Genomic DNA, 288,358 nt, shown 5'->3' on the forward strand with positions numbered 1-288,358 from the left:
AGTTGTCACTTTCTTGCTGTGTTTGTGAGCACTCCCACCATATCAGACATATCAGACAGTGCTGGATGGCCCTTCTTTTGCAGAAAAGGTAGAAAATTACTTCATGTTTAAATGGGATTAGGAATATGCCCACTGCTGGAATTACAGGGCTCCTGGGGAGCCAGAGGCTGTCTCTATAGAGTCATTAAGAAGCTGTTAAGGAAAGACAACCTGTTGCTGACATTAAGCAGAGTTTTGCATCTAGATCAGAGAATATATGAAAGTGTTATATCTAAAAATTAAAACAAAATTTTGAAAATACATTGATTTTCATTTTTAATGTGAAGCCTGTAACATTACAGAATGTAAAAAAATAAAAGGTGAGATGGCTGAGAGTGTATCCTCAAAAACTCCAAAAGCAACAGCTGAAATTATCAAATAAGAAACAAGTATCTGTGATTGTTGCTCAAGGGCATATGAATTCATTATACCAAGGAATGTTGTGTTGATGTAGCTGTGATACAAGATACAAGGATAAAAGTAGACAGTGTTTGTCCGGAGAGGTAATATCTTTTATTATATTAGAACCTGAAGGAGGGCATACGTGTCTGTAAGATTTCCTGGTTTATCCAAGTATGACACTCAGTCTAACAAAGGACTATCTTTCCTGAAACATCTTGCTTTACTCTTATTAAAACATGAAGTTTACTTTCTTTCTGCCAGACTTGCTTATACTTAGAAAAAAAAAATTACAAATTGTTTGTGTGCAACATTAATATCTCTCTCAACAGGTAGGGGGGAGGGAAGGCAGCAAGGAGAGAGGATGTTCTGCTGTAACATCTTTTTCTCCTGACAAACCATCACAAGTAATTTAATAGCAATGGACTTTTCTGGGCTGAAACTGCTAGAAACAAGCTAAAACAATAGGCTCAGAGTACAGCATGTTGTTCATGTGCTTGCCATATGCCTGTGTTGCAAGCACAGCCAGATCCACACAGTTATTAAATATTGAAAGAATATTATTCAACTTTTACTGAAATTCTCTGTGATTTCATCAGTAAAATGGGTTTCTGTAATCCAGATGGGATCAGTGACACAGTTTAATAACAGAAGCAACTCTGGAAATTAAGGTGATTATCAATATATGGGCCACCCACTCTGTGCCATTGATGGGAATCTGCCAAACAGAACAGGAAGAGAAATTGGCATCTACTGTGTATCAGCAGCAGAGATATTTTGTTACTTTATTTATTGATCTATTTATTGATTTATGATGTGGGTGGAGCTTTGGGAGAAGAAAGCTGCCTTTTAAAGCCTAGATCTATAAAATCAGCATATGAGGATAGTTAGACAGTGTTCTGCAAACATTTGTCTCAGACACCAAGAGCTTCTGCTGGTTTTGTTTTTCTTTTGATACAGAATTAATCCTTAACCATTCTTCCTTTCAAAACTATTCCTGCTCTGAAAAAGAAGGCAGAGTGTGCTTTGTTTATCCAGTCTGAGTAACTCACTTTGGGTGCAAGTGGTTAAGTGTGATATACATATAACATCTTCAGAAGCTTGTAGTCATTGGAGTCTGGAAAACTTCCTTACAAACAATTCTCAGGCTTTAATTAAAACTGTGGTATGAGGGCTGTACTACATTATCTTGCAGGAAAGCAGCCCCAGAAGACTGACTGGAAGAAATACATTTAAAACTCAGGTGCAGCAGGGGCCACATAACCTCCAACTCATTCCCATTATGTGACTGAAGTCATGTTTGCATCACACACCAAAATTGCAAAGAAGGAGAGAGAAGAAACAGGATTGGTGTTGGTTTTGGCATCTGACAAGCACACATTTCAAGCCATGTAGCAGTGAGGAGTTTTAGGAATAAGAGTGAGCTGCTAGAACAACTCCACAAGCCTGCAGACTCGTGGAGAAGCAATGGGACAGTTGGAATGGGACAAAATCAAACTGTTTATAGATTTTCATTGCTTTTAAAGCACAGGAGCCAAAGACAAATGACTTGCCTTTTGCTGCTTTCTCAACTTCCCCTCTACAGAAATTCCCTCTACTTGCCTTTGGGCGTTACACATTTACCTCATAAGTGGATTTCCGTCTTCATGCCTACATTTTTTGATCTCCTAGGTCTTTGTTCTAGTCCCTCAACTGTGACACATTCCTAAACTTTCAGTCTGCAGCTGTAATCTTTTGGTTGTCTCACTGGAGGTTATATCCAGAACTCACACCTTGCAGCCATCTCTCCAAGCTTCTTTTGCCACCAGGATCATTTCTTCTGTAAATCTCCAATCCCTTTCCCTAGACATCTCATCTCTAGGTTTCTTTCTTCTCCACTTTGTGCCTTCCTAACATGCATACCTTTATTCAGCAAAAGGCTTTCTTTCCGGGTGACCCAGATATTTTGCCTCTACAAAATACACTAGAGAAGAGAGAAACTAGTAAAGAATGGCCCGTGATCGAAGTAACAAAGTATTCAACTCTTCACTAGTAAAACAGGTTTCATTAGTCTTCATCTTAAAGGGGCTTTAGTTTTCACAGATACTGGTCACATCTAAGGACCAAAACAAATTAAAGAAGTCAAGAAACTAATTCACAGCATGACCTATCTACATACCAGAGATTAGTGAAAGAATCAGACACAGACCAAGCTGCAGAAAGCCCTGGAGGAGCCCATTGAGATGAGCTACTTCAGTTGTTTAAGCTGAGTTGGATTCTTCACTCTAAAATATCAGAGAATCAGTACTTACTTGTTTAAAACAGATATTATGTGTTCAGATGACTTGAAATGGCTGAATTTACAAGTTTTACTTGTCTCATAACTTTCACATGGGCTAAGAACTTCATTTACATTTTTAGAAAGTCAGCCTTGGACTCTAAAATTCAAGGTGACTTTAATTTAAGAATGCTTTAAAAATGCTGCTGTGAAGTCTGTGTGTGACTGTCTGGCTTTGATGTTGAGGGTGGCATGAAGCCTGGCTCTATGGCCTTTCTAGTTCCTTACCATGCCCAAAAAGCCTCCAGGCAGCTTGGAGCTGCCAGTCTGCCCTGGAGCTCCCCTGTCTGGCTACCAATGCTTAAATTCAGTTCCTTTTCCAGCCTTCATTTATTTGTCCCACTCACATGCACACTCAAGTCCCTCTGTCACTGTATGTGAGGGAGAATACTATTGTGATGATATCTGAAATATTTCCATCTTGTTTGAAGTGAAATATTTACTATAATCTTAAATCATCAGTGCTGCTCAGCACAGGCTGGAGAGTAGGGGGTGGAGTGGATTAGAAAGGAGATGCAGGTGAAAACCCAAGATGAAATAAAAAGGGGGTGTAAATACTCAGTTACACTTTCTCACTGAACCTTATTTTTCAAAGCTGAGATAAAACCAAAGGCAGACAAACTATGAAATTTGAGTGACAGATTAAAGCAGCCTTACATGCTGTAAATGTTAGACAAATACAACAATCTACATGCGTAACAAAAAGGGCAATATAACCGCCTTTGATCAGCGAGAAGATATATAACATTCTTTTTTGTTCTTCAAAGGCAAAAAGATGTTTTATTTACCCAATGTCACTTATATAATTGTTTGCTCTACCAGAGCAAGATCTAGAAGTATTTCTGCTTGTGTGGAACACAGTGAAAGATAAGAGCCCATAAAGCAGTCAGATGATCTGACTCCCAGCCATATGTTAGCCCGTGGGTAGGAACGGAACAACACAGGGGATTTAGACCAAAGTCTGCAAGCAGAGCAGACATAAACCAGAAACAGGTGTGCCCCATGGGCTGATCTCCGGTAGTGTTGATCCTTCTTCAATACTGTGTTGACATCAGTGGGCTTTTGGTATGAGCATGCCCAGTCGGCTGTTTCGGAAGTTATTAATGTGGACGGCATGCTGTTGAGAGGTGTACAAAAGGCAGGACTTTCGGCTGGATTGTCAGACCTTCCAGCTAAGTGTGGAGCTGCGACATGCTGTGGTCTGTGTATGGCTGAGGTCAGAACAGAGATCACTGATGCCTTTATCTGAGTTTCACTGAGTTCTGTCTTAAGAAAAACACCCTCGAAATCAGCATTTGATTTTTCTTCTATTTCTCCTTAAAAAAAGCCATATAAACAAAAATCCCTCAGTATATATCCTGAAGAGAGTAGGTGAATGAGTGTACAAAGCCTGCAGTGCCATTAGAAGAAACAAAATAGGGTGAAAATGGTAGCCAAATCAGTCAGGATTTTATTTTGTAGTCATAGTGCCCCCCGGAGGTATCTGTTCAGTTAGCTGCATGGCTCCCTATAATTTTAAAGCTCTTTTTATTTAAACAGCCGTGTATATAAAGCCTAAAGGTCTAATTTGTTCTCTCAACCCTGACTTGTTCTGCTTTTTGTACAGCTCGGTGTTCTCTTGAGCAACCTCGGTTTCTGTAGGTTTTAGCAATACATGATTGCTATTCTCCGCACACAAGCTGGCGTTGCACTGCTGACTGTGTTTTAGTTACACGCTCTTACAGCACCTCTCAGTGGTGAGGCCAACTCTTGGTTTGCTGCTTCCCAGGAGGCAGTTTCAGGCACCAGGCAAGGCTTCTGTTTTCCAGTATGACACGGGAAGGGATAGTTCCTTATGCCAGCAGTACAAAGGCATCTCTGCATCACTCACCTCCCTCACGCTGCTCAGTTCCCTGAAGAGCACATCCTTGCTGTGGCTTTCAGGAGTGAGGCCAATCTACATCTCACTCCCAGACACAGGTTCAGTGGTCCTGGCCTACATAAGCATTTAAAATCTGATATTTTGATCTCTTAGTTTCAATAATAGCACTTAATTTTTCAGTAAGAGGTATCAATTAGTCTGATTAACTCAATCAGGTCACTTTCCTGCAAGAAATTTGTGCTGTTTAAAAAACCCTATTAGGACTGACTGTCTAAATAAGATGGATTACAATACTGTACTTTTGCTTGAAACACAGTACCTAGTATCACTAGTAGATGTCTTGTTTTATGCAGATGCATTCTGTCTCAGTAAGGATTAAGCCAAAGCCACTGAGGTCACTGGAAGTCTTTCTCCTGCTTACTTTCCATGCTGACACATCAGTACTTTCCAAAGCACACTTGTAGAAGTTAGCCTACCCTGGACAGGAAAATTCAAGCAGCTATAATCCTAATGTAGGCCGCATCTATTTTCCTCAAGAAGTCATTTTAGCTTGTACAATCTGTAGGGAAAGGATTAAGTTTTCCAGCACTTGCAGTGTTATCATATTCTGAGCCATTAAACAGCAGTAATACTAACCAGCTGTCCCTTTGTCTGTAATAAGTCTTCCAAAAAAAGTGGCTCCACATCATAGTATCTCTGATGTGGGATGAATGTTCTTGTCTCCATGGAGGGACACTTTGCCCCAGAGGTTTTAATAATCACAGACCCCCTACTGAGCCCTGCAGCATCAGTCCTCAGCCCAGATCATTCCCCTTCAGCTCAGGCACTGGAGCCAGCCGTCTTCCCCTCTCTCTTGCACCCCAAACAGGCTTTAGTTTGCATCAGAACAGCTGCTTTTCACTTCTTCCTTTCCTTTGCCAAGTATTTTTGCAAAATACATTTTTATCATTGTTTTTTTCACTGTTTACTTCTATAGTAAATTCTAGGTCAATGTCTATTTGAAGACAGTGGAAAGAACTTTGATGATTATTTAATTTTCATTGACCTGTTCACTGAAGGTATTTCCCCAGCATAAACTCATACTGTGCTCACAACATAACAAAGTCATGCAGCAGGAGGATATCTCCTCCTAGGTAGCAATGTTTCAGCAAAGTCTCTCATTGTATTGAAACGAAGCCTTTAGTGTCTCAAGCAGTAGCAAACACAATTGTTTGGCCACACAGATTTTCCAAAAGGTTCCCTGGGAATGGCCAGTAGATTTTTAAACTGTTCATAGGGAGTAACAATCCTAGTTGCCTCAATATTTCAGGGCGGTACAAACTGCAATAGGTCATCCTCCAGTAGATTTTATACTCTCCCCTTGAGCTAGCAAAGCTATCAAGATGGGACTTCAGTGTGTAAAGCCGTGCTTGACCTTGCTCCCCACTCACTCACTCCTGGACCATTCAGCTTGGAAGTTTGCAGAGTAGCAGAGGAAAGAGAGGGGGAGAGAGGAATGCAATAGTCCTCTTGGGCCAGCTTCCTTTTCTGTGTTTTTCTTCACCAGGCAAGTAGCCAGGAATGCTAACCAGCTTTTTTTTTCATGTACCTTTCTTTTTGGCAACAACAACAAAACCCCACAACCTACCAAACCCCAAAAAACTGTCATAACTAAACCAAACTGAAAAAAACCAACCCAAAACAAAAAACCCCAACCCTCTAAAATCAAAACTCCAAAACATTGTGGAGAGGCAGAACTCTTTAACATGTGGTCTTCTTTTAGGTGTGAATGCCTCAGATCTTCATGACAAATGCCCAGATTCAGTTAGATTTGAAAGACTGGAGAAGTTTAGATTGCTTTAGTTCAAAATATGCTTTATATAACATTTCAGTCACTCTTGGTTTTGATCAATTCTGAAAGGTTAAAATACACCAAAACCAATGTAGGAGACTTTAGTCAGAAGTGTATTTTGCCATCATTCTCTCAATTCACTCAGTAGGCTGGACAGCAATTTCAATGTAAATCACACGTACTGTTCTAAAATGGGGACCTAAGTGTGTAAGTGTGGATGCTGGTATCCAGCTTTAATATCCAAGACTGAAAACGGGACTTAGGAAGCTCTCATTGTCCTACAGCTGTCCCAGGAGATGCAAGGGGATGTCAAGGAGCAGTTTATACCAGCTGTCTGCCGTGCTGCTGCTGCAACCACCAACAGTGACCGATGGTCTGCCTCACTTTGGAAAACCCTGGGTTGTAATGCTGAACTCTGCCTTTGCCTTCAGAAACCCATATGTACCGGGATATATGCTCCCATGGCTTAAAGACCGTGCAGAAGGTCTGCAAGTAGGCTCTTAACCAATAACGCTCTTTAAGAAGAAGGGGGACAGGAGGAAAGATAACTGTCCCTTTACATGTTATGGTCAGTTTGGGATTCTTGAAATGCCATAATGCTGGAAAGATCAAAGGAGAGAGCAGAATAGCCAAGAAACTATTTGAAGACTCTCTGTCTTTATTCTGTGCTTTGGGAGGACTGATATTTCTGAAGTGCATACTGCAGTCGCTGTCAAGGCCAATCCCATCAGCTGCTCCCTCAGCAAAGCACTCCTCACTCGTACAGCTCTGTCATGCAGCTACCACATTCTGGGATATCATAAAAAAATATTTCAGGCAAGTTGCCATATCAAATTCTTTCTCTTGTGGGTGGTCCTTGAGAAAAGTAGAGCCCTGTCTGTATTACCAGCCTTGATAACAGACTGTTTACAACATTAGAATTCAATGGTTTAGATTTTTTCCCTCGTTGTAAATTACTTGTCTAGACAGATTTGAAACTCCAATCTTTGTGAAAGTAAGGCTTTGACTCAACTGCTGATGTAATCCACTGATTGAATACAACATATTGTTAAAACCAATCCTGCACTGCATAGTTCCTGTTTTCCTTAATCTAGTAGTCTTGCAGACTGACTAACTGGAGTGACTTTTTTCTGAGTGATTTTCTTCTTTGCCTGAGCATGTGACTAATGTAATAACCAAAATCTGTGTGAGTCAAAGATTTGCAGTTTGCATCCCACAGCTGTAAATTGTTTTAGCTTTACTCAAAAAATAGTGATTTGGGGAACAAAACCCCAGTGAGACAAACAGAAAAATAATCAAAAGTAAAAAAAAAAATAAAACAAACAAACAAACTCCCAAACAACCCAAACACCAGCCAACCAAACTAGAAACCAAAAAAAACCCAAAACCACCCAACCAACCAAACACAAAACAAAACAAAAAACAAAAAAAAACCCACAACCCCAGAAAACAAAAACAAAAACAAAACAACCAAAAAACCAACAAATCAACAAACCCCTCACTCAGCTCTCTACTGGCCTGCACACTATACATTCAAAACTCTTAATGACTTGCACTGTTATACCTGAAAGGAGCATCAAGGATAAAAAGATCTCCAATTTTCTTGATTTTTTTGTGGCCTTTATTGAAGACCAACTTCAAGGTAACTCAGGCCACCAACACTATGGCATCACACATGGGTGACTACGTACATGCACACACACTGGGAAAAGCAGGGCAATGTAACCATTGTGAGAGTGTGAAAGAAAGTCAGATCCTTTGCTTTGTGCACTACACTGTATTTCTGACACAGTTTCTTTTTTCCACAGGTCCAGTGCTCCTCCTTCTATCTCTCTTCTGCTCTGTCATTGCTGAGAAAAACAGGCTAGGTCTAGTTCCTTGCAGAAAAATCAGGAAACAAGCCCTCTTTGGGAACAGCTGTAGCTACAGCACACTCTTGGAGGGCCTGCCATCCTGTGCCTGTCACTTAATGCTTTTGCAGTGCCATTAGCTGGGTGATTGTCTTACATGGTGGTTGTCTTGCATCCCCAACAAAATTGTGGCTCAACATCCGTAACACCCAGCCCATAAGGAAGATGGCCATGGCCAAAGGCCTTCTTCCATGAAAGTGCCACATCTGAGGGGAACTGGGACTGATGGTGGTCTTCCTGGTGGCCTACCCCCATTGCAATACGATGGAGTTTTCAGGATATTTTCTAGTGCATGACACTGGTTGGGGCCAAAATTGGCATACTGTATGTAGACAGTTGTTGAAGCAGCCCTAAGACACAGAAGATGGCCAAATGGAGTTCTTCTTCTGGCTGAAGAGATCACAAAATTTCCCAGGATCCTGTCACTTGAGACCAGTACAGGTCAGTGATATAGGGAAAGGGATCAAGTGCATCCACAGCAAGTGTGTGGATTGCACCAAGGAGGGGTACAGTCCACACACTTGAAGGAAGGGACCCTGACAGGCTTTGGTGGGCAAATGTGAACCTCAAGAAGTGCAACAGTGTGGATGCTAGGAAGCGCTGACAGAAGAATTTTCCTGTGAAACCTTTCTTTCTCATGAGAGGGCAGTTAAAGAAATCCAGCTTCTCACAGCTTGTCTGTGAAAGCTTTCGTTCTCATGTGAACTGGATGGACAACAGTTTGAGAGAATGTAAACCATTTTTACACCTGCAGGTTGTTATGAGAACTGTGAAAATTATTTTCCTTCTTTACGAATAATATTTGGAAATGGGTGTCTTACTGCTCAACCTATCACCTTGAGAGGTGGTTGGTCAATAGGCCAATCATGTAATTTCTCTTTTGTGAACCATGCTATAAAGGTATGGGTGATTAAACGAGGTTGCTTCGGCCATACCTTACAACCTGGACTTATGTCGTGATTTTTGCTGTCTCTCTGGGGATAACAGTGACACAACAAGGCCAAGTACAGGGTCCTGTACCTAGGTTTGGGCAATTTCCCATATCAGTACAGAAAGATAAATGTATTGAGAACAGCCCTGTGAAGGACTTGGAGATACTAGAAGATAAAAAGAATTAACCTATGGGCTGGCAATGTCTTCTTGCATCCCAGAAAGCCAACCATACCCTGGACAGCATCAAAAGAAGCATGAACAGCAGGGTGAGGGAGGGGATTCTCATGAGAACAGAGGAGCAGTGCACCCAGAGTGCTGCATCCAGCTCTGGAGTCTCCAGCAGGAGAAAGACATGGACCTGTTGGAGCAGGTCCTGAGAAGGGCCACAGTAATAGTCAGAGGGCTGGAGCACATCTCCTAAGAAGACAGGCTTAGAGAGTTGGGTTGTTCAGTCTGGAGAAAATAAGGCTTCAGGGAAACCTCATTGTATCCTTCCAATAGATAAAGGAGTCTAATAAGAGAGAGACTGTTTATCAGTGTCCATAGTGAGAGGACAAAGGGCACTGGTTTTAAACTGAAAGAGGGTAGACTAACGTTGTATATAAAGAATAGTTTCTTCACTGTGGGGTTGGTGAAACACTGGAACAGGTTGCCCAGAGAAGCAGTGGATGTTCCAACCCTGAAAGTGTTTGAGGCCGGGCTGGATGGGGTCCCAAGCAACTTATTCTAGTTGAAGGTGCCTCTGTCCATGGCAGAGGTGTTGGAGTAGATGATCTTTGAATTTTTTCCCAGTTGAAACCATTCTGTAATTCCCTGATTCACTGACCCTGGGAAAAGGAGGCATAACCCTCCATTAAGGCATGGATGGCAGCTTTTCATCAGACTCCCAGGTGGAGTCAGGATATAAGCACATAAGCACAACAAAGTTTGGCTCTAGGTGGATAGCCATTATTTTTGTTACGTAATTTGAAGACATTTTACTTTCTGAGGCATGGGTCTCCTTAGAAGGCACAGGCTCCTTGGAGGGTGGGGTTGAGGAGAGGTGAACAACCCTCTGCAGTGCTACAGGCTGGGGACAGAGTGGCTGGATTGTGCCCAGGCAGAAAGGGACCTGGGGGTACTGGTCAACAGCCAATTGGACATGAGCCAGCAGTGTGCCCAGGTGGCCAAGAAGGCCAACAGCACCCTGGCCTGTATCAGCAATAGTGTGGCCAGCAGGACCAGGGATGTGATTCTTCCCCTGTACTCGGCACTGGTGAGGCTGCACCTTTAGTGCTGTGTCCAGTTCTGGGCCCCCCAATTTAGGAAGGATGTAGAGATGTTCGAATGCATCCAGAGAAGGGCAACAAGGGTGGTGAAGGGCTTGGAACACAAACCCTATGAAGAACGGCTGAGGGAGATGGGGTTGTTTAGCCTGGAGAAAAGGAGACCAGAGGTGACCTTAACACTCTCTACAACTGCCTGAAAGGTGGTTGTAATTAGGTGGGGGTCAGCTGCTTCTCCCAGGCAACTACTGATAGAATGTGAGGATACAGTCCTAAGCTGTGCCAAGGGAAGTTGAGGTTAGACATCAGAAGAAAATTCTTCACTGAAAGGGTGATTGGGCACTGGAATCATCTGCCCAGGGATGTGGTGGAGCCACCATCCCTGGATGTGTTTAGAAAAGACTGGACGTGGCACTCAGTGCCATGGTTTAGTTGATGAAGAGGTGTTAGGTCATAGGTTGGACTAGATGATCTTAAAGGTCTTTTCCAACCTAGTTCATTCTGTGATTCTGTGAACAGTGTTTGTCTTGAGGTGATCCTCCTTCCTCTGGGTGGCTTGGGGCAGGTGGTTTACCCCTCTTCACCTTTTCTTCCCACTCCATAAACAGGGGTAATACTGAATCCTTCCACAAAGGGCCACTGCTCCAGTGTGCAGACATGCTATTAGCAAAGTTTTAGCACAAAAGAGGAAATCCCATGCTATGGGTTCTATGGGAAAAGCAGAGTGCCTGACTTGCTCATCTGCTCCTCCACCTTCTCCCTAGGTAGGAAGTACTGGGAAGAACTCCCATTTTCCCTTCTGTTCCCATTTCCCCATCAACCAGGTCCAAGTTTAGCAGCAAGAGCAGATAATATAATTTTTGAGTTGTTTGTTCAGCACTCTGAGAGAACACGTGCCCTACAAAACAAAGAGGAAGGTATGATTGCTCCTCCTCCAAGCTCATATACTGGTGGCTAATCTACTCACTAACTTCTCTGAAAAGTCAGTGGAGGACAAACCTCTTTTTTGCAGACTTAGGTTAATTTATCATTAGAGAGAGCACTTCTAATTTATCATTAGAAGATTGGAAGTCAGCAAGATTCAGCCTAATATTGTGCAAATAGAATCATAGAATCCTAGAATATGCTGAGTTGGACAGGACTGATGAGAATTATTGAGTCCAGCTCCTGGCCCTGCACAGGACACCTCATGAATCACACCATGTGCCTGAGCCAAAAGGTCAAACATAGATGTATTACAGACTGACCATGAAGGAGCAGCAAGTAATAATATCCTTCTGTTCATCAAGAGATCTGTTCATCAAGAGATCTGTTCATCAAGAGAACAATCGACTCCAAGCTGATTGTTCAGTTCAACAGCCTGCAAGACCCATGCAGAATGCACAACCATAAACCAGTGTGAGACAAGAAATATGGAATTGTCATTTGTCACAGGTTACAGAACTTGCAAACCTTGGAAACTAAATCTCTTACTCCCTAACCTCTGGCTGTGCCAGTGGTACTTCTGCATTACTAGGTTCCCTGTATGTCAGATAAATATTCGTTTCCAGAGACAAACAATTGTCATTGCAGGAAGAGTGAAAACATGTTCTTTAACATGAGTTAGGTAACTCATGTGAAAATCAGAGAGAAAATAAGGGGATTTGTAGCTATATAGTTGGGATCGTGATGAGCAGCAGGCAAGGAAGTCCTCAGGTTTTTTTCTGCTGTGACTGAATCCCTAAGTGACCCCCACTGACTCAAGCAGAGTAGGAGCAGTCACTGCTCTGTAGGGGTTGCTTCAGCCTGCAGGGACTGCTAATACATGTAAATCAAACATGCAGAGAGCTGCCTGTGGACAAGGCCTCAGTATGTGTTTGGGAGTGGATGAACTGGGAAAGAGATGTACAGCATTTCATGCTGTATCTGAGAACGCATTGATTGAGCCCATACATACAGGGTGAAATAGGCACTTCTGCTAATGACAAATACAAACCCTACATTTCACACTTGGGCCTCCTATTCAATGTGTATTTCCCCCAGGAACTTCAACAGCTTTTGGCATACATGTAATATGTAACATATCTTGTATTCTGTATTTATTTGCTGCACAGCTGCACAAATATCACACTTAGAAGAATATAGTTTAATCACTTGAAAACATAGTCTTTATAGAGTGATGAACAAACCATTTCTATTCCTTGCTTTTCAAACCAGCAATGCTGAAATGTCCGGCAGAGATGTCTCATTTTTATTTCCAGATGTTTTCTACATCGAGTGATAATATTCAAGTAGTAGTTCTACTTCCAATTCTGACATGAAAGAGTGTAAGTGTATTAGCAGCTTCATTGAGTTCAATGGCAGAACCAACTCATAGAAGCCCATGTGAGTAAAGTGATTTTTAGTGACTGCTTGCAGATCTGGATCAAATCTTACTATACTGCAGGAAAGATACATATCATTTTAAGTGTTGCAATTTTCATTTTTTCAGTTCAGAGATCTCAGCTCAATCCTCACTTGTTCTTTTGAGACTTGTAACAACAAGTATAGGAGACGTGCAGAAACCTGGGATGTAAATGGTGCCATAATACAAGTCTATGGTGTGCTGTCCATAGATGTCATTAGCTTCAATGCAGCAGACAGGAATTTCTGGAGGCAGCAGGATACATTTTGTGGTTTCTCTTTCTTCTGTGTGGCAAAGATTACAGAGACCCACCCCACATTTGGCAAAAAAATCTCAATAATTTATTAATAAGGTCCTTGCTATCTTCATGCTGTTTTACAAACACTTTTTGAAATACTGAAGTTAAATAAACATGCAAAATTAAAATATACATGAAAATTACTGATATTTAATGAACAGAAATGTATCTGATTAAATAGCATAGATGAGCCTAGCCTAGGATATAATACTTCAGGTGGAAAGGACTTACAGAGATAATTTAGTTTAGCTGCCTGACCACTTCAGGGCTGACTAGGAGTTAAAGGCAATTATGAAGGGCTTTGGCCAGATGCACTGACAGGCATGGGGCATCAACCACCTTTCTAGGAAGTCTGTGAGCATTTCATCATCCTCGCATTAGAGAAATGCTTCCGAATATCCACACCAGAGAGGAGGTGAGCACCTCCCTCTGCATGTCCCCTTCTCAGGAAGCTGTACAGAGCAATGAGGTCACCATTTCAGCTCAGCCTCCTTCTCTCCAAACTAGACAAACCCAGAGCCCTCAGCCATTCCTCACGGGATGTGCCTTCCAGCCCTTCCACCAGCTCTGCCGTCCTTCTCTGGACCATTCAAGGACCTTCCCGTCCTTCTCAAACTCTGGGCCCTGCACAGCACACAGGACTCAGGGTGAGGCCGCACCACGGCTGCATCCAGCAGGATGATCCCGATCCCAGCTGGTGCTGCCGTGTCTGATGCAGCCGGGATGGGGTTTGCCCTCCTGGCTGCCCGGGCACACACTGCTGACCCACACTGAGCTGCTGCCCACCAGCACCCCCAGATCCCTTGCTGCAGGGCTGCTCTCCACACACTCCTCTCCCAGCTTATCCTTGTGCCCAGCTTTCCTGCATCCCAGGGGCAGAATCTGTAATTGTTCTTGTTAACCTTCAAGCCACTGATAACTAGCCAGTGCTCCAATCTATTCGCATCCCTCTGGAAGGCCTCTTGTCTCTGAATACAGTCAAAGAGCATCTCCTAGTTTAGTGTTGTCAGTAAATGGTGCATTCCACTCCTGCATCCAGATCATTGATAAACTTGTGCAACAGAACTGGTCCAGAATGAAGCCCTGAGGAATACCACTGGTGACAGCTCACCAGGCAGATGTAGCCCCACACACTACAGCCCCTGAAGTTCTGACATTCAGCCAGTTCTTCTTCCAGCACACTGTGCACCTGCTCATCAGAACTGCTTGTCCAGAAGGACATTGTGAGGGACAGTATTCAAAATCTTACTAAAATCTTACTAAATATTACTAAAATCAAGAAAAGCTACAGCTACCACCTTCCCTTCATCCACTAGGCAAGCAACCTTATTGTAGAACGGTATCAAATTAATTAGGCAGGACTTTCCATTTATGAACCCACAATAACTGCCTGGTGATTGCATTGTCCTTGAAATACCTTTTAATAACACCCAATTTGATTTCACAGGCATCCAGTTAAAATGGTTGTCTTCTAGATTCATTCAGCAGTGTAGAGTTACTGTGCATCCTTTTCCTATGTTGCTGCCTTTTACATCCCATATCAGATATTGCTGAGTCATTCACAGGCTCTGGATAGAAATACATTTTTTTATCATTATAGACTTCCCAAAGCCCAGTGCGAACTTTACATTCTGGCAGATTTCTTTTTTCCTTTCTTGCAAATTTCCTTGACTTTTCCAAAGAAACGAAAGACACAAAACACCCACTGAAAGCATGAAAATATACAGTGAACAAGTTGGAAATAAAGCAAATTATTCATAAACATCAAACAAGCGTAATTACTTGTGACCTCCAAGAGTATGTTAAAATAGTAATATAAATTTCTTAGAGCCTACATAAGGCTCACAAAAGTCACTGGAATAGCTTTAGCAAATTTTATATTCTTTGGGAAGAGACAGGAATTAATTTACTTAAAAGATTCATTGTATCAAGTCACATTACTTGATAGGTCAGTCAAATGGATTTATGGCTGAAACTCATTTGAATCACACGTAGAGAGACTCTGTAAAGTGCATCTTGCTGGGTTTTCCCAGAACACATCTTCTGACAAGAATGACTGTTAGGGGTTTCTGCACCCCTGCCTCAGCCAGTAAATGCATGCAGGACTGCTTCTGGAAGTCTGTCTCTGTGGAATACCATAAAGGAACAAACTGCAGGATACAAACCTTCAGAATAACCACGCAAAAACAACACAAAGGCAAAAGGTTATAGAAAATTCCCAAAAGAGATCAGCTGAGTGTTCAGAAAGGTCATAGCATTAAATGCAAAAGCTTTTACTTCAGGCTTTCAGTAACTACATTTCTCTTAGAGGAAAATATTAATTTTTCTGTTTTCAGCAAATCTGTTCCCTTCCTTATACTTGCATGTAATGCTTATCATTAACAGCTGCCATGTATAAATATTTATGTTATTTTGTTAGCATGGTATCCAAGGAAATGATGTTTCTGTGATAGTTACATTCTGGTTTTATGTCCTTCCTCTCCCCCACTAAAAACTTCTGAAATTGCTGGCCAATTTTTGTGAAGGAGTAGAGGTCTTGGAAAATTCCTTAACAGGGTCATGAAAACAGGCAGCTGGAGAGAGGGTGAAGACTAACCAGATATCAAACTGAGCTCAGCTCAAGTCTTGTAAGTAGACAAAACTGTCCTGTGCTGTTACCACTACACTTTACTTGTGTATTTCTCTCTTCATATTTTACTGGTGCCATATTAGCTTTAACCCATTCTCTCTTTCTCATTTGATGTCCAAGGTCTATGAAAACAGAGAGAAGAACAGGCTGAGCGCAGACAGACTTGGCTGAAGTCTTTGGAACTCATTTACACACAACCAAATTAAATGAGAATTTCATGGGCTAAATATCCAAAAATCTCATCTCCAAAGGTGACATACTCCAGTGATTCAGTAACAAACTCTTCTGCTGTCTTTGTAATAACACCAGAGTTTTGGTACATTGTCATTGGAGCAGAAGCACCATAAGGAATCACTACCTAAAATAGTAAGTAATAATAATAAAAACAGTGTAATGCCATCTAATATTTACATAAGGCACTCTGCAGAATCCCACAGCATCTGACACATTTTAACAGATATTTGCAATGGATTAGGGCACTGTGTGGAATAAGTGATAGCACTATGGTGAAATAAGGAAAAAAGCTGCATAGAGGGAGAAGACAGAACTTTGGCAGAGCCACTCAGCAGTTCACTGAGGACAGCTACATGATGCAGGTTTAGGCATCTCAAATATTCTTGAAGAATTTGCTAAAATGAAGGCTAATATGGCAAGATACAGCACCACCTGTATGGTAATTACTTTTACCTTATACTCTGCTTGTACTGGTTATAAAAGTGCTTATAAAAGCCTGGAACATAACCAAACCAAGCCAAACAAACCGTTAGCATAGGAAACTAAGTACTTTCACTAAATTGTTACAAATTAATTAACCAAAGCAAAACCTGAGCCAAAACAAAAGAAACCCCAAAGTTAAAAGATACCTGAGAATGAAAAAATTCAAAACAACATAATACTACCAATGTACCATATCATTCCGAAATAATGTTAAGTAAACATTTTTAAGGATCTAAAACTGTCTGGTTTGAATGTAGTTCAAATTTGGAGCAATGAGGAATTTATATTAAAAAGAGAAAAAGGAAATAGAAAACTAGACTTTCTTATCAACAATAGGTCTTTTTTTTTTTTTTTCCAATCTAAACTTTAGCTATGTTCAAGCAAATATTGTTAGAATTTTTCATTTGAAGGAAACCTGAGCCAATCAAGTTGCTTACGGAGTTTTACTCAAAATCATTCATTCCTCATTTTTATAAGTTCCAGGATTCAAATTCAGAGCAAAAATTTAAGGTGAAATCTGCGAAATCAGGCAAGTCACCTCCCACCTACCAGAAATTTTATTCTTGGTTCCATAAGCAAAACCTAGCACTTTTGTGCATCTACATGTTAAGTAAACTAGCCAAGTGAGTCTAGTAAAATTCGTCACTTCCCAGAATGAGGACAGATTGTGAGCACTGGTGTAATACTATTCAATCAAAGGCAAAAGTATTCCAGGGGTCAGACATATCCCGAGCTGGATTTCATTTACATAGTTTTATGGATTCTTAGTTCTCAGCTAGTGCTAATTTACATTATTTCATTATTTCAGTGGAGCAACATAATTTGTATACTGATCATTTGTTATCCTGATACAATGCTTTAGTAAACACTTAATAGGGATTTCTTCATAAAGCAATGTGAGAGGTTCACCTTAGTAGCTGAGTGTAATGTATATAATGGACAAGGGAAATGACTCAGACCAGAGGACAGGTTCAGAATTAGACCTTTCTGTCTGAAATTTAGTTTAAACAGTTACATTCAGTTTACACTTTACAGGATTACAGTAACAGGCTGCATGACTGGAAAACTCTTTTTTCCCCAGAAGGCATAGCTCTCCTATTATACTATCAATTACACTTTCAAAAGATCCCCTTTTTACAGATTAGCTTGGTCTAGACCAGCTAGGAATAATGTCATAAGTGACATTTAAATGCCTACAGCAATCACAATCATGGGAACATTGTATATGTAATTGTACCTCTAACAGAGAAAAAATCAGTGTCAGAGGAAAGTTTTTATTCTCCTAAGTAATTGGTAGATCCCCTTTTTGCTTTGGCCAGCACATCCTTTTTCCTGCTCCATGGATCTGTTGTTATAGCTTCCCCATTCACAACTCCCTGTACACATCACTAAAACCCAAAGCATTTAGCAACAACCAGGAAAAAACAAAACAAAGCAAAATAAAAATTAAATAGTAAGAAGTAAAATTTTTGCCAAAACTAAAAGCATGTACTGGCCTCTAGAATGCAGTATTTAATAGTGTTTTCTAGAAAATTCATCCAAAGGTCCTAACTTCTAATTTAAGGATCCCATTAGGATTAATATACATAACATACATATACCTACCTACATACATATACATTTTAATGTACATAGTATTAAAAGGAGAACAGGGATCCTTAATTGCATAGATGAATTCGTATCTCTGATTAGTAATATGGGCATTTCCAAAGCTTGAAAAGCATTATTGCAAGCCCAGCTACCACTCTTAGAAGAATAAGATAATACGTTCAAATGCTGTTTCTTGCCTGATCAGGCCCATCACATCCCATTTTATTTCTACCACGTTTTTAACTGGACACAGACATATATTTTATGTTTTCTGCCTTGTTCTACAATTGACTGACAACTTGTGGGAGTTCCTGTACATATACTCATACAGCACTAACAGCAGTAGAAGAAACCTTACTGATTGATAGACTGTAAAGTCCAGAAGTTAATGTAAAAGCATAACTACCACTAAAGATACTGAAGGTAGAAGCTAAAAGCAATTCGATGTTCTAGAAAAAATACCCTGGTTGCTTCTTTTCAAAATTATTTTTGTCACCTTTAAGACAACTATTTTAAGAATTTTTCCATCCCCCATCTTCCTGATAGTATTTTTCAACCAATTTTATTTTAATCGCGAGTTTTTCCACTTGATCAAGCCATACATATACAACTCAAATAGCTAAAATATGGCACATTCAACATTTTGGAAAATATTTTAGAAATGCTAGTGGCCTGAAAATCATATGAATTGTCAAAAAATCTCAAAGGTTAGTCTTGTAAGCAGTGAGAGTCTTATGTTTATCCAAAGCTTTTAAACAGTTTCTGAATTTCATCATTCTTCAATATGGAATCATAACTGCAAGGAGAAAGTCAGCTCCACCATGTTCTTTTTGCAGTTTCACTTTTGCCTACACCTGGATCAGAAATTACAGAAAATCATGAAGAGACATCATTTTTTTTCTGCTACCAGAAAGAGCTTTAGGATCTTTTTTGATGCTAATTGTTTTTTTTTTTTTCATTCTTATTTTAGCAATAGATTTAATCATGCATCTGATTTTTAAAGTGAAATTAAATGCATTTTTTTAGGTCAGAAATCTGATTTTCTTTGTGCCTTTTAAGAGTATTATTGACAGTAAGCCTAAGTACCAAGGAGAAGTCATACTAACATTATGAATCATGTCAGGACAGGAGTGTGACCTAACTTGTACAGGGCAGTAGTGAAAAGTAGTGCAAATTAATGGTGAAATTTAATTGAATACTTGTTATTTCCTGATTGTTTTTCAATAGTGTCATTGTGCTCAGGAGGATAGTAGGAGCAGTGTGGGGTTCACAAAGCATGACAACACCGGTTGGTCACATCAGCTTGGGTGAAGAGGAATTTCGAAATAAAGTGTAAAACATGAGAAAAGGTCCTTCTTTTGCATTGCTGAAAATCCCACTGACGTCTGTGGGAGGCAGGATACCTGGATCTCAGGCATTACACTGCAAGAAATGGTGAACAGGATCTTAGCAGGAATCCAGACAGGGAGGAGAGAAAGGAAAACCCAAAAAGATTTAAAGATTATATGGACCTAACCATGAGGAATGCTGGTTAGGAGAATGCTTTCTTCTTTGTAACTTGGAGGAAAGTGAATATTCGTGAAAGACTGAAAAGGGTGTGATTGCCACAGTGGGGAAAGGAATCCCCAGGCACTGCAAAAACAAAAGAATTTGATTCTGAGGTATGTGTAAGGTGGGAAATGATAAAGAGAAAGACCTTTTGTATCCACACTGAGAGGGTACAAAATGGCGCAAAATGGCGCATATATATATATATATATATATAAATATAAAATTCAGATATTGCAGATATTTCTGTTCTTTTGACATATAAATAGAATAAATCCTAGGAGCAGAAATGTCACAAATCTACTTACGGAATTTCCTTCAATTGATTGCTAATATGTGATTTATTATCTTAAGTCATTAAGCAGGAGTAAAAATTTGGAATGTAAATTTTGCTAGCCAGAGAAAGACAAACATCTGCTGTTAATTTTCATGTCATTTTTAGAAAGACATGAAAGGCATGAAAGCCAAGGTTGAGATCTTCTGCTCATGTTCATGTTAACATGCTGCTTGCAAACAGCAGAGCAATACAAATCTTAATCAGAGTTGAAAAGCATGAAATACTAAATGTTCTTGGAAGGGAAGTAGCCAACCAAAATTGGCACCAAGGGGTAACAATACAGAATTGAGAGGCAGTTCCTGGAGTTTCTGTCCTGCATTGATACAAAAACATTTTGGCAGAAGAGAATTGTGATAAAAAATGCAAGTACAGTGCTAAAATTCAAACTGATTTACCTGTCTTGAAACCTTTAATTCTGTAGCAAATGTCTCTGTATACCAAGACAAAAACAATTTGCAAAATGTTAAGCTGCTTCAGCTGTAGTGCAAGGATGGGTTTCTTCTGAGAAATTGTGTTAAAAAATTTCCAGTCAGCTCTGATCAAAATATTTCACAGGCACTAGAAACAGATGGGTTCCTTAAATTAACCCTGACATTCCTGATGAAAATCACTATCTGCTGATGAACTAAATGAAAATACACGGAAAAGCTAGTTGGTCACTCTAATGTGGGACTGATTTTTTTTCCAATGAAATACATTACAGACCCAGTACGGATGGAAATGTGTCACATACCTACTTGTAACAGAAACAACATTCCAGTTGACAAGGTCCTGCAGGAAGCAACAAAACCGTTAATTGATCCTTAAGTGAGAGTTTGAGGGAAGCAGCCTGCCTGAGGCTCTCTGATTTGGAAGAGATGATGACATAAAAACTGAATGAATCCTGAGACAGGTGCTAGCAAGATACGCACTTAGAAATTCCAGCTTTTTCATTGCAAGTGATAGAGGGGTAAATAACCATTAGGTAATGGAGAACTTGATCACACATCCTTAATCCTGTCATCCTATTCAACCTGTGTAAATTAATTCCCCCCACAAAGTAAACTGTGTTTAAATGATGTTTCTTTTTTCTTTCTTTTTTTTTTTTTTAATTTGATTTGTTTGTTTGTTTCCACATATTTAAGCAATGGTGTCCCAAAGAAAGTAAGTTTCAATAATACTAACAAGAAGTCAATATTTTCAGCTGTGGCTGTGAATAGACTGGCCCCATTACACTACAAGCCAGCAGGGAGTCAGAGGGGTCTGCTAATCCCTGTTACAACCAGGCCAGCTGTACTCTCCCCTCTATCACTGGATGCTCCCTGCAGTTTAGCTGAAATCTACCATTCTTTTTCTCTTTCAAGCTCTTCCAAGCATTAAAACCAAATCAAAATATGCTTCTTCAGGCCCAGTTCATTTCCAACCCAACTGAACAGTTAATACTTGATTGTAGCAGGGGCAAAATCTGTGCCCCGTTCAATGAATTACAATTCCTCGTTGTTATATTAGATGTTGAAATCCACAGAATAATCCTACCTCTTCTATGTCTTGCCCCTTAAGGAAACGGCATGGAAGAGGATTATGAAGCATTCCAACATTGTCAACTAGTCAGGGAAAATAAAATGTTAAGAACCAAATCTAGACAAAGTGCATAGTTCATCTAGTAAAACAAATTGCTTCTCCTCACGACCCAGAAGATTTTGAGCTGCATGTGAGGAGAAACACTATTTAGCATCAAGTCTTGTTCTCACTGAAGTCACCAATACTGATGAGTGCTGACTCTGGGGAACAGAAAAATAGACTGCTGCTAAGGTTGGTTGTGTTTTGTTGCTGTAGTTTCATTTGTTTCACTATTAAAAGGATGATTTTCTTTAAAAATAAAAAAACCTTCCAAACCCCCACCTTTTTACTGTTGCTTCATGAATAATACCAGACAATGAGCCACAGGCTCACTATGTATGCTTGGTTTAAAGCATTGGCTAATAAGTTGTTATGACACATCATTTTTACAACAGTCTGTTTAATATACTACAGCCATAAAATACTCGTCAATTAACAGACCTTAATGACTGACCCAAAACACCAATATCCAAGTCTTTCAGATCTTTTTCAATGTTCTTGTACACTGAATTTTTGGCAAAATCAGCTTGCATAACCTTCACCTTTTGATCCGTGGCCAGCTCTGTAACTAACAAAAACCCAAAACCAAAGACAAACCAGCCTAGAAAACCTGTTTGTACCTACCAAGAAAGAGGGAGAGCTGTAATAAGTAATTAGAGAAATAACCAGACGTCTTGTTAAGTAATGTCCACTATACAGTAAGCAATTGTTCCAACTTTCTTACTCTAAGAAATAATGCAGCACAGGCATAATATTCTCAGTCTACCTGATTGTTTTCAGGGAAATGGGCTGGCAAATATAGGATGAATTTATGCCCTGAAATCAGTGGAATTTTTCTTATAAAATCTAAACAATATTTCGTCCTTCAGTAAGGTAAAACAAAACAAATTCAGAAATAAGCCACACAGGACTTCTTTCCCCGGTTATCATAATATTTATAGATGAACACTGTCAGTATACATTACATAAATGACTGTGGATGACAGATTCTGTATGTAAGCACAGCTCTGCAGAATGGTTTAAAAGACTTCTGATGGATAAGATGAGCACTCTAACAAGTGGAACTTATCTTTTTACACAGGAGGAGGGGTAAACAAGGCTGGATGTGATGCAGCATTTTCTGCATTATTTTAAAAAAATTCCTTGCCTGTTTTGACATTTACATTTCCATAGACTGAACCTTCTTTGGGATTTTGCAGCACTAAAAGGCATTTTAGAGAGGCTATAGCTTAAATTTTACAAGGTCAATTAGAAGGGAAAGGGAAATGTGTGTGATTTTTCCAATGTCATTGCTATGCAGGAGTGGAGCCCAGCTGTACATTTCCATTTTTCTCAGCAGTTGACTTATTGCTGTTCATATTTTCAATGAAGTTTCATGAGGAAAAGAAGTAGAAACTCTTATTTACTCATTTTTAAAGGCAAGGCTCCCCTTTAAAGGGGCCCAGTAAGGTCTCCTCTAACTAGATGTTCACATTGTAAATTTTTGCTACTAAACCTGCTTTCATGTTTTATGGGCAACCTGAAATCCAGATGAAGTTTGCTGAAAAAGTGACAGGCAAACTTGGAAATGTCAATAGAATATCGGGTTGCAGGCTCTGTGCAAGTGGCAGGAATTCAGGTGCACGCACATGGCAAAAAGTGCATATGGCTTTCGGGAAAATGTCTCTGCTGGTTTGGATTCTGATTTTATCATACAGAAGATGGAGAGCATTGCCTTGAATAGGAATCAGACATGCTGAATTATTACCCAGAAATTTTGTCTCATCCCTTGGTGCTCACTCAGTAAGAAGAGGCCTTGTGCCAGCCCCTGCAGGAGAGCAAGGATGCAGAAAGATGGCTTTGGGTCCAGCAGGACAATCTGCAACAAATCAGAACCTTTGTTGGAGGATGAGACAAAGTTGTTCCTCTTTGCACCTCAAAGCTCTTTGCAAACTGCAAGTCTTGACCATCCTGCACTAGTAAGTAATGCAGTTTGAGGAAACAGCAAGCACTGTCACTGCAGATCTGAGATGTGGGTTGCCTCTTGAGTGCAGTTTTAGAGGACATCTGTCTCCATGACAGAAGAAAGGAGGAACGAGTGCCCTTTTTCTTGCCCTCTTTCTAAGCTGCCGTTCTGTGTATGAAAGGGACAAAACATCCTTTGAACCTTCAACCTATAAAAGCAACTCTAGTGGCAAATGACCCCGTCATGGTCCCAGGCTGGGCGAATGGTGAAACTATAAATAAAAGGACATTGTGAGTGTAAATGCAGTGAGTGGGAAAGAACAGAGCAACAGCTGGAGCAGACACCTACAGTGACCTTCTGATTGAAGAGTTCTATAAACAAAGTAAGATGGTCTTAAAAAGTGTAGTGATGTTGCAGCCATCTTTCTCGTGGGCAATCAGAAGGGCAGCCAAAACTAGAGCAACATGAAAATGAGGATCAAACAAGCCATTTGGACTTTCTCTGCAACTCCTTGTCTGTACAGAACTGTACTGCTGCAAACAGCACGGTCAGCCAACAAACAAGTACTCCAGATGGCTTTCCTCTGTCTCTTTTATGAATAAACCAATATTTTAAAAAACAATAAAACTCTCATGCTGACAAATGAATTATTCAGGCATAGCTCTTCAGAAAATTATAACAATTTTGCAAAGGAGAGAGCCAAAAAAAAATTTCCAATGTTTCACATGTCTCTCCTCTCTGTGACAAAGATTTATGTTTGTCTTTGAAGACACAAGCCATTACATCTCTGTTTAAAGTCCTAAGTGTGCCAGAAGCAAAAATCCTAGCTTTTCAAACACCAGGACAGGTTATTGTCTTTTCTTTCCTCTTTTTTAAATAATGGAGTTAAAACTAATTCAAGGAAAATTAAAAGTGGAAAATTAAAAGTTGGTTAATTCAATGTGTTTTAAGATGTATCACTAAGGTTTATACATCTAATTCCTTCTGACCTGAAACTACTTGGGAATCCACTTGTCAGATAGGTTAATGTGCTGCTTTTTGAAATTTACCAAAAAGATAATAAATCAGAATGAAGCATGAAGTTGTTCAGGATACACAGCACTCCAGAATCACTCCCCTTCTAGAAAGTTTACAAAGTTACAAAAATGTTCTGAAAATCCAGGTGGCAAAATGGATACCTGATTGGCATGAGAACCAATCTTTGCAGAAAGTCCCTTTTGAAGTACTACAGCAACATTTGAATATGAAGAGAGAAGCACTCATCATATTCCATGGAAATTGGCAGATAGGAGAGCAAACTGAGGAGTTTACTTTAAGGGATCAGCAAGACACAACAGACATTTTTAACAGCCTTTTAGACTGCAGAAAGGATGTGCAAAATGAGTTGTTTTATGCCAGTCAGTGAACTCACTTTGTTACCTGCTTATTTCTTGGAGCAGGCAGGACAAGAGGCAGAGGACACAGCATATGGGAAACTCAGCCTATGGCAGGGAGGACAGCTGAGTGAATTAGCACCTTCACAGGTCTTTGTGGGAGCAAGGTATATTTTGTTCCAGGCTGTGTGGGTTCCTTTTTTTATTCACTACTTTATTCTATATTAGCAGGCATAATTTCTGCAGTTTCCTGCATCACCAAATCCAAAGTCATTAACTGTATGCTCCACTAATTAAACTGATACAACTTTATTGTATCTGAGGATCACACACCTTATTTTTCATTAAATAAAGATTTGTTTCTACAAAAAAAACCCCAAACCCCACCAAAAAAAGAAAAAAAAAAAAAACCAAACAAACCACAAACCAACCCTAAAATAACCAATCAAAACAAATAAACAATAAAAATCACTATCAAACCCTACAAACCCCAACCACACTTGTGATGAGGAATTTTATATCTTGCAGAAGTGGCTTTTTTGTTTGTTTGTCTATTTGGCTTTAACAACAAAATGGTACAGATCCTGGTCATATAAATACATACTGAGGTATCATTTTGCAAACAGGACCTAGCTCTGCCTGTACAGCTTGCTTAGGAAATTTAAGCAGAAGAAATGAAACTGGACTGCAGTTAGTAGCATTCCATCATTTCTAATCCCCTGGTATTGTTGTTTGATCAATGTTTCACAACCAGAGTACTAAATGTATTAAATGAGCAGTGTACCTGGGGTAATGGTTCTGTCTGCCCTCTGTAACACCTACTTTGGTATCTTTTATCTCATTTTAAAAGAGCTTTCCAGTCTGAATGAATGGAAATCTGGTTTTCAATTCCAGTGTGTTTTTAGAGAAATGTTTTTCTTACTGTGGATTTCTGCCGGCTCCAGCTCTGAGTACTGCTCTCAGGCACACCTGTGGCCCACAGAACTTGGAAAGCCAAACACTGAGATCTCTGTAATTACCCACAGCTTAGACTTCTTTAATTTATAGTATTCAGTATCCAAACAGATGTGGCAGTATAATTAGGCAAATAATACAATCAGTTTGAAAATGGAGCAAGTCTTTTCAATATAATGTCCAACAGACTGCAAAAAATGTGTGGTGTAAATGTTAAAAAAAAAAAGGAAACAAGAGTAATGTATCCAGAGCTCCCTGCTGATTTTAGTGCCTCCACATCAGATACGCTATGCTTTTCATTGCTGTATTTTTCTCTCTTTCCTTTTGTTTGTGCCATCTACTTATTATGTTAGATATTCATTTTCAACCTGACACAATAAATAACAGATGACTCACTCTGGACTTCAGCCAAAACCAGCTGAAAACAATAGAAAGATCTCACTGGCATTTGCCACCAATGTCAGCAAGCTGTGAGAAAGGCTATGCCCACAACCAGGTAGAACAGCGTCAAAACCTCATCAGTGCAGCCTGACTGCTGGGATCACACCACACACCTCCCTGCACCTTGGATTGCATGGATAACACTGCTGCTGTGAGAGAAGCTTCCTCACAACTGAAAAGCCATGGGTCAGTGCAGAAGGTGTAGGAGTGTTTGCAGGGTAGGCTATCTCAGCAGTACCTTCAGAACAGGCAAGTCCTTCATTACCCTCAGCCAGGAAGGTGTCCAGTGGATGGCCTTGTAATCAGTCATAGTGTGGAGGCTTTTTTACAGCTTTCCTCATCAGACATCCCTTGGTTTCCAAGAGAAAACAAGTCTATTCAGCCCCACAAGAAAAAAGAGAGGCATGTTGGATAGAAAATTTCTGGGCCCAGTCCTTGATTTTGGCAGCTGCATGTTGAAAATTTGCAGAGTTTTTCACTCAAGTCTGCCACATCCCTGATAGATGTGCTGCTCTCTCAGGTGAATATCCTGGACCTGATGTGCTGTTGGAGTCAGCTGCTAAGCCTCCTTAAAGGCAAGTTTTTCCAACTGAGGTGTAGTCTTGGAGTGACACATACTTTTAAACATGTTAATCAAGGAATCTGCTGGATAGAAGCCATGTATAGAAAAAGAGACAGTGGAAAGAATTATTTTTATTATAGCAATCTGTAAAGTTAATGGAGGATAAAAACTCATTTGACTCCTAAATAAATTCTAACTGTCAATCTTAAAGTATTTATACAAAACATTCACCAGGATTAATGGCTAATTTCCTTTGAAGAAAAGAAAGGGGACATTAATTCTAAAGGCACTCTATTTAACTGTTTCATCAAGAGCCAAATGTAAGTTGAAAACCTTAAAAAACCAACCAACCAACCAACCAACCAACCAAAAAACAAACCTGGCACTTGGATTTCATTTTTAGTCCTCCTTTGCTGTGTTCCACAAACTACTTTACAGGTAAACTATTTATTTGTATTTACAGATTTTAAGGGCAGAAAAAGGTGGTAAAGAGCACACATTCACTTTTTTCCTAGGCCATTACACTCTTTGAAAGAAAGCATATACTTTTAGAGTGATCCATGTCTAGAAGGGCTCAACGGACACAGTAACATAAAAAAGTTTTTAGTATTGGAGCAAGACCTGCAGGTACAGCTGTAGCAATATCCAGCACTCTGCTGTGCTAGATACTGTACCAAGGGAAAAGACCTGCAGATCCCTGTAAATGGGAGGAGAAGTTTTAGACAAACACCAAATTCATTTTTTCAAAAGTTCTCCTTATCATCACTATAGTTAATCCACTTCTTGCCAGATACAAGAAAGGAATATAAAAGTTGTCAGGAGACAGTAAGGTGACAAGAATCTTCCCCTTTTTTACAGTTTTTCAAAAACAGCAATAATTAATTTTTTTAATTCTTTTCATTCACTTGTCACTTGCCTAATGGATAAACAAGAGATATTAAAACCAGGCCAAAAAATAATCAGTCTTCTACAGACGTCCAAAATATTTCCTTCACTTTATAGTCTTGGACCCTTACAGGAAAAATATACTGGACAACAATTAAATCCCAATAATATGAACAAATATAAATAATTGGAGTCAACTTCAAATGAATGAGTGTCTTCAGGGAGTGAAAACCACATGACATTTCCCAGAAACACATTTTTATTTTTATTTATTTTTATTTTTATTTTTATTTTTATCTTTATTTTTAACTTAATTTTTATTTTTATTTTTATTTTTATTTTGGAGCCTGGACTCGTTTCTGACTTTCCAGTCATTTTACAACATCACCTTCCATCATCACTTTTTTTTTTTCCTGAGGAAGTACATTAAGGCTATTGAATTGAAGGCCCAAAAGCTAGAAAGCATTTGGACTTTATTAACTTTTATTTAATAGAAATAAAATCTGATGCAGGGTAGATGGAAAAATTTTAACTGGTTTTTTTTCCATTTTTTTTAAGTAGATGCAAACTTAAAAGGAAAAAAAAAAAAGAAATCAAAGAAAAAAGGTGAGTTATATGCATAAATACTCAAAATAGTCACACAAATATACATCCATAAAGATGTTGGCAATAGCTAGAATTTTATAGCTGCAAAAACTATTAAACATAACAATCCATTTATGGTCAGTTTGGTATTACCATCTGCAGAACAAATGAGGAACAAATAGAGAATGGTTTTCTCCTGTTTTTCTGAGGCCTCCCATGCCCATCAGATTTTTAGGCAAAGCCAGAGAAAGGAACACACCCTCAGTTTTTGAAATGAGGTTAACAACAAGTGGTAGCTGAGCTGAGTTGCATGCATAAAGAAAGATAAAACTAAAACTAGAAAAATGCCCATGAGAGAAAGGAGAAAGAGAGCTAAATTAGCCATCACAGAACATAAAGCTCATGTCATCTGAAAGAACCAGATTTGCTTAAAAGAAGAAATAACTGGCAAAGGCCACCCACTGAAGATCCATTCATTTTCATAGCTGACTTTCTTCTTAAAACTATTTGAGGAAACAGTTTGTCCTGTTGGGTTCTCATGAAACAACACACAGAATGTTAAGAAATAAGGTCTTCTTTCAAAAATTTTCTCCATCAAGAGCACAAGGGGATGACTTCCTGCTAAAGGCATCAGCAACAACCATTTGCATTTTCAGCTTTTCTCACAATTCTGTACTTTTGGAGATCCTCTAACATAATTGATCAGTGCTCCAGAGATATCTGCACAGACTTGGGTGCTTTGGGGTTTCGAAAGTCTGCTTTAAGTACTCCACTTAAAGCTCTCAAGAGGAGAACTATAGTTGCCTACATATTGGTAGACTTTGATTTTTCTTCAAGGAATTCGACCCAAGGCATTTTCAGTCAGATATGGTCTCCGTTTCCAGGATCACTTGCTCCTTTCTGTCATTTGGGGGTGTTTGGATAGGGATTGTTTTAATTTTTGCACCTTCAGACCCAACACCAAGTATCAGCCATGTCATACACAAAAAAGTTCTGCTTCACTGGGCTTCTCAGTATCATATCAGCTTTGACTCTGTATTTCATTTGACAGAAAACCCCCTCCTAAAACCTAACTAAAAAAGGATTCTAACCGCTAAGGTTGCATTGTATTTCAGCTAAAAGCACATGTTTAGGGCAATCTTATAAAATTGTTACCTATCAGGTGAGAGGAATCTCTCTTGCTGCTGTGCACCAGACTAACCAGAAGTATAAGGCATTTCTCAAGGCAAAGGAGGCCATCCACCTGAGGAGTCTGTTTTGCTTCCTCACCCACGTAGAAAAGGTGCATGCTTTTCAGAAATAGGGTTTGTAGGACATTGTAGATACCGTAAGATACAAACAGACCCTCAAGCAAACAAAAAGAACTGTGCTCAGAATTCCCTGGCCACCTGCAGGAAAGGTCAAATCTGGCCTAATATTTCAAACTACGGTAATTTTTAGTGTCGATGTCTTTAGCACAAAGAATTTTCCTAATATACAAAGACTTTGACGTTAAAGAATGGTGTTTCCCTTCACAGTAAGGAATAAGTAAGCACTGCCTCCCAGCACTGCGTAATGTGGAGCTGCATATGTTAGGAAATCCTGACTCCCAGTGGCAAAGGACTAAAATGCTCCTGAGACTCAGTCTGCCAAAATGTAAGATCATTACTACCAACTCCAGCCATAACGAATCACAACAACTAAGCATTTAGAAATACAGCTAATGATGAGGAAATTTCAAGCAGAATCAGCACTCTGGAATCCCAAAAATACATGATTAAAAAGTTTAAAACTACATTAAACAAGTATTAAGTCCCTCTGCATTTTCTAGTGTATTTTTACAGCTCAGTCTGAGTTGACTTTTTAAACAATAAAGCTTCATGAAAGGCAAGGTAGGTTTTAAATTCAAACCATGCATATGACTGCTACATTTACCTTGACAAATTCATTATATTCTATATGGGTCATTAGATGTAATAATTTAAAATCCTTAATAATGCTTTGTGGAATCTGTAGCTGCCTACTGTAATTTCCTACCTCCTAGAAAAGAGATCCTTCTCTCTTCTCTAGGACTGTACAGACATGGTCTGTGTGTCATGTTTTGTCTTTCTCTAACTGGGATTTGGAACGGTAGGGTCCCTATGAATCAAAGACTCATTCATTTTAAGTATGATTCAAATATTTCAACCCTGGTTTTGGTCCAGCAGACCAGAACTGAGATGACAGGGCAAAATGATCTTGCAATCTTTCTGCTAGCTCTGCATGTTCTGGACACAATGCAAGGACAATAGCAGTATTTCCAGGAACAAATCCAAGATAAAGTGGAGAAAATAGAATACTTTGCAACCAGAGCAGGAAAACTCAGATCGTATTTAACAGGTATTATACTGCTGGCAATAATACACAGAATTTCAGGAAAAGAAACAAATATTTAAGACTCGAGGAGCTGTTAAATTAACAAATGAATGAAGTCTTAAATGAATGAAGCCTGTCTCAAAACGGTCTCCTGAAACACTGCTTGAACACAAGCACTGGCCTGACTTGTAAGAGAGTGATGAACCATTAACAGTAACAAGAATGGTGACCACGTGAGCCACAACACCCTGCTTATGCCCTGACATCACAGGAGAAGAGCGAAGAGGCCAAACTATAAATCTCAGAGTATGCCGTGGCCTTGTCCATAAACCCAGTATGTCTGAGGTGCTATGTCAGTAGCAGATGATAAAACACAACTGTAGTTATTACACCATAAAAGCAGAACAAACAAGACTACATCAGTACCTGAAATGCTAACCTTTGAGTAGAGATGTGACAGACTAGCAGCAGGCTCACAGAGGACTTGCTTTTCTTTCTTCTTCTAAGTCTGGTGAGTTTAAACCCTATCAGCCCAAGAACTCACAGACCACGTAACAGAAGGGTAACAAGTGTAACAGAAGCCTGGCTTTTCAAATAAGTATAGCAAACTAGATCCAAAATACCAGCACTCTGACATCACAACAGTCAATTAAAAGGTCAGGGTCTTCATCCTCAAAAAGGTCAGTCATTCAAAATCACTCATCTACACAAAATACAGGTAGAGCCTTCAGGGAAGCCTGGATATTCATTCAGAAGAGGATAAGCTCAAGTTTTACGTGTGCTTGCCTCTCAATACAAGCTTGGGAAACTAAAGATCTGTGTCCCAGCATCAACTAAGTAGTGTTATGAGACCTCACAGCTGCCAGGTTCTTCACACAGCTGCAGGCAGCTTTTGAGCTTAAGAGACTTCGCAGAGTCCTGCATCTAGCGATAAACCTTGGAAACAAGAGTAGTGAACCTGTAGATATTGCAATCTCTCTCTGGACCTCAGTCTGCTGAGTTTTACCCAATGAACCACCTACTGAGATCTCCACTGAACATAGGAAACTGCATTCCACTAGCCTTCCAAAACACAAAAACTGCTCTCCTTAGAATCCTGTAGCATATGCTACCAAGTGTGGACTCCTTAAATTAGTTGTGACTCATTATCAGCCGATGACTGAGCTCAGGACATCAGAAAGAAATTCATCACGTGACCTCAGAACTAATGTTCTAGAAGACTGTGCCCTCCAAACAAGGCTTGCCTTCACACCAGCACATAACACTAGAGGAACCTACACCAGAAGAACGTCAGAGAATTTTGTACCCTGACATCAGAGTAGCAAGACAGTGGTGCTGAGCCAGAAATTCTGAAGGCACACAAATATTAAAACAGCAGGATCAGATTTATTTATCCACAAGCCACACACAAGTGCATGCTTCAACCTCAGCCAGCAAGATGATGTGCCACGCTATGAGCTCATGTGGTGTGGGCTTGGGATCTGTCCCACAGAGCAGTAGCTGAGCACAGCTTCAATCAAAGGGACCACCTGGACAGGATGGTACATCTCAGCACGGAGAAAGATGACTCTCAGTCATCCCACAAATGCCAAAAATAATGAACAGATGTTCCACAAAATCTAGCCAGCTCCAGCCAACTTTAAAAAAAAAAAAGGACAGTAGCTGGTTTACTCTTTTTTGTGGTATAATGCAGCCATTCACGTGTTACAGGTGGCCTTTTAATGGGATTTGCTCTTGCATAACCCATATAGCACAAAGGAAGCAGATCAACGACAGAGGGTCCAATCTAGACATTCACAGGTTCTTGCAGCCTTCACATGGATAAAATATCACCAGATGCTCACACAGAAAATTAGTTCAGCAACCTGCATAAACAGGGGACTTTCACCCAGAAACATGGTAATAATGTTTAGGCATTTTTGATGACTGCTTTCCCTGTATTGATCCCATCCCATTCCCCCTGAGCTATGTATTCATCAGACCTTTCCCATTTGCTTATTACTACAGCAACTCAGTGAGTAGACGGGAGGCAGCATTTTCCTTTCTCTCCCACGGGATTTTTATCACAACTAGGCTAAATGTTAAACTCTAATACATGGTATTGGTCTTTGAGCTTCCTACATTCAACATTCTTTCAAAAGTAGCTGTTGTATTGCCATTCCCAGTAAAGGAAGACATAGTTAGGTAGGTGTTTAAACAATGCACAATGAAAAGACTAGTGCAAAAATCCTGTAAATCAATAAAAAAATCAATTTGTTTTCTTTTCCTGTGAAATGTATTTTACAATCTATAAGAAGGCATCACATCTAAACTCTTGCGTACAGGCTCTTGTAACTCTTGTTACAGGCTTTGTTACCCGGTCACCTCAGCTCGGAAGACAGCAACTCATGATTCACTGCTGTTTAGCTTCTAGAAAGGAATGCCGTTTAGAAAGAAGAAACGAGGGAGAAAATGTACTGCTCAGTCACGATCAGCAATAGCAAGGCTGGTACAACACAGTACAAGGCCAGCCTGCCCTGAGTGCTGACCAGCATGGGTGAATAGGAAGGTACTGCTGTAGCGACTGCACAGCAGTGGCTACAGGGACAGCACAGAGATCTTCTTCCTCCTGCAGCCTCCTAGAGCTCCTGATTTTGAATTAAACCATTAGGATTCTTTATACTTTCCATAACTTGCATCTTATATTAATTTATACAAGATTCTGCCTTTTTGGTTATTTCAGATATAACTTTCAAAATGTGTTTGCAAGTGTAAGGGCTGGAAAATTACATTTTGTGTTTTAATACTGGACCAGCTCACTGCAGATTAGCCGTGAAAGTGGGAAAAAAAGGGACAATTTAGGAGACTTCCTTCTCTGGACAGACAATAGGCCCTCTTTTGAATCACTCATTTTAGTTCCCTGGTTTGCTGAGACCACTGAGGCCTGAATGAGTTTCCTCTGAAATGCAGCACTGGTTTCCTTCCAGAATCTGATTAATGTTATTCTGGCTATACAGGAGAGAAGGATTAGTACCATGTTTGTCACAGTTTGAATTCTAGAATAATTTTACTAACTTTAGGACACTGATGGAGGGATAGCAATTGCCATTTTGCTAAGATAAAATGAAGGGTAGGTGATCTATTTTGCCTGAAGGAATATGTTTTTCCCATACATCCTGCTCCTGTGACCACTGGAAAAAGCAAAAAGGATAGGGATTACATTTGGAGTTCTGGTTTAGCTTATTCTCTCTGAATTGTTTAATCTTCATCACCTGCATTTCTTGAATAACGCAACCTAAATATCTCCATTGAAGAATAGAAACAATCTTCTAAATTTTTTTTGCCTTGTGACCTATGAATGTCAGTTCATTCAGCACTTTCTGTCTTCAAAGCAAATCTCTCCCCAAGGTAGCCCATGTGGTACAGGAGGTAGTTATTACTCTCATTTTCAGCGGTGTCAACAACCAGCAACAAGTCAATTGTCTTAGAGCTGGCAGAATTTTCTTCCATATACGTATTTTCACAAATTCTGTTTTGCAAGATTTGTACTTATATGCTGGTGGCAGAATGGTAGGAGATAAAGACTGGTGACTGAAGCTGATAAAACAATTTCTCACACAAGATTTCTGTCTGTAAGGAAAGATGACAGCAAACTTGCCACCATCTATAAAATGCTCTTCCTTCAGAGCTGTACAACACAGTTTACTTTTGGATTTAGTCTTAGTGGGAAAATAAACAAGTCCTGGCATTTGTCAAGCACCGTGAACTTTAAACACTGTGCATATAAATACCAAAGAGGAACTATAGAAAGAAAAATCCTTATCACCTTAGAAATACAGAAGAAATAAAGTAGCAAAGCACCAAAGCAGTTCCAAGGTAAACCTGTTAAGTTTTAGAGCAAATGAAAAATTAGTCATTATTAAAAAAATATGGATTAAGGGCTTCTGCATTGCCAGAGGCACAGAAAGCAAGGTGTTTTTGAACAGTTAGGTGTTGCCAACAGAAGAGCAATTACTCTCTCATTTCACGGGGAAATGAGATCCCAGTGAAGCAGCGGTGGATATTCAGCTTCCTAGCAGACCTGTAGATGAAAAGCAAAGAGTCTGCTGGGAAACAAGCTTCCACATGCCAGCTTTAATTTTCATGATTCTCAGCATCACATGACACAGAAAATTATCTGAACCTTATGAATTTTAGTGGGGCCAGAAGACTTTGTTTATAAAAACACAGCATAAAGGTCCATTAAAGGAAACAAGTGTTCCAATCTTAAGTGGAAAGAAAGATTTTACACACAAAGTTCCACATGCTGCTCCTTATCTCATACACAGTAGGGAGGTCCTTGCCTCACTTAAATCAAAATGAGACCTATGCACTGCCTTGGAAGTATCTGGTATTCAGGCAGGTCTTCTACACACGAATGGATTTAATTTATTAATCTACTATAAGATGTGGTAATATATATTTAATATTTAATTATATCTTAAATTAATGTATTTTAGAGATTTAATAAATTAATATATTTTGTCACATTAAGTCTAATGCAGGAAAAAGGAATCAAGCATAGGTCCACTATTCAGGTCACTTCTTAGCAAGAAACTGCCATCAGCAACACTAGCATCTAAGGAACCCAGGAACAGCAGCACCTGTTCATTCCTGCTTTATACTCATCATCTAACAAGTTTAAGAAAAATATCAATGATCAATAGGAAGAAAAAGGTGCTTATTAAACTTTGTGTTATTTTATGAGAATGTATACTATCTTTAAAAAAGCACTGCCAACTTGCAGCCTTTGAAGATTTTAGACTAAAGTACATTTAGCTCATTAACGGTATCATTAAGGATAGGTCAGCAATTTGGAAAAAAACACACTGGAGCAATGTCACCAGGAACAAGAAAAGTTGCTTTGAAAGCTGGAGAACACATGCTAGACATAAACTAGCAGCTTCACATACCAGGAAACTGAGGATCTAGGCAATGCTATTAAAATGAAAGCATTTGCAGCAGAGAGAAAACATCAGAAGTAGCGACAGGGAGAGATTCACATCTACACACCAGGGTGTGAGCTGTTACCGGTCTGACTAGTTTTCTGTTCTCCCCAAGTACACAAAACCTTCAGGCTCCAAAGTTTTAGGAGAAAAGTAAAAGGAATCAAGCAAACCATATGAAGTGGACACTGTTTCATCCTGAAGGAACAGGGTAAAGAAATGCAAGGAAAACCATTCCCAATTAGTAATGTAACAATCCACCACTCAATTACAAGTAGAAGAAGATGCAGTTTCCTTTACCTGCCCATTCTCCCACTGACCGAAAGAAAACTTAAGGCAAAGAATTCCAGATACGTGGGGAAAGGTATTTCATAAATCTGATGCATTTTACTAGAATCCAGAAACACATCAGGCCCCCGACAAGACTGAGTAGCTGATGCTGGAACACTTCCATGGCAAGTGAAGGTAGTGAGCCTGTAAGAATCAGACACTCTTTGCCTGGAAAATGCCTCTTTCCAGCACACTGCTACTCTCTGAGCCTTGGCAGAGAAGTGAGAAGATTAATCAAATCATATTATTTCATTCTTCCCAGGAAATGTCCGGGACTTAGATTAGAATAACATCACTACATTACACCCAGATTTGTAAACTATTAAGAAAATCCAAACTAAACAATGATTTCTGATGTTGGCCTGAGAAGAAATGTTTCACTCCTTTTCTGGAAACTACACAAATCCAAAAGACTAATTTTATTGTAATTGTTTACCATTCATAGAGACCAAAGATAGGTTTAAACCAAATTTTTGAAAAAGAATACTCCAAACAGACATCAACACTACTTCTTACAGTGAAGAGTTAAACTATAGCCCAGACATTTCCAGGACAAATTCATACTGAAACCAGAAAAAAATATTTATCATGTCACATTACTGACACATTCAGACAGAAACCCACAATTGTGCTGCTGCTTGACAAGCAAAGACAATGTCTGAATCACAAGAAAGGTAACATTAGCTTATCTGTAACAAGATAAAAAATCATTACTGTTTTAGCTTAAGAACCCAGTTTCCTCACACTAAAGCCGTCTTAATTTTCCCTTTATGCTTTTCCTCATAAGTAAGCCTGGTCAAATGAAAAAAAAAGGTGTAAATATTACATTTACAAAAGTATTTACAAACACTCACAAACAACCCAAAGAATCACCCACTATTCAAGGAATACTTTAAATTTGAAGAGGTTTCACTGTTTCCCATATGTAAAAATAATGCTGAATAACTCCTTTAAATTAATGCCCCTAAAATTTTTTAAATTCCCTTCTATTTGATGATGGAATCAAAACACAAACTTCCACAGCTGCCAGTCTTCTCTTCTGCACTTCCATGTTCTGTTTTCATTTTCTTTTCCTGTGGTTGGTAATAAATCTCAGATATGTCTACAGAACTTCAAGGGCATAGTATGAGTAAATTAGACCAAGATTATGAGAGGAAAAATTTAAAAAATCTTAAGAATGTGAAGAATTCTTCACTGAGCCCAGTCTAAGTTTTTTTTCTGGGGTGTTTTTGCCTCTCTGACTTCCACAGGAATCACTGCAAGAACTTTACACAGTGAATGGGTAGAAAGTTCCTTGGGTGACCACATTTTCTCACTTAATCTCACTTCCCTACAGCCAGGTCACTGCTAAAAAACCCCCATAAAATTTAGAGCATGAACAGATCAATGTACAGGACAATATTGTTTTCTGGTCCAGTAATTATTTTTTGTTGTATGTTTCATTGTAAATACACCCTGACACCTGTAATGGTACGAATACAATTTTTAAAACCTTAATTTCACTAATATGAAATCTGTATAAAACTAAGCAGCTGTAGCCTAACAAAAATCAGTTTTATGTTCCTATCTCATTAACTGAAAGACACAACTACTGAGGTTCTGGATGAAACAGACATGCAATTTCCTAAATTCTAACATGACAGTTGTGCCTGGTTGAACCCATATTCCCAGAGTTTTCATCAGCAAATTTAGTGGAATCAACAGTATCTCAGTAATATAGTAAGTGACTGAAGCTGAGTTTATTTGTCAAAGTATGCAAGCACTTGCAATTACTTCTAGGTAGTACTTATTTTTTGTTATTCCTAAATTTATTTTTTAAATGATTCTGAGCAACACTGTCATAAAGACTATGATTATCAGGTCTGTGTTTCAGATGAGAAACCTAAGTCTGAAGCACTTCAAAAACATTACATGAAAAATAAATTAAATAAAATCACTTCCACTATGGTACAGAATGAACTAAAGAAACTACTTTCTTTAAAAATCTACAGCAGTTAATAATATAAAAAGCAAACATTTGTGTTGTGCATGTGCTTGGGACAATTATATGTGTCTGTCCACAGAAAAAACAACCCAAACAAAAAACCTGTTAAAACTGTAATCTGCATCTTTTTATTTATAAAAAGTACAGCAAAATATTAATGAATTTATGCATACATTAGGTGTTCCTTTGTGGGAACTACATCTTATTTAGCAGGTGCCATTGTGTGTTCATCAGAATTGCAATCAAATGGCACTCATACTAATTTCATAATTAATGAAAACCTTCCAATACCTTGTCTCATGGCAGAGAGTCAAGGTTCAGTAATTTGAATTGTGGAGGTAGAGATGATCTGAAGAAAGAGGAGTCTTATAAAGGAATACACTCAAAAATATTGAAGGTTTTTTAAGCATAAAGGAAATCTTTAAAAACAGAAGATTACTCAAAAATATTTGCAGCAACACTTTCCCTCCACAGGTCTTCAGAAGATAGAAAATGAAAGTCGCATTCTTAGCCAGCTGTGAGAAAATGGATAGCTCAGATTTCTCTTCTCACTTTGACTGTGCCTTTAAATGTCAGTTCTAGTATTTGCAGTCACTGCTCCTCTTGCAATTCAAATCCATGCAGGCAGTGGGAAGCTCAGTCACTCCCTGAAGCTTCTGGTGTGAGTTACCCAAGTGTTTCTTAGATGTAATCCAGACTGGTCATTCAGGTGCTACACACAGAGTAATGCTTTTCAGATTTTCTTAGCTACATCTTAATTCAAGTGGGGATCAAACAAGTCATTAGACCACCCTGCTTCCATGTCAAAGTCTTTCAAAATCTTCTTTTGATTTGGTTATTTTCAAAAATCTTGGCTCATGCTTGCAGGGAATTGAGAACTTCAACAAGATTAATTACTCTGCTGTCTTCCATCACTTCAATGCTTCTGTCATGTTTTCAAAGGTTAACACTATCCTCAGAGATACAGGTAAGCATTATTAAGTCTTCTCAAAGAAAGAAATATAGATACAGGGCATTATTGTCCCAGATGATAAGTCAGACTATCACAATCTGGGCCTCTTAACCACTGTACCAGCTGTGCCTACTGTAGTAATCCCCAGGCTCATTATGATTCTTTGCTTAGGATTTAAAGCATAAACTAGTACCAGAAAAGCTTTTACTGTATATATGACACAACAGGACACTAACCATTTCTCCTCATTTAGACACAAGTCGGTCTTTCATCTATGTTTCTTTTCCCTACTATGTTTGTACATTGTAGCACCACTTCTCTGTAGCAAGGTAGTTACAGACAAAATGTCAGAGGAGGGGACTGTGATATAAAAAGAAAAATGTACCTAAACAAAAATAGATTTACCTTTGTTGGCACTGGCTCACAGACACACAGACACACACACACAAAATCCTTAAATATTCAAAAATCCCCTGTCACTTCCCTACTCTCCTTGATCTGCTGCAAAGTTATGAGGGTTCACTTTTAACTACAGCGCCAATTGCAGCAGAACACCATGGTGTGATTGAGGATGAGAAAAAACACAGAGAGAGGATGCCTACACAATATACACTGAACACACATGCACATAGCCTGACTTTTTTAGATGACACTTACACAGGGAACAATCTGGGGCCACATATCCTCTTTGCCCCATGTGTTCTACATCACTTACCCAAGAGCAAATACATGTGTGAAATCAATCTGAATGCTAGGATCTTTCATCTCTTCACTGATATCAAGGATTGCATATGGCATAAGGCAAAGGTGAATCAAGCCTCATGATCTTTACAGGGAGTTTTGCCTCAAGAAACTACAGGCAGTCACTGAAACAGAACTCAAACAGGTCTTGTTGAAACAGCACCAAGTACTGGTAAATGCAGAAATTTACAACTTGAGATTTGCTCACAGCATTCCTTCCTATAAAATGGCTTGCAGTGTAAAAAAAAAAAAGCTGGAATCAAACTAGTTTACATGTAAAGAACATGGTGTGCAAGAATATTTCTGTGTCAGTGAATTGTGTGCATGTTTGTGACAAATGAGGTAGATATTTTTTGTTGTTCCAAATATGTTCCAGCATATACTTATTTAAGGTCTTGGCCATGCTAAACAAACTTGTATCTTCAGTCTCTTTCAAGGCAGGCATTTTGTCTAACTCTTGGACACTGGAAGTGCATTCTCTTCATCCCCAGGTTGTGCAGGCTTGCTGTTTCCTCTTAATGTTAAAAATGAGTATCTCAGTCCTCCTGCCATACTAAAGAAAATGAACAGTGGTGTCACAGATATCTGATGTTACATATGTCACTTAATAGGTACACGCCTTTTCTTCCAAAGGGCTAAAGAACACTAGCTATCATAAACTAGGAGTGCCTCAGAGCTATGCAAACCACCTGAGAAAGCAGCTCCGAGCAAAGATCAATTACCAAGATTCACACACATGGATGTAACAGATCATCCAAGCACAGAAAGTAACAACTCACAAATTAGAACTTATTTTCAATGGGTACAACTCATTCAGTCAGCGTTCTCACTTCCCACACCACACTTGGCTTTTACTTGGAAGCCTTGCAGCTCAGGAATGATGCTCTTAACAAAAGAAAAAAGAACCAATTCAATTCCACCCAGTAAAACTGCAGGCATATTTCTACAATTAGGCCCTACCACAGTAGGAGTTAATACCTGAAAACGGACATGAAAAGACATAACTAATGTCATAACTGTAATGAACTTTACATCCTGAGGCAGTGCTTCTTCAGGCCAGTAGTTTCAAAACAGCATCACCCAAATGAGTCAAATCAGTGAAACATAAAACTAGAGCTCACTAAGAAATTGTCAGCTTTAATAAATAAAGGCTATTCAAGTTTCACTTACCAAATATTTAGCCCTACAAAGTTTAACATGGAGAATATGTAATCTCCACCAATCAACATTCCGATGTAAGCAATGGATATATTCTGAAAGGAAACAAAAGTCATGCATTTATTTAAGTCAGACTTCATCTCCATGAATACAAGTGATACCAACTAATTCACTTTTCTAAGGAAATAGCTATACTGTGTTGCTGATCACTCTAAAATCAGCCTTTAAATTCATTTCATGGGATGTCAGCCTTATGGGTAACAAAACAATGAAAAGAATAATAAAATCAGTATGTTTTCTAAATGCATACAATGCACTGAGAGTGATGAGTGAATTTCTGGGAAAAAAATTAGCTATTTGATATTAGGTAAAATGAAGCTAAGGTCACCTTTTGAAATTTATTTCTTTATCATCTTCGGAATTCAGATCCCATTCCTTAAAACTGAGGTTTGGGTTCTCCAGCATAAAAAGGATGCCTTAAAGTTACAGTAAAATTACTTCATTATTACCTTAAAAGGGTTATCTGCTTACTTTTCCAACTAAATATGCACTGAAAACACTTGGTACAGGTTCAAGACAGGAACAGTTTAAAGATTCTACCTCTCACCCACCCCAATCAATCGTCCCCTAAAGACAGACAGAAAGCTGCAAAGTGTGTAAAAGTTTACCAACACTTTGTTGCTTTCAAATGTTTTAGCAGCTAGCCTGGACAATGACATCAGTCTCTGCTTTCTCTACTGGAAACTGCTGCATCATAAACTGCTAGTCAACTTTAAAGCTGCTCAGAGTGTGTCAAAGACTATTACAGCTTAGAAAGTAGAAATAGTCTTGCTCTGACTTAATGGTTTGATGCAGACATATAAAATTTAAAAGAACACTTTCAGGGCCACAGAATGAAAACTAGATTAATCTTGCAGTTTTCAAAAAACTAGAAAGAGAAGTACCATGCTTCTTTTGCAGATTTTGTTATGCTAAAGGCATTGTTTTCCTTAGTCATGGAAGGGAGCACTTTCAGGACTGTTATTCCTGTGCCTAAGCTAGTTTGAATTCTGAAAGTGTTTTGCCCACAGCTGCATAAGTTTTACCTTTTACTAAAGCTCTTTCAGCTTTACAGCTCTGTGTTTCTCTCCAAACTGGCCTACAAAAAAAGTGTGTGAGCAGTAAGGGATGTTCCCAGACATGCAGTCCTCATCAATACAAAGCAAGATGCACGGTTTTAGATTAAACTGGGTTAAAGAAAACAGACTGTAAGAACACAGGGTTCAGTTTTTAAGACATGCATGTTTTGGTGTTGATCAAATTGACCAGAATTTGTACAAACCAAAATGAAACAGTCCATTTAGCTAGAACACAAGTTCTCAAACAGAGGCTGAGGTACTTAACCATAAAGCACACTCTGTACTTCAGCTTAGTTGTTATTCTGTACCTATGAAAGCCCTTTGTATCAGCTGCAAGGGAAATTAGTTCAGCCCAAAGTAAAAGCAGGTTAGTCCCTATCAGTTCACCTGGATTTGCATCAGGGCATCTTGACTAACACACAATAACCTAATAAACAGAGGCAGGGGATAGTACCTGATGAAATGTGGCTAAATGTACATCTTTTAATTAAAGTGGTTCGAGTTTCTCTTGTAGGAGAAATAAAAATAGATCAATACAAAGAATGCTTTCTAGAGCATACCTGACCTTTGCGGTGCGACCTTGGTTGGCACAAGCAGTGTCTGAGTATTAGCCCTCATTTTGAGTTTCCGTCTCAAAGTACAATCAAGACCGCTGCTAAGCCAATGATCTTCCCTGTCTATCTGAGCATTTTTATTTCCCTCTTCTACTCCATAACTCACCTTGATGGCACCAACTACTGTTGTTGTGAGCGCAGAGTTGTAATGACTGCACAGGACAGTAGAATACATCAAGAGAAACCTAAATAAAGGAGAAAATTTTATAAATTCCTCCCAGGGACCCCAGAAGTTTAGCAACACTTTGAGATGTTCAACATTTTCTGGATCAATACTTTCCTGGGATCTATAATCCCACATGTTTCAAACCCTAAAAGAATAATTTCTGTGAATCTCTATTTTAAGTTAATGATGTGCACATAGAGGATATTCAAAATATATGTTAAAATGTGCTACTTGAGCTCTAGCAGAGTCATCCCTTTTCTCTGTGTTTTTTATATGTCAGTATTTGAAGTTTGTTTGACCCCTTGGTTGTGACATGTGGAAGATAAGAACATGATGCAACTCATTCTTCCTTTGTCTCTGCAGTTTCAACAGGAACAAAGCATTATTTCATTACTTTTAAGTCTCCCACATTTTTCCAGCTGCTTTAAAGGATAAACACACTGAAACAGTTCCTATACTCAAGGACTTACATGCTATTAACTGAAAAAAAGTTAGATGATCAGAAGAGACAGTACAGAAAACACAAAGCTAAATGTCATGTTGTTCAGCACTGTACTGTGAGGTCAAAAACACAGATAGCACTGAATGGTTATTTACACCATTAGAAATAATTAAAAGTCAAGACATAACCCTGGGGGAAAACCATTTTCTTTGAACTTTAACATAACTTACTAGTGAGTCTTACATTCGAGATTTGCAATTTGAAACACTGTCATGAAAACATCCTGCTTGATTTCCCTGTGTCCTTACCCCAACAAGCAGGAAAGAATAAATTGAAAGACAAATAAAAAATTTGTCCAGTGCTGGAAATGTGTTGCCTATTAAAAAAAGAGAGAAAGAGAATTATGTGCTATATAATCAACTGTAAACACATATAAAATATACTTCATATGAAAATATGTAAATTCACAAAATATGTTTAATTCTTACCAAAATTATGAACCATTTATATTACTACTGGAAAGAGTTTAATGCATCTAACTCGAGAGACAACAGAATGACAGCACCCATGATACCTAGACACATGCAACATGTAGAGCAGTGCAGATACACAAGTGCATGCTGTAAGCAATGAATATAAATGCAACACATAAAGCTGGTTTGGTATTTACTGACAGATACTAACACTATGAATAATAACACATAATAAATAGTGTTGATATGAGACAGATGGAAACAGCAAATACATAAATAATTTCCTCTAAATCTATTCTATACCACAGATATGTTCATGAGCTGCTTTAAAGGCCCAAGCCTGCATTTTTGAGTATTACTAAGGTCTCTCCACAACGCAGGTCAATGAAAAGGCTCAATCATCACTTTGAAGTCTCCTCCCTAGGGAAGTGCAGCAAACAAACACACAGTGCCACACAAACAGTCACTAAGAAATATGTCACAGATTATTTTACATCTCTAGTAACTCCCAGATATGCCTCATTTTAATCTGGTTACTTTACACTCACTACATAAGCACTAAATTCAGCTAAGGCTGAACACATCCCTGAGAAACAGAATAAAGGTCATAGAATAATAGAATAATAGTCCATGCTGAGCCTTCACCATTTGAGGCAATAGGTAAGAGGGAACTTGAGCGGCTCTGCCCTGCTATAATTGTGCTGGCGTGCAACAAAAACCTGCAGAATATAACAGAGAGCCATTCTGGGGCTTCCTTCCTCTTACATGGCATCATGCTTTTCTGTCCTCACAGTGAGCCAGCTGGTGAAGGAGAAATTCCAGGAGTAAGTGGGACATTCACTTACAAACGGCAATCTCTACAAGATTACAGAAGTAGCTAGGGGAGCAGAAGCACGTCTGCATGTCCCTATCACATAGACTTGGTACTGATGTTTCGACTTCACAGCAAAAGACATGCTGTGATGGGTCAAGGCAAGACACTCCTCCAGGGTAAAAACTGGTCTGAAAATCTGCTAAGTACAAGGGTTATCTACAATCATTTCCTGACTCATCATTGGTATTTTTCCATTTTCTCTGTTTTCTCTGCTATTTGATTTCTGTGTGTCACACTGACACTAGTTATCTGCATCATTTAATAGGACTTCTATTGTTAAGTGACCAAACCAGCATGATGCACAGCAAGCACAATGTATTTCTCTAATAAATACTTACTCTTTTCAGGTAATTGAGCATTAAGTTGTTTGCAGCAAATCAGCCAGTGGGCACAACACACTCTTTATTTTTCCCATGAACTAAACCTAGCAACAAGGTAAACTTCTCTGACCAAGTCTCCCAAAATGTCTCCAACCCTCTGCACTGGAAAAGCAGTTGAAACCTTATAGATATACAAACTTGGGCCCCTTTTCCAATATGGGCAGCTGCTGCATTTTCCTAAACTGGCACAAGGTCATGCTGGACTGATGTCACAAAGAGATTTCACATTCACACCAGACCTGTTTCCACCACTTTCAGGGAATCATAATTTTTCTGCTTAAAGCAGAATTCTAAGAACAAAATGACAAACTCATGTGAGTTCAAGGCACAACAACATACAACAAAGAACATTGCAATGATTTATTACATCCTGCAAAGAATTTTCAGTGGCGAAAGCCACGCATTTCTAGAAAGAAATATGAGTGACTAGACTCATTTTACTATCAAGAAAAAGGCACCTCAGCAAGTATGTGAGGGAGCCAGGAAAACCTTCTGGTCTGATACTTTATGTATCAGGACATACTGCCTACGACACTGTACTAGGATTACCTGGGGAGAATCTTGCTCTCATTCTATGAGAATGCAAAATGTAGGTTACCAAACTAGACTGAGACTAAACAGAAATCTGTCCTGGACATCAGAATGAGAGGAGGACTGCAAATTGTCTGTATACTTGCAATCTCATTTTAGAGCATGTGGCAAATCACACAGAGCAGCTGGATTCTCAACCAATTGTTCTAGCTAGGGGCCTCCAGACATACGTTAGTTCATAGACAAAGAGTCAGATAAGGACTGTCACACAAATTCAGCCTCCCCTTAAGTGAATAATCACAAGCTCTTACCTGTGAAGGGCAAGTCCAACTCACACTTTTCAAATACTCATCACAAACATGGAGGTGGGGTTACCTCTTTAGATACAAACAAGAAGCCCAACCCACTGACCAAATGAAACCTTAACAAAATAACATTATTAGTCTGAGATATGCACTATTGCTACTTACCTGCTGAAAGTCTCCAGTAGAAAAGCTAATAATAACTGTTGGAATCACCATGAAACAAGCATTATAGAACAGGACACCATATTTTCCCAACTCCTGTGAGAAATGAAACATGATGTTTGGCATTAAAAGCCATTTGGGAGCAAAACAGTACATATTACTCTGGCAATTCTCCTGACATTACTGTCAGTGAGTAAACAGAATATAACACATCTCAATTTAAAATACAACCTTGCAATCCTTGGATTCAGTATTTCATACTAAGCTGAATTTCCACTTCAGTCACTTTGTCTGTGCACACAACAGAGTATTACTACTCTGTTACACCTTGGACACTTTCTATACAACACCAGGAACTTCCAGAAGCACGGGTCTAAAAGTGCTTTGTGTTGACTTCACATAAGTCTCTGCCTGGCCAAGGAATCACCCAGTCCCTCTACTGCAAATCAACCATGAAAACACATAACAGGAAAAAGAATTTTTCCCCTGGCTGTTCTGTATCAAGAATGTATATATCAACTGAAATGTGAAAGTAAACAAAGTCATTTATTAGTTCATAATGGTAAGTACATAGAAGTCATATAATAAGTAGTCCACTGTTATTATATTGTCATAATGCTAAATTCAATCTAATCATTCCTCAGTTACCTTTGGATCAATTTTCTGCTTTGTATAAACTCCATTTGCTGCTGTGAAGATATCGTTTAGCAACACAAAGATATAGCCCTCCAGATTGAAAGACAGATCAGACCTGGGAAAGAAATACCATATTGCAAATAAGCAAAAAATATGCAATGCATTGCATTACCTTTCTTACTTAGATGAATATTGCAAATGAGGATATGCAAATCCTGTGAACTCCAGCCAGTCACAGGTTCTGCTTCAAGCTTTCTTTGTAAGTCAAAGTACTTTACATTTCTCAGTCACAGGACCATCACAAATTAGACATCAGAGAGTTCCTAGTACTCAGTGTGAAAGTGGCAGGAAATGTTCGGTTTTCATTCAGAGAAGAATTCCACCCATTGCAGCCCTGACAACCAGTCCAATTATAACTAAGTATACTTACCTATTTCTTTTAATACAAAAAATACCTAGGGAATAAAATCTAAGTGTTTTTTACAGTCAGACCAGACATATTGTCATCCTTTCTATTTTGACTAGTTACTTCATAGATATGGACTAATTCATTTAATAGGACATGGCTCTATCAGGGTCACACCACATTGAAATTATTTTCCCTTGTTCATAGCAAAGCCAGGAAACAAACAAACAAAACATTACCTTTCCAGTTAGGTAAAGGAATGTTCAAACAGAAAACAGAGGACAACAGCATACGAGTACTTTGTGAACCTTATCTCACAATGGAACTTATTAAAAAAAAAAGTGTGGTTTTTTATGATTAAAAAAACAGACAATGCCTAACTCCATATTTGACAATCAAAAACATACTTTGCAAAGATTATTAAAATACACTTTTACCATGAAATAAAAGCAACATTCCTCACACAGTTTTAACTTGCTTCACTCACTATCCTGCAAACATGGAAAACCTAGAGGTGGAAAAAGACACACACAAAGACTGCCAGCATGAATTGGATTTTTTCCTTTGTATACCTGCACCTCCCAGTGATGTCACTACAGAGATTTTCCAAATCAACTTTATCCAGAGTAACTGATCTGATCTTAGGTTTACTCAGAACTAAACAAGGAAAAAATCCTCCTGCTGTCCCTCCCCTCATAATATAGCTTTGTATAGAAAATTAAAACCTTACCCAGCAGCTATGAAAGCCCCAAGAATGATGGCAAATACGCTGACTATAATATTCAGTGGATACCGCTTCCTGCAGGCAAAAATTAAACAGTTCAAATTTTTATTATTTGAAGGGGAGATTAAATGGCTGTCTGCCTGAAAAGTTTCAAAGCAATTAATAATCACAGAACATTTAACAGGAGGGCAAAGTCTTGATAACCTTACAGAAACAACGTGATTGCCCACGTGCCACACTGTCAGACATTGGCCCTGAGAACGGAGATTGAAAAAGCACTGGGAGCACTCTGTTACTAGACAATTACAGAAGTAAAGATCAAAGGTTTGAAGTAACAGCATTGAACCAAACTAATTTAATGTGTCTTGATATCCATGATAGACATAATTCAGTGTCTTCCAGCAGTCCAATAAAGGAAAATCACTGTACATCTCTCACGCAGTTTTTCGTATCACCTTTGTTGAGGAAGATGCCACACACTACACTCTCTGGATTATTTTCAAATAGATACTTATTTTGAACCCCAACTGAAACTTTGTACTTGAAAGGGAAAACATGGTGCTTATAACACTCTTCACTACTACATCAGTGTTGCCACAGAGTAATGAAAAGCATACTGTAAAACTATCCTGGTTTTTATATCTACACTACTTTACTTGGAAGTATCTTAAGTACTCATTTTTTGCACAATACTGCAATATGCCTTACAGATATTCCCCTGGACCTTATTCTGTCAAGATAGACTGAGATAGAAGATCCATCAAAACAAAATGCACAACTCTCTTGAAGAAATGCTCTTGGAGAAATCGTGTGTGTAAAGGAGCACATCTGTGGACCACTGTGCCAACAATAAAGAACTGAGCAGACTCTAGATAAATTAGGCTTTGATCATAATGACTCTCAAGAGGAACAACCCAAACCTTAACTGTTTAGAAAATCCTGACGTAAGCCTGCACAGACTTTCTAGAGTCCTTTCATTGTCAGCCCTGAGAAAATACACTGTGTCAATCTGTACCAATACAGCATTCTGCTCCCAAGCCATTCTGCTCCTAACCAATTGGTTAGGATGCTGCTTGCACTCATAGCCCACAGTGCCGTTCTCCAGCTGAGCACGTATGATAATCTCACAGACTCACATTTTTTTCTCACTTGCCTGTGGGAGTCCTCAGGCCAACAGAAGACAGCTAGTTTTGCTTTCACTGGGAGAACTTAAAATTACAAAATAATTCCAGAGCATCCCCAAATATGAATCACATTGATCAACTAAATGCTGCTTCAGCCAAAAGGAGATGACAGTTTACTTGGGGGTTTTTGAAAGCTTTCCCCCGACCATCACTCTCGTATTGCCTGGGTTCAGCTTTAGCAAGCTGGTTTTCTCCTCCTGAGTTCATCTTGTCCAGTACCAGCCATGTGGATAGAAGTGGGAAGTTCTAGACAAAGTATGATATATTTGTACTCCTGTTCCTCCAACTCAGTACAGTTGAAACGAGAGACCCTGAGCAGCTAGCATATCCTCCTAACTTTCTCATGAAAAATAACATGGGTGTCTGTAAGTAAGGAATTCTCTGATTCAACAACTGGTAGATACTCTTTTGCTTCATTAACTTGGTATGTTTTCAGACTTGACCCAGACAGCTACTCTACATAAGCAGACTGCCATGCTATCAGCACTGTTTGGAGACATAAGGATCTGTCTGTTTAAAGCAGCTTGCAGTTTCAAAGCCTCCAAGGCAAGACACAAACATAACCACTGAAAGTGTCTGAGTTGTGTCTGCTGACCTGAAACCTGTGCAACAGTCTAGAGAATGAATTTTTCTAGTGAAAATTAAGTCAGGCTGATATTTTTCCTCTTCACTAAAATGTATATATCTATGCCTTCAAAAAAGCTACATAAAATCACTTTGCTTTTCTCTATTTGTAAATAAAAATCACTCATTCAATATTCTGATGAGATGACACAAGTAACCCATTTGATATGATCTAAAATAAAGGTATCTTAAATGAAAAAAAGAAAAAAAAACAAACAAAAAAGATCACCCAAGTATGATGATTTCCAGCAGTAAAGTAAGTGGAATGGTAAACTTCCTGAGCACTGTAAACATCGGCAAACTGTCAAAAAAACAAAATAAAATCCAAGCAGAGTATCAGATTAACAGCATTCTTATATTCCAATTCTTATTTTACTAACCAGGGGATGGACCATTTAGTCCATCAATAAGAAACCAAACCAAATACCAAGTCACTTAGCACATATATAAAATTCAGTCTGACATTAGATGCACATTAGACAACCAAATCATTGAAGGATAACAAGCTTTGCCAATTTGTAAACCAGTGCAACTGGCTATGTTCTGAAGGTCACTCTGCTTTACTGAAATGGAATATAATAGGTATTTTCTACCTAGCATAACCCTGATGAAATAATTCTTTCTGCAAAATCCCCAAGCAGAGTTAAATAAAAAATATTTCTATTGTAAACTTAAGAGGCAATAAACCTGTCTCTGAAAACATGTAACAGAAACAAAATACAAAGAAAACATGCTTAGTAAACAAGCTGTACTTTGAAAAAAGTAAAATTAATCCATGACCAAAAAATTAGAGGAAACACAAGAAACATGAAAGGTGGGACCAGCTGCAACTACCAAACAAGGTGCTACTTTTGAGCAACATGTTGTTGATCTTCATGAAGTAATGCAGTTGGAAACCCTTCTGGGTGAGAAACTCTTTCATCTGACACTTTGGAAATGTGACAGCATGGCCATATGGACCAATTAATCCCCTGCTTAAGATAGCTATTAGCAATTGCATTAATAAATGATACAATTCCTAACAAAATGTTTAAAAACTTTACAACAGGCATTTTGAATTTATGCATAGGATCATCTATGCCTTCCAGACAACCCAAACAAGGTGGAGAATTCCATAATGTAAACAAGTATCATATATTTTAACAAAAGGCAATGTAACAAAATGTTAGTGGCAGAAACACTGCAGGCATTTTTAAGCTTCTGTTATAAAAATTAGTTTCAACTAGTAAATCTAAAAGAGGTACACCAGCCACAGGAGAGGAGGAAGGTTCATGTACCCTACAAAACATTTAAATTTACGGTCAGAGAAAAGGGAAAGAAAAAGCCAGCTTTCACAGTTTTGAAATTATTTTCATATTCACAATAGCTGAAGTGCTACTATGGAGAGTACTGCCTAAATCTTTATGTCTATTTCAGTGGAAATAGTGAACACATTCAACAAAGAGTTGCAGAATCAGGCATCTAGTGTTCATAGCTAGAGAACATAAATTCTATAAATAAAAAGAAATGTTAACAAATTAAAAGTAATACACTGGGGGACCGCATCACTCATCATTCTCTACAACTCCCTGGAAGGAGGGTGTAGTGAGGTGAGGGCAGGTCTCTTCTACTGTGCTGCAGTGAGATCACCAGAGCAAATGGCCTTCAGCTGAGACAGGGGAGATTCAGACTAGATATTAGAAAAAAATTTTCACTGTTAGGGTGGTCAGGCATTAGAGTGGGCTGTCCATAGAGGTGGTGGAGTCACCATCCCTGAGGGTGTTTGGATCTGGCACTGGGTGATGAGGTTACTGGTCCAGGGTTACAGTGGTAATACTGGGTTGATGGCTGGACTAGATGATTTTAAAGGTGTTTTCCAACCTTGACAATTCTATGATTCTGTTATTCTATTTTCTTTCCTAGCATCTGTCTCATAGTTATGAAATGCACACAAACCTGCAAAATTCTGTTTTGGTTTAGCTTAGTACCAAACCCTCAGGAACCTGCAATGACAAAAAAGCCACCACAACAGTAGGGCTGTATCCTCCAGTGCTGGTGCAGCCATCATGCTTCTGTGCTCCTCTTTCACAGAAAATACAGTCATTCATTCTATTACAGCACGCCTGCGTTACTTACACCTTTTTAGCACTGGCATGGAAACAACTCTTACGGATCTACGCTTACAGGCACATGGGAGTCAAGGCATGTTCAGCAGTGCTCCCTGACAACCTGCTTTTGGCGCTCAGCAGGGCTCAGCCACCACCACCACCCCACTACACAGCAGTTTTTTCATCTCTTGGTGATTCCTAAGTACCTGCCATGACATTGTGGTACAAATATTTTCCTTGTACTTCTTCCTTCAGAAACATCTTACAGTTTTTCAACTCTCTGGTTAGGACACCCAGGAAAAGCTGGATGCTTAGGCATGAAGCACAAGTGAAAGCACTTTCATAGCCACATAGGAGTATAGTGATTTTATGTCAGTACAGCCCTGGCTAAGCTCTCCTTAAAGGAAGCAGACAACTTGTAAAGAGATCAAATGTTTAGGTAAAAATTTCATAACAGTACCAGGGGTTTAGACAGACAGGCAGACAGACACCACATGAATTTAAGACTCTAGACAATGACCTTCTGTAGTGTTTCTTCTTTACCCCAAAAGAGAAAAGGGTAAAATCCAAACAGTCTACTTATAACTTCTATTTACTGTACCTGAGTTTGCTGGTACTTGATAATCCACTTAAGTGGTTTCCAACATAAATCAGAGGCAGAGGAAACAACTGTGATAAAATTAAAAGCACAACTCAGATTATTATGTTTAGAAGTACTTTTGAGAAACTTTACTTGACAGAATTTGACACCTGTAATATCAGATGTACTTTTAGCAAGAAAGAGGGTTTTTTTAAAGAGGAAAATAATGTAACTATGCTGCTAATTCATATGCAGCTCCCATTTATGTGACTGGTCATGACCACAACTTCCTTGATGTAATTAAAAGAGTTGCAATCTACCACTAATGAGATTTATAATCCATTTAGAGTAAATGTTAATCAGTTTTATTATAGTTACTATAATCCTCATATTAATACCCATTTTAACATTTAATTTTAGGTATAAAAGTAATATTAGTAACAGTAGCTAAATAAGCAAGTGAAGAGATGGAATAAAAAAAAATAATAAACTGTATGCTGTGCTTCTCTACGTACTCTACATATATTTGTATAGCCGGAAATTGCAACATTTTAGATTTAACAAAAAAAATTATGTGAGATACTAGAAAGGAAAGGTAAGTATTTATGAGTAAATTAAACTTTACTTCTATAAAATAGACTGGCTTGCACAGAAACATATGGTCCATAACACAATACAGAGAAACAATAACAGAACTTCAGAGCCTTAAGAAAATGTATGAGAAGCCATGGATTCCTACAACAATCAGCTGCAATTCAAAGCCATTAATTTTCCTCTGACAGAAAAAATTACAGTATCACAGAATGGGTAAGGTTGGAATTTGTAGAAGATTTAAACCAACCAAAGTAATCAATGGGGACAAAGGCAGTGTGTACATTTGGTCCCACTCACTATCAGTCAAGAAGGGCTGAAATGGCAGAAGACATAACAGAACCTCTATCCTAATGTGTAATAGTTGCTCTTGTTCCTACACAGGGACACTTCAGGTTTGTGTTTGTCGAAGGCTATGCATTCTTAAAACTTTGTCTGCTGGAAAAGCATACAGAGGAATGGGGTGTTTTATCTATGTTAAAAATTCTGCGTTTTTTTACAGCAAGAGAGAAGAAAGGTGAAATGAAAGCTAACTGATAGTCAACTGAAGTTAACTTTTAAGTGAAAGTCACAGTAAAAGTAAACAGGACTTGTAGTGGTTTGGTCCAAAATACTCATTACTGTTTACTTCTTATAAATCATTACCACCGAGCACAGCAAGATAGAAATCCTGATTTGTCTCCCTTCTCTGTAAAATTTACATATCATGGACAAGACTGGAGTAAGTTGTGGATAGGCAAACAACCTTAGGGACCAAAAAAACACCAGTACCTCAATGAAGCCTAAGGACCAGAAAGACATGAGTACATCAAGCTAGAGAGACATTATGAACTCAACCAGCATGGTGACTACTTTACCCCAACACAGAATAAGTAAATTCAAACCACATTGTAATTACTACAGGTTTTTCCACTTTCCTTCGAGCCACGCAGTTGGTCACCACTAAATTTGTACCGGTTTGGCCAAATTTAGAAAGAAAGAAAGCAGGAGTATAAGTAACAATAAATATTCAGCCTGTTGACATAAGTTTGCAAAAATTTTGTAATGCACTGTCTCATCTACAGGTTTTTATTTAGAACATTTTGGTTCATTTAATCTATAGACTGAAAACAGCAGGAATTACATTACCTTTCCTCTGAGATTTGTTCCATTGTAAGGACAAAATTACAACATCCAGCACAACAGCAGAGATCAGTGAATCATTTACTTAAAAAGGGTCAGGAACTTCAAAGCTTCATCACTAAAATACGTATTTCACTACTTTAAAACTCTAGCTGAAAGCACTGAAGACATAAACCAGTTCAGGAGTGAAAAGTAATGATTATCTTAGTGTCAAAGCAAAAGTTGACAAAAGGATAAGGGGTTGACCTAAGGGTTCCTTAAAAAGCAGGGAAATCAACAATGAGTAATCCAGCTGATTCACTGTGACTAGTTAAACTCAGCACTACAAGCAATATGCAAGTCCTGGGTGCTAAAATGATGACTGCTCCCAGCCTATCCAGTGAAGTCTTCCAAACAACAGATATTATTAGGATAAAGAAAAAGGGTGCTGTATTTTTTTAATGACTTTGTACTTAAGTTAAAGTGAAGACAACAGCAGTTGGACTGGGGAGGATGGAGGGAGGAAACTTCTCAAGGTCTCAATAAGTTGTTTATAAGTCGAACTCAAAGCTACCCACTGGGAAACCTTTCTTATTCTGGAATAAAGAAGGATTGTCGGTTTTATGAATGATACCACAGATTTTCCTCCAAGACTGTACATGTAGAAATGCCAATGATTTCAACATGCATTAAGAGTAAGTACATCTCTGAGACATCCATTGTAAACCTCACACTGATAGTAAGACATGATTCTGCAGTAAGGACGCTGGCCTGAAAAGCTGTAATATCTGAGCCCTGCAGCAGGGCTGGGAACTCTCTGTGTGTCCTGGAGCAAACATGACCAATACCCTGCAACAAGACATAAACACACAGGCTAATGAATCAAAGGAACACTCCAGCAACATTGTATAGATGTAAAAATCTTCAAGGATCATTGCTGTAGTCATTTCACATCCTAGTTCACAAACTGAGGTAAGAGGAGACCCTCTCACATTTGCTCTGTCCTGCCTCTTTAGACCAGACGCATTTAAGGTCTGTATGATGCAGCTAGTCACTACCTAGAGCATTTTCAAGTGGGCATTATTTTAGCCGCTATGGAACGTAAATCTTATACAGGGAGTCAGCCATTGTTTCAGTTTCTCATCTATCATATTATTTTTCTATTATTTTATTACATGCTCCATTCATATTTCTAAGCAGCCTTTCTCCCTTCATGCATGTTCCAAAGTCTTTCATAAACATATCTCCCATTGATCCCACAGAGAGCTATATCCAGAAAAAACACTTCAGGAACATGAAAGAGTTCATCCAGCTGTATGAATGCAAAGCACCCTTCCCATGTGCTGCATAACAAAATGGCACCAGATTTCTCTGCAAACAGAGTTTATCTCTACAGCCCAAACACACTAGAACACTGGAGAGAAATTAAAATTATCAAATCCAATTTTAAATGAAACAATGATACAAATAATCCCATTTGGAAAAGAAATGCAAATATTTTTCTTGCCTCCATAAGAAAGAATGGTACTATAAGAAGTAACTCTTTCCTGTTAATACCAGGACATATGTAATCCTTACCTTCACAGGTATACTTTTGTCAAAATCAGGAAAGTGAACAATCTTATTTAGTTTTGACACATACAAGATAAGTATAGTGGCTGCCATCTAAACAAAAAGAAAAAAATGAGAAGTCATGTAAGAGCAAAATTGTAACGTATGAATGAAAAAACTGCTTCAAAGAAAAAATCTTTATATGAATTTGACAAATGCTAGGTTTTATGTATTTCTCTAAAAGACCAGCACAGAACATGATTAACAAATTGAAATAATTTTACTCTTGTCAATTTTTGCCAGCTATTTACTTAAAAGTAAAATACACACTAATACCTTACTATCCTGAAGAAAACTAGTGGCAGTCTGTGAAACAATGCATGTTGAGAAGGAGCTAAGAAAATAAAATAGGACACAATCCCAGAAAAACTGTGAAATTTTTACTCAGAGAGTTTTTGTTTAGTCTGCAGAATCACTCCTAAAGCACTTTTTTGGTAATGCAAGATGGAAGTTGGACATTGATCAGTCTGTTGACAACACGAGGAAGAAACAGTAAAGATGCAGACAGAATTAAGGAGAATACCTGAGCAATCATACATCACAGATGTTAATGCTGTCCCCAGGGAGGCAAAAAAAGGGTCAAATTTTCCTAATACAAAAATACAGTAATTGACTATCTAGAGAATGAGGTGGAGTCATGTTCTGCAGACTAAATTATACTATATCATATGTACTTTATAAAGTGATCAGCGAAATCTCAGAAGGATCAGTCAACAAAAAAAAATAGAAATGCAATTAAATCTTAGGTTCTGCAAAGAAAAAAGGTGCAAATTCATGCAAATTATTGCCGCATTTTCTAGTCTTTCACTGAAACATGATCTGTGGTTTCATGAGCTGTACGGATGTGTAGAACTCTCTCTAGCACCCAACAGCAGAGACGCCAGACTTGTGGTACCCTGCTTCAAATTCTTCCTCACTACCCCCTGGTGTGCAACCTTGGCAGAAAGCAAATTCTCTGTAAAATGTATTTGCCTAAACAACATCTGCTTCAAGGCTCAATCTTTATCAGTGATCCCTCTGCAGTGACGCATTCCTCTTTATGGACCCAGTCCACAAGCATCTGAACTTTGGTTTTACTATGATGCCTCCTAACAACAAAAATAATAAAAAACATGTCTGCTGCAATACTGCAGCTTACCCACGGGCAAATAAAGCAACAAAGAATCAAAATTTTGCACTGGTCCTACTGGAATACTGCTGGGAAATGAGGAGAGATTTAAGAGGAAATACACGGTTTGGCTACAAACAGGGGCAGTGTCTCTGCATATAGGCCACAAGTGCTCAAGGACCCTCACAGAATGCATGCACTTGCTAGAACAAAGCTGGACAGTTTTGAAGGCCAGATCTCTTAATTACTGAACTTTACAAGGAGAAATAAATAGCATTCCAGTCTTTTACATGACCCTCCAGGCAATAATTTTGACTCAAAGTTGCCTGTTTTCAATGAAACAAATTACAGATCCTTATAGTGTATCTAATCCAGAAAGCAAGCAGTTCACTATAACTGATTTTGCTCCCTAAAATCTACCTCTATTATCATTAGTTTAACTTACAAAATTATGAATACTTTTATTATGCTTTACTTGTGAACATACCTGTCCAATTCCAAGAAACATTGGTGATGGAAAGCTGAAAAGCATGAACAAATATTTAGTACTGAGGAATGGGAAAAAAAAATTAGGAAAAATAAAAGAGTTAAAGTTTAATACCAAAGTCAACAATTAAACACGAGGATGACTGGCCTGTGCTTTGGAAGAGCTCAGGACTACACTAATTGTAGTAGTAGTATTTTATTTCTGCAGCCCAAATAATACAGCCCATGCACAGTTGACCAGTTCTGAACTGCTAGTTTTTTGTAAGTGAAGGTAACACACTTAGAGAACTCTTAATGCATCATTTCTTAAGTAGCCTCACATATACTTCAGGCATCCTGAGATGGGATAGTAACTTAAACCTCTTGCACTTGCTCTAACTTGGAAGCTTACCTCTGCAGTCCAAACATACTAGCAATATGTTTTTCTGAAAATCCAATTCTTAGGTAAATTTTGTAGAAATGTCTATTGTCTACTAAACCAGCTACATTCCTACCATAACCCTTCAGTTAGCTTTAGCTGAAAGCGTAGATAGAATCATAGAATAGTTTAGGTTGGAAGGGACCTTTAAAGATCATCTAGTTCCAAACCCCCTACCATGTGCAGGAACACCTTCCACTACTCCAGGTTGCTCAAAGCCCTATCCAGACTGGTTTTGAGCATCTTCAGGGACAGGGAGTCCACAGTCTGTCTGGACAACTTACTCTGGTGCCTTACCACTCCCACAGTAAAGAATTTCTTCCTAATATCAATCTAGACCTGTCCTCTCTCAGCTTAAGGCCATTTCCCTTTGTCCCATCACTACATGGCCTTGTGAAAAGTCCTCCTCAGGCTCTTCACTTTAGGTACTGGAAGGCCACAAAAAGGTCTTCCTGTAATATTCTCCAGGCTGAACAACCTTGTCTCTCTCAGCCTGTCTTCACAGGAGAGGTGCTGCAGTCCTGTGATCAGCTTAGTGGCCTCCTCTGGACTAGTTCCAATAGGTCCATGTCTTCTTTGTTTTGGAGGGCCCAAGACCTGGATGCAGTATTCCAGGTGGGATCTCACCAGAGCAGAGGGGCAGAATCCCCTCCCTTGACCTGCTGGCCACATTTCTTCTAATGCAACCCGGGCTTTCTGATCTGCAAGCACACAGTGCTGGTTCATATTCAGCTTTTTGTCCACAAACACCCCCAGGTCTTTCTCCCCATTCTCCGTTCAGACTATATTTGTGCCTGGGATTGGCTCAATCCAGGTGCAGGACCTCATACTTGGCCTTGTTGAAGTTCATGACATTTGCAGAAACTGCTGTACTCCTACTTGGTGTGGTGAGAAATGTACATCTCAAATGAACACAGCTGGGATGGGAACAAAGCATTGGCGAAAGAAACAAACACACTGAATCACAGCAGGAAGGCCATAAGAGCATTACAGTCCTAACACAGAGTTAGGAGCAACCCATAGCAAAAGAGATTCAGGGAAACAGAGGTACCAGGGGCAGGAAAGGCATAAGAAATAACAGGACTTCCATTTATAATCATGCGACACCTAAACTGTCTTGTTTAGTACTTACAGCTACTCCATATAAAGATGGAGATTTCACCCACCTGTATTACACAGATTTCTCCAGACATTTGTGATTTGTAGAGGCCTAAATATTTCCAGCAATGATGTAAGGTCTTCATACAAAACTTAGGCTTATCGATGGACATACTGTCCTTGATTATCTCACACAGATGTGCTAGATGTATGCCAGGGACTTGCAGGGAGCTGCAGTTTGTAGGATAAAACCTACTGTAAACCAAAATCTCGACTTGCACCATGTATAATTTATGTGACAAATACAGCTTCTACACATTCAAATAGCACTGAATGTTAGAAAATGACAGCAAGTTTGGTTTTTAAACTTCCTTTTCATTTTGTTCTTTTTCTTATTTTGATTCAAGATGAGCTAAACCACAGCAAAAACAGAGCAAAGATTTTAAGTAAAACTTATCAATGGTGAGAAAAATGGCAGTCACAGGACAATCACAGAATCACAGAATATCCTGAGTCAGAAGGGACCCACCCACAAGGATCATCGAAGTCCAACAAGTACAAATCCAGATCGGAAGAGTATGAATTGGAGATGAATGCTCAAGTTCCTCTAATTCCCCCAGCTGCAAGACTAAGAGTAAAACGCAAAGCGTAAGAGGTTTGCAGTTAATGCAGTTGCTTTACACAATGGTAAGAGGATGCTAATGATTCCATATGGGTACTGGCACCATCAGGTCAGAGATGGACTCTTTCAGTGTTTTTATGATTAAGCCATCTTACGAGGTTCACTTTTCATTTCTGGCTACCTCAGAAAAGAAAGGTGCTGGAAAGAAGATACTGTTCGGCAGGAACAGTTAGGGAATACGCTGTTTCTCTCACGGGTGCCTGAGGTAGTGTGATCCCCTGGGAATAGCGAAAAGCCCCCGAGAAAAGACCGGGGTTGTCGGAACTCTGCCTGCCGTCAGGCGGTGCTGGAGAATTGGTACACACTGGGCACATAAACTGTGTACATACTGGAGACACCGGCCCGGCTTCCTGCACATTACCCACCAGCGGGCTGCCCGGGATTTGAGCTGCACGGGTGCCGTGGCTGACGCCAGCGGGAAGGGGAGCAGGAGCGGGCACGCTTCCCCGCCGGGCAGGGGCAGCCTGGCACCGCCTGGCACCGCTGTCCCACCACCCGCGGGCGGGGGGACCGGGCCTGCCCCGCCGCCCGCTCTGCCGCCGGCGCTCACCTGTAGGCGCTGAGGAGCGCCTTGTTGACCAGCACGATGAGGAAGGAGCACGTCCCGTAGAAGAGCGCCGAGAGTACCCTGGGCAGTGCCGGGGACGCGGCGGCGGCGTCCGCCTCCTCCCCCGCGGCCTGCCCGGCGCTCATGGCGGCGAAGAGCGGCGGTGAGCAGGGCCGTACCGCGGGCGGCACCAGGACGGCCGTGGGGCCGCCGCTCCTCCTCCTCGCCGGCCCGTCCCCGAGCGGCGGCGGCGGCACCAGATGCCGGGCGCGGCGGCCCCGCGGGCGGGTCTGGAGCGGCGCCTCGCCTCGCCTGCGGGGGGCGCTGCCGCCGCCGGGGCGCCCTGTGAGCGCGGCCTGCGCGGCCCGGCGGGCACCGCGCGGAGAGCCCAGCGGGCCGGGCCGCCGCGGCGGCAGCTCCCGAGCTCCTGCCCGGTCCCCGCCAGCACCCGGCACCGCCCTGCCGTGGTGTTAAACCAGGCCGGTGGCAAAGCAAGGCCTCTGGGGCTCGCCCGCGGAAGGGAGATGTCCGCAAGTTCCTCAAACTGTAAAAAACTCTCTATGGAATTTGCCTCGGGTGGTTTAACTTGTGTCGAATTTCAAGGGACAGGGAAAATAAACACCTTCAACCTTCTCTTCAACAAGTCGGGTTGTCAGAAACAAGGAAGAGGCTGAGTATTTAATAATTACCAAACGGCACACATTAAACCTGAAAATTAAATCAAGTTTTATTCAAAGCATCTATTAGAATGACAGCACATCAACTCTTCTGCTTTTAACTCATGCCAAACTACAACTTAAATCTTTCAGAGCACTGAACAATTTCTTGTATGTAATCACTTAATAAAACAAAAAGCAGTCTTCCACATCCCGTCTTTGCTTTTTTCACTTGGTATTTTACCCAAAACTTGTCATGATCCAAAACTGCTTCAGCTGTCTGAATTTTGTCTATGGCAAAGTACAATCCAGTGTACTTGTCATACTTAAAAGACCTGAGGAAATATTCTGGCTGACTGAAAAAAAATTTAAAAAAACTCAAACCAAACAACAAAGAAACCTGCCAAAAAACTCATAACCAATCCTAATGAAGTAAGATTCCAGTCTGCAAGAGGTTGGTAATTACAGAGTCTCCTGCCCTGTGAAATACTACTCAGGAGCAATTCTGAGTTATGATTGAGAATTACAACAGATGTTATGTTCAGGGTTCATTTTGGGATCAGACTATTCACATGAAACCAGATGAACAGTCAAAAGCATGTGATTTTTTTTAGAAACCCAATACCTACATACCTGAATGAATTACCAGTTTTACATAGGCTAAGAAGCCTAGTCTGACTAGTGTTTCCTGTTTTTTTCAGAAGCTGAAGCAGAAGTTAAACCGTATCACTGGTGCAAAATTATTTACATTCAATGAAAGAGACTTTTTTTTAAAATTATTCAATTACTTTTTAGTTAAGTGCATCAACACAAGATTTAAACAAACTGGGTTAATGAGATTTTCAACCACAACAGGTTATCAGAGAACATACTTCAACACCTGCAGTTTCTGATGTAAAACCATGCTACTTTTCTGGAACAGCTGTATGCATCTGGTCAGCCTACATCAAGTGATTGATAAAACATTTTCCTCCTTTTCAGTTTAAGTGAGAGGGAAAGAGGCTTCCCTTCTCATCTGAATTTCCTGACTTCCAATGAGAGGAAGAAGTTAAAGCAAGCAGGTCAGTAAATACACATTATTAATATCCCCTTAAGCAGTAGCTTAACAACAACAACCACCAACAACAAAACCAACAACAAAACCACACACAAAAAGTCCAATCTGAAAACAAAGTTTTGTTAGCATATTAGGAATCTCTGGCTGCCTTCAAAGCAAAATATGGAAAAAGATCACCATGAGGCAATGCTACTGAAAGTATACAACATTCACAAAGTGACACGATACCCTGTTAAACATTTTATATCAGCATCTGAGTACTAGGCAGCGTTCTGAAACTTCATTTATTTGGGAAATATATGAAATCACACTGTTAACACACTTGTAACTACCTTTGGAAGCCTATTTTCTAATTGTATAGTGAATACTTTTCTGCAGTGTTTAATTTATAGCTGTGCTATGGTTAGTGAACAAAAAATAGGCATGTTATCCTGGAGTAAAGCAGTAAGGTGGCTTTATGCACGGAGGCTTCTATTTGCTAATCATTATATAAAAGCAATACTTTAAAACTTAGTGTTTGCTAATAGAAGACCTAGCATAGTTTACTACAAATTCATACCACCCTGTAAATAACCCCTTTGTTAACAAAATCAAGTGCCAAAACACTACAGGGTCCAAAAACACCTGAAAAAATATTACCAATTGTTTACCTTTTTCTAGACTTTGCAAGACTAATCATTTTCAGATAAAACAATGTGCAAAACTTCCCAACTACACATGTTAGGAATAACAAGTGCTACCAAGAGATTCTGCTGAAATCAAATCAAAAAAACATGAAGCAGCAAAGTCAAGCCTCATACCTTGAGCAGTCACAGTGAAGATATTCCCTGCATGAAGCATTTTCTTTCCCTGTACAAGTTGAGATTACTAACCTTTGCCCTTCGCCTTGGAGATGCTAGGTAAAGATATACTGACATTAGAAAAACATGGTTTCATTGCTGTTTAACAATATCCCCAGACCCATCACTTTGCTTAAATAGTCAGATAAATACTTTTTTGTCAGCCTTCTTTGGCCACATGTACCATCCTGCTAATCATGAACACTTTACTTAGAAAGTGTTTCCTGTGAAATCTGCTTCAAATAAATGAGTTAACCTTGCAAAATCTAGCTTCCCGCAACACATAAATTTGTCAACCCTGCCTTACGCAGTCCCATATTTACAAAATACTTAGAAATTTTACATCTGTCTTCTACCTTATCAAAAGTGCAATTCTCTCACCCCATGTTATGGGGCAACAACATTCTTCATAAATTCTACAGAATAGCAGCCTATTATAAGCAAATAAGGTGCTTAGCTTATGCTTGGGATCTAACTGGTTAAGTAATACCAGAAAGTACATTTTTTATGGGCAGAGACTGCTCCTCCTATCTACTGTCGCAGGGGTGCCACAGCTAAGTTTGCCAGCTCAATGAGTGCCAGCGCACCATGCATGCGTTCACGCTGCTCCTGGAGGCGGCGGTGGCGGGCAGCTGAATGAGCGCTGTTTTTCTCTTCATCATCCTCTTCGTCAGACTGAAGATACTCCATTGGGTCCTGCTGTTCCTGATCCGTTTTCTGGATTGCTTTGGTCTTCAAAGCAGGGGCACGCTGCTCTCTAGTCTCCCAGTATCTATAACATCAAATGTGAGGAATACTTGTAAAATACTGACTCGCACACCAACAATTCAAAATGCGCAAAAACCTCCCTAGCACTAGCTTGCATCCAGCTGGGCACTGCATTTGGCTTTATCTTTCAGCCCTGACATAGTATTTAAGCTGTCAGAAACCTCCTTTATTCAGTATTTTAAGTGTAAGGTGCCCAAGTGAACATCTGTGACAGATTTTGTGTCTCCATGGTGTTCTCAGCAGGCATTTCTCCCAGGGCATACACAGCCCCTCATAAAAATGCAAATTCAGCAAAACTGTAGCACTAGCTAATAAAGTATTAGCAGGTGTTGATCAAGCAAAGAGAAGTACTTAAGCAGAGAGCAAACACAAAACAAAACAAAGCAAAACAGTAAGAAAAAGATTTCATGAGGAACTGTGTCTTGACGAGGAGTTCATAATTCTTCAAGGATATCAGCAAAGCTGTGCTGATGTGTACTGGAAGAACATCTAGTTTTGGTTTCTTGGGGTTTTACTATCCTGAAGAATAAATGCTGTGTCAGACCACCCTTTTAAGTATTTTGAGAGAAGTGACACCATGAGGGAACTTACTTTGCTAGCCACTCAGCCACAGCTTTATTGTCAGCCGTCTGCTTCTTACTCAGCCTGTCCGTGAGCTCCTCCCTCTTCAGTCGGGCGTATGGATGTTTGGGACAATGACGGTTTGCATGTGTGAACCTGCTTAAACAGCCTTAAAAAAACACAAAGTGACAATGAAAAATGTGTTACAGAAAGCAGGCAACCAAAGAAAGTGTAACATCTGTGGGACAGAATCCAACCTTCCCATTCACAAAAAACCCCGAAGTTTCATTGAAAACTGAGTGATCTAGTTGCAGTTCATAACACGCCCCATCATTTTATGCATTAGTATCCACTGACAGAGAATGTATGCAATACTTAGATACTTACTTGCAGAAGAATTAGGCAGATTCTGCATGGCTCTTCCCTGCCCTAAAAGTTCCACCAAAATTAAGACTCCGAAGCTTTTGTTAAGGACATACATTTCCAATATTAGTCTGACTCCAGAAAGCAGCAAATTGTTCTCTGATAACTCACCATTCTCTGAGCAGACAAAAGGTTTCTCTCCTGTGTGGAGTCGCTGGTGAGTTTTGAGCTGCCCACTCTGTACAAAGGCTTTCCCACAATCTGGGTAGTCACATAAATAAGGCCTTTCACCTTAAAAATAGTAACAGAAGAGATTTGTGAAAGATAATCAGAAGTGCCATAGGATCCAGTGGTGGTCCCTGGCTTGAAACTTGCATAAGCAAGCTCTCATTTTACCCACTCGGAAATTTACACCTACTTAAAAAGTCCTGGTGTACTTTGAAATGCATGCTCTATGCCACTGGACAATATACTTATCTCCAAAGAGGAGAAAAAGAAACTGTATTTTTCCTTGTCATATTTTCCGATTTAAGACTCTTAGATAGCACTACATAAGCTTTGTCTTGTGAAACTGTGCACCTGTAGAGCAAGAAATATATGAAGTAAATGGACAAGTAATGTAATTCAAGTTGTAACCACAACTTGTAATATCAAGTTGCAATAAATTTTATCCTTACCATAGCCTGAATTAGCGTAAAATATCTGAGGTCAACATTTCTATGAGGTTGTAGAAATATCTCATTAGGAGAAATATCTCACATTTGAGAAAAGTTACAATGATGGAGGCTGCATAAGAAAACTTATACCAGATTTAACTTTTCTTAGGACAGTCATCAAGAAAGATTTCTCCATGCAAAATGCAACCAGAAGAACAAAGAGAGCAGGTGTCTCCTTCCTCAAGCAGATCTGACTGAACACGCTACACAAAGGCATGCCATGCCACCAACCTCAGGAAGGCAACAAAATGAGGGTGAGTCTGGTCACTAATTCAGAGGAATGACACCGGAGTAAGCTCTACTCAGTTAAGTAGCTCTTAAAAGTTCAACACACTGTACAACCAAGTGAAATAACATCTTTTGACCAAAAAACATGAGGAAACTGCTGTTTAATATCATTATCTAGATTAGTCATAGTGACTTGAGTCACAAGGAGATGGTGAGAGCCAAGGCTTTTGTTTGGCTGGTTTTGGGGCAGTGCTGGTGGTTGTGTCTGTATTGTGAGCTACATTTGTTCATATTTTACTGCAAATATGGAGAGCTGTTGAAGAAAAAAATGGATTTGCTTGGTTTAAAGAAACCCCAAACAACATCTTCAGTTCAAGCTCAGCTGAGTATTGAGTGAGTTCATCATATATTTTAACTTAACTGCAACTTTCTTTCTCAATACAGTTCAGTAAATTAGGATGACCACCTCCACCCTAGAAAATGAATTTTAGGTGATGGGGAAAAAACAACTGGGTGGTGATTTTAAGCATGTGAACTCTTCTCTCAATATTTAAGCACACTTCTTAGGATGTTACAGTTCTGTAGTTGCCAGCCACTTCTTAAGTTACTGTAACCTCTTGCAGCAAAACTTCAATTGTAATGTGAAAAATACATCAGCAACGAGGAAACAAATCACAAAAAAGAGGCAATCAGGATAAAAAGTGCTTCCGAGCTCAAGTACAAAGCACCAAGCTCAAGACTAGTTCTCTCTCTTATGAAGTAAGCCCGTGACATCAATAGATAAAATGTTTACACAATTTGCCTATACTATTATAGCCAAAATCACTGCTACACTTCCCCACGACAAACATGGTTACAAAGACTTTGATTGACTAACAAGCACTGGGAGCAAAGTATGATTAATTTAGCAGTTACAATAAAATCATAACAGGTCAAGTTCTTTGGGGTTCCTTTATGCTTGTTTTGAGGGGGGGGGGGTTTAATTCCTTCCTAAGTGGCTCACCCCAGCTATTCACACCTTCTTTTTACTTACCGGTGTGAGTTCGTTTATGGGCTTGCAGTGACTTCTCTCGTGGAAAAACCCTGTTGCAAATATTGCAGCGTATCCTGCTGGAAGAGTGCTCTCCTTCACTGATCAGGTCTCGGACGGTGTCTGCTCTTGGACGGCCACGTCTTATTCCATCCTGGGTGTAAATAACGAGGGAACTAAACTCAGGCACTTCCTCCCCCCTGCAGTTTGGCCAATGGGCACAGCATCCCCTAGAGCGACAGCACGACCAAGGATGGTGTTGTGACAGCACAGAGCCACACCAGACTGTGCCCAGCCCATTTCTAACTCACTCCTAAAGGCTGTGCTGTGGCCGGTGCAGGAGGGGAGACGACAGGCACCACCATGTGCTCAGGAACACGGGAAAACTGATAACAGGATCACAGAATGGGTCAGGTTGGAAGGGACCACAGAGGGTCATCTGCTCCAAACTCCCTGCTCAAGCAGAGTCATTCTAGAGCACATGGCACAGGATTGTGTCCAGGCAGTTCTCGAGTATCTCAAGTGAGGGAGATTCCAAAACCTTTCTGAGCAACCTGTGCCAGTGCTCAGTCACCAACAAGGTAAAGAAATTCCTCCTCATATTGAGGTGGAACTTCCCGTGCATCAGTTTCTGACTGCCGCCTTTTTTTCCTGTAGCTTTTCACAACCAACCAGAGCCTGGCTCCATCCTCTTGGCAGCCTTGTTAGATATTTATATACATTAATAAAGACCCCTCTCCGTCGTCTTTTCTCGACGCTGAACAGGTCCAGCTCCCTCAGCCCTTCCTCATAAGAGAAATGCTCCAGTCCCTTAACCATCTTTGTTGTCCTACACTGAACCCACTCCAGGAGCTCCATGTCCCTTGTACCGAGGAGCCCGGAACGGGACAAAGCACTCCAGATGCGAGGAGAGAGATAACAAGGGGGCTTTTCTGATGGCGTGGGTGCTTTTTTAAGGGTTTTTTTTTTACTTTTAAAAGGGGCGGAGGACGGGCAGCTGCTCCATCCCCTGCCTTTCCCCGGGGCGCGCGCGCCGCTGCCGGAAATGACTTCACTTTAAATGCCCGGGCGGAAGCGCGGGAGGGGCGCGCGCCGCGGAGTCACCCTGGAAGCGCGCGGCCGCCCGCCCCCGCCCGCCGCGCACTCACCTTCAGGTGCCGGTGCCGGCCGCCGCTCCCCGGGCTCCCCGCCTGCTCCTCGTCCCCGGCGGGGACTCTGCCCGCTCCCCCGCGGGGCGGCGGGAGGGCTGAGGGGCCGGCGGTGCTGTCGCCGCCGCCGGGGCTGAGGGTCACGTTGTGCGCGTTCTCGCCCCAGCGCCACGGGTAGACCATGAAGTCGCTGAAGCCGGGGCTGGTGGGGACGGGCGGGACGGGCATCGGCTCCTCGCCCCCGCTCCCCCCTGAGGAGGGTTTGATCGGGGTGGTTTTGATAACGGAGACCAGGACGCGCTTCGGGGAGTCCTGGCAAAAAATCACCGGGGGGGGGCCCGGCGGGAGCCGCTCCGCCATCGCCGACCCCTCGCGGAGAGCGGCGAAGGGAGTGCGGAGAGAGAGAGAAAAAGGAGGGCGCTCCGCGGCGGCACGGCCCCGGTGTCCGCGCCCGTGTCCCGGGACGGACCGTGCAGCTGCACGGATGTCCCGCGGCCGTCGCCACCTGTCGCCGTCCGGGCCCTCCTCAGCCGCTCATCACTGAGGACGGCGGCTCCCTGTGGTCTCGGTGCCTTGCCCTCCGCCTCCGCGGCCACCCCGAGCCGATCCGCCAAGTCAGCGGCGGCCCCCCGCCATGGCAGCGGTTGGAGCGAAGCAGTCACAGAGTCCCCGCACCTTTCCGAAGCGAAGCCGGCCCCGCTGGTAGCCCCGGTCCCGGCGATGCCCGAGCAGGAGCCGCCGCCGCCGCCGCGGTACCTCCGCGCTCGCCGCCCGGGCCGAGCCCCAGGTTTTCCCGCGTTACGTTTCGCGCCCGAGCGCAGCCAATCATCCGGCCCGGCGCGAGTGTCACGGGGAGTCTGTTCCCGCCGGCCAACCGCTGGGCGGGAAAGTCGGCGGCCGCGCCTCTAGGGGCGGGGCCCGAGGGCGAGGCCGTGGGGCTGCTGCCATCCTATTGGGCAGCCGTCGGGCGCACGGCGCCGGGAGAGGCGCTGATTGGGCCGCCGCAGCGGGGGCGGGAGGAGGCAGGGTGGCGCGCCCGGGCAGGTTTGGCGCGCTGTGGCTGTGGGCGGGCGGCGCGGGCCAATCCCGTGGCAGCGCAGCGGAGTTGGCGCGCCCGGCGGGTTAAAGGGGCCGCCTGGCGGTGGGACAGGGGTCGTGGCTTCGCTTCCCGGGGGGGGGGGGAAGCCCTTCCCTTTCCCCTGCCGGGACCCTGCCCTCAGCGGCCGACAGAACTGGGAGCGAACTTGCCGGCTGGGAGGGTGCCCCCGTGAGCCGCCTCCGCGGGGGTCGTAGGGCGGGCGGGCGCGGTCTGGACGGCGCGGCCGTTATGGCGCTGGCGGGGCCGCCCGGCGAGCCGCCCCGTCCAGCAGCGGTGCCCGTGGCAGTAAGGCACCCGTAGCTGTACAGCTACATTCACCCGGCGGTGTGAGAAGTGGGCAGGAGACGTTGTCACGGCCCTCGACTCGGGAATTTTAGGAGATTCTTAAGGCAGATGGTATTTTATGAGGGTGGTGCCAGACTCTGTTCAGTGGTGCCCAGCGTTAGGACGAGGAGCAGTGGCCCTAAACTAAAACACAAGGAGTTTCACCTCAACATGAGGAAGAGCTGCTTTACACTGAGTGTGGTAGAGAACTAAAACACAAGTTTCACCTCAACGTGAGGCTGCTTCAGCCTGAGAACATAACTTGCATTTCTTACATTAGTAGCTAAATTTTGAGGCCAGCACCAGGAGCACAGAGAAGCCATGGAGCTGTAAAAATGGCGAGGTTTTTTTTCTGCAGATCAATTTTGTTCGCAGTTCGTATGCTGCAGATTGCTGCCTTGTAAGGGTGTTAGCAAACGTCACTGCTGGCAGGAATAGAAAAGTGCAGGGAAGAGCAGGTTTGCAGCATACTACTATTAACTAATGCCCCTTTGGATAACGGGAAAAGTCTGCCAGGTCTTCCAATGCAGAGGCTATAGTACAGGGCTGCAGTATTCCTTATCCATACTGAGATCAGCAGCCCTTTTATTATGAATTATAGTTGAGTTTGTTTTGACTGCTCTTTTAAACTAACTAAAAATCCTCAAATTTTTGCTTAGGCATATTCTTGTTTATTGCAACGCTATCCTAGCTTCTCAAAGTCAGTTACACAGTAAAGTCCTACCATTACTGTGCCAGGTCAGGCATTGCTTACCAGGCCAGAAAGAAAATGCTGCAGCTTGTAACATTTGTTTCCAAAATGAGCAAATAGGTTTCCACATGCTTGGACCTGACTCCCTTAAAAACCCTTCAGCCCTAAAAATAGTCCATGGTAAACAGTTCTGGTAATACAATGTTGTTGTAGAGGAGTAGTAATTACACCCAAAACCAAACTGCAAATACTCTTCATCACTTTCCAAAGCTACATGCCTAATGCTTCAGATAGCACGTGTAGCTGCTAAAGAACTCCAGTGATGGATGGAATTAACATTATGAGCTGTTACACAGAACTGTAGATACTGGGAATGGTGCAGTGCATTGTGAGCACCTGAATATCTCCATATTTAACCTATGCTGCCCCAAGGTACACATTCTATTTTGTGATGACATTTGAGGGCCTGGCAGCAGATTAACTTCTTTACATGGATCTTGTAAAGTTTTCTAATGCCAACTGATAGAACTTTGTTAATAGAGGCAACACAAGAGAAGGAAGAAGTTAGTTGATGCCACATCTGATATTTTAACTGTTCAGAACAATGGTCTTTCATGTTGTAATAACAATAACCAGAGAGACGTGAACTTTTCCACCAGATCCTGCCCCTGGAAGAGAAAATGTGCATATAGAATGTACCTGGCCTAAAGGGCTTAAAACACACTGCTTTTCAGTACACAGTCATAAGTATGTGTTAAAGCATTAATGTTTTAGTGTAGAAACAAAGAAAACTTCTTTCTGAGAGTTGAAGGGCTGAGATAATGAAACACAGTACAACCTACAATCAGATCAAATCCTGCTTATTACAACAAAGAGTACCTTTTATCATACATGACATAAGACAGAAATTGTGAAAGGATAGAGAGCAAGGATTCAAGAGTAAGCAGGAAAAATACCTGTGTTCTATCTGGCTAGTTAGACTTAAGATGGAAATGACAATTATGAAGTTTGAGGATAATAAACTCTTCCGGAAATAAAACCAACTAACCCTGAAACAGAACACAAACATGACAAATAAAGGTGAAAAGAAGTATTCTACCTCTTTAAAGCATGCACTTTATGTTATGACCTTTAGGTAGATAATAGCAAACAATCACACTGCATGTAACTTTATTGTTACTATGTCATAATATGGACTTACATAAAAACTTCACAATAGTAGTAAAATCTTTTATCTAAGTCTTTATTATTACATTTTTCAAGTTTCCAGATTTCCTGTCTGAGCATTCAGATTCCGCTCTAGGAGTCACATTCACAATCCGTGAGATTTTCACTGCTGGGACTGAGACCCCTTTGCAGTGTGTGGCTCTAGTGACCTGACAGGTGCCCCATTTGAATCCCTACACACACCACACTCACACTGTCAAACAAGTTTCCTTTACCATCCTGACCTCACATTTTCCATAGCAGAGTCCCGGAAGGTGGGTTCCTTGAAATATTTTAATTGTTACGCAGCGACACCATAGCAGCACCCGCCGTTCCTATGGAATTGCTGGGCTTTTACACCCTTACAGTCCATACACCCACCCTTCATGCCCCTTGCACGTACCTCTTGGTCCAGTGGTGATATTTGGGCTGGGGTCTCCTCCTTGTTCATTGGGTTGTGCAGAATCCTTAGGTGACTGGCCACCCCCACCCCTACCAGCCAGCACCACAGGTCCCTGTGCCCTTTGTTAGCAGAAGGTCAATGGCTGTTCATAGCTCTTTGGGTGGGGCTCCAGCCATTTGCTGCCAGCCAGGGCAAATGTCCAGCTCACACACAAAGCTCTCAGCATTAGGTGTATTCCTCTATAAGCATGTCCATCTTTGGTGATGCAGCTCTCTGTTTGGGTTAAGACTTCATGCAGTCAAGTTTGCTTAGTAGGATTGCGTTGCTGGAAAATTTAGATCTTCTAAGTGGCACAATGTTACCCTCTCTACCTGTTCTGGTGTCCTGCCCCAGAATGGGACCTCGAGCCATGTGATGTATTCAGCATGCTTCTTCCTCAGGCAGGAGAGATGTAGGCACTAGAAAATGAAATGTGCAGGGATGAGAAAGTGTCTGTAAGAAAGGTCAAGGTGAGGACGACCCTTGCTGGTGATTAAGTACTGAGCTGTAAAGGTCAGAGAAACACAGCCTCCGTTCTCAATTCTGTCTCTTGTAATTAGGCATTTTTGCCCCATGAAAAGAAAAGGGAAAAGGAAAAAGAAAAGAAAAATAAGTAAGAGCTCCTTTGGCAAAGATGTCATATTCCACATCTACACCTGCTAGGCCAGCTTGTGTAGGGTTGTTCTGTGCATGTAAAAAATCCAGCTGTGGAGAGAACATGGATGGAGTAGCCACTTCGTCAGGCAGCCCTCATCTTGACTTAACATGAGTAACCTGTTGTCAGGAAGGTTAGACACCTATGCCTAGTACTGCAACCATGAGGTTCAGGCTTTGCATGCAAATAAGTAACCATGCTGAAGCCATCGCTGTTACTTTTTTGGTGTAAAATTCCAGGCAGAATGTTTGGGTTTGCTTCGACAGTAAAATTCAGGTTTTCCTTGTCAGTCTCTGTTGTTTGTGTAAGTTCGTAACTTGACAATCACACACTGATTTCACGTAGTGAAGAGCTGTGAAAGGAATGAGAGGGAGGTGTTTTTACAAACAGTGTGCCTGCTGGTAGATAAAAGCCAGATACTGATAGGTGAAAGAAGCAACGGGAGGAACCATAAATTCCAAGGGAATTCCACTAATTGACACAGACAGTTACTCATCCAAGGCCATGCTAAATTCCTGGACTTAGAGAAAAAGAATAGAGATACAAAGAAAAAGGATGGGGGCGGGGAGGGGGGGATGCACATTAGAAGGGGGTCTGTATGAGGTGATTCGGGAAGTCTGTACTTCTCAAGCACCTCAGCCAATGGGGAAAGAGAGAAGGAAATGTGGCCAGGAAATCAGGATAAAAAGGAGGCTGCATCCTCCAGCAATCTGAGAGACCCCATGGGAAATTGCCCCATGACCTCTCCCTTTATTCATGAATAAAGCTACGGGACTCCTCTGTCTCCTTTTTGTACATAAACTTCTGGTGTTGTGGTGTGTGTGATGTTGTGGATTTCGGACAGTTGCAAGCAAATGAAGAGATTGCAAATTACTTTCATCTGTCATGCAAGACTTTTAATCAGTTTGGGGGTTGGAATCTCTTGCAGAAATTTTGTTTTGATTGACAGCTCAGAGCATCAGAAAACTAATAATTTTTCTAAAGCTTTACATTAATTTTATAAAACAGAATTGTACAGATAAAGGTAAGATATATTTATAGCAAACACTGGTTTTGGCTGTCATTGTGGAATCTCTCTGAGCAGCTAGACTTTTTTGTTTTCTCTTTTGAGACTTCATGAAAAAAAAGCCAAATCCCACAGAACACCAAATCTCTAATCTTACTGCTGAAATATTTCTGAATTCCTCATATTCATCGCTCTCCAGAAATACTGTGACGTTCAAAGTGCCTACTAAAGCTGCAAGGACATTACAGTCAATGATGGCACCATTTTGTCTGTCATCTTTCATATACAGCATAACTTTGATTCAGACTTGTAGAATATTTAAATAAAAATATTTCAAAAATTTCTAAAAAACTTTCTGAGTACAATGCATCCTGAGGAGATCTAGTGTAGATGCAGCAATTGATACCAAAAGGCTCCAAAGAGGTGTGCAAAGATTTGGTGAGTTTTTTGATATGGTGCACTAATGTGATGGTGCTAATGTCTTTCTCCAGATTAGAACAGGACAAAATAGCTTTCCAATTCCTTCTTTGCACTGAAAACACATGTAGTTTAATCCTTCTACTAAATAAACCAACTGTTCAGAGCAAGCACAGTTATCTAAATGAACATTTTTATACAGTATTTTATTACTTTATCATATTCATGAAAATTTCTTCATGAATTTTTGTTTATCATGGGTAGCTACATTTTACAACATAAGAACTGTGCAGAAATAATATTTTTCCTTTGTTGAGTTAAAATATTCTGCTTTTAATTTGAAGCATTTCAGAGCCTGAGAGATTTGACTCAATTACCAGGATTTTGTAAAGCTTTTTGTGAGGTGATAATTGCCTGAACTTACTGTCATTAATTCCATTGATGCACAACAGTTCGTGATCTTTTGAATGAAACTGAAGCTTGAAAGGACACTAAGTCCAATTAAATTAGTTTTATTCTGCAGTAAGCATGCCCTGCAAAAGTGGGTCTACATGAAAGCCAGGAGAGATGTAATGATTATGTTCAGGGCTTGGAATAACCTGAAGAGGATACACCATATTTTATTTTATGATGGTGTGCACAGACCTATCAGCATCCCAAAATGAAGAGAGAAGACAGTTATAGTGACAGGGCTGTCTTTAATCCTGCCTTTTGAAACATAGCAAGAACTCTGATTTGGTTTCAAGTTCCTGTAATATGGATAAAATTAATTTCAAAACAAGGTGGTATATACAGTGAAGTTATTATGATAGAGGAGGTGTTAGTTTCCCAAGAACGATCAGGATAAAGACGGCCTCATCACAGAAATCAAGACTGCAATCGGCATTCTTTGGGCAATTGTGGCTGAAGGGCTAAGATTTTGTTGTTACTGTGGCTGATGAAAGAGGCACTGATATTTCACCTGCCTAGGAGCCTGTCCTCTGCGGAAAAAAGCCTGGCTGAGTCTCCCGGCATGTCACTCTTGGTCTTACTTATTGAGACATTTTTATTTTGAGATAGTGAAACTACTCGCAGCTCGGTCCAGAGCTGTGAGCAGCCGACAGGGCTCCTACAGGAGTGCGGCACGGCAATCTCTCACCATGGGGGCTTAGTGACGCCCGGGGAGCTCCAGCCGCGGCTTTGGGCGGACGGAGCCGCTCTCCGAGCTAAGCGGCACTGCCACCGCGCGGGACCGCGCCGCTCGCTGGCCTGACCAACACCACTGCTTTTCTAAGCAGAAGGGGGCGTTTCAGGCACTTTGAGGGCACACAAGATTACTTTATGCAAGTATGCCGGCCACCCGCTGCAGAGCTACCCTTGGGAGCGCCCAGTGTAGCGAGCGCCTCTGCCACTGGTGTCACTTGTTAGAGGATGTAAGTTGTACCAAAAGACCCCAAGCACCAAAAGACCCCAAAGACTAAAAGACCGTTGTGTGACGGCACCACATTCGAAGCGCTTGCTGCTGAAGAGTGTCCCCAGCCTGGGGCCGTGCGCCCGCCAAGCCCTGTGCCGCACGCCCGCTCTCTGCTGTGCCCGAGGAGCGCCGGCCGAGGGCGCGGCCGCGGCTGCGGCGCCGCCGGGGGGGCGGGGCGCGCACTCATGAATAATTGAGAGCTGCATCGCACTGGTCAGAGGGTGTGATTGACAGCGCCGGCGCTGCACGTTAATTGGCCGCAGCTGGGTACCCGGGGCGGGGCGGGGCAGAGCCTGGCGCCGGGATTGGCTGCGCTATTCCTCGCCGGTCGCGCGTGCCGGCGGTGGGCGGGCCCGGCCGCGCTTATAGGCGGTGGGGGCGGCGGGCGCGTGGCGTTCCATTGGCTGTCGCGGCTCGGCTCGGGGCGGGGCTGCGGAAGGTGCGGCGGCCGCGAGCGCTGGGGCGGCGGGAGGGCCGGTCCCCGCCGCTGCCGCTCTCGCACGGCGTGCGCGTTGTTTCGGCCCCGTGCGGCAGCGGCAGCCTCGGCAGGGGGCGACGGCCGCCGGAACGCGGGCAGGGCTGGTCGGGGGAGGAGAGGCTGCCGCGCGGATGATGACGGGGCTGGTGGGCAGCCCGGTGGCTGCCGTCATGCAGGAGAACTTCGGCTGCTCCGTCGCCAATCGCTTCTACCAGCTCCTGGACGATGAGTCGGACCCCTTCGACGTCCTGCGTGAGGCTGAGCGCCGCCGGCAGCAGCGGAAGAAGCGCGACGAGGTGGCGGCCGCCTCCAGGAGAGCCGTGCCCGGCGGCCGGGCTGGCGGTGGCAGGAGGGAGACCCAGAAGGAGCGGAGGCAGCCGGAGAGCTCCCCTGCGCCCGCGGCGCCGCCGCAGCCAGGTACACGGACAGCGCCCTGGCGGGGGCGGGCGGGACCGGCGGCCGGTTTTGGGAAGGAGGTGCCCGGCGGTGCGGTGCCCGGTGCGGGCCCTGCGGCGTGGGTGGCCGCGGGCTCCGCGCTTCACCGGCCTCTTGGCAGCCGCGGTGTGGCGTGGGTAGCGGTGTCATAGCAGGGCTGAGAAAACCCGGTTCCAGGTGGGGTTGTCGTGGTGAACGCACCTCAAGGTCCCCTTAAGAGAAAGCAGTGATGCCTGGGCACGGTCCCGACACGATGTTGCGGAGCACTACCAGCCGAGGAGGCCTTTGGATGTGTAAATGAAAACTTCAGCAATATCCGCAAGAGACAAGTGCAAGAGCATTAAGTCCTACGCTGCAGCATCTATAGCTTTCATGCAGGTTTAGCAGCCCTGTTGCTGCCTTTTATTGCTTGTCACTCTGGGCCGTATCCTTCAGTGCCTGAAGTTTGCAGGCGTGATTTCTCGGTATCTGTGTTTTCTGGCCTTTCAGTGTCTTCAGGGTTCTAACGCGTCCAAGAATCTCTGCTTATTTTGCCTCAAGCTTGTATTGGTGCACCAGCCTTTGAATTAAACCTTATTTGCTGGGGTAACTCTTCAGCATGGTGTTCAGGAATGGTCAGCTGCTGGGTTTTGACGTGTAATAATTCTTGAGGAAATAGGGAGTCAGTTGGCTTTTATACCAACATGTCTGTCACAGTCCTCTTTGCAGCTGGGGGCTTTGCTGGGCTATAGCTCCTTGCATTTGGAGGACTCTTTGTGGGTCTGATTGTTACGACTTACCGGTATTGAGCTTCAGGTTATTGGATTCAGTATCTAAAGTATCTGAGAGCTGGCGGGTTGTTTCCAAGTATTGAGAATCTCTGCACAGAAGATTCTAGTTTCACTCTCTTGAGTTGTAAATTCCTGTTCTCCAGTGCAGCAATGAAGCCTAACAGGTAATCTATTATTATCATATTTTCTTTTCTAGTAAAAGCTCCTGTTAAACTCACAGTAATTGTACTGTGTGTTTTAATGCCCTAGGAAAAGGCCTTTGAATCAGGGTTGTTGCTCTCCCAAGTTGTTGCCAGTGCTACCAATTCTATTGCTTAGGCTTACACTCTTCCCAAAAGCAGTTGATGCAGTTGTAGCAGTTTGTGGAGCAGAGAGCCTTTCAATGCTAAATATGTGCTAGATAATGAGCACCTTTGTAGAGGAAGATATCAACAAGTTGTCACTGTCTTTTTGGGCAGTTATATGAAACTAGTCGTTTTGAGGTTTCTCTGCAGTTATATGACTTTGTTGGAGATCACTTCCCCTAAGACCAATACTCAGACTATAACAGCTTATTTTATTTAAAGGTACTTTACTGTGGTTATCAACAGAAGTTGAATGAGTCTGCTCAATGAACGGCAAAGTCTCAAGTTCTGATGAAAAAGTTCTTGAGCAAAAACTGGTGGTTATCAGTAAACTACCAGGAGTGTGGTAGTATGTGAAGACCTTCTGTTACCTCCTTGCCTATACGTACCTTAATTCTGTGGCAATACAATGCCCTGTAGAGTGTCTTTGACTATTCTCTGCAACCTTGGTGTTAAGAAATCTGTTTTCTCATACAGAGACAACGGGCATGTGCACCTTATTTCAATTTCCTGCTAATTTAAAATGGAGAAAAGACTGCTGACTATAGTACCCTTAGTGAAAGGGCATTAAGATCTATTGTAAGAACAATTATTTCTCTTCTATATTTAAAAATGCACTTTCTTCTTTAAACATAGCATCTGTTCTGAATTTTGTGTGTTTGTCTTGGGCTTGTTAGGAAGGACTGTAAACGTACAGTGCATAAGATGCTAAACCAGTGTGGATAGTCAAGACTTGGTCTTGACTGTGTGTTCCTCCTTTGAATGTCTTAGCAAGTCTGCTCTGAACCTCTGAGTTAGGGTAGTGATGGTGTTAACTGGTGTAGCTGACAAATGTTAAGCAAATGGCATGTTGAGAGAAAAATCTTGTGGTTTTTTGGAGGGGAGGGTGTCAGCTCTTTATTTGGGCCATGCAAAGTTGATTTGTTACATAGGGTTCAACCAGAAAACTTCTGGATTTTATGTAATATTCACGGGGCTGTTAACTTAGCAACTGAGAATGACCAGCCTCTGTGGAACGTCCTTGTACCCCCTCAGTTTGGTATAAAGCTTCTAGTAATGGATGTGTTACTAGAAGAGTGCACCTCTGTTTGGGGAAATAAATAATAGTGATTAAAATTACTGAATTGTTAAACTAATTGCTAAACTTCCGGGTTTTTTTTTCCGTGATTTTGCGCATAACTACCACTAACTTCATTCCACTTACTAATAATTAAACAGTATAGGCTAGTGTGTAAACCCATCTGAATAGTGGAATCAGATTCTGGTAGTATTATGGTTGAAATGATGGAATTCACTGTATTATGCTAGTGTTCTTGGAATCATCTCATCACAGAACAGGGTTGAAAGGCCCATGTTGGAAGGGATCTCAAAGGATGGTCTGGTCCAACTTTTCCTAGGAAAGGCAGCCTTGAGGATCATCTGCTACCTTGTCCAGTTTCATTTTGAAAACTTTCTGTGATGGGGGCTTAACTCTGAGAAGGTTGTTTTAGTGAAAGGTAGCACCAGAAAGAAGTTCCTAACGCATATGAAATCTCTTCTTGTGCAACTTGCCTGCACTTTAGCCTCTTACTTCCATGGGGCTCCTTGTCAAGAGAGCCTTCATCATTGTAGCCTTTCAGGTACCTGAGGTGCTGTGATGTGGCTTATATGAAGCCTTGTCCAGAGAAGAGAGATGGCTCCTTCAGTCTTTCCTTGTATGGCAGTCTCACCAGCCTTTTCGTAACCTTCACATCCTTCTTTTGGATGTTCTGCAGCCTGATCATCTTCATAATCCTCCTTTGGACTCCTCCAGTCTGTTTTATCTAATTACTAGGATGTTTGCTTGTTTGGGCTACAAAAAGTCTTGTTAAGTTTAATGATTTTTGTTTTATTCTAGTATTATTTCTTGAGCATATTAAATCTGTAAAAAAGGGTCTTTAGAAAGACTCAAAGCACACACTATCTTGCAATGTAAGAAGTTTTGCAGTAGTCAGATTTTTTGTGGTATTATGTTTTAATGTTTGGAAGGTTTAGTCACAAAGTTCTGTAAGTTAGCCATTTTTTAAAGATAGTTCTTCACTGCATTTTTCAGAGCAGTTTTTACTAAATTTCTGGAGGTGTTTTCAATTTGAAGCAAACCTCCTGAGAGGACTTATCAGATAATGCAATACTTTGACCTTTAGAATCAAAACTATTTATTATGAAATTACACAATTGTAAGGAGACAACTTTTTAAGCTTTGTTTTTTATGGAGAAAATTGACTCCTATTTCACTGCCTATGAAAACTTGTACTTTTGACCTAAAACGTGTGTATTTTCTCTTCTACTGACTGTTGCTTTGTGATTTTTAGACTGTATTAGCTGAGGATTTGGGTAAAGGCTGGTTGTAGGTATTGCAGCTCTTGTAATTGTACCACTTGATGTTAACTCGGTTCATTCTTACCACAGTGACCAAACTGCATTTGCCAGCTCTTTATTCAAAAGGCCCAGTTGCAGAGCTTGCATTCTTTACCGGTCCAGGAAAATTAAATTTGTTGATCATGCAGTAATACTCTCTGTTCTTTTGAAATCTCTAAACCTTTGTTGCTAATACTTGTAAAAGGTTTTCTTCTTTCATGTACATATGATGACTCTGGTAACATTTATATATAGTTCCTGAATACTGCGTTTTTGAGTTTGTAGCTATGGTTTTAAGATGGCATGGAAAGTTTCTATGGAATTTTATCTTAGACTGCCTGTAATTTTCTTATTTTTAAATTGTTTATCCCAATAGTATTCTTTCAACTACAGTGTCATAAGGATTGTCTAGAGGGAAGCTGTGGTAGGCAATTCTGTCATTCAGCGAGTACTGGCACACATGAAAACAAAATGCCACAGGACAGAGTCTAACTTCGTGTGTCTCTTTGGTGTGTTGCTTGCAATAGCTGAAGCCTTTTTTTTAATATTCTGGGACACTCTGTTAGTCTTTTGCAAACTGTGTAATTAGCCATGCTTTAATTCACAAGATTAATTGTTTGAAGTTGGTATTAGAATCACATGGACAGACACATTTAAAGAGGAGAAAGTAAGATTGTTTTTGGAGTCATAATTCTGCTACAGTCTGAAATTTAGCAAAATAAGAGCCTGAGTGTGTGAATTGCCTTTCACTATTTCCAGTTATGAAGTTTTGTTGTAAAGGAAGATTAGTTGCCTGTGTATAAGTTGTTTAAGAAGTTTATTCACCCTAGGTGTCCCACAGCTGAGTCTCAGACATCCAGTTTCTGGGGAAAAAAACATTAATAATTGTGTGGTACTGCAGTAGGGACAGCTCAAGCTAGGTGCCTCACTAGGGGAACCCAGAACAAAGATATACCTGGGATTATATACCCTTACAACCTATGCGCCTATTCTTTGCACACTTCACACACCTTGCATGCACCTCTTACTCTGATGGTGATTTTTGTTTTGGGGTCTTTTTGTTCGTTGTCACAGTTTTTCTCTGTAGCTGTTTTTATCTGTATGGGTTGCAGCTTCTGATGATAGCCATGACTTCTCAATCTTCTAGTTTGCACTGTTTTCAGAGCCTCCCTTCATTGTAGCTGAACAGTAGTACAAGACTTATTCAACATTTCAAGGTGAAAGTTTGCAGCTTGTGGCCTAAAGCTTCAGCAGTTTGTCTGTTTGTTCTAAGCAAAACTACTTAGATAAAAGAATCCAGTTAAAAGAATTCAGCTAACTAAACCCAGTCTACAACAGTCATCCCTTTGTTTTTATTAAGCTTTCCCACTATTATGTCAGAAAGAACTCAGGAAGTCTTTCAAAGCATTTAACTGATATCCATAATGTCAAATACAGTGTTATTACGAGTAACAGGCGTAATATCCTGAAGCTTTAACAGCAAAATAAATGCACAGTAGGACAGTATATGACCATTTCCATTTAGGTTCTATTTGGACTTTTGTGAAACTACATTAATTAATACCAGTGAACATGTGGGTTTTTTCCTCAAAGCTTTTTTGGCATTTATTTAGCACACTGGGTCAACCACTGATCTCCAAGAGGCTGGTCCTGGGTATTACTAGTCCTGTTCATGACAACCCTAGATGTTGGTGAGGGATATTTCCCAATATTGCATTATATCTCAAAGTATACTGCTTCCTAAACTTACATGATCAACCTACCTGACTACAAGTTTGAGTAATTTTATTTTACTTTATTTTTTTGCATTTTGTTGGAGCCTTTTGTATGAGCTGGAGAGTGTACTACAGAAATTTCCCTTGCAAGCTTAACGGCTACCAACAGAATTTGGATTTAAAATCCATCAGAAATATTATTTTCTGCTGAAGCGAGGGACTCTCATTCTTTCCATAGCATACCCATTGCATGACACACTCCAAAAGCGTATTAAGAATCAGTATAAATAGTCACTTGCTGGTCATGTCACCACCAGGCTGCTCTTGCTAATTCAATTAATTTGGCCTCTTGGGCTATCACCAAGGGTGTAGAGGTTCAGTTTCAAGTCCCTCAAAGTTTCTCACCAATGCATAGCCTCTGTGTCGTTTTCCATTTATATAGTATGAAGATCCACTGGTGAACAGTATAAGATCTGAGGTCTCTAGGGGCTGATTTTACAGATCTGTCTATAGCTGGCTGGAGTGAAACACCTTGTAACAATCGTGATGTGGCTCACGGTTGGAAGGAACAAAACAGTAAAGTTGCTAAATTCCAAACGTGACATGCTTTTAAAGTAATAGTAAATAAATTAATGATCTAAAATTCAGAACTATTGGTGTTTTGAGGGGACAATGTTTCTGTAGAATGTTGTTTAAGAATCAGTTTCACTTTGTGTTACACACACAGTTATGTGACCTAGAACCAATATTCCTTTTACAGCTTGGAATATCCCTTCTTTCTTTAGACTCCAATTCCACTTCCTCTGCCTTCATAACTTCTTGCAATGGTTTACTTAACTGCCCTAGCCCTGGTAGTTGGGGGTCATCAGTACTGTTCCTGAAAAAATCCTCACAGTTGTTTTCTTTGTTGGTTTGTTTGGTCAAGGTATTTCTACCATAGCCTAGGACCTATTTTGGGTCTACTTTGTCCTTTTGAAGTATACTGGGAAGAAGGATAGTATTTCAAAGCTGGTGGGGGTTTCCTCCCTTTGTTTTTTTTTTGTGTGTTTGTTTGTGGTTTTTGTTTTGTTTTATTTTTTTGTTTGTTTTTGGTTTGTTATTAGCTTTTCGGGGGGGTGGGGTTTTTTTGTGTTTTTTTCTGTTTGTTTTGTTGGGTGTTTTTTTGTTTGTTTGTTGGTTTTTTGGGGGGGAGTTGGTTGTTTGGTTTTTGTTTTGTTTATGGATTAAGCCCAAGCTGTCAGTTCTACATCAATGCTGATTTTACTCTACAGCTTTGTGGCTACGGTTTTCAGTATTTCTGATATTTTTAGTTCCTTTTGTAAGCTTTTGGTGATCACACTCCTTCCCATAATGATTAGGTCTGTCCATTCAGGGAACAAATGTAATTCCCTATCTTGGGCCTGTAAGAGGTCTCTTTGTATGCTAAGGAGTCTTCTGTCAATGTGAGCCTTCCATAAGCACTCTTATTCTCATTTGCTCTTTGCAGGCAGTTACCTCCCTCAGCTTGTGGATTGCATGCCAGCTGCCACCCCCATATCCTAATGCCCCTTACATTAGGGAGTGGGAGAAACAGCAAGGTTTCTACTTTAGCTTATACTCACTGATAGTAGTTGCAAGCTGGGCTCCTTGTGGTGTTTGTCTAAAGCCAAGGCTTTCTACAAAAAAAAATTTAAAATTTAAAAAAGACGAGAGCACGCTTGCTCAGTAGGGGCCAGTGAAGAGCCACAAAACACAGAGAAATACCTCTTTCCAAGTAAAAGTCTCATTTGTTTGAGGATAGATGGTATGGATAGAGAAACTTGCTGAGAGCTAGACAGCAACACTGGAAAGGCAGCTAGATTTTGCTGCATTGTTTTAAATCCATCTGTTAATACAGAGATATCCAGTGTCCGGCAAACCAAGCAATGCAGTTCTTAAAAATACAAGTTCTGCTTTTCCAGTTGCAAGTTCTATGTACATACTTATTAAAAATACTTCTCTAGAAAGTCTTCTTATCTAAGTGCTGCAGTATTATCAGAACTAATACTAATAGTAAAGTAGTATTGTGGGGAAAGTGAAAATTACTTAAGTATGTTTGGTCTGTATGATTTAGATGTCTTGTAAAACTGAGCTTTTTTTCTTTAGCACTGTGTAGTTCCAGTAGTACTGGTAATTTTAGTATATAGATTCTTTCCCTCTAATAATAGCTCAGCTGCTTCTTCTGGGAAAAAAATAAGCTGGGTCTGTTGAAACACTTTAAGCATCAGATTTCTTTTCTGCTTCCTCAGTTGAGAAAGTAAAGTGATAGGCAACTTAGCCAACAGACTGGGCTGCTGCAGTAACCTGCCAGAGAAGCTGTGGTGATGTGGAAAATCGTGGGACACACGTTCAGGTGAATACAGGTTACAGATGTAATTTTAAGACACAAAAAAACCAATTTAAAGAGAGATTAAACTAGGTAACTAGGAAAGAGTGATCTTCAGTTTTCAGAATTGTTTGTAAGGCCTCCAGTAGATGTAGCCCAGCTCTTTAACGTATTATGTCAGTGAAATACAAGATTGCTCATGCTTTGTCTTGATTTTGTTGCCTTGTTTTTTTGTCCCTAAAGAGTAGGTGGCCCTTAAAGTGCTGTAAATTAAACTGAGTTTGTGTTAGGATGTACACATAGCAGAGGATTAAAATTGTATAGCTTATGCTATCACTGCTGCCAAGCTCCAGTTTGGTTTGAACTTAGGTTGATGCAGAGCTGAAAGTTGGGCTGGTTTTTGAACTGATTCACAAGCAGGTCACACAAACTCCTGCCCTGAGGGTGACTTGTCCTGCTAGAGAGATACAGATGCTGCAAACTCCTTTAATCCACTACTTCTGGATTGACTGGTTTGTCAAACCAGTTAAAGATGTTTTTGTGGTACTTATTACCTGTATAAAATAGTCTTTCTAGTGTTTAAAATCCATCTGCAGTAAATAGAGCCACCTGTTAGATCAAAGCGAAATAGCCCAGCACTGAAATTGGAGTAGAACAGACTACTTTGTCCAGTGTGCTCAGTGCTGCTGACATGTAATACACTGACATATATGGCAAGGAGGCTTGTTCTGAAGTACTTCTAAGAGGTACTGGGTAATAGAACCAGACACTATATTTTTAAAATTACTTCTTCGTCTTCTTTTTTTTTGGCATTATTTTGCAAGTTCTAAGGATCTCTTTGAATCTTGTGGTGAAATTGAGGTTAATACGAAGTATGTAGGGATGGGTGTCTCTGACTACTGCATTCTTGCCAAAGGAATCTGTTTGGAATAACTGATGCTTCTGATAGCCAATGAGAGGATCAAAAATTAATAAAAAACAGTCTTCTGTTGCATTCAGTTGTGCATTCAGATCCAAACAAAATGACTAAAATAAGGGCAGAAATAGTAGTCATTTTTTTCCACAGCAAGATTCCAGTTTGGAATTAACAATTGTATAGTTGGTAGTGTAGTTGAGATGTGTGTAGAGCGGATGTTTCCCAACAGTGTGTACAATTCTGTATCTTTTATAATTTTGCTTTGTGTTAAATCCTCCTGATTTGAAAAGCTTACTCAGAAACTGATTTCAAAAGTTGTCCTTTGTTCAGAGATTACATCATAATTTGGGTAATGCAAATATGCTCACTGCTTTAAGAATAGAGTAACTCCAAACCTTGAGAAGAGAGAATTACTGGAATGCATTGTGTTAAGTGGTTTGTAGTTTAAAGAAAAGCAAAGCTGGAGTTGCTTCTGCACAACAAATAAAACTATCTTCTCTGTACAATTATGACTGTCCTTACTGCATAACAAAAATCTTTTTTTACCACTTAGTCACCAAGTGGATAGTTCTTTGAAGCTTTCTCTTTATGCATGGTGTTTGACTTCATCCTCAGCACCTAAGCTTTGATCAGAAATCTTCTTATATGGGCATTTCAATGGGGCTATGAATTAATTTGCATTTTAATATTGTGACATAAAGTAGCCTTTTTTCTCTCTATGTGCTAGCAGCAGAGGCACAGTAGCCAGGACGGTCATTTGTCCACTAAACTGAGTTCGGTTATCTGCTCAGTGTTCCACAGGTATTTCTTGTGGAAACAGTAGCTCAGTTTTGTTTGAGACCAGTCTTTCTGTTCCTTACTTGATTGAGTTACACTATTGGCTGAAAAAGGTGTTGGTTTAAATATAGAGGCCTAGCAGTCAGAAAGCCTTGCTTGCTTCTGGAGAACTGTGTCCCAGATAGAGCACAGAATTTGGGAAAATGGGAAAGGAAGCACATAAAGAACCTTAATCTTCTGCTAGATATGTACAGGTTGAGCGGAAAACCTCAATTTATTCTATTATAATGCACAATTTCTTTCCATTCATTCTGCCCAACCCGGTCCTCCTCAACCTCAACAATGGCTGAAAGAAATTCTAAAAAGCTTAAATATATTTTCTCTTGGAATATGTTTATGTTCTAGAATTAGTGGTGTTGAAGTCTTTCTACTTATTGCTTGGGTCTCTGCCACGTGAACTCGGTGACCTTTAGTGTTGGCGAATGGTCCTTTCTGTCATAGAACAGCAGTGTGAGGAAGTGACCCTGCTCTGCTTGTTTGCTACCATGGCCATGAGCTTAGAGAAGCTGGAGGCTAGACTTCTAAATTGAGCTCATCTGGCAGGAGGTGTGTTGTTTCACCATAAGCACCTGTCTGAAAGGGGTCCTTCTCTTTCCCTCACCTTCATTGCTTTTGCAGCTTTCAGTTAGTCTTTTCCACTGGAGCTTCTCCAACTCATCCTGTATTACACTTTTAAGATCCTTGAAACCATGAGAGAAACAGTTTTTTTCTCCTTTTCTGTGACTTGTGAGCAAAATGAGATTTTTCTTTAGATTATCTTTTCTGGAAGTCTTGCACCTATATCAAAACCCGTGGCATTTTTCAGATTTGTCAATACAGAAGGGAAAATAAGTATTTGTCTTTCAACCAACAGTGTCTGGCAACATTAGCTTTAAGGGCTTTTAATATTTTAGTGGATTTGGGATTGGAGACAGTAAATCTGAACGCTGTAAGGTGTAATCAACTCACTTCAGTCAGTAGTTTGGTAACTGCGGCTGTGTTACTATTGAGCTGTCAGTAATCCGTGTGTGTTTGTGTAGGCCCGAAGCGAGCACACAGGCGGGGAGAACAACAAGGAGTCAGTAACAGAGGCACGGAGGCGAAACAAGACAAAACTGAATGGAGACCATCTTTCAGGGAATACCGTCCCTATGGAGCAGAAAGACAAGTGGAATTCACAGTGGAACGGTATGTATCATGCAGGGAGAACTAAGGCCCTCCCCCCCCCCAGAGTATCTACACGAGCAAGGGAAGGGAATGTTCACGTTAAAACAGATGTAGTAGCCAGACGTGACTTGAAGGCATGGTTGCATTTGTTAGTGTGCAGGTTTGTTACAAGACTACTTACTTCATGCCTGTCAGAGCTGTGGTTTCAGCTTCCTTGGGGGTTGAATTGGAGCATTTTTGTTGAATGTTAGAAATATAAGGCAAAACTGAAAAATGAAAAGATCTGAAAATGCACCCTCTAGTCAGCAGCACATTTATAATATTCGTTTCTGAGCTCACATACCAAGCTTTGCAGAACATGTGGAAGTTCCAAGTTGGAACTTGCTGCTTGGACAGCGAACGCATATTGATTTTGCTTTCTTCATAAGTACTGGAAAATTCCACCTAAACCTTTATTGCTTCAGAGTGTGGCTGTTCTTACTTTACACCACAACAGTTGGTATTTAACAAGTTGTCTGAAATTTTTAGCAGTTGCATATAAATCTGGGTTTAGATGGTGGAGCTATTGTATGATGAAGTTGTGAAGATTTGACAGTTTTATAATCTTTTGTTTAATATCTGTAATGTTTTCAGTGTTAATAACAGCTGATATTTCTGTTCCTGTTTGCTGTAATAATTACTCCAGAATTCAGTTTGTCCATTTTTAATGACGAAGCTAAAACAGCTATAGTGTGTGCTGCATAAAAATGCACTCTAAAAATTGTGCAGTAGCTGTACTGATGTGTCCCCCAGCTGCAGAAATATAATAATATTATTGTTTTTCTTCTTGTTAACTGTTCTATAAAAACAAAAATGACTAATTATCTTCTTTTTAGACCAGTGGAAAGATTAGACTATGAAAGACCAATAAGAGGTCGTGGTGGAGGAAGAGGTGTAATGCGAGGTAGAGGAAGAGGTGGTGGATTAAACAGAAGTTTCAATGGCTTTGACCAAAGAGGAAAACGGGAACTTGAAAGACAAAGTGGGAATGATAAAATGTAAGTGTTCTGTGTGCTGTTTCTCACTTAGTATACAAGTAAATAGTAGTCAGCACTGCAGTACTGTATTTTAGGTATTCTGTTCCCTTTTACTATATCCTGGTTGGCTGGCAAAAAGTCAATACTGGTTTTAGTTATAGGTCCTAAAAAAAAAAAGGAAAAAAACCTCTAAAACTCACAGAATTGTTTTCCTCTCTAGAGGAGTGAAAGCAGATGACAAAAAGGGTGGAGGTGGAGCTCGCAACTGCAGAACAGTTAAAGATGATATGAGGTACATCATACACTTGTGCCCATCATAGAGCATATTTTTCTGTGGCCTACCTTAGATCATCATTTTCATCTGTTTCATGTCCATTTTGAGATTTATAAGCATTGCTTTCTATTATTGTCATAATTAATGTAATTTTACCGTTTTTTAACTTGGCTCCTTCATGATGGTGAGATTAAATTGAAGCAAAGGCATGATGATGTTTGTTCACTTAAGACTGCCAGAATCTTTTGACTGGAGAGTTGTCTTTTAATGGAAATAAGTTATTACTTTTCTCAATAGTCAAGTAAGTGGGACTCTGGTATTGAATGAAATTGCTCCAAAATGCTGATTAGAAGATTCAAACTCTGTTAATGGGCTTAAAGTCCAGTCTTTTTTTCTTGAGCTTTATGGATAGTTTCTGAATTGCAAAACTGTAGTACAATTCAGTGTGGCTCTAAAGGTAATATTTAGCTGACTGTACCACTGAAGTACATTTTAAAGTGCTAGGAAAATCAGTAGCATAGTGATTAATGGCCACTTCAAGTTAAAAAAAAAATCAGGAATTTTCCATTCAATTCTGTATATCTCTTAGTGGTACTGGTTTCTGTTGATATTTGTAAAACCTCACTGATTATGATGGCTTTTGTCCATTCTCTGCACCTAGCAATATGTTACTCTTTCCAGTAACTTTTATTCTCATATACCTGTAGAACTCTTTAATTGAAGGCTGATAAAGGATGGAGAAAAGGCACTGCTTTGAACTTACAGCAAATATCTTGGCCCACATACACATTCATTGACAAAAATGCTTCTAAAATAAAATTTTATTCTAAAATAAAATCTTAAGTTTTAAAACTTAGTGGATTCAGACAAGCATGCTAAAAGTTTGAAAAATACAGCCTTGATGTGTAAGAATTTTTGGGTCTTGATATTCCAAATTCTTCTGAAAGGTTTTACTAACTTCTCTGTTCTACAGAATTTCACATTAGGAGTAGATTGGTTAGGTACTCTGGCTTTTCAAAGGATTGGCTAGGTTAACATAGTTCTGAACTGATCGTACAAAACTAGATAGCAGAAAACTATCTTCTGTAGGATATCAGGGAAGGCTGCATAAACTTGCAAGGTATTTATTGGCCTTATATATTTTCTCCCTAGTTAAGGTTTGGTGGTTTGTTTTTCAGTTCAGTAGCATCAGACCTTATATCAATGTTTGCTTGTGATGTGGTAGAAATGACATAAAATTAAAGCTCTGAAGGATTCTAAAAGCATGTTTGTGCCCTAATTGTGCTAATTATGCATTGAAGCTAACAGGTGTAAATTTTAAATATGTATGCCTGCTAGTGGAATGAAGATAAGTTACTGCTGTCATTTGACAGTGAATTAAAATCCATGTTACAGAAAATACAAACTTTAAAAGAAGCAAAAAGGCAAACCTGAACATCAGTGTTACAATGTAATGATTAGTATTCATGATTGAACTATTTCATCTGCATACATGCTTTTCACTTTTTTGTTTAAAGGAAATAAAAGTTGTATTTTCCTAATATTTCTCATTTTGTTAGTTGCTCGGCTTGTCACTTAGTACATCCTTCTGCTTATGATGAAAGAGTTTTCCTTTTTTTTTTTTTCCGTCCTTACCAAGGAATTCTGGAAAAAGAAGTGATGTATTGATTTGGTTTTTTTTCCAGTGTGACTCATGAAGACTGTGGTTTTGTTTTGTTTTTTTTGTGTGTTTTGTTTGCTTACTGTTTTAGTGGGACAGAACAGACTGCACCTATGGAGGAGACCGTGGAAACTCCTGAACAGCCAGGGACATCTGAAGGAGAACCTCTGAGCAAGTACAGTCAGACAAATATTTTCTTTCTAAATGCAAAGGAAACCATTAACTCTTACTGATGTACATGTATTGAGGGGCACACTTGAAGTGTGAAGTGTAAAGTTTTGCTAGTGCATGTATTTAAAAATAGAAAAGCTTTGTCTTGTATATGCGAGTATGGAAAACGTCCCTAATTCTGACTAAAGCTTGATTTGTACAGTTGGAGATCGCATTTAATTGCACAGTGATGCTTAACTTCCTAAGATTTGGTGATAATTTAAGGTGGAGCTACATATTATGTTTTACCTTTTTAACTTGTCTAATTTGTAAAAACTACCATGCTTTTTGATGTTCTCTGAGAAAAGGTTTTCAAAGGTATTGGCCATACAATCATACAAACACTTTGAAAATACACTGAGATACTGAGTTTGTATTCATCAATCACTAATATCATGGAGATATCATCTATTCATGAGAGGCTGTGGCAGAACCTGGAAGAACTTTCTGGAAATGCAGTGAGCCTTAGAAGTAGAGAAATTGAGAGAGAAATCTGTCCCTTGTCTTCTGGCTTTCATTTTAATCAGTGTCATAGCAAATAAATGAACACTGCCTTAAGAAAAATAACTGGGCAGTCTTTGTCCAAGTAAGAGACTTAAAGAATAATTAAATAGCATGTGAGATGAGTGAAAGATGGTCAGTGCAGTACGTCAACATCTTCTGTTGCTGTGAAGCCTTTTTTATGTCACGATGCGGCTCCAGATGTTAGTGATATGAGTTCATTTCTTAATTTTAAAGCTAACTAGACTACAAAGCCTGTTTTATATGTTCAGTTTGTTTAACCCTGTAACAGTTGATACAGCTTTGATTCTTTTAATTTTAGGTTAGCTTTTAAGATATAGCTAAAGGTGTATACACATAGAGAAATCTGTCTTTGAATGACTTATGACTGAAAAAATTACTTTAGGCTAACTTAAATCAGATGGGCAGTGTAGGTACACTGTCAAAAATGCATTGTATTCTCTAAATATGAGAACAGTTATTCAGCTTTTAAAAAAAAATTATTTTGTCACTTGTTGGTACCTTTACTTATTTCACACTTGTACTTGTTTCTACTTCAATTCAAGCTCTTTGTCGCTATGTCCCAATATCAGTTCCTTGTAGAGCTTAAGGCATGAGAAGTATATACAGTGGAAAAGGTCTCTGGCAGAATCTGCCAGTTATCTTTAATTCTTTCATCTTCCTTTGAGAGCACTAGGTGTTCAGTCAGACTGGGAGCCTTTCTGGAGATTTTACTCCTGTTTGTGTTTTTTTAAAAAATTAATTTAGGAATAGTCTGCTGAAATTAAAATGATTCAAAAAAGCAAGTAACCTACAAGTACAAAATTGTGTGCTGTGTGTTCTTTTCAGTGCAATAAACACTGTCCTGAAGGGTTACAAATCTATATACGAAACATGAGTTACATATATCTCACTGCACTTATCTTGGTGATCCCTGTATTTTAAAATAGGAGACATTGTGTGAATCCCTAGTGCCTAGGTCATTAGGGATGGTTGTATGGCATGCACCTTAACAAGATGGAATTGTTGTTGTTTAGCGTTTAAAAGCAAAAGCTGGTAGGATATGGTGTTCGAGCTTCAGGATGTATTTAAAGGTCTTACTGCTTAGGTTGCCCCTGCTGTCCAGGTAACACAAATTAGGCTACCTTGTGCTTTTGCTACAGCCTCAGTATTATAAAGGGTTGTGTGTTTGCTTGGGCTGCTGCGAGGGTCTTTCTCATTTTGACACTAAAATGCAGTGACTGCAAGGAAACCATTCATTTTCTACTGCTTTATTGCAGTTGTGTGCTTGCATTGAGAAAGTAATTGAAGACTTGGGTTTGTTTCTTCTCTCATTCTCTTTCTTCTTGTGTTTCCATTTAAAATTATGAGTAAAAAAATGTAATCCTGGAAGTTGGGAATAACCTGTCTGCGTGAAGATGGTGTATAGCTTTCTGACATGGTACTGGCTAATTTCTATGCAACTCTGGAGAAGAGGTTCTATGGGCTTCTCTAACTTACGGGGTCTTGTCTTTAGGACTCTGTTTTGCCATTCCTGAGCTTCTATTTGCAGAGTATTGCAGGATAAGAGTTTTTTTAATACTTGTATAATATAAATCGAGTTGTTTATTCCCATATCCTCAAATTTTCTTGAGTGTATCAACAGTGTTTATCTCTAGTTACATCATCCCAAACTGCATGCTACCAGCAGGGGGTTTGTTGGCTGCAAAAGCAAAACCTAACCTTAACCCTGTATAAAATACTCAGGTAGTGCAGAAGTATAAACTTTCTTCACAGCTGCTTTCTGTTGAACTTTTTAAACTTTTCTTACAGTCCAAACAATGGACTTTGTTGACCAATTCAAATTGGTAGATATTTTGTTTTTATTCAGTACAGCACATGGGCTAATCAATTCCTGTTCCTAAAGGTATTTGCAGAACTTGTATTTAATCTGAGGGGTTTTCTTACTTTTTTTTCTCACGTAATAGTCTTCCTTTTTGGTGGAGCTGTATATCATTTTGGTTATATAATAGGAAGCTTTAGCAAGTTATCTTCAAGATTTTTTTTAAGCTGTTTATCTAATTTGTTTATTTGTTTTGTTGTTGTTTGGTTGTTTATTGTTTTTTTGTTTGTGCCGGTTTAGACACTGTTGTTGTTTAATGGTGACATAAAGCTGTTCATAGATCAGGCCAGAGCTTCATAAGTACTTGATTCAGTGTTTTTCTTCCATAGTAAGTTTGTATAATTGTTGTTTGGTCTTACCTTGTTTAACTTTAAATTTTTCTATATCTGATGATAATGCTCTTGTGAATAATGTTTAGTGGGAAAGCTTCATGTCATTGACTTCTTGATAAAAGCTGGCTAAGCATTTGCTTTGTGCAGCTCAATAATACAAAAACTGATCTGAGAGAGATCTGCTGTCATTATTTCTAAATATATGGAAATAATAGCTGAATAGCTGAGCTAAATGGCATTCCTTTCCATTTGCCTTTCTTCTGGTAAAAAGAAAATGTATTTTGTTTACTATGTGCACAGTAATCAAGGCATAGTTAAAGGGCTATGGTCATCCATTGAAAACACTGAAGGAACCATTACTGAAGGCTCTCATTTGGTGATTTGGTAGGACTTTCACTGTGAATTCAGTTTGTTCACATCCAGAGGTTGTGCTTAGTTGTCTGGCAGTGTTTTGTAAGCATAATTGCTGGTGTGCCAAGGAACTTACTAATTTGATTAATGAAAATGCACACCAAGCAGTTATTAAAATTGTGTAAGGTTAGAAGGTAGAAAGTAATGCACAGAATGCACTTCCATGCTGACTTGGTGCCCAAAATAACTTGCTGCAATTGAGTTTCTGTCTAAAATGTGATATGCAGGTTTCTGTTGCTGTGCTTCACTCATAGGTGTTTCGCCTTGGGAGGCTTGACATCCTAAAACAGATTTGTACTGCTAATAACCTAGCAGTTAAAACCATCCTTTGCAGTAAAAATCAAAACCATATTTTGAAGTTGAAAAAACCAAATATTTGCAGTGTAAATCCACAAGTATTTCCTTTGGAACTGGCAAGTGGGTGTTTTTGATATATGTGTACCTTTCAAAGCAATAGCTCTGTTTGCTATTTTGAGAGGTCAGGTTGCTCTGTGGTCAAATGTCCTCATGTTATCTTATGATCATAGCAATTTAGACCTGAAAAGGGTCTTTCTGACCCAAGGCATGACCAATTTTAATTGTGCCTTCTCACACCTGTCTAGTTGATTTTAATGTACTCTGCTAATAGAGATTTCAAGGTCCCCTGACGGTCTTTCTAATACTTAGAAAACAGAAACTGCTATGTTAGGGTTTTTTCCCCTCCTGGATGTCTTGCCTTAATGTCATGGATATGCAAAATTTTATTTTTTTAGCATTATGTATTTTCCTTTGCACATCTTTAAAGGCTTCACGTGCACATTGTGCTTTAGACTTCTGCCTTGCAGTGCTATTGTGGACTTCTCACCTGTTCCCACACAGAAGACATTATTTGGTTGAGATTTAGTTCCACCCTACCAGTAATAACATCTGTTCCAAACAAAACTGTTGATGTGGCTCCTTATCATACGCAGTATGATGTTGAAGAAAGAACGGATACTTGACTGCAATGCTCCTGCGCAGTCTGGGGAGTTGGGGTCCCTCCTTCAGAGCTCCTGCCTTGTTAGTGGTTCTTTCTGTGTTTGGGTGGCTGATACTTTCGCCTGAGTGTACATATTTCTAGTTGTTCTTGGGACTTTCTGGTGATTGTTGTTTTGGTTGCTTGTTCTCAAATCACTGGGTTGCTTTAGCATCTCGTACCACTACTCAGCCATTCAGTATTATTGAATGTTTGCACTATTGCCCTTCTTCCGTGCAGTATTTGTGCCACAGAAAATGCAGTAAATATTACTTTACACTGTTAAACTCCCATTTGCATTCTTGGCTTTCTTTTGCAAATTAAGATATTAATAGTTAGTTCTCAAGTACTTTTTGCAGTCAGTTCTGTATCTTTCTACAGCTCTTGCCGAGGACTGAAACATTGTCTCTGTAATGTGGTAAAAACTTCGTGGGAGAGGCAGAAAAAAGACTTCCTAAAGTTCAGATATGCAATTTACTGAGAATAGTGGCTTAGGAAAAAATTAAACAGATTGTAATGAGCGTGGAACTATGAGTGCTAACCAGTCTTTTAACCTTGAATTTCTGGTTGATAAAGCTGGAATTGTCAAAATAACAGGGCATAAAGGCATGTCAGAGAGCAGGCATGTAGTACAGGACTTCTGTATTTGCTACTCTTCTGTGAAGTGAATTTAGAACTGTGTTAATCCTAGAACCAAAATTCAGGGCTGCCGTAGTGTTTGGTTCTGCTTCTCATAGTCGTTCTGGGTGTTCAGAAAAATACTGTCTAATTTTGGCTGGCAAGAAACATGAATGCTTTGCTGCAAGATCAGGTAAGAAGAGGGACCAGGCCTGTTCCTATATAAGTTAGTCCTATAATGTACAGAACTGTCACAAATGTGTGCAATCCAATGGGCTGCTTGTATAACTTTAAAAACAAAATACATTCACTGATTGTCATTTGACTCTGCATCTTCCCATGACAAAAAGTTTCCTACTTGCAGCTAATAAAGTCTATATTTACATTGGGGAAATCATAATTTTTTGGTAGGACTGTGGAACTATGACTGAATGAGGAAAACCAAATCCATAACTCTCCCAGTAGACAGGCTCTAATGAGAGGGCTTTCCAGAAAAGTCATTGTTAGGGAAATACTTGGCCAACTTCAACTGCTGTTGTAATGCATAGCAGTTTTCTGTGTGAGGAGAGAAATGGTTTCTACAGTGTCTTGGAGTAATCAGTGTGGGTTTTCCTGTAGGTCATGGTATTTGACTTGTTTATGCAGCAGATGGTTATGGTGATGGAGTAAGTTGTGCTCCCTGTATGTGATGCTCGTTAATAGGAAATGGCTTTCTGTGGGTATCATTAAATGTACACCTGCAGTGTTCTAATAGCTGCTGGTCCTGGGCAGGCCTGTCATGATCAGCATCAGAAAAGTGGCAGAAGAGTACTCAAGCAGTGATGAGTGGAAAAGAAGGTTTTTTTGCTTATGTGTCTTGTCTTATCTCTGTGTATCTTACAGACATAAAACCTTCTGTCTTTACAGTTCAAAATATGCAAGGCAGCCTCTGACATTTCATATATTTTTCTAGGACATATTGTTATTTCACTTAATGACAAATGAAAATGTGACTTAATAATTTTCATTTAATCAGGATTAATCTGGTTTTGCCAAGTGATAAATACTGTCTGCTTGTCTGTTACTACGTCTGACAAAAAAAATTCAAGGAAGCATCTTGTGAAATACACAAAGAAAATGTTAATTACCTGGAAGATGGCATGGTTTGATCATCATATCTTTTTGATGACTGAAAGCTACACTGAAACATGAATTCATCTCATCATTGTGCAGTACAAGGCAATGAAACCATGCAACTGGGGTGTTTTAAAACTGCTGTGTGCCTTTTTTTTCAGTATGGCTGTATTTGCTGAGTAGATCCACTATTAAACTGTAGGGTTAAGAATATGCCAGATCAAAAGGCAGAATGATTTTGTCCAGAATCTAAGTGTTTGAATTCAGGATGAGACTGGATGAGTACTAATACAAGAGGCTGCAGACAGCATTTGTTCATATGACTAACTGCAAACAGTACATAAATATATACTCTAAGTTACATTGATGTAAAACTATCACACATAAAGTTACTGTGGGGAGTAAGTGAAATTAATAACAATAATTTGGTGAGAAACATTCTAAATGTTTTGTTTAGTATCCTTACTTTGGAGATGAGTATTCTTGTTTGTCCTGGAATGTTGCAACCTAATGTTTTTTTACTTTAAAACCTGTGAACTTCTAGAGTTGCTGAAGGAGAGCCAATGGAAGAAGTGGTTCAAGAAATGACATTAGATGAGTGGAAAAATCTTCAGCAACGGAATCGACCAAAGCCTGAATTCAATATCCGGAAGCCAGAATCCACTGTTCCTTCCAAAGCAGTGGTGATTCACAAGTCAAAATACAGTGACAATGTAAGCACTGCCTCAGGAATTCTGTTGTAAACTCTCCTTTTTGCCCAGGGTTAGGAAACTGTCTCTGTTTTTTTTTCTACTAGTTTTAGTATAATCTGAATAGGCAAGAAAATAGTATCTAAGCTTTATCACTGTAATGACATGTGCCCCAAAACTGGCTTTAAATTGTGTGTTCAGCTTTTTGTCTCAGATCATCACCCCTATTTTCTATGCAAATATGTAATATATCAGGTTGTTCTACCTTATGGCTCAGCTGCTGCCACCTGTATAAGTCTCTGGTAATGCTGCTAGAAAAACTTGGTTTGTGAAACTGTTTAGCTTACTTGCCAGTATACATTTGCATGTATCTCAGTGTGCGCTTGGAAATATGAATTTTTTTTTAGGGTGTGGTTTCTTTGGGTCCTGCTTCTTAGAACTATCCCTGGAGAGCTTGTGGTGCTGTAGTGTGCACCCCCTCCCCACTTCCCCTAGATTTTATTCCATGATACTGCTTAGATTAAAATTTCAGGGAGAACTACTAGTTCTGAGGAGAGAGGGGAAGCTTCTTTCAGATTCTAGCTTACTTAGATTTCAGATTTTGGGGGTCACAAAAGTATGTGCATATAGTCTAGCATGATGGAATTTTGATCCTTGAAGTCTACATGCATTTATGAATACACATCTTTTCTCTAGTTATAATATTAGCATCAAAAGTTGCTTAATCACTTTAGGTCATTGTGTCTGCATTCTTTTTAGTGAAACTTTCAAGGTCAGAGTTGCTGTTACCCCCTCTTTCTTTTCTGAGAGAGGCAGTGGTAAGGGTGGGGAGAATACCTTCCACAAGCTCCAAAGAGAGGACACAGCTGTGTGAAGAGTACATACAAGTTTCTGTTCTTCTTGCCTGTAAAGTTTCTCTTTTGGTAGTATCAAGAGACCTTGTTAAAATGAACACAGAACAGGAGGTACAGGAACTGTGTAACATAGGCAAGTGAAATCCCTGAATTAGACACTGAATAAGTGATCATTGTAAAGGATGAGTTAACACATACTTTATCATAACTACAGTCCCCATTAAAGTTATGCTGGGAAATAGTCTGACACCGACTAGCTATTAGGAACAGTTAAAACAGTAATCTCGTAGCTGCAGGCATGTAGATGAATACATCGGTTAGGTAGCTTTGGTATGGCCTTTTAACCATTATTTGGAGATAGCTGTAGGAGTAAGTACCTTAGGTCTGACTCTCTCTAGTCCCTTTGAAAACCTCCTAGATTACATTTCTGAAAAACCTCTTCTGTATTATGGAGTTGGTACAGAAGCTTTTGTTGCCAGGAATCTCTGAGCCAACAAAGAACTATCCCAGGCATCTGGGAAGCTGCAATTACCTCATCTATGTTAAAATCCTGTGCAAGTTAAGGCTTGTCTTGTGCTTCAGATGCTGCCTTGGTTCATCTGCTGCTTAGTCTATAAGTGTGCATGTGTGTCTGGGAAGTGAGAAGCTCATTCGTACATGAAAACTGTAGGCTTTAACCAGATATTCTTTCTAGTTGCAAAAAGAAGACTTTGAAGATGATTCTCATGTCTTTCGAAAACCAGTGAATGATATAACTTCTCAGTTGGATATTAATTTTGGGAGTCTTCCTCGCCCTGGCCGTGGATCAAGAGGAGCACGAGGTGGTCGTGGTCGTGGCAGAAGACCTGAAGAGACAGGACCTCGACCAGAAGTAGTGGTAATAGATGTTACGGTTTTGTTGCTGTTTCTTGGGGGTTTTTTTCTGTTACTGGTGGTGTTTATGTCCTGCCCCTTTCTGTGTGGAATTTCAATTTGGATTTCTGTAGTGACAGACTTGTTTTTAATTCCTGTCTCATAGTATGTTGTCCTGCTTGAGTTCCTGGCCTATATTATGTTACTTGAAATTAAATACTGATTCAGGCTCACAACTCAGAACACATTTCAAAAGGTCTGATGGTAACTAGAGGAAGGGATGCAATGAGGATTTTTTTTCTGCAATGAGTTTTGATATAAGCTGGGAAGTAATTAAAATAACTGAAGGCTTGTATCTCTTTGAAAAATTTCAGTGTGATACAGTAATACTTTGATTACTGACAGTGAGATCAGTAAATCTATGATAATGATTCATGAGTTCAATATAACCATTATAAAAAACTTCCACTTACCTCTGGGGAAAAAAAAAGCATTGGCACACTGGAAAATGGCATCTTTATTCTACATGCTAACAGAAGCTTTACTGTGATTAAAATGCTTTAAGACCAGGAACTTTCAGAATAATATGGAAGAGTTGATGCATTTGTTTCATCTGGAAGAAAAAGGTTCTTTATGGTAACAGATCAGAGAGATTAAAACTACAATCCAATACATTCAGTAGTTCTAGAATGTAAAAATATAGTAATGGTGCTTCTAAAAATATGCAGTATTTTGCTTAAGACTGCTTTACTTTTTTTTTCATTCAGTGCTGCAGAACTTGTGACCTTCTGGTCTTCTCCAGGCAGCATTATAAATACATTCACACTGGAAAAAAAATTACAGTAGTCATAAGTTCTGAGATAAATGTGCGTGATAGTGATGGATACAATTTGAGTAGAAGTAGCATTTAGTAGTAGTAGCATTTGAGTATAAGAATGAACCCTTTTGAGGGTAAAATACATATATGTAGCTGTGAGATACTTTTGAAATGCATTCATTTTTATAAAACTTCTTACTTCATAGGTGCAGCTTGTTGCTCCAAATCCTGATGATCCTGAGGATTTTCCAGCTTTAGCTTGAAGAACCATCCTGAATGGTGGTATCTCAAAGTCGTGTTGTAACTATGAAGAGACCAGTTCTATGCTGGTGTAGATTGAGGAAGTCTGTTTCCCTTCTGGAAAGTTGTTTGGGTGTTTGGTGTGGAATGATTGCAGCTGTCTGCTAATAGAGTTGGGTTCTAGAAATACGGGTGGACTGAGATCCTGTCACAGGTTTCAGTGTCTGCCTCCAATTGTGAAACCTATGGGAAGGCTTACAGTACTTCCCTACTAGGCTTCAAGTGAAGTTAAAGGGAAGAGCGTTTAAAAATGTATATATAGAGATTATATCAAGTTCTCCATGACACCATGGTGAAATGTAAACTGTACAACACGATCTACAACTGGGACTCAATTTCACTGTACATTTGAAAGCTGGGGTTTTTTGGGTGAAGTGTATATTTCAGGCAGTCACAAGTTGCAGTTCTTCAGGGTTTGGCAAATAAAGAAAAGTGCACATTGGTTTGGGTTTGAGGTATTATTTTAAGAAGTCAGAGTGGTAGGTGGAGGCTTTTGCTATTTGGATGTACTCTGGGGTAAAAAAAAGAGGGGAAAAAACCCAAACCCTAAACAGCAATCAGTACTCACCAAAAAAAGTGAACATCTCTCTAAGTGGAAATGATCTTTAAAATCAAGGCAGCACAGATGCTTTGAATTGACACCTAACCATAAGTCCTACTTCAGTAACAAGATATAGTCTAATTACTTTGAAGAAAAAGTAAAATAATAATTTTGATCTAAAACCAGAACTAAATTATTAAGGAAGCTTTTAATTTTAGCAGGAGCAACTATAAACTAAAATGTTTCATGCCTTACCAAGAAGTTTGTGATATTGGGGATGAGGTGCAATGTTCTTTCATTGCATCTTTAACATACTTGAGTGAGATTTTCTAACTTGTTTCCTGTCCAAGGGGACACTGAGAGCCATTGTAGGGGATCTGAGAGAAACAAGAAGATGGTGCCAGAGGTGATGACAGAAATAAATGAGAGGACAAGCATACTGGACATTTTGGAAGCAGCTGTCAGCCTCACAGGAGTCTTCAAATGCCTGCTCAACTTGAATACATTCTTTCAATTTACTGGGAAAGCCGATGAATATAAACCTTTCACTTTTTCCAGTTCTGTGCCTCACTTCTAAGCAGTCTCCTTTGAAAGCAAACAGTGGATGAAACTTAAAAGAAAAAAAAGTTTTGCTTTGGAGTAAGCTCTAAGAGTGCTCAGAATCTTAAAAGACTTTTCTCACTTACAAGGCTTTGCTCAAATAGGGTGTAGTCATCCTAGAAAGACTCTTTTCTATATGCTCCAAACAGATGGTCTGCAGAGTAGTTCAGCCCAAAGGATTTTTTCTTACATTGTTAAATTACTTGTATGACAATTTGCTATAACATGAGATTTTGTATTCCACGAGAAGTTCATCTTAGTGGCATAGAGATGCTCTGACTTGTAGTAGGAAGAAGTGCAAAAGCAAAGTACTGGTGTTAAGGGAACCCATGCTGCTGCTATTTGAGTAACTGAACTGGATGAAATAATGCATGACTCCTTCACTTTGTAGTCACAGGGTGTTACTTGACATCATTGCAGTTTAAGATTTACCTGCTGCTGCCCTTTTTACAGGTGGTGTTTGTTTCTGCCAAAAATGGCAATTTAATGAATGTGAAAGTGATTTTTGTCAGTGGGATTCTTGGAATATTTTGCTTGTTCTTCCCTTCCTGTTCCCATTTTCCCATTGGACAGGGAAGAATGTGTCTGAATTCTTGTTTATATTTTTACTTGCCAGAGTGAGTGTGTGCATAGATGTGGAGAGCTTCTTTGCAGGGCTTCTGTTTCCTGTCATGTTTTGAATGTAGCCTTCTCTTCTACTAAGAGCTCTTTTCGCTATGAAAAGTGATCATGTACTTAAAAGTAACCCTCTGTTCTTCTACTAAAACTGTCAATCTTTGCTATGCTGTGCTACTGGGATCAATCTGCTGCGATGTGTTTGGTTTAGTTCTGAATGTTCTCTGGGAAGGCTGAGAGATTTTCATTTTTTAGTCTCCTTCCTGCTGTTGCAAAGTTACTGTTTATTCCTCTAACTTTGATCATCTGCCTTTCAAAACAGAATGACAAATAGGTTCTTTGGGGAATGCTTTAAAGGACTTGTGAAAATTTATCTGTATAATCTACTTTTGGTCAGCAGATTGTTAAACTCCTGGTTAAAAGGGAAAAAGGCTGGTTACAAGACTGTTTAATTAAAAACAGAACAAACTGACCAACACTAAAAAAATACAACCCAAAACTTTGTGAGAATGAGATTTAGTATAGTTGATTACTGCTGAAACAAGAAGTTTCTTAGAGCAGCTGTATGTGACAATTCTATTTTTCAGTCTGTCAGACTTGAATATGGCTTAAGAGTTTCTCTAGTTGATGGTATATCCGAGTAGAGAAAAGAAATTAACTGTAAGTGATGACAGTGATTCAACTTTGCCTAGCTGTGATAAGAGAACTGTAAATCTCAGTCATCTGTCACATTTAAGGTACCAAAATAGCTGTATCTGTTAAGCACATATTTGCTGCTGTCACTCCTGGTGTAGCTTTACTCCTTCATGTAAAGCAGCTGGTAGCTGGTGTAAATATATACACAAACACTAGTAGAACATGGCATGCATATTAAGAAGAGATTAAATTGTGTTGCAGATCTTAGTCATGTTACTCTTTAATGCACTGCTACCAGCAACTCTTTGGATTAATGTAGTGAGTGGCCTAGGAAAAACTGCTGCATTTCAGGTTTAAGTTTTAGATTAATGTAAGTCGCAGTAAGTTTGCAAAGAAAGGAATCCACCTCTCTCCATGACTGTCATTTATATATGATAGTGTTGATATGATGTAGTTCAGTTGAATCATATGCAGTGCTATGGTTTAGGATTGGCAAGAGTGAGATGAAAGTGCCTTTAGAAGAAAGAGGAGAGGAATGTCTGTGTTTTAAGATAAGAGTACCAAAGAATGAAAAAACAGACTCAGAAGTAAAAAACCCTGAGTTGATAAATAGGAATATTGGGCATTTGAGCCCACAGGAAATGAGCTTTCAGCTGGTTATACCTTTTTTGTAAGAAAACAAGTGTTGGGGTGTAAGTGTGCTTTGGGCCCAAAAACCCTGAATCTGTACCTCTAGTACCCTTCTGCCATTAATGTTAATCTTGTATTACACAATTTTCACATAATTTTTTCTTTTTTCCCAGAGCTATCACAGGCACATACACATTCATATAAGAAAATGAATATATGTGTATCCACACACACATATATATATAAGCAGTGTTGAAAGTAATGCAACGCTGACTTATTATCAATGGATCAATAATTGAATGTGAAACATGATTATCTTTGCATAAACAGTACATTTAATCACTGAATAATGGGCATGAAATTAGAGCTTTTTCTCTTTCAGTAGCATATGCTGAGCAAGTACTGAACAGTTTCTGCTTGGAGTGGGGGAGCCTTCAGTGTTTGGAAGAAGTAACAACTGTTATGCTTTGACTGTGTTCCTAGAATTTAACTTGAAATACATTATATCTTCAGCAGTGTTTTATTTCTGTGAAAACAAATACCTTTTTGAATATATGATACAAGTATTTCAGATAGCTGTCTTGAGCACAGCCTTAGATACTGCATCACTTAATGACAGCGTTATGGTGGAGACGAGCTAGCCCTAAATAAACAGAATAAAGTTTCTGCTCTCCTTGTTTAGGTAACTAGTATGACTACTCATAATCTGTGTTCCTATTGTCTCTATGATGTTTTACAGCTAGTTAGCAGGACTTGATAAGCTGTTGCCTTTTAGCAATAGTAGTTCCTTTGTCTAGATTTGTACAGTAGTTACTGTTTGAATGAAAGATACCAAATTTTGCATAATGTAATTGAATTAGCAGGATAGCTCTGCCAACACATAAAAATAACAAGGTACAAACTTCTTTCTCATGCCAGAAGAGAATAATAAGCTGACATACTCTGATCCAGGAATTCTGTACTTGTTAGTTGTTTGGTTATATTTCTGTTGCTTATGGATTGAGTGCTTCTTTTCTGTTTTTCTGAGCTCTAGCCAAAGGCTTTGAACCTTAGAAGCTATTGTGGGAAAAGCAAAACCTAGTAATCTTTCCAATGAAGCTTCTGCCAGAGTGAAAGACGACCAGAGGCTGGAAAGGTCTGGTCAGTGGGAGACAGAGATAGAATGTGAACAAATCAACATTAAACAGTAGTTCACTTTAAAATAGATATGATAGTGGTGTGAAAGAGATGGACAAAAAGCACCTAGAAGCGTGACAGCAGGAGAAATGTCACATGTTGTGACTACTGGCTAGAGATTCTCACCTGTGAGTGTGCCATTTTGGAAAGAATGGTGAAAGATCAATCTAGTAATAGCAAAACATGAACTCGGGAAGAAATATGAGGAGGTCTAGAGAGCAGCTGTATTTGAAGGAGGGATAATGAGAAAGTTGAGCCCTTCCACTGAGTAGAAAACCAAGGAATTGTTCTGCTATCTTAAAAGAACGGCATCAAAGCACTGACAGAGGCAAAAGCAAGCTCACAAGGGTAAGAAGTGATGTTTCATAATTTACCCTCCTGCTGCTGGCATCACTCTCAGTTTGGATTTTCTCACATTAATAATAGCTGATGCCAAGGGTCTATTCCCATTGTGCTGTCAGGGTACGAGGACTCTAGGGTTTGCCACTTTTATCCTGTTTGTGCTGTAACTGAGCTGCAGCAACTGGCATGGTTCGAAGAGCTGGGAGTTGGAGGTGCTAGTGACACAGAAGAGCTTTTTATCTGCTGTGCTATGCTCTTACACAGCAGGGCCACCACATGCTGAGTTGAGGCATCAAGAACACCAGCAGCTTCTTGGCTTGTCTGGAGTCTTCAGCAGCCTTGTGAACTAGGACAGTTTGGTAGGAAGGACATGGACCAGGAATGGAGCTGTTGAAAGGACAGCTTTCTAGGTGCCTTCTTCCACTGCCTTTGTGACAGTCCAGCACTTGACAAGGCTCTTGGAAATATCCCATGGATGGAGAGTGTCATGCTTAATACCAGATTTATTTACTTGAAGATGGTTCATGTCACATGGCATTTCTGGTTTAGAGTGATACAAAGTATACTGGAAACACAAAAATATACTTAATACAGCAGTTGCAGTATACAGTTCAATCATAATACCAATATGACTCCCCTTACCAGTCCCTATGAAATACATCCTCACTGTCACTATGTTCCCGGGTGTCCCCAGCTGTCAGGAAGGAATGGGAGGGTTGATATTTAAGCTCATGTCTGTCTTTGAAATTCTTATGGCAGTTGTCTGGCTCTTATATTCTATGTATTCATTCTCCCCATGTGGGTCTGGTCTTCACTCTTAATGAAGAACTACTTACTGATCCACTCAAATAGCTATCAAAGTTTATCCAAAACAAAGGCCACCCCATGTTCCCTTTGAGTTGAGATGAAGTAATCTTTGCAATTGCTGTGGTCCATTACTCCCTAAGCTTAAAAAGCACATCACCCTTGTATATGTCTTATTCCATATTCAGGACTTACTGGTCAGTCACATCCATGTGAAACCAACCCCAAAACCAGAAGTAAATAAAGTAAAAAACATCCCTTCCTCAACAAACCCTTGGTGCGGTAGGTTTAAAGCCTGCAGTTTCTCTCTAGGACCAGACTCGAATTTCATGTGTAACAGTGTATCCTTTTTGCTATAGCATGTTTTTTGTCTACTCCTACATAAGCAGTGTAGGAACTGCAATGCAAAGGTGGCTAAATAGACCAAAATTTAAATTATTCAGAACTACAGTGAACAGATTATTCTTGCAGCACATTAACTTCTCAAGGGAATGGGTTTGGGCCACTGTTCAGTTTTTCTCTGTGGGATTCTTTTAGTCCTCTGCCCTCCCCGGCTCAGTGCCAGTATTCCTTACTCCTAATGATGTGATAGGACTTAACTGTGTTTTCCTGTGGGAATCACATGCATAAATTGGTGTTCTGCCAGGCAAGACCCACCATTCATTCTTCATCAGGCAACTTGCTTGTCAGGAGAAGGTGCTTAAACATCATGTGAATTTGGAAAGGATCACCTTACATCAGAAGAACACCAATTTTTCCAACTATAAAACCCTATCTTTGAGGCAAACAGAAGTTTACTTGCTTGTCAAACAGGCTCTGCTTGGTGTGTGCAAATTTTGCCTTTTCTAATATAGGTAAGGTAAGGGTGACAAAAAGTATTTGAGTTGGTCACTATTTTTTGTTGTTAGATATTTTTTTAAAGGGCTAAACTAGGCCATCACCTGTGCTTGTGCAAAAATCAGTGTTCCTAAAACTTTAGTTCTTCTGAGAAGCCTTCACTGTCATGGTAAGTATCAAAGTATATAGTATTTAAGATAATGCCTGTTTCTAAAAATTATATATAATCATAGAGGAAGGAGAAGAAGTAACTAAACCCCCACTGTTGTGTCTTACTGTGCTTTTTTTTACTGTGTAACAGTATCCCAACAATTCAAATAGAGTTACTGTTTTCCAAAGTGAGTTCTCTGAAATGTAGAGCCAGAAATTCTCTATTTTTGAAATTTTAAAAGTATGTGTTTTAAGAATCTGTGCTTTAATTAAAAGTTTTCAGGCAGCTGAGTCTGTTGTGTTTTTTTCAGTGCACACATAGTCTGTCTGGTGCAGATATGATCATACTGGAAATAAAACAGGAAAAAAACTCTTCTGATTATTTTTAATTTTACACAATTCATGTTTACACTTCTCACTATGCAGTATTTTGTATAAAATCAAATGCAATCTATATTGTTTTCAAATGAGACACAAATGCATATTGAACTAATTAATATTACAAGATAATATGAAGCTTTATCTTAAAAATACCTTCACCAAAATAAACTTTCATTCTTACAGTCTAAGTTAAAAAAATATGATTAGAAACACAGTTTAAAAATAATCAGGATGAACAGTACTGATTAGTCAAGAAATTTAAGACCTTGATAGCCTATACATGAGTTTACGTAAGACAGTCTGCAAATGATTAATATAAAAACTGCAGTGCAACAAACTGGTGAATATCACATTTATGTGTTGTGTTGGTGTTTTTTCTACACTCTCTTACTGTTTTAAATCAGCAGTGCTTCCTCTGCTGTCATACTGGGGCAAAAAGACAAGATCTGGGTTAACATCTGAGTTAAGTTTTTGGCACTGTAATGGAAAGTAGTGTTTTCACCCAAGATATTACAGCTTTTGAGCATGTAGTATCTTTTGAACTAAGAGATTGAGGAAGAATCCATCTGTCACGTATTTGAAAGAGGAAAGGATTTCTAAGGAGATTCTCCTAACTGATGAGACCAGAAATACCTTCATTCAGCTGCTCTGTTGTACAAAGGTGATGCAGCTGCCACAACACATTCCATTTTGGCACTTAATACTTCACAATTCAGAAAAAATTCAGAAACCAAGGACTTCCTCACCCATGCCCATTTTTCATTCTTGTACCTAAGACAACTTTGGTATGGTATATTAAAAATGTTAGACAAAGTAATAAAAATTTGTAACAAACTAAGCAGTACAATTAGTGGGACACAATGAGGTAATGAGTTAATTTTCTGTATAAGGCTGTTTGGAAAGTTCAAATGTGAAGTCCCTTTGACACTTACATGTTTCTCACTAAGGTACTGGGTGGTGGATGGGGTATCCTGAAACACATTGATGCCAAACGTGCAATTTTGGTTTAGCTAGTTGCTACTGTTTGTGCACTTGCGTTATGCAAATGTACTTCTGATGAACCTAAAAGTGCTAATGATTCGGCTGGTTACTTTAAAAGAGGCAAATTCTAATTTGGAATTTGGAAGGGGTGAGAAAGAGACCAATTAGTTTTGGTTAAAAAAGAAGATGCTAAAAGAAGCTCAGCTGAGGGCAAAGCCAAACACAGTAAATATTACAAAATCTTTATTTTGATTCTCACTTAACTACTTACATCCCTTCTCCCTTCCAAGATGAGGATTTTTTTCAAAAATAAACATAGATTCATATTTGCACAACAGACTTACTATTGTGATTACCTGTACTTCAGCTTTTGCACAAATGGCTTAATTAAAAAACCCAACCAACTGAAAAACCAACCCCACCCACAAACCCCCACTAAAAAACCCTAACCAAATAAACCAAACCTGAAAACCACTAAACCAAAACACTGCCCCCCCCTCCCCCCAAAAAAACCCACCCACAAAACAGCTAAACCAACCCCATTGAAACCCCAAGAAATTTTAATTGCCATATCAGGATGAGATCAGTCCCTCTCTTTTGGACGCCTTTCATCTAGAAAAAAAAGGGGGGGGGGGGGGGGGTGTGAAAAGTTTAAGGAGAAAACAAAAAAAATACTTTCAGTCTGAGCCTTCAACGGTCCTTTATTTTGCATCAAACCTTTTCTTTTTAATTTGTATTCATATTTTCAGATTTTGACTATCTAAGATCATGGATGTTACCTCTAAGCTTACTTAAACTTCACATCCTGTTTCTTCTCCAAGTCATGATGCTCTTGCTAGAAAATGTTTCAAATCACTGTGTGATACTCATACTGGCATTCAAAAATCACCAGCCTAACAGAAGGCTTAGTTTCCATTTAAAAGGACATAGATTGAAATTAGTCACTGAACATTTGCATTCATTGAAATAAAATTCTGTCTCTCACAGAGGTAATCTGCATCTTCAAAAACTTGTTATTCCATTACTAACATTTCAGATTTCCCCATTTCTTCTACCTACTGTAAGAGTCACTAAATCAACAGATAACTGATTCATATTTAAGGCTATGTGGTAACAGTCCTCATCTGAGGGATATGCAGCTATAACATCAGTTGGTGGACAAAGGTATACCAGTTTTGAAATTTCATCATGTGAAAACTAGTAGGAAAAGACACAGTTTTCCTGTAAGGGATGAAAATTTCAGTTTCAAGCAGATTCCTCTAAAAATGACACTGCTTTTTAACAGAGGTAAATTGTAATTCCTGAAGTGTTAGATGTCCAAATTTTTACCTGCCCCTGAGTTCCACTACCTCAGTTGTATGGCAACCTTATTTTCCCTTTTTTGTGTGCTGCACTCATTAAATGCCCCAAAGCTAAAAACCAGCAACACCCATGTTACCCAGTGTACCAGTGAAATCTGGGGGGAATTCTTACCTTTCATATATGGCAATTTAAAGTTTCACCTAAAGGACTTGATAGGAAAGGAAACAATAATGTAATGACATTTCAATATGACAGCACTGCTTTAAATGGTACACTGTTTTTCCTCCCCTTTAAAATCATACCAGATTTAAAGAAGTTATAACTCGTTCAAAGAGCCATTGGTTGTAAACAACTAAAAAGCTGTCACTATTAAAAACAAGTTAATCATTTACAATTAGTTTTTCCTAAATAAACCACATAACCTTTGACAATAAAGCACTCTTTGGTGGACAATAGTTATGTTGTGTACTCAATACTTCAGCTTCATAAAAAACTTCATACAAAGTAAGAAAGAGCAGCCGATCAACACAGAAGAGTACCAATACTATTAGAAAAAAAAGCTTTTGTAGTTGATTCTCAGACTCAAGTGAAGACTTAAGCCCTGTCTGAATGGACAACACAGATTTATATACTTAAAAGCTCCCACCATCTTTTCATTTCTGGTGGTCAGCAGCTAAGTAAGTGATTGCCATCACAGTTTATACACATGCATCATACATACTAGCAAGCTCTCTTTATAATAGAGAGCTTAAATATTTACACCTGAGTCTGAATGTACATAGATTTTGTTGGTTTTGTTTGAGAAAGTGGTAGCATGGTAGAAAAAGGTCTACCAAACATGTTGACAGTTCATTTTATTCTACAAGTAAGGAAGAGATTGTTCTATTTCATTTTTTGCTGAAAAATAGAGCCAAAGTGATCTTCCTTGAATTGCATTAAGTCCCCTCTAGTCATATCCCCTTCACTCCTGAATATCCTCTTCAACACTGGTGGCTTATTGGAAATTCAACGCAATACTGTTCTAGTCTTCGTGATGGATTGGCTGTTGAAATAAAACATATTTGAGGGAAAAAGTTAAAGATCACTCAGTATGTATTTCAAGCAAATATTTCTGGCAAGGTAAAATGAACAAATGAAACTTCAAAGAAAGAAACAAAAGGTAAAAGTCACTGCATTTAGTAACACAGCAATACTGATTGTCAAGAATGCATGGACTGGTCTGATCACAGATAATATGAAGAAAATTCTGTTCCATACAGAAATGCAAAAGAGGATTCAAAGTACCATAATTTCATTAAGCACATTTGTGCAACGCATTCCTTTTCTTTTCCTCTCTCTGAGGTGTTAGACCATAGGAAAAGTAGGAATAATAGTAAAGAAATATATATTTTTTAAAAGCTAGGATTAGATTACATATAGAAAAGTTCTGAAATGCTGCAGGTAGTTTTCAGTATTTTTCAGTATTTGAACAAGGGTGCAGAAGGCTGCTATGTAATATCCAGCAAAGCAAAGGCATATGAGATTTTTAAAGTCGACTCCTCTTTGTTAGGTTTTGTGATATTCCTCTATACAGTTTTCATACTTCTTCCCCCATACTCCCTATTATAATTTTTGTAATAAGTTGACCTACATTCCCTTAAGCACCGTTACACATCAAAATGCCTTTACCACTTAAAATTTCATTTCTAATCAACTACTTACCGTAAGAATTTAATTTTACTTCTGTTCTGTGTGGTAACATGGAAAAGACCATTTAACTTGTGCCTTATTGTGACTCAGTTGGTTTGGATGTGAAGTATGCACCTTGCTAAAATACAGACATGAACTTCACAGTAACTGGCAAATTTACAAGGAAGCTATCTTAACTGGGGAAATAAGGGTATCCACTGGCTTACAGACTGGCAATGTGACTTCCTGCAAAAACCAGTATTATGTCAATCACAAGATATGTGTTATGTCCATCAGTACTTTCAGTAGAAGGCAGCAGACGTCTAGAGATGTTCCACAAAGGAAATGCAGTGAGTATTTTAAATAGGATTGAAATTCTGTAAGTTCTCTTTGCAAAGCCAGAATAGTGTTTTAGCTGTAAATAGCTGTTTTGGCTAAAAAAGTCAGTCTGAAGACAATCCATAGTAGTGTCTGAAGGATGAAATGGCAAATGAATTTCCTAGCTCTGCAGATTATACTGCATTAGGATGGGTCACAAGTGTGATTCACATACAAAAAGAATTGACTAAAGTGACATAAAGCAGCAACAAATGAGATTGATGTAAAAATGGTGCAAGATGTTTCCACTGGAATGTATCAGACGAGAAAGTAAAAGAATAAGGATATACAGTAATGTCAGAAGTTCAGCGAAGTAAACGAAGTCTTGACAAAGACAGATGTTGGTTAGGGCATGATATCAATATTGTAGAGATAATTATTCTCTACCCTGCAATCCACTTGATCTGGATTAGGTCAATGAATCTGAGCACTCTGAGGTAGTGTGCACTGCTGATACTTCAAGAAATTAAGATAGATGAAAAGGCATGCTTAAAAAAATAATGATACTTTTTCAAATGCTACAGGAAAAATGAAAGGACACCTAAAAGACCAACAAGAAGATACTGGATTCTAAATCCAGTAAGTTATATGGTCATACCAAAACACCCTTCAGAGGGACCAGCACCCAATTAGCTCTTGCAGATTATAAAACAATTAAGAACTCCATAACTGACAGAACAAGGACAAATTTGATTATTGGATGGAAATATAAAGTAACTGAACTTCTCAGACCCCCAAATTTAGAAGAAAAGAAAGAGTATATGGAACGAAGTATTTGGGGTAGAAGTTTAAGAAAGTCCATTAAAATATGAAGGAAGTAATTTATGAAGTTTTAGATTGACCTGATCCTTGGCCTTCAGAGTCATACATCTGGCACCACACCTAAAGGACTCTAACAAAATTAATGACATCTTCTGTGAACTTTTTTTTTAGGGATGTTGTTTTCTCCTAAGGATAGGTATTCTCAGTTCACACAAAACAAAGGTCAGCTTGGAGAAGCGCTTTCCAGGAACTGAAAATCTCTCTTCAGATTACACATGTGCATGAATGCAGCCACAAAATGTTGCAAGCAGGTTAAAACTGGAAGAGGCATGAGGAATAGAAACAGCAGGCAGAATCCCATCAATTCTGTTTGAACCAAAACTGACATGGTGAAAATTGGGCAAAATGGAGAAAAAACCCAACCAACCAAAAGGAAAACCTGGGAAAATACTACTAATTTTTAGTAAAATATCTATTTCAAGAAAAAGACATTATATTTTAACATGCTATTCAGTAAATCAAAACAAAGTCATGACTAAAAATTCTCTGAATAGAATTTACTGCAGTCTACTGACTATTTCCATTGACAGAGTAAATTTTTCATAACTTTGTTACCTTTGAGGTAACAGGATGAAGGTGAAAGAAGAGCTCTGTGAGGAAAAAGCTGCAAAAGAACTAAGAATTTTCAGTGATATTTATAAATCAAGCCACATAACATAAGAAGTAGTTACGTGTCATCTTTACTCTTCCCAACAAAAATCTCTTCAGCACGTGACAGACTCATTTGAAAATTTTTCACTATGAGTTTAAGACAAATTCCACTAAATTGCAACCAATGGAAATAGTTTGGATATTGTTTTAAGTTACGCTCTCAGGCTCATCTTTTATAATGACCTGGGGAGTTGCCACAGGGGGGCATGATCACATGCACATACAAAGATACATAGCAGTAGTCCGGCCATATGCTTCTGGGCCAAAAAGCACTTTCAGTCTTGCATAAATCCATTAGAATTAAAATTTCATTAAGCTTTACCGAACAGGTTTCGTTCAGATTATCAGCCATACTCTCAGTAAAAAAAAAACTCATACCAGTATACACATGCATTTTACATGGTTCACCTTTCCACAATCACTGCATTTCAGTTGTCCATTGAATTTCTCCTAGTTTTGACTTCATGCACTGACTGGTATTTGACTTAATGCTGTGAGCAATTTTTTCCGTCTCTTACTCCAGGCAGAGGGGATTTCATGTTACCAAAATCCCTCATTTTCAGTAACTCTCATTCACATTAGGAATTACTACATAAAATTTTCAAACTTGAAAGACAGAGCAACATAAATAAATTACCTAAGATGTAAGGTTCCAGATATTTTCAGTACATGACATAAACCATTTAATTGTTTCTCACTTTTCATTGCTAGGAGAAGTTGAACTATGGCAAAGCTCCTGCCAGCACTGGATACAACAGCTCGAAGTATTTCCCTAGAGAACAGTTACAGGATCTGTAAAGAGGATAACTCTCACCTTTTTAAACTGTTTTTTCTTGCAGCAGACCTGGTAGTTCTTTTAGTAATGTCTGTACTGTCAGAAATGCTAGGTTCAGAGGTTTTATTTTTCTGAACACTGGACTGCAGAAATACTCTGTAAAGAGTAGGAAAAAAGAATGATTATCTAATTGGAAAGTTCTAGAAAACACTGAAAAGAGGGTATTATAGTTGCAGTAAAGTTAACAAGTATCAGCTGGCTTTTCACAAATCCTTCTGAAAAGCAAACTCTTCTGCTGAAACATACCCTTCTCTTTCCTAACATTCCTGTAATAACTAGGGTAATGCAAGTTGTTTTTATTTGGAGCATAGCAGCTTGCTTTGCTGGTTGGTTTTGTCAGGCTTTTTTTGCTTTCAAAGAATGGATCAAGTTAATAGTTTTGAATTTTCTGTTAGGTTTTTGGAAGACAAAAAGATCCAAAATTGCATTTTAAATTATGTTACAAATTAAAAAAAAGATAAAATCTGAAGTATGCAACAAAAGCAAGTATTATTTTCCAGACTGGCACAGAATTCTCAGAATGAATTCAGAATAAACCCCAAGTAATTAAATTTGTGAAGGTCTAAGTCTAAATCTCCTTCAATTAACCATGAGATGTTCCCTTCAAATAGGAAAATCATTGCAAATACTAGCATTTTGCTCCTAGAGGAAATAACTGAGTTTGAAATACTCAAAACTCAGCTTTACATGCTGGATGTACACAAATACTTCTCTGAAAGAACCTAGAGCAATATACTGACTATTTCTTAAACAGGCAGATAAATCCTAGTGCTGTTTATGCTAAGAAACAAAGAATTCCATATTGTGAAATGCAAACAACTATTTTTATCCACCAGACAACTGGTTCACAAGAAAATTACATTTGCTCTCTTCCTAAATACTTGTAATGAAATTATGATACTGTGGAGACAGAAAGTGACAACTGGTCAATGGAGCCCATGGATATCTGTTTAGTGCTTCATTTTATACATCTATTCTCTAGTCGTTCCATCTGTTCCAGCTATGAAAGTATGCACCATTTTAGAGATTCTGAGCTACGAGTAACTTAGCTATTACTGTTCCTTCTTCTGCTATTATAAGACTAATTTTCAGTGGCTTCACTGAGTCCAGTTGTATGAGCAGCTTACATTAGACTGGGAATCAAAACCTTCATTAAGTTGTGTAAGTTACAGTCTGGTCAGTTAATACTCTGAAGAAACTATTTTCACAGAATCCTAGATATCAATACTGAATGTTAACTTCTGGAGCAAAATACATGGGGAGAAAATATACACTTACATACTCATGTAACATACTCACCAAAAACAGAAATGAAAAAACCTCCAATGTTTTCATTGTTTTATATGTATTTGATTTTAGAATTAGAACATCCATTTGAGATAACACAATTTCATCCAAAATATATTCTTTATTCAGTAAAACTGATCAGCAACCTTATTTTTACTATACTCTTCTTGATTAGCAAACAAATGACTACATAACCACAAATTCCAAGAATTTTAAACTTCTACCTGAATAAATCTCTCTTAATAGTTCAGCCTTGCAAAATATTGTCACTTGATTTGCAAATGTTCAAACAAAACAGCCAGTTCCTCTGAGCTATCTTAATACAAGGTTTTAACGAAAAGTACTACCAAAAAGCAATGCAAATTCTACTGTAAACACAGGTCATTCAAAGTTGAAGGAATTGCTTATACAGGAGGCAGAAAAAATGGCCCCCAGATACCTTCAGCCTCATATCAAACTTCTTTAGACAGAACAAATTCTTCTAATCAAAATGTTTTCCTTGCATGCCCAAGGTGAAAACATTTAAAACCTGAAAGCTTATGTTATAGTTTCTACTGTGATTGTAAAACAGTTTTAGCAAGTTCTAATATTATAATTCTTCTTTCAGTGCCACATTTGTCATACAGCATGAACAAATTTGGTGTACAACACTTTCAACCAAGCACTAAAAATTACACCAGTGGTGAAAGAAGACTTGCATTATATTCATTATTTGTATTACTTCATTTGTGCTGATAGAAACTTCTGGGAATGAACAGAAAAGTACAAAGTCAGCTTAATCTCATGACATTTTATCACTGAAATATAAACATGAATAAATCACGGCACATACTGGTTTACTACTGCTCATGCAGCCAGAAATACGGAAAAATCATGTTTTCTCCTTAAGTACATACATTTGGTGTCTCTCTGCATAAAATGCATGCAAATGTACATATAAAAGAAAGCGAAAGTTATTGGAATGTAATCTAATGTTTATAATCTTTCTCTCTTAATCACCCTTTTTTTTCTAGACATCAGAAGTTCATAAAAACTGGTCAACATACATGGCGTAAACCCGTATACTTATCTAACATGCACTGAAATATGAACCAGCAGTGTGCCCTTGTGACCATGAAGGCCAACGGTGTCCTGGGGTGCATTAGTAAGAACATTGCCAGCAGGTTGAGGGAGCTGATCCTGCCCTTTTACTCAGCCCTGGTGAGGCACACCTAGAGTGCTGTGGCCAGTTCTGGGCTCCTCAGGACAAGAGAGACATGGAGCTCCTTGAGAGAGTCCAGTGGAAGGATATGATGATGTTGAGGGGACTGGACATCCCTCTTATGAGGAAAGGATGAGGGTGCTGGGTCTGTTCAGCCTCCAAAACAGACGACAGAGGGGACCTAATCAATGTCTGTGAGTATCTGAAGCAATGGTGTCAAGAGCCAGGCTCTACTCGGTAGTGCTGAGCAACAGGACAAGAGGCACTGGGCACAAACTGAACAGGAAGTTCCACCTGAACATGAGGAACCTGACCTGAACACCTGAACTTCTTTACTGTGCAGGCTACTGAGCACTGGAACAGATTGTCCAGAAAGGCTGTGGAGTCTCCCTTACTGGAGATATTCAAGACCTGCCTGGATACAATCCTGTGGAATGCATTCTAGGATGACTCTGCTTGAGCAGGGAGGTTGGAACAGATGACCCACTGTGGTCCCTTTTCAACACTATCCATTCTGTGATTCTGTGAAGCACTATGAGTTATCAAGATACCATTTTGCACAAACACTTAAATATTCATCTTTTCAACATATCAAACATAGTCCTTACTTCCCAGAGAATTTCATCTTATCTGTTCAAAACAAAGAAAGAAAATAAAAGAAGTTCTAAATGGAAATGTGACTTATAATAAAAATAGCCACCAGGAAACCAAAACAACCATCAAAACATCCTTGTAAGTTTGCTGTATTTGCCAAAGGGAGATAAGATGCCTTATGGGATCAGTTCAGAGCCAGCTGTTAGCAGAGTAGAACCTTTAACATTGTCTGCTCTTCAGTTGATATGCCATTTTTACATCTCAGATATATACAACTTCACTGGGCTACTCTACAGGAAAGAATAATTGAAATCCCTGTGAACAAAACATTCGCTAAATTATCACAGAGACATTTTTAAATCAGACTAGAATTCTGGACTTCCAAGGCTCATAGCACCTCAAGGAAAAGAGAGAGGGTTCCATTTATACCACCTTCTGACATGGTGTTGCAAATAAACACCCAGAGCTGTCTTTGAGCCTGACAACTGTCAGCTGAGGACCAGCAACAGTGCTACTACAGCTTTTATTAGAATGCTACTGCATATATGATAAAGGTGAGAGAAGAAACTAATGTATGGAATTTTGATTCAGCACAATTAGATTAACAGCTTTGCTTGATAGCAGGTTCAACAGATATGTTTTATAATGGATGTGAGATGAGGCCATGGTTGAGGAAAACCTGCCAAAATGTCAGCACGAAAAAAATATCCCAAACTGTATTAAAGAAGTGTAAGATCTCAGGACACCTACCTTACTGCTTTGTAGCTGTTCACATAAAAGAGTATGTCATACAACATCCAGAAACACCAGCAAACACATCTGATGTACACAAATGGGATACACAAATGCACTCAATGGGATATGATTGAAAAAAACCAAAACAAACAAAAAAGCCAGGCTACAGGATGCTGTAACAGTCACACTATTAAACATACATTTTCATTGTAAGAATTTTTCATCTCTGGTTCATCTGTAATGGAAACATCACTTGGTAGCTCTGATCTTAAATACACACAACAAATAACAGACTAGTTTATACAATGCTTCCTTATTCAAGCTAATACCTTGGTCTTTAAACAAATCAAAACCTGTTTAAATGGAGCAGTGTTCGGTTCAGTAGCAGCATCTTTTAAATAACTCACAACCTTTTATCACCATTTAACTCAGTGCAAGGGTGAAACACAGGCACACCAACAGGACACAAAAGCCCAAACTCCACAACCCAAGACAAAATCCACAAAACTTGAAGTGCAAGCAATATAACACATATTGGGGAGAAATCAATCGACACAACAAGCTTTTTTAAAATACATGATTACAGTATCCTAAGGAAGATACTGTAAGGAGGATAAAGAAAAGAGAGGTTACACAGGTGCATGTCTTCTCTGTCGGCAAAAGCCGTTTTAGTCTTGCCAACCAGTCTAGGCAACCTGTATTACAAGATCTGCTAAGTACAATACTGCTTTCTCCTTCATCATCTCATGATTTTTAAGAAAATAGACCTGAGACCTCTACCACTCTTCCAAGTCATCAACAGGTAAGTGACTGATAACTTCAGCATACAGGGCTTCAGCCAACACAACTGCCAGGCTATCCCAGAGAGATCCATAATCCTTAGTGGTACTTTGATCTCTTAAAACATGAGACATTAGCTGCAGAATGGAGAGAAAGTTAGGCAAGCTTTTAAGAAAAGCCTAAGTGTTTTCTCTCCCTATACTTAAACCAACACTGTATGATTGCTAATCTTGAAAACCAAGCAATAGCACCAGGAACTGGAAATTCCCAGTAAATGGGAATAACCAAATTGCTTGCATCGCATCTACCAACATCAAACAGTCTTTTTACCTCTAGCAAGGAAAAAGTGGTTTTAGTTTTTATACAGAACACAGAAACAATAAGAGAAAGAAAGGATGATAGTTGACTGAAATTGATCTTACAGTACAGCAAAACAAAGCACCGACTGCTTAATCTCTTTAACCTGTGTTTTAAGTTTAGCTTTTTAGTATGTGTTCAGAAATCTGAGGTCTGACTTCTAGAGACCACTGAGAACAGAAATAGTCCTACATTCAGTGTAAAACTTTGAAAATATGCCTCTCACATTATTTGAAATAATGCCTCTCAAGTATGTTATTTGAAAAAGTTAGGAGAAAAGAATTAAGTTGAAGTGATCTTTATTTCTTTATCATTTTTTCCCCAAAAGAACAGATTAAGATGATCTCAGCAAAGGCTAACTGAATAACTAAGCTGTTCAAAAGTCCCCCAGTTCTCATTATATAGTTATTTGGTCACTTATGTTAGAGAAAGAGTTTCATGCTTTTTAAGAAGTGCAGACAAAAAGTTGCAAGGCCAAAAGTACAGATGACAAAAAATCTCAACCTTCGTGTCTGTCAGGAGAGAATGCTGATTTCTTACTCAGTACTCTGGTGTAAAAGACTTTCTGACCATTTCTTCTCCTTGAGAGCACTAAGGTTTCACCCCAAGTAACCATTTTACTTGGAGGGTGGTGATGACAGAGGAGCTCCAGGGAGACTCAGAAGGAAGCAAAAAGTTCATTTGGATTTCCTGACAGATCTGCGTGCTGTTGAAATTTTTGTTTGACCAAAGGATGTCAGTTGTCATTTGATGAAAAGACTGCACCTTTTAAGTAGAAGCAAGGCACAGAAATCACTGTAGCTATTCTGATGAAAGCAGAGTGAAGAAAGAGTGAAAACTGTACTCAGGGAACTGATATGCTATTAATGTTTTCTCAGCTGCTGAATCCAAGTTGTCAGAATGAATGAATGTAAGTAATCTCCTAAAGCTCTATAAAACATAATTATGAACAAAAGAAGACGAAACCAGATTGTCTGGGTAAACAAGTGATCCTTGACCTAACACTGCAACCTGTCCCATCTTCTGCTATGTTAAAAAGGTAAAAAGAAGTCCTGTTTTATGCCATGGCATATAATGTTTGATCTCTTCATAGAAACAAAGATCTACTGACATTTCTACCAAATTCCAGTTCTTGGCATTTCATGGGAATAAAATCATGTGTTGGGAAACTAGCCTACTTTGCAAGTTCATGAACTTCAAAGTAAAACTGAAGCTAACATCTGCAATATGCAAAGGATAGGATCATATTTTAAAGCAGTACTTTTTCCTTCTTACAGATAATTTTGCTTATGTACTTTTGCTTATCTGCAGAGAAAAAAAGCTTCAAAACTAAAAGTTATTCTAAGAGCTCTTTGCATTTGTATATTGCATGCCAGCCATAAAAATCACTCAATTATTCCAAATATTATACACAAAAAATAACAAAGCCAGAGCAGTGAAATTTACCCTTGCAACAAAGCCAGTAAGAAACATGACATGAAAACATGCATTTATGAGACATACTAGACAGAAAGGTGTGAGATATTATAGAGAAATGGAATGGGACACTTACACAGTGGCTCTCTCTCAGGGGGTCCTGATGGTTACTATGTTCTTAAACCATCTAGACAGAATAGCAGGCTGGGCAGAAGGGAGCCACATACAATCCACCAGATGACAATGCTACACAGTGTAGACACCAGCATAGCTAGGAGCCATCTAAAAGGGATTGGAGGGGGAGGTAGAGATGAAAAAAAAAATCAAAAGCAAAAGCTATTGGTGTATTTTAAGCTTGTTTCAAGTTCTTCAAAAGGATACTGTTCTATAACCTTTGCCATGCATTTCTTACTTTCTATGACTAACAATCCATGCAGCCATAAATTGCCAAATGTAGTACCCATGTGCTGGTGGAAATCAAAGCAAATTTTCTGAAATCCTCACCAAAGTCACCTATTTCAAAGAAAGTCTGTATCACTCTTGGAAATAAGTGCATGCAGGAGCAATACATCTCTGACCACTTGCTGCCATCTCTTACACAGTTGGATCAGCCTGTATTCACACATCCTACTTCACAATCATACATTTTGATCCTAAAACATTAGATCAGAGACACGTAAGTTTGCAGAAACAAACAACCAGATGATGGGGTGTATTATCTTCCTGTGTAAGAAGCAAAAACCAATTCATAATCCTTTGCTACAGGTGCAGAATATTGCTTATTAGAACATATATAAAATATCCAGTCATGAAAGCATAAAGAATTCATACAGCCAACTTCAATAAACACTCTATACAAATCCCTTGTGACTTAAAAGTAAATAATGCCTCAGTTTTCAAAGACTAACTGTCCAAGCTTCTGGTGCTCTTACTTTGCTCCCCCCCACTTCTTTTTTCCTCTGAAATAAAACTACTTAGAAGATTTAGAAGCTTCTGGTTTTTTGCTTAGATAAAAGTAATCAATTTTACTGCAAGACTAATTATTTTAACAGACAACTGAAAAGGAAAGAGACTAACACCTCTTGTAGCAGAAAAAACTTCTGACTCATGTAAGGCAGCCAAATATTTCTTGCAATAAAACAACAGTAACACAAAGAATGTATGAATTTACACATTCATTTTTCACCATATTATTTCAGTACAAGTTGCAAACCATAAAAATAACTCAGGGGAACAGAAAGAGGTAAATTGAAACTCCTTGAGCCACAATGCACAATGTAAAAAGCAGCTATAAGCTCCAGGTAAATTATTTTAATTCTACACAAGTACCAGCTAACTAGTTTTAACTAGAGCAGACATGTTGCAGAATATTTCATGAGTGGAATAATATTTTAACAGTAGATAGGTCTTCTGTTAAGAAGATACTAACACAATGGCTCTGAATAGGTTATCACAGTCTACAATCATCGCATGGAATATACAATAAGTGTGTGGCAATTAAGTACTTGACCACTAAGGCACTTCTGTGCCTTAATCTGCAAGGTCGTTTTTTTTACTGTGCTATTTGAGATAACTGAGGTGATGCATTTTGGCATTTTTTAAATGTCAGCTGGGCACAGGCTTTGTTCCAAATATGTTGTATCTTACATGGCTGCCCGTGTAAATGATAAGCATGAACAAAAGAGAGAATTTTAAAACAAAAGTAGAAATCATACATAGCAATGTGTGAAGGTTTCCAAAGTCATGTTCCTTTACCTTCACCATATTTTTGCTACATACTTCTCACTTTTTCTAAAAGTCTGATGACAGCAGTGATCTTAAAAAAAAAGAAGAAAAAGAAAATAAAAATGCCAGCAGGTAGCACCATCATGTCCTACAGAATGACAACACAACAAAAGTCAAGTTGACTGTGGTCTGTGACTTTGGTGATGTGTCATTTGCAAAAATCTGACAGCTAGGGGTCACCATTTCTTTCCTCGCAATCCAATGAGATCCAGCTAAGTTTTCCAAGTGTTGCATTGTCCTGCAGTTTACTTAAGGGCAGAGAGAAATTTTTTGTACCTACAGTTGGTACAAGCTACAACAGATGCAAACTTGCTTTTACAGGTGGTGTTTAAGGACTTGTCTAAAATAAAGATTACCAGTTTCCCTGACAAAAGTGCACTTCTTTGAATTTGTTTACTGAAACTGTTACTAGTCTGCCTTCCAGATTCACCAGACATTATCACAAAGCCCACAGGATTTAGGGAAAGTTCTTTTCCAAGGAAGAGAAAATGAAAGGAAGCTAAAAATCCTTCTTTCAACTCTTTTTAGGTAGCTGACTTTACTTCAAACACCAGCATGTATCTTACTTGATCCAATCAAACAAGATCATACAGTCATAGTCCTTCATTTTTATACTACCATAGGAAAGACAAGAGAATGTTTGTGATTAAACTGAAAGTAAAGCATTCAGAAGTACTACAGAAGCTTGTAAAGTGCAGAATACTAGCATTAAAAACTATACAGAAAACCAGAAATTCAGTCATGCAGTTCTTTAATGAAGTTCTCCTGCCCCCTCAGCACTCACCAAGTCTTCAGAGAAACGGTGAATCTCATGTTTGTTTTAAGGGAGTAAAAGCAGCATTGGTAACAAACCTTTGAGGGCAACGGGAAGTATTCATGAAGAGGATAAAAGTGTTTCTGGCATTTTATATATTCAGAAACTGACTTACGCTAGTGGAGATGCAGCTGGAGCTTTTGCTTGTCTTTTGCTTTTCAGAGCACGAAGCTTATCCCCTTGTGTTAGACAGTTTGTTTCATCATCGTCACTGTACTGGATAAGTGGAGGGGGGAAAGGATAAATCAAGATTAAAATAAAGACACTTTGATATTTAAGAAGTAACTTCATTTTAAAGCTTAAAATTAGAATTATCTCAACAGGATAAGGTCAAAGGAAATTCATTTGCATAAATACAGTTCTGTTCCTTCCAGTTTCCTGTTTGCTGCTTTTGAAGCTGTAAACCATTAAGTGGTGTCATGAATTGCATGCATCAGAGTATTGTCTACTTTTAAAACACTGGAAACAATACTTTATCAAATCTTTGCTTAGGTACAGTATAATCTTCACTTAATACAGGATTTCCCTCCTTCACTTGCCTTTTCAAAACAGCAGTACCGTCTTTTTCAAAAAGCACCATCAAAAGGTATTACAGAAGCTGCAATTACTTAGAAACTAAAACGAGGTTAAAAAAACCCAACAAACCCTTTTATCCCTTCCCTTTAAATACACACAGTGAAGCAACAGACAATCCAAAATGAAACCAGTGTTTTTGATTGCAGATTGTGAGTACTTTTTTCTATTATTGACCTAATTACAAAAGACTACAGCATGATGATGCTCCTATTTCACCTGTGTTCTGAACTCCATTTTTCATAATTGCTGTCCATACTTTTTCCCCCCATATCCCTTTATACAAAAACGGTGAACATAAAAAAAAAAATCTGATTAACAAAGTTTTAGTGTACCCACAGGTTTGTTCAAAACCTGAGAGATTTTCAACAGTTCCAACTTTTACAAGAGCACAATATTTGGATGGTTACCAGTTCAATGTCCTTTTGGATGGTTCTCCTGTTTCTTGTGTTATTAATTGAAATATCATCTACTCCTGACAGAATTCTTGTTACAGCAATTTTATGGTTTCGTTTCAACTTTGCACGGAAAATATCCCCTTCTGTCCAAAGTTCTGCCTGTTTGCTATCATAACATGGAAAAAAAGGCCCAAAACACAACAAATTAACACTGAAGATTGTTAAGTGTACAATAGAAGAAGAAGAAAAAGACATCTAGATTTATTTTTGGCAATAATTTACACTCAATCTACTTACTCCATCAGGAAATGCTGTTGTGGTCCAATCACAGAACCAGGTCTATTTATTCTGATCCAGGCAATAGTTTCAGCAGCTGTCATCCGATAATGCTTCATGATGTAACAGGCAATAAGTGTGCCGGTTCGTCCAAGACCAGCTGTGTAAGATAAAAGAATGGCTTCTTTTATATATCCATCTTCATCTGGAATCTGCTGTAACTACAGACACTGCTACTTGGACAAGTAGTTACCTGCCTGATTTATCAAAACAAACCTGTACTTACCAAATTTGGTAAGGGAAACTTACCCTTCGATCTTTAACATACAAGGTTACAAACACACTCATCATGGTTTTTTTGAGTGAGGTAACCTTCCAAAGCCAGCAACTTTACAAATATTCGTAAGTTTAGCTCATCTTTATTTACCTATCTATCTATGAATATGCATGAAGGTATGAGAATGTTTTTATGCATGGGATAAAACACGTGACCTTTTCAGAATTGTCACAGCACCTTCTTGCAAACTAATCATACATTGCACTGAAACCAGCTGTTCTTCCAGCCTCTCCTCTAATTGATCTCTTTAATTCCCAATAAAAAGACAAATTTTGCAGTAAGCAAGTCTGGGCACTAGCTAGCACAGGCAGAAAGTACTCCAGCATGAGAAACCTTATCTATAATGGCCCTCAAAACAGTTCTATTTATCTGGGGAAACATGAGAAGCAAAGGACAGCTCCAGCTAAGTGGCTTCTCTCCTCAATCACTTGCTGTGAATGCAAATCCACACCACTTTCCCTCACTTAACAATTGACTGATCAACACCAGTGTAAAATCTTCTATATAAAACAACAGCCAAGACAACCACACAGGACTTTCCATGACTTGCCCAGCTTTAAGAACAGGCTGCAGCATTCTACACTTCCTGAAGAGTAAGAGCAGGCTAGACACCATTAGTATGACATCTATCAAAGAATAATTTAATTTGAGTGAAAACAAAGCACTTGTTATCACTGATACTCAATATTCTGGCATAACCAATGAAGTGATATGCCTGAATTTATCACCTCAGTGAAGAATAAGAGCATGCACTTGTTTCCCCACAGTCAAGATGCTGGTTTCAACAATTCTTTCACTTTCCAGTATAATTCTGTTAAATGCAGCAAATGGATGGCAGATCCAGGAAGAAAAATGCAGTCTTTCCAGGTCCAAAGCAAACAGGTTAAGAAAAGGCCTGTCTCCTTCAATCACAGAGTTATCAGGTACACTAGTGATGCAAAGATGTAGAGAAGAAATGCCTGACAGACTATTAAAGATGGTGTGGGAAGGGAAACATACTGCCTCTAGAACCACAGAAAACTGAATAACTATACTAGCTGCCTTGGGCATGCTCTTAAAATCTCTGCAGTCTAAATCTGAATGAATGGACATTCAGAGCATGCCCAAGCTAGTATAAAGAACTTCTGAGGGATGAAGATTTTGGTGGTTGTAGAAGAACACTCATATATTTTGAGGAATCTCCCCAAAATGCTGCACTGTTTTCAAAAGTTAATTATTTGGTATATTTAAACATGTATTTTCAGAGAGAACTCGACAGGACTTCAAATGCCTGCCCAAAGCATCCTTTGAAAGTGCTAACACTTTCTAACAGAAAGAGCTATTACTATTGGAAATCTCACTTTCCCCAGTCCCATTTTGGGAATGGCTGGGAAGATTTTTCTGGAACTTAAAAAAATTAGAATATGAAGTGCTGAACAGAACCATAGAAAGAATTTGAATGGAAATGTTGCAGTTTGGCAAAGATGTTAATAGCCATATTGTAGAATTATACTGCAAAATACCTCAGGAACTGTAATTATACACATCACTTGTAATATAAATTGGTTTTTACACCATACCTTTGCAATGAACGGCTATTACACCTTCAGCATTTTCACAAATATTTAGAAATCTTTTAACTATAGTATCACTAGGTGTGCTTCCATCAGCAAAGAAGAGATCAAAATGCTCAAATCCAGCATCTGTAAATCGTTTGGCATCATACAGTTTTTTGTTGAGGCGTATTATAGTGGTGACCTTATGCTGCCTGAAGTATGGGAAATAAGCTTCTGGAGCATGGTGGGGATAGCCTATTTGAGAACAGAACATAAAAAAAAAAAAAGAGAGTAAGGCTCAAACTGCAGAAACAAAAAAAGACTAAAAAACAAGATATGAAAACACTTTCGAAATAGAGACAACACAAAGAAATAGAATAACTGAAAATGGAATTTTAACACAATCACCTAGGTCAGATACAATTAAACCAAGCATTAAAATTTTACTGCCAGTGTTCTTATAAAAGGAAAAGAGCTAGGGAAAAAACACACTGTTTGAGGAACAGGTTTTACAGCTTGTTCTTACTGATAACAATCAACTAAGAAAGCAGTGGGCTTGTATCCCCCACCTCCTTTTTTAAGCATACCATTTTCAATTTTACTTCTTGAATGAGGTCCACTGAAGGCAATGAATTTGTTTGGTATTATCCAGTTAAAATCTCCATTTTCTGCTCTCTGTCAAGAGAAAATGCTTGGTTTATCATTATCCCTGTATTTTCAGGTTTTTCCTTATTGTTTCAAAATACACGCTAGATAGAATTGATGTACAATTTTTTCAAAGGAAGTTGTGTTAGTTGACTGCTTTCTTTTTCACCATGAGGACAACAGATGCTCTCAACCTCACTTTTTTCCATGTTTCTGTCTTTCTAAATCAGTTTTAGAACAACACAACTGATGCCCTTCAGATGAAAGGCAACTTCCAATTTTTAAATTTTTATATGCTTCTAAATTATGGCCTTGGTCTTACCTCTGTTCACAAATTACATAATGACTTTTTAAGTTCTAGGAACATTTAATTTTCTCTTTACAGATATCTGGCAGCTTTGCATTTCTGAGACTGCATACAGTCAAGAGCTGTAGTCCAACATTGTCACAATAATTTCCTATGTCCCAAAGTGAATTTTATGCGCTTGGAGTTTCCCAGCCCTGTTTTGTTCTTTACCTCAAAGAGTGTTATTACATCTTTCCCGTGTGTTCTCAAATACATACTTTGATTGTTCTCTAGCATTCAGTTAGACTTGAGCTTGTATGCCCTTTAGTTGTTCATCAAGAGTGCTCAAGAGTATCCAGGGTTTAAATAATAACGGAAATCCCCATTTTTTTTCCATTTTGGTTTCTGCTTTCCCCCATGTTTGAGCATAATTACGCTTTAATCTGAATTTTAGTATTCTCTCTCTGACCATGCACCTTTATTTAACTATCATAGCTTAAAGAGACAAAACAGAAGTGGAACTTAATATTACAAAAGAACAGCACAATTTATAAGCAATTGTTTTAGCATTAGTAACAGCAAGCAAATCAAAAGATTGACACTGAACACTTACTTCATAATGCTCATATTCATTTACATCAAACGTACTAAAATCCAGGAAACCATACTGCAAAGCCTAAAATTCAGAACACAGCTCTTAACAGAGATGCCTCTTCAATGAGGACAGTTTATAATTCTTTTTGGTTCCATAAAGTCCCTTAATACACACTCTCCTCTTTCTTCACACAATTTAAGAAATACAGATCAACTCAGTCTTGGTTCAAAACAGGTTTGTAAATTTCAATATAAGTGAAGTCAGACGAGTAAATCGACTTTTTTTGTTTCCACTGAATCACTATGAAAATCCCAGATTACTGAAGCATTTGATCTTTTTATTACTGCTAGGTGCACAAAATAAAAAGAACCAGCAAAAAATATCTATTGAAGCTATGAGTAGATTCTAAAGACTGCATTCAAGAACTGCAAATATTTTTTGTGCATAAATGTTATTTGTTAGTATCTTCATTGACTTCAAATTGTTTGCAGTCACAAAGTCCTAAGTAGATATTACTGTGAGTCCATGATGTCCCATAATTAGCCACAACCATAATAATTAACACTGTATAAAAAATGCAATCATTTGGGTAACTAACAGCTTATCCACTTGTTAGAACAGGAAACACAAACACAGATAAATCCCACATCTACAGATATTAAAAATACTACATTCTAATTTTCTCTTTTACTGTGTAATCTTTTGTAGCTTTTCTTGCCGTTCACCAGCAAGAAGAGCAATGCACCAGTCTTGGAATACAAGTAGCCAATTTCAAAACACCCAAAAAAGCTGATAGATCTTCAAAAAGCTGACTTAACCAGCAAAAACATCAGTATTTGGTAGAGATACCCATAATACAAAAGACCATAGTACAGTAGAGTGCTGCAGAATTCCCCATTTCACTATTCATACAGACTAAAAAGAATGTGTTTTAATTCCCCTATCCTTCAATGTTGCATTACTTCACCACTATATTGCTATAAAAACTAGATTATGGTAATTTGTTGTTAAAAGAAGAAGCACCTACCTCCTAACATTTGTTTATCATTATCCCTGTAGATAGAAATTTGTATTTCTATTACTAAAGCAAAACTTGAAATCATTAGCATGTGTTGCAAATGCCTGAAGTGTATAGCAAGCCCATTCAAAACCACTTTCAAAGGCTGTGTTCAGCCTAATACATAACACCAGGGGGTATATAATAAACCTAACACACAACTTTTAGGATTAGAGGTGAATTACTGTCCTGAAAGATTACATAAGTAAAACGCAAACTCCGTCTTTAACATCTTAACTATTTGATTGTATAAGGTATTAGTTGATTTCTGTGGATGCTGTACCTACTTTTGTTACAATGCACAATGCACAGTAAACCAGGCAACAATCAGCAAATCTGCCTCTTCACAGCTCTAACTGGATACTAGCTTCCTAAGCCCTCTTTTTCTGATGGGCAATATTTAGCTAACTTTTTGAAATATGAAAAATACTAGTTTACTGACCTTGTTTATTGCATGAAAACAGTCCAGTAATGTCAGATGAAAACTGCAAGTACCAAAGGAAGCATCCCTGTAAGATATGATGACCAAGACAGTAATTATTGCATTTTAATCCAAGTGAAAGCAATTGAAGATACTTCTCTAAAACTGTTTAAAAATTACTTTAAGATAATGATTATTACACGGAAGTAATTATGTCAAATGATTAATTCCTTTCCTGTACCTTGAATCTTACAAGAATAACAAAACATAAAATAAGTTATGTTAACAGATACAACAGTAAGATTACTCTAACTAGTTTTGGTAAAGCTGAAATGTTCAATTTCTGACATGGACTGCAAGGATAAACATTTGAGTAAATATAATAAAATATTTTCCTTAAGATGCATAAATAGTTTATGCTTAAACAAGAGGAGAAACTGATTTCATTAAAACCCCTTCTTTCAATTACAAGTTTTTTAATTCTGCTGATCCGGGAATTGCATGTTCTTAGTTGGTGACCATTACAAATTCCATAAGCACCACAGAGTAAGCATTCTAGAGGAATACTACAGTCAAGTAAATAAATAAAACTGAATCTACATCAGAGAGTATTATGCCTTGGCAGAATACCTTGAGACCATGCAGCCCTTATCCGCAGAGAATTGCTAATGTTTCTAGCAAGTAAAAAAATGTTCATATTATAAAACTGAGAGGAGGGAGAACTTTTGAAGAACCTGGAGGGCTGTCTCCAGTATTTTTTTATATCCTTTCCATCCTCATGAATCAGTGTGAAAAGGGGCAGAAATTAGCAGGGCACAGAAATATAGAACCTTATTCAAGTAAGAGAAAGGACACATAAAGGTGACATTGTAGCAGCTGGTGTCTCTAAGACCACCTGATGAGAAAGAAAAAAAGGATGAAGCCTTCTACAGACAGACAAAAGCAGCCTCACATTCTCAGGCCGTGGTCCTCAAAGGGAATTGCAACCTCTGGTATCTATTGGAGGGATAGCACAGTAGGGCACAGGCAATGCAGAAGGTTCCTGGAATGCACTGATGACAACTTTCCACTTGTCAAATGTGTGCAGCAATCTGCAGATGCTGTCTTGAGCATAAATAATGCTATTAAGTATTACGAGCCCTTTGTGCTGAATGACAGATATTTTGGTATGTTTAACTATCAGCTACCGGCACAAAATCATTCTGCCACGTGAGAAGCAATGTAGATCAAAAAGCTCAATGAGTGGATAAAAAGCACTGTGGCTGCTTCACCTTCTGCTTGTACACTTCAGTACCAGCTGGTAACACCTCTGATTCACTGAGTACCTAAAGTTCAGGCAGGGAGTGTGTCCCAAAACTTCAGCACAAAAAAAACCCCAACCAACCAACCAAAACCAAAAACCAACCAACCAAAACTACAATAAACCCCACAAAAAAAAAAAAAAACCAACCAAAAACCCCCCAAACAAACAAACACTCCCAAAACAAAACCAACACCCCCCTCCCCCCCAAAAAAAAACCAACACAGCAAAAATTAGTACTGAAAAATGTTACATCCTTCTTCAAAATATCAAGGTACAGAAAGTTCTATCAACCTGTTATTTACCTGAAAGGAAGATATGAAACACTTCCTGACAATATAAGCCTGTACACATCTTCTGGGGATTCTCTCAAGTATATTATCTATTTTTGGAGAAAGACAGAAAAGTAAAAAGATTATTTTAAGACAGGTTTCAATAATTTCAAGTCACTTGTATATTACAGAAGGCATAATTAATTACCACAGAACGCAAAAATGCTGGAAAAGAGCGGCACCAAGAACAAATGTTTGCAAGTGTGCAACAATAAAACTAACATAAACAATAAAAAATCCTGTCAATCTCAAGAAATACATATTTTAAAACTAACTTTATAGATTCGTGCAGAAGTTGTTCAGCTACAGGCTACAGTGAAAAGGCTTCTGTTCATCTGGATTCTAACATTTCTGCTTGGCCAGTTTGTAGATTTTTTTTTAATTAAGCTTTTAAGATGTAAATCAAAACATGAAAACCCGCAGATATATCAGCAAAGCTATGAATCATCTGGTACACAAACTGTCTGTACACTCAGCAGACAAGACTGTTATTTATGTATGTTTTGATCTTCCTAGATCAGAACATTTACATTAATCCAAATTCTGTACTTCCTCCTTTGCACTGCTGAGGCAATATCCAGTAACTAAATCCAGATGCGATAAACTAAAAGAAAACAAAAAATTAAAAAATAAAAAAAATAAAAGAAATCTGTAGCTTCAGAAGCAAAATCCTATGAACAGAATGAATTGAACTTTCTACTGTCAAAAACACTCAGAAAAGTATTCACAAAGGACCAACTTACGAGAAATATCCATATGGTCTTCCATCACAACATGTCTGATCACTCTTGGATAGCCTTTAACACTAAGGTCTCCTTAAAGAATACCTAAAAGTCCTCTTTTTTGCATATCTCTTCTTCAAATACCATCAAACACCATCCCCAGCATGGCCAGGAGGTAACAACTGTTAATAACAAGCTGTCATTAACAGGTCAATATTCAGTAATTTCAAGTTAATACTTTTTCTTTGAAATTGCTTTAACACCCTACAGAAAGCTGGGTTTTTTTCAGTAATGTTCAGTAAAATTATTTATTTCTTTTATGCTAACAACGTTTTCCCTTAGAGTTACTTGAAAGTAAAAATCCTCATGTATTAATTAATTATCCCCCAAAAACCAAGGCATGGCATATTTACTTTCTGTTGCTTTGGACATTTTTTCTTTTAAAAGTTGGCATTGCTTTTCAAATTTCTTTGATGCTGCTGCAAAGCCAGTTTGAACAAATGGTTTAACATACCATAAACATCCTCCCTCCACACAAAAGAGTTAGAAAAAAACCAAGAGTTAGAACAGATGTTGCTAAAAAAACCCAACAAACAAACCCAGCTTGAAATATAACCTAAACAGACAGCTAAAACAGACATGGCCAACAGGTGACCCCTTTGATTTTCCTGATTCAATTAGTGTGTTAAGCATTTTCTGAGCATTCTTCCTTTGAAATTGGCAGTAGGAAACAAAAAAATAAATCTTTCTTGATAAATAGCTAAGTAATGAAAACTGCATGTTTTGTGTGTGTGCTTTCACTGGGGAGAGATAAGTGACTTCTGCATTTATATGTGCAAGTATACACCCAAAACAGAAAAGATACTTTAAAAGCCTCCCCCAAGTATCATTGAATAACTTATCCTCAGATGGCAGAGTTCGTTTTCTATTCTGCAAGCATTCACTGCCTAATTTGGATGTAAAGGTTATCTTCCATGAAATTTCAAACTGAGTGCTTTGATACAGTCCTAATTTGCATCTTGCAGCACAGTGAACACATACTGCTAGCAACCATATGAATCAAGCACTTCTTTTTTATCAGGAAGAGAGCCCTGTCCCTGAAAAACGTACAAACCCAAGATGTAAAATGGAATTAACAAACAGATGGTAATTAGACAGAGTTTGTAGCCAGAAATGAGTCACCTGGAAAAAACTTGGGATTACAGAATCACAGAATCAATTAGGCTGGAAAGGATCTCTGAGATCATCCTAGTCCAACCTTTGACCAAACACCACCATGCCAACTAGACCATGGCACTGGGTACCACATCCAATCCTTAAACACCTTGTCCACCATCTCCCTGGGCAGCCCATTACAATGTTTAATCAATTCATTACCCTTCCTTGTGAAGAAATTACTCCTACTGTCCAACCAGACTTAAGTGCTATCACACTGTGTAGTATACAAAGAGTACTAATTGTACCACAGGCAAATAGAAATGCAACTAATACTAGCTAATTTTGTAAGCACATGTAGCTCAGAAATGCCAAGGATTTCTCCCATACCTCAGCTGAGCTTTTACCAGTTTCTTAAAGAAAACAAGATTGAATGCAGAAGCATTTGTTTACAAGTCTAACAGCTGCAGGAGACAAGTTTTTTCCATTCCAGAGTGTTGTATTAAAGTAAGCCTAAATAATGTCAGAGTATACTGAAACAGGTTAGTTCTTAGGCACAGATCCCACTTCTGAAATTACATTACCAGTGAAACTGCTAGAAACACCTTTTTAACACACATACATATGTGTATGGACTTTTCTTAACACAGCTATATATGAACACTTGCTAAGTACAAGGACATTTTGAAAAACCAATCTGATTTTGGAAATCAAAAATACAACTTGTATTGTACAACTGAAGCAAAATACAGCATATTTACCGAAGAAGGAAACTTACTCTGAAACAGAGATCCTGCTACACACTCAGCTGTGACACTATGACACACAAAAGACACAACAAGTGAACAATTGCAAGAGACAGCTGTTGATAAAATGGTGTACTCAGTGAAAAGTGTTTGCAAAAAAATTAGGTTATTATGAGAATAGCTGGATGAGTGCAATGGTGTAGAGTGCTTTGAAGGTGAAGAATGACATTCACGCACAATGGGAAAGATGATAAACAGATAATTACTTCACAAGGAAAGCACCCTGGCAGTAACACAACACAAGAAGCTGTGATAGTCGAAGTGGAGACAGGACCAGTTTCTGTCACAGCTTAAGGGAGTACCCACCTAGAAATCCTAGATGTAAGCAAGGCTGGATGAAGGCTGAACATGGGTGAGGCCTGCTTTTAGGTTGGGGTGAACCAAATTCCAGGTATGGAAACAGGTAAGACTGAAGCAGCAAAGCTCAGAGAAGCAACAGATGTCAAGGCAGCAGAGGCCACACATCTGCATTAGGAAATGGTCTGCACCAAAAGAATTGCATCAGTAGACAGAGAGCCAGCATTGAAGATCTGACATCTGTATCACATACTTTCAGCAGCTTTTAAGCTTAACAGCTGGGTTTAGTCTGGTCCTGTGGACAGAATGCCCATTACCTGTTGAGATTGCTCCTACTTAGTTCCATGAAGTGAACCAAAATGCAGTAGTCAGCATTTAAGGAAAGATTCACTTAAAAAAATATTTCCGACACATCTATATCTATATAAAACTACATACAATATTGTTTCTGACCTGGAGAAGGCCAGTGAAGACTTAAAGACAAACAGTTTCATTGGAATGATGGGGATGAACAAAGGACTAAAGAAAGCAAATAAATGGGAAAGAGAAAGTAGCAGTGCTCAAAGGCCTGTAGCAGACAGAAGTGTTGAAAGAGAGAAGGACTTTCTAAGGCAGAAAGCAGAACTGAAGTTTCAGAAAAGAAGAGAATGGAAATGTTGATCTGATGAATAGAGAAACAAAGATATATTTGTAAATTAGTGAGGTATGTAGTGGGGCAAGGAGAGGAAATGAGAGAAGACACACTCCAGAAATCAAAATATACAACAGCTGAAACTAATTTGTCCAGATGCTGATTACAATTTATTTTTCTGCTGTGCTTACTAAGATAATGAAAACTTTCACAAATAAAGTTGTTTTCTTAGGTTAATGCCAGTAAAACAACAAACAAAAGTGACTATTAAAAATATAAAAATATTAAAATAAATTTCAAGCAATGATATTAGCTCTTATTTAGCAGAAGCAGGCATTCTCTGGGATAATTTTAATCAATTTTTGTATATACAAATGAAGAAATGACTATCAGAATTTTAAAATGATTTCCCAAGGGGCTCCTTTCCTGCAGATCAGGGAAATATTTGAAAAAAAAAAAAAAAAAAAAAAAAAAAAAAGAAGGCCTTCTTTCAAAAAAACTTACTCAATGCAGCATGCATCCACACATTCAGCTTTTAGAATTTTCCTGCAGTCACATGCAAGTGCAGATACGAATATACATACATATCTATACAAACAAATACAAACAAAAACTCTTAAAATCTTTTAGATATCTTCTACTTATGTACATTTCATGAAAATTGTTACTATAAGGAATTGATATCTTTCAAGTCAAATATATAATTTTATCACAATCTGCAATCATTTGTATACAGATAATTTAGAAATTTGGTTTTTTTACACATACAAAAAAATATCCTCCTGAACTTCAAAATATAGCCAGGAATTTGCTATTAGCAGTTGAACCACTAACATTGCTCCAATCATCCTTTTCATTTAGGACATCTGTTTCTAATTAAGGAACTACAGGCACCTCTGTGAATGGTCAAGAACCATCCAAGTATTGAACACTGGGAAAGGTGCACTCAAGCACTCCTCCTGCCAACACTGCTGTGCAGTCAAACAGCTGCTTTAAAGGTCACTCAATGAAATACAACCGTTTGCAGGATTAGGCGACCCATTCTTTATTTGTGAGCATTTAAAATCAACCAGAGAATGAGAGCTTTTAGCAAGCTTTGTTTTCATCTGATTCATTAGTGCTTTCAATTCAGCCTTATTTTTCAAGCAACCATTTCCTAGACCAAAGTTATAATCATTGGAACAGTATTCACAATAGGATGCAAAGTATTCCTGGTAGAAAGGGAAATGAGCCTCTGGTTAAAAAAGGCATCTTAACTTTCAATACATGGCATTGCCAAGTTAAATAATGATGTTGCATACAAGACAAAAAGTGTTTAGTAAGAATAATCTATGACATAACTTGTTGCTCTTTCAGGAAAATTAAATAGGCTATTGAAGTAAACTTTACTGTTAGAAACTATACCAACTCAAGTCTGTAAACAGCACTTTAAATTCATACCTATGATATGAATCTACACATACCAGCACATATCTATGATGTGCTCAATATAACCATGTTTATCCACCTGTTCACCCTCAACTGAAAAATCTATTTAAGGCTGCCACCTAAATCATACATTTTACCAACCATGCTGACTTAAAAGCCAGAAAATAACAAGATAATTAATTTTAAACTGCTTACAAGCAACTTTTATGTGATACAACTATGTTCCAGAAATGTCACTCACCAAAGACAGCTTGGACTGCTGTAAACAGCAAATAATTAAATCCACCCATTCTGAACAAATGCAAGTAACTGCTGGGTGTGACCAGACTCAAACACAAGCTCATGCAGTTGTTACAACTTTAAAGTATTAAATATGTTACTTCATGAAAACCACCATTGGATATACTAGTCATTTAGTAGATTAAATTTCTAGCAATATTCCTAAGGAAAAAATGTTAGATGTTGCAAAATTAAAATAGAAATTTATTAGAATAATAAGCTTCCTGTAAGGATTTGTGTTGTAGTGAAGAAATGCATGCGGCCAACAGTTTCTTCATTAGCAGAAACATAGTCATTAAGTGGATAAAAGTGACAGAGAATGAATAACTGCCTGTCTCTGGCAACTCTCTTTGTTCATCATAAACAAAACCAAGAAACTTCCAATTACCTTTAAACAACAGAGAGAAAGTATAAAAAAACCCTGAACTGACTGGGCTGGGCACATTACTACTTAATGACAGGTAAGAAAGCAACCTAAGACTACAGAGGACCTCCAAAAGAACAAGCCTTCTTGTCCTATGGAGACAAGCAGTTTTCTAGGAACATCCTGGAATATAACCTAGTACAAACAGCAGGAAAGGCTGCTGCTGTGAAGACTAATCACAATTTCCCAAATACATTTCAGAGAAGGTAGCTTTTTAGAGGACACAAACTCAGAGAGAGACAAGATTCCAGGCAACTTTTGCTTAAATGAAAGGTCACTACTTTGTCCATCTTGTCTTTGCCACTTGCTCGTCAAGCACCTCTCACCAAAACACAGCTGACGGTAAACATGGTTTACCCACTATAAATTTGAGCACTGCCACAGTTACCCGTTCACCCAGCCTGGATCACTAGACAGGTTTATCTCAGGCTCAGCCAGAGATAATTCTGCAAGTGTCACAGTAAGAACAGAGCAGTTCAACATCACACCAGTGGGTGCCAATTGATTCTCCAACCTCCAGCTTCTACCCGGAGTTAGGCCCACAACTAGGAAGGACACTAACATATTGAAAAGGCAAAAAACCAATACTATGGATTAGAATGGATGAAGGAAACGCTGCTTACCCTGAAGAAAGAAGATGAGAAAATAGACAAAGTACAGAGATGAGTCCTGGAGAAGGTGACCTGAATTACAGCAGTTCATGGGGCGGTGCCCTGGGAGGGTCACCCTCCAAGTACATAATTAGTGCCAGGCCTGAGAAAAAAAACACTGTTACTAAGTTAATGTAGCCAAGGGGAGAGGGGGGAGCTTAGGAACTGGGTGGACAGGGCACAGAGGGTACATTTTCTTTCGTAATATAGAAGGAGCAATGATGGAAGAAGCAGACTTTCCTCACCCACAGCCAAGTCCTGGTGAAAATCAAGAGAAGCCACTGTAGATATCAACTCAGAAGATCACTGCTGGTTTGGTAGTGTGGTAAGGCCTGAACAGTGCAGATAGCTTTCAAGGAAAAGATTTTTCTTTAAAAGGTGAAGAACAAAAGCTTCCCCCCCCTCCCTTCTTTCCCTTTTCCCCCTCCACCCAAAAAAAAGTGTAAACATTCAACCCCAACACACTGAATTCTGGCTACCCTTTGTGTGGCTGAACGTGCCAAATTTTCGCTAATCTACATAGAAGAATATTATTCCCACTATGTCTGTAAAAATGTAGAAACAAAATCGCAAATTAAAATAGATGAAAGATGAACAATAAAGGGATTAAGGTCTAAATAGTTGAGAGTTACTCTAAAAAATTAATATTTTATTCTAAAACTGCATATACAACAGTGTATTTGTAAACTTAGTTCTTCACTCTTAAGGCCATGTTATACTGAAGAGCTTGAGTTAGGCTGTGCTGTCACATCAAAGTACACCTGGAAGGAAGCAGCAGATGCAGGAGAGGGGAGAAAGAAGTGTGTAGTCTGGAGAGTTCATAAACTATCTCCACTGAAGAGGAAAGAAAGACAAGTTAGATGAAGGGAAGTGGGGGAAACATTAAAACACATCAACTGTGAAGAAAAGACTGAGAACAGACTTTGCTTGAAAACAAGGACACTAACAGCTGCCCTTACCACACCACAGTTAATGAAGACTTTCATAATTGCCTTAGTAGTCCAAATGAGCATATCCCCACATGATACATATACACACATATACATTTGAACAAAAGATGACGAATGATAAATCATGCTAATACATCCCAATTCCTTTAAGCAGAAGTTACAATATTCTGTTTAAGAATACAAATTGAAGGTCAACAAGCCTTTGAAAAGACATGCTCAGAAGCTGAATGTTTATGAGGACACAGAAGTCTAAGAAGAGAACTAGCCATATACAGTTCATTACAGTTTTATAGTTTAAATGTAACTGTGTTTAAAAAAAAATAACAAAACCAGAAATCACGCAGACTCACTGTGCCTTGTTATTCTTGAAAACCTAACAAGTAACTTGTAGCACCTGGACCTATACAGAGCAACTTGCACCCAAAACCGTGCTTAAGTTATCAAACACCTTTCAGCACAAGCAGACAAGCACTATTTTTGTCACTAACTCTGCAAAGGCCACATTTCCTTTCTACTTCCTTGCTCTTCATTGAATGAACCTGAACTCCCCCAAACTAATGCATCGCACACCCACACAGTTCCTCAACCTAACGTAAACTGTTGAAATGGGAACCTACCATGAAGCTAAAAAATTAGAATCAAACAAGAAAACACATTCAATCCACAGAAAACAAAATACAGTATCAACCTATGGGTTATACTTGTAAGATCAGAAAATAAATTATGACAATCAGCTCAAGCAAAGGGTATTACCAATGTATATGACACAGTCTGATTAACTAAAATTACAGAGAAACTTTCTTAAAGATTTGACCAGTATCTGTATGGATCTTTCTTCAACAAAAAGCACAGCATTCTGAACTAAAGAAGGTAGACACTTAAGCCTACATATGTTTTTAATAAGGAAGTCATCAATATTTCCTTTCAATCAGGAAATATGCTTACAGAAATGTTTATCATGCATTCTGAACAGCTCCTGCATCGCTGCTTGCCTCAAAGAGAACAAACCAATTCTCCCTGCAGAAAGCAGAAATATGGGACAAGTATGTGCGAACACTTGAGCAATGAGCTCTGTAATTAAGCTTGCCTCTTCATGAAAGATCATCAAAGAATGCCACGAAAAAAAAAAGCCTCAGGGGCATAGTTTTTCTTCTGTGATCTTTCTTCAGTGGAATCCCTCCTAAATGAAACTGGGAAGAAACTCTACCCTACTGTTAAGAAAAAGCAGTACCAAAGCCAAAAATATTGCACTGGAAAGAAAATCAGCATGTAGCTAGAGCTATCTCACTATCTAAAACTTGCAAATTTGCAAGACAGACATGCCCACATGCAAGGAGGTGACTGATACTCTCAGTGTGCTTCACTTTGCCCTGGGCTTTTCAGGGCAACTGCCAAAATATTCAGTGTGTACAATACAGTAACTTAAGCACATCTCCAAACTTTGAGAACTACTGGTGGTTTTGACTAGCCTCTTCTGCCATATGCCGTGTGTCTGCAGCTAGCCCTACCACATGCCTTGGCCAGGCAATCAGGATCTCCGTGCTGTACTTCAGGTGGATCTGTGTGAGCACCCTTTCTTTACTCTGCAACTCCCACTTCCTTCACCGCAGCTCTCTAAAGCAAAACCTGCCTACTCTCTGTACAACAGCCTCCATTTTTAATTAGTGGGCTTTGGATTGTCATAATCCATACATATTAATCTTAGAGCTTTATTCAAGTCTGTTGAAGCATTCCTCTTCACCTGCATGTTGTTATTGCAACATGGCAGGGCTACCAGGTGATCAAAAATAAGATTGTGTTAGGTTTTCTGTACACTTTTGCATAGTCAACCACAGTATTTTCTTATTAGATTGTTTTGCCATTCGTTAATTTTCTGTACCAAAATTCTGCTCAGAATGCCAGCTGCTATGCCACACAATGCTACTACTACACATATTTAGAACAAGAATATAGGAAAGAACCAAACCCACTTTTTTCCAAATAATGGCTGATAACTGAAGCCAGTCCCCTCTTCTGGGCCTCAATTATGATCAAGTAATTAGGAAGAAGTAGTTTTCCTAAAAGCTGCAGCTGTTTTGTCAGCATAATCGCTTAACTGCAAACAAGCTTTGTAACTCATGTTACCGGTTTCCATGTGGTTTAAGAATGCAAAGGTCTACAGCAACATTCCTAAGTGCCTGTTTTTCGAAGAGTGACATGTTTTGAAATACAGATCTCAATTTGTAAAAAGTGCTAGAGAATACAGACAACACAGAAACCCTGGGGAACAGAAAATGGACATCCTGCATGATGCAGAGAGGCAGCAAGGACACTGCCTGCATCACAGAAAGTACTGTGTAGCCTTTGCAGCCAATAAATAGGAATAACCTAAGGCTACATGAACGTCAACCCCTCAAATCTCCAGCATCAAAAAGTGCATAGCTTTTCATTTCATTTATTACTCAGTAAACAAGAGAAATGGTTACAACTGAGGTGTGTTACAAGTCAAAACTGAACACGAATATGGTACATCGCATCTTTCATCCTGAAGTATTCAGCATCTTATTCCTTGACTACATTTTTGTGTACCAAATACATGCAGTTGAGATGTAAAGCCAGTCCTTTTCCCTTCTGCAGCCACAGGCTTGACTTAGTACCTTTCCAGCCACCTTGTATCTTCCCAGGCTTTACACAGGCTCTAAGCCTATCACACATGCGCACTACTTCTCCTAGGTTAACCGAAGAGATTACCTTTTATTAGAGAAGAAGCAGCTGGGGAAGGAAAGGTTTATTTAAACACGAATGCAACTAGCGAATGACACATTATACTTTGTGCAAGATACTGTTTTTCTATTTTAGAAAAGAAGAGGTTGTGTGGTTGGGGAAAGGTAAAACTTCAAGAATCAATAATTTTTTCTATATGAAAATATTAATACTGATCTTTTTTTCAGTGATGCTCTTATTCTGAAGAACGCAGATTGCAGTAGCGAGGAAAAAACCTAAAATCATACAATTTCATTCACATACCTGCTAGACTTTAGAAACTTTTACTATGTGGTACATTGCTATAATTACATTAGTAGGATGATTATTCAAGAGAAAACAATTGTTTTTATCTTGCTTTTCTAAAAATTTAGTATGAAAAAATTAACACAGTCAGCAGCTGATGTAAAAATTTAAATACTTACTGCGTAGGAGCCTATGAGGAATGCAGCGTTTGCTTGCTTTTTCTGATCAAACCCAGTATAATGAATTATTTTCTTCCTTATCAATGAAAATGACTGTATCAAGAAAGGAACAAGATTATAATTTTTCATTTTAGGCCTTTTACACCTTCTTTTATAAAATCAGAGGAATGCATTCAGAGGAATGGTTCATCAGTGAGAGAACCAAGAATACTGTAGAGTAGTCCCTCAGAAGCTTTGGAAAACTGTATTGCATCCCTACCCAGATTCTTCCAGTATTTTTCCCAGTATCCAGCCTAAATAATTTTTGATACAAATTACTGAAATCTTTTCTTTTTCTTCTTAAATGCATTCATATTTTTAGTTAGTATTTTTGACTTCATGCCTTATGTAACAGCCATTTATGAGAATAGAAAGTGGCATTCTCAAAAGCATTACAGGTATATTACAGTTGCAAAAATTTTAAACTTTTAAATAATTTAGAATTAAAAATAAAAGAATTTACACATTTTTATTCATTTTTCAAACCCAAATGTACATAAATCCACTAGTATTTGTTTCTAAGGATCAGAACCATGCTTAGATTAAAATATTTTGAAAGTATTTCTGAACTTTATCATAAATAATTATTTTAAGTGTCATCTTGGCATGACATACCGTTTCTCCATTTATCTTAGAATGTGGGTGGAATGGAATTGTCAATAGAAAGGACACACACATGTGGTGGCAGTTATCCCCTAACTGGCTTTTGAAATAAATTCTGATGTGCTTGAAACGGCACACTTTGATCAACTGCTAAGCTATCATAAAATGTCATTTTATGCATTTAAATATCAATGTTACTTGCTCAAGATACTAGATTCAATGCATTCAAGACAAACTCCAGATCAGTAGCAGAAATATGCTCTCAGAAATCCTAACACATCTGTCCAATGTCAAACACAAGACATGGAAAGGGACTATAACACAGACTTGTTTTGCCTCAGAGCATCCTGTATACAAAAATCAGAGACTCTCATCTCTGGCAAACCACAGTTACCCAGCTGGGAGTTTACCATCTCCCAGATCAGACCACTAAACAGGTTTATCTCAGGCTTAGCCAGAGATAATTCTGCAAGTGCCCTAGTAATAACAGAGCAGCAACATCCCACCCGTGTGTGCCAATTGCTTCTCCAACCTAAAGAATAAAGCAACTCTGAATTATGCAAACTATTATCTGTGACAGACATCAAGGAATGAAGAAAAAGAAAAATACACTCTTAGTCTATAATGTGCTGCATATTTCCCACTTTTCACACTTCAGTGGCAGAAAGATCTAAGGAGTTTTGAACGGGCAAACTGTGATTGACATAAATGAAAATAAGCTTTTTTATCTACCAAACAGGTTTTACACTCCAACATCTACTAAAGGTCAACTAACTTGTAGTCAGTTGTGTTAATTAATTTAAGAAATCCATTTTTAAGACACTACGCTCTATCAAGAGCCCAATCCCAAAAAATTACTGAGCTCCTGTAAGAGATAATAATCTGCAGTATGAGCAGAGTATCTTCCTTCAGGCCAATGCTATCAATGCTACTAAAGATCAAATGTTGTTCATTACTGAAGAATGTCAGTATCAGAGAAGACCAAGTCAAACAAAACCCATTTCAAATAAAAGCATAGCACAGCACTCTCGAGCTCACTCAATATTGGCAGATTGCCAACAGGATTGAATTCCAGGAAAGAAGCTTTTCATATAAAAGAGACTGTTTTCATTTAGCAACTGTTCTTCTAAAACCTAAACGATAGTTACTCCCACAGTTGTGCATCTTTTGGTTCTTAAAACTAAGTGGGTTTTCCATACTGATCCTCCTCCTCCCTAAATTCACCTCAATAAAATCTAGCATTCATATTCAGAATTCAGATGGATTAGGAAAACAGGAAAGCACCTGAATCATAACAACAACAATAAAAGAAATTTTGGCTCATTTGTTTTTGTTTTTTAGAAAGCCAGTAATACTGGCTTTTGAATAAAAAACCCAAGCATTACCTTTAATTTCTTATTTAGCTTGCAGCAATATCTGTAGACCATAGCCAGATTGAGTGGTCCAAAGTCTGCATAGAAGCTGTTAGAAGAAAGGGGAAGAACTGTACATGACCCCTGTAAATGCCTCTTTTTTTAACAAGATGCACAAAACAAGGAGTAATAATACACATGATATACATACATCATTCTAAAAACGAGCACGCTTTCTTATATAAACACATACTGATTTGTTGGAGGAAAGGTTTTGTCATCTTTAAACATGGACTAAAACTGTCGTCTTTGTTTTTCACACAGCACCATTCAAAATACTAATATCCAGGTTTTAAGAACTACTTCGCGCTACTGTATCACTCTGTGACAAGTTTTTAAACTGTATTTTAAGAGGAACTAATAAGCTTTACTTTTAAAGGAGGTAATACATAGTGCCAGACAAAAGGGAACACAGAGAATAAAGATTGATTAGTGTGTTAAAAAACAGCAAGCATGCCCTTGATCAAAACCAGTTGAAGAATTAGGAACATTCCACATCATGTAAAAGGCAAACATTGTTCAGTCCAGGGGAAATAATATATCCATTGTCAGCTCATAAAGGCTTGAATTGACTTTGCCATTTTTTTCCTCTGATTCTAGGAAGTTCAGACATTCCACTTAATACATGAGGAACCAAAAACACCCCCTTTAGTCTGGCAGTTCAATGTACACTTCTGAATCTATATGGCTGTATCATGTTCCCATGTCTTCTAACAGGAATGGGTATAATGAAAGCTTCTGCTTTGAAAAATTTTTAAGAAATCCTGATGGGAAAGCAAGAAACCACTCTAAGGTCTATAAATCATCATGGCATGTTTGGTCTGAGAAGACCCAACTCATGTAATTAGTTCTCCAATGATACTGATTCCTCACTGCTGTTGTTCTGACTAATTTATTTCTGTAAAAAAAACAAGAAAAAAAAAAAAAGTCGGTACTTACTTCTCATACACAAGTTCATCATCTATGCAGAAATAATGGGTATTTGCAGCTCCACTCTTTGGTTTTTGGCAGAGAATTGCAAAATAAAGGCGATCTGAAATGCAAGAAAATTGGAAGCTTTTATAAACATCATGCTTTTTTGCTGAAAGTCTGAAGTATTACCTCTCAATGGGACAACTTTAAATGGTTTAGAACGAAGAAAATCTTCTTTTAAGTATTGAATTAGGTATTATTATTTCTCCAGTGTTAAACAAACAAAGCACACAAAGATGGAGGTTTTTTGCTCAGCAGCATTCCCATAATCCCCAGCTCTTAAGTATTCTTTCCCAAAGTGTTCCTTGTTTGATGACTTCGCAAAATAGCAGGACCCTGACTTGCATCCACGCACAGAGCAGAGACCTCCTTCGGCAGGTGGTTGCACTCGAAATACCAATGCACACACCACACCCCCCCAAACTAAACTACAAATCCCTCTGCACCTCTGAGCACCTACGTTAAACTAAATGATGAAGCACACTCACACCAAAGCACAGGCACTTCTTTCTGTAAAGCCATGATTTTGACAGTAGTGCCATGCAATTAAAGCCTGCAGGTAACAGGCTCGGGAAGGATGAACAGGGCAGCCCATGCTGCCCATGGGAACACCAGCCAAGCCTCCACCTGGACATCTCCATTCAAATTTCCATTCCCACCCCAGCTGCCCCTTCAAAGCCTGTGTAGCTGCAGGCAGGAGGCATCTTGTACTTGCCCTGGCTTCCTTTGTTAAGAGGGGAAAAAAATACCAGCAATATTCACATAGATATAAACTACTTTTATGGCTGGGGAAGCTGAAGCCCCAGTGAACTTTAAACACTGACTGTGCTCCTGCTATAAATTGCTGTGCTTGCGGTAATTGGTCAATAAAAATTGAGGCTTGCAGCACCACCGCAATACTTGTCTTCCTCCTGCTGAGAAATATCATCATAAAGTATTTGGATTAAAATTCAGACCTAAAAGGAAAGCTTTTGTTTCCCCAAATTAGTTCCCTAGAACAGAGATATTATTTAAGTATCAAAACAGATCACCTGCATGTATTATTTCAAAAACGATTTGTGATGAAGAAAAACTCTGTCAGTTTTTAGACAGCAGGGGGTAAAAAAAAAGTCACTTTAAGCTTCAAAACATCATCCATGACCAGCACTTAGAAATCATTACCTGTATATTGAAATTACATGTCAAAGTATGCCATGAAAGGAGTTACCATATCTATTTTAACAGTCACATGCTCAGTGCTCATCTACAAACACTAGTATCTCAAAAAGGGAAGGCAGACACCAAAAATGTACCAAAAATTGTACATTTTCTTAATGCTTATTTCAGTAGAACAGCAACCTGATGTGAGTGGTTTGGTTTAAATATTTACATGTCAGGAGCAACAGTAGGATGTACAGTACCTCCTAAGCAAGTCAGGCACCTACTTCCTTACTCTCTAGCAGAAGCAATGCACCCAATTTACTTATTTAATTTCTAATAGTCCCATCGTGTAACCAGAACAGCTGCAGTCCTAGATGGGAAGTGCATTACCTGCTTCTGTACCTCCCAGAGTTTACCAAATCATCCCCTGAAAACAAGCCAAAGGATAAAATTTAGAATAATGCATGCATTTCTAAGAAGTGGCTAGACTGGACTACAAAGTCAATTATGTGTGGAAAAGCAAGTGCACCAATACTCCAGCTGGATACAAAATACACTATGGCAAAAACTTCATAGAGAGGCAGTCCTGGGGGTGGACTTTTGGAGGTGGTTCCCCACCACTGTGTTAATCACTGAACTGTGTCAAGGTGCATTTGCATGAATTAGAAACTGTAACAGGTATGCCTAGGCAATACTAAAAAAAAGAAGGAAAAAAAAGAAAAAAAAAAAGAAGGAAAATAAAAGGAAAAAGCAAAGAAAAAAAAAGAAAAAATGGAAAAAAGAGGGCAAGAAAAAAAGAAAAAGGAAAGGAAAAAAAGAAAAGAGGAAAAGAAGGTAAAAAGCTGCCTTGCTTACTCACTTTCCTCTGCTCTGAGAATGAGAGCTAACATGAGTACAGGAGAACCGAGGGCAAGGGAGGAAGCAGAAAGGAGAACTGAGAGGATGCGATATCTAGGGATTGTGTTTAAACTGGCATTGCTAGATTAAACACATGTCACGGCAGCCCTAAGCTATAATTTCACACCACTTCTAAATTGATTTAATGGCTAGCTGCCACCAGGTTCCTTACAAGGAAAAATCTTCTGAGTTAGCTTACTGAACCAGCCTGATGGGGGTTAACAGCAGGAACGTGCAGCCAAGATTTTTCCCTCCATGGCATCTGTCCTTAAGTGCCAGTCTAATTATTGACTAGGCTGAGCTCTCCCTCTTTATTACACACAAACAATAACTGCATCAAAGTCTGGGAAGAATGACTGTGGTACTCAAACTGAGTACCGTGGGTACTCAAACACTACCTTCTTGCACTCCAACTTCTTCACAGAAACTTTACATCATTTTTGAAAATGCGAAAGTACTTTGCAAAGAGCAATCCAAAATCTTCAAATACAAAAGGGGGACAAAAATGAAAGCAAATATAATTTACACAGGTCAAAGACCTAAAATAATTTAGCATTCTGCTCCTAAACAGGATTTGGAATAAAAGAATCACCTGCATCCTCAGTGCTCATATTCTTATTGAAATTCTTCTGCAGCTTGCAAAAATGTCCAGCAAAAATAAGAATTCCTATCTTGAGCAAGCAGCATGTATGTGGCCTTCTGAATTGTTATTGGCAATGGCTCTCCGAACTGTGTTCATTGTTGCTATTCTTAAAATACCTGAAAGAAACTTGAGTTTAATGAGTTTACAGAAGTACCTCACAGTAAGAGCAGTGTGTGTCAAATGCCAATATCCTGACAAGCTGTCCATTCCTGTGCACTGCTAACAATTACTCCCTATTATGTAAACAGCAGGCTCCATCTTTTTAACATGTTTCCTATGGGGAGATTTTAGAAAAAAGAAATTTCCTGTGAGTGTATTTACCTTTCTACTGATTTACCAGTCCAGCATCTGAAAAATGCTGTATTACTCACCATGTGTGTTTTTACCTGTTTTTTTTCCAAACATATTCCAAGTTCTATTTAGTAAAGGATTAGTGAGTTGATTTTTTTAACAGAAATTAAGAGAAAGTAGAATTCCTTCATTAAGGATCTGATTGCAGGATTGAGAGTTTATATATAAAATACACTCAAGCACTGATGATTTGATTTCACTAGGATTCCACAAAGGTTTGGACCACCAGAGCAAGGCTTCCCTTTCATTATCTTCATGTTTCCTTTGCTAATTTTAGCTTTTTAGTATTTCATTTACATATAGAGCACTTAAGCACTTCCTAATTCCTGCGAATGTCTGATAAAAAATCATCCTAAAATTATCAAACTAGAGCAGACCTTTCTAATCATCTCTCAGAAGAACGACAGGGTAGGGCTCACTGCCTTACAGGCTGCATCTGCTCTGCAGTTAGGAGATATGGCTGCAGCATGTTAGATATACTTCAAATACACTTAATTTTGTCAGCCTTATATAACAAAACAGTTAAAATACATAAGCACGGATGTCACTGCAGGCAATTATTTTGAGTAAGCATTCAATGTACAACAAAATAAGCCTACATACCCCCTAACTGAGCTACTGCTGGTACTTCAACTAGTGAGACTAAAGCTAACACAAGCATGACTGTCCAAGCTAATTGCAGAGTGTATACAGAAGCAAAAGCACTCTGCTTGTTTATTAGAGCCACAGTGTTCTGTGGAAATAGATGTACAGAAAATGGAGAGGTACCACTTCAAAATCACATTAATGTGAATTTAGAGATGAAAAAATAATCTCCTTCCTTTACTCTCAAAAAGCCTGATGCTTCTCAGGTTGTGCTGCACAGGCCTTCAAGACAGAAATTTCATTAATTCAAGAATTACAGTTGGACTTGATGATTTTAGAGGCTTCCTCCAACCTAAGTCATTCCATGACTTTAAGTGACAACTAATTAGTAAACAGGCACTAGTGGCAAGACAAGTCTGCATATGATCAGCAAACATTATTTAATACAAACAGAAATTCTACAGTTCTATTGTTAAATAGATGCCTTAGAAGAGAAACTCAAGAGACTGACAGTACTACAAAACCCAATGCTAGTCTGTTTTGAATCATCAGGAATGCAACCAAAGAGTTTTTATTATTGTAAGAGGAGTGTATATCTAAACTCAGAGTTGCTATATGGAATTTTGTCGTGTTTGACTTAAAAAACTTTAAAATATTTGAAAGACATGAGAGAAAACATAAAAGGCAAATCCTGTTGCAATGACAAGACAAAAAGCAAAATTGTTTAAGATTTTCTTTTTAGCCTTTCTATCCTTGAAAAAATTCATTCAGACATCACTATATTTCAAATTTAGCTAATGATAGAGTTGGCAATTAGAACAACAGCCTGGACTGTGATAAAGGAAATGAAAGCACACTAAAAAGATAAAGGAAATTTTTTTTTAAACAAAAAACTATGAAAGCATTATTTTCAGTGCCATGTTATGACTGATCAACACTGTTACTTCACTTACACAGAGTGCTTCCACTCTGCTGCTCTTGACTGATACACAAGAATACATATGTTCATGCGCTTTCAGTGCTGGATTAGACACTAAAAGCCTTAAACATGTATTTAAAATCTTAACTTTGGGAAAGACTCACAAGTAAGTGAAGTCATATTGATAAAAGAGTAAGCACAGGTTTTGTACTGAGATAGCTGCATAATAAAAACTAATTGAAAGTGGTGACAGTCAAAATATTGGAAGCTTAATGGAACTTATTAGAAGTGTCGTTAGCATTCTAGAAAAATACACAAAGTTTGGGCACACAAAGTTTATAATGACAAGCCAGCACTCCTGGAAAAAGACAATTTAATGGTTTGGAAAAAAAAAACCAAACCGCACTACAAAACCAAAAAACCAACCCACATATCAATGAATACATTAAAATGAATATTTAATTATCAATTCCAACTGACAGTATAAGCAAAATTATTCTCAATGAAGGAAAAAAAAATAGGTATATACACTGCAGCTTAGAGCATCCTTTAAGATGCTAGTTCCATACTGTAAACAAACTGGATATACATTCAGCAGGAAGAACAATCAAATGTCAAGAAATGACCCATGACATTGTATCACTTGAAATTTAATTTCAAGTATAGTTGTTGTAGTTATTTCATTTTAAAATTCACTACTGAAAATAGGTGAGAGAGAAACCCACACCTTTTGCCTGAGGTTTATGCATTATAATTCCACCTCTTCTTTAAAATGTTATTTATAAAATCAGAGCAATGAGAAAGAAAAGCAGCCGAGGAAAGGAAATGAACAGCTTTCAAGCATCTCACAGAGCATTGCTACATTTTATTTAGATCATATAAATTACTTCTCTCAGAGATCAGAAGGATATGGGAATATGCTTCTAATAAACAGAAGAAATGCATTCAGTTCCAGCAAATTGAATTCATACCAGCAAGCCTCATGCACTAGTCGACAAAGAGAAAATGATAAAGCTTACCATGCAGCTTAATAGACCAAAATAAACATTTTTTTAAAAGGACAGCTTTCTTGAACTAGCCTTAATAGTAAACAAAAAAATTTAGAACAGTTCAGATTAATAGTTATTCTGCCACACGGCTGATGCATACAATCAATTACAAAATAAAGAAATGCAATAATTATTGTAAGTCTGTTGGGTATAAAATTCCTAGAATGGATTTGAAACTTTGCTGTTTATGAATGTAACATCACACAAGAAAAGATCCATAAATCTTTACAGCAATTTGGGTTTATGTTCCGCTTCTGTCTTTTGCAAAGATGAAAATAAGGGTAGCCTGCAATGTTCTTAGTAAGTTTGACACTGTTTCTGTAAGTAGATAAGCTAACACAGATCTCTCAGCTTTTACAGTGGTTCAAGTATTTACCAGTACATCCATTCTTTAAGAATAAGACCTTATGCTTTAATTTGTCTCCAGTTTATGCCTATTAATTAACTCCTCAGAACCACATTACAAGAAGGCAGAACTGACATTTCAAACTTTGACATAACTTTACAACAGCTGAATAAAAAGGTAAGCCTGTTATCTTACTAAGATTGCTCTTTAAAAAAAATAAGTATGACATGGTAGCAAACTAAAAATCAGACTGTAATTCAAATCAGGATTAAAAATTAGACAATAAACAGCAGCCACTGTGCAGAGCAAGATCAAGACAAAATGAAGTATTGTTAAATATAATAATCTAGTGCACTTTAATCAAATTTACTATACTAGGTACTGCTGCACATAGTGGAATCCCACTGAAAAAACACAGGTCAAAGCCTGGGCGCTCTAATGAATTTAAATGGGTGAACATTTTTTGAAGGAGAAAATACAGTTATTTAATGGGCCAGTTGATGCCAGACACACATTACCAGATCCAAGCAACTGCTTCATGAGAATGGTTAGACAGATCTGTTTGCTGGAGATGTGAGCTGGACAGGGCTGAGTGGTGATCCAGGTAGTGAAATCACTTTGATAGCAAAAAGTCATTATCTGTCACATGAGTGCTTTCCACACTTGACCTTAAAATCATACTATCATCATGTCCTATATAAATGGTTGCTGTTATAGAAAAAATACACATATGGGGTTATTGGAGCCTTAGAGTTCTGTAGATAAGTACACCATTATGTTTCTCTGGGTAGACGAGGCCTAAAATGCTGTATTTTTGGCAGGAATATTTAGGATTTTACTCCCTGACAGTATTAAAGCTTTTTAAAAATAAGAATCTGGTAAGCTCTGGCAGTTTACATTCTTTCTACGTTGCTATGCCAAATTTTCAAAACAAAATCTTACGGTTTTCTAAGCATACAGTTATCTAGGAGACACACTAGTTAATTTAAGGACCCCTGCTTCTTGGCACAGAAATAAAAGGTACATTGGTACCTTTTCTGCATGCTTGTTCTTTATATTTTTGCTTGCTCTGTTCACAGATATTTTCTGTGCCCTTCACTCAGATGTGCCGGGAGGTTTATTTTTGCTTTCTATGAGAAGTTGTAAATACACTACAATTCTGAGATCGTGACACATGACTTAAAAAGTAATTTTTGTTGTTGTTGTTGCCGTTAGGCAACCTAAACTCAAGGTCGTCCTTTAGCTGGGTAACTCAAACTCGGAATTTTCTGGCTGTGATTCAATAGGCTTCTTAAAAGAGGCAGATTCCTGTGCCAAAACAAAGCGCGGCTGGGAGCCTGGAGTCACGAAAACGAAGGACGATACTGAGCAAACCTGCCTGCACAAGCTGTTGGCATTTGCGTGTCAAGAAGAGGCGCGACGTTTGCCCATTATTTTACCCATTAGCCGATATTACTGCATCAGGAGAAACACAGATATGTGCGTGTGTGCGTATCCATCCTCCCGATACGTGGAGAAATGTGTTCCTTTTTTCAACCCCCCCCCCCCACAACGTGTCGAACGGACAGAAATGTGTTTAACGCTGTTTTCCGTTTGCTCTCTCCCGCAGGCAGAAAACGCCAGCACGAGGCAATTGGTGCTCGGTGCGGCTCGGGCTACCGGGACATCGGCAGGATGAGTTATCCCGCCGGACGAGCGGCGCAGTTCTCAACAACACTTCGCTGAGTGACACGCCAGAGCTCGGGGACCGACCGACCGACCCACCGCCCGGACGGCAGCGGCTGCCGAGCGCCCCAGAGTCCCGCCGGGAATCGCGCCGGCGGGAAGTTTTCCTGCCCCGCGGGCACGTCTCCCACCCGAAGCCGGAGCGGCGCCCACCGCCGGCGGGATGGGACGCGACGGGACACCGGGACACCGGGACACCCCCACCCCCCGGCACAGCCCCCTCACCCGCGATCCTCAGGCAGGTCTCCGGCCCGGGAGGGGGCAGCTGCCGCCGCCGCTCCGCCTCGCCCCCCGCCGCCCGCGGCGTCGCGCCCCGCGTCCTCTTCAGCGCGGGCGGCGCCGGGGCTGCGCGGCGCCGCGCCTCGGCCCAGGTCTTCCGCTTCATGGCGGAGGCGGCCGCGGCGCTACGATGCCCTCATCCCGCGGGGACCGGGCGGCCGGAGGGAGGGGAGGGACCCCGCGGCGGCGAGGGCGGCGGCGGCGGCTGACGCGTCCCCGCGGACACCGCCCCCTCCCGCCGCACCTTCGCCCCCTGCCCGGCGGAGCGCCCGCCGCACCCCCAACGGCCGCCCCTGATTGGGGCGCGCGGTGTGGCGTCAGCGGCGCGGAGCGGCGGGGGAGTGACGTCATGGCGGCCGCGGTAACAGGTGGGCCGGGGCACGCGCCGCCCCCCCCGTCCCCGGGCGCCGCCTGGCTGGGCGCGCGCCCGGCCCGCGCTGCTGACGTGGCGCCGGGCGCTGCCGGGATGGGAGATCGCGGCCCCGGGGGGAGGGCTCCCGCTCCCGCCCCTGGCAATCCGCATGGACCCCGCCCGCTCCCGGGGCGTCGCAGTCCTCCAGGTGCCCCTCATGACATGTGCCAAAAGAGGGGGGCAAGGACTTTGTAAGGCCAGCTGAAAACAGACCAGCACATGCAGGCTTCTGCTCTGAACATTAAATGAACTTTCGTGGAAAGTTAAAGTAACTGTGTTTGAGTCTGCCTCTTAGACACAGCGATACTTTGAAACACACAGTTACTTTAAATAGCTGTAGCACTAAACCCAGCTAGTAAGTAAAACAGCTTCTGAAAACCACTCCCTTCCCACCTCCGTCTCATTGGCCGTCATGAAAGCCCTTAAGGAACTGCTCAATCGTTGCTGAGTGTGCCTGCCTACTTATGGAGGAAAACTTATTGGAAACTAGTTGCCACTTTTCACAGTATAACTTTTTTGAAAATATCTTTTCTAAATAACACCAGAGACCTAAAAGTCTGCTGACACTTCGGAAACAAATTCATCCAAGGATTGTTGGCCATCGTTGTTCCAATTTATTATGAATGTGGTAATCATTGTCTCGCAGTGCTCCAGCAAACTCTCTGAAGCTGTTACCAGATGCAAAAAGCAGGGCCGATGCCTTGATTAGGACACTTCAGCTCTTGTGCTGAATCCTCCTCTCTTTCCTCTCTCTTTGTTTGTCTGCAGGTTGTGAGCCTTTCTGAAGAAATTATTTTCCTGGGATAACACAGAGGTTGTGGTATGGTTCTTGTCGGTATTGAAATGGTGAGGGTGGATGACTTAAACGTAAAGAGCTGGAAAACTACAGCTTAATTCATTCCAATACCTTTTAACAGTCCATAATTCTTTCAGCTATAGTTAGTTAAATGCATTTATTAGGACCAACAGAACTATTACCATTGTATATATTTTTAAATTCTACTAAAAGCAAAACAATCAGGGAGGCAGCTAGAACATTTCCTTTAAAATCAAAAGCACCAAGAACAACAAAAACTGCAAAACAAAAGTGGAATAAGAATCAGTGCCCTTGGCTGTGATTATCAGGTGAATTAAGCAGTGTGGAAGCTCTACAAATAAAATGAGTATTCATCATTCATTCTCTTTGAAAATAATTTTTCTGTGCTTATTGTCTTTATTTTATAAACATATGACCACTTTTCCAGCCTGCTTTTGTCTGTTGTTTAAGTAGCATAAGGCAGAGAGGCAGATGCATTCCAGAGTTTCTGGCATGCTGAAAAATATTGGTGAGCAGGAGCAGTGCTGGAAGGAGGAGGCAGCTCCTTATTTGTGACTGTAGGGGCAGTGGTTCATGAAGAGCAGACTTCATTCCCCTGTGAGCCTCAGCTGCTTGCCTGTCCCAGTCTGTTATGCCAAGTTTAAGGAAGTCTCTGGCCAGCCCTGAAATCACAGGGGTTCAGAGTCTGCACAAGACTACCTTTAGCCCTGTGCTGAGTGCTGTTAATCAAAGCAGAGAACTTACAACAGTAGTTTTCCATTAATAATATCCTTCTTCTAAATGCATAGTATCAAAATAGGGGTGTAATGAATAAGTTGCTAAAGCATAGTATCTTTAATAGAATTACTTTTTTCAGTGTTGTTATGTTTCTTAAGCAAGCTTTTTATTTTTCATCAAGGAACAGTGCATTTAATTTCACATGCTCTTAATGGTGTAAAGCTTTGCAGACCTTGCTCTGGGCCTGTCAGTGACCTTAATGGATGCAGGAACAAACATCTTCACGAAAAGCCATTTTACAATTTCATTAAAGCTTAAAAAGGGAGAAAATTTGTAGTTGAGACATGTATGTATGGATGGTAGCATTTTACAGTGAAGGTCAAAGATCAGAGATTGCAGAAAAGGATATGCTCCTCCATAAATCTTGGAAATTTTTTTTTTCAGATTGCTAAAAGGAAGTGTGTCCTGGATGAAAGAGGGCACATCTACTTTAATGAAAGCAATAGATGTTGAACATAAACATTTGTAGATAAATGGTTAATATGAAATATGCCAGAACTGCAAACCAGAACGCTGTTATGCTTACTTCAGTTGTCTAAGAAATAACTAAGGACAATTTTTTCAGAGACCTCTTGCTCTCACAGAAAGTACATACATACAAAGGGAGAACATTCTGCTGCAAATCTTCATAGGAAAACAAATAATTTGGCTTACTTGAAAACTGATAATCTGATCAGATGTGAATTTAAGACGTACCTCTTTGGTCTTAAAACCCACATTTTTGTACCACACAAAAGAATTGCAGACAATACAGGATGATGTATTTAAAATATTTATTCGAAATTGTGAAATGTATTTCATAAGTTCTGCCAGTGCCAGATGCAAAAGTAGGCATAAGCTTAAGTCCAGGTGTTCAAAATTGTGACATACAAAATTGTCATACAGTGGTGGAAGTTTTAAAAAAATTCTGAGAAGTCTTGGATTGAAAGCCCATGTTGATCTGCTGAAGGCAAGAATCCCAAATTCTTCCTGAGCAAAGTCTGATTTTTTAGTTTAGTGCACCTTGAACAATGATTTTTAAAATATATTACCAATATTGTTTGATGAGGCAATAATAAGCTGCAGGATGTTTTGCAATCATTCTCAGCTGAGTTTTAGTTTCTATTATCTTGTACTCAATGGAAATAGTGCTTTTGTGTCTCTCTCTAGAGTCAGGTAGTTTATTTTATGCTCTGATTTTCTACATAAGGTTTCAGATGTCCCACAAAGATGCAACAGAACCGATGCTTGCTGGAATTCACTGGAGAACTGTTCTTAAAGAGCATGAATTTAAAAAAAAGTATATATTACATCAGTGTCATATGTCAATAATCTGTGGTTTGTTTGAGAAATTCACTGTTTTAACTCCTGCCAGCTGCAAAACTGTATTAATGGGAACATGATCCAGCCTGTTTTTATCAAGGTGCAAAAAATGAACTTCATTGCCTGGAATGAGAATAACATGTAAATTATTGAATAAATATTTATTTATTCAAAGATGTAAGTGAATCGAAGCAGCATTCTGACTACCTACCAGTTATCGTACAAATGTGTACTAGTCCTATAGACTGCACAATATACTGTATTTTAAACAATGACAATTGTTTAATTATGTTTGGATTTTAATTATGTTAAAGAAGCAAGAAACACTAAGCACCTAACTGGTTTAAATCTGCTGTAGCATGATGTTTCCTAATAATGTGATGACTGTCATGTTGCAATTCCCCCTTCACATTCTGCTTCTCTACTAAAACCACATCAAATGCCTCAAATCAAATGTGAAAGCAGAATGTAGGTAAATACCACGATGTCAAGAAAACCCTCCAAACTTTGAGGCAGTTGTTCCATTAGCACTCCAATCAATTTCTGCAGGACTGTGATCAGGTTTATGCCACCTCTGTGGGAGATAGGACTACAAAATGACACTTTGCAGATTCCTTCATGCGACAGAAATCACACAAGTTCAACACAAGACTGTCTCCTTGGGACCCACAGGGACAGCAGGCGAGATGGCAGCAAACAGCTGAAGGGAGACAGTTGTAACTTTCACACAAAACAAAGCAGCTCACCTGGGCCTATAACCAAAGCTCCTCCCTGCTGAGCAGGGTCTCCTTGAAAATCAAAAGCTGGGCCAGTCATTGCTCTCCATATACTCCTAATGCTTCCCAGAAGTGTGTTTGATTTCACATGAGGGCTCTGAACTAAACAAAACCACAAAACACTTGTTATCTAGAAATACGAAAGTATATAAGAACAACAACATTGAACAGCTGCTGTGAATAGTTTAGAGATTCCTGACTATCAGTGTTTTCTCAAAATATAGCCTATGAGAGATAGTCTGGTGGGCAACTCACTGTTTACATTGTGGTCATACTATTTTATCAGAGCATTTTTGTTTTGTTTGTGAAAGTCTAAATAAGATGAGAAAATTATTCTTACCTGATACTTTATTACCTTCACCTCTTTTCATGCCAAGTATTTTATAAATTTCCCTTTGTGGATCTACATACATTTCATGTGTATACCCAGTTAAACTGCAAAAGGGCTGCAAAACAGAGGTGTACACACACACACATACACACACACACACAGAAATAAGAAGTAGTATCTGTAAGGTTAAGGCAGTAAGTAGTTAAGGTCTACTGACAACAGAAAAATTACTGACGCCCTGCCAGCTCCACCTTCCCCCCTCTTATTTGAAAACTGTGTGTTTGTTATGTTAAAGTGGAAAATTTTTTAGCCTCAAAGCTTCTATTAAAACAAAGCTTCCAGCCAAATCAGGAAAAGATGTTTCCTTAGCAACCCCTGGTGGTTTTTAAACTGAAAGTTTTAATTACTTGCTTTACTCATGTATTGCTATTAGAATTGCCTCATGAATACTATCCTTTTTTATTGCCATTGCAAAAGACCACCTTTTAAAGCAAAACAAATCCCTCAATACAGACCATTAAGACACAATAGAAGATACATTGTATTTAATGACTACTTTATTTACCTTGATGTGATGATATGATGACTGTCCAATAACTATAAGCCTCACATTCGATTCCTGGAACAGAACATGGGCACTGAAGCTGTAAAGAGGAACTGGGTGTTTCCACATGACTTCAGAACATTAACAGAATCTGGTATTCCAAGTTAGTGATTGCAGAGCACCGACTTAAAATTATTTGACATTAATATTACTTACGTGTTTGGAGACTGCACTTTTGTATATCACCCGCAATTAGCAGCTACATTAATTTATTAAGTGAAAAATTATTTTTAAAGATAACTTTTAAATTACAGGTGCGCAAACTTTGAGTTTCCTGCAGCGTTGGTAGGATTGTCTTTTCAATTGATTAGAACGTATTATGATTTTGGAAACTCAGAATTTCCACTCAGTTGCACCTACATCTAAAGAAGCAGCACGCAAATTATGGTGCCCAAACATCTATGATTCACATATGCGGACACCCATTAATAGATATAACTTGCATTCACATGCACTACTGTCTATTGCAGGTGCAACCTTAGGCCTGAGTCTAAAACGGGGCCAAATCTGAAGTCCATTTAGGTATCAGTAAAACAGTTAGTAAGCGTAAGGTTGTTCTGTTAGGGTGTAGTACTTGCCCTTCCCATATAAAATCATTGCCCATAAAAAATCATTTTGCTTGTTATGAAAAGACGCCCTCCTAAAACCAGAATACTTGCACTAAGAAAAGCGTGGACATTTTTGACTCTCTGTATATATTAATTTGAGGAGCCAAATTAAGAAAATGTCCTTTTGAGTAACACTGATCAAACAGTTTAGAAATATCTGTCCTGAGAAGGGAAGCTGACAAAGAAATTGCCTATTTTTGTCCTCAAATTCCTAGTCCATCTCAGATGGACTTAGATAGAGTTGCTGTTTCTGTCAGCAATGACCTGAGTCTCTGTCATTGGCTATGCTGCTTTTGGGAATAAAGTTTGACAGAATTTCAATCAGCAGTCTAGAAGAGACAGATTGACCTTCCACATTTAGCAGGAGATCATTGTCTTCTCTGGTGTCTCCTACCACCCAACAAATACACATCAATAGCAACCCCTACCCACTCTACTTCTCCTTTCTGTTGCTGTCATTCCTGTTTGTGCAGCTGCCTGGAGAGCAGGATACACTATTAGTGCAGCTTACAGATCACCATAGAAAAAGATACTATTTTTAATCCAGATCAATTTTCTGATCTTGTTCTGTGCACAACCATCAGTTGGCTCTACTAACATAATGGAAAGGGCACTAGTTAGCAGTCAGAAGACAGCTGTCCAGGGCGCTGCTAATACCAAAAGAAATGCCTGTCAGATGTTGTCTAACTGTTCTGAACACAGCAGTAAAAAGAGCACCAAGCTAATAGGGCAGGGAGAAATAATGCTGCTGCAACAGTGTGTAGTGCCATAAATCCTTTCCTGTGTCTCCTAGGCAGATTCATTATTGCTTTTGCAGCAAACAATGAAAATGCTTCTTCTGAGCCATTTTTTTATTCCTAGAAGCCTTACATAAGCCTGTAGTTGGACATAACAAATCTGCTTGATTGCAGCCACAAACATTAACGGCAGAGTACTTACTTGTAAAAATGCCTTGGGGACTTTTGCCAGATCTTCTACATACTCCTTACAGGTGTAACACAAAAAATTCTGCAACATACCCAGTTGAATGTGTCAGGAACAGATAAAACTGCACAGCAATGAAGCAGTAGACTTTGGGCTGCACCCACTTTGGAGGTGATCCGGAACAAGGAATGGGAAAGATTCCAGCCACCAAATTTGGATTAGGATACTGATTTAATCCAAGCCTGAACAAGGACACTGGGCCTGCAGCCTTGCAAATATTTTTATCTTTAGATATTTCAGGAATGTGATAGCTGGCTCGACAGCTGGGAAATCAAGGAACATGATACTTGTTTCCCTAAACACCCGGCTGAAGAAGTATTTCCTTTCTGGTGAATAGTGTGTCACTTTACCAAAGAACAGGGGGTCTCAGGAGCAGTACTGATCTCCTTTGTGCTTTCTTCCCCGCCCGCTCCAGCCGAGCCCGTGCTGAGCCCCCGTACCCCCGCCCTCACACAGCCCCGCCGGGAGCCGGGCTGGGCCCCGCGACGGCCCCTCCTCACCCTCACGAACACCACGATCGCTTTCTGCTCCCCGTACAGGGCCTGGAAGGGGACGCTGCTCCCGTCCGCGTCCAGCACCAGGCAGCGGGCAGCCTCCCGCAGCTGCTCCTGCTCCGGCCGCTCCGGCCGCCGCCCGCAGCCCCGCGCCCGCCCGACCTGCTGCGTGACCGGGGGCGCCGGCGGCCCGGCCATGGGAGCGCCGAAAGGAAAGGCGGAGCTGGAGCGGAAAGGCGCGGGGCGTTGTGCGACGGCGAGGAAGCGACGGGGCCGGGGTGGAGCGGGGCGGCTCGTTCCCGTCCGCGGGAGCGACCTCGGGCAGCCGCGCCGCGGTCCAGGAGGAGCTCGGTGTTCGGATGGACAGAGCGAGAAACCTGCGGCCGAAACCGCTGCGCGTCCGTCAGCCACGGCCGGCGTGCGGTTTGTGCCCGGGAAACATAGGAAAGTCACCCGGAGCTTCCCAGGAATGGCGTGCGAGCAGGAGCGGTAACATGGTCTTACGGCCTCGAGGTCGGCGTTCGCTTTGCGGGAGGCCGCAGCACTGCGGGCCGTAAGCGAGATAGAAAACTGTTCTTGAGGAGCTGTCGAGCTGCTGTATCAAAGAACACACCAAACCCGGTGTCCCTATTCCTGCAAAAGCAGAGCTTCACAGTACCTTGAGAGCTGAATAGCAGAAGATGCTCGAGTGCACGCAGAAATGAATGAACAGTCCTTAAAATAAGAAAACCGCTAGGTTGTTGAAGAGTATTGTAGTCTCTTAGATTGTTGTGTCAGCTGAAAGCTTACGAGGATGAGGGTACTTTTCTTAGTGGGCAGAGGAAAAAGAAGTGTCAGACACAATACGACTGGGGGATTTCCAGAAGTTATTCTGCTTTGTGAAACTCTCTGATTATATTAACTCCAAAGTTTCTCTTGGCAGACTGCCCCAGGGTCTAAATGTTAATGTTATTTAAACTTATGTCCCCTGTGCTTTGGGTTAAGCCCACTGCTTTTATATTAGGGGGAGTGAGCACATAGAACATGTTAGATCTTGACGCTCAGTATGTCTTCACAAGGAATTTGATTTAAAAGGTGATGAATTCAAATTAGTACAGATTAGTAAAGAACTTCGGAAAATTTTGAAATTTAGAATTCTGCTAGATGCAATTGGACCCAATGATTTTAAAGGTATTTTCCAACCTAAGTGATTCTATGATTCTGAAAGAATTTGGGCAGTATTCCCCATTGTTGTTCTCATCAGGCTTCCTTGTTCAGTTACCAGTATGCTGTCCAACACATTTCTTCCAGTGGCAGTTCATAAAACTAAACCGTGAGCTGTGCAGCAGTGCTCTGCATCTCCCTCAGCAGTACTAATGGGAATGTGCTGACTACACTAGACTACTTCAGGACATAACAAAGCAGAGAACTGACAACTTTTGACAGGCTTTGGTCTGCATCTTGAAGCTGAAGTGGATAGGCCATAACCTCGCTGTGTTACGCCTGCAGTAAAACAGGGTAGCACTGGGCAGGGCTCAGGGGCACAGCTCAACACTCGATCGTCAGTAGGGCTTGGACCAGAGCCTTTGCCACTGCAGCTGGAAATCAGAAGAGGCAGTCATATCACTGTAGGGGATCTGCTGCTTCAGCCTCTGACTGGGAGCACACATGGGGATGAGACTGCTGATGAAAAGAATTGGGCATTGTGGTGTCACAAACTCAGAGGATACTGCCCCGGGTCAGTCTGTACATAGCTGATCTTGAGCATCCAGAGAGCTTGTTCTTTCTTGATTTGAAATGAAATCTGAGGAGCCCAAGAGAGGCACTCTGCCTGTCTGGGAGAGCTGGTAATCATTCCTACTAGGCCAATGAAGACTGCCTGCAGACTTGGCTTTATTTATGTAACTTGGCCTCCTTAAACTAGCTGAAGAAGCACATCCTTAACAGCTGGTTTCAGCAGTATACAAGTGAGCAACAGCAACTTTCTTCTGAGGATATTTGCCAAAGCATTCCCTAAAGCCCCTCAAACAGCATGTTTCTAACTTTTAGTGGAGAATCCTAAGTGTTGCTAAAATACAAATTGCTGTCACCCCCAGTTTTACAGAGAAAGAACAGAAGCAAAGGCAATTGTATTCTGACTTGTTCTCTGAAAGAGGAAACACTCAAAATTAGCAGCCACATTTTGAAAGCTGAAGCTTAAAGCCTTTCATTAATATATGCTTAACAGAAGTGCAGACATAAGTTTCACTTAGATGGGAAGAAAGAATCCCTATGTGCTGATACTCTGGACAGTACCAACTGTCAAAGTGTGCAGTCTACTAGAACCACATAATTCTTCAGTGTGTGCTGTGGACAGGGAAATTTCCTTTTCTTTCCTTTCCCCTCTTGTCTTTATAGGTTACAAATATAGAAATGTGGATAACTTAAAGAACCACATGTGTCAGAGTGATGTATTTTTCATTGTCTTAAGGAGAATCAATCAGTGCACTTACATTAATAATTTTGATTCGGGATGCAAGTCACTCTTCACTGCACTGCAATTTACAGTTGTAGAAAGAAACTTAGCTAATATTTAATTAATCAAGGATTGGGTTACTTTGTACTGTGGATAAGAAACTCAAATTCCTACCATTTCAAGAGGGAAAACAATAATTACACAAAGATGGCAGTTAATTTGTTTGTTCTGTATTGACTAGTGAAACAAAAAACCAGCAGTAATTATGCAGCCTTAATTCCTTTATATACAGCAGCTGAACAAAATATTTGACAAGAGAGGTGTGGCCTGTATCAATACCATAAATGCACCACCTAGAGTATATGGTGTTTGTTTGTACAGCAACATGTTATTATCAATTTACTACATGATATACTGTTTATTTAGCACGAGGATATTTGTTCTTCTTGTTAATCTAATATTGTTTAGCTAGAGATAACATGGTTATTACTTATCAGCAAAAAATAAATTAGTGGTTACAATTCCAGGGAAAAACATCATGCTAAACACCAGCTAAGAATTACTTGTTTTTAAACTGCTGTTGTAATTACAAAGGAGTAAAAATGTGGACTGTCCTGTAGATAAGACAGTTTTTTCTCTATGAGGGTGGTGAGAGAAGTTGTGGTCTCCCTGTTCCTGACAGTGTTCAAGGCCAGGCTGAATGGGGCTTGGAGCAACCTGGTGTAGGGGAAGGTTCCCTACCCATGGCAGGGGAGCAGAACTAGGTGACCTTTAAGGTCCCTCCCAACTCAAATTATTTTATGTTTCTATGATAAGAGGCTTTTTCCTTTATGTCTGCCTTTCATTGTTCCCTTAGTGTCACGATATCCTGGGGGTATGCTTGAATAGCACCATGAAGTGATTCTTCTGACCAGCAAGGACAGTAATTTGAAGCCTTGAAAGAAATTTTGAAAATGGTGAGTTCATCTCCAGTTTTGCTATCTGCTGTGTGTTCTCATCCCGATGTTGTTTCTCATTAGTTTTGCTTCCTGTTTTGTGTTTTGTGGTTGTTTTTTTTGTTTGTTGGTTTTGTGTATGTGGTTTTATGTTTGGTTTGGTTTGTTTCTCTGTTTTTGTTTGTTGAGGGGAGGTTGGTTGGTTGTTTTTTTCCCTGAAGGGGGAATTATTGCGGTATCAAAGCTTGCCTAAGTTTTGCTTTTTGTCTCCCTTTAAAAATTCAAGATTATTTACCAGACTAAAGGGCTTCATAAGTCTGGCTGCAGCATCAGAGTATCAGTATGTGTTTCATATTAACTCACTGTTGTTTCTCAACACAGATAATAGAAATGTAATTTAAAGTCTACTCAAATAGTTCAAGGATTATAATGACATATGGCAAGAAAATATTTCTTCTGTTATGTCTGATATATTTAGTTTCATAATGCAAACCCTACACAGAGAGCAGCAGTACAAACTTTACTACACAATAAAATAACAGTATTAAGTGAAGTATGCACATTTTATTTAATATAGCCTCAAGGCACAAAGGGAATTTTTAATGCATTTTGTAAGAACTCTCTGAATTTGATCTATTTCTGTTCTGCAGCTACCTACTCTCTGTGCTGCAAATGAGAAACAGAGGTGACCATCTATATGCCAAGAGTAGTAAATTATGTGTGAAGACGCTGTTTATTTACGCTAAGTGCCACTGGTTTGAATCTTTTATAAAAGAACTAAGAGGAAGCAAATTACCACTTAAATAGATGAGACATGGTCAAAAAGCAAATAAAATATATGCTACAATCCAGACTGGCCAAACAGAATTATCTTGTATCTTGTTAGCAATAAGGCTCTTAGAAAGTAAGCTAATTATCATTAGTGTAAACCAGATGAGAAGATTAAAAAATAAAGAATGTGAAGAAAAGCAGGGGCGGTTTCATGGGGTGTTCAGGCCAAATTAAGCTTTACTTAAGACTGGTATCTTGCAAGGTAAACAAAACTTCCTTGAAAACTTTAGATACTTTTCCTTTTTAAAGTTCTCTCCTCCCCCCTACGCCCGCACCCTCCCCCCCGGTTTTTTGCTTACATTGTTGCCTTTTCCTGGTCTTAAAATCAAGAATCAAACATGGTTAGAAGGGAAAAAGGGGTTTTACCTCAGTATTTATTTTAAGGATCTTTGGGTGCACCACGTCCAGGTGGAATGCACTGAAAAGCACACTGCAGTGCACACCCACAATAGTGTTATATTGGATATAACATTATAGGTCTTACTAATTAGCATATCTATCAAAGATTCCCCAATGAGAGGCTCGAGTGAGCCCCCCTCCCTGAGGAGCCTTTTCCTGGGTGGTTCTATCTTAGTTTACAGAATGTGTTCTGGAGAGGACCTTGGGGTCTGGGGGCATTTTGATCCCTAACTACGAAGCTTCTAAAATGTTTAGTCTCCTAGCTAGACCAATAAATCTAAGAATGTAGGCTAAAAACCACTAAGAATAGAAAAGCTATAAAAAGGTATATAAAGGACTATAAAAGAAAAAATCATCATGGCATCAATATGGAAAAGCTTATTTTGAGAAGGTTGTGGTTCCCAGCTACTATTTCTATTTTCTGTGTTCATAGAGAGCTGAATGTGTACTTAGCAGTAGATTCAGTTCAAATGGCTCTTTTATGTATGGCAACATTGATATTTAGCTACAGTTAGGAATTCCCTTCTTGAGACCAGTGGATGGTATAATATTTTCGCTGGAGGCTAATAGCTTGTGCTAATTATAGCACAAGATCTCATTTATTTCTTGGCATATGATTAAGAGTAGCATCACTTTAGCATCAGACGTATCTCTTGAGCCTCTTTGCTAGAGGCATCAATTAGAAACCCAGGCCAGTTCTCATAAAGAGGTAGATTTGATTTTCACAAGATTGTGTGTCTGCTTGTATCCTAGGGACTACAAATCCATGGCCTGTGTCCACCCTCCTGCCTTTCAAAATGGCTAATAAATGTTGCCTAATTCTCTCTTAATATTGACTGAGTGAGACGATGTGTGTGCCACGCTCTGATGAAGCAAGCCACAGTTTTCATTTAGTGGGTACTTCCTTAAGAAATTATTTAAATAAGAAAAGGAGTCTGAAGGTAAAGTGTCTAATGGCCATGTGAACCCTTCATCAGAAGCTTTAGACATTACAGCTTTCCAGCTGACTCTCTTAGGAGGGCCTTTAAAATCCTCTCCAGTGGAAATAATGTATTTGGTTTGTTAACAATGAAAGCTTTTTTACTACAGCCAGTAAAATTCATGACAGAGCTGAGGTGGAGGACCTAGCCCTGAAAGCCTTTTGGATCTGAGTTCATGTGGATGTTGGTGTGAATCCTGCACTTGGTGCTTTGAGAGATGATTGTTGGCTTAAGGCTCAAAAATATGGCCCTTTCCATATCTCCAGTGTTTAAACTAAAGAAAGATGTTTTTCCTTCTGTTGTTTGCATTGTAATTATGTTACTTACTTCAACAAAAATGTCAATCTGCTCCATATTTTTCTTTCTTAAAGAAGCTACTTATTCTTTCCCTGTTTTTCAGTTGCTACTTTCAATTATCTTTTTTATGTATTTCTAATGCAGTCTTTCGTTTATGCACAAAGCTAGCAGTTAAAGTGAAGATCAGGATAAAAAGGGGAATATATATACATTAAACACACCTTAGTTAGAGACAACTGTAAATTAAAATATATTAACATATGAGCTAAACCACAAATTCTTTAACTGAAATGTATGCAAATGTAAAACAAGTTTATCTTTCTTTGCATATCGGTGAAAGGGCATTCAAATTAGTTCACATATATGTACTGTTGTTTCATTACACCATCATCCTTCATGTAAGTTAGAATGTGCAATGTCCTTCTGTCTACAACCTAAGGTTTCGCATGTAAAAGCTGAAGAGTAAAGTGCACAAAATCAAAATCTGTTAAAAGAAAATAATGGGAAAGGAATGAAACATCCCTCTAAGCTTTATTTATTTATTTATTTATTTCCCTCATTGTTCCTCTATAAAATGTTTGCAACAATTTTAACTTCATTTTCTGGATTCTGATGCCTATGTATCAATCATTTGTTAAATGCAGCTACTGCCATTTCTGCATAGTACATGAGTCAGATTTTTTTTTCAAACTGAATTGACTTGTGCTTTCTCCAGAGAATGATCAACAGCCAATGTTTAAAAATTCTCCTTAGGCACTTTAAAATTCAAGCTGTGGCCCTGCCATGGTTTCCAAGGTCTTGACAAAGAACCCTAGTGATTTCAATATTGGTTTGATCATATAAATAAATTAGCTAGGTATTGTAACAATCAATCTGCAAAACGTGTGTGTATCTATGCTGCTGCTATCATTAATTCTACAAAAGGAAATCCTTTAAAGAAGCAATAATTATTGTTTGAAAATACCAGAAGAGAGAAGATATCTGGCTTACAGTCCAAATGGGATCAACACAACTGTGTCTGGAATTGCTGTACCAGCAGGAATCTCTTCTTTCTAACATACTTTGTGTGTCCCTTCCTGAGTAGTTATTGCCATGTTGCTTTTCTCAAAAGAAAAGTCCACACAACAGAAAAGAACAAATCAGAACTGAAGAATTCTTATTCCTTCCTCCTGCTTAGTGGACTGCTGATTGCTAAGGCAGGTGAGTCTAGGCAGGGACTGTTTGTATGTATTTATTTATTTTTAAAAATTTATAAAATTTTGATTGTCTCAGTCTATGGACATATTTATTTTACTCTAAAAATGAATTCAGGAAGTACATGTATATTTGGAATTCAGGAAGTACATGTATAATTGGAAATACATGTATAATTATTCTTTTTCTCCATGATACATTTTTCACACATGCGTGTATCTGCTTTGGAATGCTGCTTCTGTGGCCTGTCCTCTGTGTCTTGTGGCAGTGACTTTTGCATAAAAGCTTTGATAAAGTACTTCTGAAAATCATACTTTTTAGTTATTTTTCCTTGTATATCTGTGTAGCTGTATTCTAAACAGGTCATTGTAATTCAGGCTCTGTTTCTGACAATGTAATAAGGAGATTGTTCACACTTGAAAGTTAATTCTGACTAAAGTAGATGTAAATTTAATTTCTGTAGCTGCTGCTGAGTAGCTCCACTTGTCGATATGCTTATTTGAACTCTGCTTATCTGAAATAACTTTCAAATAATGAGACTAAATCAGAATAAGGAATGATTCTCTAAGAAAAACATGTAAAAACATGAAGGTGTTCAGAATATCTATGACTCATTTTGTGGACAAGCTGTGAGAAGTCTTCAGTGGGACAGTTTCTAGATTTGTTTGGGAATCTCAGGTGATAAAAACATCTTGAAGTATCTTCGTTGTTTTCTCTGATGTCACTTAGATAAGAGACTTTTTATCTAATTTGAAATTCACCTAAGAATTCTCCTTTCTTGGAAGGAAGCAGGTGACAATCTTCTAGAGCAAGTTATTTACCAGATTCCGGTTCCAGAAAAAAAGAGCTCAAAGAGCAGGGAGTCAACAGCTGGCTCACTGAATGGTGAATACACCAGTCTTTTCACAAAAAGGGTGGTATAGTCTGTCTGCAGTTTTCCACACAAATTTAAATAATTTATATAATCCAAGAAAGACTTTATGCCTTCCTCAAGTTGTTAGAAAGAGGTGTCACCCATAAACTGCAAGAGCTATCTGCCATAGGTATGAAAATTCCATTTTCCTGGATGCGCTATCTGTTTCTGTGCATTTTTGAAGCATTTGTGGGGTCTGAACAGTGGTTTGCTTTTAAGTATAGCATGCCACAATACTTGCACTGGAAGGCTTGTAAAAGATGGAGGGGATGGGAAAATTGTATGCCGTGAGTGCAGAAGTGTCTGTTACTAGTTCTCTTGACTACTTCAGTAACATGTCAACCTGGAATGACAAGCTTTCACTAGAAAGTTGCTGGTTCTGCTTCTGTAACAAACAGAAACTCAAAGATAATGACCATGAATGTAAAAATCCAAATTCTGCATAGAAAGAATCACCAGTGTTACACCTTTGAAAAGATTCTGCATCGAAAGCAATCTTTACTTAAAACTGGCAGTACTAAAGTTGCCACTGGCTACTACTTTTTAATGCTTTCTCTAGATGCTGCAATGTCTAGCCTGTCCCACTTCAAATTAACAGTTCATGACTTGTACTTCTAGGGGGAAATGCAGTTGTACCACTCTTCTCAAGTCTGAGTGAAATAAAAGCTCTTTTCCCATTGAAGCTGTGGCATGACCTTGTCGAGCACTTCTTGACATGTGGGGTTGTAAAAGTGTGCACAAGTCCAGCACAGCAGTTGAAGACAAGAGGCAAAGGAGTGTAGAGTATTTAAACAAAAATGCAGTGTAAAATTTCGTTTGACAGAATGCAATTGCAAAAATGTGATTTAGTCAGAACTCCAGGGAAAACCTTGTTCACAGTGCAGTTGAGATCTCTGAGGACCATAAATACTTCAGATATAAGTTTAATACTGCATCTAAAAGGCAGTGCAGCCAATAATTCAGCCTGACACCATGCTGGTGTATTATTTAATACCATCTTAGAGGCAAGAATACTACCTATGAAGTCATTAGTGTTAGTGCCTGCTGTCTGCCTAGAAACAGGTGCTCTTTGACAGTTACTAGTTACCTTAAAAAGAAGAAATCATACAGCATATATTTCATATGACTTACACAAAATAAACTTTCAGATTTAATAGTCCTTCAGAAGATTGGAGTATATAGTAGCACTGGGGGGAAACAAGTATTTGTGAAACTCTTAATTCTAGGACTGAAAGAAACCCATTATCTCTCAGTGTGCAGAAAGAGCCAGTGCGGTATCCACCTTTCATGTACCGCTCACATGGTCTCCTGTAAGATTACCTTGAGCTGGTGGGATTTCATTCAGGGACCAGTCATAAGCAAAACAGCCACAATTTGGGGAGCCTGAGTTGGGGTTGTACACCTAATGTTTTCCTTCTGCCAATCTTTTAGTCTTGTTTTCCTCTGCTCCATATGGTTTATGCATGGGTAACTGTCTCTTTGGGAACTTTCTGCCCTGGCATATGTTTTCTGTGAGTCATAGTCCCTTTGGAAATGTCCTGCTACTGGTAGTGATCATCTATTACTGCAGGCCTGGGCCCTAGGGTACATCACCGTGTCCCGCAGCCGTAGGGAGGAGGAGTAGAGAAGATCCAGCAGGCAGGAATTGTGCAGCAAGATTGATTGATTTAATTATTTTATAAACTCTTTTATAGACTTTTTTCTTCATAGTCTAATTGGACAAGGATCAGCCACCCCTTGGGGTGATTGGCTAAAATTCTAAAACATCCAGTGTCAAAATATTTTTCAACTGTACCATAAACAAGACTTTTCAAGGCTGGAGATGTTTACATAACTCTGCTACCTCTTCTGTGAGAGAGAAAAGTCTCTCACGGACTTAGAAAATAGCAAGAAAATCCCTGCTAGCAGCATTTTTGTATCTACAACCATCTATGGGCTGTAGCTCTTCAGGGGTGTCCCTACTCTAGTGTGCATCACTAGTGGACCACAGTCCCTTCAGGGCATCCTCACTGTGGGCTGCAGTCCATTCAGAGCACCTCTCTCTATGGAGAGCCCCCAAAGGGCTCATCTCCATCCATGCTCTCAACGATGTCCCCATCCATTCTCTGTTCATCCTTTCCTGGCAGCTGTCACATTTTTTAAACGTCTGGACAGAGGCACCATACGGTTGATTGAAATTTTGGTGTGGGACGTGGGGTGCACAGCTAGAAACAGCTGTGATTACACAACACAGCTGTGGAATGCCTCCCTGCAGGGCACCCTTGCAGCCCCTGGATACAGAAACCCCCACAGTTTGTGCCCCAAACCAGCTGGGTGCTGTCTCTCGGCATAGCACGCTGTGCCTCTGCAAGACAAACTTTTACTGAGTGGATTCCAAAGACATCCCAGGGTAGTTCAGGGTCTACCTAAACAATAAAATCTGTTTTGTTTTGTTTATTCTGTAGTTGTGTCTTGTTCCTTGATATCTATGAAATACTTAGAACTGATATAGAAATCAATTGCATTTCTTGTTTGTTAGTAGAAATGTCTCTTTGAAAATGGTTCCTCCTCAAGGATTTTACTGTGTCCACTGGACATAACCGTGGAAAACAGAGGAGAGAAATTAAAATAAATGGAACTGTGAGTGTGCTCAGAAATTATATGTGATAATGATTTGTTCATGACACTGACTTCCACTGAAGAAAGAAAGTGCTTTCAATTACAAAGATGAGTTTTGCAGAGCAATGGGTTAATATGAAGACTGAGGAAATGCTGCTCATCACTGGAGCATAGCTGCTGTAATGACTTATATCTGAAGCTGGTGATAGGCACCAGCTTTATCTGGTGTAAATGCTGCAGTTAATTTCCTTTTCATAAACAAATACACTACCAGTAGTTGCTATGTTTTCCATGATTCTCCATAGTCTCTTATTTGACTTCTAGTATCCATTCCAGAGCCCTTAATTTTTCTTTTTAATTTTTTTTGGTTACATTTACATCTTGACGCAAAAGATCAAGATGTAAATGCTGTAGTTAAAAAACTCTGGGCAGATGAGGAAGGTTCTTCAATGAAGTCACCTGACTGTGGAGTAAGCTAATGGATGAAATAAAAATGAATTTACACTGCAATTTGCAATGCTTGCCTGCTAAGAAAATCTTTTTTGTATGTATGTTACTGCTGACAGAATTATATTAAGAGAAAGGTTAAAAACTAGAGAAATCAGCAAGAAAATGAGAATTTGAACATTCTTGGTTTAAATGCACACTGGAGACACAAAGAGTTCAGGGTCCATTGTGAGGCATTCATTGAATGACCTAAAGACTTGAAAATGCATAGGAACTGTGGTGATGGCTGCCTTACATGAAGCAGAAATAAACATAATTGTACTCATTTAAATTGTTGATTAGACATAAAAATTTAAAAGGCAAGTGGAATTTTTTTTTCCTGACTACTGATCACAGTTAATAGGAGCAGATTTTTTTACAGCTGAGAGAGTCTGAAGACATCTGGGTCTCAATAATAATTAAATTTGAGACACAAATCATCTCAACAAAATGATGATCATGCTGGCATTTATTTTGCAATTCTTCTTGGCTGGTATGTTTTGTTTTCTGGCTTGCTTCTCTAATAGCAGTGTTGGAGGGGTCAAGTCTGTTACATGCCAGGCTTGGTTTTAACTTGTGTTGGGGCTCTTTTTTGTTGCTGTGAATTCGTTTTTAAAATTGTAGGTGTTTTATTTCACAGAACGTGCATATGGTTCCTCTTAGATGAGATCTTTTGAAATATTTAATCTGACTTCTGAATTGAACACTGTTCTGGGTATGAATGAAAGAAATGTAGTTTGAAAGGTAAAGGGCTGAAGTGAAATGAAAATAAAGTTCAGGTGACATAATGTGGCCCTCTTATGAAAGACCATCCTAGGATCTGTAGCTCAACTGAGAGTGGGCTGAGAACCAGAGGCTTTAAAAGCACCTTTAAATACAGCTTCCTTTGAGGGGGGAGGAGCACGTTCAGGTGACCGACAGAATGCACCTCTACGGATGAACCACATGGTGTCAGGAAAGCATAGCCCAGCAGTGCTCAGGTGTTGTGATTTCAGTCAGGCTGGATGTGGCCAACGTGGTGTCATCTTATCTTTGCTATGCGGCTCCAGTAAAAGGCTGGCCCTTCTACTTCTTTATTCTTACTTTTCTTTTTTTCTTGTTTTTCAATCTTTAGGTTTTCTTGACACCTACCCCCCACGCTCCCACAGTCTTTATCTTGCTCTTTAGCTGCATATAATTTTTTGCTAAAATGCTGGACATAAATAATGAAGTCCTGCTGGTAAAATAAAATCCTGCTGGCATATATTTGGCAGGAGTTGTGTGCAGGCAACGCAAGCCTTTCCTGTTTTTTTTCTGTGTTCAGAATTTTGCCCAGAATTGCAGCTTGAAAGAATGAGTCTTAAAATAAGCTCTCTGGCTTTAACATTGTTTATGTGGGGCAGTAAATAAGTAGGTTATGCATCTGCTCAAAAATTAACAAAACTCCCCATTATTTTAATTAGGGAAAAAGATGTTATAAATTGAGTAAACATCAAGGAGGGCTAGGTAACAACCTAATTTTTCAAAAGGATTTTAATTACTTGGTTCTCCCTTCCCTCCCTTCCCTCCCTTCCCCAATACTTTGTTTCTAACCTTTACACATGAGTTCAGCAAGGTCCTCTCCATCAGTCCTCCCCACCTCCCACTTAATGAACATTTTGCAAAGCCAAAACAGCAACAATTTTAATATCGCTGTCCTGGAAAAAGCACAGTTCTTGTTGCACTGTGCTGCCACTGTGCTGCTTTGAGCATGGAAGGGTGAAAAAGAAAGTAAGGAATGGGTCTGATGAGCCAAGAGGACAATGCAATATAGAAATGTGGACACATTTCTAGCAAAGAACTTCCTCTGTAGAAATATAGCATGCTATATTTAATGTATCTCAAATTAAAACATAGAGCCATATCTAATACCAGGGTGTGAAGGTATTTTAGAGCATCTGAAATCTAGGTGTGTCCCCAAATTTAACAGCTTGTGTTTGTGTTGGAAAGTATTACAGCTTCGTAAAAGCCCTTGCTTCTCCTTCAGACAGAGCAGAACTTTCTCTGACACCAAGTAGGTTCTTCTGGATACTCAGAAGTTGCCAGGTGCACATGCTTTTGTGCCAGCATACTCAGTAGAAAATTCACAGTACAGTTTTGTGCAAGTGCCTGCTGCAACAAAAAAGAAATTTAGGTTGTGACTGCCTTTTCAAGGAAGCATTCATCAGAAGATATGTTTGTCCAATAATGATTTAATTTTAGACTGGGATTTACTGGAGTGATGATTCGGGGAAGGCGCCCACTGAGAGACTAGAGTCACAAAACCAGAATGGAGTAGATCCTATTAACTCTAGATTGCCACTGCCTAAAATTAATACTGTCTGAATGTTGACTCTTTCATGCCGCAAGAAACCCTGTCAGAAAAAAAACCCCAAGCAATTAAAAAGGACAATAACGCACTTTTGAGTTAATAAATTGAAGCTGTAGTGAGGTCCAGAAAATGGAGTCCACAGACTCTACTTCTGATTGATGTATTAGCTGGGATATTTTTCAGAGTATGGAAGGAAAAAGTGATACATGCTAATGCAGATTGTATGTCATGTATGCAGTCTTTCTTATTAGCTAAATAATTGGCTGTTTACACCACTTTGCTTCCTATTACCTAGCTAAAGCTTCCTGATACTTCAGTGCTATAATTCTTTGAAATCTGATGCAAATACATTTAGAACTCAAATATGAGGTTACAAAGCATTGTGGCTTACAGGGAGTTTCCATATACCACACTTTTAATGAAGCTTCCTATCCATTTCCTTTATGATTCAATTGATCTCCCCAACCTTTGGCATGGCATTCTAGTACATTTGCAGCTTTTCCTTTTTCCTAAATCAAAATTGGCCTATGGCTATCTTAACAATTTTGATGTGGAAACTTCAATTTCTGTCCTCCAAGGCTATCAAAAATAGCTAATTTTGGAAGGAAAAAGTCTTCATGAAATAAAGAAGAAGGAAAAGGAATATATAAAGCTACAGTACAATCTGCACTTATAATATGCTGTATCCCTGTCACTGCCCTTACTCTTTACACATCCACTCTGAATTAAATAGTCATTAACATTCCACAAAGTGCAGTGTATAATAGGGATTGTGATGCTGATTCTGGGCAAGTGGTAGTGTGAACTTCAGGAGGTTTTTAATATTCATTGTACACACTTTGAAAAAAAAAGACAGAACGTGTTTTTCAAACTTCACTGCACATCTGTGGATCGTTGCATGTATATTGTGAGCCCTAGTGGCCACTCAGCAAGCTGGGCCAAATCTGCCATTGGTTATAATGTTAAAAATCTGGATAAATTACATTCTTTTAAAAGCAGAGATAATCTCTTTACACCACTGTTGTGGAAGGCAGATCGGGGCCCACTGGTTGTTTTTGGCTGCTGTAATCGGTTGATGGTCTGCGTGTAATGATATCACAGGCCTGCATTCTCAATTGAATTTGCTGTTTTTAAAGACTTATCTGATACTCTCCTTAGGAAGAAATAAAGAAAGAAAAAGAAAGGCATGCCAGCCTCTTCTGCTTTTGGCAGAGCCTCCTGGTCTCAATCTTCTACAAGTACCTGCTCCCTTCAAGGGCTTTTCTTATCCTCCAGGTTAAAGCCTCAGATACTCTCAGATTTTCTTGCCTATAATGCTGGGTTCTAGGTAAAGGTTTCGTATGGTTGAGTATCAATGTATTTTGTCTCAGAAACTACAGGATCACCTCTTACTGTTTATATTCTGCAGTATATCCTTTGTGAGTGCTAGAAATCAAACCTAGTTCTCAGGTGATAGAACATACCACTGCACACAGATGTGTGACAGGTAGTCTGATAAATTGATTTTGGTTTTTATTTATCCTGAATTATGTGGTTCTGGCTGCTCTTTCTGATTTGCTTAGTCTATGTTACACTGCATCAACATGATTGCTCTTCTAGCTATGGAAGTTTCAGGGTTAATTTTATACAGATGCACAAGAATGTTACTGGGATAAATGATTTTTGTTTGTTCCTGTATGTCTACTGTCAGCAGAAGCATGTATGAGGTAAGATTCTCTATTTCATGGTCCATAGTATTTAGAATCATAGACCATTTGTGAACTAACTGTAATTAGGGAGAAAACTTTTGTGCCAGCTGACATTGTTAACTAGTTCACTGTCTGAGTAAAATGTATGGTGGTTGCAAGAGGTGCTTTGTGAATGCGCCAAAGATGTATTCTTTTTAGTTACAACTTCTGGAATTAGGGGAATATACTGAATCACCTTTATACAGTGACTGGAAAAATAACCTAAGATATTTTTCTAAACGTTGCCACCACAGTTTATAGGAATTGACATTTATAAGACTTTATTCTGAATCACTGACATTATGTGACAGTATATTTATTCTTTCAATGATGCTGGTAACAAAATTGCTCAGTTCATAATGCAGGTTGTTGATTGATCCTATCTGCCAACCCAGTCCGTGACTGGAATTCTGAACATTTCTTCCTAATTTCATTGGGCCCATCCTGGTTGGTAGCAATGATTATTTTAAAGAAGTTATATAAGAAAAAAAAAGTTAAATTATTTCCTCCTTGGGGCAAAAATTGAGGAAAAACTCTGTAATAAAAATTTGATCGTAAAGCACTAAATTCGTAAAAGTATATAATGCAGGATGTAGTTGATCTGTACAGAACTGCAATCAGTGGGTGTAGTTTTGCCTAGAAGTTTGCTGAAATTTAGATATGCTTTAACGCTGTCCACGTCATTAATTGTTGTCTTCCCTGATGGGGGAGACGTTCAGATTTTTGCCAGGAGAAAAAAGGAGGCGAATGGGACTTCATGCTTCTCAGTCTCCAGATAGGTGTTTATTAATTCTTATCTAAGGAGTACAAGCCACTGGCATGGCCTAGACACAGCACAGAGCAGAGAATGCAGCAAGAAGACAACTTATCAAGATTTCACAGCCCTTTTAAAGGTAAATTACCCAATGAAAACTTAAAACGCAAGATATTTGTACGTTTCTACCAATGTCCAACAAATTCCTAAATTACGTAGACAGGAACTGCGGAATTCTTTATCCACTCATCCCAAACTACTTCTACTGCAGAGTATGGAGTAGTAGAAGAAGAAGAAGAAGAAGGTTTGGAGAACAACAATCCTCCATTTTGATGTTTTTTGCTTTTATCTATTTACTATGCAAATAGACCTAAAAACTCTAAATTTTTCACCCTGTGGTAACATCACATAGTATTCTATCACCTAATTCACACCACTGTAGACTCAAATTCTTCCCAGAGGGTAGGCAAAGTTTCCCGTAGACAAAGGCCAAAACCAGTGTTGTTCAGGGGGGTAAAACCCATCAAAACAGGCAGAGAAATATTCTCTGCATTTTGGGTTCCCACATGCTTGATATATCAAGTACATGTAACTACTGGCATGTGCTTCTGGCATCTCTGTTTATGGTTCCTGTTCTTTCTACTTATATGAAATCAACTGAACAAGCAATCAGTAAGAACTCATTGATTGTAGGTGGCATTAAATGCAGCCTGCAAATGCTTCCTCACAGCCATTGCTCAAGTACAACTTCATGTCAGTCCAAATCTGTGTTCCTTCTTACTGAACAGTGGTACTCACGTTATTGTTTTTATTGGTATACAGCTGTACACACCTGTAACTTCCCTTCCTGACACCTTTGATGACATCACCTTGCGGCAAAGAGTGGCTGTTTTTATCCTTTTCACTGGCGGTAGTCTACAAAAAAGACCACGACCACCAATTAATCTGTTTAGTCTCAAGCTTGAGCAGTGCATACTCTGTGTTGAACTGATTAAAAGTGGGTGTCTTCATCTTTGCCTAACCTTGAAGGTATCACTGGGTGACCCCAAAGCTATCTTTTGAGATGCAGTGGATTTATCTTTGCTCCTTTCTTCTAACACTGCAGCCTCATATTCTTGCTCACCCAAACCATGCTACCTGATGAGAAGTCCATTTGTCTCATTTCCATGTGGTGATGATGACTTTCATCCTACCTCTCATCTTAGTTGTGTTGACCACAGAGTGGCTGTCCATCAACGTCATTGTTTTTGGGGTTCATCAAAGCTTTTCATTAAATGTTTCATCAGCTTTTCAGCGAAGTCTTGATTTAAGTATTATGAAACCTCTATGAGGGTAGCCTTCATCAAAAAATAAGTGCAGAAGACCAGGCAGCCTCTTGCACCATGCCTGTCTTTAGCACAGCTGTAGCTTACCAGTGGTCATCCCAATTGATAAATATAAGAGTAATATTGCGAGAGAGGGTACTAGGCTTTGTTACATCACAGTTAAGAGGCTTTAGGGCTGGCACCACTTGACTCAGGAGAAAAAAGACTGCGAGTTTGCAGTTTGGAGGTTGTTTAATACTCTACCAGGAGGACAAAAAATTGCTTCATCCATGAATTGACTCTGTAGAAAAAAACCAAAAAAACTAAAATTGAAGTGCAATAGCTGGAAACTACTCTTAATGATGAGAATAAACAGAGATTGAGCAAGCAAAAGGCCACAAAAGGAGTAACAGCCAGAAGGGCTCAATTTTTTATTTCCTGAGTATTGTGGTGATATGACTCATATTTCTGGGACTTGTTTTATTTGGTATTGATTGATCACTTCACAAAGAATTCCTGACTCATCTGAGCTTGTTGCTAAATATCTCATTTTTTAAAGAAATTTCATGTTTGGAAACTCACCAAGCTGACACAACTGTATGTCTGTGTCTACAAATTGCTAGTTCTTAAGTAGGAGAACTTCAGATTTCCCCCATTGTCCCACTGTTCTTCTTCAAACCTGCCCTAAAGGATACAACGCTCTGAACACAATAAATGTTCAGTCACCTTGCTTGTTGAGTGTGGTCTTAAATGTGAAACAGAGGACTTCAGCAGCTATATACTTCTCATAAAATGGAAGAGACAAGTATATTTATTTGTTTGACTTCTGATTTGAAGCAGGGCTTTAAGAGTGAAAGGTTTTTTGTCTTACTGCCCAACTAAGATATCCCAATAGAGATTCAGTGGGCCCGAACTCTAACATTCTATCTGGCAGCGCATCCTGCGTATAAGAATCTCTGCTGCTTATGCATCTTTTTATGTTAAACATCCACGCCAGCTCCGAACGGAGTGGTTCTCGAGTACAGCAAACCTTCAGGTCTTTGCAGCATGCTCTGTCAGAGGGAGCTCCACAAGATGGCAATGTGTATCCAGAATTTGTTTCCATCTGCTTTAGAGACGGAACTCTTCCACGTGCATCAGCAGATTTTGCTGGTGGAATAAAATATTTAAAGGTTCCATATGACAAAACCTCGATTTAATTAAATAATTTTGATTATTTTGCTTAAATTAAAATCATTGTGCATTGTTTTAATGTTGCCAGATAAATGTGCAAAAATAGAACTGCTTTGTAGAATAGATGTTATTTTCCCCTGACACATTCCTTATCATAAAATTTATCTTTGATCAGACAGTATTATTTTATTGAGACAAATGACTCTGTATAGCAAATTCAAGTAATTATGTCCATTCATAATTAAAACAATACCCTTCTTTAGAGAAGGGGTCATTGCACATTAATTGTTCCTGTCTTTGTATCATTTTCTCTGCTCAGCTTAGTTGAAGATTGCTTTTGAGAGCATCCTGACTCATACATGTAAATTGTAAACCACCTATAGATTAGGGACATCTTTGTGGGGCAGAGAAGTGAGCAGGGAGGAAGTTCTCTTGTCAAAAGAGATGAGCAAAGAATACTTTCCTGGTAATGAAAAACAGGGAAAACTCCCTTTCAGCCTGCGTAGAGGGTAATCCTTGCTCCTTTGTTGCTGCTGGGCTCTGGTACCTTCCTTCTTTGCATGCAGTAATGGATAAGCAGAGGCTGCTGGTCCCAGGGTCTGGGTGCAGTCATACAAGGGGAGCAGAAGGGCTCAGAGGCTGCATTTCACCACAGAAGCAAAGTGGAATCAGGGTGATACAGAAGGAGGCTGTTTTAGCAGATTTTTAAGTTTATAACAGGCACACGAAAAAATGAAGCTCATTTGTGAGACAATGAAAGAAGAGGGTGCAGGACTGTGAGAGAGAGGGAGAGAAAAACAGTTCCTCCAGAAACACAATGCTATTAAGACCTGGTCCCCAGTGGATGACTGTGCCTTATGGGGTCTAATAAGTATGAGCTCCAATCTAATCTTGGCTGGCAGTTGGAATATTCAGAGACTGCTGGGGAACACCAAGTTTCTTTTTCTGGGGGTATCTCAGGTGATTAATAATGTCAGAATGCATGCCTTAGCCTCTCCATCTCTGGGTCACTAATGCGGCCTCTCTCCTTTCCTTGCCTGCCTATTTCCAAGAAACTTCCTTTGAGGCCCCTTTGTCTTATTTGGCTGAAATTGAACATAAAGTTCAAATATTGCCAAAGGGAAAGAGACTGGCAGAAACAGACTGAGATATGGGCACACAGCAAGAGTTTGTAAAAGCAAGTTTTCATCCTTCATGGTGGTGGTGGTAAAAACAGAGTAAAAAATTTCAATTTCTCTTCTTCAACTTAAACTTTTGAGGACCCACAAGGTCAGTACTGAGGAAATGAGGCTGAACTGTATCTTCTGCCACACATGAAATGACATGTATTTTAGCAATGATGCAACTATTTTGGGAGATGGATGTTTACTTGTATTGGATTCCTCAGGATGTATGGAAATGCACTTTCTGTGCTAGTGGGTTGCTTGTCTCTCCTTTTACTCTCCTGGTCTCCTGAATTGACAAGAGCCAGCTAATTTTCACCACTAGAGCATCTGAACAGTTCTTGCTGTACATGGTCACTGATTTTCCTATAATAAAGGCAGCTCTGTAGAAATGCACATTGCTGAGGAAATCTATTGCAAAATGCTTCTGTGTAACTTAACCTGTGAGCTTTAAACATGTATCTTTAAAGATTTCATTCTGGTATGTTGTTGAATGTGTTTTAATTAGTTTAATCAAGTCAGAAACTCTTCACACGATATTGCTGCCCAGCTTCATTGTAGTTTGTCTTTAGAAAATACCTAGGAATTTTGTGGTATACTGAAACACCTTAATTTTCAATTTGCTGAAAACACTCAGCACTTTCTCAACAGCATTTCAAAAATATATCTTTTGGTAACATAAATGTGCAAGGTAACACATGGGCTTGTGGAGTTATCTGAGCCACCAGTGGAAAATGCCTATTTATCCATGCTTCTATCTGGTAGCACAAGTGGTTTGCATATTGCTATGACACTGGCAATATGATTCTCATTTCCTGACACTCTTTGGGTCATGCAAGCCTAAAGTCACCCTTCTTGATTCTTGCTGTATAAACTGAAGTTGAAATTTTGACTTCAGTGAAGGCAAAATAATATTCTTACCTACCTTAATAGAAACCCAATAGTATGGTTTAGGCCCTACTCTCTGAGAAACTTGTTCTGAAGGACTTAAACCTAACTAGGCAAAATGAGCTTGGGTTGGGTTTTGTTTGTTTCTTTGTGGCTTTTTGATTGTTTGTTTGGGTTTTTTTTTTTCAGTCTGAGGGTGGGTAACTGAAATGCAAGGAAGCTACGTGGGACTTTTCAAAAAGTGCACAGCTGATAAGGAGTAGTACCTGGGAACTATCAGAAATGCCGGTGTATAACACCTGTTTACCATCTTTATCAGTGACATGGACAGTGGGATTGAGTGCAGGTCCAGCAATTTTGCTGAAAACACCAAGCTGTGTGGTGCAATCTTCTGATGCTGGAGGGCAAGGGATGCAATCCAGAGGACCCTTCACAGGCTTGAAAGGTGGGTCTGTGCAAATCTCATGAAATTCAACAAGGACAAGTGTTGTGAGAGCTGTGGGAGAAGGACCCGGGGGTGTTTGTTTATGAGAAACTCTACATGAACCATCATTGTGAGCCTGCAGCCCAGAAATCCAATTGTTTCCTGGGCTGCACCCAAAGCAGTGTGGGCAGCAGGGTGAGGGAGGGAATTCTGTCCCTCTGCTCTGCTCTGGTGAGACCCCACCTGGAACACTGCATCCGGCTCTGGGGTCCCAGCACAGGAAGGACATGGACCTGTTGGAGTGAGTACAGAGGACGGCCATGAAGATAATCCAAGGACTGAACACCTCTCCTTTGCATAAATATCAACCCAAAAATGAAAGACTTATTTAAAATTGGAGATGTGGTAGATGACAGCATCAGCAACATATGTCACTCAGCATATGAATAAATCAAGTCCCATCGATGGCTAATGAAAGGCTTTTCAATATGCTTAACACTAAATTACTTTTGATTAAAAAGCTTACTGGAGAGACAAATGTAAACTATAGCTAGGTGCTCTCACATTAGACAGTTATGTGCTGAATCTAATTTGAAATGGATAAGTGCTAACACATTTAATTTCCTGCATACTCAGTGAGACAATGTTCACTTTTTTTTTAAAACAGTAATTTCGAGTGAGCCTTTCAAAGTGCTTGAGTCAGCATCACAGCAAGAGTGTTTGGAAAGATGATCATGCAAATGGAACTTCAAGTGATTTAATATGCTCACTATCACAGGTAGATAGCTTGATCTATAGCATACTTAGAATGATGGAACAAGCTGTATACATCAGTGGTGTATTTCAAGCTGTTAGTATTCTCAGCAAATAATGTTTAATGTGGGTTTATCTTTAGTCTGGAAAACTTACCAGAAAGTGTGATGAATAACAAAATTATGGAAGCAACAAAATAAATGAGATTGGATATCTGGTTGTAATAGCAGACAGGAGAGAGAAAATAAACTGTCTGGGTTGCACTGTAACTAGTTTTGAGCTCTTTATGCTAAATCATGTCGGAACTGTGATTTCTTTTGATTATTCCTCAGACTGGAAACTTGAAATCTAAGAAAAATAGCATGTGTGGTACTAGTCATCACAGAAAGGAAAGCATATAGCTATGTGGGAAACGATGCAACACTAAGTTCAGGGTCAGTCAAAGAGGAGAAGCAAGTACCTCACTAATAGGTGAGGTAATGGAAGTACGGAAATAGGCAACTTTATACTAGAAAAGGGTGTTTCTTAATGGAAAAAGCCTTGAGGTGAAGGCAAGAAATGCTGTGCACTGATAAAAGCTTTTTTAAAAAAGTAGACTGTAATAATTTTAAAAATATAGCTGATTCTCTTTGTGATTGTTTTTGCTCAAGGGTTGCATTCCAAACAGATATTGCATTCTAAACAAATTAATAGGCATGTATCCTGTCCTAACATCCTTTTAAAACTGCCAGAAAGCAATGAGTATGCTCACTCTTTACGCAGTGGCACTCCTACATTAGATATTGCCCTCTCTAGCAATCAGTATAAAATTTGCCTTTCAAAAATTAAATGGGTACCTGTTTAAAAAAGGATGTAGTCCTTACAGCTCTGAAAGTCTGAATAGGTAGATACTATTATTTGCACTTTTGGGGGCACTTAAAGTGATTTTGAAATATACTGATATTGCTAAATTTTTCAATGCAGATTTATAATTTGAATGTAACTGATATTCTTACTTCTGTTCTGACCAGACTTTGGCCACAATCTCTGTGATGGCAGCAATCTGCTATCTGGTTTGGTTGTCTGGACTGTAGCAAAAAAAGGAGCCTCTGGACTATAGTGAGACAGGGTAGCAGCTGAGTAGACACAGGTCTATGCTGAACTGAGCAGGAATAATGTATAGAACAGCTCCAAACCCACTGTTTATTATGATTTTTGTCCCTGAAATTTCTGCTCCAGATAACTTTCTTGATAACAGTTTTTCTTGTGTTTTAATCTGGTTGCAAGGAAATTAAAAATATAACTAAATAAATGTATTACATTCCATATTATAGAAATTACTGAAAAGTTTACTTTGAGAGGAACCCTTGGAAATCACCTCGTCCAACTTTCTATTGAAAATGAGGCCCTGGATTAGTTTATGTAGGACTGTGTCAAGCTGAGTCTTCAGTGCCTGCAGCAAGGAAGATTCTACCACTTCCATGATTTAATTGACACGGAATCAAAGAACAGTTGAGGCAAGATGGGATTTCTGGAGGTCATCTGGCCAACCCCCTTGCTCAAACAGGTTGCCCAGGACTGTGTCTTCATGTGAAGTATTGGTTTTGCTATATCCAGATCGAATTTCCCCTGAATCAACTTGTGTATCTTGTGTCTTCTGGCACCTGTGCATTCCTGTGCAGAGAGTGACTTCATCTTCTCTGCATCTGCCCGTCAGCTACTGGAATACTGTCATAAGGTCTCTGCTGAGCTCTCCCTTCTCTAGGCTGAGCAAATCACATTTCTCCAATATTTTTTTTGGTATATCACATTCATGAGTCCTCTAATCAACTTTGTGGATCTTTGTTGGGCCCTCTCCAGTTCTTCAGTGTTCTTCTTGAGCTGAAAAACAGGGTGAAGTATTCCAGGTGCGGTCTGACAAGTGCCAAGAGGAATAATGTCAGCCCCCAAGCTGTTGAGTTACCTTTGACTGACACAGTCCAGGACTCTCTTGTCCTCGTTACTGTCAGGGCACTCTGCTCACTCAAGCTTGCTGTCCCACAGGGACCTTCCTAGCAAGGCATTAAGTCCCCAGCTGAGCAGTTAGGTATATCACCAGACTCATCCATCTGTTTTATTTTAGTCAGGATATCTTCCCAGGTTCTCTTCCACCACTCTTTACTACCTGCGTGTGGATCTCATGTAAGAAAGATTTAAAATGTGTTGAAATGGTTGAATTTTTCTAGTCCAAGGGAAATAAAAAATAGTGCTCCTGTTAAAGTTTTAGAAAAAGGGATAGGTATGTTATGTCATGATGTAGTAAGATTCCTGTCAGAAAAAAGATACCCCAAGCACAAACTGTACTTGAGCCTGGCCATTAATGAGGAGTCAACCTGAATACTTAACCATCCCATCTTTGAGGAACAGATGACATGCCATGCTGTTCTTTTTCTGTTCAGTGAATCATTTAATTAAAAATAGGTATGTGCATTTTATCTACAATTTACCTAACTGCTGGCATCTTTTTTTAATTTTAAAGTATAAAAGAAGAGATACAAAAGAGATACAACAGGAGGTACAGAAGAGATACAACCAACTCTCCAACCCATGTCTCAGCCTCTACATTGATTCCATCTTAGTTTATCTGGTGAAAAATCCCAGTCCTTTATGTCAAAATTGATTACATCATACATCTTCTGTTTCTGATGTTCCTATAGGCTCTTTGGCCTACTGAGACAAATGTCTGTTTTTCATGTTTCGTCACCATTACTGTACCTGTGTAAAAATGTGTACTCTTATTGTGCTCAACCCAACTTGGTGTTAAAAAGTACTCTTTTGTTTAAATTCCATATTGTGGGATAATAATAAATGGACATATTATTATTAATAATTTTTTACAAAATCTTAGATTAATCCATGCACTTATGCTTTAAACTGCCCTCTATATTTTCTGTAACCGGGAGGAGAACACCTTGTTATCAGGATAATGCAAATAGAAGTGGAAGAAACTATAGTCTGTATTTCATTTGCAAAAACCTTTAAAAATATGAGCTCTGCATTTAATAGAAATACAAGAAAAAGTTAACATTTGAAAAGGAAAAAGTAAATGTAATACATATTACATGAACATATTGTAGTTGTAAATGTAATCTGAAATCAAATACTTTAGAAGAAAATATGACTCGAGTTTGTAACAAAGGCTGATGTTTATCAGATCAATCTCTATTCTGTAGCTGAGTATGAATTCTCAGATAGCTGGGTAGTATTTAAGAGAGAAGACATCATTGCGTACCGCAAGAAATAAGAGGTGGGAATTAGAAAAAAGTTTTTCAGGATGGGCTGTGTACTGTGGTTTTAGAATAACATAACATCCCTCCACAGCACTTTGTTTTCCCACTTCTCACCACCATCGAATAGGGTGTGCAGGCCCCCTGCACTGCATGCAGCTCTCACCAGTCATTTCATTATCTTCTGCAGTAGTGCTTGCTCAGCTCACTGCTTGCGTTGCAGTAGTCGGTGTATTACAGGCTCATTTGAAACCTTTTCTCACACAGTTACACCAGCAAAGGTACCCCCTACCCAGGCATCTTTGCTACAGTTTATGAGATTTAAAAGCATAGGATTGGCGCAGAAAGATACCCTGGGAGACTGGGATTGTGGAGCCCCTAAGAGAAGTGAGTCAAGACTGAGACAAGATGAAGAGCTGAGATACAGATTAGCAGCCTAGTTACTATAGTGATGAAGAGGAGTGTTATCTTGAATGTGAGTGTCCTTTTCAGTGCTTGACAAAATAGGTGCCTTTTTCTAAAATAACAATATAATTTGCAAAAGAAATAACAGAAAGGCAAATGTGTAAATTGAGTATGCTGCTTTCTGTCATATGCATATTTATTTCACAAAGCTGCAATGGTAATAACCACAAACAGATCTGGTACCAGAAAAAAAACCCTGTAAATAGGTATACATGAGCTGTTATATCAATGAACTTACTACTTGTTAACATTAATGTTTTCATGTAAATTGGTTACCTGGCAATATGTGGAATAGAATCTGTAATAATCCTGTTCTTAAAATCACCTCCCAGTTTCTGTTTTCTTCGTAAACACCTACAGCCCCTTTTGTGATATAACTCCCTAAAGAACTGCATTATCAATTAACTTGCCTGGCTTCATTTCCCAGCTGTACATCAGTGTCATGTTATGCATTGAAATGTCTGTCTTCATAGATTTTCCTGTAGGAAATAAAACCAAAATGATATTTTTTGAAGCCTAACTGAAAACCGATAAAACAGACATATAATATTTTCAGTACTGCAAAGAGAAAACTCACATTTCATACTGATAAAAATCCCTTCTGTTGAAAATTATGAGCACTCTCTCTGGTAATTTCCCAAGAGGCTTTCAAATTTCTGTTTCAGTATTCTGTACTGCAATGCATGTGTTAATATTATTTTTTAATTATTTTATCGTATTGGATATATTTCAAAGAAAGCTGTTTGTTACCATATAGGATGTTCCTCATAAAGATTATTTTCTTTCATAAAATGATTGCATGTTTTAGCCTCTCATCCTCATGACACTGTTTAATTCTGCATTCTCCTTTTCAAAAGATTTCTCACAGATTTGAATCCTCACTTTAAACAGCAGAGTTATCATTACTCAAAGACCTACCATCATGTGTGGAACATTAATGCAGGTGGTAAAAACTGATCTATCTAATGGGTTAAATCTGCATGAAGGAAGAGCTTGGAGAGGGTGTTGTAACGCTAATTCAAAGGAGGTAGAGGTGGCTGGCTGAGGAATTCCAAGGTCCTCCTCCAAGGCAGTGCCCTGCATGTCCACTCTCTGTTCATTGGCTTGGGAGACTGATTTCTGCAGATTGAAAGATCATGTATGTACAATGCTCATTTAATCTTTGGCTGACTTGCTGACACTGCTGACAGAAGGGCAAGTTTGTGCCATCTGCAGTGGTCATGTTCTGGTGGACAACTTTGCAGTAGGATCTGATCTGAGATGGCCAACTCATTTCACACAGATTACCCAACAGCCTCCAGACAGGGCAGTGCTGGTTGTTATGGACCTGGGCTAGATTCAAGCTGGCAGTTAAAGCATGAAAAGCTCCATATGCCAGTGTGTCCCCTGAGCCATTAGGTGACATATGGTTTCATTCTCAGAAAAATGATGCTAAGCTGATCTGAAATTATGTATGCAAAGGTTAAAGGCGTCTTTTGCTGCACCTCACGGGAGCTTTTTACAGATATTTATATCACAAGGGAGAGATCCATAGTGTGGAAATTATAAATCCTCTCATTCATTTAGTATGCCCATTCATATTAAATTGAATGAACATTGGTATCCTCAAATGACTGGAGAAGCCTTTAGGCCTTACAGTAGATTTTTTAGCTTAGGTTTCTTGGTGTGTTTTTTTGGTGTGTGTTGTGTTGTTTGTTTTTTATGGTTTGGGGCTTTTTGGGGGGTTTTTTGTTTTTGTTTTTTGAGGCTGGTGAGAGTAAAGATGTTTGCACATTTATTTGTTGTTTTCATTCAGCTACATTAATTGCTTATGAAAAATATGTCTATTAATTTAGTTTCTGTCTACAGTTGCCATGTGTCCTGTACAGAATTCTTGTATAATCTAGCCGACAGAACTGCTAAATCTATCTTTGCTGCTTTTAGCTGATAGGCACAGCTGAACTCCTGTTTCTGTACTGCTCCAAAACACATTCAGAAAATCTTCTGAGAAAATTGTCAGAGGTGGTTGGAATATGCTATCTACCATTGAAGATCATGTTGAAATTGTAATTTCTTCCAGACTATGGATAAAATTTAAAATATTTAATTTTCTTTTCCCATTTGAAGGAGTCCTGGTATCTAAACAACACAGACATCAGCTTCACCTAACTTACATTTCACACAGTCCAGCAGAAAGAAAAACAGTAGAGTCTTTTCCCTTCACTCATCAAATATTTTAGAAATCTACTAAAATTGGGCTTTAAGTATACGCTTATTTAGAATAATGTGATCTCATGGATAGGTCTTTGTGCCAGTCAGAAAGACACCAAGTGGTAAAAAAAAAGCTTAGGATCTGTACTCACAAAAATCTGGTCACTGATAAGACTTCCAAGACTTTTCCAAGAGAAAAGTCTTTTTCTTCCAAGAGAATTTCTTCTGTATTTACCCTTACTAGTTCTCACCTAAAATGCTTATGGCATAGTCATTTAAGTTGGAAATATGGCACAAAACCTGAAGCAGGCCTGGTGATTTCACTGAGAGTTTTGCTGTGTTTTTATTCTCCTCACATTTCCTTCTTCTTAGTAAGCAGTGTAAGTGCAGATACTACAGTGGGCATAGGAGACATGTCATTATTAAACGGTGTGGGTCTACAGCTGTTGCACCAAAGAAATGTTACTTCTGATGCCCCTAAACTTTTGTTGTAAATATGTCTCCAGAAGAATAAAATAAGATTGTTAAAGGAGGAAAGCTACACGTGAGGGCATGCCTCAAGAGGAAGCAGGGAATGATTGAAGTTTCAAGAGAAAGCTATAGGAGAAAAAGTCTTTTATAAACCACAGAGAAGCCTGGAGCATACTCTGTGGGATCTGGAGGAAGAGATAAAACCAAGGAATACAAAAGTGTTCACTCATAGAATGATGTCAGCTACCAGGAAAAGAAGAAGTGGTTGTAAAGAATAAAAATATGTATCAGACATTTGCTAGAAATGAAGGTGAGACAGATTAGGAACTAATTTTGAAAGAGATCCTGTCAGTATACAAATTGGTTCATAAGCAGCATGAATGGAAAAGGTGGTTTTAGCCTTTATTGCAAGTAAGAGTAAAGAACATGTATTTTAGTAATTAATTTCCATATGCTAGTTTTGTAAACACATTATGCAATACTAATTTGTCCAAAATTTGAGCTGAAAATTTTAGACCACCATGGGCAACTACTCAAACTGAAATTCTGGCTGCTGGAATGAGTCTGAGGACTGAGTATATGAAAGAGCCCATACTCAGTGTATTTTGCTTTACTTTGTTTTTGTGCCATGTCACTCTTTTATTCATTTTTCTACTCTATGCTAGCATGTATAATTAACTGCAGTTTGTTCTGTTTTGTTTTTCTCCTAGAGCAGCCTACAAAAGCTACCACTCTGTGTTTATGTAGCTCTCTTAATCATAACCATGAAAAGGGCTGGTACAGAAGCTGTCATGAGCTGGTCAGGGGTCAGTGCTAATTAACAGAAGGACTTGTAAGAGGAATAGTGTGACTCTGAGATCAAGGTTGGGATGTTTGGACCAGAAAAGAGCTAGGCAACACTTTGCTTCTTTTAGTGTGACAGCTCATAAAGCCGCAGAGGAGGAAGCTGCAGCAGTAAAGATGAGGATATGAAACAGATGTGTTAGGATTTCAGTAGTGATGCTCTTCAGGCAATGGCCCTCCCAGTCTGCTGCTTGATGGGTGGTAAATAAGGAGTGAGGGCAGACAGCTCAAGGATCAAGTTCAAGGTTCAAAACTGGGTCCAATTTTTCAGTTGCTTTCTGTATTTGAGTAGATTCAATTTTAAGTGTAAACTAGCACACTTTCTCTTAACAGAAAAGCTGAAGATATAGCTGGGAAAGCAGTGAGAAAAACTCCAAAAATTTATCTGTTTGTGGGAGACAGAGGAGAGTAGTCACTTATGCCATTGCCTGAGTGTCTTCTGAACAGAAATGACAGCTGAAGATCATTTTATTAAAACTCATTGTACTGTCCCAGACTGATTTGTATGTCTTCTGTGGGAGGTCAGGGCTGTTTTATCCCAAGGTGACAGTTTTCCATAGGGAAAATTAATAATTTACATTCAGAGTCTAAGCCACAGCTGAACTGTGTGAGCTTAAAGATTACATATATCTCTGCAGAGTGAAGACCAGGATCTGATATAAAATTATTTATATCAACCATGCATATACAGCTTATATACAGTGAGTCAGGTTTTAGCAGGTGATTATTCCCGCAGATCTGCTCTGATATTTGCTGTTTTATAGTCCAGGCCTATAAATCTTTGCCACTTTTTAGTGTTTTGCTCCTTAGAGGGGCTCATTTTTTTTTTTACGTTACGAGCTGATATAAATTTAACCATAATTATGAATGGAACATGAATTATAAGCATTTTAAAGCCTCTTAACTTGATGTAGTTAAACCAACATTTGAATAATAAATAATTATTTTATGCAGTTAACCAAGGTTTTTTTCATTTGTACGTCTATTTCCAATAGGTGGCACTCCAATAATTTCTGTAAATACTATGCTGTTTAAGTCTGAACTCTTCCAAAAACCAAGGAATCTGCAAATAATGAAAAATTGATTTGTAATTATTTTTTTTAGACATCATACAAAAATTTTCTGTGTTTATAAATTATATGTTCAAGGGTGAAAACTAGGGAAATAGCAGAGGAAGAGAAAGAAATTTCTGAAATTGTTTGTTTATAAAATTCTGTGAAATGTGTTATGGCAATTTTATTTTGTATTCTCCAGTTATCTCCCAAAGCTACTACAGTCTTTGCCCAGGGTGTGTGGAGTGCCTGGCATGGAGACAGCTATACTGCCTGTGATACTCTGGAGTTTGATTCCACAAAGCAACGATTCTTCTGGCCCCTAGATGAGCTACTGCCAGTGAGAGAAAAAGGGAAAAAATAGAGCTGAAAGAGATTGGCTTACAGGGGAGTACAAGAAGTAATTATGATTCTGGATTAACCTAAATACACAATAATGGTAAAATATTCTGAGCATGATGATGTGGTTGCCCCTAAAGCTGAGCTGACTCCAATTCACTGCCATTCTTTGGCTGAAGAATAAAGCTAGGGAGAAATCCTGGCAACACTGAACACAATGGCAAAGCTTCATTAAATTGATAGAAGCTGAGATTTTACTTTGTAGCATTTACTGTCCATGCATCCATTGTTGTTTCTTGTGATATAGGGAATAACAGAGCTTTGTGGTTCTGAATGCTCTCTAAATCTAGTTTTGCCAAGAAAATAAGTGTGTGTTCTTCACTTTATATAATGCAAATTTGGTGACTCAGGATGGTTGTTCCATGTGCCCAGTAGAGTAACTCACAGTGCAAAAGCCTGGGGCATCTAATTCCAGAAAACTTGATCTGCCAAGCAGCAGTAGTCTTATGACTGCAAGCTTGTTGTGTTGCTGGTATTATATGTATTTCACATGGATCTGTATTTTTATTCAGGATAGTCAATCCTGCACAGCAAACCTTTGGTAAAGTGAAAATAATATCTTGGTGATTTCTTGGTTAATGGGTGCTATTTTAGACATTTTGCCTGTCATTCTGGGCAACAGCTCATCCTTCATTCTCCCCAAAAGTTGAAAATTTGAAGGTAAAATACATTTTTAGTTAACTTATAGTGTAGTAACAAACATCTAACTTCATTTCCTAAGGCAGTTTGTCATGGTTAATAGAGGTTGCAACCAAAATTCCTGAAGGGCAAAAGTAGGGGTTTTTAAGCTAAACTTGCTGAACTCTGGCAGGACAAAACAAGATGTGGTATTAATTAAAAAGTCTTGTCATTGTGTAGAGTTAGTTTCATGTTGCAGTAAATGGCACAGGGCTTGCATTCACTGAAAATTTACCTGGAACACAGAGAGCTTTATCCTGTATTGAGTGAATATTTTTTATTTTGATGGCATATGGAAACATCAGTATGCAAACCAAATACATAAATGTGCATTGTCTTATTGTGAAGAACCGTTTATAAGCACATATTGAAGAACTTTTCTGAACATTAACTGCAGTGTAGAAAGACCTCTCTTTTTGTCAGCAGCTCCTTTACTATGCCCTTCAAATTGTGTTTGGTCAGAAAATCTCACTGCCTTTTTGTGCGCTCTGTATTTGTTTTGATCAATCTGTCAAAACAAGTGACAACAACACTAGACCTAGACTGTGAAATATGCTCTATTTTTAGGTTTCTTTAAAAGGTATATGTCCTGTGTAACAGCTGTGGAGGAAAGGTATCATATGGAGGGATTCTAATTGTAAATTGAACCACATAATTTTCTCCACCCCAAAATTAGCAATATAAGGTTAGACAGATTGGATTTCAAGAGCTATGACACTTTTCCCTCTGTTCCAGTTTACTTGTCCTTGTTTCATCTGGAGTGAAAACAAGCATGTTAAAAGGCAGTATAAAGCAGATAACTTCCATGAACAAACAAGCATCTTTCAGCATCAGGAGGGTTCAAAAAATCCAGCTATTTATCATGTTGCATATTTGTTCATTGCCTGGTGTCAATAAGATATCAAAGCAATATGATCATACTTGTCAGGCAGAGAAGTGAATTTCTAGCTGTGTCTTCCTGGTGAAGGGTTCAAAGTTTTAGCTCCTTTTTTGCCTCTTTTTCTAATCCTTTTGCCATCCTGAAAGGACTAAGCTTTGGCTCATTTAATAATCTGCTTTTCTTAACAAACCTGTAAAGTGGCTGACTGGACTTCATAGACTAAACCTGACTTTTCCTTGGTTCTGACTAAAGTGGTTTGCACAGGCTGGCTCTCTGTGACAGCTTCAACTGAGGATTTAGGAATCCAGCAGATCAGCTATGTCATATTTAGCTACAGGAGTTTTGGACATTACCACTCCCACCTGCCCATTTCTCCTTACCAGCTGCAGGCTACTGCATTTCCTAGCCAGAATGATAGAATGGAAATTACCTCTGTACTTCAGTTCTCCCAGGTCAAGGACTCTCATTTCAGTGTAAAACCTTTACTCTTGGCTTAGGCTAGTTCACCAAATTGTATTTGTGTGCTTAGATGATCTGGGAGCCTGGGAGCCAGGAAACCGGTACCAGTAATTAGATGTTGCAGTACTAAATCTGCCAAGACATCTCCGTGGGAACCCTAGAACACATCAAAATTGAAACTTCTACCTTGTGTTGCACCAATAGAGCAGTTTCTAAACCACAGTGCATTTATTTTTAACTTCTTGAAAAAAAAAAAGTCATTTACGCTTGAATTCTGACTCTTTGCTTTCCTTTTGCTTTGGACTCATCAAAACCACCAATATTTAGCTTGTAATTTGGCTATGAATAAATGTGTGAAATCTTAAGCGGGCAAAATCTGTATGCATAATTGTTAAAATACTTTTGCTTGTCATATGCTGTATTTAGTACTGGTATTTGGTACATTATTTTTAATATACTGAATATACAGACAATATTTTGGTTAATTATTGCTCAGCATTTTACTTTGTTCACATATATTTATATTTTTATAATGTCTAAACAAAGCTAATTTTTAACAGAAAGCATGTCTTGCGTTTGATTGTATTGAAGATCTAAGGTATACAAATAGTTGTTCTAAAGAAAGAAGGGTTGGGTGTTTTTTAAGATACACGGTTTTCACAAATACAATTTGACATTAAATTTTAGGATCTCTTTTGGATTTCCTCAAAAAAGCAATACCATGTGTGCTCCGGGAGTTATGTATTATGATATAACAAAATCTTTTTTCAGGGAGTAGGTAAAATAAAGTCAGTATATTTCCTGGCAGTTGGGGAAAGAGGTCAATTAAAGCAGGAATTTGGTTATCTGTGCTTATTAGCCTATCCCTAACTAACAAGGCAACAAGCTCTTGAGTTCTGGGAACTGAACTATATTGTGTTTAACTCCTTTACCCTGTGAGAATTGCACAGCTGCATCTTTTAATGATGCTTCTTCTCTTTGGAGAGAAATAAATGTTGAATATTGCCAGTACTGTCCTTCACAGTTTCTCTTTCAGCTCTGTCTGAAAAGCTTTCTGCTTTTACTTATTCCCTTGATGCAAATTTTATTGAAATCTCAGTTCCTTGTAAATTGAGATCTCAAACTATCTTTTCAATTTTATCTAGAGGAAACATAAAGCTACTGAGAATGACTGTTCCTCTTTCTCTTGTCACCCAATCTCAGTAACTCCACAGACAATGAATTATTATTTTACTCACTTGTGTGGCACCTTTGCTCTTCTAGCTGACAGAGATATTTATGTCTTACAGTGTGACTTGGAGGTCATTAATACTGGACTCTGAGAATCTGCCAATGAACAGAGAATTTTCAAAAGTCAGGGCTCCTTGCGAGTCCTGTTGATTTGATGGAGAATTTAATCAGTGGAGGTTCATTATGAATTTTCTGGATTTCCTTTGCTGCTAGAGGTAGCCAGAGAAAGACTCAGAGTTCTGAATCCCTGGAAATCAAGGTCTTCCCAGTCAACCTTGAAAGCCTTGCCAGAATTACAAAAAACAGGACAGAAAAATTTAGTTTCAAGGTGGCTGCTCACCCTCAGGTCACATGATTCAATGAAAGAAGCATGGAGGCAACATGCCACGGTTGCATGTTGACACCTGGCAGCATAAACCTGGAAGTAGGGAGCTATACATTTTGTGTGCGAATTTATGATGAGTGCAGGGAAATTGCTTGGTGTGGATGCAGCAGATTGCCCCTGGCGAGGGCTGCCATTACCTAATCTGAATGTGAAGGTCAGCGCACACCTCTTCTCTGCTGCATTTGCAGTCCCAGTTTGACTCGTGATGTTTCACTGTGCTCAGCCAAGGGTGCTTGCCCTGGGTAGCCAGGTCTCCCTAATCCAGCAGAAACCTCACCCAGGAAAAGTCTGGCTAGAGTTCTCTGGTACCAGAGAATTGCATTAATGTCATGTTTGCAGCTAACAGTTTGACTATTTTACTTAAAATTAGCACTGAAAGATCTTGCCTTCAGTTTCCATCGTCCATTTCTTTGTTGCTTAGACATGCCTTCTCTTGTCATGGAGCTCCTTGGGAGCACTGAAGAGAAACATTGCCTCATGCACTGGCCAGGGTTTGTCCTGTGGCTGTCCTCCTGCTGCAGATGATTGAATTTGGAATTGACATGAGAGCAGCCAGCAGTTCTCAAACAACTTCAGTCAAATGCCATTTCAGGGTGACAGAGAAGAGAAAATCAAAGTGCCTCTAAATTCCTGTCCTCAGGGCCCTTTCCCATGTTGCCAGTCACAGATCTATTGGTCTGCTGCTGCTGCTCTCAGTAACAGAAGGGGAGCTTCGAGTAGCTGGGGAAGGCTATGAAAAGTGGGCTCAGCAGGTCGCTTTATCTCTTAGCCCTGCTAGCAGAGTGCCAGCTGTGTAGGCAGTTGCTGGGGCAGTCTTCCGTCTCACATGGCCTTCTTGCACAGATCTTTAGCATTTGGAGGAGATGATGGAGCCTGCCCTGCCCTGCTCCCCAGTCACCCTCAGTGACATAGAATAGAGGAGTTAAACAGGTCCTGTAGGAAAATGAAGAACTTATTTCCAGACTGAGGGAGCAGAAGCTCAGCTTGTCATGCCAGGGACTTGAATGTCCCTTCTTTGTCCTTACTCTTCTGATAGATCCCCATACCCTGCATAAATACCCCCCATAAAAAAATGGAAAATAAACCAAAATAAACTTTTAAAATTCTTTTGCTCTGTAAGCAGCTTTATTTTGTGTTTAGTGCTTCCTAGAACCTGTGTGCCTGAGTTTACTGGGGATGTGCTGAATCAGTGTTTTACATTCCCTCGCATGGTTTTGCTCTCTGATGCATTCCTCCTATTGCAGGGAAGCAGCCAGGTGAAATTGTTCAGAACACCAAATATTAAGAAACCAAAAGACAGAGTATGCTTACTGTGTTGCCTCCAGATTGGAGATGGTGTATTACAAACTGACATTTTCCTAAAATTGAGATTGCAATTGCTGAAGCGTTTGAAATAGTATGTCTGCACGTACTTCTTTTTGGAACAAAAACTTTATCTTTAGCTGTAATTTCAGTCCCCTATGTGGAAGGCTTTCGTTGTTTCAGTTATAATTGATTTAATGCTGCCGCTGGAAAAACTATGTTTCCTGCAGGCACAATTTACATGTATATGTTTAACTCGGTTTACATTTTAATCAACATGTTAATCTGGAGTAATTTGGAGCATCAAAAAACCTTATTGCTTGCTTTTATTTCTATTTTTTTCCGGTGATTAAAAATTAATTTTCTGAAACAAGTGTTCCAAGCAGAATTTTCTTGCTAGGAAATATATAAATGTGCAAGTCAGGAATTCCTCTGAAGCCTAGGAGATACAGCTTGCAGATCAGCGACAGATAGAAATTTCATGCCAGACCAGAACAAATCTCCTGAAGCCTGTCTAGAATTCAACAGAACTGACTAGAATTCATGCTAGAAGGCCATATTTTTCCCAATTCAAATTTTGATTTTTTTTTCTTGACAGCATAAAAACCCCCAAACTCCTCTGTCCAAAAGTCCTGCAGCCTACCTGTGAACCCTTGTTGCCTACTTGGCAGCAGAAATATCAGATTTTCTTAAGGCTAGTTGAGGACGTCAGCCAGAAGAATTTGCACTTGGATGGTAGCCTTTAAAAGTGAAATGCCAGCGATTCCAAATAAGAAAATACCTCAAAGTAAATAAGCACAGATGGAACTAGGAACTGTAGCTGCTCAAGTTTACTGGCTTTTGTTGAAAATGATAGCTGAAATCTAGCAGTATTTGGGCTAGTCAGTATCGTATTTTTTAAAACAGCTTGCTGGGAGAAATGCTAGTGTCATTGTCAGGACTGGCTGTGTTCCCTGGTGATTCCAGGGTATGTAAAAACAGTGCCCAAGTTAAACTATAAATATAGCTGCTAAAGTAGTTCAAGGCATACTTATTACCTGCATCCTTAATCTTTGTAGTGATACATTAAGAGAGTGCTGTCAAAATCTCTGCAGTAAAGCTGTAAGATATATCTGAAACTACTTTGAGATGTTCTTCAAAGGTGCCCTGGAATAAAAAAACCAACCCTTTAGGTTTTTAGGCAAAGGAGTATTTTTAGCTGCATCCACCAATTAAAGCAATTAAACATCCCATGGGACAATAGTATTTTGTCTGAACATAGTCAAGTGTTACATATTAATTACTTCTAGGTGTTGCTCCTCATTATCTGTAGTGGCCAAAGGTAACCAAAATTAAAATAAACAAAGCATGTACAGAAATTGTCTTCACCAAATACATACTACATTATTTTGAAATGGCTCCAAAGCGGCTTTTTATAAGTTGGAAGCACTGAAATTTGCCTGTGATTTAGGCATAAAACTTTTCAAACATGTGCACTCTGTTAGTTTGTTGATGGACTCATTCCACAGTCCTCTAGTACATATAATAGAGGGGTCATTAGTTCTGGGAAAATGGCATGTTTTTCATCACTGTAGCAGAAGTGTGCACATATCATAAATGGAGCCTGAAGGGATTTAGTTCCAGGTTATTAAGTGTTCATTTGAGATGGTGGATAATAACTGCTGTTTCTGATATTTTAGATTAGATGGCCCTTATTGCTTGTAGGGCTTATTTTCAGCGACTGTTAGTCTTATTATTACAAATACATATTAAATGACTGAAGCAGTATCAACAAAATCAGTAAATTCATGTGTTATCCAAAAGCTGGAAAGTATTGATTCATTAGTTAGGACTTTAGCATTAACTGAACTCTAACAAGAACTCTGCTGCAATGATATCCAGTAATTAATGAAACAACATTTTTATTTGAAACTTTTTACATGTAAAAATGAACAATTGCATGGATTTGTTCACTTACTAGGATACATAAAAGCACCAATAAAAATCTTATAGAAAAAATTTCCCTAAGAGAAGCTGAAGTGGAATCACCATCACACTGGAAAAAAAATTTGAGACATCAGGGCAAACATAGGTTATTTTTCAAAAGTTTTTTTCCAGAAATAACACTGTTGACCACCTCAGTAGTGTTGTGTTTTCCTTGCCTAATTAGATTCATAGCCTGTACTGCAACCTCAAACCCTTAAAAATAATGATGCAGTTGTTAAGTGGAATAGCCCATTTGAGGGAGAAAAATAGCATTAACTATAGCAAAATCTATTTGAAAACATAATTTTCTTCTTCCTGTTTGCAAAGAGACAATACAGACTAAGCTTTTTGTATTGGTATTTTGCAGATATGATTCCTTTGATTTAGGTACTAAATCTAATAGAATCACAAACTTTTCAGTATTAATTCAACTTTTTTGAACTGTTCCCTATGGCTGAATCATCAACATACATTGTGAAGTTACAGTTCTGATCAAATGGCACCAATATTTATGTTGGGCATGCAGTACAATCATAGTGGAAATCTAACGCAAAAGGATGGTTTTTTAAAGAATTGGCCAAATGGCTCAACCAAATATTATACTTCAGATTTGCTACTGCATCTTTTTCATTCTTGACAGATGATTATTTTGTTAGTATCATACTTCTCCTTGATGCTGCAGCTGTTTGCTGTGGAAAAACAGTGTCTCTGGTTGTGAACCACTGCAGTCATATCATTGAGTCTGAACACTGGCACCTACTACTAGGTAAGGCCAGTAGTCTCTCACCTTCCATTAGACTCTACTGTAGGCTATTAGTTCATTTAAGGAATGGTGTTTGAGACAAGTACAGCTAATTAATTGAGGTGGCACATGATGACCTACTGTCAAGGTTGGCTTCCCTGGTAGCATAAAACTTTTTCAGTCTGTTTGTCAGCCTGTCATTTTTGGAGTTCGAATTTTCCCTTCTTTCTGTCCACCATAGCTTGAAATATGTTTAAAACACTGGCCACTAAATAACACACAGGTAAATACAGACTGCTGAAAGAGCTGGGAATAATAAGTAGATTTTTGAATTGTCTGTCCTGACTACTGAATTTTGTATTCAGTTTTGTCTTAAATGAATAACATTATGGATAGATCCGATTCTTCTTGGTAAGATAAATAATATAGTAATGCTTAATTCATGAATGGAAGCTTTCTCAGGAAGTATAAGACTTTCTAGAGCTACTCTTTGGTTCATCCTTATTTATCTAGAGATGCATTTTTGAATCCAGAGGTATTTTTATGTGATTTACTATGCCATATTCACACTATGGTGCTGTTTATTAGGCAAGGTAGAGAACAGCATCTCTCAAGACACAGGCAGTTTGTAATTAGTAGGAACATTTGGTCTAGAAAATTGGTAATTATACTCATATTCCTGTCATTTAACTGTAGAAATGAACCATACAGAGCTGTTTTATGGTTTCAGAAGCCAGATCTATTCTAAGTTTTGTGTAGGGAGGCTCTGTTCCAACACATGCAGCTCCAGTGGGTGAGTTGACCAAGCTGTGCCTAGCTGTGCATGCCAGCATATCTGGATGGCTAATTAAATTATCATTCCTGAGCTCAGCTGAGGCCCACCTTTAGATCTACGTGAAATATGTTATTGTGCTTTGATCAAACCTATATTGTTTTGGTTGGGTTATACTCCTCTATATTAGCAGGTGGCTGAGCACTTTACCAAGCAGCTCAGTAGATCAAAGTGGCTGCTGCTGACATCCCCACACTAGACTATGTGTGGTTCAGGGGTTATATCAGACTCAATTGAATTTGTTTCATTGGGCCAAATATCCCCATTATGCAGGTGTCTCAAAACTGTAGAGCTAATGCTTGTCTCAGATCCTTAGAGGCTAGGGTCCTTTACCTGTGCTTAGAGCACAGCTTTTGGTCTGGTTTTGGTTCCTCAGAAAGAAATCTGGTTTGTATGCATTAGATTGGCTGCAAACCAGTGTGTGGTACATGCAGACAGTCAAGGGTTTAGCTTAAAAAATGTTTCTCCTGCTCTGAATTTAAGTGCAAATTCAAGTGGAGCAGCTGACAGGTGTTGAGTTGCTGCATCCTGCCTGTAACTGATGGTGTGGATGCTTTACCGTGGTGTCCAAACAAAGTCAGACTGCAGATTAATGTGGTTTATGGTCATGCTTTAGACTGCCTCGATTTAAGTAAACCAGGCTTCAACAACTGGCCAAAGCTCAGAGTTAGTTTAAGAAAGCAAACTGCTGTTTCTCAGGCATTAGTCACTGGTTCCTGGCTCAGACAGTGCTTAAAGAGCAACAGCGTGAATGGGTAAAGATTGTGCTCACCATGTCTGTCATGCACATAAATCGGCATGCTAAGCTGTTGCTCTACAGCTGACATCAGTATGCCAGCTTAAGTGCATGATCCACAACTATTGCATCATATATCATAAAGTCCCGTGACCAAACTGCTAGTCACTGACCTATCCTGTACAATTTTAGTTGTTTACTGACTTAGGCAAGTGCCATCTGGGTTGGTTTATATGCTGATGTAAGACACGGAAACATCTTGCTAGTGCAGGGTCAGGGTGGTACTGATTATGCAGATTATTATTCAATTCATTTCATAATATTCAATATTCATTAAATTCATTTTCTATTAGGCAAATTAATAAACCTTAAGAAAAAAAAATCTGAGTAATTAGTTTATCTTCTCAAATAACTAGACCAAATCTCCTAATATAGTTACTGAAATCTAAATTTTCATTTGGGTTTTTTTCCCCCCATTGGAAAGATGGAGGAACTAGGGACACGGGAGTTAAAAAATGCTGTATTCCGTTGAAGTGACCTACTCTCCCAACAGTTTATGCTTACTGTGTATCCTGTTTTATCCATGGAGGCCATGTATATGAATGAGACAATTTTTTAAAATATAATGATTCAACTTTAACTGACTTTTGTTTGTTTGTTTTTTTATTGAGAGCCAGGTTTAACATTTTCAGTTATGAATGAAATGCCTGAGTTCGGGCTTGAATGTCATCGAAGAAAAGTAACGAAACATTATCTGCCACCTCCCTGTCTGCCTTCAGTTTTGCAACTTGCAAGCAGCAAATCTGGCTGCATCTGAATACTAGACTTTATTATTTCTCGTACCTGATACCTGTCTCAGTCTGGTTGTATGTGTAAGTAGCAGTGAAAACTGGATGAACACCTGCATTTGGGAACAGAAACACCTGATGTTCAACGCCATGGAGATGTCAGGTTACTGCTGTCATGTAAAGTGTGTGCTAGAACAGGTAACCATGACTAATGCCCACGCACTTGAGCAACTCACAAAGAGATGTTTTTTGCTAAGTGTGGGAGCATTGTGGTTTTTCACTCTTGTGATATGCACACACTTTGCTGCATCAGAAATCCATTCACAACTGAAATAGGTTCCATGCACTTGTGAAGGTAAACAATGCCTGCAACACTCCTTTGGGGTGTAGCTACTATGATGACGACTGCTTGTAGTGGAAGTGATTTCACATACCCCTGGATGCCCTCAGAGATCCTTACAGAAAAACGGCTTCTCAGCGACATAAGGTAGTTTTTGGGGGAGTGCTGAAAATTGCTTTGTGGGAATTGCATCTACTTGTGTAGTCTTTTTCCTATCTTACATAACTTCATAAACAGTTGGAAAGAGTGTCATAAAAGTGTTCCTAATAATTAAAAACATTGACATTAAATGTAAAAGAACAATAAATTCTTATTGAGCCAGCTTTTCTTGGATCTTCTCACACTGACATGGAGCAGGGGTAAGTTGCACTGATGTGGGTGACATTATAACACCATAAATCAGTGGTTAAGTTAACAAATCTAAGAGATCTGGTTTTCAGAAGTGGAGAATGTGGCACTTCTCCATTTCAATAGCCCCTGTCTATGTCCTTTAGCTACGGCTACAGTAAGGTAAACTACTCCAGTTTTTTGGTACGTGGCAGCTAGTTCAGGTTGTGCTTGATCCACCTCACTAAAGAAAACGTTTAGCTTGGGTGTCATGTTTTAGGAATGGTATTCCTCAGTGTAGTACTCTCACTAAAAACAAAACCACAAACCTCTGGTGACAGATGAAAGGCAGAGATTATCTCCTGAGATAAGAACAATTTACTGGAAACACTAGTGAGATAAGAAAACAACACTAATAACAAAAGTGCTCAAAGAGAGGGTGATTTACATGCAAAAATTACTGCCCGTGTGCGCGACCCCAAGGCAATGAACAACGGGGCCGATGGCTTTTCCACCCGGACTGTCCGCCGACCCCTAGCCACTTCCACCTTCTTCCCGAAAGCGTCCTGGACTTCCACCCCGCAGACGTGGCATGAGGTGATATAGAATAACACCCAGACATGGCCACAGGACTCCAGGCTTCAGTCCCTCACAGCTACTGTGAAAAATTAACTCTGTCCTGGCCCAAACCAGGACACCGGCTTACAGAAAAGAACTTTTTAGAGAGCAGTGGGAAATCAGTGGATGCAGAAGAGAAAGACCAGTCTTTCAGGGTAGAAGCAGCTAAAATTTTATTATTTTTTCAGCGTTGCTTGTCTAATGGAAAATAGCCACTGAAAGAAACAATTGCATGCTTTTTTGGGTCAGCTTTTATGAAAAGAATCTCGTACTACAATCCCTTCAGTTTTCAGCAACAGAATAACTTTTTATAAGTTTTTAATTGTTTTAACCCTTCAAGGAATAACAACATTTTTGTGACAGCTTGTTTTTTTTATGTGGGAGCATTTCACTTTGTAGAAGTGAGAACATTTGGTAAAACTTTGTGTTTTAATTAAATATGTTTTAAAAGGACAAAGAAAGCATTTCTGTGAGGTCAAAATTGTTAAATTTTTGTTCTGTTTTGAGATTTATCAAATGCATTCCTATCTACTTCTTTAGTATAAACAAAGATTCAAAGTAAATTTCTGTCTGGCACAATACTGTTACAGAAGAAGAGCTGTTTAGACTTATGAGTCTTCTCTTACTTATACTTACTTACTTACTTACAAAGATTAATTGAAGAGAAAACAAATAAGTGTTTTAATCCAAAAGACTGGTGTTCAATACACAGACATTTCGGTAAACAGGGAACACTGTTATTACCTTGTGTTTAGTTATTCCTACCTTTGTTTCACCTAACCCAGTAGAAGATGCAGGAATTGTTTGGATTAGTGCATGCCAGGTATGGCAAGTGATACTTTGTAAAGAATTTCTGTGCTGTTATGATGAACTGATACACTGCCTTCTCTTTCAAACTCTCACACTGACTTGCTCTTACTACTCTAACACTTGTCAGACTGGCTCATAATAAAGACTACTGGCTCAGTAGTCTTTTTCTTACATACCCCAAGAAAGTTAAAGTAATTTTCTCTGTTCATTTAATTATTAAGATCTGTAAATGTTCTTATATGTTGATCAGAAAAGTTCTATTTTTTCTCCCCTCGTTCCATTAAAGAATATGTTTCTTCTCCTGGCCAGCTGATCAGGCTAATCCTTAACTCCCTCTACTGTGGCTCATCAAGGCAGACAGAACATCTTATGTCTGCATTAAGACAGACTCTGTGAGCTGTGTAAATGGAAATGTGCAATTTTGCATGCAGCTGTCTGAATGTATTATTCCTATTAAACAAGCTGCCCTCTTTCCTAGCGGTATGTTGTTGTCACTTGGAAATGCAGAGTTACATAACAGAGTCCTGATATATCACAGCAATAATATATCATGGAAAATTAGAATTGTCTGCTTCTCATCTATTCCTTTGTGCTTTTTTTCCCCCTGTGGCATTATTCTTGCACTGAATTTCAATAGGACTTTAATAGTAGCTCTAGTAAATAGTTTGGAAAATGGGCAGAATCTGACCGTTTGGTTGTTTGGCAGTGTAACTGCTAGTTTACAGGTGCATGCAGAAGGTCAGAATCAGGCCCAGTGCTTGCTGTGTTTACACAATAACTTTAAGCAACAGTTTTATCTGGTGAAGGAAGAGCCTCGATAGATACTGGAGTCATTTGTTCTTCCCGTGTTTTCATGTGCACCTGGACCTGCCTTACTCGACCTTCCAGCCGCAGAGTCCATTCCTGACGAAGTCTGCAAAGAGAGTGCAAGTGCTTAGCAATTATTGAGCCAAATCCTTCAAGTGTATCCAAGGCTTTTCAGCAGGGTCGAAGCTTTCCTCTCTTTCATCACCAGAGCACTTGTCCTGTATTTATTTACCAATTACACATCCCTCTAGCTTGCTAGATTGGGAATGCAGGGGAGAAAGGGATAGCGCTGATGCTATCAGTGGTTGACATTGCTGGATTCCGAATGAGTCAAACAACTGCTGAAATACTGTCACTGTGAAGAACTCTGTTTTTCCCTCTGGGGTATTCTCAAAGCCACACAGAAGTACTGCCTATGCAGTAAGGTCATTCAATGTGTAAATTAAAAAATACAGTTTTTCCCCAACCCCTCAAGTTCTACTGTAAAATGCTGTGGGGAAGAGCAGGCTGAACTTAAAATATGTCCTTTTGGGTAAAAAAAAACCAAACCAAAACCAACTCTGCAGACCTTGTATGTGTTTAATGAAAGGAATTGATGTCGCGTACAAGAGGATACACATAGCTGCAAGACACTAGTATAGCAAAACCAGAAGAGAATATCTCTAGGGACAACTGCAAAATATTGTTGGCTGGGTTGTTTTCTGAAGGGAATGTTATGAAACATCTGACCCAGCAATATTATAAGATTAGCTATTATATGGTAATGTCAAATGCATCACAGAATATATGGGTTTTTAAATTACCTTTGTTATGGTGAAAAGAACAGCAGCCAATGATTTCATCTGAGAGTAACCCAGCAGTAGCTGTTTCACATGGGTGCTTGTGTTATCTTAGATTCTGAGTTTGGTTTTACATTGTGTTTTAAACTACCTAGTCTTCAATATTCTTTCATGCATATAGTTAAGCCTCAAAAAATAGGTACGGTGCATTAAGAAAAATCTGCCTTTGAGAACACTGGTGTTTCTCATCAGTGTCCTACATGTCTCAAAGGGAGCACTTGCCTTTATGTAAAACCACGTCATCCTCCTGAGCACCTCTTATGTGAGGTAGTGGATATGTATGTTTTGTTATGAAAGTGCCTTTTGACTCCTGAAAGAATCTTTTTTTTCCAAATTAGAGAACACTTTGTGAACTATCTTTTGTGAGCTTTGACTGGGCAAGTCACTTTGAAGGAACTTGCTTGGGTCTATTTCACGGTTGTGATGGGTCAGTTAAGACATATTGAATACGTAAGTTAATACATTTTCAAGGTTCTTTCACTGCGTTTCTTTTTTTCTCTTCAGAGAAGACCTTATAAAAACTTTTAACATTTTTCAGCTTTGTGAAGTCAAAAATGTTATCTAAACCACAAACTGCATTTTGTTTTCACTGTAGTCTTCTGTGATCTAGAGTGATATTTCCAGTGAAGCTGAACTCTTTCCTGGATTTTGTCATACATGCTTTTTCTCCAGTAATTTTGTGATTGGGATTTGGAAACACTACTGACTAGCTGGAGTAGGATACTGGAAGCAGGATTGTCTGCACCTGACTTTTTCAAGACACAAGGCCTGCCCAGATCTTGATTTCCAAGTCTCTAAATGATGTCAGTACTTCTTTCTTGGGCACTGGGGTCAAGGTATCTGGAATTTTTTTTCCGAGAAACAGCCCTTTAGCAGCACCTTCCAATTTGCTGAAGTCAAATTAGCTTATGTGAATGTCACAGTTTTGAGAAAAGTTTGTGCACGCAAACCTTTATTAATTTCAGGAGGAAAGCACAAGAGGAAACCACACAAGACATGGTATTTCTTGTCCTCTGTTTCTGTCCATCAGTAGTCAGGGGATTCACTTAGTGTGTGGAGACCCTGGTTCAAACTTCTGAGTTGTAACAAGCTGAACAAATATTTGAAGAAATTCACCACACTTGTGCAGGGTATCTATACCACAATACAGCAATACAGGTTTCTCTAGGCAATCCCTGTTGTTTTGTACTGCTTTGTAAAAAAAGCACCCACAAACAAAACCAACAACAAACCCCCACAACTTTTTCCTTTGAATGGGAAAATCTCATGGCGTCATTTTTACCTTTGGGCTTATATGATGTAAAGGGCTGTTAAACATGATAAAGGTGCCACGGATTTTCTATTCTACAGATTAAGTGGGTGGTTGTCCCTTTAAAGTAATGCTATTTTATTTATTTGTGTGGCTGTACCAGTTCCAGGTAAAATTCCTGCTATTTTCTGGCTGTCACAAGCCATAATTCCAAAGTGCTTTATTTTTTCATGGCTATGCTCCAAGGCCTTTGAAGAATGCTCATGAGGTTTAAGGGTGAGGGGTGTGTGAGTTTCCATGCAGAAGAGCCATGGTAATATGAGACAAGCAGCTGTGAGAGGAAAAGTGCCAAAGATCCAGAACACAATCTGTGCTATGAATAAAGCAGTACAATAACAGGTTACCTTATTTTAAAACACGTGATGACATGCCTTGCTCTCTTGTAGAAAAGAAAAAATACCACTTACTTGTTCAGGGCACTTTTGCTTAACCTAGACTCTTCAGCTTCTTGTTGTTTAGCTTGCTCTTGGATGACCTTTTCCCAGAAGTTCTTCAGCTCTTCCGCATCATGACCACCCATCCTGTGGTGTCTAAAGTTCGTATGCTTGCTCATTTTCTGAAAAGCAATTCAGAGGTCAGAACAGTCAAAAGCCTAACCTGAGGCAGGCACTTTATTACTTAGCCTCTTGAAATTTCATTCTCATGAAGTGCTATTAAAATAAAGTATGTCACCTGAAAAGAGTAGGTAACTAATGCTTAGTCTGCCTTGAACCAAAATATAAGGCATTGAAACAGGCCTTGGGTGACAGTTGAATATCATAACTATGTTTTCTTACTGAGTAATGACTGCGAGTGGCACAGTTAACTGAAATATTGTGGATGCCTCAGTGTGTGTGAGATTTGAAGTAATTTTAGAAGAACTTGTGAAAATGCTTTCAAATATAGTGCCATTGTCACTGAAGTTCAGATTAGATGTGAAGGACTTTCCTGTTTTCTATCTCCCATATTCTTAAAACAGATCATAGATGGTTTTATCTCAGGGAAACTGATTGCTCCTAAATGATTCCTTTTGCTACTCCAAATGATGTCATGCACAAAATATCAAGGTAATTATGAATCTGAAGTTGAAGCACACAGAGTGCAAAGCGCTGGGGAGCTTGTTATGGTCTTGTTCTTTATTTTATCAAAATTCTGTCTTAAATATGGTTAAAAGTAGATCTCATTAAAGTACAGGATCAGTTCCAATAAATGAGAAAAAAGACAGAAAATAGGCAAATATGTCCTTGCTAAATGCATGTTATTCAAACATTAAAATGCTCATCATGTGTCATGTCCTTGTTGATATTACCATATTGCATTGGTTATCAGATCATAATGATACTTTGAAAAGTTAAGTTCTGTTGTTTATTTCCTGAATCAGTCTCCTCCACTAAGGCCCAACAAGAAGTGGGAGGATACAAGAAAGAAAAATTCCAAAAACCTGAACTCCAGAGTTTTCTATTACTAGATCAGCACTTAATTTGAGGTTTGCTTCCTTATGTTTATCTGTATTAGATACTTCTGCCAACGCTCCACTCAGTAATGCTGATGAATTAAGGCCTCATAGACCTTGATACATACTTACGAATATTCTTCCTAGATGATTTCATACTTTAGGAGCTATCCTTGATAAATACAACAAAGACTATGCTAATGTAGGCCAGTCTGAGGAAACCTTTACTTCATACAATGCCATAAAGTGAAAGATCAGAGTAAAAGAAAAGGACAGTCAGATTAACACAATTAAGGCAGATTTCTCTAAGGTCCTACTATCAAATACAGTATTTGAAACTCCTGGCACCTTAAAAGGACACGTAAGTAACTTCTGGGCATCTTTATAGATTGAATATTTTAGATTTGTCTTCATTTTCATGGATCTATTTTTTAAGAAGATCAATAATATCAAATAATGTTGCCACACTTGGTGCAAAGTCTGGCTGGACTGGAAAAACTGCTTAACAAAAAGAAAAATCTCTTTGAGATGCATTATTTCTCCACTGGGAAGTCCAGTTGCTTAAAGACAGGCACAGCCCAACTGGAGTGATGAGTATGAACTGGTTAGGCCATGTAATATATAACCTCCTGTGTGATGGGGTATGAGTAATTAGAATGCTGTTCCTCTTCACAGCAAGGTCAGCAAGAGCTGCAGTGTCACCAAAAGAGCCAGGTATTTTTCTCTGAGGCAAACAGCATTTTTCTAGTGTTTCCCTTGCTGTGGACTGGGGATGCTGTAGATGTAGCACAGCATGATACAAGAAGAATTGTTGCATTGACGTGGGTACAGCAGTTCTACTAACACCTTGTGCTAAACATGTTTGGTTTGGCAATGAATGTGGTCTAAATAGGAATATGGGTAATCTTAATAATCTTTGGCTCACTCTGAGGCCCCAAAATAATAGTATTATTTAAGGCTGCATCTGGCAAAAAGATATGCATGTCACGGATGCACTGGAACATGCCCTATCTGTGTCCTAATTCTATGGGCCTTGAGCAGTGTTAAAATAAATGCTCTGGTAATAGCTTGTTACAGCGAGTGATGGAATCTGATTATTTCATCATTCCTGGATCAGCAGGTCACACGGGTCTTTGCACCATTTAGAGGCTCTTCTATCACTAGCAGCTGCCCACTTGACACTCTACAGATAATTATCCCATTGCCTCAGAAGCCAAGTGCAAGTTGCTGACAAACTGAGGCAGTGTGCCCTCCAAACCCTATTATACTTTGCCTCATATAAGAATCTGCCATAACACATTAACCTTTAATTAGAAATTAAATTTTTATGATTATTAAACTTCTAGTTGAAATTCTCCACGTGGTACAAGAGGGTCTCCAGTCTTTATCTGAGGTTTAAACAGGTTAGATTTTGAGGAGGTGCATGAGGGTTTTGGCTGCTTTAGGTTTCGGCTGCTCCACTCAAAAGAACAACCTGTGATCAGAGAGGTGCCCAAAAGATGGAGGGGAACCTGCAACTTTTAGTCAGCTAAGTCTGTGGGTCTTTTTCTAAGTCAAGAACATTTGGTATTAGTTCCTAGGAATGTCAGTGGCAGTTAATATTTCACATGGTATTGCTGTGTCCTTGCTAAGACAGATTCTTGGTGTAAAACTTTTGAAGACTGTGCTGTCTGCATTGCTGGCCGGCATCTTTCAAGGTATGAGATGTGAAAGCATCCTATCTTTGAGCCTGGCATTACAACATCTAGGTGTAAAGACTAGGGTTCATGTGTGCTGTATAATATCTCCTTTTTTGTTTCTAACTGAAAGATTCTGCTTAGGAGCTTGGTTTGGATTTCTGAGTAACTCTCTGTATCAAAACAAAAATCTTTATTACTGCTCCAGATACCAAGGGTTTGTGATTTTTTTTCTTTCTTTTTAGATGTCCCAATAACATAAATTGAATTTACACTGACATTTGGACTTAATGCCATCAAACTTGTTCTTGATTCTTTCACTCAGATAACTCAGGGCTCATAACAAGTAGAACAATTAGATTTTCCCTGTAAATAAAAACCACGCTTTCTTACAGTCACTTGACCATTTTTGTCTGGGTGGAAAGTGTGCAAGGAAAATATGTTCATCATTCCAGAGAATTAAAGGAAAGTCGGGGAGGTGTCTTTCTGACTCCTAATAGCAGCTTGTTTTAACATGTTTATTCACTGATACGAATGTAAAATAAGCAAGAGCAAGCATTTCTATTCATTTAAAATTATTCATTCAGAAGACCTGAAATATTGTGTTATTTGTGAACTGAAAATTTTTGTTATAAAACTTTCTGCAATATATTTTCAGTGAAGGGTTACCAAAATGTGCATAACACTGGTGCAAGATGGACTCCCTTATTAAATCTTCAATTAATATAGTTAAGGAGGAACTATTATTATGTTGGTTTTGCAGTCCTTCCTGTCCATATGAAGTATGGTTCACTGCTTTTTTAGAGAGCCAAGCTGATAAAACAACATTTAAATAAGGATGAAATTATGTTTGGTTAAAGTGGCTTATGCATTTGGTAGCTCTAAAACTCAACTGTCAAAAATGTGTAAGTGTGTACAAAAGAGTTTTTACAGCATTCATCATTTATGGAAATTAAATTATATGCTAACGTATTATTAATTTATGGAGAATGTCCACAAGAAGAAGTAATTGTAAAAACAAAATTAATGGCACTGTAAAAGAAAAATCTCCTACATTTATAATCAAACCGTAAATCAGAGGGTCATGCAGCAATCTGTAAGACAGCAAATCACTCTTGAAACACAGATAGCACCCACATATAATACATTGTTTTAAACTCATAAAATCATAGAGTCACAGGATATGCTGAATTGGAAGGGACCCACAAAGATCATTGAGTCCAGCTCCTGGCCCTGCACAGCACCATCCCTACCATGTGCCTGAGAGCATTGCCCAAATGCTTCTTGAACTCTGTCAGGCTGGTGCTGTGACCACTTCCCTGGGGAGCCTGTTCCGGTGCCCCACCACCCTCTGGGTGAAGAACGTTTCCCTGATATCCAACCTAAACCTCCCCTGACTCAGCTTCAGGCCATTCCCTTGAGATGTCTCACTAGTCACAAGAGTGAAGAGGTCAATGCCTGCCCCTCTGCTTCTCCTTGTGGGCTCATGTCCCAGAGCCAGTTTAAAAGAGCTTTGAAGGGTGAATGATGAGCAGTTTTCCCCCTACAGATCTATCCCATACAAGGGAGAGGAAATTTTGCTTCCAGCTGTAAGTTATATGCACAACTTTTATTCACTGGCACAAAACCAGTATAGAAACAGCCAGTGGTACAACCTTCTCTCATTTAATCTGATCTGCGTCTGAATGTGCTTTGAAAAGGTGTTAAATTAGTAGGTTTCCAAATGTTCTGGTCTTAGCCCTTGCCTGGTCTGCATATTTTGAATTATTTTAACCTCAGACTACCTCTGCTGAGGTACAAAAAGGAGTTTTAAAAAATATCCAATGCAAGTAATTTGTCTTCTGCACACTTTGTAATTTCTACTTTGGACTCTTTCTGGAGAAATTTTAAGAGTCAGAATTGGCTCTTGGTGTTTTCATCAAAAATTGGTATTTTGAGTTACCTTTATATGAAATAAACAAGCAGGAGAAGAAAATAGTTTCTAAAGGGTCAGGAGATATTTTTTACCCTTTTTCAATCTTTCTATTTAATATGTGTCTTAAGCTAGCCATAGTCTTAAAAATTCAGTGTTTTATAGAGACAGACTTGTATGCAAAATATTTGTGCTTTTACTTTTTAGAGAAGTATTTCAATGCATTCAGTAAAACTGTTAGGTGAACATGTTTGGAGAAAAATATCAATGTGATTTTTAGTCCAAATGATGCACAATTAAAAGAATAATTGGCTTGGCTAACAAAAAGAAAACCACCTTATGTTTTTTTCCTTACTGGGAAATATTTTAACCAGTAATGTAAAACAATATTTGAACATTTCTAGTTTATTTTCAAAATTTTTTCTGAAAGACAAAGTCTTTAACAAGAATGATATTTTATATATACATATATATCTATAGCTATACATATATCTATCTTAAAAATATTTTCTTTCTAAAAGTTGGAGATAAGTCTAATTTTAACTCTTTCAATGAATTTGATGGTTCAGGCAATTTTAATATGGAACACAAGCTTATTCCTGGAAGAATTTCCATAGTCACTTCAGAGGTTTTTTTGGTGACCATTGTAAACAATGGAAAGATTATCTTTGACTTTAACTAGACTCAGTCCCTTGGGTCATATCATGACCATGAGCTGTTTTATCTTTGTCAGGACACTAATATCCTATTCCTTTTGCCCTTCACCAGGGTTTGTTTGTCTAAGCATGGAATATGTTCTAGCATTATATATCTATTACGGTTATTACAGAACGGGCAGTTCAAAGCCTGTTTATGGTGCTCTTTAAAGAAAAAAAAAAAAGCCTCAAAATTCTAAAAAGTTTTAAATTACACACATAGAATGCATAATTTTGATGAGTCTCCCCTTACACGTTCCTTTTATGGTGGTTTTCCTTTCAGTTGAAGTGTGTGTAATACAGAAGTTCTGGTAATACCAAAAAAGATAGTAACAAATAATAGCTTAATAACTGAATTTACAATTAGAGTAAAATGAAACAGTGGCAGGATACCTCTTATGTTGTATAAATCACACAGGATCAGACTAATTTCCACAAGGGTATACTGAAATATACAGAATTTCAGGTCATAGATTGAACAAGAAGAAATCATTGCATGATTGAACATTGAACAAGAGGTTCAAATTTGCATGATTTAACAAACCATTAAATAAATGTACACCCATGTATGTCTAGGCAGGTTTAATAATCAAGACAGGAAGAGAAAATCTTATTTTGGCCAAAATACAAGAATATAAATGCTTACTTTGATTGTATAGTAGCTTCCTCTTCTGTCAAAGTATGGTTTTCTTGAGTGATTACTGCATCATGTCAGTTTTACCCCTGTGTTCCCCTTTTCAAGAGAACTCCAACTGCTAGGAATAACTGATGAAATCTATTCATCCGTCACTCATTTTTATTTGGGAGTGACGACATCTGCTGTTATGAATTAGCTTAATGGCAGGGGGGAAAACAACCCAAACCCACAGTCTAATTTTGTGAAGTCTGCACCACACCACGAGGAATGACCGGACAGTTACAGGGCGCAAACTCTGAATGCCACGTTTGATCTGTGCTATAAATTTTGGCAGGTGCCACTGATGTCATGACTCGGCTCTGGAGAAACCATTACTCTTTGACAAGTGTGGATCACTGTAGCATAACTTCCATATGACTTGCAAGAATTCAGCACTGTCCCCTCCAAGAAAAAGGATTGATCTGAAAAGAACACGTTGAATAACACAGCGTGTCTCACATTTGTGCTGCTGAGTGACTGACAGATAAATAGATTTCTTTTTCACCCCTTTTGAAGTGTTGGTCTGTAAAAGCACCTGGTAAACTACATGACAGGATTCCAGCTAAGCTGTTAATACTCTCAATAGTGCAGGAATCTGGCCAGCTGCAAGCTGAAACATAGCATATATAATTTGTTACAGAACTTAGCACTTCCACTTCTTGGACAGATTCTTCCTCCCTCCACTGGTACTCCTGGGTGAGCAGAAAAACACAGGCAAGTAAGGTGCTACTGACTGACAAAGGGAGAACAGTGACAGACCTGCTCCCAGCTTTTATTGGCAGCCTGACTACATGAGCTTTTGGTAGTTTGGCAAGTTCCACCTTGAAGTTAGTTATGTTTCTTACTGCAGTGTAACGTTAAGTGTAAGGTTGCTCCAGAATTTTCTGTGCCAAGTACTGTAAGTTTTCTTTTAATCTACAATCCGAATGTATTCAAGAGACAAGTTACATTTCTCTTGTCTTCAAGGTATGTAGGGCACACGTCACCTCCTCTCTCCTTCTTTGTTTTGCTATAATAACATTTAAGGGCTTTGGACTCTTCTCATACTCATTCTCTTGATAGGAGGTCTCATGACTCTTCTCTGTGGTCTCATTGAACACAAGCAATGAGAACTGTGTCACATTCCAGTGGAGTATTAGTCCCTTGTATGCTTGCTTATTTTGTTTGGATATAACAATTGGAATCTAGAACCACTTTCCAGAGAACTACAATGCTCATTACAACTTTCTAATTGATTCATGAACTCACCTAGTTCTCCTCTTATTTTTTTCAACTTATAAGCTTCAACTTATAACAGAAATTTTAGTTAGATACCAAGTTCACAGCCTGCTTTTTGTGCCTTTTTCTCTATTTCAATCCTTCAGTAATTTCTTTCTTTTGTTTTTGAAATTCAGTCCCCTATGCTTACGACGACCTTTGTGCCCTCCAGAAAATTTCTTTAACTCACTATTTCATTTTGTGTCAAATTCTGCTGCTCAAAACAGTAACAACATTGTTTCTAAGCCCTAGATGAATTCCTTTTTTAAACTTCTCACTGTTAGGGAGCTTTCACTAAAAGATGTTAGCTCATTTCAACCACTTCTAAGTTCAAATAGATAAACCTTGGTGAGATCATAAGACATAAGGGCTGGTTCCTCTGTAGAGATGAGAAGAAGATAGTAAAGAAGAGGCAATGAAGTCCACCTTATCTCCTAACATAAAGAGTAACAGGCTATTTATTGTCTGCTGGATGTGGTTAGTACATGGTGAGAAGGGAAGGGAGAGGGAGATTGTAACATATCATTAAGTATCCTTATAGAATCCATAATTACTTCAGATGAACAGCTGAATTAATTTTTCCACTAACCAATCAGTAAAAGCTCATCATTGCTACTGTTAGTGGAGGTTAGCCACGAAATGTAACGTGAAGTTGGTAAATCACTGTTCCAGGACAGACTGCTCTGACTGATAGCTGTCCTGGATCCTAGACAAATGCCCAAGCTGCTGCTGATGGTGTCACACTCTTACAGTTTCTCATCTTGGAGCTGCTGCTCTTCATACAAGTAATGCAGAACTCTGGGCCTGGGAGGCAGTGCCAACAGCATGCTTGTTTGATCTCCTGTATGTCTCGGACGTACATTTTGCCCTTTCCCAGACTATTGAATATACTGCTCATATTTTGACTACTAGGTATCCTAAGGCATACTTTTTCATGGCAAGGAAGTTACTTGGAATTTGTTTTGGAAAATCTGAATTTCACTACAGCCCAGACATAAAACAGATCTCGAAATGCTGCTTGTATTATTGTGCTGAAAATGCCTTAATTCAACATCTCAGAGAACTCACACACAATTCCACTGTGGTGTCAGCGGTGGCTAGTGGAAAGAAAGCATAAGAAACAGAGGACAAGGCTACAACAATGTGTAAATAAAGTGACTGAGACATGGGAAACAAGGCTGATCACTGTAGTATCAGTCTGATAATATATAGAGATCAACAGTATAGTCTACTCCAGCATTCTGGTAGTACTGAGTCAATTGAAACAATGTTATGTGACTTTAGAAGTAGCACAGATTTTCTCTATAGAGTAGTCCGACAAATCAATATTTTGAGTAAATTATTTCAACGTTATAAAGCACAGAGACACCACTATACGTTTGAAGTTTTACAGCCTAACTTGACAGTTTCACCTAAGAATTTGGCAAGTCTACAGCATACCTCTCGCTGTAGGGCTCTGACGGTTGCTTCTGCTCATTTGTAATGATTTAGATCTATAGGTTTCAGATAATGTTGTCTTGTGCTGACACAGCCTTTGTCATAAATGACTGTTTTTTGGATGTTGTATTACAGTAATTCACTTTGCTACCCTTCCACCACCTTGTATTTTTTTGCCAGTTGGTGCAGAAATAGCCTTTTGTATAGAGCTTTTCTTTGCTTTATGTGAGCAATTGCAGAATGTGGCCTTGAACTGTGGTGTTTATAGGCCACCACTCTGTATTTCAGAGTGTTTCCTTACTGCATTACTGTCAGAGCCCGAGGACCTCAACAGGCCCCTGGAGACCTTCTCTGTCTCACCTGGGACCAGCATCTCTGCCCAAGCTCCCTGCTTTATCTTAGGCCCAGGAATCTGGCTCCTGAGGCCTGTCCTTCAAAATCTTATATCCGGCCTACTCTCTCACCCTATTCTGTGGTCACACTTGGCTCCCAGACCATACCTCTGTCATAGGGCAGCCTCAATTTTTTTCTACGTAACAACTACCATGGATTCAACTCCATGGGTGAAAGCAATAAAGGCATATAAAAAATGACGGAATATCATAGTTAAAACCAGGCAAGAGTATGGAAGAAAAGACTGTCTTACCCACACATGGGGTCTCACCAATCTCTGCAGAATTTTGTGAAAAAATGCTCAAAAATATGAGTGTAGCAGCCCTACATGCTATGTTGTTGATGCAGAATCTGTGCTACTAATAGCTGCAGTCACTAAGGGACTGATGGAATACTGTATTACTGTCAAGCACATCAAGGTGAAGGACAGCTGGACACGAAATACTGCCCTAGCAGTATGTGTACTCAGATATTGCATGTTCTAAGTTGTGTAGATACCTTTGTCTAAACTGGCATCTAAAAGTAGATTCCTAAAGCCAAGCCAATTTCCTTGTACTGTTTGAGCTCATGACAAGAGCACATGGATTGTTTTGCAATGTGGGGACATTGTCAGAGAGGGGAGACCTTGAGGCTAGGGAAGCATCTGGAGATTAGCTCTGCGGCTGATTTGATGCAGATGAGCAACACATGACTGGCATGAGGGTGCCAGTTATCCTTCCTACTGTAATATGACAGGAATGACTCTTGACAAATTGTTGCCATGATTGGGAAACAATAATTGATGGGATGATTCAGGAAGTACTTGAATAATCGTAAGTTTCTCTGCCTTAACTTATTTCTAAGTTACTTCTAATTACACGAAATGGTTTATAGTGAATTTTACACAGATAGACTCCTCTTGCCATGTTGATGCTGTCAGTAAAATGCTTGTTTGCATTAGGTAACCAAAACTTGTCCTTCATTAAAAGGAAGAGAATTAATTTGTTTTAGTCCATTGAAGATTTCAGTGGGCATTTAGCTACAGTGACCTCCATATAGTCTAACAGGCTACAAAACATGTATTTCTTTCCTTCTATTCTGCTTGGTCATATGCACTTAACTACCAGAAGAGGAGGTGGCCTAGTCTCAGATTTTTGTTCAACTTACATTTCCTTATCAAGACTGTTTGTGTTTTGTCTATTGCACATAACTTTCAAGCATGAAGGGAAGGAGGAAATGAAGACTGGTTCCTGATTTTCACTGGCATAGAGCTGCTGCTGGCTTCCAGGGCCTGTAGTGCATGATGTAGGCTCTCTCATGCAAGGGCTGGGTTATGGATGCAAGGTGCATGAAACACAACAATGTGGAAGGTGATGATGAAGTGTAGATGGTACTGCAGTTTTTGTATGCTCTTGGAAAACTTTGTTACTGTCTCAGCATTTTTCTTCTATCTTTCCTACTCATTAAATGCAGCCACCAACTACATATTCAGGAAATTTCTTCTCTGTAGTGTCCACTTGCTGAATCTTGGTCTTCCACACTTTCACCTATGCTGTGCTGTTTTGTCTTTAGTTGTCTGACTTTAATCAGAAGGGTCAAGCTTCCTTAAGCTTGAAAATCAGGATAATCTTCAACTAGACAGATAAACAGCCCATGGGGATTTAAGGGTTCTTAGTAGGTTCTTTCTTTCTGTGTCTGCAGACAATGGTGCTAATGGTAGGGTTTATTCGAATGCTCTCTGTATGCACCAGAAAGGGAGACACAGCATGAATAGTTTGCGGGAGAATGTGCCAGAAGCACTAGTTTAAGTACACAGAAAAGTCACCCGTGATCTCTGGTAAATTTTTCTACTTGCTATTTTAGTCTGCTGCAATAATGAAGAGCCACAATGTCGCTTAATGTGCAAAAGGCAGTCTAAGTCAATTTCTACTGTAACTAGTAGTGCATAATAAAAAAATAGCGTTAAGGGAAAACAGTCGGTGGTGAGACCCTGAAGTTCAGTCTGTGCATTTCAGAGTCTTTAACAGGCTTATGTCTCTATTACAGACTAGTTCTACTCTGGTCTAAAATTCTCTCAGCATTTGTTTGGTGTTTTCTGGGTGGGCTCTTAGGCTTCATTTTTACTGTAGTGCTCCTTTCTGATTTTATTTAACATTATCCATCAATGTCAGATGTTTTTCTGACACCCCGTTATGAACATGCACCACTTCCATTCACCACTTTGCGCCTGGGTGCAGCTGCACAGGCTGAGGCAGTGGCCACCACCATCCCACCTCAGCTACTCATCACCTCCCGCATGTTAGCAGCTACCTTGTCTGCTCTGCTAGATGCAGTGTTGAAGGAATTTCCTGACCTTTGCATCCAATGCACCTCAGAGGTTTAAAGAGTCTGAAAAGTATGTCCCTGCTCACATGAATGTTTTGGTGGAAATGGTTTGGGGAGAGATCTCCTGAGAAACTTAGGTGCCAGGCTGGCGAGAGGAATGTCACAGCTCACTGCAGCCAAAACACACCAGTTTTATCCTGTGCTATCTCAGACATGAACGGGGACGTAAGTCTACCTTTCACTAATGCTCTCATTTGCTAGCTCTGATTATGCTGATGAACTACTTGCCATGTCTCTCTGTTCAAATATTTGTCTTTTGTCCCAGTTATGATTTATTTTAGAAAATACTTAACTCCAGGAATCTGAATGAAATGGTAAAAGTGACAATTATTTTTTAAATGAGAAAAACAACATCTGAAGGGTGCAGAAATAAAACTGTTCACATTTAGAAACAACAAATGTCCATCATGGTGATGGATGTTTCTGGGTGGGGAAAAGGCTATGGGCAAGAGCATTTACTACACTGGGGTTTGTGCACAGTGACCACAAAAGGTGGTGAACATCGTGTTGCCAAAGTACCTTTAGTTTAAATTGAGTGATAGCCTAAAGGCTGATAATAAAGATGAAATCACACAGTGGGACATGCTTCCCAAAAGTACAGATGTTGTCTAGTGATAATGTTGTCTAAAGATATTTAAGTGTTACCATCCACTGATTCTCTTTCATGGCACTATTTGCTAGTAAGAAATTATGTCTTCATGAGTATAGGACAGATGATTTGGAAAAGTAAGGATTTTTTTGAGAAATAAGAATATTTTGGCAACTATAGAAATAAAAATCAGTGTTGAGCTTAGACTTGGGGAACTCCAGGATACCAGACCCCGAACAGACAGTCCAATGAGATGCCTTCAGTCTGCCAGCAGATGAGTGAGAATTGATTCAACTTTACCAGTCTTATGAAATTGCTCCTGGGTCTTAAATCCAGTGTTTTGTTTTGGGTACCCTATGGCTTTTAAAAGAAACTGTTTCCTTAAATTTTTGTTGTAGGGAAAAAAATATTGCCACAAAGAGAAGAAATAATTGTGTAGAAGAGTTTTTTTAGAAAATACATTTCTCACAAAACAGATCATTCTAACTTCTGGTCTTTTCTTTATTCATCTAGCTTTTAATTCTTTCCTACATCTTTGGAATATGCAGGCAAAGTTGCAGGCAGGGATGTGGACTTTAGGCACTCCTGTTTTGCAGAAAAGAGCTCATCAGGTGGCAATGACTGTTAATTTTTCTAACTAATTTCCATGGAGGTGCTCAAGTAATTTTTAAGCTGTTCTAGAAGGGAAAGGTTACAGGTATATTGGGAAGCACAGTGAGAAAAAAGAAAACAAATGCATTAAAAAAATCAAAGGAAATGACGTTAGTAGTTATATTGGTAGAAAAGAGGAAAATAAAATCCCACATTCTAATAATTAAGTTCCATTTTGGTTGGGTAAGCAATGTGTTTCTGTGGAGATGTTACATCCAGGTTAACTTAAAATTAGATATGAGTCTGGTTATGTTCTGCCCAGCCTACTTTAAATGCAGTAATTGTCCTTTATAATCAAGCTATTACAATGACATTAAAATGTAATCCTCAGAAACAACATAGTCATTTATCAAATATTGCATTAGTCTCCTTGACATTTTAATTTACAAGCTTTTTATTATTAGTTTGGTCTCTCAGTTATTAATTACTTACAAAAACATGTCATTTTTCATGTCTTATAAACAAATACAAGAAAAGGGTCAAATTTTAATCTTTATGAAAACAGCATAAATCAAAGATAACTGCACTGTCAGTGAAAAGTGTATGACAGAGAGACATCTCCTCTCATGTCTAAGCAGACGCAAATGAAAGTTTGTTTTAAGTATTATGTAGAAAATACGTAATTTGTTTACAGTGAAAGAGATGTTTTTCCCTTTTCAGTTTTCAACTTCTTCAGTAGTAAAATACAGAGCACCATGCAATTTCTCAACACTTTTGTTTCTTTCAGTCAAGTTATGTCTTGAAATATTTCCTGTAAGGTCTTGGATGTCAGTTTCTGAAGCCTATAAATAAGGAATTCTCAAGCAGGGGAGAAAAATAAAGTAAAATCACCTTTTGCTTCTGTTGGAAAAGTACTGGACCTGTGCTTGTTTATGAGCTTGTATTTATGGCATATATATTTATTTTATTGAAAACCAGTAATTTTCAGTTTTAACTGGGAAAACCGGGCATTGACATAACTCTTATTGTCATTTTATTCCATTGCTAGGACTGTGATTACTAGATTGCTTAATAATTTGCAAGCTGAATGTGAACAGATTCACCATGACCATCATATGAAATTGTCAGTGTTGAAAGAATGTCGAGCGCACATAACCAGATGACCTGGAAAGCCCAGTACTGTACATCAAGTCAAAACTTGCCCTTTACTTTCATAACTCAAGCAATAAAGCTAAAAAAAGAGATAAGCTAACACTGCTGAGGTAGTACAAGAAGAGATCTGACTTCTTTTTCAGAAATCTGGAGATAGCAAGGGTGACATCTCAGTAGCGAAAGCATGAGGAATGCTCTGCTTACATACAGAGCTTTTTACTTACAGACCCTAGCAGAATTTTATTTGCAATGTGAGTATTAATGTTGTCATTGTATAAAAGGGAAGAATGAGATTTTGAGGAGTAAAGTGATTTGTTCAGAGCACCTCTGTAGCTGTTCTGGGAATCCATTTATTAAATAGCTTCAGTGAACCTGCCTTATCCTGTACTTATACTGGAGATTGAGACAGAAACTTTTACTGAGTTACATCTCCTTTTTCATGTAAATGTGCTTTCTCTTAGCCACTCTTGGGCATGAACAAATACTGGGATAAAATATGTTGTTGTAATGTTTCTAATGAAGGACAAATCAAGAAACATCAGAAATCCTTAACATTCTGCTTTTGCCATAGAAGCTCAGCAGCCCTGTGAAAAAGGCTAATGTGGCTCTGTCATCAGTGAGTAACAACATTTATCTCTATTTCTTCTTTTATCTTTTAACCGCAGTCTATTATTTTCTGCATTGTTATAATTAGATGTTGATAATCTGTTTTAGAGAGAACAAAACCACAAACCCTTTCACCATAATATCTGACTGTCTTCACTTCTCTCAATGCATATTTTAGAGAATGGACATGTATTTTAAGAGCAACCTTATTCTGTTCTACCAATGAAAGTCAGGGCATGGAAGAACCAATATGTTATTGTCACTCTATATCTTCTACAGACATACCATGAGAAGTTACTGGCGTCTTCTGTAGTTTTTTCTTAGTGTGTTCTTATGTTCTTACTCTCTTTTTTTTTTTCTCCTTTATCTTTAGGTAGTCTTAATGATCTTATTTCAAATAACCCAGTGAAAGACATTCACTTACCTATTAAATATTCCTTATGGCACCTGACTGAATTCCAGACAAAATCTGCACATTTTGCATTTGTTTTGTGACAGTTTTTTTATTTGTCTGATGTCCATAAATCTGCAATTAATCTTTTCTACTTTTTTTTTTGTTTTCCTTGTAAATAAATCTCCACCACCCCTCTCCTGAGCAAATAAGGGCTTCTTAAAGACCCAGCCCTAAAACTCTAGAAGTAGGTGGATCCAACAATATATTTTTTTATAGTTGAAATTCATTGTTCAATCCACATTCAATGCACTATGTGAACATGGGAATGAATTTGGTCTGAATGTTTTAAAAATGGGAAACTATCTTTTATGGATTTCCTGGACCAGTCCAAATCCTGTATCACTTCCTACCACAGGCAGGAGATACTCATCCTCCTTTTCTTTCTTTAGAAGAGGAGTTTCTAGGGTTTAGAAACAAGGTTAGAAAGCGATACATGCTGGAAGTTATCTGAAAGTGGGGATAGAAGAGAATGGGACACAGAGACAGAAGAAAACAAAACTGTGAAAGTGGAAAAAATGAAGGGACTGTTTTATTTATATACCCTGAGTAGCCCATGCATGGCTTGGAAAGTCTGTGTTCCCAGCTCCTCTGTTTTGAGTCGGATTTTCAGGCTTACTATAAATGACTGAACAGGCAGTTTTAATTATAGCAAAACATGACAACAGAAATGAATCCTCATGGTTAACAGATCATAAGACTGCATTGCTGTCCTCAGGGACTGAGCCGGCAAGGACTCAATGCTTGTAAATAATGCAGGTGTTGAAAACCAATATGAGGTTACATAATTTCTTGACCAGAGAAATGCCAACACATGTCTTATAGCATTATGGTTTGTGACAGTACATTTATGGTGGCAATTTACAGGCAGGGAAAGAGATCTTTGGTCTCACTACAGCTGGCAACCTTCACATTTCGTAGTCACTCATCACCATCTCAGAATGTGCTAATTTTCAAACAGAAATAATAACTATGAGAAAGTGGCCAGCTGTGTTGCCAGTTTTTTAGGAAGAGATCCAAACAGTTTATGTGAATAATTTTTAGCCCTTTATATATGAAATATTACTGTTATTAGTTTCAATTTTTAAATTATTCTCATGTAATTAACGATCTAATTCCCAAAACTCTTTATATATTCCTTGATGGAATCACCAAAGCTTGACAGAAGAACAGAAAAATGATGAATGACTTAAAGACTAACAGTCGAAGATAATTGGTATAAAAATAGTGATTTCTGTGATTGAGAAGTAACCCATTGTCATATGTCCACAAAGACAAAGATGGTGTCAAAAAACTGCATACCAGTAACATAGGCTATTGCCATTTCTCTGAAGAGATTTTTGCGATTTCTGTCCACTGTAATTTCTTGTCCTTGCTTAAAGCTGAGATAATTCTCTCAGCTAGTCCAACTTGATATACCGTATAAGGTGATCCTTGGAACTCAGTTCAACCATAAGAAACAGCAGATTTTATGAGGTGATTGAAAATACATGCAATACTTCCAGGACAAGATTTTCAGGAAAATTGTTCTATTTTTTTGTTTTAGTTTTCTGTAAGTACTTGTGTTTCTGTAGTGCTGCAGATATATTACTTCTCTAATTGCTCACTCAAGCCTCCAAAGTGTTAGAATAATGTAATTTCTAGTCAAATGATAAGACATTTTATTTAAACCACAGTGTTGCTGTAAGCTGTACTCATGTTCTTCTGTAATCCAGATTTATTGCCCTCCTTATTCTCAGCAAGCATGAGCAAACATGAAATAGTTTTCTGTAATTATATAAAAAAGAACTATAAGCAGTGTTTCAAAACCTTCTATGAGATGACAAGGTCAGTCATCTGCCACTGAATAATTTCCTGAGCATCTGTTCATTCTGGCTATCGTAGTGTCCAACAATGCAGATATAGTATAAATAATAAAGACAGTACCATTTACTGGGGTCTAAACCTACAACTGTCTGTTTTGCAAAAGTTCTGCTGAAGGACATGGAGTTTTGAACAGGGAAATTTTGTGAGGCTGGGCTATGGCTTTAGACCTATCATAAAATCAGTATCCTGCTTGACCTTCACTGCAACAATGTGCAAGTACAGCCTGAAATCAGGCATGCAGATACATAAAGAGAAACACAGAGAGTTAGTATATCCTGGTACAGGATAGATGGACATTTCAAAGGACGAGGGTTTGAAATGTGATGTCTGCAACACTTGGCAGCTGTCAACTGCACAATAAAAATTTGATAGGAGACCTCACTCCTAAGGGTGGCTTCTCAAATAACTTTCACAGGTTGTTTTAAGTGTTCATAAAGGACACCAAGAAACCAAAGTCCTGTTAGTTTATGACCCCTTTTCACAGAAGAAAGTGACCAAGATTTTGTCCTGTGGTGAGACTAATTTTTTTGTTTAAATTTCTGCAGTTCCTTATGTGTCAGGTAAGAGGTGTTATCTCAATAGCTTTTCAAATGAGAACTCCAATGTGTGTTCTCTTACAAATCCGTATTTTTGCAACATTGAGAGAAGAGCCTAAATCAGGCAGAAGGACTTGGTCCCCATTCAGGATTTCGTGGCTGCTAGGCAGCTGTTCCCATGTCTGTCCAGGAGATGGGCACTCTCTACATGCATCAACAGCACCATGATCTTGTGTGCAGCTGCCAGCACTGCCTTCCTAACCAGCATCAGACTGTGTCCCTGATGCTGTCTCAGCAGACAACACTCTGAGCACGGCTGTTTGGTGTCTTCTAAAGCCTGTAATTTTACCAAGATTAATTTATTAGTGTGTCTGTTCCAGGCTCACTTAGCAAACAAGGAGCGTTGGGATACCTTTGTGGCCAAACATTATGGTAACATTCTCTGCTGGAGAGTGCAGGAGCAAGCAGAAGTCTGGGTCGTTGGCAAGACACACAGAGATGTACCTGTGGTCCAAACCCAGATCTGAGCCTGCTATTTGTCTAACCTTGTGCAGCAGAAGGATAAGCTGCACAGACAAAATGGGATCAGTGCTTCTCTGAGCAAAAAGGAGAATAGGTTTCCAGCTGAGGACATAAGCCTTTGATTATGACTGTTATAGTGAAATTTGCCTTTTCTCGTAGTCCAAAGAGAAGTATAGAGAGAAAAAAATTAAGAACAATAGACATTGAAAAATGCCCCTCATTTCACTATAACTAAAAGTAAGGTAATGAATAAAAAATAGGTGTCTTTTGAAAGAATAAGAAAACTGGCCTTAGTAACAGAAATGTTAAGGAATACCAGTTGTAATGAACAGATTTCATGAGAAAAGTCAAACTGCATTATTTGCTGTCTTTTGACTAACACTTCCCTAATCTTGTGCACTTCTGTCTCATCCCCTTCTGTTGTCTAATAAAAACTAATGATCACTTCCATGATGGAATAATGTATTAAGTATAGTGTGGAAATGAATTTAACTCTGATTGAGTTAAATGGCATTTTTTCTCTCTGGTAGTTCTGATTCTCTGTTTGCGATGAGAGAAAATATCAGAAACTGGACTTCATTGAACTGCTCTTCCCACATTTACTTCTAATGAACCCTAGGTAGAGAATTAAGTATTCTAGTTCCTTTCACATTTTGCCTTATTTGCACAAGGATAAGAAAAAATATACATAAAATATAACCGTTTAAGAACTTAAACCTTAATAGAAACAATGGGAAAAAAAGGGTGAAAAAAGGATTAAAGCAACTTTCTGCTGTTATATTAAGTACATATCAGTGCTTGCTATCTTATAACAAGGTAAGACATGGATGGACAGCTGGGGTTTTACGGGATGCCTTATGGGGTGCTGGTTTTTTTTAAGTCCAGAGCATTGTAAATCAGTTATTAGATCAGTAAGACTGGGAATATTGCTACATGTTCATGTGGCTGGGGATGGGGAGTGTAGAGCCAGAAACTGTTGGCAAAGTTAATTGTCTGCAACTGTATACATTATGTCCGAAAATCTAGCTTAAAACAGAACTTGTCCCACACAAACACAGAATTTTCCTATCCTACATTAGGCTAGGTTGAAGATGAAGGAATCAATTTCTGAATCAGTTCCCTTAATGGAGGAAAAGACAAAAACTCTTAAGCCCTATGGGGAAGCAGACAATATTTGAAGAACGTTTTGGTTAAGACGTTTGTGACCTCGTTCTTTTACATCAGCTCCATCATGATCATCTGACATGTTTTTAAACAAGATTTCTGCAGTCCACATTAGGAATAAAATGACTGTTGCTGTGCTCGATAGAGCTGTGCCTGAATCCATTTTCCCAGCTGTAGGCTATACCTGTGCTGCTGGTGGTCTGTACAAGAGCAGTTATGTGACTAAACTTCCCCATGTGGGGAAGACTTTTGGAAGAGAAACCATTGCTTATGCAGCATTCCCTCCTGAGTATGAACATATGTTGTTTTTCATACACCTCCCTCACTGACTGTGAGGCTGCCAAACACGGAGCTCTATTGTGTGTAGAAGTCTATTGTGAAGTATGGTGCCATATAAGGTACCTCGAACTATCTGTGCTGAGATTATTAGGGCATCTTATTATTCCTTTGACTCTTTTCTGGGAGAAAAAGGGAAAAAACCCACCAAAACAGCAAACCTCAAACCCAAACAAAACCTGTTTTTGGGAGTAAAGAGATCTGTCATGGAATATGTTGAGAATTAATGACACAACCAGGGCCCAAGGATGTTGTGTGTGCTCTAGATAAATATTAATACCATAAATACTACATACTAATTATGTGTCACAAGGGCACATTCCTAAGATTTATGGGAAGATCAAGTTTTCATTCAATTGGTTCTAGTTTTGAAGACATCAGACTTAATAAATAAATGATAATAAACTGTCATAGGGCATATATTTTAGCATTTGGCATCAATCATGTGCTAGCTCTGTTGTGATGGGCATAGGTATAAATCTGCTCTGCAATAAACCAAGACTTCCCTAGAGGGAAAAAATACGAAAAGTGGAAATGAGATTTAATTTTGTGATTCTTCTTGCCGCAGTTTTAGTTTCAAATGAAACTCTTTAAAGTACAAAGTAAAAAATTTGATAATTTAGTTACTTATCAGAACTGAAAAGCCTCTGAGTGTGCACACTAATAAAGACGTCTTTATCTTAAGGTGTTAGTACTTCTTTTGTGAATTTTCCAGCTCTGAAGAAATAAAATAAGCGTTACTGAGAAGAGACCACAAGATAAAAATGTTCAAGGAAAGAAAATCAATAGTGTTATTTTTGTTTTTCGAAGAAGGTTCTGGTAGCTCAGAATCTCTCTATTCTGAATTGCCTAGTTAAACAAGGTGGGTTTTTACATGATTCACATTTTGAAAATGCAATTTAAAAATTCTGACAAGTACATGATGCTTTTCATTTTCTAAGAAACAGAATATGCTAAATGTTAGAATTAGTTTTGAAATAAAAATTTCTTTGCACATGTCAAAAGTCACTAGAAAGGTGAAATACAGACCTAAACCCCAAATAAATATTTAAGATGAAAACTTTAAAACCTGTCTCTAAAGAAAGGTTCCTCTGGGGAAAAAATAAAAAATTCAACCCCAAAACCCCCCAAAAAATGAGCCAGTAACCTTTAACAACAAAAGCTTTACACAAACACTATAAAAACAGCTTCAAGTTTATCTTTTCACAGGCTGAAACAGGCAACAATTAAAGCTAAATTATAAAAATAGAATAACAAGTACATTATTTTTCTTTTTCTTCTACTGGAAGCATTGATCTTTCAATACTGATCAATATGCCAGTTTTTGGATGCAGTAAGGTCATGTCAAGGTGCAGAGAAGTGGGGATTTTTGCACCTTTCATTCAGCTTCCAGGAAACGTGCCCTCCGGTTTTGTAGCCCTGCCATTCGTGCGGCTGCGGGGAAGATGGACGTGGAGGTCTCCTGCAATTCTCCTACCACAGTCAGGTTTGGATCTGCCAATTATCTGACTCTCTATACACAAACTGTTCTGCGGCTCAAGGACCACGGCTCTGTTTCTGTCTGTCGCTCCTTAGGGAAGCTGCCCAGGCGGTGGGAGCGGGGTTGACACAGCAGGGAGACAGGCTTTCAGCTGAAGGCTCAGTCCTTCAGACTTGTGTCCAGCCTGCACCCAGTCAAGAGGAGTCTTTTTGTGGGACCTGAACAAGCAAAAATACCTTCCATTTAAATCGCTTAAATTAAGCAGAAACAAGAATGATTTGTTTCAAGCTCTTTATTGCTCTAAACTACTTCTTTTCAGCCCTCCCAGAAAATACTTCGGCTGAACAGGCAGTGATGGAGGTTCCTTAAAGACAGTGTTCACAGTTTTGAAAGAGCAGCAAACAGCAGCACTCAGAAGGTTTTAGAAATGACTGATGAGATTTTATGGTGCTTAGGAGAGAAAATATCTGAGTATTCATATGTAAATCTCAGATATTCACTAGAATGTTGCATTTTAAATACTGCCATATTTTTCTTTGCAAGTGCATATGGAGTAAGTAGCTGGAGGTAATGTTCCCTCTAGAGACTCTGAAATTTGTTTTAATGTGAAACAAAAATGTCAGAGTACTAAAACTCTTAGGCTTTTTTTCTTCCTTTGCAAGGAAAATTCTCAAGGGTACGTGGATAGAAAAATTAATTCTAGAGAGATTAACTAAACCAAATTAACCTAGTAAAACCATTAAGTAAATTAGCAAGTTTAGTAATCGGAATGTTGGGTTTTTTCTTTGCTTAATTCTCGCATTAGTAGCTTAACACTGTAAATGTTTAACAAAGAAGAGCCCTCTTTGTCACACAAAAAGGTAGATAAGTTCATGCATTTAGAAGACTTTTTTTTTAAATTGAAGAGCATCTGAAAGAAGCTCACCATAGTTGCTCATGAATCAAATTTTGCAACATCACTCTGTTTGGATATAAAAAGTCAGCATTTTTGTATTTTATACATTGTACTTAAGTAAATATAAGCTAACTTTTTATGCATGTCTCTGCATATGTATGTATTTTTCTTTTTGATATTTATATGTGTTTGTATGGACACACGCATATAATCATCAGATCTCATTCTTAAATTTCTGGTAGGCCAGACAAATTAGAATTATTCGCTAATAGAAGTGGGAAAATTGAAGTGTTCTCCATTTTCTTTCCATCAAAGGATAAGTTTCAAACTTTGGACGAATCTACAAACTCCTGATATGATTTATCCAAGCCTTTCAAACTTCACAGTGAATTTAATGTGAAAACTACCCGCTAAAAATCCCCCAAATCTCTACTTCTTTTACAATTGCCACAATGAACAGGAATTATATAACCAATGTGCTGCATGTGCCTCAAATCTTCATCTAAAGGGGTCACTGCAGGGCTCAGGAGACTGCACTTGTTTTTCAGAGTCTCTCCCCTACTGTGATGGGTCAAATGTCATTGTTCCTATTGTAGAAAAGTTTTGGCAACTGGTAAAACCTAAAGTAACTAGTGATAAGCTGGTCTTTAATGGGACTGTTGCTGGCTAGTAGAGCCTGTCCTCACACCCCTGAGAAGCTCTCTGCCACCCACACCCAACAGCCTCAAACCCCACCTGCCCCACTCTAATTTCTCCCAGGTCACATCCACTCTTCTGTGAGGAGTAGTAAGTGCCACTTCGGTAGGAATTATAACTTTCCATCATATTGGTGGTCAGTGTCAGTGGCAGCTGGGTATGGGGGTGGGGGTAGAAGGAATTTAAATACATTTAACACTTTGATGTGAAGGGATCTCCACAAACAGTCTGTCATTGTTTTAGGCAGGTGAATTCACTCAGACATACTCAGCCATGAATAACATGAATAGACAGCTGAGTGCTGGTTTAAGGATTTCCATCATACACGATGTTCTGTGTCTCTCACCACAGCCATCTCTCAGACCATGAAGAAAGCAGCAAAGACTCCTTGGACACACAGACAGAGCAGGCAGCTGCCCTTCGTCCACTCCTTGTGCCTCACCATGCCACAGAATCTGCAGTGCTAGGAACTTAAGAGCAATAAGAAAAATAATGATGATGAGAGTAACAATAGTAGCCTAGAGAGTGGAATTGCATGTGGCAGTACTAAACTTGTTACTATTTCTGAGAAAAAAAACCCCACTCCACATTTTACACACTTCAAATGTTTATCATATTCCCAATGACTACCACTAAAATACTTTGGACGTACGGTAAAAGTCCCCAGTAAACCAGTTTCTCCATTTTGGCAGCAGTCCTTGCTTAAAGGTTACAGCCAAAAATCAGAAGTTATTGCAGGAAATTTGCTGAGCAAATAAGGTACCCACTTTACCTGCAGACAGATAGGCCTCCAATTTAAGCTCAATGCTTTTACAGTTTGTTTTGGTTGTCTCTTGCAAAGATTCTACACAGTTATTCTGACTTGTTAGCACATTCAAAAGGTCAAAGTCTAAATTAAGCAGCATTCTGATAAGTTTTAATTAATCTTTCAGTAAGAACTACAATTGCCTTCAGGCTTTTGTTGTTCCTGTGCTTAATCAGAGATTAAAGCTTGTAGAGGCACTCATTCAAGGACCTGACCTTTCATATTTTCTCTAAAAACATAGAAGGAGTTACTTTCTTTGATCCAGTTTTCTGAGTACCAAGTCTGGAAAAGGCGTGCAAACTCAGGTGTCTGAACAGATGGCTACAGCTCGCAATTAGATCCATTCTGGGCTAGGAGGAAAGGCACACCAGATCTCTTTACTAGTGTGTCTTTTCAGAAATGTTTTGGAAGATGCTTCCAGATAGTGAAGAGAGACAAATGCCATATGCATCTAGGGAGCAGGAGCTGCGCATACGTCTGCAGCTGAAGCTGGTAACAGGCATCTTACCTTGGGTGCAAAAGTATCAGTTCTTTATGCTCTACAAGGGAGCTGGGGAAAATGTTAGGAAAAATGAAATTAAGTAGCTCTCTCTGAAGCAGGGCAATGCGTTTCAGCATAGATCCTTTCATAGTCCAACGGCAAATATTACCTACGGTAATAGCACTGAGAACAGGCTACGGGAGACATCTGTATTACTGCCATTTTCTTTTTTCCTCTGGAAACTTAGAATAAAAAAATTAGAATTTTAGAAATTGTCTTCTCCCCAAGTGAGGGGAAGAAGAGAATTTATAGGTGGTGATAACCAGTACTGCTGTCACGTGTACCAAGGCAATAGGCACTGACCAGGGGGTTTCTGAGAATGGCATTTTGGACCGGTGTGTGAAACACAAGCAGTTGTTCTTTAGCAGCTTCTTGAGCCTGAAGCTGCCCTCACATCTCAAAACAGAAGCACGAGGTGAAAAGTTTTTCTGATCAGGTACCACCTGGTGTTTGCTTGGCCATACAAGCTGAAGCTGTTGCATCATCTGTGAAGTAGGGAAGATTTGGCACAAGTTTCTGAACTCACCTCTACTTTTGCTTCCTGTTTTTTAACAAAATCGTCAGCCCTTTCTAACCTTCTACAGCAATTTTCAAAAATCATGATGTTTCATTTCCCATCTTTTCCACAGGACCGCAAGTAACTCAGCGGATATTTTAGCCTGCATTAGCAATGACATCAGGAGCGCAGAAGAGTGCCCTTCTGTTCCTGAAAAGACTTGCTAACTGTGATGATGATGGCTGCCTGCATTCTTATCAGGCTTCACAGGATCAAGGACTCCCTGCTATTTGCTAAAGAAGCCTCACTGTGGTGTCAAGGTCCTGTGCACGGGGTCTGCACGTTTTAATTAAAGTGTAGGGCTTTTCTTTGTCTATTTGGTTTTAGCTAGTACAGCTATCAGTATGTACCAGCGTCAGTCTATCATGGCCTTCATGTTCTTATCCCCTGATAGAAGCACCTTCACAGTGGACGTGAAAAGTCAACTTATATGATGAACAATTTACTGTGTGTTAACTCAAGAAAATGCAAGATGTCAGAAGGATTTCTTCTTTTCCTCTTAGAACAGAGGAATTTTCCTTAAGATTGTTTAAAGGTGTGCTCTGCTTTTCTTGGTTTGAGGAATTGTTAGTTTCCCCCTTTTCATCCTTTAAACATACAAATTAAAAAAGTACTTCAACATTCTTGGGAACAACTAAGACACAAAATTCACATATGACACTACTTAGAAAAACTGACAACATAAAATTATTTCTATAAGGTAGTGAGCATCAAAGCTGCAATTTTAGAAAGTGCTAGAGAAGCTTATGTCTGTTTATATACTATATTCGCTTTTTTCTTTCTGCTTCACTGTTCAAACCGGCATTCTTACATTGGTTCAGAAAACAGAATGCTAAAGTAAAAATCACTGAAATGTCTAAATTCTTCCTTTTTTTTTTGTTATTTGCAAGAAGAGTCACAAGGGATCAGGACACACACTGTGGCTCCTAAACAGGCAACAGATAGATGCCATAACCAGATTCTTCTCACTCTGAAACTTCATGTGGGAATCCTGCATCCTTCTTCATGCAGAAGAGCCTGGCTCCCTGGAAGAGTCAAAGAGAGCAACATTAGAGAAAATCCTAATCCCATGAGCATGAGGGTAATGCCACTCACAAAAGTAACTCCATTCATGCATGAAAATATCTGAAAGTTGAGGCTATAAGACAGCAGCTAATTTAATGCTAGCTATTTAGAGGAGGCAAGGGAACAGTCTTTAGTGTTTTTTTTGCTTGATAGAGCTACCACCTATTAAAAACAGTAACAAAACCAACTATAAACAAACAACCCCCCCAAAAAGCAAATCAAGAAATGAAGGTTATATCTCACTAGTTTCAAACTGGTGCACTTGTAAAGATATTGGTGCACTTAAAAGAACTCTGCAATGCAAAGATAAAGGGAATAATGAATCTACAAAAAAATTATTAAATTACCTTATGAAGTTTATAATTTTGAAATTTATGTGGGAAAGGGAAGTAAACCATTCCCTATAGACAGTGTAAGTATTATGGGAAAAGTGATTCCCTCCCCCAGTTCTAGGTAACTACTAGGATGGGAAGTGTGAAGGTACAATATGCAAGAATTTACTAAAGAAAATTGTCAGAGGTTTTTTTTCTATAAGCAGTATCAAACATTTTAAAAACTGCAGTTTCATTATTTAGAAAAGTATTTTCTTATCTAAAAAGCTTCATATGTTTTTTTTTTGTGGTCTACTTGTATTTCGCTCCTTTCTTTGCACATGGAATTCCTCTGCCATAACCTTACACTGCTGGATACACAAAAAAGAATTAGTTTGACAGGGAGGTTTTGGTGAAATATAGTAATGAAAGTGAAGTAAATCCTCTGCTTATCATTCAAGAAAAAATGGTGTATTTCACTCCCTGAGCTTTAACATCGTACGCCCTGCAGCAAGTAATTTACAGACGATCATCACCTTGCTACTCTCGCCTCTCATTTCCCTACTTGAGCTCTCTTCATTAACCCAGCAATTTGCAATGGCATTGGGTGGTGGATTTATCACAGGACCTGCTCCAAATGGTCTCTGGCGGCAAGAGAGCCAAAAAGTAAATTGAATTTCCCATGTGAAAGCCTCTTTTTCTTTTTTCCCTTTTTTGTTTTCTCTTGTCTTAAAATGTAATATAATTGCCATGATCCAGGTCTGGTTAATAACATAAATATAGAGCTAGATGGTCAAAATACTACCACCCCTAGAATAAATAAATCAATTTGAAAGGTAATATTTTACATTGATTCTATTTTTAAAATTCCTGTTTCCCGTGTGGCTTTTTGGTTTAGAGTAGATTTTTAATGTTATTGCAGTATTTTTAGGATTGGTTTATTTTTGCTTGATAATATTAGGGTCTAAATATTACTGTCCTGGGAGGTTTGGAAAGGAATTTTGAACCTAGTCTATCGTGTGACGTAATCTAAATCAAAATGACATTATTATGTGCCAGGACTTGCTTTGCTTTTGCTAAACAAATGTCACTAGGCCGGTGAACGGTTGTGTGGAAAAGACCACAACGAAAACTATTACCTTCCTGGATATCTGCATGCCTCGAAGTGCATGTCTTTCATGTATCATCAGCCGTAATGCCAAATCTCCACCTTTTGAAGCCAAAACCTTCTTCAAACAGCTGAGTTATGCCTGAGCTTCCATCTTAACTTAGTTTGAATTCTGATTTTGATACAGTTTTTTTTTTTTTTTTTTCGTTTTCACTTTTCCAGAGGTTGCTCTGTACTCAGAAAAAGACCATTGACTGGTTTTTTACTCAGTGAAGAACAGATTGTTATGTGACATGTGTGGTACCAGGAGTTTAGACTAACAGTAGATTGACATGCCAGGAAGAAGGCACATGGGCTTTACACACAGGTTTTTATAAAATACGTAAAATTTTTATGTGATGGACTCGACACTTCACCAGAGAGGGAGCAAGGGTAACAGTCCTACTGATTGCAGGGTTTTGCCATTGGAGTTCAATCAGGAAACAGCACCTATTTAAGACATATAATGAGCACAGACTGTTTTTGCTCTTCTGGACTAATCTCCCCGAGCAACTCCTTGTTCCTCTAAGGGTTTACTCCCCAAAACTGATGCTATCTCTTCCTACCATACCTTCTGCATACACACATACAAAGGACTTTGAAGCAATTACCATCCTTAACATCCTAGAACAATTTAAGGAGAATAAGACTTGCAAATTGAAGTAGTGGTCATTTCTATCAACTTTGATTTAGTTTAATGATTGCAAATAATAATTAGTAGTTGGTATTTGAACACATTATCATTGAAAACTCCCCAGTGATTACAGAACATCGAGGTCATTTATATGAACAGTTGCACCTATTCCAAGGCAAATGAGTGGGATTTGTGGCTGAAACCCAGGGCCTTTTACATGCCTTGAATAATCCCACTGGAAGTGTTTCAGTGCCCTCTTATCACATTTCTCTTGTATGAATTACTGTTTCACCATTTCACCTCTCAAGATGAAAATTCTGGCAGCACTCATGATAGATGAATAATTTCAAACCCTAAAATTTCCTTTTCAATTCTTTACAACATCTGTCTATTTTTAATATTTAATTAAAAGTTAGGATAAATATGCAGTTGCTGAAGTGAGCCCTGAGGAATTTAGGGTTACTGCCGGAATACTAAGTGCAAAATGAACTTATGTAGTTACCAGCCATTACAAAGAAGTTCAAAGTCCTTGCTACACTATTTGAATCAAAATTTTCTGTAATATCTGTCATTTCTTTAAAGTTTGCTTTTTTCTAAGGTTTATTAGTAAAAAGTTTATATTGACCAAATATTTTCTTAGAAAACTTCGTGTAAAATCAGGATATTGAACACTGGTTTGGAATATCAACCACTGTCTTAAACTTTCTTTTTTTTTTTTTTTAAAAAAAACCAAAAAGTAGCAGCAAATCCCCAAAATAAGTTTGGAGTTTTTCTCTGATTTCATGTTAAAATAAAAATAATTATTTCCTGCTCACTCTTTTGATTGCTTTTTTATTTTCTTGACAGGCAAAATAGAAAGGCTGTGCTTTTGGGTAGGTTCAATATCTATTTTAAAATAAAGTTTATTTTTAAGCTTTATTATTAAATGAGTGTGGGTAATTATGTGTGCATGTGTGTGTGTGTAAAGGTAGAGGGTGTTGAAACAGCAAGACAGTTGACACAAAAACAGTTGGGATTTGTCATTGTTGGTCTTCACAATATCTTGCCCTTTGCCCAACTCTGAAATTAGCATGGTTTCTCAGGACCACAGATTAAATTTCAAGAACTTTAGAACATAGTGTAAACACATTTTTTTTCCAGTTTTATCCATATAAATCACAAATTTCCTTAACTTGCTTCCTTCTGACATGAATTTTGCAACTTCTCTCCTGTTGGTGCATTTGTATGCCAAGGGTATGATCAAATCTAGTGCTCCTGTAGCACAGAAGTGATTGAAACCTCTCAGCTGCATTCTAACCACAACTGCGTAAGTAAGGTGAGTAAAGCTGGTAAATTGCACCTCCTCCAAAGACATAATTCAAAAATTGCTGATGTTCTCTTACCTGATGTTGTTCAATATCTCTGTGGTTCAGTTCACCTTTTATGAAACACAGATGAAAGTATTCCCTTGCAACAGAAAAACGTTATGAGCCTATATTCATTCATAAACACAATGAGTTACATAAAGATGTTCATAAATATATTGCTGAGAAAGTAGCGTAATAAATGGCTTCAGGATAATGGGCCTGCTACCTAATGGATAAAACCATTTTCAAAACAGTTTCTAGGATTATGTTTTTCATCTTTTTGATACACATATTATACCAGAAAAATGCATCTCTCCGGACCTTGTAAAGATCATGCATAATTCTCTTCATAAGCTGATGGAAATTTTCCCTGGGTCACTGCTGTCAGATACCAGTTCATATCCTACATTTGGCTAGAGATAATTTACAGACCTGCAGCACATTTTGTGCAGCCCTGTGGCACCATTATCTAGGCATTTCTGCATGTGTTTTTTGAAGGAGATGAAGGCTCCTAGGATGCTAGAGTCATTTGGGGTTCAAGAGAAGAATAAAAAATTCTGAAAGGCTGGAGTTGTCTAAATGAAGTTTTTTTGTGCCAGCTAAGTTCACGGTCAAGGTAAGCAAAAGAAAACAACAACAAAATCCCAAAACGTTAAGCTTAACATTGACAGGTAAAGGTAAAATTGTGTATGGAAATGATGTTAATACTTTAAATATATTCTTATGATTCTTTCTGTTGTCAAGCTTTTTTAGAGAAACTGGAAAAATCTCCCTTTGGTGGAGGGGGAGAGATTCCTTATGTGCATATTTGGAATCTCGCTGTTTTTTTCAGGTTTGGCTCATACTGCAAGTTTCTGTCAACGCTGCTCAGTCAGTCATTGTGTTTGACTCAACAAGACTTCATGGTTAGAACAAAGAACATATCCAATGAAAAGAACTGGTACATTCAGTCTGTACAAGGCCTCACTTTGTAAAACTAAACATGGGTGCTAGTATTATTCTTCTTGGAATGTATCTGTTCTAAATGCAGGTAAAACCCAGATGTCTCGTTATTTTGCACCATATTGCCACAGCAGGTTACTGTAATTGTCGATTCAAACAAATATAAATTGAAACTTACTAGCTGACGTTTAGAAAAATCCATTTCCTTGTCAACTTCAAAATGACAATATAATGCCTTGCTTTTCAAGTGCTGCCTATTTCAAGGAGAGGTCATGCATGACACTGACACAAGTAAAGTGAGAGTTAATTTCTTGTTAAAGATGTGAAATGGACAATAGCTTTAGGGCTCAATTATATCTCTGCAGAAGCAGATGATAGTGAAGAGCAATCAGTTAAGTTTTTTTCCTACCCAGTCATGTTTTATCACAGAAATGTCAATGAATTCCTCTTTTTGAAGTACTTTGGGCTCACACATGCTGTTTCTAAAACAAATAATTTGTTATTTGAAAACATAGATCTAAGGATTTTTTTTGAAATGTCTTAACACAGATTTTTTTTCTGTGATCTGTGTTACAATTTGATCCCACAAATGTTTATATTGGTAACCTGAAAAGATCCAGACACCACCCCATACTTTGTAGCTCCACACTATAAGTGACCCCTCCTGATATTTCTGCGCACAGCCTTTGCCGCCCTAAGCAGTGTCCTCTCTCACAAATAAACAGGAAGCCCAAGACAACACTAAAGAATATCTATATGTCTAATAAAAGCCACTGCCACCTTCACTTCTGTCTGTGAGACTGACTGGGGATAACATGTAAATATATTTCTCCAGGGCTGTAGGACGTGACACACTGATCACACACAAAAATCTTATACATAGTCTGAAAGAAGAGAATGTAGAGGAGATCTCACTAACAGCCTGTGTGAAAATACTACAGTGAGGATTTTTCCTCCAAGTGCTTTGTGCAAGGTTCAACTAAAATTGAGGTTTTCAGCTTTTTCCTTCAGGGATTAATTAAACTGTGCTGTAAGAGATGGAGGTAAGAACATTTGTCTGAATTCTCATTGTATAAACCTCAATAGAATCTCCATCATAGTCTTGAAGTTTTATACCTATTTCCCTGGTATATTAAGTTGACCTTGTTTATACTTGTGGCCTTTGCTTGCTCTTTCTTGTCTTGCCTGTTCAGACACCTCATCTGTGCACTGCATCCCTGACCACATGTGTGCAGAAAATGTGTATTAGTGGGTCTGACAATGAAATATGTCTCTTGGCATTATGTTTAGAGAATACGCAGACGTAGAGAAAGATCTTAAATGCTAATAAAAAATTCAAAAGTACCCAAATATCACCAATGCACAGAACATTTACAGCGGTTAAGACTCCCTTAAAAAATTCTGAAGTCAATATCCTTGCAGATATTTTCAGCTTTGAACAATGATCGAGGAATTCTGCTTATTAATGATGATAACAATGGTCTATATTTCCACAGCTGTGAAAGGGAAAAAACTTTTCTTTGGGAATGAACATGCAGCCACTATTTCTTTTGCTCCTCTTAACCATACTGAAGACACATGCTACTCTTCCAGACCAATTTTATCCATGTTCAGGATTTTTCAACATTTAGACAAGGTGCCTGTAAATTTGTCTCTTTCAATGTTAAAATTTTCCAATGTTGTCCATAAAGGCTTTGTGTGTCCAGATACTCTCACACTGCTCTCCTGCCCCATCCAGAGCATGCAAAGACACCACCTCTGCCAAATGAGAACTTCCCTTCAACTGGCTGCAAATGGTCCCTCACATTAACAGAGAAACCAGGAGCTCAAGCCCTGCCTCCTTTCCCCCATGTTACAAAAATTATTATGTCTTAAGACCATTAGGACATGACAAAGGGGCAGAGCTCTCTCTAGTGCAGCTGCAGCCACTTTGAGCTACTTTGACTCACAGGCAGAAGGTTGTCCTTGTGTTTGTTTCACTTAAGGAGAGATTTCATGACAAGTGTTATGCTGCTATGTCTCTAGGCTGAACCTGGTGTAAATTTCCATTTGGCCTTTGTAACCTAGAAGTTCTTCTGTTTCTGCAGATCTTCCAGCTCTTCATCACTACCCTACCCTTTCATGTAAATACGTTCTAGATGACAGCGTCCTGATATGCCACTTTCCAAGTCAGATTGGTCCAGATATATAGTTTGCCAAAGTAAACATTAAATTTAATCCCCTGCTCCTCTTCTTCTTCCATTAGTTGAATCAGAGCAGCATCTGCATCCCTATGAAACAGCAGAGTCAAAGCCAGCTACCTGCATCACTGCAGATACATTTACCATCTGTTTCTTATTAAAAGCTGTCAAATTTACATCATCCAGAACTGGGACTTCGTTGCCAAAGAAGCTGTGCAGAAATGGCACTGGAAAAATAATGAATCCCAAGAAGCTAATCAGAGGATTGTGTTAGTTTTACTTCTCATATAGTTTTTATAGTTTTTGTGTGTGTGCTACAATCATGAGGAGAAAAATGGCAAGAGGTGGCTTTCCCATCCTGAGACTTCTGCCTGTAGAATTGCAAAGAGGCAAAGGATTTACTAGGAACACTTCGTATGGTAAGATAAGGTATGGTGGATGCTGCTATGCTTAACCATTCTGTTACTTCCTTCAAGTGAGGAAAGTAGATTTATGGAGTTTCACCATGGAGACATGACCTTAATGACACTATCTTGGTATCAAACAGATTGATAAACCATCATCCTCTCTCCACACAGTATAAACATGCAAAAGTGTAAAGGAGAGAGGACCCTGATAACCACCAACAGACTGAGGCAGGTTGAGCTTGACCCTGATGAGGATTTCATTTGGTTTCCCTCTCAAATTCAGAAGGTTGTAGTTCAAAGACTTGCTGAAAAATGGGAATAGGTCCATGACCTCTGATGAAGTTCATAAAAGAAGGACTGTAATTTAGTGAGGACAGCCAAGTAGTCACCAGCTAAAGGAGACAGCTGTGCAGAAACTTGCAAAATGAGAAATGGTGTAAGAGGCTCAGTGACTCAAATGCATGAGCCACGGTTACTGTACTGTCTTGCTTTTGCATTAATCGGGATCATGTTCGGTTTAATCTGTTTCTCTTCATCATACATCAGAAGCAGGTCCTCTCTCTGAGGAGAAACTGACAGTGGGGGGTTAGTGTAATTTGAACACTAATATTAGGAAGTTTCTAATCATTCGTGATGTTCTTTACTAATTGCCTCTTAGAGTGAGTTCTGAGTAATTTTTAAGCATGGCAATTAATGGGGATTAGACTCTTCTAAGGAAGCAGCTTATGTCAGAACATTATACTGGGTCACCATCCTTATTACTAAACTCTCATGGGGAGTAGTACATTGTACCTTCATTATTTGATTAAAAGTTGATGTTTACCCATTAATGAAAAACAGCTGCTGCAAGTGAGCTGACAACTTGCATGAAGAGGGGATAAAACAAAAGTAAAGAAAAGGCCTCTGAAACCTGAAACACTACAGTCATAAATTGTTAATAATAACACTTTGTGACCTCAGCCTGGACTTTGGAAACAGCTTAAGCGTCTCTTTGGGCTTTTGTCATACCACCATCAGCAGATTGTGCTTGGAAGGGAAGAAGGGTAGGGTGGATTCTTGTCTGTAAGAGACATAAAACTGCTCTGCCCCATTTCAAAATGAAGCTGTGAGATTTCTGGAAGATTCTGGAGGTCCTCTCCCATCAGCCTCCTAGTATGTATACTATAATGGTGCAAAGATTTTTTTATGGAACTGACAGGTTTAGGAAAGCTTGTTTCCTTTCACATATTGCTCATATATTCACATGTTCAGTTTCATGCTGGTGAATCTGTTTTTACACAACTGAATTTAAACACCATGAAACAACTGAGGTTTTTTTTGCAGAGATGTAGTCAGGAATCTGCTGAGGAAAATCCGTATCTTCTCATATCTGGGAATTTGCCACAGTGCCTCAACTAATGAAAAGGACAGCTTTTTCATTGTATATTTGTTCTGCATCCCTTCTGTCCAAGCTGGTATTGTGTCTCCACTGTGCTGTTCAGGAGAGGTTCTCTTTCTGGCACATGTGTTGCCAGAAATATGCTTCCCACACTGGTCCTGTTTTCTGACTTGCCTATATTCATGCCTGACTGATGCATGAGTGAAGTGCCTGGTTTAGGCTGGGGCAGTTCGGAGTAGTCCAATAGAAGAGCTTTGGATGTCATGGGGAATATTTAGGGTAAAATAACAGAGATTTTGGAAATAGCTCAGATCATGTAACTGCTATGTTTTGGTCTCACATGTCCCAATTTGATCTCTTTTAGTTCAGCATGTTGGGTCTCCTAAGCCTTTGGAAGAAAAAGATCAAATTAAATGAGAAACAAGTCCAAGATGAGCATTTGGTGTTCTGAGGAAAAACTAGTAGCACCTTACTTAGCTAAATCATTCTTCCAGCTCAGCTGAGGCTATGAAAATAGAAAAACCTGACATCAATATTGCACTAGGAGGCAATCTTCTGCTCCTGAGAGACAATCTATTCAGGTAAAGCAAAGACCTTTCCGGATCACTTGTGCTGTGCAGTTGGGGAAGCTTTATTTCCATTTTCTTGAAAAAATATTGCTCTTGAACTAAAATAAATTATAAAAGAAGAGATCAATGTCATCATAATCGTGAAAGTAATTTGTGATGTTCATAACTTTTATGCAAAGAAGGATTATTTGGTTGAATATAATAGTCTCTGACCTGTTGGACACTTCCTTGAATTTTAATGTGAACATGTGTTGGATGAATAAATGCTTTGTACAGAAGATGACCAAAACTAAGAGCTTCTAACTAAGCAGTTCCGTAGACAGTCTTCAAAAAATTCACCCTGCATCAATTTTCACAAAGAATAGTTAACTTCATGTTGTACATATACTGGATTTGGTTTTTTAGTTGTTTTGCTCCCCAGAATATGGAGGGCTTAGATTGCAAAACACCAATGGGAAAATGCTGTTTTTTCCCCCATCTGAGCATGGGAATGAAACATGGGTTTAAAGAGAACTGAAGAACTTGTCCAGGACAGATTTGCTGGGAATGGAGTAAATCATAGTTCTGGGACATGTGATTTACAAATGAACCAAAGCCATACACACTAAAAGTTTGCAATATTTTGGCCATTTTGCATGGATTTTGCTTGTGTTTGGCAAACAGGCTCTGTTTCCCAGTGGATAGCAGGTTGATGTGCTGTGCAGACCTTCAGCTATAACCAAGCTGCAGCACTGGCCGGTTATGGGCCCTAAAACACAACTATTCCCTGCCTTATTTTCCCTGTCAGTGAAAGAACAAGGTAACAATTCTCATTTGTAAGTGCTTTGAGACCTATAATTAAAGATCACTATCTTAATTATAGGCATGTGTTACTGTTTGGTAGCATGAATATTTTTTTAAAGCATTTGGAACAGTTGTTAGTGAAATACTTTTTCTTGAAACAGACTGGAGAGTTAGCATGTTAAATAGGTTGGACATGGGCAGATCACAGCCTGTGTTAACTAGCCAGCATGAGCAGTGTGCTGCACAGCTCTGCTCTTCATCAGCCATGCTGCTGGCACTCTTCTGTCTCCTGTGCAAGTACGTGACCAGGGAGAGAATAATATCAGGGAGCAGATCTCCCACGAAGCACCTGAGCAAAAATACATGTATATCTGTTTATTTCGGCTAGATGGGTTCTCTGACTTGCTTCACTGCACAGCCTCCCCAGCAGCTCTGCCAGAACAAGGAGGGAGGTAAGTAGACTAGAGGAGAGGGCAAGACTCATGCCAAGTAGTGGTTGCCTGCTCACTTTCTTGTTAAATTGCAGACCATGGATCACCTGTGAGTTTGCTTTGAGGAATTTTCGGGAAAAGACTTCTGGCTTTCCAAGATTTCCAGTCAGTGAAGTGAAACCTTAAGAATCAAAGCAAAGCTCTCCTTGAGAATCTTGCAATAAACAAATGACTGGGGACTGAGATGTGGATATGGAGCAAACAGGCTCTCTTGTTGAGAGGCTGTGCTGTACAGCATCCTCATGAGTTCAGCTGCTCCTTTTCGCACTGTATATCAGTCAGGATAAAAGATGTCTGTATTTCCTCAGGACAGGAGTTCCCCAAGAACTGTAAAAAAGCCTTAGTATTTCTAGCTTGCTGGTCCTTATTAATCTGACAGAGTTTGGGCTGTTGTTTTATATATGAATGCCAAATACGGGTGTCTTGGGCTTTTGGTACCATTTCAGTATGCAAATGTGTACACGTGTAACACTAGTGAACACCGAGGTACCCTTTGTAGAGCTCCTTTTTGGGGGGCAGCTGATACAGTTCATGGGACCATTCCACAACCCACTGAGCTTTTGACACAGTTGATCCTCGTCTTTGAAGCTGCTCACTGTGGGCAAGGAGGCTATTCCAGGTTCTGGCTTTCACTGTGGCACTGCCTATTAACAACCTGCAAACAATATGAGGATTTTATAGGCTGATTTCAGTTTGCTTTTCTTTTTGAATAGACTACACATGGCTTCGCTTTAAAAGATTGCCTAAATCATGAAACACTGCTTAAATATTCTGACAGCAAGATTTAATCTAGATAAATCAAGTCAAATAGAGATAGCATTTTTTCCCAATTCGTTTCTGCTCTCAACTTTCTAATTACAATAACCTTAAGCACATATGAATTTTTATTCACATCACTTGGACATTAAATGAAATATTAGTTAGTGTAGGATTACAGTGACATCAAAGCCCTCATAGATATTCAGCATTATGCAAAACCTCTCATTTTCCTTTTGACTTAGAGCACTATGAATATGATAGGTTGCATTCAATAATTACACCAGCAATGTTCTTTGCTGTCCATGGGTAAGGCTGAATCAGCATTTCTGTTATAATCCTATCATTTCAAAAGATTTTATTACTTGTCCATAAAAATTTGTTCTGGAATAGAATTTGGTATTAAACTCTCATCCTGGGATAAAGAGAAGAAAAACTGTTTAAACACTCTAACCACTTGGTGTCTGCTTCCTGCTTTTAGAGATAGTATGTGCATTTTAAAGCAGTCAGCCAGTGTCTGAAAATTCTCTACCAGTTTTGCAATTCAAAACCAGCTCTATTTCCTACAGTAAATGTTGGCAGGTTGCTATTAGTCTGCTTGGTGGATTTTTTCATTCTTCTTCCTGAAGCAGAGAAGGGACAAAAGGTCACAAGTACAAAGCACTCAAATCTCAGTGTAAACTTCACCAGTGACCTCTGACACCAGGGCTACTGCACTGAATCCTCTGACACAGAACAGTGGTGAGATTGTAAAAAGGCATATGAACAAAGAGTGAGATGGGGATAAAAACTAGTCTCTGGGAAAGGTTCAATGCTTTTAAAGCAGCTACATAGATCTGGCACGCCTTGTTCACTAAAAAGAAAATGGTTACAGAGGAGGATGAAGGGCTGAGGGAGGTGAGGAAGTCTCTGGTAGCTCACATTAGTAAAATGTATCTTAAAAGTGGGATGAGTTTTCTAGGGTGAATTGCGTAGGGTGGGTTGAGGACATCATACTTATTCATTAGAAAAAAGTTATGTTGCTAGAAGAGTAAGTTAAGAGTTGTAATGTATCCTGTGACAGCATTTTATAAACCATTCTTGTAGTGGGCTAACTCTCCAGTGGCTACTGGCAGCTACAGACAGCAGATTGTCAACCAAGAATGGTCCTGCAAGTGTAAGGCATAAACCTAAAGAGCTGTGAGGTAAGTGTGGCACAGCTGTCGTTGGAGACTCACCAACAGAACATGCCTTTGGGCACTATAATTTGATTTTCCCTTCTTACTGTAGGCACCATGCTGTCTTTGTTCTAATTATAGAATCAGAACATCACAGAATCATAGATTTATAGATTGGCTGGGTTGGAAGGGACCTCTAAGGACCATCTATTCCAACCCCTTCATCGTGGGCAGGACATTTTCCGCTAGACTCTTACTCAAAGCCCTGTACAACCTAACCTCGAAGACTTTCAGTGATGGAGTATCCACCACCACCCTAGGCAACATGTTCCAGTCCCTCATATCCCTCACTAAAAAAATAAAAAATCATTATCATGTAGAACCTAAATCTACCCTATTTCAGTTTGAAATCATTGCCCCTTGTCACTACACACCATGGTAGGATGTCTCCTTCCATCTTTCTCATAAGCCCACTTTAAATACTAAAAACCTGCAACAAGGTCTTTCTGGAGTCCTCTCTTCCCCAGGCTGAACAGTCCCAACTCTCTCAGCCTGTTTTCATAGGAGAGGTGCTCCAGTCCTGTGACCATCTTTGTGGCCTCTTCTGGACCCACTCTAACAGATTCTCCTGTGTTGGGGCCCCAGAGCTGGATGCAGTGTTCCAGGCAGGGTCTCACCAGAATGGGGAGAGGGGCAGAATCCCCTCTCTCACCCTGCTGACCATGCTGCTTTTGATGCAGCTGACTTTCTGGATTGCAAGTGCCCATTGCTGACTCATGTCCATTTTTCCAGCCTCCAGTATCCCCAAATTCTTCTTGGCAGGGCCTCTCTCAAGGACTACATCCCCCAGCCTGTATCGATGCAGGGATTGCCCTGACACACAGGGCCACTCTCAGAATGGGATTCTCATCCTCAGGGGCATTCAAGTCAGACCCATAAATCCAGAGGCTCTTCAAAAAGCTATCTATATTTTGACATATATTGTAATGGATATGAGTATTCCTCATCAACCTTAAAACTTCAAAACTCCATAACCAGTCCTTCTGCAGAGTGGTGACTGCAGATCATGTGTGGTTAACGCCCATGTGGATGGGCTAACACCAGCAGTGATGTCTGGGAGAGGCTCCCTGTGTAACATGGAAAGGTGAGAGATGAGTTCGAAACAATGAGATCTGTAATCAACATTAGGCCATCATCCAAATCTCCTCAAAATTCTTTAGTTTAAGACATTACCTCTTAGTCTTCTTTAACTTCCCAAAGATATCTATACTGCTTCTCCAAACTTTTGTGGTGAGAATCCAGTTACCTGAATAGTGATTCCCTTGACACGCAGTATAATTTACCACAGTTCTGGCACCTTTCCTGGACCAGTTCAGGATGCTTTTACTTTTCAGACCTGTTTGTTAGAAGACATTAGCTATGGATTTCATTTCCAGCTGAAGCAGTGGTTTACTGTGCTACATAGTGGATCACATTGTGTAGAGCAACATGACCTTGACTTTGTACCCAACACAGGCGCCATGGCTGTTCCCAGACCCCTGGCTCTGGCCCATCTTTCCACTCCCCTCCACTGTTTCTGTACTGATTAGGCAGTGAGCTCTAGGTGCCTGGGATTATCTTTCACACTGCTTGTGTATGGGATTGAAGTCTCTGATGTAGCCTTGTAGGCTTTTCTAGAGTGCAAAACAACTCTGCTGTACTTAATGTACACTAAACACAGAACATTGGAGGTGGATTTGGTATTGTATGGTGGATTTATTTCACTGCTGGCCACTTTAGGCACCTCAAAACTGGCCAATACATCAGTCTCCTCTCCAGTGAGTGTGGCTAGGGGCCCAAAGAGCCATAGCTGCTGTGTAAGAGGAAGCAGCAAACCTTTGGGTGTCACGTTGAAGAGAGCCTGCTGGCTGATGCTGCATTGGTCTGCAGGATCGTTTCCTTTTGTCTGACCTGTGCCAATTGCTCAAAATCAAAATCTGGCTGCAGTGGTTGTGTTATGCTTGTTTGCTTCTTAATTAGAGACCTCCAGAGAGGAGATCATTTGTTAAGGAAAGACATTGATCAGGAGGGATTACTGAGTGAAGAACTGTGTTTAAGCTATCTCAGTTTGAGCTAAACTGCTAAGAAGTCTGTAAAGTTACTGACAGAGTCATTCTTCACAGCTGTCAGCCCTTATCCATGCACTAGGAGGATCATTAATATGGCTAAAATGGAGCATCTGTCACTCTTGTGCTAACAGGGAGCATACTTCCCATAAATTCTATTTAAAGGGAGCTGGGTGATGAGTGTTTAGTGTTTGCTTCAGAATGTTAAAATTTTACTACATTTGACTTTTGTCACCGCTGCAAGCTTTTTCAAAAAGTTGAAGTAAAAAGCACCATGCATTTGTAACGAGAAAGTGACATGCGTTTTCTTGCTACTCAGTGTCAGGATGAAGCAAAGGAATGGCAAAATAATAAAAGCTAGAAAGATAAGCAAGTATCTACCACATTTTAATTGCAAAGCTAATAAAATCAGCTTGGCGTAACTCAAAATCTCATGCTGTTACACTCAAAAGCAATGTGAAAATCTGGATAGAAAAAAACCCCAAGATCAAAAGACATCAAGTGTGTCTTCATAAAGCTATTTTATAAACATTTGAGTTAAGTTTAAACTGTTTAGTTGAATAATGCACTCCTCTGAAACTGCATTTTGGTGGAAAATTGTCTGAAGAGCACGTAAACATCCTCTCTAGCCATAATAATTTTATAAAACCCAGCTGATTTTACCAGGTTTTAGCTGATGACTTTTCCAGTCCTACAGTAATGTTTCTCTAGTCTGTTTTATAATTTCATGGCTTATTTCTGATTCTCACAGATACTGCAGTGGTTTGGGGTTTTTTGTTTTGTTTTGTTTTCCCCTCCTTTTAATTTCTCTTGTGACCTTCAAGGTAAAGAAAAGATTTGTATTTTTGTTTTGAAATTACCAGAAAAATTTTCATCCTGGACTCTGATCCAGCTTCTGCTAAGATTGTTACTTTCCATTTAGATTTAAATTTTCACGCTTTCACACTCTTTATTTTTGCTGATTAACTCTAGATTATATTTATTTCCTGAATATGTATTCTTTATTTGTGTGGTACCCTACAAAACTTTTAAGTAGATTACACCTTCATTATGCTGGTGGGTTTTGTATCAAAATATGTTGCTAGTATTCAAATAAATGAAGATTACATGGCCCAAGGTCCTGAATTTAGCGCTGTGAAAACTGAGCTTGAAATGATTAATCTAAACACTAGAGATGGAATTACAAAGCTCAAAGGAAAGTGGCTTCATTCTGGAAACGTATTTTCAGAACTCCTCGTGGGCTTGGGCCAGAATAGATGCATTCTGTAAAAAATAAGTTCCCTTTTATAATTTTAAAGAGATTATTTTAGGGTGTTCTATCTTGTTAGGGACTTACTCCAAAACATTCTTAAGTGACCACATAACCATACATGTGCAATGAGGAACTCAGATGGAAGTCACTCCCTAGAACACTTTTTTTCCCAGCTCTCTATGGTTTTTCCTCATTCTGATTTACTTTGTGAGACGAGTAGTAAGAAGGATCTCAGCTCTGTGAGAAGCAAACAAAAGCTTATTCCAGCGTGGTGGCCTTAATTTTTCAAATATGCCAAATCTGACTCCCTCTGTTTTGCCCCATGTGCCATATTTCACACAACGAACGAGAAACTGGAAAATGTTTCCCTTAGTTCAAGCTCTAATTTCAGCCAAAATGATGCAAAACCCAAAGCTGTTTCATGATGGAATTGAACTAGAGATTCAGTAAGCACCAGGCTTGGGTATGGGAGAATTGAAACCGGTTAACTGACATGTCCAAGGAAATCTACTTTTTACTAAAGCCCAATATTAAGTTGTGGCCCTATCTGGTGATTGTTTATTTAAGCAGAGCTTTATTGTAGTTATACTATTGTCCTTCATATTCACAGTTGATGTTACTTTTAAAATCGCTTAAGAATAAACCAAAGAACATGGGTTTAGCAGCTTTTTTTCTGGTGTCTGGCAAACTCTGCTCTCAAGTTCAGGGACATACCTACTGACACCTTGATTTCTGAATAAGTGCTCCAAGGTTATATTTTTTTTTTCATTAATTTCTCAGGCTTTCCAAACATTATTTACATGTTTAAATTCACATAATAAATTTTGTTTGGTCTTGGGACACACAAAATTGGAATTAAAAGGTGATAGATAAAGAGGGGGAAAAAATAGCACTTCAAATTTTTGTTTTGATTTAAAAAGAGCAGATTTTCTAAAGATTTAAAAACTTGAAACCCTTCCATTGTTCTCTTTTTGCCTCACTGGCAATTCAATTCTTTGCCTTGAAACAATATGAGTTATTAGAGAGGTAGTGAAACAGTCTTATAAAAAGGGACTAAAAGGTTAAGTGATTCAGAGAAGAGTTTTTTAGCATGCTCAAAACAACCCATCTTGCAGTACATTACCCTAATCATTTGGTGGCAACAAAGCAGTCGTTTTAAAAAGGAAGTGATTTGATTACACCAGCCGATTGAAATGCTTTGATACTGTTGGAGGAAATGCCACATTTCCTAACGAAGAATTAGGAGGGCAACAAGAAACATTTTTGACTAATGACAAATTTAGGCAAGGAAAACTGCTAGATTCTGAAAGTACTGGTCTTTAAGGAATAAATAGTGGGTCTTAGACGGAAAAAGTGCTAGAAGAAAAAATGCACTTTTCATTCATGATGACAGACAGCTGTGAAAGTGCTGAAAGCTACTCTATGAAACATAAGTATCAGTTCACCTCTAGATAAGCCAGATCAGGTACCAGGAACAGTCTCAAAGCTTAAAGTTGTTCTATCAATGCTGATATAATGTCTCAAGTTAGCTAATATGGGTTGCCTGGGTTGATGTCAGTTAATCAGGCAGCTCTTGCAGGTGTCTCACAGAGGCTGTTTATCAGTATATATGTGTTAACAACTTCACAGGTGACTTCTAACATGGCAGCTGTAGCTTCCACCAGTTTGGGCTTCACTAGTGATGTTGGATGTGGTGGCACTGTGCATGTGCCATCTTTCTTAATCTGAGTTGGTCTGTATTGTGTAAAAAATTAAAATCTCTACTATTCATTTAACCGTCTAAATTAATTCTATTACAGTCAGTCTATACAGAAACCTGAAATGTTGAGGAAATGCTTTTGCAGAGCACAACTGTGTAACTAAACTCTTTTTCCAGGCATCTACACGTCAGTGAACCATGATTTATTAGTGTTAAATACTTCAGAGTACTATATTCTCCATTCATCAAATGAAGAAACAGATGCATAATCTTAAAAGCAACAATTGACATTTCACATATGAAACTTCTAACAATGACAGCTAATTAATTATAGCTCGTTTAAGCTACAAAGTAAAACTGACTTCAGCTTTTGCATCCCTCTTACAAAACAAATTTCTTTTCCCCCCAAACATGAAATGAGTGTGGGGTCTTCAGCTGGATGGGTCTTCAGGTTGGGTCCTCAACATCTTTATCCGTTTTTCCAGCCTCTCCATCCATTCATTTCTGAGCCTAGGGACAGAAACATGGATCAGCTTGTCCCCATATTTTTACAGGTAATGGATTTATACTCTTCATCTTTTGAATGATGATACCCTTTGGTGCTTTTTCCCAATAGTCATGCAAATTTTCCTGCCCCCTCTTTGTTGGACGACACGTCAGGACTGGCTCTTAAATCCCAATGAGGGATCACCTGAGCTTTTTGGTTCATCTCCATCTCCAGTGTGCCCTCTCTCGAGTGCCTGTGTGCCAGAGTGACTTGCCACCTGCTCTGGAGATTGCCTGCTGCCACCTGCTGGGTCACATCATCCAGCACTTCCCCAGTCTCCCGCCTCCTCTGTCCTGTTTGTCTTGGAGACACTGCACACGCTGAAGCTTCTGTTAGACCCATAGTAGGCAGCTTTTGGTGATACGTGGCCCTTTGTTTTCTTTTTGATAGTATCTAGGTACCACAGAAAAGCTTACTCAAGTAGAAGAGGGAGGAATTTCCCAACTGAGAAGTAGTAACATTGAGATTAGGTTAGTCATAAACAGATAAAACATGCTGGAGACTAATCCCAGCATTCCTTCATCCAGGGTTAGTAATGTAAGGCTATCCTTGCTCTTAATTTTCAAGTATCAATGCAAAGAGAGATATGAGGAAGGCTTTGGAAAATTGCTTTCTCACTGAATGATCTCAAGACAAAAGAACTATAATAAATAACAAAAGTGTATATCTTCGCATATGCCCTCAACTTATGGAGAGTTCATGCAGAGTAAAGCTGTGCTGATCTTGCTGTGACTGCTCTCTCTCGCAGTGTCTGATCCAGCTGAATGTGACTGAATAAGGTAGATGTGGCTATGAATGGTGGTTGCCTTAGTCAGTGTACTTGGACCATCTGCTTTATAATGGATTTGCCTGACACAAATTAAACAATCTTAAGTAATTCAAACTATTTTCTTGTGTAACCAAGGCTACAGAGAAAGAATGTGGGCCAGGTACACATCTGTGCTGGCTTTGCTCTGAACAGACAAGTCTGCACTGGTAAATATTGTCCTGTAACTTCAGAAAGTCCGATGCTTTGGACTCATTTATGGAACAAGAGTGAATTATTCTCTTATCCTTTGAAGTCATATCTTAGACACATTAGCATTAGCATCCTAATTTGGAAAGCTTTATTATTTTCAATAAACATAAATTACTTTAAGGTTTCATTGCATTACTTAAGTACAGGTATTACTTAAAAAACAAAAAAATTACAGTGCAAACGCAAGTAACCTTTCCGGATGCAGATTACCCACTTTGTCAGAGCGCTTCTTCGCTGACGTTCTTTTTCATATTGCAGATACTGAGTCTGCTGTTCAATGGTCTTTTCCCAGAAGTTCCTCAGGTCACTGGTTTCACAACCCCGCACTTCATGACGCAAATATTGGCTATTCATTTCCTCTAAAGGACAAATTTGAAACAACCATATGAAAAGTTACTGGTTCCTCATCTGTTTTCACTGGCTAAAGCACACTCTTGATGTTTCAGATTTTCACAGCGTTAGGGTCGCACAGTCCTTTTTTTAGTAGGATCAGGATAACTGTGGGCATGACTCACCATTTAAGCTTTTCTTTCCTAGCTCTGACACTTGAGGATTTGCTATCTGTAGTGATTAGAATTCTTACTTGTGTACCTAAAATATCTCTCACCTCCATCTGACTGTGACATTTACATTCACAATCAGGACAGTACTGTTGTATTCTGTAATTTAGCAATTAGGACTCACAAATAAAAAAAAAATTTAAAAATTGCTGTATCTAATGGGATTTTTGGCCTCATTATTTTCATGTCTCTAAAATGTTAAAGTGGTTATTGTTCTGATAATTTGTCTTTAATAATTCTAGCACTTAGCTGTATTTGGAAATGGAGAAAATTTATATATATAAACTATGTACATAATTTCTTAAGTTGCTGACTTGCAAAAACCACCTTGTTTACTAAATATTATCCCCTCTTCTTCAATTTTCAAAAGAGAGCAAATTCACTGAGTACATTTGTATGTCTGTGACAATGCTGTACTCTCAGCTTTGGTTAATGTCATCTTAAAAATAAATTCTGGAGTGAATCTTATCCTAGGGAAAGAATATTTGCCTCATGAGGACTCTTCTTGGGCTAACACTAAATTCCCTCTACGCCACATTGCAGTCAGAAAATGGTATCATTACTTTCAGAACTTCATTAAATATGAAATTAGTGTGTCCATGCTGCCTTTCAAATTTCTATGTGCTTTTGCATGAACATGCCATTGTAATATTTTACAGAATATTTATTTTTTTAACAAGTATTTAGGGCTCTCTCACACATTTTTTGAATTAATGGAAATTATTTGTAATTTATTTTAATCACAGCCACAGAGAGATAGTAAACAAGCCCCTCTAGGCTAGCTTGGCAAAGCTTGAAGAAACTTCTGCCATTCCCCTGCCAGGCATCATAAGAAAACACGAAACTGGGAGCTGATAATCTGTACACAATTGGCTGTGTTCTGTGAAAAATTGACAGACACATTATTAAGACTCCATGAGCAGAGGACAAAACCAGCCCTTTTGAAGAGGTCCCGTTTTTGCTAGGATTTCCCTGTAACTCCCCTGTGGTTCCCTGTAAAACCTTCATATATCAGCTCATGGCCTCCAAATGGTAGAAGCACAGTACTTGAGCCCGACTCTTGCAGAAAAGAATTACTGAGCTTATTTTCCTGTCCTGAACAAATTATAGCTGGATGTATAATTGTTGACATTAGTCTGTAATGTGAATTGCAAGTATTGCTGAACACCTCCATCTGTGCTAGGGGATAACCAATTGCAGGTCAAAAATTCACTTTATACAAGTGTATGTTTTCATAAAAGAGAAGTATTCTATAAATATCCACATATATATCAATGACAACCCAAATATTTCTTCCCAGGTGGCAGTTACTACCCTTTTAAACTTTTTGTGTACTAGGACTAATCTTCAAAGGTATGAAAAAGATATGGTAAAAGCCATCTAAGTAAAACTAATGGGCTTTCCACCCTAGGACTTAATCTCTAAGAATAACTCTTTCTGGAGTGCAGGAAGAAAAATTCCCCTGTATACCTGGGGCTCCAACATAAACTGCCAGGAAATAATGTCTTCTGGTTTCTTTATCAGAAGAGATAGCAAAGCATAATAGCTTCATCCTTATGAATTATTATGAATTCCTGTCCAATATTCTGGGGGTGCATTTTGTATATATATATATATATATATATGTATATATATATGACGGTAAATATCACTCCTGAATGAGGCAAAATTATGGAACTAGTTGCCAAAAGGTGTAATTGAGCCCAAGTGTATACTTTCAGAATACACACATTCTTTACTGGTTTCTAATGTTCTGCCTCCTGATTTGATTGTATACATTCTTGGTAGTGACTTTAATGCATTTTATAGATGTATCTTTCCAACACCTGCCCCCACAGCAAAAAAATCACAAAGAAAAAACTTAAAGCAAATAAAAGACATATTCAGAAGTAGTTTCCATTGCTATTCACCTTACATCTGGTGCTGGCAGTATTTAGAAGAATGTTAGAACCTTGTTGAGACCACAAAGTGTGTGTAGTATTACCTTTTACTGTTTTTGGGCAGGGGGTGTCTTATTCTTTTTGGGGGGGGGGTGAGGTGGGGCAGGGAGAGAAATTAGTGGTATTCTCTGTCTATATTCTGTGGTATTTTCATTGTGACTGCTTGATCAGGTACACTAAGAGCACTGTTCAAGTTGTTCTTCTTTCCTAACCTTTTATATTGTGTTAACATATGGGTATCCTGGTGCTGACTTTTCTGTTCCTCAGTTCTTAATACTCTTTTTGTTTTTGTTTCCCCTAATGCTGGAGAGCACTCAAATATGTACAAGTAGGTATCAGTTACTGAACACAGAGTTTCTGCATCATTACTGATCCTTGATAAACCCAAAATGTAAGTACCCCAGCATTTGCTTTTCTGAACTGGAGAATCACCCTATTACCTTATATTTTGAATTATCTATTTGAGCCAGTTCACGTGGTGATTGTAGGGACTTCACAATACCTCTGCTGAAATAACTCACCTGGTTTCTTTTGCCTTTATGCGTCCTGTTTACAGATGTTCAAATTCGCCTCTGTCCAGCCATCCATTTCATAAACTATGAACCTTCAATGTGTGAGAGGAGTCAGGGATATCAGACTTAGTCTATCACCATTTTGCTAGCTCTCATATTTTTCTCTCCTGCTTCAGCCTTTTTCAGAGGAGTGTAACAGGACTTAAGCCTGTATAATGACTTTGCAGCAGCAGTTATCACCTGAAAACAGTTTATTTTCATGCCTTGAAGCCTCATTCAAAGCAGTTAGGATAAGGGACCTCATTTAACAGGGGAAGAGAAGAATGGGAAAGATTCCATGGAAGCAGCCTCCAAAGCAGCTTGAATAAACAATCTCACTGTAACGCAACAGGTGGGCAGAACTATACTATTAAAGCACATAGGCAGTTGTGATACACTTTTATAGATCTTACAGTTAGTTCTGACTTAAACTGCCTTGCCACAGCTAGGACTAAATGAAGCTTTTCTTAAGCGTCTAGTGACAATCTTTCTAGAGAACAATAATGAGAGGCTCTTTCTGGTAATCTTCTCTGACAGACCCCTGGTTGCAAGCCAATGAACAAATGTAGGTGCTCTCAAATGAAAGGAATAGCGCAATAAATTCTAGGAAGGCTTTATCAAACACATGATAAAGATGATCGCTTATTTTTAGATTTAATAATTTTAGAGCAGGTTGTTATTATGTAGTCTCAATTTGCTAAAGGAGGTCTTACAAAGTTAGGGAAGCTGTGACACATAACACTATTAGCTGGAACTCAAAAATTATGTTGGTAGAACAAGAGAGGAATGTAAGATCAATTTGATGTGACATCTTGACTTCTTTGTAAAACAAAAATCAATAGTTTGAGGCTGAAACTCACTGTTTCTATGAGAAAACATTACCACCACCAGAAACAATTTTTCACTGAGAGAATTGGCAGTCAAAGGTTTCTTAGCTAGAAGAAAGAATGCAAAGAAAAGTGTGGATGTTATTCCTGTGTTAGAACACATTGTTATATGAAATGTATTTTTAAAATTTACAAAGCATCAAATGAGTCAGGAGAGCGATTTTTCCTCCTTCTTGTGTTTCTTATGAAGCACAGTTAGTCAGAGTTTTTAGGGTGTTACGCATTTCCCTAGAAATAATACAATATTTTATTATTCTGACTTTACTTGGACCATGCTTTATGACTATGGTTATTATATATGCATTGAATAGTAAAAATTGAATGATATGTATAGGAGAGAATACTATCTATGCTAATGGTACTGTTTGATGTAAAAACAATCAGAAATCTGTCTTGATTTTGGAAAATAGGAGTAGTGATCATATTCATGATTTCCTTCTTTTTCCTTGGGTTTAGGATATGTCATTCATCTTCTGCTTCTCATCTCAAAGGGCTGACTGATGCTTCCTTTGAGATCCTGCCTGGAGAAGCAGGTTCATTTCAAGTCTAACTTAGGTCTCCAGATTCTGGTTAAAACTCTTTAGAGGCAGAAGAAAGCACTTTAGTCTAATCCCCTGTACCCTTTTGTTTGTGTGGCAGGTTGCACAGTGAAGTTTATCTCATGAGTGGGTTGAGCCCTAAGACACTTGTGAGCAACTTGGAGGAGACGTTTTTCACAGCTTCTTCCTTACTGCCTCATTTCTCAGCAGTTATGGGAGGAGATGATCTGGAGCACCAGCCTGAGGATGGGGAAAGCTGCTATGGTCTTCTGGTGCACCCAAGTCCCTAACTGTCTTGGTCTCTTCCAAAAATCCATTAGTGTATCATGAGCAAAGATGTGTGACTTTCCATGTATTCTGTAAGGTTTTATTTTCATCTGCAGTTTGGCATTACAGACTACCAATCTATACTTTTCCTTTGTAAACACTATGGTCTGGAGTTTGCTATGAAATGAGGGAATTCTAGGCAAGTGATTTGTTTTGCCACCAGTATTTCTTTGTTTGGCAGAATTCGAAGTACATGCTCTTACCAGAATGTGTGTTCAGTCAGGAGGTTTTCCTCTGGGTGTAAATTTCAATCAATTTAATTGGGCTTCATGTATCAGGAATTTTCTTTTTATGAAACTGACAACCATACTGACATGTGACTGAGTTATAGTAGTAGGAGTTGCAGGTGTGCATCTAGCAGATTGTTTCTTACAGGCAGATTAGACAGTTTCAATATTTGAAAATGTTTTCACTCAAGCACTATGTAGCAGTCTCCATTCAACCATTATACTTTTTCCTAATTCCCACAATCCTTTATTTCTTTTCTGTGAAAACGGATGGATCTGAGCCTATTTTTTCTAATAAGAATAGTTATTCTTCAAATGCTTTGCACTGATAGAAAATTTGGAGCTCTGCTCATATAATACCTTTATGACAAACAATTAAGAAGAGGCTTGTGGTATCTACACGGGTTTTGCATGTCATACTGCTGGACTGTCAATATCAATGCCTTTGAATGCCATGCACTGTGTTTCATTCTGTCTTTCTCATCTGATGGGCTTCAGCTCTTCTCATCTACTTTCACTTTTCTCTGGATATCAGACACCTGAACAATGGAATTATCAAACTGGAAGCAACTGATTCTCTGTCTTGCTTTTCTGTACTAGAGGGTTCAGCGATCCTCCGGCAGAAGATTAAAATTGTTAAAACCTTTTGAACAAAACACTTGAGGAATCAATACTTGTATTTCCCTCCAGATCATCCATTCATTTGTTACTGTCTTAGTTCTGCTCCCATGCCTGGTTTTTTATATTTTGCTGCTTGCTATTCCATTCTGCACTGTCTCTTCTCCCTCAGTCTGCAGCCAAGGGCTTCCATGAAAGGTCCCTTTGCTTTTCCCTTCTCTGCCATCATGTCTGTTGAGTTTCTCCTCCTGCCCTCTTCATTTCCCATGCCAGCCCTCCAGCTTAACCTGACTGATTTGGACCTGTGCTTTCAAGCACCTTTCTGGCTGGTTTCCCTAGTTCTGTTCCATCTGGAAAATCTCTTTCCAGTTCTTGCTGGAGCTGCGTTTGATAGAGTGATAGAATAAGCTGAGTTGGAAGGGACCCACAAGGATCATTGAGTCCAACTCCCAATCCTTCACAGCACCATCCCCAAGGGTCACACCGTGTGCCTGAGAGCATTATCCAGATGCTCTTGAACTCTGTCAGGCTGGTGCTGTGACCACTTCCCTGGGGATCCTGTCCCAGTGCCCAAAGACCCTCTGTGAGAAGAAACTTTTCCTGATATCCAATTTAAACTTCCCCTGACACAACTTCATACCCTTCCCTTGGGTTGCATCACTGGTCACAAGAGTGAAGAGTTCAGTGTCTGCCCCTCCTCTTACACTCATGAGGAAGATGGAGACTGCAATGAGGTCTGTCCTCAGTCTCCTCTCCTCCAGGCTGAACAGACCAGGTGACCTCAGCTGCTTCTCCTTCAGACACCTCACAACCCTTGTTGCCCTCCTTTGGATGTTCTTTAATAACTTAATGTCTTTTTTTACATTGTGGTGCCCAAAACTGCAGTCATGCAGATATCACTAAACTATCCCTGGATAATCTTCTCTTCACCCCTCTGCTGTCCCGGTTTTCCCACTCTCTGCATCTGGCTCTCTGTGGTGGCTGCCTGCATTCCCACACATCCTGCCACTGGCACACACAAACAGGACTATTGTGTCAGTTGCACAGAGGAGACCATTAAGCAAACAGGTATTCATAAGTGACGCGCAATACAGGATGTCCAAATGTTTTTCCTGAGCTTTCTATAGATTTGTTCGACTTTTATTGGCTTTTAATTTTCAGTATCTAAGGCATATTTAAAGTGGCTGTAGCTTGCTCATGAGATCAAATATTGTTTCTGATCATTAGACTTTCCCCACTGCTGGATACATTTGAAGCCTGCTCCTATGAACTACTACAGAATTCTTAAGATCAAGTATATAGAATAAATTAATATTTTTTAGTCAAGGATCTTGAATGCACTTTCCTTTGTTGCTTAATTTTTGAGTACAGGAAGACTCGATGGTCTAGGATCAAAGAAATAAATTTTGCCCAGGGATCATATTCTTTATTAGATCATCCAGTTCAGAGAAAACATGTAAGAAAAACCTGCCTGGTTTCATGAGAAGGTGTCTACCATTGAATTAAAATGCCTCTCGGCAGCAGATCACTGTTAAAAAACCTTTGAGAGATGAGTGTGTGTATGTGTATGTAACTTTGGCTACCATTTAGCCCACCAGATGAGAATGTACAGCCACATCTCTTGGTGTTTTATTCAGGATTGTGACATGGAAATTATCTCTAAATATTTTTTCTGCATCAATGCTACTCTGCTTCCTTAGAATTCCACTAAACTGGGCACTCTTCCCTGGCATTTTCCTCACACTCTCATCTTTCCTAGAATATACTTTTGCGAGAATTAAAGTTAGCGAACAGACACATTTCTTGTTGACATAATTAGGGAAAACTCACTACAAAAAACAAATACTTCCTTACCTTTGGAGCAGGACTCTTCTTGCAAATAAATTCTCTGTGTGACACAAACAAACGAGGAATATTACCACTGCAGCCGTGGCTTCTCCAGTGTCACAGGGCAGTAATGAAATGCATCCCTCGGTACTTTTTATTTGAAGTGGGGGTAATATAAATCCTTCATCGTATCAAGGCTATTTTGATCAGAACCAGCAGCAAGATAAAATCATTTAATGAACTTTGCAGCCCCCTGCCTGAGATGACCGTGAAACACAGGCCCCCTTGAGAGCATACATCCCTCCCACACTGGCAGATACCTCAAAGAGCATGACTTGGCAAGTGATGAGAATTTTCTTTAAAATGCCTGGTAGTGTTATCCATTTTAATAATCTTCCCATGAAGCTTGAAAAATTCCACAATATTGTCTTAGCTGCAATGGGGGCTGAAATGGTGTGACAAACCACACTTGGTTTTGCATTACAGGGTGACTTACAGAAGTATGCGGTACTTTGGAGTTGTTAATCTAAGGACGTGTGCTTGATTATGGCCTATCACATAATCTGTTCTCTTCAAGGCAATTGTCATAGGAATTGTCTGTATAGTTAGCTATGGTTGACAGAATGCGTTAAAGCAGCACTAGTTTTACCATTTGGAGTTGTTATAACTCTATTACAGATGAATGCTTATATCATTACATTTCATTTTCTGAGGAAAATGTTTTGTAGGTTTGGCTGGTGACAGATGCATGCACTTATCTCAGTTTTCATTAAATCCATCTGCATTGCTAATATACCATATGTGACTGCTGGTTTAAGCAGTTCTTGTACAACTTCAGATTATTTTAAGCTTCCTTTGTTGTAATTTTTCAGACCCCACGTAGCAAAAGCAGCAGCCATTAGATGGATGCTTTCTGTAGTCCATATTTACTTATTTATTTTTTCTGCAGTTTCCTTTAAAGCAGAAAAACCCTGTGCAAAACCTAGCAGCAGCAGACTTTCTCTGTAAAGGAAAATTCCAGCTATTTCCAAAACCTGGTCAATTCATTCTGATTTGATGAAACAGTACTTACTAACTCCTTAGAAACAGTACCTAATAACTTTCCCCAGTGTGTCATTCCACCTTATATCATACGAGAACACAGAAATCAACTCTTCCCTTGACACCTATGATAACAATGGTATTGTGGTCTCAGAGCTTTAGAACCATTATACGTATGTGGCATTGAGAATAAGAAACAACAACATGTCATAGGTAAAGTTGATTACTCTATATTTAGAAAACCAGCTCAGATTCTGGCTGGCTTTAGAAATCACAAACAAATAAAATCTGCTGGGTGAATACTAAAATAATATGGTATTATAAAAAGAAGTTTAATCCCAGGCTTGATACAGCAGTGGTGCTAACCCCCATGGTGTTGCAGAACAACAGAACTGCTTTCTTGCCATTTGACTCAGAGCCTGAGTAACATTCCCTTCTTACTAAACACATCTAGCTAAATTTGCAATGAATTTGAGGGTTTGTTTTAATGTTATAATGTAGGCAATAACTTCTGTAAACTTTGCAAAGACAAAATTTTAGGAGGAAACTTCAGCGTCCAGGCTTCATCAGACCAAAACATGTGTTTCTGGTCAGATATTCTCTAGATGCATTGGCATTTGTGCAGTTTAGATGCCCTTTGTAAAGGACAGCCAAAATGTGATAAGACATTGCACACGCTCTGGTCATCTGCCATAGATTAGGTACATTGTTTATTATACTTGCTGGCTGTCTTTACAATGAACATTTCATCTGTGCATTCACAGTGACCTCTTGTGCAAGACAAGTGGTGCATCCAGAAATCCTGGACAGAACTAGTACTCTGCTGCGCTACCCATGTCTGAAAAAAAGGTCAGGTGGCAGGTGACTGGAAAGACATAGTTCACTCTCAAAAGCAGGGCAGCTGTCAACTAAGCTCTTATATGCAGCCTGAAAACTATTCAGGCTGTTTGTGTACCTCAGCCATTATTTACTTCATAAGCAAATCTCAGAGCTGCTTACCAGAAACTGCTTGTATAACAGCTCTCATCTCTACTTTGCAAAAGTTTTTCTAAACACCTCCGTGGTGTTGTCAGCAGAGACCACAGAAGAATCTACAAAATAATTGATGGAATGTAAACCTTTGGGGGACCTGAGGTGTTACTTGTCTGCAGGAATCAAATTCTGTCTTGGTTTTCTGATTGTGTGCTGTTGTTCACATGTGGGAGAGTTGGAAATAAAAGTAGCAGTCAGCTCCTACTCTAGCACAAATAATCCTGGTACATTTAGTCTATATTTTGTCAGCCTGGCCCCTTCACTGTGTGGCTATTCTTAGATCTGATGTGAAAGTAGAGGAGGTGAAAGGAGAAGACATTTCACAGAATCTTGCCAATTAAGTAAACATCTCATGCTTCTTTTCTCTTTGATGCTAGAGAAAATAAAATCTGGAGAGAGCTTTAAGCAGCTACTGTACCATGCACTTGTTGGTATTCACGGTGCACCTGGTATTCACATCCTTCTTGTTCTGGATTGATGCAATGGCAGTTAGAAAGTCATGAAGAAGGATTTCTGTCACTGCTGGACTATGTCCTCATTGGTCCAGGAGCAGCACAGGTCACAGCAGTTTTAGCAGCCCTCTCCAAACTTCACAAATTCAAGAATGGAGCAGATTACTTAGATGGAAAGTAAGAGTCTGATCAGTTTAGGTGTCTATCTGTAGTGGTCGGACCATGTATGGATTCCAGAGATTCCCACCAAAGCCTCTCTATCACTCTCCTTCACAAAAGGACAGGGGAGACAAAGTATAATGAAGATTCATGAGCTGAGATAAGGACCAGAAGAGATCACTCATCAATAGCATCACAGGTAAAACAGACTTGAATTGGGGATATTAACTGAATTTATTACCCACAAAATCAGAGCAGGACGATGAGAGTAAATTAATCTTAAAAACACATTTCCCCTACTCCTCCCTTCTTCATGAGCTCTACCTCCTCCCCTCCAGCAACATGGGGAGATGGGGAATGGGGATTACAGTCAGTTCATCACATGTTCCTGCTGCTGTTCAGGGAGAAAAGTCCTTCCCCTGCCCCAGTGTGGGGTCCTTCCCACAGGAGAGAATTCTCCGTGTATTTCTCCAGTGTGAGTCTGTCCCATGGACAACAGTCCTCCAGAAACTGCTCCAACGTGGATCACAGGCTGCAGTCCTTCAAGGACAGGCCACAGGGTCACAGGTCCTGCCAGAAAACCTGCTCCAGTCTGGGCTGCTCTCTCCACAGGTCTGCCAGGAGCGTGCTCCAGCAAAGGTCTCCTGTGGGTTCACAGCCTCCTCTCCAGCATCCACCTGCCCTGACGTGGGTCTCCTCCATGGGCTGCAGGTGGATCTCTGCATCCCCACAGACCTCCATAAGCTGTAGGGTCACAGCTGCTTCACCATGGGGTGCAGAGGGATCTCAGCTCCAGCACCTGGAGCATCTCCTGCGCCTCCTTATACACTGACTTTGGTGTTTGCAGGGCTGTTCCTCTCACATATTCTCACTCTGCTCTTCTCTGGACACAATTAATCCTGCACAATAAGTTTTTTGCCTTAAGTATGTTATCTCAGAGTGTTACCACCATTTCTAATTGGCCCAGCCTTGGCCAGTGACACATTCATCTTCGAAGCTGCCAGGGATTGGCTTTTCTGGTCATAGAACTTCTTATAGAAGGCATCCCTGTATCCTTCCCTGCTACCAAAACCTGGCCACACAAACCCAATACACTACCTTCCCAAGAAAGCTGATTGTTAACTGGTTTTCATGCTTCTGTAAATATTTGCAGTGTGATGTTTTTAAAACCTGCCTTGGAAAACCACCAGTAGTTCTTTAGTAGACCTAATACTGCAGAGTGAAAGAGCAGGCAGGATTTTCCTTGATGGACTGTCCTGCAGCCAATACTGTGCCGGAGGCACAGTGTTTCCCTGTCCCCCATTGCACATGAATTGATTTGAACCCTGCTATGTTGTGTTGGCATCTCTGAGAGTACATCTGGAGAAAACACACCTGCTTAAAATGTTTTAGTCCTGCCTGCTGGATATGACACTGAATGTTGGTCTAAAGTATATGAAAAAAATTGTCATGACTGGATAACTGAAAGGGTCACTTAATTTCACTGATGTCTGTAAACTCATTTTTTGTCTCTTGGGCCAAACCTTGAATTGGGTGGTGGGGACTTGTTTAAATAACACCGAAATAATCAAGAGCTGGATTTCCACTTTGCTTACAAGAATACCTTCTATCTTATCTGGATTTTTACTCTGAGTACATTCTCAATGATGTGTACCTCACATCATCCATGCCTATGACACACAACTATTTTCTTTATAAACACCTCTTATGGGATAATCTCAAGGTCAGCAAAGTAGCAGACTGAAGAGTTTACACATTTTATTAGCTGAATGAAACTTCTTACTGGCACCAGTTACATGACAGCTAAAACATTTACAGAGGCTGCTCGGTGTTTATTGTAATCATGATATTGTGTTTGTTCAATCAGAAAAATTAGAGATGTAAGATCCAATAGTTGCTTTTCCTAATTCTCTTGTTAGTTGCCTGCCTGCAGCCTTTCTGCGATTCTATTTTTTCCAGGACTGTAAAGTTTTCAAGCACTTCAAATTGCATCAAGCTGAAATTTGCACACTGAAGCTGCTAGATACACAGATGCTTCCCCATGGAAGTGTAATTAGCCTGGCTCTGTGCACTGCAGGGGAGAATTTTGCTGCAAAGGAAGGAAAAGGCTGCTGGTGTCACCTGCTCTGTCCTAGCATTTCTGTGTGTTTGACATTACCTTCCAGTCCAAATGAACTCCTATAGTAACCTGTCCAGAAAGGCTTCTATGATGTGTTGAATTTGCCTGCAATTTTGACATGGATTTTTTCCATCTTATTATGACACTGGAGTCAGGAATAAAATTGCTTTAGACACCCTCAGGCATCAGTTTAATGAGTGCAGGAAAGAGGTTTTTGATCCTGTATTAAAATCAGCCAATGCAGATCCTGCTCCAGTGTACCTACTGTTTGAGTGGAGTTTGGAGTGTAAAAGTCATGGAGAGAAACAGTGTCTCAGTGGAGTAATTCAGTATCTTATGGCTTTGTTTATAGCATTATAGTTCATATATAGCTAAACTTTAGGTGCTTCAGTTAGAAAAAGTTAAATGGGTTGAACTGGAGCTGTTGGAGACATCAAACTTGCTGCTAAAAAGTTAATGAAGGTCCACAGGGACTCTGGTATTTGTATGAATTTCCATGGGATAATGTCAGATACTTTGATGATAGGGAAGCAGAAATTTAGAGCAGCATGTTAATTGTAAGACTTTTTGTCTTCTTTTAATATCCCATAGATCTTAAATGTTTGAGCATTCTGTACCTCTCATAGAGACAAATGCTACTTCACCAGCTTCTCTATGGAAGCTCAAATTATCTTTGGATGATTTTGAACTCTTTTACTTGGGAAGAAAGTAAGGTAAGAAGAAGGATGAGAAAGGCTTTAAAAAGTGATTTTTATGGTCATGGATGAATCTGTGGTTGCAGTTTCTTTGTGAATATCTCAAGGACAGTGTAGCTGTACCCCCGCTGTGCACCTGCTGAACTCCAGTTTTAACCTAACTCAAACTCTACTCAGAACCAAGCATAGATGTACTCAGATGTACTCACTTTGCTTCTACCAGTGTATCAGAGGGAAAGGATCTGCATCTCAGGGTTTACCAAGTCAGTTAACTGAGATGATAAGCAGGCTGCCTTTTGCTGCTTCTTGGCTCCTCTTAAGACTGTATCTGCATTAGAAAAACAGACCAGACTTTATTCTGGCTGGCTTTAGAATTTGAACAGTAATGTGAGATCTGAGGGCCTATTCTGTCTTTTGTGTGCTTCAGAAAGAAATCTGATTTAACTCTTGCACTCAATCCAGATATGAAAGGTTGTCGCCAACATGTTTCTTGTAAACACTGAGACCCAAAATGACCATTAGCTCCCAGAACCTGCCATTATAAAAGTCTCTTGCTAATACAGTCCTCAGTGAGCAAAGATTGCTGCAAGATTACAAGGGTACCAGGTATGTGTTAAATAAAACCTAAATTGTGGCAGATTAAGATCATGTAGCTACATGAGAGCAAGGAGTAGCCTGGGCCATTACACAGCAGCAGATTTTAGCAACAGCAGCCCTGAAAAAGTTCTGATTGTTTACTTGCTAAGACCTGCTATGTGACCAGCTTGGAGACACAGATCTGCCACCTGTGAAATAGCCAAACTTTCAGGAGGGATGGAAGCCAATAGAAATTTTGGGAGTTTTTTTCTTTCTTTTCCTTTGCATTAAGTATATAGTTAATGCAAACTAGATTAGATGATAAACAGTGTGACTGCTATGGCCAATTAGACCACTTCCTAAGAATGGATTTAAATGCTTAACTAATATTTTGTATCAGAAATTGAATCTTTTGTTCATAGTTGTTGAAAGAGGACCACAGTAACTTTAAATGCGACAAAAAAAAGGAAATAATATGTTGCATCAGTTAAGAACATTTTTCTGAACATGAACAGAATAAATTCTTTGTCTGTTGTATGTACATATATGGATGATAAAATTTTAAAATGTTTCGTGTGTCATATATTTCAACTAAATTCATGCAAGGAGCTATTATATCCCTAGTGATTACTAAATGATCCTTCACAGAATGTATTTTATGAAGTCTTTAACTTGAATACAAAATTTCTTCAGTATAAGTTTGACCTATGATAAAGTTGATTTAGAATTGGTTTACCCAGAAATAATCTTTCTTTCTGGCAATTGAGTACAAGATTGAATATGCCCAAAAAATTCTTCAGAGCCATGTCAGTGTGTAGGTGTGTTCTCAAAGCACATCCCCATACTTAGCTCTGCTCCCTGGACTGTCATCTTGTCTTCCTTCCCCTTCCTCGTGTACACAGAAATGCTAGTGGACAGGTGTGGGTGATGGTCACTAAATGCCCTGTTCCTGACCTGTGATTATGGCCTTCTTGTGTCAACTGCCACTCTTCAGCACCTTGGTGTCTGCACAGTGTAGGTTTATGGATCTTGATGGATGAAGCACATAGATATGGGGAAAAGCTGCCAGGAGGTGGCCCAAGAATGTTTTTGACAGAAGAGACCAGCCTATCTTTTATTATTCTAGCTACAAGTCTGGATGGATCTGATCCTGACAGGACTGGCATCACTGGCAAATGAGTAACAGATGAGGAGACAGCTGACATACTCAGTAACTTTCTTGCCTCAGTTTTTAATGACCATGTCTCTTCCCACACCTCTGCGACAAGTGGACTTCAAGACAGGGACTGGGGGAGCAAAGTCCTTTTGTGCGTAAGGCTCAGGTTCATGAGAACCTGAGGAACCTGAACGTACTTTAGTTTTTGGGACCTGACATGAAGTATCCCAGAGTCCTGAGCAAATTAGCTGAGGTAGCCACCAAGCCACTCCATGATATTTTAAAAGTAGTGGTAGACTGGTGGAGTTCCAGGTAACTGGTAGAAGGGAGACAGTGCATGTGTCTTTAAAACAGGTAGAAAGGAAGACCCTGGGAGCTACTGACCTGTCAGCATCATCTCTGTGCCTGGGAAGATCATGGAACAGATCCTCCTAGAAGCTATGCTTAGGCACATGGAGAATGGGGAGGTGATTCAAGGCAACCAGCAAGACTTCATCAACGGAAAGTCCTTCCTGACTGACCCAGTGGCCTTCTGTGATGGAGTGACTCCATCAGTGGACAGGAGAAGTGTAATTGATGTCATCTACCTTAATGCCTTTTTAGTAGGACCAGTTGTGGTAGGTAAAGGGGTAATGGTTTTAAACTGAAAGAGCATATATTCAAACTAAATGCAAGGAGGATTATTTTTATGATGCGGTTAGTGAAACGTAGGAACTCATTGCCCAGGTACATGGCAGATGACCTATCCCTGGAAACATTCAAGGTCTGGTTGGACAGGGCTCTGAGCAACCTGATCTAGTGAAAGATGTCACTGCAGGGGCATGGGATTAGATGGCTTTCAAGATCCCCTCCAACACAAAGTATTCTAAGATTCTATGATTCCATCAGACAACAGAGGATAAGGACAACCTTCTTCTGCCAGGTTTGCAGAAGAGTTAATAATTTCATTAAATGAATCAGCAAAATTAGGAACTTTTAAGTATTTAAAGGTTATTTATGTCTGAAATGAGACCTAAGCAGCAGGAGGAAATATATTTTTTGCTTTCCCCCTGTGTTTAGAAATTTTTTGTCGAGGGAAGATTATTCTTGTCATCATTTGTGTCATTTTCACTTCTGATCAGGACAACACAGCATCCACGGGGCTTCACCACTCAGCAAATATGTTTGCTGTACTACTTCATGTTCAAAGCAAGTATTTTTTTTCCTTTTTTTTTCTCTCTCTCCAGTCCTTTCTATAGACTTACTGCTCAAACTTTCTAGCCATTATGTTTTACACATATGTGAAAATTTACCATATCAGTCTCTTCTGGGAAACTACATAATTTAATGGGATGAGAGAACCTGACCCTATTGGACTGTATTATGTATCATTTGCCTTCTGGCTATGAATACCATTAATGCTGTACATTTGCTGAACTTGCTGTACATGTCTTTCAAGCAGATGTCAGGCACCTGAGTTGATTGCTGACTTTCTTGTCAGAGAGCTGCCTCGTGGATGAAGGCATTGGATGATTGTAGAAGTTCCCAGTGGAAGTGCATTAACTTGAGTGCTTCAGACTGGTAGGGTGAAGACAAGAAAGTATAGAAATCTCTGAGAAGTCCTTAAGTGGATTGTTCTCCTGTTGCATCTAACCTTTTTTCAAATTGTGCCACAAGTCATGTAGATATTCTTGGGGCCTTGGAGTCAGCAACCAGAACACACTTTGGTGAGTCATGAGTGCTTAGCAGCTCTGAAAATGAAAAGCCATATGGACCAAGGAGACTGTTGATGCAGGGAGTGCAAAAATCCCTCTTACGTGCTGGTGTTAAGGTAACTACATAAATCAATGACCCTATAAAAGAAATAGGCCTGAAATAGTAACCTCCTTCAACATAAAGTAAGCCCCATGAAATCAGTACCAATGGCTCCTCTGATCCTGGCAATAAGGCTGCCAGTGCCAAGAGTGCAGCTTGAATCCCTTGTTACTCCCCCATTTGACTTCGTACTCATGATTTTCTGTAGGTGGTTGAGAGACATATGTGATTCTCATCAAAAACCAGATCTTGTTTATATTCATCCTTTGTAGGTGTTTTTCAATAGTCCTGCCACTATTTTGAAATTAAATTTTAAAAAATATTTTAAGGGAGTTCACCATTTATTTTCAATGACATTGAGGCTTTTTTGGGAATTTGATTGACAGTACCTCCTCTTTACAATGGTGAGCTCCTATTGCATTCTCTCAAAGTGACTACATTTATATGACCACTTCCTCCTTTTCTGCCATGGTTTTGACATTTTTGAAGTTACCTGCCAACATCTGTGTGAGCCTGTGTCCTTGAGCAGTTCCTCTAATTAGCTGCACCAGGTGACTGCACGGACCAAGGCAAAAAAACCGTGAAGTAATATAGAATGTGCAAACCTAACACACGTGTTAATGACTCCTTCTTCAACTAACACAGGCTCTATACCCTGCGACTTCATGTCTATACCCATAATATCTTCCCATGTGTTTTGTACATATCACAGTATTTTTAAGCCTCACTAAACAAGCAGAAGGGACGCTTCAGGATTTCACCAGGTACTACATGTACCATGTACATATGAAGACACTGGCCTCTCCTTTCCAGATTTATCCTTGGAGTGAATTTCCAGGCTTGTGGTCACCATAACTACTAATGCAGGGAGAAATCTGGGGAGATTTTTTAACCAGGTTACTCAAAAATGGTTAAAAACCATCTTAGTTGTAGATTCTGGGTTGTTATTCCTTCCTGAAACACAAATGCTGGTGGAGAATAAAAAAGGGAGCAAAGAAGAGTCCTGCAAGCCAGTCTATGGAGAAGCATAGACCCTTCAACCAAAATGAAATTATATCCACTACCTATAAAATCATCTGTTGCAATTTTCAGCCGTAACTGAAAAATTCCTTCCTGTTATGTTACATTTCTGTTGGTTGGATTAAGGATGAGGAATAGCATTTACCAGGCTTAGAAGTATGTTACAGCTCCTGCATTTTTTCTTTCCTAAATTGCATCTTAAATCTGACCTTAAAAGAAGAGCTACTAAAATTTCCTGTTTAATCAACTCTTGCAGCTGACTCTGGCTCTTAGAGCTGATCTTTGCCTACCTTATTTTCGGGCTGTTCCTGAAACTCAGGTGCCTTGGCTCTTATTGGTGCCTTTTCTTTCTAGAATGAGAAGAAATCAGATCTGGGGTCTTTTGAGTTTAATCTGATTTTGTAGGAGAGGGAAGACTCTGTGGGAGATGATCCTTCACAGATCTGTGAGAATGTCAGCTCCGTGTAACAGCTGGAAACATTTTGTGCAGAAAACACTTTTACATATCAAAATTGAAGATAAGTTGTCTATGCTATTTGGAAATGAATCTGTAGCACTTGTGGGATGTATCTGAATTTGCAGGGAGACTGCAGCAGGGAGAGAACAAATAGGTAGTGAGACACTATTATAGCAATATATGAAAGATTCTTGGAAGAAGAGATAAAAACATGTAGGCTTTTGTGCTGCCTTAATTTTAATGGGTTCACAGGTGTGGTATTGGCCTAGCTGTGACCTTAAGGATATTGTATGATGTTGGAAAACGGACATCCAGCAAAGACTGTTCACCAATTTACTAAAAAAATGTTCACCACCCAGAGCATCATACAGTTTTTCCTCACCTTAATAATTCTGTGATTTGAGATATGCTGCCATAACTAACATGCTAGTCTATTTTACTCTTAATTCCTGAAAATGTTATCACAGGTAGAGCTATTTACTCATAGCTTTTTATAAGGTTAAAGCAACCCTTTCGTTTGCCTAGCAGCAGTTCTCATCAGTATTCAGGAGCAGAAAGACACAGTAAAAGAGACCAGGCAGCATATATGACAGTGCCTGTTTCATTATATTTTGAATTATTAAAGAAGTATTTTTATTATATCTAACATAATCACATATGCAGAATATCAAGGTCAGCGCATGAGAGTGTTAAGGAAAAATAATAAGCGTCACAGATAACTAATTTATCTCTCAGGAATGTTATTTCACACACTGACACATTTTCCTCTTTATCATCAATCTATAAGACTGAGTTCTGTGAAGTGCTTTAATTAACCTATCATCATGTACTTATTTATGTTGTCTCCAAATGATGTTATCAAAATATAATAGTCTTTTCTTCTACCTCAACTCTATAAAATATCCTAAGACCTGAATATTTTACAAACAAATATTTTCAAGCCTATTTTATATGTTTATCTCAAAAAGCTGTCAAACTTTAATTGCCCGCAGCCAGGGAAAGCATATGCTCTTGAAAAGTAACAAGTCCCTGTTACTTCTTTTCATCTGGCTATCTGATAAAATTCCTTTAAAATTAGTATTCAACACCTTAGGAGCCATGCACACAGAGCTGGTATAATTTGTCTTTCTGACACACTTAACCCAGCAAGTGGGTTCCTTAGTCTCTTTGATAGAACAGTAAGATTAAAGGTAATTATTTCACTTTGTCCAAGACTTTGCACAGTGATACAAAAATCACTACTCATCCCTGCAGTAGATCAGATCAAGCTTATTAACTCACTGAAAGCTTAATTTAACATGAGTAGAATGGCGATATGAAAAACACTTGAAAAAATTATACGTTATTTTCCATAACTTTTATAAATATTATCTGTGAAAACATTTATGTAATTGTATACTCCTTTTACCAGCCCAAGATTTTTCTTTTTCCTAATTGCCTAGGGAAAAGCTGTCTCTTATCGATTCTATAGTAATTGTAAGAACAGTCTTTGCTAAGTGTTGACAGTATGCTCAGCCTTAGTTCATACAGAAAGATACATGGTTAGTAGTGAAAGCAGCAGATAATAGTGGCTTCATCTTTTGAAAATTACATTTTAAAAACTCACACCTTGCATTCAAATACTTGCTTTGGGAATGTTAGTTTTTGTCAGTACTCAAGAACTCAGTCATTACAACTATATTCAGTCTCACACTTGCATCTGACTGCAGTTTAAGAGTCAGTGTTATCAACTTCTAATGATGCCATCTCCTGGTGACTGTTGCCTGTGCTGATGTTGTTATTGAGGAACAGTACAAAGGAGATGGAAAATAAACAGTAAAACCAACAGGACTGATGAAAACATGACTGAAGTAGGAGTGTGTGCACGCTAAGGGTTTTGCCTCGGAAAATGGAGCCAGACTGCGGTGGCAGATACTTTGTTAACTGTCAGAAAATAATCCATCAGTGTGTCAGTTGCTGAGAACAGGTTCATTCTTCCTGTGCACTTGTACAGTGCCCAGCACAGAAAAATCTCAGCTTCGGTGACGGCTTGTAAGCACTCTAGGGGCTACACACTGCAAATAATATAGCTGTGTTTTAACACAGCGATGTTTATTGCAATTCATGTACATGGCTTTTAATGTTATTGTTTACTGTTTAATGTTATTGTTTATTGTTTAGCTAATATCCAGCTAATAATGCCTCATCTTCTTCACTCATTTTCTTCAGGATTTCTCTTGCTTCACTTGTGGAACCTCCAGTGATTGTGACATCAAAGCCTGCTCCAGAACTGCCCTCATTTGCTGGACACATAAATGCAGACACTAACATGCATGTTGTGGTGCTTGTTCATTGGCTTGAAAGTCTTTTAACAAGCAGCCTTTCTGCAAATTCTGAGTGAATCTAAATTCTTAGCACTGGTGTTAACACTGGCGCGTTTGTCTCCTGGTGAAAGCTACACTGTCTCCATTGGAGTACTTCTGTGTAAAACAGTGAAAATGGCTGTCAGCTCAACAAACTTTTGGGCCTGAGTATATTCCCATGTGATCCTCTGGGAGAACAAGTTACTCATAATTCTTGCTTTCATAATGAACTTAACTTCCTACATTTTTCATTGCAGTGTCTATTTTTATATCTAAAATCATGTCTGTATTTTTTGTCCCCTGAAACTTCTACAAATTTCAATATCCTTTACAAAGATGACAAAATGCTATGTAATATTCCATTAATGGTGTCACTACTGCCAAGTAAATAATGATTTTTTTCTCTTGTTCCCATGGGATTTTTTGTACTGCTTAGATACTATAATGGAAATTCATGAGCAGATTTTCTGCCCATTGGCATTTAGTTTTTACACTGTCTCTGCATGTTGAAGTCTCCTTTTGAAACTAAGGCTGACAATTTTTCTAACTAACTAAGCTGTTAACTTTAAAGCAGTGATTACATAACCCGTTTTGGCTTGTCTAACTGTGGGCTCCTCTTCACTTTTGCTGCATGCTTCTGCTACATCCCTCTGTCGGCAGAGATGGTCTATCTAGAAATTAGGCCAATATAATGAGGAAATGTTTTGGATGAATAAGTGAGTGGGCCTGTCTGACTGTGGATCATATCAGTACAAAGGGGACAATAAGTGCCTGCCTCTGTGGTCTTGTTATCTACTTCAGAAAGTTGCAATACTGGATATATATACTTAGCTCCTGGAATTCATATTTGCTGCTTAGATTTACCTGCATGTGTGATTACCTGTTCTAGCTGTTGGACTGGAGTTTGGCCTCCATGTATTTTAGCACTGTTGAACTTTGCAGTTGTTTTTGGTTAGCATAGCTAGTGATAGACATATCATATGTGCTCAGAAAAAAGAAGAACACAGCATAGGAATGTCCTTAATTGGCTTTTGTTGCATGTTACTGCATTGTTGGAGATGTACTGCACAGCGTATCTGCACAAATCTTTTTCTCTACTGAGTTGCTTCTCACATGTCCACACAGAGAGTGCTGGGGTACAGCGTCTGTGAAGAGCAGTGGAAGGCAGAGACACAGAGCAGGAAGCATGCTTCTTTATTTCTTATTTCCCCTAAAGACTGATGTTAAAAGCAACAAGAAATTTCCATCTCTGTTACCAATATGCATCATAAATGCTATTGGCACAATTTAGCAAACCAACACCAGCCTAACAGATAGGCTCAGATTCATTTTAACATCACATGGCTTCCATAAGGTACCTTCAAAGCTAATTAAGGTGTACAGGCACTTTGTCTTCCATGAGATTTCCTCCATGTACAAGGAGTAGCTTCAGTACTGGTGCTGCATAAAACAAATTTGAGGTGAGGAAACATAATGCTGGGACTGGAAGAACAAGGCTGACATAAACAGGGGACTTGACAAGTTTGATAATAGTTTGCCTTTTTTTTTAAAAGGTTTTGGTCCAAGAAACACTCTTTAGTTCATGTACAGAATCAGGTGGGGAGGTTTTTTGACACCAGATTTTCTTTTTGATCCTGACTCTCTGCTTGTTCTGTACAAAGATGCTCTTGCTTGTCTTTTCAGCATTGTACCACTTCCTTATTTTTAATCAAATTTTTTCCTGATACTCCTTTTCATACTTTTTGGAAGGACATAATCTTGGTGATTCAAAAACATGAAATACAATTTTCCCCACAAAACTTTCTAGAATTTGACTAGAGCTTTTATGTTAGCACAGGAGACAGAACTATCTGTTTCTTTGGTGTATATATATATGAGATTTATTCTTGTTTATAGCCTTTTGCAATGATTTATAAATAGAATTAATCACATCTAGCTTTCTGTTTATGGGGAAGACACAAACATCATATCATAGAAAACATGCAAAAAGACGCATTGCTGATAAGAGATGCAGGATGTTAGGTGCCATGGCTATAAAAAATTTAATGTTCAACACTGTTTTGCTGTCCCATGACAGAAAACTCTACAGATGGGTTGAAAATGTCTGCCATAGTCCTGCCAGACGCAGTCCTTTCATTTGGAACTTCACAGGTTGTATGTCTATTTCTGCTCACAGAAAGCCAGTGAAAGGTGACAAGCTCTGCCCCAGACAAAGTGTGAAGCTCAGAGAAGTATCTCAGCTGTCAGAGAAAGAGATCTGAGTCCTTGGGACCAGCTGCTGGAGGCTCAGCTGGACAGTGTGCTTCCTTTAATGCCAGTGCCTTTCTGGCTGTTTGCTTTTGAGCCTTTACCAGTGCTTCTGTCCTGGTAGTACATTCCCAACATTTCATCCAAACATTATCAAACAAATAATATCTGAACTGAAGCCTCACAGGCTGGATTATAAATTGTAGTTTTGTAAAGATATGTTTGGGCTTCAGCAGATGAAGACAGCTGCTAATGAAAGCTATTTCTGTGCCAGCGTGTACCTGAGGACAAATGCTAGACCCAACATGCATAAGGCATCTGATTTTATTCCAGTGACATATGGCAGCTTCATGACCTTATCAAGAAGTCAGCCTCACAGCAGCATAAGCTAAGGACAAGGTCAATCAGCCAAATGTGGAGGGAATTACAGGTTTTAATATCTTCTCTGGCCAAGAAGGTGCTTTGCAATCACAAGGAGTACTCAGAAAGCTGGGTAATTTTGCAGAGGGCAGGTATACAGCTGCTGTTTTGTCATTAAGTCTCTCATGCTTGTACATGACCATGCTGTAAAAGATGAGGCAGACGGTGAATTACAGGTGATGATTGCAGTGTAACTAGATAAGCCTCCACAAGATGTACACCTATAACTTTGGACAATGCTCCTAAATATATGGTTTAACATTTAGGTTCCCCTTTGTGGATACAGGAGTTGGACTTGATGATCCTTGATGGTACCTTCCAACTCAAGATATTCTATGGTTATGTAATTCTGATTCACAGGGCTGCTTGCCATATAAGCCAGCCTGCTGTACTATATTACCCTTCCAATAGATGGAAGACAAATTATAAAGTTGCTGTATATTTGCTCAGGTGTATGAAATTTATGGGTGTAATGATCCAGATGCGTAGCCTGCTGACACAGAATTGTCAATGAAAGACAAATAGCAAGATACAACCTTAGCAATCTCAAATACGCCAATTAAAAACAAAAGGAACCCCCAAATAACTCTGGATAAAAAAGTGTGGGAAATTACTTCTAATTTTGTTTTGGATGGCTTTTTCTCTAGGTGAGAGAAGGCTATTGGCACCTATAGGTACCATTAACACTTCTCAGGGGCAACAGAAATCCCTATCTCCTTGGAATAAAGTCACCTCAAGAGATAACCATCAGATACTCAAAGAGACACATAAGTGACACTTCCTCAGTATCTGGTACCTGAAAGTTAGCTTTCCAGGTTTGTATGTGCACCCTGGTGCACTAAACGGCCTTATGCAAAATTAATCCCTTCCCTTAAATGGGCAATGTGTTAAGGGCAGATGGCAACATCCCCCTGCAAATCTGTGCCTAGCAGCAGAACTCTGGCTCCAGGGCTGTTGGCCACAGAGAGGGCAGCCTCTCCACCACACTGCTCCTCAGTCTGGGCTCTTATCAGCTGTGGCATGCCCCTAGAGAGATGGAGGCTGGAGCAATTGCAAGGGTGAAGCCATGGAGGCCAGCTGCAGGCGGCACCATTTGTTTCAGTTCTGGAGTCAACTGTGAGGAGGAAAAGATCTAGGGCTCTGGGGCCCTGAGGATCATCTGATAAATACTTCTCTTTGAGGGTCTTCCCCCTGCCCAAATGTGGCTGCATATAGAGAAGACACATGCACGAACTTGCAGCAACAGATGTCTACTTGGCTGGGATGTGCCATGTTTGACAGAGTGGTCTGTGAGTTAGCATGAGGCTGGAGAGTAAGCATTGCTGTTTGCTATAAACAAACCTTAGCAAAGTGCCTGTAATTGCACTGTTAGAAGGTGGGCCAGGCCTAGATGGTAACAGGGGAGGAAAATAATGCTTTCTTTTATCTGTTCTTGCAAACAGCTGGAGAGAGATAAAAGAGGAGACAGTTTTAACCTAAGCAAAGATTGTGACTGTGTGATTTCCTTTGTTCCTCAGCGCTTTCTGTTTTCCTCTTTCTAAGTTACATCTTTATTTGCAAATAAGACCATGCATGGGACTGCTTCTGCATGCTTTTTCTTTTTCCCCTTTTCTTGTTTTTCTTTAACTTAAGGAGATACCTGTTTTTCTTCTAACTCAGCTCCTGTGGCTGCCTCTGTTTCAGAAGTATGCAAGGACAACAGACTGTACTTCCTTCTGCCTATGCCTCACCAACTTCCAGAGCTCTGACACAAGGATGAGATGAACATCTTTCACAACCAACTGACACTTAGGGGGCAGTTTTGCCTTAGTATGGTTGATATAAAACCATCCTGAAGCAGAATTTTCAGATTTTCCAGTAACAGAATGCAATGGAATAAGATAGAGAGAAAAGGAACTGTTATCTTAAAAACAAACAAGTAAAAACCTTCCATTTTTTTTCTTTCAGAGAAAATTTTTGAATTCTGGCATTCAGAGATGTAATAAATTGCATTGACATTATTAAAATACTTAAGCATCTAAGGCGCCCATACAATGCTTTGAGACTGCAGAAACTGAACCATGCGTCTAGTCTGATGCCCTGTACTAATGTTTTGCTACAGCAGGAAAATGTTTCTTTGCCAGACATTTCAGTTGCTCTAATTCTGCAAGTCAGATCAACCCAATAATGAATAGCTTCATCAGGATGACTCATGCAGGCACATAGGCTCATCTAAATAGGGAGTTATTCCAGTCCAGTTTTTCCTGATTAAATCTGCTCTGGGTGTTATTGAAACAGAAATAGCTGTTCCGTTGTAAAACCTGTATTAAAACACTCTTTTCTTTTGTAAATTGCAATCTTTAATGGCTCTGTATATTTTCTACAGGAATAAAAAATAAACATTTCTTCAGATGTATTTTTACTGTACTATGTATTTTCCACATATCTTGCTGCTTTCCTTTAAAAAGTAAAGACAATATGAAACACGTTACAAGCTGTATTGCCCACAGACTTCTCAGGTATGCTTTATGGCAAGCCAAGATGACTTCACAATGGCATTCCTGCAATTTCAGCATCTGTTAGATAAAGGCACGACAATTTTCCTCCAGCTGTTCTTCTTGATATTTGATTATCCTAAGCTGGTCTGTGGAAACACAGGCTGATGGGTACAGACCACTTTGTGTGAAATAATGAGAAAAGGAGCATTTCTAGTCTAGTGTATCTTATGCGAAAAGTGAGAAGCCTTGTCTTTCATCACAAGTATAGAATTTGGAAAGGAGCAGTTTGAATACTTGCAGTATTTAACATGAATATGTCTTTACACAATGACTCCCTGTAAAAGTCTGATTCTGAGTAGTCACAAAATTGAAGGCATCCACTATATTATGTCATTTGTTGGCGATGCCTCATTCTCTGCTTAATGGGATTGTCTTGATTTGTGGCAGAAAATAAATAAAAAATTATAAGAATTAAGTATCTTGAACTTTAAAAAGACATTAAGAATTTTCTTCATCAGTAATGTCTTTTTAATCAATAAAATTATGAATCTGATTGTTTCTGTGTAGTACCTCCATGTTTAAATGATGAAGATACATTTTAGATTTATCGTTGCAATTTTTTTCAATGCACTTACATGTTCAAACATTTTGTATTCTACAACCTAGATATACTCATTTTCAAATTACACATAAATCAAGACAACTTTGCTATAGAAAAAGTTAAACATAGTTGCTCTTGGCTGTCATTTTAAAAAAGAGGAACTCATATTTCTAGGATGTGAAATATGAATATTTGCCAAAAGACAAATAACCATCACTTATGTATTCTTAATATATATATGATTCCTGCCTAAGATTATGCATATGTACGATTTTGCTGTAATAAATAAGAATAAGAACTGAAAGACTGTGTAACTTTTACAGTTTTTTATATTAGAGCTTGAAAGATACCTACTCTTAAATCCCTCCTTATGTCTTCAGATTTCTGATTGCTCATTCTACTCTGCACTTTTCTTACAAGATGCAATATAACAACAATTGGTAGATAAGAATTTTCAAGTTTAAATAAAGCTAAACATAAAGTTTTCAGAAATGAAATCAGTTTTATTCGTTAAAATAGTTGTACTGCGTACAAAAGAAAATACTATAAGTTACAATACTTCAGGCATAGAATATTGGGGGGGGGGGTTGCTTCCACTGCAAGAGCAGTATTTTAGAAATAAAGAATCGTTAGAATCAGACATTGATAGTAGTATTAATATAATAATATAATAATAAATACTTCACATTCATATAATCTGAATTTATAATAACCCAGGTATTTCAGCATTAACTAATACATCTTGATCTGCCTCAAACACGTAGGTAGAAGAGTCTTCTGTAGCTTGTAGAAGAAATGTATGATTCACGGTGAGGGTTATATCAACCCTGAGATATATCCCCTTGTTCAGTTTCACAACTGCAAACTAGCAGAGCTCCAGGAGGATGGTGAGCAGGCAAGTGACTGAAAACACCGTTTGCTGTAATCTTAACCCATTAGAGTACAGTCTGATAATTTCCTCCTTTTCCGATTTCAGTTCTTAAAAAAAAAAATCAAGAAAATAAAATGGTTAATGAGTAAATATGTAAATTTGAAAACATAAGGATTTTCAACATACTTGAAAAGTCCTCTGACATCTCACAGGTACTTAAGTTAAAGGTATCAGCTGTTAAAACCAATCAAAGGGGCTATTCTCAGGGGAGAGATGTAAATAGATGTCCCATCAATGATCGTTTGAGGAGCAACTGATAGCACTTATCAGCTCTTGCAGGCATTAATCTCAGAATAATCAAAAGTAAATACCAAGCAAAAGCAAGAGGAAGAACTTCACAAGAGGTAAGCACTCAAGCCTGAATGCTGGCTTTTAACCCTTCCTTCAACAAGGGACTTTGCTTTTAGCAAAAACAGAAAAGCCATACCCTCATGTACGTGAAAGTCACTGAGTCCCTGCTCAGACGATTTTCCACTGAGACCTTTATTGTCTTTCTTGAGCTGAGCTCAACAGTAGTAAGCAGTAGACTACTTTTACAGAGCATGGGAGGCCTATTATGTCTTTTGCTCCTGTAATGAGGAACAATAGGACTGATTCAAAGGTGAACATATTAAGAGTTTAACGAGCAAGATGTGTGCCACATATAACTGCTCAATACAGAAAACTTCAAGGAAAAAGTGTTTCTGCCGGTGGATTTTAAATTTTAATTCTTTTTTTGTCTAGGGTTGCAAAGACAGGAATGCCACTTTCTAATGTTTTGATTTACATCTGAGTTGGTACTACAACTCAGAAGTCACAGCTTCAAGGCACTGCTACTCAGGTAGGAATCTGGTCAGGAAACAAGAGCCTGCTTGGGGTGCAAATGAATCTTGAAATTCTTAAGACTGTTGTTTTCTTACCCTGCTAACCGGTGATGTTGGCACAACTGAAGGAAAGCATAAGATGAGATTGAGATATTATGGGTGGAAAGGAAGAGAATATTTTGCACTGATTTTGCCACTGAAGAGAAAATATTATTAAATCCTTACTAGTGATCTCAAGGGTATTGAAAACAATCTGGATCAGTCAGTTGTCCATGGAAAATAATACCAGTAAAGTAGTTCTTTAAGTCTTTATGCTAGTTGGTACACTGTTTTCAAAAGTATACAACCATTTATTCAGGGAATTTCACAGGCTGATACAGAAAGGCTTGACTTAAAATGATATGGTGCTTTTGAGGAGACTAGATAGCACTACTTTACAATGATCAGCGTAATGGCTACATATTTTTTTTGTGTGGAGTGTGCTCAGTCTTAGAACTCATACAGGAATATTCTGAAGATTGAGATACAGATATTAAAATAAGATTCAGGTTAGTTTTGGGTCATTTACATATTATGATTGATGATTCTATGTGTTAAGTAGCTTAAATTAGTTTTCAGTACTTTTTTCTCTAGTGTAATACCAGTTTTTACTTCTACCACACCAGTATACGCTACTGTTTTTTCTCTTTATCTAAGAAACATTTGTATGCTTGGATTTAGTTTAATTGTAGGAATTGTCCTGGTTAAGTGGATAGTCATAGACACGTACAGATTTTGAAGAACAGAGGAGTATTTAACCTCTGCAATTTTCAACTAGAATGGTGGAAAGTTTCCTATGGAACAGAATTATATAGATCTGAAAGTGTCTTTTGTGATGTTCTATAGAGTCAAGAGCAGTGTTTTTTACTGTCTCACTAATGCATTCTCTGTAGCAAAGCAACCCACTGTAGAAGTCTAACAAGTGCACCTACAGCATCCTCCGAGTACTCCTAGTACAAACCACTGCAGAAGGCAATTCTGCCACCCACGGGATAAGAATGTTTTATTTAGTGCCATTTCTTACCACAGTCACCGTGCATTATTTCTGAAAGACAGTTCAGAGTACCATAGCCGCACCGACAAAGCCAACAGCCCTTCAGCACCCAGACGCCGTGGGCAACGCTGCCGCAGTTGCTGTCGATGACAAGGGAGATATTTGGTACATCCCCGACCCCACCACACAGTACAACCATCCAGAGCACCTCACTCATTTCCTCTGATTTTGGTCTGCTTTTTTACCTTAGCCGCTCATCATATTCACAGTATCTGCCAGTGAAGTGCTTTAGGCAGGCACAGAACGTACCCAGGATACAAGTCCCTCCATTTTGGCAGCAGTGTCTGTTCAGTTTTTTACCTGCAAGACAATATTACAGAGGTTAACAAGCATCTCAGGGGCTCTGAACCTCACCTTTTCCTCACTTGTTCACTCAGGTCTCTAGAGTTCTCAAAGTCTCTTAAGGATATCAACTTTTACTGTCTTTAGAGACAATAAAATTATATGCCTGTTAGGAGTGTTTGTTCAGCTAAACCCAGTTTGTTTAGTTAAGGATTAGAAACAAGCTACCAGGGATTACAGGATGGTGAAGAAGCAACGCCTGGCAAATCCTGTAGCAGCAGCGTGTGTTCAAGTGAAATATTTCATTTTTGACAGACACAGGTTTCAATCACACTAAGAAATGGGGCATTTTTACAGGGAAGTGATGCTTATTTTTGAATAAAGAGGTTTTGTCACTGGGAAGTTACTTGGTTTTGGGGGGGGGTGGGGGGGAAATGCTCCCTTTAAGCCTTTCTCAGAGTCCTGGGATTGAGCACCAATCTAAAATTTTATATGTGTAGGAGGAAACAGATTTTTCTTTTTTTTTTCTGTTAGTACTGTTGCTGTCAGGCAGCCCTAACCTTTTTTATAAAATTAACATTTTTTTTGGTCATGAAATACCGTGAATTTTAAAAAATTAACAGAATGTTACAAAATTTCACAGATGCTTTTTTAAACACAAGGGACCAAACACTTCATTCTTAGTATCCTTCCTTGTTTTTCCTAAACACATTTTCAAGTGAGAGATCTTCAGTTCTACCTTAAGTTCTTATCACCATTTACTAAATGGCCACGGGTATAATTTAAATGAGTGGCCACAGAAAACCAATAGGCTGGAATCTTCCAGGACAACAGTTAAAAGCGTTACCATATTATATTTTTAAAAAGCCATTTTATGTCATTGTTTACATAAATAATGTTACCTACTCTCTGTAATTCCAGTGAAGGGTACGAATGACCTGGAACTCTGTTGCTTTCTATTTTCATAACTCTGGTTCATGTCACTGAGAGCATGCATAAAGATCTCTTCGTTCTTGGGCTGCTGCTTTTGTGCTGTGGCATTGAGACTTTTCACATCTTCCTTACGTTCTTCTCTTTCAAGTCCTTGACAAGAAGTGCAAATATGTAAGGGACGGGTAGTTTGTAATGAAGAAATACACACTGTAAATGTAGAGGAGAAACACGGTGGGACGGGGAGAAACACGAAATGTCTCTTACCTTTTTCTAAGCGAACAGCCTGCCAGACCAGAGTCACAGTGAAAAGAATTCTGGAAAAAAGTAAAAAAAAAAAAAAAAAAAAAAAAAAAAAAAAAAAAAAAAAAAAAAAAAAACCAAAAAAACAAAAAGAAAAAAAAAGAGAAAGAAAGAAAGAAAAGAACTGAAATAAATTTGTGCTAATAAGACACAAACACTAAAACGGATGGCGAACGTGTGAACTTTTAAAAGGAATAGATATCCCCGGCTAGAGAAGGTCCCCCGCATCTGAGGCAAACTTACCTAATATGATTTCCCCAGTACATTTTCCTGCAGCCTGGAATAGCCGTGAGGTCGTCCGGGAGAGCTGGAGCAGAAGGAAGATGTCCAGAGCCCTTTACTGCGGGCTGTTGCATGCGGCAGTCCTCACACCGTGGACAACGATGGAAAGAAAAAGCAGGACTGACGAAAGTTTCCTCTTGCTGTCCAGCTTACAGCAAGGCTCAGTCCCCAGCCGCACCGCTGGCTGAGCCCTCGCCGGGCGCCAGGAACATCCCTCCGGGCTGGGATTCCCTGGCCAGCCCCCGATTTACGTGCACTGCTGAAGGGTGGAGCGAGGTGGGGGCACCTACTGCTGCGGGAGACTGAAGGGCCCATGAGCGCAACAAAAAGCCCAAGGCAGGAAGATCTCAACTCCAGTGTATTTCTCAACACAGAAGACTTTGTACCACCATACCGTGCACAGGAAAACAAACAAACAAACAAACGTTGTTCTGCAGAACTGCAATAAGTATATCATAAACTCGAGTGGGTATATATAATGTAGGTTTAAAAGCCTCAATTCTACCTACATGCCTTGTCTCTGCCAGGGTTTTCTGCCGGGGATCTGCTTTATGAGATTGTGCCACTTTGCAGCAGAAATCTTTAAAACCTACTTTAGAGATTTCTACTAAAATACTGGAAAAAACAGTATAAGGTCCTTGAGAGAGGATTGTTGTCTCCCCAGGACTGTAAATAACCTTTTGGAACATTTTCTGAACATTTTTCCTGTTAGTAAAATTAGGTCCATTAGTGAGTATTCCTAGTCTGAGTTTATGCAGTATCAGCAGATACCTAGATATAATTTACCATGTGTACTGAAATGGGCTAGGACCACTCACATGGTTTTACTATGGCTCAGTATCATCAGCAGAAAGACCTGCAGCTGATCAGCACTAAAAAAGCTGCTCCGGGCAGGCTTTTCTCATCACAGTCCCACGTTTTTTACCACAGAATGCACATTGCCTTTACTTAAGTTGTGGCAGCAAACTGCAGCAATACATCTTGTTTTGTTTTGGAGGGGCATGCAGAAGAGGGATGTTTTCTCTGTGTGACTGCAAACCAAGCTAGTACAAGTTTCACCTTGGCTATATACAAGATCACATCACAAGTATGGGTGTGATTTCTTCCTCACTGAAGAAATGGCTGCACCGACTAAAGACGTTATCATTCCTTGTTTGTAAGTCCCTGTGGCTGTCACTTGTCAGATTTGCCCCATCTGAAGTAATGGTTTAGAAGCTGTGACCACTTTTCATCCAATTTGGTACAAAGGCTGGCTTAATTTACAAAGATAGCTGTTTTAATTAAAGTCAAATCTCTTGGCACTAAAGCAGATAGTGTTTTGAGGACATGTTCTCTTACACAACTGCAATCAGCATGGGTAAGAAGCAAGAGAAGCTGGAAACCACTGTGAAATTAGAAAACTATGGCCTAATTGCTATAATGGAAACACTGGGGAAAGTCGTACAACTGCAGCACTGCAATCAAGACCTACAAGCTATTCAGAAGCTCTTTATCTCCAAATTGGAGACACCTGGACTTGATGGATGGACAGTTCAATGGATGAGGAATTGGCTGGCTGGCTAGCTGCAGCCAGAGAGTTGTGGTCAATGGCTCTGTGTTGGGGTGGAGGCTGGTGATGAGTGATGTCCCTCAGGCTCTGTTTTGGGACCACTGCTCTGCAGTCTTCTTCAGTGGCACAGACGGTGGCACTGAGTGCACCCTCAGCAAGTTTGCAGATGACACAAATCTGAGCAGTGCTGTTGACACAACAGAAGGACAGGATGCCATCCAAAAGGACCTGGACAAGCTTGAGAACTGGGCCCATGAGGACTTAATGAAGTTCAACAAGTCCAAGTGCAACAACTCTGCTGCACCTGGGCTGGGGCCTGGGTACGCAGACAGGAGAACTTACTGGGACCACCTTGTGGAATTGGGGATTCTAGTAAAAGCTGGACATGATCCAACATTGTGCGCTTGCATACCGCAAAGCCAAATGTGTCCTGGGCTGCATCAAAAGTTATGTGTACAGCTGGCTGAAGAAAGTAATTCTGCCCCTTTGCTCTGCCCTTCTGAGACCCCTGCCCGAACACTGCATCCAGCTCTGGGGTCCCCAGCACAGGAAGGATGTGGACCTGTTGGAGTGGGTCCAGAGGAGGCCATGAGGTGTTCCCAAGGGATGGAGCACCTCTCCTATGGAGACAGGCAGAGAGAGTTGGGACTGTTCAGCCTGGAGAAGGCTTTGGGAAAATATTGTTGTGATCTTCCAGTACCTTAAGGGAACTTGTAAAAAGGAGGATGAGGGCCTTTTTATATGGTTAGATAGTGACAGGACAAGGGGCAATGGTTTTAAACTGAATAAGGGTAGGTTTAGATTAGATATTAGGAAGAATTTTTTTACTGTGAGGGTGCTGAGGTTGCCCAGAGGAGCTGTGGATTAGCTATCCCTGGCAGTGTTCAAGCATAGACTTGGTGGGGCCCTTAGCAACCTGGTCTAGTAGAAGGTGTCCCTGACGATGGCAGGCGAGTTGGAACTTGGCCATCTTTGGGGTCCCTTCCAGCTCCAGCACATTCTATGCTTCTACGATGACACACTCTTTCATGTCTCCTGTGGGAACACTGGTCTTCAACAGGAGGAAAGAAGTGCACTGCTGAAGATTTGAAATGGCTATTTCCACAGGGATTGCTTGCAGGGAGTGCTCTGTAGGGCTACATAAATCTTAGGGGATAAGGCATTCTCAGTGCTGCTACAATTATTGGCTCCAACTGATCTAAGCCCAACCATTTCTTGTAGATACAGGCTTCAGCCTCTTGGCATCTTGTTCATGGTGTGTTTTATGTTTGTTACTAATTTAAACTGATTTAGATTAAGCTATATTCTTGTTCCAGACTTGTATTGAGGCACCATGCCTTTTAGAATTGAGAGTCTGTGATGTACATTTGTGTGCAATTCAGCTGAATCAGCACTAGAACTTTTAGCCTAACACTTGTGGGTAAAATGTTTCATAGAAAGAGAGTTATAAAAATCACAACATGTTAATTCAGGAAAGGATTTTGGTTTTCCTATCTTAAATAACAACAACTTTGAAGAGACAGATTACTCTCACCATTATGCTGTCTGCCTCTGCCTGCAGTGATTGACAAGGACTTCTAAACTAAACATGTTACAGTTTCGGTGCATGCTTAAAACCCTTCACATTTTAAAACACTGTCATAAAAGAGAGTGTTCTGAATTAGGACTATAAAATGTTTCACAAAAATAAAAGAGATGTCATTTTTGCATGTATTCAGAAAACATGTATGTATTATGCACATTTGAAAATGTTTACTTTTGGAGAATACAATTCAAGCAACTCTTTTCATTTGAGTTCTCTAACCGTATAATGGGGCTAGTATTTGGAGTTTAAAAATAAGAGGTGTAGTTACATTTGTTCTAGGATTCTTTTTGCTTGTCTATTAGGAAAAAATTATTAATTTTCAGTTAGGTCTAACTGGTAGTATCACTTTAAGTTACAATATTCAGATACTGAAATGCTGTCATTTACTGTTTAGCTTGTTGTTTTTCCACTTTGCATAGATGGAAGGCAAAAAACCATGAACAGAGATAAGTAAACACAGGAATATGACACAGCATTTTTTTTTTTTTTTACTAAATTCAGTGTCAGTGTAATTCTCCTGGAGAATTTTCTTGGGTACTAAATTCTCAGCCCTGTGCTGGATGTAACTTTCAAAATGCAGCTGCTGGTGAAGAAATATTGATCAAATTTCACACCCTGTGCCATTTGCTTAAGATCAGAAGTCATTCCTGTAACTGGAAGAGCTAACAACCTGGGAGAACTGTAGAGCAGTTGGTAAACATTTCTTCCTTTTAATACCTTGTTTCTTCCTTCTCCCTATAGCCTCACCATCAAGGCACACACAGGAATGGGAACAGAGAAAATTGCTCAGATGTTGCTGTTGCCTGACTGCTCCAGAGGTGAGATTGGTGTGACTTTGCAGAAAAGTGCTGCTGTTTGTTGTTGACAGAATCTGCCAGAAAGTGATTGCTTCTGCCCAGGGATTTGTCAGGAGCGGCAGTAAGGGTAGACACACTTCTTTTATCAGCTTCAAGTAAGATAAGAGTGGAGCCAACCAAAGCAGGTCCTGAGCATTTCAATCAAGACCTGCGTACACAGGAGATGGCTAACCATTAATTAGGGGTGTTCAGCACAGTTCTGACAACAGATCAGGTAGCCTATATGGGTAAGTGTGGTAGGAAAATGTGGTGCTACTTTACTGGTACACAAAATTCCTCTTGTGCTCATTCCAGGAGCTGTGGGTCTGTGGCCTGCATCTTCTGGCACTCTCCCAAAATGCAAGTGAACCCTTACACTGAGAGCTGAAGTGTGGATAGTACATGCTGGGTTTTGGTATATTAGTGTTTCATACCATCTGTAGTGCTCTGTATTTCTGAAAGCTTCAGGGTCAATAGATGCCTAAGGACTGGAGGCAGCATTGGAACAATCACAAGCAAGGATGAAGAAAATGTGAGTGTCTCTGGTTTCCTGGGAGCACCCCTGAAAGCCTGCTCAGGGTCTGCTCAACTCTGCTCAGTGCAGCCAAAATATCTGCTGACTAGAAATCTTTAGATTCCAAAATTCCATCTTTGGGTTAGGACTTGGTCTCTAACCAGATGGGGCAATGTTGAATAAGCTGTGCAGAATATTACAGAAAATAATGAAAAACAATTGGCCTCCATGAACATTTATTGAAATCTTGGAATTACAGACTTGTGTGAAACAAAACTCTCAGTCAGGGTGACTTACAGTTCTCAGAAGAAAGGGCAGACCCTAGGCAATCTAGATGGGCATGTCTCAGAGTATGTTTAACTCATTAAATGTTAAGAATAGTGGATGGAAAGATCTAATACTAGTCAGTCTGAGAGTTATTTATTTTTTGTGGTCTTTGGCTTGCTACTAAGGCTTCTGACATCTACTCAAGAGTTCTTTCTTTCTAAAGGCTATGTAAAACTTCAACACAGTTGAACTGAATGATTTTTACAGTATCACAGAACTTTCTCAACACAGGCTGGTCAGACCAGCTCTTATTACTGTCAGGAATTTCCTATAGGATCATGTAGATGTTGCTGTTGTTGCCTCTGCATTTCTGTGTATGCATGCACAGTGTGAATGAACAGTATAAATTACTGAATAGCTTTTTTCACTGTATGTTAAGAGTGGCTTACATTGGCTTAGTCGGAATTGGCCACTAATTGAATTGAGAAAGTAATATGCAGGGAAGTTAGATAATCCATACTGTGACTGGCACCACTTAACTAATGCCACAGGTCCATGATGAACTTAAGCAGGATAAATGGCTGCTGCTGCTAAAAGGGTGAGTCCCACTTTGTCTTACACCATGGGTTGTTTGTACTGCCTCCCTCATGCAGTCATTGCTGTTTGTACAGCCATGACTGAGCTGAAGTAGGGAGTTTATCTGAATGAAAACTGAGATTTGGGGAAAAAAAAAAAAAAAAAAAGTTAGTTTTCTGCTGGATTAGTTCCCTGATGTGGTTTGCCAGATGAGCACTAGGACTGGCAGAATCAGAAGACAGGGAGAAGCAGCCATGGCTGTGTTACAAGCAGCCCCTTTCCATAGCAGAGCTGATTTGTAACAGATTAAATTGACTGTGGAATGTGTAAATAGATTGCGGTTCCTATATTTAAATTGTTCTTCCCTTCCCTAGGAAATAAAGTATAGGTAGTGTATCCACTGATATGATACAGTCTTCAATGCTCTCATCCTATTACCATTATATACAGAAGAGTAGTGCAGTCATCCCACATTTCTCTGACAACATATGGATGAAGTTTAGGACAAATGAGATGGGAGCAATATTACCAAATGAAAGGAAACACCTACAGCACTCCCTTGGAAAGGGAACCTTATGCAGATGTCATACAAAGATGTAATGCACTGTCACAGACCAGCACAAATTTATAGAATAAATCCAGTCTTGTAACAGAGCATTATGCAGGTTTTTGTTCCTCTGAGTCTAATGGTTATTCATTAACAAAATAAAATATGATTTTGTGGAGGTTTTGTAATGAAAATGAATTTAGTTCATGTATTTTGTGTAGAGAAAATAATAAAAATAAAAAGAAAATTTTCTAGTACACAGGGGAAGTGATTAAGAATATCCCAGTCATCTCCCTTTGAGAAGGTTCTTTGGCAAATGAATCAACACCAACACCAAGAGACTGGAAAACTGAGACTGTTTTGCTTCTTCTTCCTCTGTTTCAAGTAAAAGTTTTAGTATTTTATTGAAGAAAAACTAAGGGAAAAGAAATTTTGCACAATTATTTATTTTGAAGTTTGAAAAGTTGATGCATAGGCTCTGCAGAGAGACAGAAAGTTTTTTTGTGGAGTTAATAGTGCTGTGTTTTAATTTCTGGCTGAGCACACTTCCATATGCTATCTGGTGTGCATCTCTGTCTTGTTCACCATTCAGGAACTTGTCTCAACATTTAAGAGTGGGATCTTTTTGTCAGCATAAAACTTGCAAGTCTTGTGGTGTCTTAGTATGGGGCCATGTGGGGATACACTATTAGTGCAATCACCACACACTTAAGCTACATTTGTCCTTCAAAATTACCTGAAAATCTATCTTTACCATATACAAACCACAATTAGCTGGGTTTAATGGCATATTTTACCTGGCTCTGCAGTTTTGTTTGGTGCTGTCAGCTGAAATTAGAGTGAAATTTTTACCCAGTGCAGTGATTCACCCCAGCAGTGAAGACAGAAGCAATTCAAAGGTTGAATAGCTGTCAGTTGTTTCCCCCACTGTTTTCATTTGGAAGTATTTCAGTGTGGCTTAGCCTGCTGTTAAAAGTGCTGCAGTAGGATATGACCCCAGAAAGCTTTCCGGGTTTATGTGGCAAGATACAAACTATGAATTTCATAGCAGCCTTGAAGCAATCCCTGAGGAAGTGGTGATCCCACAGTCTAATTCAGGGGTGGAGATGCTTATCCCAGGCAGCCATGAATGGAAATCCCTGCATAGATCTTGCATTTGATCTTTAGGCTAGCCAAATATGCTGGCATTTCATTAAGATGAAGCTACACATTAAAGCTGAGACAATGTTAGAAAGTTAATTCCATAGTCAAGCATACACTGAGATTTGCATTGGCATTAATGGCATTTGAGCTCTTATGGAGATGAATCAATTTGTTCACCTGGAATAAACCTTTTTTTTTTTTTTTTTTTTTTTTTAAGCTGGTTTTTGGCTTATGAAGTGAAGCATCTCAGCAAGAGGTCCAGTGAAGGAAAGGGAGAGTGAGGGAATTTGTGGCTGAGAGCTAGACATTGAAGGATGGAGGTGGGCAGGACACCTTTTCAGGCGTTATGAGCTATCAAATTATCCTAAATAATCCTTGTTGTCTTGCTTCATGCTTCTTTTTCCCCCTTACTTGAATTCAAGTCCGAAGTAGAGAACAGCTTGTATGCATGCATGTACAAAAGCCACCTTGCACAAGTACACAAATGATATGTGTAAGGAATGGGTGTGACACTTTTTGGACTTAGCCTTGTAGTGATAGCCAGAAAAAAATGAGAGATCCAGCAGTTATTTTAATTTGTGGTAATAGCACCTAAATGTTAAAATCAATTTAATAGAAACAAACCACTATATTGTAATCTGCAGTGCTGTCAGCAGGCCAGCCCTTCCTTTTGTCTTCAGTCTATTGTTGCACTGGAGGGATCCTGTCCTTTGTGCCAGCCCTGGGCTCCAGCTTGGCCTTGGCCCAACAATCCAAAATGTGCTCTGTGTGCCACTGTATGCAGATGGCTTGTGGTTGGAGTGAGAGGTGTGTGTTGCATCTGAACCCTTCTGACACTACAATGGCTTCATTTCTGCTCCAAACAAGCTGGGGAACTGCAGGAATTGAACTGGAGCTGTGGTGGTCAACATCTCTCAAAACCATTCATATGTGCCAGATGTAGTACATATGTAATATTGGGAAAACTGCAAAGCCAAATTTTACTATCTTCATCCAGGCATTCAGAACAGGTTGCCATATCAAAATGCAGTTTTGCAGGTTTCTAGGCTGTGTGTGTTAGGGACAGTCTGTGAACTGCTTCTGAGACCAAAAAAATCCCATGAAGAAGAACGAACTATAAATCCCATGAGTGAAATCTGGAATACAAGGGTTATTTTAAGGAATTAGATTACACATTAAGATCCAGAAGGAAATAAGCTCTCTCTCTTTCAGTGATGCCTGAGGTGGCCACTTAAACCACAGAGACTAGACAAGAATAAGAGAACAAAAGGGGGTATTTATTTGAAGGGCCTTCAAAAGTACACCCTAACAATCAAAAGGCTCCACCCAAGATGGACCCTGGGTCACGGATTCTTCACACTTTTGTAAGTTTGGTTCATTTGCGTATCACGATCAATTCTCCAATTATAACTTTAGTTAATGATGTAACTTCCCCAAGCTTACCCCCCCCCTTCTTAAGACTTTAGTTTACACATTTTGAACCTAGGACAATATAGGTGTCCTTGGAGAGCAAACCTAGAGAGGTTTGTTATGTCTAACCAGCATGAGAGAACAGCAGCTAACAGGCCACAAGAAACTTCAGAGTTACCCACTAGCCAGTGCAGGATTTGAAAAATATAAATTTAAAACCTAAGACGTCATCGGCAATGGTTGACTCCAGTATGCTGGAAGGCTCTATGCTGGCAGCAGGATCAGTGGAGGGGAAAGCAAAAGTGAAGGTGGTATCTGTTCAGATAGAGTCATGTTCTTAAGCACAGACCACATCTCAACATATTGTTGACTTGAGGATTGGCCTTCTGGCATCACTTTTCCCTTTTGGTTTGGGAAGAGTAATTACAGATTTAAAGAAAAGTGAATGGTGTAGTTCCATAATCTGCAAATTACAAAACTTACTCCTGTTTTTCAAGCTATATGGTGAGAGGAAACAGCTATGAGTGGCATAACTTATTATGACAAACTCTGCCTGATGGCATTTGTTGGTTGAGAATGGATAGATGCATTGTGAAAACCCAGATTTCTAGCTACGCTTCAGGTTAGGAATGTAACATTGGCATGGTAGGCAGTCATTCTACCACAGAAACCAGTGGTTTTGGCATGAACATTGTTAATATAATTCCCCAAAGACAGTAGGGTAGAAAAAGTCTGAGTCACTTAACATGGATATATTGTGAGCAGTTATGATAATTATGTGATTGCTATAACATCAAACATTCTGAGGAGGTATTCCTTTAACCCAGGAATGGTAAATTAAGAGAAGTTTTTTCTGGAACGCAATTGTTCTTGATAATAAGGACTATGAGGGGCACAAGACAGGATGCCAGCTGCAGTTTCACACTGTGATATACAAATGTATATTAGTGCAATTTTTTTCTCAGAAAAGCTGAATTTTATGAGCTCTCTGAGTTACTTCTCTCATAGACTGTCTCCTCAGCTGTGCTGCCAGATCAATATGGTCATCATTCACAGCAGAGTAAAGATTAAAGTTTCCAAATACTTAATTTAAATTTGGTCCTTTTACAGATCAAGCATAGAGGGCAGCATCACAAAAAATTTGAATTGACATGACTGTATTTAAAGGAAATCTTGATCCATGTGCTCAGCTTGTCTGATTATAGCACACCTGAATGACTGAAGAAGAAAACAAGACTACTGGAAATTTGGTGATTTTTCAGTAGTGTTTACCTTAACAACCTTTAGGATTTAAAAAAAAAAAAAAAAAAAAAAAATTGAGCCAGTTTAATAGAATACTACAATGTCTTGAGTCTCCAAGAGACACAGAGTCCTGAAAAGTGAACTCAGTGCGTGTGCATTTTGAAAATGTAGCTTTGTGTGTCTAAAGATGAAAAAGAAATAGCTGGGGAATTCTAGTGAGCAGTAAACTTTATCTCAGACAATGACAGTGAGAAAATATCTGTGAATTTGGGATGACTTTACAATTTGAGTTGAGTATGTGTTTAACATTTATGGTGAAACTTGGCCTGGCTTAGCTCATTTCCACTGGTGCATAATGGTTGCTCTGGGAACACTTATAAATTTCCTTTTTAAGTGAAAATCTACCGTTTTCTCTGTTAAATCTTCCTGTGTTCACAGGGACACAGATTTCCAGGAGCTGTGACAGTTCATCATTTGGAAAACTGCCCTTCATTTCTACATATAAAAATTGACTAGACAAAAATGCTTTCTCCTCTTAGTAAATTGTGCTGATGTTTATCTAGTGGTATAAAATCTCTTCTTTGGTCCTTTCTCTGGTTATGTGCGTATTTGTAACACATTAAATCTATTCAGTGGAACAGATTCTTCTCACAAGAATAAAGCTGCAAACATTTGTGGGAGAGAAACACAATCCCTGATGTAAGTGAGGGAATCATATCATCATGATACACCCTCTGATATATGGATGTGCTGCATTAGCTGGAGCTAATCTCACTGAAGCACCCCTGCCCACCAATCCCGCAGTGATAAATCTGTACTTGCATATGTGTGTCTTATTTGCTGTTGTCAAAATGATGGCTGTCATCGATAAACTACTGCAAAATATCCAGCAAGAGAATTTGCAAATTAGATGCAGAGCTACATTAGCGAATACTTAGTCTAGCACTGCTTTCTGGGTCGTTTTAGCACCCACATAATGATCTGATCCAATCTGATCCAATTTTCATATATGAATGCCTGACCTCAAGTGATTACATCATGATAATTCTTATGTGTCTTGTCCTCATTGTCATTTTATTCTGAGGGAGCTGTCTCCAGTTACACTTTCATTTTCCCTAAAAATGCCACAGCTGAGTACATAGGTGTCTGTGGAGGTGAAGCCACATTGCTATGTTAACTATTAGGCAGTGGCTGGAGTTTTTCAGGGCTGTGTTTGAATCCTGAGGAGCGGTCATTCCTCTTCTTTTAGCCCTGTGTTGGGACTGTGGGCTAGTGTGTGTCTTCCTGCAT

General features: G+C 39.1%; 9 protein-coding genes across 11 annotated transcripts; 1 reads left to right on the plus strand and 8 right to left on the minus strand.

Moving 5' to 3' along the window:
* Positions 1-16,067: 16,067 nt before the first annotated feature.
* HSD17B3 (hydroxysteroid 17-beta dehydrogenase 3) lies at positions 16,068-36,153 on the minus strand (the record flags this gene model as incomplete). Its single annotated transcript, XM_082301679.1, is given in 8 exon segments — positions 16,068-16,223; positions 16,532-16,574; positions 16,576-16,595; positions 17,492-17,573; positions 20,791-20,828; positions 21,573-21,640; positions 22,111-22,224; positions 36,054-36,153. Coding segments are annotated over 8 exon segments (621 nt in total).
* Positions 36,154-40,023: 3,870 nt separating this feature from the next.
* Positions 40,024-59,958, minus strand: SLC35D2 (solute carrier family 35 member D2; the record flags this gene model as incomplete). The annotated part of the gene is made up of 12 exons (XM_082301535.1): positions 40,024-40,259; positions 40,877-40,959; positions 42,703-42,781; positions 43,513-43,580; positions 45,933-46,025; positions 46,578-46,680; positions 47,702-47,770; positions 49,733-49,804; positions 52,192-52,259; positions 55,441-55,527; positions 57,069-57,102; positions 59,816-59,958. The coding sequence occupies 12 exons, from the start codon at positions 59,956-59,958 to the stop codon at positions 40,157-40,159; spliced, it is 1,002 nt and encodes a 333-aa protein (XP_082157661.1). The 3' UTR covers positions 40,024-40,156.
* Positions 59,959-61,283: 1,325 nt separating this feature from the next.
* Positions 61,284-67,691, minus strand: ZNF367 (zinc finger protein 367). The gene is made up of 5 exons (XM_082301439.1): positions 67,179-67,691; positions 66,034-66,184; positions 64,228-64,347; positions 63,724-63,862; positions 61,284-63,136 (listed from the first exon to the last, which is right to left on the minus strand). Exons 1-5 carry the CDS (start codon positions 67,536-67,538, stop codon positions 62,896-62,898), a joined length of 1,011 nt encoding a protein of 336 aa, XP_082157565.1. The 5' UTR covers positions 67,539-67,691; the 3' UTR covers positions 61,284-62,895.
* Positions 67,692-75,007: 7,316 nt separating this feature from the next.
* Positions 75,008-100,120, plus strand: HABP4 (hyaluronan binding protein 4). Its single transcript, XM_082300951.1, has 7 exons — positions 75,008-75,366; positions 85,706-85,853; positions 86,708-86,869; positions 88,874-88,957; positions 95,388-95,556; positions 97,081-97,263; positions 98,262-100,120. The coding sequence occupies exons 1-7, from the start codon at positions 75,081-75,083 to the stop codon at positions 98,316-98,318; spliced, it is 1,089 nt and encodes a 362-aa protein (XP_082157077.1). The 5' UTR covers positions 75,008-75,080; the 3' UTR covers positions 98,319-100,120.
* Positions 100,121-106,500: 6,380 nt separating this feature from the next.
* Positions 106,501-150,198, minus strand: CDC14B (cell division cycle 14B). Of its 3 annotated transcripts, XR_014227267.1 has the most exons (15): positions 149,844-150,195; positions 141,931-142,024; positions 140,965-141,040; positions 138,938-139,030; positions 128,402-128,478; positions 126,818-126,884; positions 125,337-125,399; positions 124,380-124,467; positions 123,817-124,047; positions 121,942-122,080; positions 121,657-121,810; positions 120,789-120,889; positions 118,211-118,356; positions 111,684-111,800; positions 106,501-108,392 (listed from the first exon to the last, which is right to left on the minus strand). XR_014227267.1 is itself a non-coding variant. In XM_082301058.1 (14 exons), exons 1-13 carry the CDS (start codon positions 150,001-150,003, stop codon positions 118,245-118,247), a joined length of 1,455 nt encoding a protein of 484 aa, XP_082157184.1. In that variant the 5' UTR covers positions 150,004-150,194; the 3' UTR covers positions 106,501-108,392; positions 118,211-118,244. The 3 variants fall into 3 exon arrangements, 1 of the variants encoding a protein (XP_082157184.1); XM_082301058.1 differs by lacking the exon at positions 111,684-111,800 and having other exon boundaries at positions 149,844-150,194; XR_014227268.1 differs by lacking the exons at positions 106,501-108,392; positions 111,684-111,800; positions 121,657-121,810 and having other exon boundaries at positions 118,215-118,356; positions 149,844-150,198.
* Positions 150,199-152,661: 2,463 nt separating this feature from the next.
* Positions 152,662-157,204, minus strand: PRXL2C (peroxiredoxin like 2C). Its single transcript, XM_082301828.1, has 6 exons — positions 157,009-157,204; positions 156,464-156,532; positions 154,878-154,931; positions 154,322-154,427; positions 153,952-154,083; positions 152,662-153,328 (listed from the first exon to the last, which is right to left on the minus strand). Exons 1-6 carry the CDS (start codon positions 157,198-157,200, stop codon positions 153,201-153,203), a joined length of 681 nt encoding a protein of 226 aa, XP_082157954.1. The 5' UTR covers positions 157,201-157,204; the 3' UTR covers positions 152,662-153,200.
* Positions 157,205-198,705: 41,501 nt separating this feature from the next.
* LOC309585089 (protein FAM240C-like) lies at positions 198,706-208,797 on the minus strand. The gene is made up of 3 exons (XM_082301562.1): positions 208,658-208,797; positions 202,704-202,852; positions 198,706-200,254 (listed from the first exon to the last, which is right to left on the minus strand). Exons 2-3 carry the CDS (start codon positions 202,847-202,849, stop codon positions 200,122-200,124), a joined length of 279 nt encoding a protein of 92 aa, XP_082157688.1. The 5' UTR covers positions 202,850-202,852; positions 208,658-208,797; the 3' UTR covers positions 198,706-200,121.
* Positions 208,798-245,577: 36,780 nt separating this feature from the next.
* LOC309584706 (protein FAM240B-like) lies at positions 245,578-254,251 on the minus strand (the record flags this gene model as incomplete). The annotated part of the gene is made up of 3 exons (XM_082300890.1): positions 254,215-254,251; positions 246,926-247,070; positions 245,578-245,656 (listed from the first exon to the last, which is right to left on the minus strand). Exons 2-3 carry the CDS (start codon positions 247,063-247,065, stop codon positions 245,578-245,580), a joined length of 219 nt encoding a protein of 72 aa, XP_082157016.1. The 5' UTR covers positions 247,066-247,070; positions 254,215-254,251.
* Positions 254,252-273,640: 19,389 nt separating this feature from the next.
* LOC309585466 (cryptic protein-like) lies at positions 273,641-277,473 on the minus strand (the record flags this gene model as incomplete). The annotated part of the gene is made up of 6 exons (XM_082302202.1): positions 273,641-273,753; positions 275,573-275,682; positions 275,788-275,902; positions 276,791-276,967; positions 277,082-277,131; positions 277,361-277,473. 6 exons carry the CDS (start codon positions 277,471-277,473, stop codon positions 273,641-273,643), a joined length of 678 nt encoding a protein of 225 aa, XP_082158328.1.
* Positions 277,474-288,358: the final 10,885 nt, after the last annotated feature.

This window comes from Coloeus monedula (assembly GCF_965178545.1).
Source record: "Coloeus monedula genome assembly, chromosome: Z".
NCBI classification, from domain to species: Eukaryota; Metazoa; Chordata; class Aves; order Passeriformes; family Corvidae; genus Coloeus; species Coloeus monedula.

Bases quoted from the DNA above. Each gene is read 5' to 3' on its own strand.
- ZNF367 (XM_082301439.1), bottom strand. From the start codon at position 67,538: ATGGCGGAGCGGCTCCCGCCGGGCCCCCCCCCGGTGATTTTTTGCCAG. The intron at 63,863-64,227 runs GTGAGTTATCAG...TGTTTTTTTAAG, and splicing joins TTTTGTCTGCTCAGAGAATG to GCTGTTTAAGCAGGTTCACA. The intron at 63,137-63,723 runs GTAAGTTCCCTC...TTGATGTTATAG, and splicing joins GTGGCTGAGTGGCTAGCAAA to ATACTGGGAGACTAGAGAGC.
- PRXL2C (XM_082301828.1), bottom strand. From the start codon at position 157,200: ATGGCCGGGCCGCCGGCGCCCCCGGTCACGCAGCAGGTCGGGCGGGCG. The intron at 154,428-154,877 runs GTAAATAAAGTA...TCTGTTTTGCAG, and splicing joins CATCATATCATCACATCAAG to CCCTTTTGCAGTTTAACTGG. The intron at 154,084-154,321 runs GTAAGAATAATT...GGTTTTGTTTAG, and splicing joins TGAAGGTAATAAAGTATCAG to TTCAGAGCCCTCATGTGAAA.
- LOC309585089 (XM_082301562.1), bottom strand. From the start codon at position 202,849: ATGAGCAAGCATACGAACTTTAGACACCACAGGATGGGTGGTCATGAT. The intron at 200,255-202,703 runs GTAAGTGGTATT...CTCTCTTTGCAG, and splicing joins AGCAAAAGTGCCCTGAACAA to ACTTCGTCAGGAATGGACTC.
- CDC14B (XM_082301058.1), bottom strand. From the start codon at position 150,003: ATGAAGCGGAAGACCTGGGCCGAGGCGCGGCGCCGCGCAGCCCCGGCG. The intron at 124,468-125,336 runs GTAAGTGTTCAG...TTCTCTTGACAG, and splicing joins ATGAATATGAGCATTATGAA to AGAGCAGAAAATGGAGATTT. The intron at 118,357-120,788 runs GTAAGTCAGTTT...AATCCCTTTTAG, and splicing joins CCAGCTGCATCTCCACTAGC to ATGGCTCCTAGCTATGCTGG.
- HABP4 (XM_082300951.1), top strand. From the start codon at position 75,081: ATGATGACGGGGCTGGTGGGCAGCCCGGTGGCTGCCGTCATGCAGGAG. The intron at 85,854-86,707 runs GTATGTATCATG...TCTTCTTTTTAG, and splicing joins GTGGAATTCACAGTGGAACG to ACCAGTGGAAAGATTAGACT. The intron at 97,264-98,261 runs GTAATAGATGTT...CTTACTTCATAG, and splicing joins GACCTCGACCAGAAGTAGTG to GTGCAGCTTGTTGCTCCAAA.